This window comes from Acomys russatus, chromosome 8 (assembly GCF_903995435.1).
Source record: "Acomys russatus chromosome 8, mAcoRus1.1, whole genome shotgun sequence".
NCBI classification, from domain to species: Eukaryota; Metazoa; Chordata; class Mammalia; order Rodentia; family Muridae; genus Acomys; species Acomys russatus.
Genome location: NC_067144.1, coordinates 58573640 through 58861997, shown reverse-complemented (window position 1 = coordinate 58861997; position 288358 = coordinate 58573640). Strand labels below are relative to the sequence as shown.

The following is a 288358-nucleotide window of genomic DNA, read 5'->3' as shown; positions in this document are numbered from 1 at the left end:
TGGGAAGAGGGAGGAGTATTAAAATTAATTACATTCATATATATAATTAATACATTTATAATCTGTGTCATATTTGGTCAGCAGTGGACTACATGTTTGAAGGTATATATTCTATAAGACCATTCCACCTAGTGACATTTTAGCTATCTTAGTTTCTGTATGTATAAGCATGAGATATTAACATACTTACTTCACAATGTGTCACATTTCTCTGAACATAGTTCTGCCATTGAGGGAGTTAAGTATGTGTGCCAGTTATATAGAAGACCGAACCAAGCTTGTTTCTCTTTCATTGTATCTAGTTTACTGTTTGCTCTGACTCTTGATTGTTTATCACTTCTGTATTCTTTTATCTTTGCTATTTGATTTATCCAGAAATAGATCAAGCTGCCTTGTAATTGTGATCCTGCTGCCTCCGTCTCTGAAATGATATCCTACAGGTGTGTGTCTCAACATTCAAAGCTCGTGTGTCATGCTCTTAATGACATCGCTGAAAGCTGTGCATTATAAATCCCAGTACATTCATTGATGCTGCATTTCTTGAGGACTTGGGAAAGGATTTTATTTGGAATGTAGCCAGTGAGTCAGTATTCAGAAAGTAAAATTTGGAAAGGAAGTTAACTTACAGTATTCTTCCTATCCTGCATGGAGTTGGAGAAGGCAATTTAACACTAGAGTGGGAAGTATTTGAGAACAATTGTGTAATGCAGGAAATTAGAGCTTGGCAGTCAATCAGCTAGACAGAAGAGGAGGGTGGATAAAAGCTCACAGAGAAACAGTTTCTAGAAAAGATGCTGGATGAGTGAAGGGCCTTGCAGGTGGGCAGCAATCAGAGACGTCAAAGGAAGTAAGAACAGAACCAAGTTATGCCCATGTCTCACCCAGGTCAGCACTGAAGATCTTAACCTGCATCATTTTCCTTGCTGCTCTGTTGTGATTTACAGAGTATTTCATAATGATAGTGCGTGGATTTTAATAATGGAAATGTCTATAGCAAGCAGAAATCCTTCATACTAAAATAAAGAGGGCTTAGAATGCCGATAATCATGCTTTGATACCCCTATTCTTTTTTAATTACAAAGTTCAGGTTTTTGTCTGTTAGGTTTATACATGGAAATCATTAAGAGTCTATGGTGAAATAGGTAGTGAATTATAGTAGGGAGTCTTTTAGTACTAAGTATCAGAAAAAATAATCTATGGCATGCTGAGTTACTGTCTGTACTACACATAGGCCTTCTGAACAAATGCATACTCAAGCCCTTATTTGGGAAATGACCTCATTATAGAGATGACAAAAACTATCTTAGTTACTGTTGATTACCTTATTCTGTATACAGTTTCAAAATAGATTTGGTATAACTGAGAATATCGCATACAACTCTAAATAAAGTACATTATATCTCTTTAGAATATGAGGCATTTTATTTTCACAGCTTCCTAAAGAGATTATTACAGCCATACACTTGGTCCTCTCTACTTATCTCAAAATTGGTCCTTCAAGATTTTTGTTTGTTTCTTTGTTTTGTTTTGGTTTGGTTTTTTTGCCTCTTTATTCTAAGAGCTCTTATTTTATTTTATTTTATTTTATTTTATTTTATTGGTCTTTGGCTGGTTGCATGTACAATATTTACTCCAAATATTTAAACTTTTGGTCTTAGTTTCTTATTTCATTTTGTTTCAGTGCTTAAACCTCCTCTCTTCCATTAAAACAAACCAATCATCTATCCCTGAATCCTTTATGAAATAATGCCTTCCTGGATGGAAGTGAGCTTTTCTGAATTAGTTAATTCTGTGGCATGTTCACTTTCAAATCTTGACATGTTTAAAATTTCACTCCAGGGAATCCCTATTCTTTTGCTCTGATGAATTTTTTATACCCTTCCTCCAACACATATCTGTGATAATTATTTTTAATATCTCAATGGTAACATCCTTTTCTCTACACATGAAAATACAGATTGACCCACATTTTAGACTTAATCCCCTATTCTTTTTTTTCTGCTGCAGTCAGAAATGAGCCCCCTCCTTCTGGTTTAATTAGCATTTCTAAATATAACTCTTTAAATTTATGACACGACAACTCCTTTCTGCTGTGTGCCCTGAATTTCTAGGGAGAATGAGTGTATTTAATCAAATGAAAGACATTTCACATTTAAAACACAGCTGATTTTCTTGTCTTTTCTCAATAATAAAAATCTCCTTCTCCTTTTATTTTTATTTTTATTTTTTGCATACCATGGTCTTAATACTTTTAAAAACTTCAGCACCCATCTTCTATCTTACCTCTATCCTGGGACCCTTACCATTAATTTGTTTTTTAAAAAAAATCACTGTTTTTCAGTCTTCCTAAATGGCATATTTCATCTTTTACATTCCATGTTTATCACCCTGTCTTGACGAATATTCTTACTATCTCTTAGTTGCTTATGAAAGAAATTCTTCACTAAATAAGTCCTGAACAGGTTTGTTTCTCCAATTGCTGGTTCAATCACATCACAAACATGACTGTTCAAAGACATACACCTTTTTGTCTTCATTTGTCTTTTTTTTTTCTTCTTGCTGTCTTTTTTCTTTTTTAAAAAATTTTATTAATTTATTCATATTACATCTCAATAGTTGTCCCCTCCCTTGTATCCTCCCATTCCTTCCTCCCTCCCATTTTCCCCTTATTCCCCTCCCCTATGACTGTGACTGAAGGGGACTTCCTCCCTCTGTATATGCTCATAGGGTATCAAGTCTCTTCTTGGTAGCCTGCTATCCTACAAGAAGAACATTATGATAGGCAGATTTGGACCCAGGGGTCCCACTCAAACTATGGCACCAGCTAAGGACAATACAGGCCATAAACTTCAAACCCCTACCCAGATCTAGCCAACGGACAGGACATTCTCCACAGTTGAGTTGGAGAGTGGGGTCTGACTTTCACATGTACTCTGGTGCCTCATATATGACCAAGTCCCCTGAATGGGGAGACCTGGTGGCACTCAGAGGAAGGATATCAGGCTACCAAGAAGAGACTTAATACTCATTTGTCTTTTTTAATGACTTATTTATTTTATTTAATGCATGCGAGTGTTTGCATGCATATTAAGTGTTATAGATCTGTGTCAGTTGAGAACAGAACAGAGGTCTGACTCCCGTGAAGCTATGGACAGTTGTGAGCCACCATGTGGCTTCTGGGAACTGAACTTGGGTTCTCTGCAAGACTGTTAAGTGTTCTTAACTTTTGACAATCTCCCAAAATTGCTTCAGCTACCTCCCCCAGCCCTTCTCAACAAAGCCTATAGATTTATATATCAACTGCCACATAGTCTACCTGGAACATGCAGAGTTCTAAGTCATGCTCTGTGTAATGCCCTACACAAGAATTAGAACATAAACTCATATTTCATGACCAAGTACAAAAATCGGGTTATGCCATAGAGGAATATAGTTCACTGTAACCCACAAGGAATTCCTTACTTATAGAACAAGCTTGTTTTTCAAAATATGTTGTTTAATGCACGCTAATTGACAAGCACATCATATCTCTTTGTGCTTCTATTGCTTTGCATCAGAAAACATATAATATTTTTTATTAGTGATAATGCCCTTATTGCATAATAAACACAGTATGTCTTAAGTTGATTTTACCTAAAGGTTGCAGTACTACTAATGAAATATAAGTTTTGTTTTCCAACTCCAAAACTGGAATCTTACATGTCCATGCAATGTAGCATTTATTTTTACTAATTTAGTAGAAAAATAATCCCTCATATGCAGTTTTATTTTCATGTGCATATATGTGTGTTTCCACCTTCACTCCTATGGGACTTACATAGCCATAGCATTCAGCTTCTCCATGTCTTTTCTTATAAAGGTGTCATAAAAGGAACTGCCTTCTCATTTGCCGTACAGATTGGAAATATCAACATGTAATATGATATGAATATAAACTATGTTTTCAGAAATATGTCATAGCATCACAAAGAGAAGCCTATATATGCAGCAATGATTATGATTATTATTTCAAGTTATGAGGATCAGAAGTGTTTACAGTGAATAAATAGGATTATGTTTTAAATTTTCTGTGGAATGCCAAATAATTTTTTTTTTAATTCTGTGTAATGATCTTCAAACATGTATCACAAAGATAGGTAAAAATGAGTTTGATAGAAATTCCAAGTTAAGTATTAGGCCTTTTAAAAGGTCTGATAAATTTTATGAACTTGAATAATTTATTTTCCTTTTTCTGAGAATTTCATCCCACAATCCACATTCTCCAGTCAGCCCTTTAAATCCTCAGTGGTTCTTGAGGGTGCAAGTGGCGCGCTAAAGAGCAGCAGTGCCCCCTAGTGGCACTAGTCTGTATAGGCCCTGTAAATAGTTTTTAATCCCTCAAATATTTCTATTACTCATTTTATTTTTCTGGCAATTATTTCCTAGCAGAATTGCAACAAATATGCAATTTTCTTCACTGTCTATTCATGATAAACTTTATTAAAATGTATGTGACTGTTAATTAGTTTCAGAAATTTAATAATCAAGCTTTTTAATGTAGAAAGTCAGTCTCAGGGATAGGTTTCTACCCAAACTGGCTTCACAAATTGACAAATAAGGTTAGATAGTTAGCATCCATATAAATATATGAAGTAGTTTTTAAATTGGTATTTTCATTTAATTTGGCTGTGAAACATTGGAATTTTAAAAGACTAGAGAATCCGTGAGGAAAAGAAGCAGCCTAGTTATAAATCCAAATATTTATCCCTATTGTTTAATTGCCTAGAATACATGATGGCATTAAAATAATAATTGCATTCTAGGGGCTTATTTGCAAACCAAGGAGAATAAACCAATGTATATGTATAGTTGAATTCATTAAAATAAATATCACCGATGATGAAGATGTATTACTATGTGACCCTCATGAAACAGATTTGTCTAGAAATTATTTTTGTTAAAATATTATCTCATTATTTCCTTGGATATTGGTGAAATAGAAACTTAACAAATACAAGGCAGGAAGCAGTTGAATTTTGTTCAAGATCAAAGGCTTGCCTAGTTATGAATATTTATTCACTTCTGTGATATTTTAAAGTACTTTGTGCTATTTGAGGCATGTGTGTATATAATATGTATTAATATATATGATTTAAAATATTAAAATAACTCAAAGTGAAATTGCAATATTTCGTTTCCAAGGCATGCCTTCAGACTGCAGAACGTGTTATGGGTTATCTTGGTGAAATGAAGTTGGTGTACAGTCACTCTGGGTATCTCCTTTAGAATTTGTTTCTAACCTGACCACCTTTGCTCTGACTCTGAGAGTAGGATGCATAGATGCAAACACTTGCTGCTCTTTCAGGGAAGAACAAACAAAGAAAAAGGAGAATTTGTTATTCATCTTTCCTTCCTTTAACATCCCTCTAGCAAGCTCCTCAGTGCCAAAGCATCCATCCCCATTCAGATATGTTTTTGGATCCCTCAGAGGATATCTTTACCAAAAACCATGTTACAGACTCACTTAGATACAAGATTCATGTGGTGAAGAACTAGCTGCCCGAGATTTAGAGCTCTGTCCATATTTAGAGTCTTTAAATGGATAATTAATTTGAAATGAAGCTGTGACATGAGCCTTTATCTCATCTGATTGATGTCTTAATAAAATGAAGATATTAGAGGATGCATAAGAATGATCACACACACACACACATACACACACGCACACACACACATACACACACGCACACACACACACACACATACACTCACACACATACACACACGCACACACACACACACACATACACACACGCACACACACACATACACACACGCACACACACACACACACATACACACACACACATACACACACGCACACACACACACACACACACACACACACACACATACACACACACACACCTGTGAGAAAACAGGGAGAGAGTGGGCAACCACTAGCCACTGGGCACAGTGGCATGAGAAACCAAACTTGCTGGCACCTGCCTCTAGAATAATGGGAAAACAAATGTCTGAAGCCTATGCAATTTCTCCATTGCAGCCTTAGAATGTTAATCAGTTGCCCTCACCACATAATAACGTTTGCTAACCTCAGTCTGGCTTTTGTAAACATCCAATCCATATCAGTTTCCTGAATTACCCAATTCAAGGGTGATGCCCATTTCTTAATTGTGCCTCCTTTCCTGTTTACAACTGTCCTTTCCTTTAGAATTTGTGGCAATGATGATGCACTTGGTTTTCCGTGGCTGCTGCAATGGGATGCTATACTCCAGATGACTTCAAAGAGAATATACCTTCAATATCTCATATTCCCGATGGCCAAAATTATGAAGCGCAGAGGCCAGTAGATCCCAGTCCCCTGAGATGTCTTGGAGGAAGCACTTTGCTGTTTCCCCAGCTTCTTCTGATGCCTGCACATCTTCTGGGAGATTGTTCCCTTCCGTCTAGGCTTCACCATATCAGTACTGTCTATGCATGACCTCTCCCCTTCATGTCTTTGCTAAAGACCATTGCTATTGGATTGAGAACCCACCAAATTATTTTAGGATGGACTCATTAAAAGGTGCTTATTTTATTACAGTACATTTGATGGTTTCACCTAGAAATATCTTTTGAAGGACAACCAACTGTTGACAAGTAAAAATCAACTGAATTCTTTTCCTAATATTGTTATAATGGTGGAAAAACTAACAGTAATTATTATTATCAAGTAGGAGATAGTATAGAATACTACAGAAATGAATGGATGTATTAAGTCTACAGTCCTACACTTATATAGAATTTAATGGAATCAAATGCATAGCATACATACATAGCACACTAAGCATTTAGCTTTTTTTAATGGAAATAATGACATTTGTTTGATTTTTTTTACAGTGTTTTTTTTAGTATTATCTATAAAACAGTGATTTTTCAAAAAAAGAAACAAAAAAATGAAGTAATCTGAACTGTTTACGAACCAATATGATGAAATACAAAGCAATCCATATTAAGCACATAGTTTTGTTAATATATCCCTTTATTTACAGCATGATTTATCATATAAAAACAAAATCTTTTTTTCTCCAAGCTTTTTAACCCATTCATGGACTTACTATTCAAATCCCTACCAAATCTAGTTATTTCATAACTATTTTATTTTTATGTATTCTATTTCTATAACATTGGAAAATGTATAAATGGGTCGATATAAACACATAAGAAATTGGTCTCTTAAAATTGTACAAGGTCAGTTATAGCCAGAGAAATACATCCCTGGGAAAATGTATCACTTGGTATTATGTTTTAAAATATGATTCTTCACCAAGAATTTAAGACAAAAAAAAAAAAAAGAGTTCCACAAAGTTATAAATCTGAATTGGCAATCAAATCAGTTTTAAACTTTGATTATAATACTTTGCAATTTTTAATTGTACATTAATTAATACTTAAGCTTATGGAGCTACATTACCCATGATTACAAAATAATTCTATGGCTTCTGTTTTTGTCACTTTGCTCTTTTGGTAGTAAAACAACAACAACAACAACAAACATGACAAACCAAATTATAGAAGGAAGTATTAAAATTGGCTTTACCTTTTCACAGGTTGAAGGCATGACCATCATGGCAGAAACAATGGTGGCAGGCAGACAGGCATAGCGTTGGAGGAGTGTCTGAGAGCTTGCATGCTGCAACAAGAGCCACAGGTGGAGAAGGGGCTACACAGAATGACACAAATTGGGCTTTTGAAACCCAAAAACCCATCCCCAGTAATACATGTCTCCCAACAAGACCAAGCCTCCTAATCCTTCCCAAAACATTTCTGCCAAGTGAGGACCCAGCATTCATATGTATAGAGCTATGAGGGTCATTCTTATGCACTTTTTATCTTATTTTCTCCCAGTCTTTCTTTACATCAGTGTGCAAAACATAATTCATTTAAATTGTCAAATAGAGTGAAGAGAATGAGATTGTCTGACCAAGGAATTACTTAATTTGCATAAGATTGATTGACATTTTAACCTTTCAGTCTGGCAGACACAGTCTTTTGCATTACAATTACTTAGCAGAGGAGCCTGTACCATCTCTTACTTGAGATGCCTTCCCTGGGAATACTTAGGGCACTCCCCCTGGGGAAGAAAGTACCCTACAACTGAATCCCATCTCTCACCTCCTCAAATATCCATTCCCTTAGTATCAACCCCAGCTCTGTAGCAAATCATCTTCTGTGGCCTCCCCTTCCTCTCTACCCTCAATTCCCGTGGAAAACATACACATCTCCTTCAACATTACTTCCACCAACACATCACATTATACCAGCTCTCAAAACCAGTTGGTATTCCCTCTGAAGCTACGAGCCAAGCTTTATCCAGGGAAACAAGTAGACCTGGGAAGCAGGTAGGCAAGTTTAAGATCTTCATTCTCTCTACTCTCTTCCATACCAGTTCTTTAGTCTTGTCCCCAGCTCTCTATCTGGCTACCTCTGTGGACTCTCCTCACGATGGGCCCCTATTTCCAGAGAGCTAAGCAGATCCTGTTAGATCATCCTATATTCCTCCCTCCTGTAGGACCCTGTATGTTCCCAGCAAATTTCCATCCTAAATGTCTAATTCTTTTTTTCCAGAGTAGAAGTTTATATTTATATATGTGTAACAAAGTAGCCCTGAATTTATATCAATATACTAAATGTATACCATTACATTAAGATAATCTTATTTAAATATAATAATATTTCTAAGTTGAAGAGTAAATACAATAATCTATCTTTTCTATTATTTCTATATTCTCTATATGTTTCCCTCTTTCTTTGCTTTTCAAAGACTTTTTATTTTTAATTTGTTCACTTGCTATCCTGATTGTAGCCCCCTCCCACATCACCTCAGGATCCCATTCACCATTCCTCATACCTTCCTCCTCCCTTCCCTAGTCTTTAGAAAGGGGAGCCTCCTTCCCTAACATCTGACCTCAGCCTGTCAGGTCTCATCTAGACTACTTGTATCCTCTTCCTTTGTGGCCTGGCAAGGCTGCCCACCAGTGAGAAGTGATCAAGTGGGGAGAGTCCTTACTCCTCATGTTGTGGGACCCAGAAGGAGAATGTGCTACCTATCTACTCTATCTGAGCAGAGGGTCTAGGCCCATATCATACATGGTACTTGATTGGTGCATTAGTCTTTATAGTGTGGTTATCCTGTAGTTGTGGCTAATATCTGCTTATGATTGAGTCTATACCATTTGTGTCTTTCTCGGTCTGGGTTACTACACTCAGGATGTTCTTTTCTAGTTCCATCCATTTGTCCACAAATTTCAGGATTTCCTTGTTTTTAATAGCTAAATACTATTCCATTGTGTAACTGTACAATTTCTTTATCCATTCCTTCTTGAGGGACATCTAGATTGTTTCCAGATCCTGGCTACTATAAATAAGGGTGCTATGAACATAGTTGAGCAAACGTCCTTGTATGGTGGAGAATATTTTGATTATGTGGCCAGGAATGATATAGCCGGGTCTTACAGTAGTACTATCCTCAACTTGGTGAGAAAGCACCAGACTGATTTTCAAAGAGGTTTTACAAGTTTGCACTCCCACTAGCAAAGGAGGAGTGTTCCTTTTTCACCAAATTCTTGTCAACAGGGGCTGTTACTTGAGTTTTGATTTGGCCCCTGCTCAAATGTAGCCAATGGACAGTTCATTCTTCACAGTTGTGGGAGAATGGGGACTGCCTCTCACATGAACTCTGATTCCTCTGATTTGATCGCTTCCATTTGGTGGGGAGGCCCAGTGGACACACAGAGGAGGGGGAAGCAGGCTATCTGGAGGAGACCTGATAGGCTGTGGTCAGATGATAGGGGAGGAGGCCCCCTTCTGTCAAAGGTCTAGGAGAGGGGAATAGGGCAGAGGGGAAAGGGTGGATGGGAACGGGAAGAAAGAAGGGAGGGGATAACATTTATAATGTAATATGAATTAATTATAATTAATTTTACTAGTTTGAGTTTTTAAAAAAGTATATTAACACTTGGCTTCTTAATAGAGACTCTAAAAACCACAAGATCAGGAACAGATGTCAAACAACCTGAAGAAACCTTAGAGGCCAGCCCACACTAGTATAGGCAACAAAAGTTATCATCACAATAGATGGAGAAAATAAGATATTCTGTGATAAACCAAAATTAAGCAATTTCTGTCTATAACTCTAGCCCTACAGAAGAAGCTATAATGAAAACTTCAACCCGAGGAGGTTAACCACGCCCAAGAAAACACAAGGAATAAATAATATCAGACAAGCAAATAAAAGGACAGAAAGAACACACACACACACACACACACACACACACACACACACACACCACCACCACCACCACCACCACCACAGCAACAAGAATAAAAATGCAGGAATCAACAGAGATGGCTCACTGATAACTCTCAACATCAGTGATCTCAATTCTCCAATATAAACGTGCAGACTAACAGACTGGATGGGAAAACAGAATCCATCTTTCTCCTGCATCCAAGAAACACACCTTAACACCCAGGATAGATATAACCTCAGACTAAAAGTGTAAATGTTGTTATTATTTCCTTAGAGAAAAGGATGAGGTGAAAGCTATACCCAAGGGTGTACTGACACAAGGCTTGGGCTGAGCCCAAAGCATTTCTTTCTCTATTCTAGCTGTCCCTAAGCTTAGCCTCCTAGACTTACTGCTGAATAAACTCATTCTTTCTAGTTATTTCTGTGCTCTGGCTGGGTTGTTCAAATCAACTGTTCTGGCTAAAAAAAACTCCACTCCAAGCTGAATGATTCAACCTTGCTTTTCTCAGCTTCTGACTGAATTACTCCATTTGGAAAAACTGCCTCTGAGCTCCATGAACTGAACTGCATTGACTGCATGAACTGAACAGAACTGAGCATACCTGCAGGAACTCAACTGAACTATGCTGAACTGAGCTCTCTGTCCTGTTCTTCTCAAATCTTTCTCTGATTCCTCACTTTGCCTGCCCCTCAATTAGATGTTACTTTCAAACATGGCTGCTTCCTTTTGTAAGGTAATCTTACTGTCACTGTTTGAGATTAAAGGTATGTATTAAGGGCATTTCTTTATTCCAGCCAGATAATACTATCATCCAGGACATGACTGCATTCCAGGCAGATCACATAGACCTAGAAGGTCTTGCCAGAACAGCCATGTTGTTGAATTAAATTCCTCTATATAAAGGGATGGAAAATATATTCTAAGATAATGGACATAAGAATTAAGCCAGTGTAACCTTAGTGGTTCTACAGATTATAGTTTGCTTATCACTGTCTTAATAATAAAATAATAAAACATTCATAGCTTTATGATTTGGCAGGTAAATACTTGGAGGTTTGGCACCGTAATATCCTACTCTATTCTTGAAAGTCCACATTCTGTTACTCTTTGTGGACTCTTACTAATTAGTTCAAATCTGTGGGTAGTACATATTAAAACATTGATCTAAATGTTTGAAAATATCATCCATATTCTTTCATTCAGTGCTCAAGGAATGAGTAGAAATACAGTGAAGACAATAGATGGCTATAATAAAACAATGATTCCCAGACACAGCAGCACATTTACACAGTAACTGTGACAGTATACACACAATCTGCACAAGACTGTGCAGGTTCAAGACAACAAAATCCCAGCATAGAAGAAGAGGGTATGCATGAGTCTCATCTTTACTTAAGGAAATTTTGGCATATATATCTGTTGAAAGAGGTAGGTTGAACTCACTCCAGCAGAAGACTACACACCCAAGAGTATATTAGCAGCACAAATTGAACTAGATAGGTTCTTGAAATTAGAATACATGATTGCATGCATAGGTAAGAGGGCATGGACCTGGGGAAAGTTGGACAAACCGAGGGGTGACTATAATCTCTATCCTGTGGTTGTTAATACACACTTAGTCTTAACATTAAAGATGAAGTCAATTGATTGCATATAAAGATCCTTGTGTTTGTACAAGGTATGAATGTATGAAATTCTCAATGACTTAATAAAAATATTTTTTAAGTATTATGTGTTTGCATCCCTGAAACTGTCCTTCTTCCCAGGAGAATTTGATTCTAGCACTAAGCTCATGCTGATACTTGATGTTTCAAGAAATGACCACACAGAATGAAGAAAGCATTACAAAGAAATCACAGCACTTTCTCTCGGGAGGCAGTAATATTTGCTTTATATTTGATTCATACATATTGAATACACAGACTCAGACACTTCTCTCCATTCATATTCATCAAGATGTCTGCTGAAGACTGACAAAATATTGAATACTCTCAGTATTTCAGCAGGAGGCTGCACTCTGCTGTTTTGTGGATAGATTTTTTTTTATGTTTAGTGAAACTTGCTAGCTAGGAAGATGCCATATGGTGCTGAAGTCATTAAATTCTTCCCAACTGGACATGAGAGTTCACTTCATGCTGGATTCCTTATTTGCAAAGAAATATGTCTGTTTAAGGAATTATTCACAGACATTTGTAAACACAGGGACCTTTATAAACAATCAACGTGGTGTCTGATGGCATCTTTAACACTAAGAATAAATATATGTGGACATCCTTGGGATAGGGGTTTACTGACAAACCAAGATGTGAAAGACATGAGTCATACAGCACACTTGTATATGGTTTTTTTTTTAATTTATTATGTGAAATTGACCATGGTAAGAGCATAGGATGTATTATTTCTGGAAAAAATAAGACATGGCATGTTTCATATATAAAGATTCCTATATTCTAAAAAAAAAAAAAAAAAAAAAAAAAAGCCACCTAGAAAAACTGTAATTTCAAATATTTTAAAACTTACAAATTTACCCACAATTTATTATTTATTCTGGATGAAGACTTCACAATAAGACATTTGCTTCTTCATTTAATAGGCCTGGTGTGATGCTTGCATGGTCCTCACTATTAATTGGAAATGATAATTTTATTTCTCTTCATGTGCATACGTTCAAATAATCTTTCTTCGTTTATTTCCAAGTGTTAATTTCTCACATTCCCTCATTCCTACCTCAGGCATTATCTAAGATACAAGATAGGCTATAACATATTTATTTGGATTGTTCATCTTCTAATGATGATGAGCCTTATCATTTGTTTCTCTTCAAGCAATGTTCCTGTGCAATTTTAGATCTTGAGCAAGTAGCCCATCCTCTGAGGACCCTGTCCATAATCAGCAAAAACAGATGTTTTAATAAAAAATACTACTGTACTTCTCAACTTTGTAGCCCTCCATTAAAAATGTAATGTGTAGTTTTATAAAGTCACACTAAGTCACTTAATAAAAATTTGGTCTTCGGAAAACATTCAAGATTAAAAGACAAATATTTCTTCTTCAGAATTGCATTGCGGATCTGCATCATTATCAGGAGCACATGAAATCAAAGGTCCAGTGAGCGTTCTAACTAGGAGTCACATCTGCACTAGTTAGCACCATGCTGAAGGCTAATTGGTTTGCGAAGGCAACATTTGAGCATAACCACAAAGTACAAATGATATATAATGGCCAGCAAGATAAGCCTTGTGTGTAGTTGTTCCCACTGTTTAGCTGTAGTTATTAGAGGATGCCTACCTCCCTCCCTCCAGCAACATCGCTGTCTCCAGAGCTCCAGAACCCATTTACTTTCCGTTCACTGCTTGCCTCACTGCCCGCAGCTCTATTAATACATCCCAGAAGAGTTTGTTCCCATCAATTATCGTAGAAGTTGTAGTCACAGTTCCATGACACATCAGCACTACTACAACAAGAAGAGAGAGAAACCACAAACTCAGCTCGTAGGTCTTGCAATTAAGACACAGTACAAGAAGAAGAAAAGAAAAAGAAACAGCAAAAGGCACTGCTACCATAGAAGACAGATTATTGGACACCTAAGATGTCATTAGATACATAGTACAGTAATGCTTTTCTGACATTTGCAATTGTGATTTTTGTAACGATGATTATTTTGTTAAACTTTGAGTTATTAAATGGTTAGAGTGAAAAAAAAACAGCAGTTAAGAGCTAGTTTAGTTATTTCAACTTATAATTGTGATTCACTATACCTAGAAAATTAATTTTAACTCTCAGAATCAGCTTGCAAAATATTTATCCTACTACTAGAAGTTATTTGTGAAATAACAAATTTTCAACAGTTAAGTGATACAGCTGCAACATTTTCAAAGTCTTAGAATAATATATAAAAATAATGTTAAGATAGTTACTTATGACTGATACAGAGTTATCCAGTTTAAAGATAAAGATAGATAAATCAGAAAAATCACACAATTATGTCATCTACTAGTGGAGAAGCTACAATACCTTACCTGGAGACTTCAGTAAGATCCTCATAGTCAGGGGCTTTATATTCCACCTGGTCCATTCACAATTAAGGAAAAAATGTAAAACTGTACATTATCAATATTTCAATTATCAAATGATCTCTTGCCTCATCTCTTGCATTCTCAATGAAGATAATAGCCACATTCTATCTAATATTTCATTATGCTAATCCTTGAAAAAGGAACCTTTGGCTCTTTTATCTCATTGTAGCCTGTTTTTCCTTTGCAAACTTCTATTTCTTTTTAGAGATTAGAATATAGGCTGCTCATTTTATGTTAACATGATAACTTATTCCTTATAACAAGTTTAATAATTATTAGGTTTTATTGATTGGTATTTATATGTGATTATTGTTCAGTGTTTGTCACCTCCATCCCAATGTGATTAATCTACTAAGTCAGCAGATTTCTTCACACACTTGCTTTGAATATATGCATACCAGCAAGTAAAGTACTAATGCACAATAATATCCAAATAGATAAGTGCTGAATAAAGAATAGCAAGAAATGGTAATGATAGAAAAAGTTCCGTAAAGAATAAAGGGTAATATAATTTTATGCAAATAAGTGGAAAGGCATTTTTATCAGTAAATTAAGAATATACATAAGAATATTAAGTATAATTGCAGTTAAAGATAGTACCTGTTTTATTTTAATGGAAGAAATTGATAGATTGTTTTTAAATCAAATATTATGTTAGTTTAAGTGAAGTAAGTGGGTGAGAATGTCAGCTAAAAGTGGGAGGAGTTCATATATCACAGACCACGTCCTACGAAGAAACTGAAATATTAACTAGCCACAGATGTATCAAGAAATAAAGTTCAACAGGTATCAATTTACTTCCAAGACCCACTGAGAAAATGACAGATGATGAATGTAGTGTGACAGTAGTTTAAAGGGCTCTTCTATATTTTCCTCTCTGTGTGCAACCATCCCCAGTGTTAGTAACAAAAAAGACAAATATTCTGGCTCTATAAAATCTCAGGGCTCTGAGTTTCTCATGTAGTGGAAATCAAAAGATACAGAATGCTAATGAAAATGTAGGATTTGGCCTTGACACTGAAGGTCATGCTCCTGTCTGAGGAAATCAGCCCTGGCTTTAGGAATGAAAAGGCAGGATTTTGTAATGAAAGAGCTGCACATTAGTTGAGATAAGAAAAGAAATAGCCCTAGACAAATAAATAAATAAATAAAACAATAAAGAAATAAGTAAGTAAGTAAAAGGCCAAAGAAGGACCATTTCAGGAGGGGCATAAAACTGAATTGAATGCTGATAATTATGAAGAATTGTGCTACCAGAATATTCATAAGTTATGACTTAAGTATATTGAGTTAAGTCAATATTTATTTAGTACAAAGAAAACAAAGATGGAGACTACTATCCCCATAGGACAGACTTCACGGTTTTTGGAGAAATTACTGAATTCTCATGGGCAGAAATATCATGAAGTGTGAGCCTGATGGAGAAAACTTCTCTATGGCATTGTATGGAAGTGACTTAAAGGTACAAATGAGCCAAGCACAGAGCTCAGTAACAGAGCGCTTACCTTGCATGAGGCTCGGATTCAATCTGAAGAAATACAAATAAACAATACAAATTAAACACATGAGAAACTAGAGGCCAGATGAAACTGAGATGGAATCAAAGCCTTCATCGAAAGGAGAAAACTACTAGTCATAATAAGAAAAGAAATTCGTCTTCTGCCCAGGCAACTGGTATTCAGATAAGAGGACTTTATCAGTTCTATATGAGAAAAACCATGTAGAGTTTTGGTTTATGTAGAATTTTGTTTGCATTTATATTTAAAGTTAAATATGTTCACAGGGATTAGAAATGCATATCAACAAAGAATAAGGAAAATGAAACAAGTATTTGTACTCAACATTTGGAACCAGCATAGCTATGAAGAATCATAACCCACACAAATAATATCTCTTCATGAAGAATAGTGTGGAATTCCTTCAATACGGGATAGCCATTAAAAACCTGATGTGGGTGGGACAGTGGTAGCACATGCCTTTAACTCCAACACTCTGGAAGCATATGCAGGCAGATTTCTGTGGGTTTGAGGCCAGTCTGGTTTATAGAATGAGTTTCAAGACAGCCAATGCTACACAGAGAAACCCTGCAGGATAACTAAAATGATCTAGTATCATAAAGGAACTTCTGGAGGTACCATCAACTCTGATTTCAAACTGTACTGCAGAACAATTGTAATAAAAGAACACATAGTATTGTTATAACAACAGATTGATTGATCAAAGGAATTGAATAGAACGAACATCTTTTGACAAAGTAGCCAGAACTATACAATGGAAAAAAGAAAGGTACCGGGTGTAACTGGATATCATCATTGAGAAGAATCCATACCTATCACTCTGCACAAAACTTAAGTACAAGTGTATCAAAGGCCTCTACATTAATCCAGATACACTGAACCTGATAAAGTGGGGAATAGCTTTGAACATATTGGCAGAGGAGACAACTTGCTGAACAAATAACCAATTGCTGAGGCACTAAGATTGACAATAAATGAGAACTCATGAAGCTAAAAAGCTTCTGTAAACAAAGGACACTATCCAGAAGACAAAATGGCAGCCTGCAGAATGGGATAATATCTCTGCCAACCCTATATCTGACATAGGGCTAATATACAAAATATATAGTGAACTCAAGAAACTAAACACAAACAAACCAAGCAACCCCATTTAAAAATGAAGAATAGAGCTAAACTGGGAGTTCTCAACTAAGGAATCTCTACTGACCAAGAATCTCTTAAAGAAACAGTCAATGTTAGTTATCAGGAAAATTCAAATCAAAAGGACTCTGAAATTCCAACTTACACCTGTCAAAATGCCAATACTCAAAGTCACAAGTGACAGCTTGTGATGGTGAGGGTGTAAAGCAAGGAAGGCACTTTTCCATTGTTGGATGTGAATGCAAACTGGAACATCCACTTAGTAAACCATTATGCCAGTTTCTCAGAACTGAAAATCCATCTACCTCAAGGCCTAGCTATATCACTCCTGGGCATATAACCAAAGGACACTCCATCATGCCACAATGACACTTGCTCAACTCTGTCCATAGCAGCTTTCTTCAAAATAGCCAGAAACTGGTACATTCACATGATACATGATGTATAACTCAGCTATTAAAAACAATGACATCATGAAATTTACTAGGAACAACAACAACAAAGCAACCTTGTTAAAGTAACTTTTATTCACTTGATGTAATTGTCATCTCAGAGGCTTACTGTCTCCTCCTAACCTAGTCCTAGTCTTAGATGCTTCTAAACTCTGTAGAATCTAATCCAGGTCTAGGATATTTTCAGCCTCTGAAACTCTGAATACTGTTGAATATTCTCACCCTTTCTAGTTGTTTCTGAACTCTAGATGGTTGGTTCAACTCAGCTGTTCTAGTCAAGATTCCTCTCCAAGCTGATGGCAAATCGGCTCCTCTTAGCTTCTGTCTAAATTGCTCTGCTTGGCCTCAAACTAACTCTAGCAATCTGTTCTAATCTTCTCATTCTCTGGCTCATTCTATCTTCACCTGTGTCTAGCTTGTTCTCTCTCTGCAACCTGACTCTGTCCTGCTAAAACTGCTCTCTCTCTCTCCTATCCCCACCGTTCCCTTGTAAGTCACCTCTCTTTCCTCTCTGCTCTTGGGAGAGTTGGGCATAACCTAGTCTATCAAATCTTTCTCTGATTAGTCACACTCTGCCACTCAACTAGACATCACTTTCAAACATGGATGCTTCCTTCTACAAACCAACTTTACCTTCATTGTTTGGGATTAAAGTTGTATACTAAGGGTGTATCTCCATTTCAAGCCAGCTCACACACACCTAGAAGGTCTTTGGGCGTGATCAGAGCAATCATGTTCCTGGATTAAAATTCCTGTACATTTTTAAATTTTTTTATTAATTTATTCTTGTTACATCTCAATGGTTATCCCATCCCTTGTATCCTCCCATTCTTCCCTCCCTCCCATTTTCCCCTTATTCCCCTCCCCTATGACTGTTCCTGAGAGGGATTACCTCCCCCTGTATATTCTCATAGGGTATCAAGTGTCTTCTTGGTAACCTGCTGTCCTTCCTCTGAGTGCTACCAGGTCTCCCCCTCCAGGGGACATGGTCAAATGTGAGGCACCAAAGTACATGGGAAAGTCATATCCCACTCTCCACTCAACTGTGGAGAATGTTCTGACCATTGGCTAGATCTGGGTAGGGGGTTTAAAGTTTACCGCCTGTATTGTCCTTGGCTGGTGCCTTAGTTTGAGCGGGACCCCTGGGCCCAAATCTGCCTATCATAATGTTCTACTTGTAGGTTTCTAAGCCAACTCTCCTAATAGCGCCTCTAAAATAAGAGCAAAATTTAAAAAGAAAGCCAGTAAAGTAAATGCACACAAAGAATGTGGAAACTTAAAATCAAATATGGTAAGAAAGGAAGGGTGGAAAGAAGGAAGCGTGTGAAGAGACAACAGTGTATTGGATCGCATTCAGAGACCTTTCAAAGTTGCGTCTTGTCACGTACCTTTTCAGAGAAGGAGAAGAAGGAACACGGAAGAGCAGCAGACGCCAGCTAATGAACAGGGCAGAGCTTACATAACCACAGAACTGAGAAGCCAATCTTACATATGAAATGGTCATCCTAATCAACATATTAAAATCTTTTTTGGTTTTATAAAATTTAACCAGTTGTTCAAATTATTATGAAACTTGATGAAAAAATAAATGTGAAAGTGATGTTTTAAAAATAAATAAATAAATAAATAATTCCTGTACACATCCTGAGTGAGATAACACAGACCCATCAAGGCAAGCATGATATGTACTCACATATAAGTGGATATTAGCTGTAAAGTAAGGATAACCATGCTACAATCCACATGCCCAAAGAGGCTAAGTGAGAAGGAGAGATCAAGGCAGGGGGTGGGTTGTGTGAAACTCATTGAGAAGGGAAAACAGAATAGGCATCAGGTGTGGATGGAGAGAGGCGACTGAGGTGGGGGAAGAGGAATGGGAGCATAAGGGCTAATTTTTGGGGAGGACTGAGGTCGAGAGTACTGAGAAAGATAACTGGAAATGTGGTCATACCTGGGATGAGCTAAAAAACCAGGGAAATGGAAACTGCCAGGAATCAATGGGTGTGACCTTAGCTAAGACTCTTAGCAATGAGAGATATGGAGCCAGAACTGGCAAGATTGTAAACAGGCAAGATTTTCAGTTGAGGAATTGGGACACCAACTCAAGCACAAAAATAAAGTACGACTTACAATTAATACTGCCTACAAGATTTGCTGGCATAAAGATGGCACAGAAACTGTGGGAGTGGCCAGTCAATGACTGTTTCAGTTTAAGACTGAGGAGGCTATGATTGGGATATAAAGTGAAATAACTAATTAATTTTAAAAAGGCAAAACATGAAGTTGACCGTAAAACATGTTGGGAAATAGAGACTAGGAATAGATAAAATCAAAATATGAGTATCCTTGCTTAATATTTTCTTTTTTTTTTCAAACAATTGATCATTTATTTATCCCAGGAATTCAAAAACCCAGTAAAATTGAAATAAAAATCACAGAACCATTTTATAAGGCTAGTGTTCTGCTGATATCAAAGTCAGTTAAACATATGGCAAGAAGATGACTGAGTAGAATCCTTTATGGATGTATATACAAAGGCAAATAAAGCTTAATATTTTCAAAAGTAAACTGTTGTTTAAAAATAATCTTTAAAAGTATAAAAGAAAGCAGACACTAGGTTGTTCTGACTCAGGGATAAATACATGTAATGTATAAATTTATGGATTTTTGTTTCATATTTTCTCATGAATATTTCATAGGTTTTCATGAAAAGAACTTTTTAAAAAATATAGATATTTAGCATGAAATTAAAATAAACATAAATGGTTAGTAAAGATTGTATGCTCAATTTTCTTAACCAATATATTATATTAACAACTTAGTGACCGAGCATACATTACTTATAACCTGACTAACCAAAACAATAGGATATGAGGATTAATAAACACAATAACAAAACCGTAAGGATATCATTTCCGAGTAATGATTCTCCTGGCACAATCTGTAGGATTTCTTCTGCTGGAACCTAGAGTAACCAGAACCCAAAACCTCAGCAGGAGCCGGAGCCCAGAAGCCTTCCCTCAAGTGGTTCTCTCTAGGAGCAGCTCGAAGTGCAAAAAGCCCCGCCTCCAGTTCTGGGCTCATTTATATATCTCCTCCCAGAGTCTGTTCACAAGATCTTTTCAGCTGACAACAATCAAGTTCCCACACGAGGTGGTCAGTCTTCTAGTGGATTAACCTCACCTGTTCTCTCACAAAGCCATTCCAATCCCACACTTGGGATCCTAAAAAGCAGGTTTATCTCTCTTTCAAAAGATTTTTAAATTAAGGGGAGCACACCATTGACACAGGGGCCAGAGGAGGCGTAGTCCAGTGACCCACTATAGAACAGAGCGCAAATGGGAGGGGGGTCAGTGAGATGACTCTTAAGATATTCTGCTACACTCATAGTCATCTCGGCCAGTTGTAATCAGAGAGGCCTAACCCAGAAACTAACGGAAAGAGGGGGAGGAAGGATCTCAGGGGACCGAGGGGTCAAGGACACCACAAGAAAACCCACAAAATCAATAAGCCTGGGCTCATAGGGCCTCACAAAAACTGACCTGTCAACCATGAAGCCTGCATGACCCTAAACTAAGCCCTCTGCACATGTGTTAACAATTGTATAGCTTGGTATTCTTGTGGGACTCCTAACAGTGGGACCAGGAGCTGTCTCTGCCTCTGTTGCCTGGCTTTGGGACCCTTTCCTCCTACTGGGTTGCCTTGTGTAGTCTTATAGAAGGAAAGGTTCCTAGTCTTACTTCAACTTTATATGTCATGGTTGGCATTGGGGGGATGGGCTGATATACTTTGATGCTAATTACTGCTTGCTGTCTCTATACCCCAAGGTTGCAATGTAATCTCACCTAAGGAACTTCCTGATTGACAAATAAAGGACCCTCATCCCTGGGCAGGGCAAATAGGCTGGGCGTAGCCGCGGTTCATGGGCTTTGGAGACAGAGAGAATCTTGACAAGGAGGAGGGACTGGAGGAGGAGGGAGGAAGGAGAAGGCTGTGCCATGGGTTAGGTGGAGGAGAAGCTCATGACCGGCACAGAGGGAGATTTGGTCCAGGTGATGATAATGAGCAAGTATTTGGGATTGAGGATGGGATGCATCCCGATAGAAATAACTAGGATGCAGAAAGTAATTTAGGGGGTTAACCAAGGCTGTTTTAAAATATAACAAGTGTCTATGTCTTGATTGATTTCTAGCTGGTTAGAAAATACCACCATAATAAAAATTTTAGGCCTGATAATAAACATTATTAGCCTATATTGATAAATTAAGTGCAACAGGCTGGTTGATATCTTTGAGAGTCCTGGGCTTTTATGAAGAGAAAGGGAAGAAGAGTGGATGGGGTAGGGGAAGACAGGAGGTAGGGTTGGGAGACTGGGAGGAGAGAAGGCAGGAGAAACTGCAGTTTGAATATAAAATTTAAGAAATTAAAATAATTGGTTATACACTGTGTCAAATATGACAATTTTTGTCTGGTATTAGCAAAACAAAAATAAAAGCACACATCACCACCTTTCATGTTATCTCTAGATTTCTAACCACTGTAATGAAGTTAAAGAAAAAAATAAAACTCAATGTCCAGTAAATTGTGTGAACAGACCATCTATTTAGCAAATGTGCTAAAGGCAGGATATATCAAGAACAAGTATATTAACATCATTTATTACTAGGTGAGGAGGGAAATTTTTTTAATTCTATTTTAGTAGGAACTAAGTCCCAAGCTTTTAAGTGAACACTACCTATATAAAATTCTAAACTAACTACTAAGTAACTCAATAAATGGGATCATTCAGTATAAAACATCTTTTCTTATTCTGACATAAGTAAAATAATAACTTAATTTTAAAGTCTATTAATTAGCACAAAAACAAAAGATAATTTTTTAAATACTAAAGAAAACTACACAGAAAATGTATACTGCAGTGTCTGATAATAAACAACAGGAGGTAAGATTATGGTGAGTGACTTAGGTAATTATCAATATTTATAGTGGATACAGAACACAACACAAAAACACATCCATCCATTCACAATAAGCTTATTTATAACAAAATGGCCTTGGTCAGTTGGCAATACAACTGAGAAGTTCTATGAATTGATCTCCACGTCATATAATATACACATATGCACATGTATGTATATACATATCTTATATGTATATGTGTGTGAGTACTATACAAGCTTATATGGTTAATAAAGGAAGAATAATATGAATGAATAAATTAATAAGTAATTAAACACATCTTTCTGAGTTAGAAGACAAGGGTTTAGGATAAAATTTGGCTTGCAGCCTATTTCCTCCTTTTAATGGGGACACATGAGAAAGAAATAATCTAACCAAATCCCACTGAAATTATGGTTCTGAACAAGTGCTTGCTAAAGGCTTTGATTAAACTTTTCATGTTGAATTTATAGGAGAAAGAATCCTAATGCAAGAGATAAATAGCATTTGTGAAGTAGTGTTTTAAATTCCAGGCATGGCTTTCCTCTGATCCTCTGAGATTTGTTAAATTTGGTTCTAAGATTCTTTTTTTTTTTTTTTTTTAAATATGCTATGACTTATCCTGCACCTCCTGCATGACAAGAACTCTAAGTTGATGAGGCGTCAAATTCCTTCTTAGATTAGATAAATATATGGTAGTAAAATAACAATAGGATAATGTACAGAATGAGAATAAATTAATTAAAAATGCAGACAGCCATTCAGACAAATTGCTAAGAAAAATTATGAAAGAAGGAGGGCAAAAATTCACAACATATGGGTAAAGTAACATTTAAAACTCAGGGTTAATTAAGTTAATTGATGGACATTTAAACATGTATACTTGGGTTCTCCTGAGGCTTGGTTACCTGAAGAGATGTGGATGGATAATGATCAGAGCACAGCTCCATGGGTACCATGCATATTTGCTTCTTCCTTGGTGGAAAAGGTAATTAAATAACAAATAGTTTGTCTGTTTTTAAATAAATGCAAATACTTTAACTTCAAACAAAAAAAACCCTAATGTTTAAACAAGTGAGATGGCTATCAACCATCATAAAATTATTTAAAGGAAAATACTACTAAAATGAGATGCAGAGTTCCTTTTCTTTCTTCTTTTGATTCTCGGTATATATTGTAAATAATACATGCACAAATATATGAAAATAGCACAAATAATTAAAGAACACTGGTGTTTTCTACTTTCTAATAAATTTTGTATGTTTTCTCACAAATAGTAGGTTTTATAAACAAGTCCACAAAGGAAAATTCTACAAAGAGATTAAAGGGCATGCTCTAAATTGCAAAGTTATCATGGCAGGGTTGTTAAAACAAAATGCTGGTTTTAGAACAAATGGGCTAAATCACAAGCATTTGCTAAAGTATGAGCCTATAATTATTTTTATTTGAGAAATATCTTGAGGTCTAGGAAATCTATATTTTTAAGTTAAAAAAAAATAGCAAAAACTTATAATCGGGTTCTCTCCTTGAAAAATCACATGTACTCTGAACTTTAGCATGTTGTGATCAAAATTAAATGGTATGACAAAAATATATGTTAGATTGTTTTTAAAGAATTCCAAAAAATTAAAATTTTTGTTTTAATATGTTTAATAGGAAATGTAAAACATCCAACAGCATAATAAGATGGAACTTTTACTTCTGTGAAAAGTTTAGCTGAATGATGCAGATAATAATAGTTCTGATCACAGCTGTATAAAAAGAGTGGTCCATGGGAGACCTAAGAGCTTAGCTACAATCTGTGCATGTGAAGAAATGGAAGCTAAAGGGACTTGTGAAATTCTGTTTACCAGATTCTGTAAATGAGTAGATGGACATTGGTATGTGAGAGCACATTAGAGTAATATTAATTAGAAACAAGAGAAAGAACACTTGAGCTAAATTTAGGAGAGTCTGACTTGTAAGTGACATAGCAGGTGATGGGATATCAAGATGGAACAAAAGATTACATGGTCTTAATTGGGGAAAAAAGCATTGCGGTACAAAACTCTCATGAGCAGAGTTCAAACAGTTTGCTATTATAACAGACTCAGAAATATAAACTTCCATGTGTGGATAATTAGTTTGGGGGCCTTAAGGAGATGTTGGAAAATGAAAAAGACACAAATAGAATCACATAAAAGAGTAAAATAGTCTCCATTCTGGGCTTAGAAAAAGGCCACAGGATTATTGTAGTAAACACGAAAACATACCACTTTTCTCTCACATAGTTTATAACCACATTGTAAATTTAAAAAATAAATGAAAGAATATAAAATGGGCTGGGAAGATGGCTCAGAGGTTATGAGCACTGTCCGCTCTTCTAGAGGTCCAGAGTTCAATTCCCAGCAACCAATTGGTGGCTCACAACTATCTATAATGAGATCTGATGCCATCTTCTGTCACACAGGCATACATGCAGTCCAAACACTGTATACTTAATAAATAAATATTTTTTAAAAATAATATAAAATGTTAGCATATTATTAGAAAAACTGATTCTAATAGTATATAATTACTTAAAATAAATTGAGATACATTATTTATAGAAGTATAACTTATAATGGCTTATATATATTCTTTACTAAAATTATCATTCAAAGAAGTGTCAAAATTGATGTCTAAATTGGAAAGCAGGTTTATATTCAGTTCAAAGATATTTATGTCTTTATAAATGTATTAAATATATAGAAATAAATGAACTAATATAATAGTGTGATACCATATTAGACTAAATGCACTGAAAAATTGTTAGTGTAAAGATACTTTAAGATTGAAATAATAACTCAATATAATTATATCAATATCAATATAATTGCTGAGTCAAAGGAAATGGAAAAGTTAATATTTGACAAAATATATTACTATTCAACAATATCTAAAGAAAATGTATAATCCTTAAATTATGAAACTAATTGTGTCAGATTGACTTTATATTGTGTTTGTTTTTATTGCTTTCTCTATATAAACTGAGAATAATTCTAGCAAAAACCAAATCTGCCTTATGGTAATAGCCTTAAAAATACCCTAACTAAATGAAGTTTATACTGTTTTCCCTGTGTGCTCTGTTTATATAAACTTTAGTAAAGGTTGCTGAAGGCTACAATAGAAGAAAATAATAAAAAATATTTGACACAAAAAATATTATTTCAGTTACAAAACTTTACATATGGCTGGGAAAAATATAATTAGAACTTTTATATTTTTATCTCCAGGCAGGAAAATTATATTTTCTAATCAATCTTTATATGTTTTTCTTTCTTTGACATGCTGATAATTTGCAAAGAGGGCTTGCCAGGCAGTAACCTTTACAACCATGACCTCAAGCAGGCATCAATAAAGATACATCAAATAATAATATAGATTGTTTACTAATGAAAATTTACTATATGTATTAAATAAACTACATCTTCGTTATTTGGCTTTCTTAGAATAAGATAGATGCTTTACTGAAATTTGAACTACTGGGATATTAGTCATGGCAGTGCCTAAAATTTTTGTCTTGTTTGTTGTTTGTTATTGAATCTCATGTAGCTTGGGCTGGTCTTGAACACACTGTATGCTACGGATAGCCTTGAAGTTCTGATCCTTGCCTCTCTGTATATAGAGGGTTCAGTTATTATAGATCTGCACCATTATACACAGTTTTTGTATAATACCTCAAATCTAACCCATGGATTCATGCCTGGTAGAATGCCCCAGCCTAACCCTCCTGTGAGCTACATCTCGAGAGCCTAACTGCTCTGAAATTCACTATTTTATTTTATACTCACCACATTCAATTGAGGCAGTCACAGTTAGTATTTTTCAAATGAAAAGAATCCATTTTCTATGTTTTTCCCTTTAACACATTTATAATTTGCAACTTATAAGTAGCAATAATTGCAAAATATAATGCAATATATTATGTGTATACCCTCCTATAAAGAAAAAATTGGAGTAGCTAGCCCCCAAAGGATGACCATTTCTTCAAACATCTGGGCAGCCTTTTAAATGGTAAATATTCCACAACCAGCAGGATGCAGGCAATATTTACAAATAGTGTCCAATCTTGTTTTACAATACAGGAATGAAACATTTTTGTTGGCAAAATTGTTTGGGCTGTAACAGTTTTTACTCTGATTAATAAGCATGTGTTTGAGGCTAGTTATAATGGTTTAAATTGGTCTGAAATCACAATGCATTTTGCACCAACCTAATATTTATAAGCCATATACTATAGCAAATACACAAACAAATCTTCAAGTCATAAGCTGTTAATGGAACAATATTTTATTTATGCCTTGTAACTTTGTAGCCAAGAGCTGAGATAATATAGACAAATGACATCCTTAGGTTCTGTAGATATGTTCATTTGATTTATATCCAGTTAGCGCTGTAGTGTTTCTTAAGTTTAAAATGTTAATTAATGTTAATGAGTTGATGATACATAAGAATGGGAATTTTGCTTCATCATGAAAATATTACCTAGAAAAACAAATTCATGTTTTCTCTTTATTATCCATTACCCAATGAGAGAAAAATATACTTAGTCTTCTTTTATTTTGTAATTTGTTTTAGAGAAATAAGTATATCCCAGAAACATTTGATATGCATTTCTGCCACAATTCTGAAGAGGATTCAATGAAGGGGAAACTCTAACTTTGCACCTTGACGTCATAAGGTAGTCTTAAGACATGGATCATGCTGCATCACATCAAACAAAATTTATCACTCCAACATGCGAGGATATTCTTTCTCACAGTGTTCTAGAGTCCCGACTCAAACACTTAACCGAGATGAATGATGAGAAATATGACTCAGGTTTAATAACTTTATAGCTATACTTTCTCGATATACAATTTCTTAATGTTGTCTGAATATTACTATAACTCATACATACATATATTATTTCAAACACTTCTTTGGCCCACAGGAAAATATAGTTCTCATTAATAATTAGCTTACTCTACTCTCCAGTACCAATCACTTTAAAATTAATGTGGCATTTCTCTATTTCTGCCAATAAAACTAAATGATATTTAGTAGATATAATCACAGTGGTAATGAGTGATATGATGAAAAATACAACCAACTTTATTTTGCTTTTTAGAACGATCTTTTGTGGAGTCCAGTTTCCTACATTTGCTCTAAAAATACTTCCCTGAAGATTAATTTAAATCAGACACAATGTTCGTAGTAATAATCCATGCACTTGGGAGACAAGAAAGCCAGAGGTTCAAGGTCATGACTGACTTAGAAAAGCTTGGGCTTCATAAGACTTTGACACATTTTTTAAATAAAGTGATTGATTTGTTTGAAATATTGTCACAAAAGAAAACTTAGAGCACAATTAAAATACACACATACTTTTGCAGAGAAATTTAAATGAAAGTTAGTAAATATAACACAGGATGGTTAAAAGAACATATTAATTAAAGCATTCATGCAAACATGAGGTCTTTTTATCTAGCTAGCATGTTTACATTATTATTACCAAATGACTATTCTTGGTTATGATTATGAATACACCCTGCAAAGTTTATCAGTAATTGTAAAGAAAGCTTCAGGGACACTAAAGTGTACTTTTTATGTACTAACCTATGTTACATTTTAAAATAAGCCATATCACTTTAATCCCATGACTAATGACTATTTTTATGTGATAAAGGTTATTATTCACAGACAAAGAGAACCTTGCACTTCAAGATGAAACATTCTAATTTTTTAATTGAGATGATTTTTATACAATATATTCTGATCACTGTCTCCCTTCCTCAACTCCTCCCAAATCCTTCATACCTCCCCACTCACCCAACTCTATAGCCTTGCTTTCTTTCTCTCTTTAAAAAGCAAACAAGTAGGCAAACAAAACTAACAAGCAAACAAAACAGAAAAAAAAGACAAGAAGCATGTGTGTACACACACACACACACACACACACACACACACACACACACACACCTCTGATTTATAAGCTATTGCAGAGTCTTAGTTTCACATCAATATGCTCTGTGACTCCACTCAGTTCATTTGTTGCTTGAAATTTTAAAAAACTCAAGTAGGGCAACAGCCTGAACAGATTCCTTATTCTAGGCCTTGCAGTGATTATTGGATGTTTATATACAAACAATAGCATTCACTTTGTAATACTATTATCTCTAAACCATGGTTCATTCAACTTATCTGTTTTACATGTTCTTACTCTGTCTTATTTTCTCAGTGACTACCTAGACTTCAGAAAGAATTTTTTTTTTACCATAATTTAGCTGCAGGTTTTCTTACAGCCCCAGCTTCTTAATGCTAACTGACTGTGCTTTCCCACTCAGTTGCTCTGAGGTTTTTAGACATTATTCGTGTTGTATCATGGCTAGGCTCTCTTCCACATTACACTGGACTATGGACTGCTTGCATCGTGGGCCTCTCCTGTTCCTTTATTCATACACGAGTCACTCATTAGACTCATCAAACACTTGGATATAGCGTCTTCTAAAATTATTTATATTTAGCTTCCTTGAAAAATTTGAAACCAAATAAACCAAACCCGAATGAATGGGTGCTTATAAACATCATTCTTTCGGTTTTAAATTCTTGTTGTTAACCTGTTCTCTTTGTTATTAGAAAAACCAACTAAATAATTGTTCCCTAGAATTGAAGCCTGTATATAAAAAGGATAAATAGAACCCCAAGGAACACTATATTTATCTAATTTATATTGGAACATAGTATACAAATTCTGAGACTTGTTCATTACCTCAATTTCCAGTCTCATCTTGTAGGAAGTAAATTACATGTTGAGAGATATTAAAAAGAGCATCACTCATAAAGCAGTATTTTTTTATTCAATGATTACTACTTCTTAATATTTGTATACTATAACTTTCTTGAATTTGTTACCTCTTGGCTGACTGAGCCACTTTCCAGACTAAGTGTGGCTGAAACAATTTCATTTTTTGAAGAGAGAGATTATGTTCTATTTTCTGCATGTTATCAATTTGGTGCTGTTCCCACATCCTGCTCTTTGCTTTCACCCCATTACAGAAGCTGCAGTAATTACTGGCTCACTGTTTCCCTTCATGGTTCATGTTGTTTGTATAAGTCCCCTGCTTTGTTTTATCTACATGTGGCCACATTGTAAAATGCTTCTTGGGATGCCTTGCAGAGAGAGTTGGCAAAGATCTATTGGAATAGACAACCTCTATTGATGTCTCTAGCACATCGGCATAAATATTTCTCATATTCCAACTAATCTTGCCAATTTTGTGGGTAGGTGTAAACATCTTAAAAGATAAAATTAAGATTTCAAATCCATTTGCACAATATTTTTTAAGGTTTAGTTTACACACACACCAACACACACGCAGTATAAATCTTTAATATTCTAAAGAATTGTAACATAAATCTTAAGAATGAGGCCAAATATAGACCACAAATGTATTCATAATAAGTGTTAGACATTCAGATTTGCTGCTATTTTCCAAATCTAAATTGTAAACTCTTGTTCAATTTTTATGGGAAGATCCCACAAGTGTGATTCTTCTCAGTCTAAATGATAAGAACAGAATAAATGGCAAAAAGCTAAAATAATAATAAAAATAATACATATTACATTATTGTGTTTTTCTTTTGAAAGTGAAATTATAATATGGTTTAATTCTCTCTGAGAATTACTATAAAATAGAGATTTAGACCACATACCTTTTATTGTTATTGAACAGAATAATATGAAAACAATTACTAAAATAACCAAAAAATGATAGCTAAGTTACACAAAAATAATTATATTTTAAAAGAGAATGAGCCACTTATAAATTGTGCTTTTAGATAATAAGCATGGCACACACTTTTAATTCCAGCACTTGGGAGGCAGAGACAGTTGGATTGCTATGAGTTCGAGGCCAGTCTGGTCTACAAAGGGAATCCAGACCATCCAAGGCTACACAGGAAAACACTGTATTGAGAGAGAAAGAGAGAGAAAGTATGAGAGAGATTTGTTTTTTGCTTGTTTCTCTCTCATATGAAAATAATTTTTTTCTCATGTAATATATTCCATTATGGTTTCTGATCCATATACTCCTCTCAATTTCACTTACTTCCCCTCCCATTTAGATCCACAGCGTTTTTGTCAGTCATTAGGAAAAAAAAACAGCTTTCTAAAGGATTATAATACAATGTGTATAATAATATATTATAATATAATATAAAAGGAAAAACAAAATTAATGCATCAGAATTGGACAAAATAAACAAACAGAAAGAGATGTGCCCAAGAAAGGCACAAGAAACAGAGACCCATTTATTCACACATTTATGAATCCCACAAAAACACTAAAGTGGGAGCACCAGAAACTCTTTCAGCCTCCACTTCCACTGGTTTCTCTGAGCTCTGACATAAAGAATTTGGTGGGAAAAAAAACCCTTTTAGAGCTGAGTGTTCCAACATCCCTCATGCTCTGCATAATATCTGTCTGTGTGACTCTGTACTTGTTCCCATTTTCTGCAGAAAGAAGAGTCTCTGATGGTGTGTGAGCAAGGCACAGATCTATAAATATAGCACAGCAGAGATCGTTAGAAGCCATTTTCTTGATATTTTTCTTTTAGAATGGTAGTATTTGGTTTTACCCTAGGTCCCCTGGCTAGCTAGTCTCAGGTTCTTGGTCAGTCAAGCAGGGTCAAGTATGGGTTCCATCTCATGGAGAGGGCCTTAAGTCAACACAGACATTGGTCAGTTAGATTTGTGCCACCATTGTACTAGCATATCTTTCAGATATGATGTCATTGTAAACCAAAGGTTTTCTTGCATGTTAGTGGGTTAGTGTTTACAGTTCTCCTTTGATTTCACACAGAGTACCTTCCTGTTAAGAGACTCTAGCATGTAGGGTGAGGACACTATATAGGCTTCGGCCCATCTTCTCTATGTTCAATGAGTGTTGTAGCTATTATCTGCAGCAATGGGTCCTTGAGATCATTTGTAGACAAAAACCTGTGGTCTTGGCAGAAGCTTGGGTTTGTTTGAGGGTGCCCCTGAGAACTCTTTGGCCAACAATTGAACTATATGCAACCCACTCCCAGTACTCAAAGCTTCGTGTGATGACAAGAGTTGTCCAGTAATGATGGTTTCCCCCATTATTCAGAGAAAGAAAGCTACAGACTTAAAAGAACTTTAGGTATTCAGTAAAATTCACTGGAGCAGAGGAGAGTAAAATATTTTTAGCTTTTCTTATTTCTGTAGGTTGAGCCTGAAAAGAGGGTGAAATAGGTCAGCTAGTACTAAGCTTTAGAGAGACACACAATGACTGATAGCCATGACTTCATGCAGAGTTAAGTGGGATTCTGATCAAAATAAGGATACAGGTTCAGCTAAGGACAGAGATGCCAGGTTTTTATACTGCTTTTAGTTACTATTGTCTCCATATGAAGACTCTGGGAATTTTGCTACACAAAGCTCCTAGAGGCCTGTTATAAAATCTATGGATAAACTTTGTCAGTATCATGTGGCATCAAAAACAAATTTTGAAACTTTAATCTATTTGTGTACCACTGGCTTATACTTTGTGAGTATCTTCCAGAGCACTAGCAGAGAAACACCTCAGTGCAAAATAAAAGTTCTTTGTAAAATGTGTGTAGACCTGAAACCAACATGTCATATTAGAAAATCGGTTATTTTAAGCGCTTTCTACAAAATTATTGGTAGTTTTCAAGAACATGTATACAAATAAAATAGCATCCTGGTGGTTCCTTTCTATATTTTACATAGAATGTAGATTAGTTATCATTATTGGAACTATATAGAAGAATAAAAAACAGATAAGGGTGATGGAAACTTCAAAAAGAAGTTGTAAAGGGAACAACATGGAGAACATCTGTTAAGAATGTTTTGGTATTAACTCCATCAGGAAAGAAAAAATGAAAGGTTAATCCCCACTAAGCTTAGCTTCCTCTACAAAATAGAACCATAACAATGAGACACTTGTTCAGCTGAACCTTAATTAAAATGTCTATGTAATACCTTTTGTTAGGTCCAAGAAAAAAACGTAAAATAACACTATAAATAACATTATAAAGTGACATTGGTGTTAACCAAAAGTTAAGAAAGATATAATTTCTACTTTAGTTTTCATAGTAACGGGGAAAATTCAAAATTGTTTCTTATTGTTATTAAGTGAATGATGAAGATATCTTCATCTTTAATTAAAAAATGTGGTGTTTACAGAACTAATGCCTAATAATTAGACTAAGTTACTTTGATGGCTCACAGAAATATAGTTAAAGACTTAAAACTTTACTACATAATTTTGTATTATCTTTCCTATTGGATCACAGAAAAAAAGTTTTTAAAAGACTCAAAAAAATTCCCACAAATCCCTCCCTGGAATTTGCCACCAAAATATATAATAATATGTCTGTTTTACTATATACTTCCTTCCTTATAAATTTTTGAACTGATAAAGTTTTATAGCTATTATATCTATCTTTACAGATATTATGCTTTTCTTGCTTGGGAAATGTATACTTTTCTTTGATTTCTATCTCACTTTCTCTGTCTTAACACACACACACACACACACACACACACACACACACACACACTTCTATTTACTTACGTGTGAACATCTGTAACACTGACCATCTTTAAACTCCTAACAATATCTCATTCCCCCTTTCTGTTTAATTTTCACTCCTCTTTTTGCTGTTGCTGTGATACTGATTCTGACTAACCAGTTAATTTTCCTTCCATGATTCCTGTTAGTAACCAATACTTCAATAATAGAATTCAGTCACATTGGTTTTTTTTAAATCTACACAATAATCTAACACCACATGTGCAGATCTCAATGTTGATGAAAAATTAAAGCAGCATGCCTTCTCCAAAATTTACCAGTTTCTCAGCAGTGGCTTCATTAAGAGTGACTTAGATTGATAATCACTTGAAATAGGAAATCTGGTTTTCTTCCAGGGAGTCTCACTTGGGAAAGAGACTACTCTTTTTTTTTTTTTTTTTTTTTTTTTTTACATTTTTTATTAATTTATTCATATTACATCTCGATTGTTAGCACTTCCCCTGTTTCTTCCCATTCTTCCCTCTCTCCCACTTCCCCCTTCTCACCTCCCCTATGTCTGTGATTGAGGGAGACCTCCTCCCCCATGAATGCTCTTAGAATATCGAGTCTCTTCTTGGTAACTTGCTATCCTTCCTCTGAGTGCCGCCAGGTGTCCCTATCCAGGGGACATGGTCAAAAAAGGGGCACCAGAGTTTGTGTGAGAGTCAGATCTCACTCTCCACTCAATGGTGGAGAATATCCTGTTCATTGGCTAGGTCCTGGTAGGGGTTCGAAGCTTACTACCTATATTCTCCTTGGCTGGTGCCTTAGTTTGAGGAGGACCCCAGGATCCAGATCTGCCTGTCATAAAGTTCTTCTTGTAGGTTTCCAGGACCCTGTGGGTCCTACTATTTCCCCATTCTTCCATGCTACTCTCGCCTAAAGTCTCAATAGGATGTCCTCTCCTCTGACCCACCTTCTTGGTAAGTAAAGTTTTTCATGGTACATATCCCTTGGACTAGTGTTTTCATATAAATGAGTATATACCGTTTGTCTCTTTTTGCTTCTGCATGAACTCACTCATTATGATAATTTCTAGATCAATCCATTTGTCCACAAATTTTGGGAATTCCTTGTTTTTAATGGCTGAGTAGTATTCCATAGTGTAAATGTACCACAGTTTCTTAGTCCATTCTTCTACTGAGGGACACTAAGGCTGTTTCCATGTTCTGGCTATTATGTATAAAGCAGCTATGAACATGGTTGAGCATATGTCCCTGTTGTGTGGTAGGGCATTTTCTGGATATATTCCACGGAGGGGGATAGCTGGGTCTTGAGGAAGCCCTATTCCCACTAGAACATAGCGACAGCCTACAGACTGGGAAAAGATCTTCACCAACCCTTCATCTGACAAAGGTTTAATATATAAAATATATAAAGACTCAAGAAATTAAACACCACAAAACCAAACAACCCAATTGCGTAATGGGGCTTGGAACTTAACAGAGAATTCTCAACAGAGGAATATCAAATGGCCGAGAAACACTTAAAGAAATGCTCGTCGTCGTCGTCCTCATTAGTCATCAGAGAAATGCAAATCAAAATGACACTGAGATTACATCTTACACCCATCAGGATGGCTAAGACCAAAAACTCAAATGACACCACATGTTGGCGAGGATGTGGAGAGAGAGGAACACTCCTTCATTGCTGGTGGGAATGCAAACTAGGACAACCACTTTGGAAAGCTATCTGACGCTTTCTAAGAGACTACTCTTAAGTGTAGTCTGTATACCCAACAGTAGATGACCAACAGAAAACAATCTCAAAGGCATCTTTAGAGCTTCCTTCTTGCATGATGTCATGTGACTCTTTTTCCTTTTTTATTCTGACTTTTAAATTAATGTTTCTCTTTTTCAACAATTACAGGTCCTTTGTATATATACCATGGCTTCCAGTTGTTGTAGGGTTTTTCCTTTTTCTTTTTATTCGATTTCTAAGTGAGTAAATGAGTGAGTCTCTATGTATGTTTGTGTTTTGTTTTTCCTTTTCTTGGTCTCTTTTTTTTTCAATTTATTTCTTTTGTCATATTCTTACGTGTTTGCTTCTATTTTATTTTTCATATTAAATTTTAGTACTGTTCCTTATATCTCTGTTTTCTAAAGCAATAGTGAAATGGCAAGGATCTGGATGTAAAGGAAATTTCGGAGGAACTGGGAGGAAGAAAGTGAGAGTAATAAGGATATATTATAATAAAAATATCTACTTTCAATAAAAGAAAAAGATTGAATTGTATGAACTCTTAGAAAATAACCAAATTTTGTATAAAGTAAAATTCAGAAGAATAAGAGGGTTTTGGTTTGGTTTGGATTGGTTTGGTTTGGTTTGGTTTGGCTTGGTTTGGTTTGGCTTGGTTTGGTTTGGTTTGGTTTGGATTGGTTTGGTTTGGTTTGGTTTGGATTGGTTTGGTTTGGTTTGGATTGGTTTGGTTTGGTTTGGTTTGGTTTGGTTTGGTTTGGTTTGGTTTGGATTGGTTTGGTTTGGTTTGGTTTGGATTGGTTTGGTTTGGTTTGGATTGGTTTGGTTTGGTTTGGATTGGTTTGGTTTGGTTTGGTTTGGTTTGGTTTGCTTTGGTTTGGTTTGGATTGGTTTGGTTTGGTTTGGATTGGTTTGGTTTGGTTTGGTTTGGTTTGGATTGGTTTGGTTTGGATTGGTTTGGTTTGGTTTGGATTGGTTTGGATTGCTTAGTATTCTTCTCTCATATATGCACACTTTCCTCTCCTCCGAGTCGCTCCCCACACCTCCCCTATCCTCTGATCCAGTCCTCTTCTGTTTCACTTCAGAAAAAGGCAGGCCTTCCAAGGTTATCAAACAAACATGGTATAATCATGTTACAACTAATTTTATTCCTTCTTTAGTGTCTGATGAGGTTGAAGTCCAAATAGTTTAGTTTTACAATTAAGCTTAGTTGTTTAAGGGTTAAGATATGTTTACGTCTAGATAGATGTTTTAAGTTGATAATGGTGAGATATGATAGATATTGATTTACATTCAGAATTTTAGATGCACAAAGATAGGAAAGATATTTACTTCAAGGCTGCCAAATACAAATATCCAAAACATTATGAATGTAACATTTATATAATTCCTGATTGTTTTGTGGTTCCTCTTGCTGTAGGTAGTTTATTGTATATATTGAATGTTGCATAATATATATGTAAAAATATGTAATAATATAAATGTACATATAAATAAGAAAATAATAAAATGCAAATTATAAATGAATAACAGAAAACGTCTAGGCACATCCCCTCACATTAAGGCTTGATCAACAAGGCAACCTAGAAGAATGGAAGAATCTCCAAAGCAGGCAGAAGAGTCAGGACAGCCACCACTCTTACTGTTAAGTGACCTATAAGAACACCAAGATACACAACCATGATACATATGCAGAGAGCATTGGTCAATCCTACCCAGGCGCCCTGAATGTCATGTCAACCCCTGTGAGTCTGTACGAGCACCACTTAGCTGATTCTATGGATTGTATTCTTGTGGCGTTCTTGAAATGTCTGACTCCTACAAGCATTCCTCCCTCTCTTCTGCAGGATTCCCTGAGCTCCATCTAATGTTTGGCTAAATAAAGTATCTATAATGTTGACTATGTTACACTCTGGTCTACATGTATAACAGAATATCATTAGGAATCATTCAGTGACGTCTTTTTCTGTTTGTGTTTTGTTCTATCCTAGGTCTCTGAGATATCCAGCGTTGGGTTCCTGGTCTTCAAGGTAGTGTCAGGCAGGCCCTCCATCTCATAGCACGGGTCTCAATTTGGACCATTCATTGGTTGGCCACTCCCACAAGTTCTATACCACCTTTACCTCAGTACATATTGCTGGCAGAAAAAAATATTGTATGTCAAAGGCTTTGTGGTTGGGTTGATGTCTAAATCCCTCCACCGGAAACCTTGCCTGTTTACAGGAGATGACCACTTAAGTTACCATAGTCACCAATACTAGGAGTTTCCCATAGAAAGACCCTGGTAGATTTCTGGGAGTACCATTGAACTACGTTTTGAACTCACTCCATAAATACCATCCCAATTGCAGTCATCTCACCCAGTATTGTCTTCCTCCATTACCCCCAACTTGTTCTTTTTTGTTTCCATTTCCACCCACCCCTTTTCACCTTCAATTTCTATTCTATTTCCCCATCTCATGGTAATTCATGTGTTTCCCACTAGAACCCTCCTTGTTATCTTGCTTCTCTGGGTCAGTGGACTATAGCATGATTATCATTTACTTCATAGCCAATATTCACATATAAATAAGTACATACCATGTGTGTCTTTCTGGGTCTATGTTACCTTACTCAGGATGATTTTTTTCTAGTTCCATCTACTTGCCTGCAAATTCCATGATTTTTTTTAAACAGCTGAGTAATGCTACATTGTATAAATGTACTGTATTTTCCTTATCTATTCTTAATTTGAAGGATATCTAGATGGTTTCCACATTGTAGCTATTATGAAGAAAGCTGCTATGAACATATTTTGTGCAAGTTTTCTTGTGATAAGGTGGAATAACCTTTAGATATATGGCCAAGAGTGGTATATCTGGATCTTGAGAAAGATTGAGTCCCAATTTTCTAAAGACCCACCATACTGACTCCCAAAGTGGCTATAAAAGTTTCCATACCCAAAAGCAGTGGAGAAATGTTCCTTTTGTTCAACCTCCTCAGCAGCATGAGCTGCCACTTGGGTTTTTGGTCTTAGCCATTCTGACAGGTCTAAGATGGAATTTCAGAGTCATTTGATTTACATTTCCCTGATGGTTAAGGATGGTGACCATTTATTTAAGTTTCTTGGCCATTTGAGATTGTTCTGTTGAGAATTCTGTTTAGATCTGTACACTGTTTTAAAATTGGATTGTTTTGTTTGTTGATGCCCACTTACTTGAGGTTTTTTGTTTGTTTGTTTGTTTGGTTTTTTTACTTGATTTTTTTTCAATATATATTTTGGCTATGAGTCCTCCATCAGATGTGGAGTTCATAAAAAATCTTTCCCATTCTGTAGGCTGCTCTTTTCCTTTCTGAAAGTGCCTTTGCCTTAAAGAAGCTTTTCAGTTTCATGATGTCTCATTTATCAATTGTCAATCTTAATTCCTAGGCTATGGGTATTAAGAAAGTTGTCTCCTGTACCAATGTGTTCAAGGCCCTTCTCCACTTTCTCTTCTATCAGTGTTCCCAGCCTTATGTGGAGGTCTTTGATCCATTTGGACTTGATTTTGTGCAGCTGATAGATATAGATTTATTTCCATTCTTCTCCATGGGGACAACCTGTACCATTTGTTTAAGATGCTTTCTTTTTTCCTTTGTATATTTCTATATTCTTCATAAAAGATGAGGTGTCCATTGGTATATAGATTTATTTCTGTATCTTCAGTTTTATTCCATTGATCCACCTGTCAGTTTTTAATTCAATACCATGTGGTTTTTATTACTATAGCTCTGTAGTAGATCTTGAAATCAGAAATGATGATACCTCTGGATATTTGTGTAAAAATTTTCTTTTTCTGTTCTAGTTATCTGTAAGCATTGGCCTAAAAGCTTCTAGCCTGCACATAATTTAGTTTTGGAAAGCATGGACTTTGAAGGCTTTAGTTTGCAATCTGTGTCAGCTAGCCTAAGCCTAGAATCTTTCAGCCTCTGAGAGTTACTGCTGAATAAGCTAACAATTTCTAGGATTGTTTGTTGTTGTTTGGTTGGTTGTTTTTCTGAATTCTGTCTTGCTGGTTCTATTCAGCTGCTCTGGCTCAAACTTCTCTCCAAGCTGACTGAATCAAACTGGCTTCTCTTGGATTCTATGTGAATTGCTCTGCTTGGAAACACCACCTCAGAACTCCTTGAACTACTGAACTACACTGACGCCACTGACTGCAGGAAATCACCTACACTCAACTGAACTGCACCTAACTCAACTCCCCTCTTACGTAGCCTCTTTTTCCTGTCCTGTCTCTTCTCCTGATAGTTGTGACTATTTTATCTCTGACTCATTCTGTCAAATAATTATCTGACTCATCACTTTGTTTGCCCCTCAACTAGACTTCATTGTTTGGGGTTAAAGGGGTATACTAAATTCTAGCCACAGAAATTAAAGATGTGTCTGTAGTGTCAATATTCTGGCCAGAGGGATTAAGGGTATGTCTGTTTTCCAGACAAAGAAGCAAAAGGTATATACTACAGGTATGTCTGTATTTCACCTGTATCACACATACCTAGATCCTTTGATTTAATCCCTTGCCATAATAACCATGTTGCTAGATTAAAATTCCTCCTTTCTTTTTAAGCTAAAAATTGTACACCGTTTAACTATTACCACAGAAACTATTAGCAAATCCCATAAACACAGTCTGAATGTCCTTATGATGATCATTTGATGTGATGATATTTTTGTAACTGAAATTTTGATCATCTGTTCTTTTCAACATCAAAGTTTTCCAGTCTTCCCATCTGATAATTGTTTTGTCCTTCTTTAGCTGGTTTCTTGAGCTGTCCCTGTGCAGGAGGTTCAGCTTTCTAAATTTTTTGCTTTGCTGCGTTTCTCTGTCTCTTTCTTCTTTACGTCTTACCTTTCATGTGGAAGCTGCTTTTATTCACATCAGATCTTTATCAATTTTGATGGAACCCATAGTCTTTCATCACTGTGGAAATAAAGGCAAAACCTCTTCCACAATGGAGCACATTCCCTGGCTTCCTTTCTGACGTGAAGCCATGTTGCAAAGATAAATTCCTCTACATATTTGTTTATTGTATAGAATTTCTTTAACTATCCTGGGATTTTGTTTTTGTATATGACATTGAATATTATTCTTTCAAGGTCTGTATGAATAGTATTGACTTTTTATGGGTTTTGTATTGAATATATAGATTGCTTTTGGTAAGATTTCCATTTTTACTATCTTAATTCTACATATTCATGAGCATGGGAGATTTTTTCAATTTGTCATTTGTTTATATGAGGACAGCTGGCTTTTGTTGTTGTTGTTGTTGTTGTTGTTGTTGTTGTTAATCTTGTATCTAGCTACTTTACTAAATACTTTATCACCTGTAGTAGTTCCCCAGTAGAATTTTGGGGGGGTCACTTATGTGTTCTATTATATCATCTATGAATAGTGATGCTTTGACTTCTTCCTTTCCAATTTGTGTCCCCTTGATTTTCTTTAGTTGTCTTATTGTTCTAGGTAGAACTTCAAGTACTGTGTTGAATAGATGTGGAAAGAATGGACAGCACTGTATTGCTCCTTATGTTAGTAAAATTGATTTAAATTTCTCTCCAGTTAATTTGATACTGGCTGTAGGTTTGCTTATGTACCTTGTATCCATGTTCTCTCCAAGACTCATATCATGAAGGGGTGTTGGATTTTGTCAAAGGCTTTTCAGCATCTAATAAGATAATTATGTGGGTTTTTTTCTTTAAGTTTGTTTATGTAGTGAATTATATTAACAGATTTTTTTTGTGTTTAACCATCCCTGAATCTCTATGATGAAGCCTACTTGATATTTTTGATATGTTCTTGGATTTGATTTGCAAGAATTTTATTTAGTATTTTTGCATCAATGTTCATGAGGAAAATTAGTCTGTAATTCCATATCTTTGTTGAGTCTTTGTGTGACTCAACATGGTGACTTTGGCCTCATAAAGGAATTTGATAATGCTAATTCTGTGCTAACACTGTCTGACCCTGAGCTATTTTGTGGGTGGGGAGACTCTAAATGACTACTTCTATTTCCATAAGGGTTATAGCTCTATTGATTTAACTTTGGTAAGTGGTATATATCAAAAAATGTTCATTTCTTTTAGATTTTCCAATTTGATTGGATAAAGGTTTTTAAAGTATGACCTAATGATTGTTTAGAGCTCCTCAGTATCTGTAATTATATCCCCCTTTTCATTTATGATTTTTTTCATTTTCTTTCCTGAGACGCAAGGATGGTTCAACACCTGATAATCTCTCAATGTAACCCACATATAAACTAAGTGAGAGGAAAAAAACCATATGATCATCTCATTAAAGCCTTTGACAAGAATATCCTCTCTGTTTCTTGTTGATTTTCTCAAAAAACCAATACTTTGCTTCATTGATTCTTTGTAGTGATCCCTTTTTTATTTTATTGAATTCAGCCCTCAGTTTGAGTATGGCTCAGCCATCAAAGGTTAGACTTACAACGAGAAAAATTTAAGATTTTTTTTTTTATAAGAAATTTTAAAGAAGCCAAGAAAGATATTCTTACAATATCCATTGTAAGACAAAATCTGAGAGCATGAATGAAAAGAAGGAAAGTGTTACCTGATTCAAAAATGAACAAGAAGTTTTAAAATTTAGCTATAATAGCCTAGGATATAAAACCAAGAACTGATCAACAAAATTGCATAAAATTAAAATATATTGAGAAAAAGAAACAAAAGTTAACAGTTTTCAAAACTGGAGAAGATATTTACTGATTTGCAGCAGATGAAATAAAAAACACAAAACAGCTAAGAATCAAAATCACCTCACCAATAAATGGCTCATTAATTTAGGATACAGTACTCCAATATAAACTTGCAATTGGTCAAACAGATTAAGATATAACATTCTCAGCCATTAAAATGTAAATTAAGATTATACTGAAATATCATCTCACCTTGGTCAGAACTGCTATCCTTAAGAAAGTAAGTAGTTTCTTAAGTTATTTTTATTTTGAATATTAGCCCTTTGTCAGATATCAGGTTGGTGAGGATCTTTCCTACTATGAAGGCTGCTGCTTTGTTCTGTTGACAGTGCCCTTTGCATGACAGAAGCTTGTAAGTTGCATGAGGTTCCATTTATTAACTGTTGATCTTAAAGCCTGAGCTGTTGGTGTTTTAGTCAGGAAGTTGTCTCCTGTGCCAATGAGTTCAAGACTGATTTCCACTTGTTTTTCTAATAGAATTAGTGTTTCTGGTTTTATGTTGAGGTCTTTGACTCACTTGGACTTGAGTTTTGTTCAGGGTAACAAATATGGATCTATTTGTGTTTTTCCACTAGTAGACATCCACTTAGACCAGCACCATTTGTGGAAGATACTTTCTTATTTTCTATTGTATGGTGTTGGCTTTTTTGTCAAAAATCAAGTGTCCATAGGTATGTGGGTTTATGTTTGGATGTTTGATTCAATTTCATTGTTTAGCCAGTTTGTTTCTATGCCAGTACCATGTAGTTTTTATTACTATTGCTCTGTAGGAGCACTTAAAGTCAAGGATAGAACTTGAATACCAGAAAACTGAATAATCCAATTAAAATTATGTACAGAGATAAACAGAGAAATCTCATATAGCCTAGAAGCACTTAAATAAATGTTCAACATCATTACTTATCAGAGAAATGCAAATTAAAATGTCTCCAAAATTCTATCTTACACATGTCAGAATAGCTAAGAACAAAAACTCAAGTACCAGCACAAACTGGAAATGTTATTGAGAAAAGGGAACAGCCTTCCATTGCTGGTGGGAGTTCAAACTTGTACAACCACTTTGGAAATCAATTTGGCACTTTCTCAGAAAATTGGGAATAGCTGTACCTCAAGACTCAGCTATACCACTTCTGACCCTATACCCAAAAGATGCCCCAACATACACCAAGTACATTTGTTCATCTCTGATCATAACAACTTTATTCATAATAGCCACAACCTTGAAACAATTCAGATGCCACTCAATTGAAGAATGGATAAAGAAACTGTGGTACATTTACACAACGGAATGCTGCTCAGCTATGGAAAGCAAAGAAATCCTGAAATTTGCAGGCAAATGGATGGAGATGGAAAAGATCATCCTTAGTGAGGTAACCCAGACCAGGAATGTACTCAGTTAGAAGTAAATATTAGTCATATAGTACAGAATAACCATAGTATAATTCAGACCTAGAGGAACTAAGTAACAAGGATGGCCCAAGGGAGGCTCTCACTCAGAGAGGGGAAAACAGTAGATAGTGGAAGTGCTTGAAGAGAGGGAACAAGATAGTGGAGGGAATGCTGAGCAAAATGAAGGTGGAGAGCAGATATGGGAATAGGTGGGGTGGGCAGGAGGACAAAGGGCTTGCAGAGAGAATAAAAATCCTGGGCACAATCAACTCTGACACAAGCTGCAGATCAATGACAAGGGTAGTCTCCTGTGAGGATATGGGAATGACTCTAGCTGTGAACCCTAGTAGCAGGGGTTATGGATACTTAAAAGGCCAGCCTCTACCTCTATAGGACTCCTAGTGGAGAGAAAGGGAACACCAACCCATACACAAAAACTTTGACCCAAAATTTACTTTACCTGCAATATGTGCAGGGGTAAAAATAGAACAGAGATTGAAGGAATGACCAACCAATACCTGGCCCAACCTGAGACCTACCCCATGAGAGAGAGCCAACCCATGAGACTCTTAATGACACTCTATGTTTACAGATGGGAGCCTAGCATAGTTGTCTTCTGAGAGGCTACACCCAGAAACAGAGGGAAACAGAAGCTGAGTCTCACAGCCAAAATATGGGTGGAGGGTAGGGAGACTTATGGAAGAGTAGGGGGCAAGGATAGAAGCACTTGGAGGGGACAGAAGATGTACAAGAAGACCAACAGTGCCCACTAACCTGTGTCTATAGGGGGCTTACAGAAACAAAACACCATCCAAAGACTGCATGATCTGGATGTAGGATCCCTACATATATATACTCAATGAGCAGCTTGGTCTTCACCTAGGTCCCCTAGAAAGGTGAGTGTGGGTAGTCTCTGACAAGGTCTCTTTTGCATGCCTTTTAATAACTTCCGCCTGGTGGGGCTGCCTTGGCTGGACACTGTGAGAGAGGATGTCCTGGTGTGGGTTAGTAGTGGTGGTGGGTGGCTACTCTGTTGTCAGTGGTTGGGGAGGAGGGATGAGGGGGAAGAGAAGGAGGGAGGGAGCAATGGGTCTGGGAGGAGAGGAGCGAGGGATTACATTTGCAATGTAAGATGAATAAATTAATAAAGTTTTAAAAAAGAAAGAAATGACAAATACTGATGAAATTGTGAAAGGAAGGTACATTTCATATCTTGTTGGGGAAATATATCAGTCTAGCACTATGAAAATCATATGGCAGTTCTTCAGAAGACCAAAAATAGAATTGCCATCTGGACCCATCTCTACCTTTCCAGGTAGAGACTCTAAGTAACGTACCACAGAGATATGTGCATATCTGTATTTAATGCAACATTATTTACAACTGCCAGCTTATGGAATCAATCCATGTGTCCTTCAGCCAATATATCCAATGAAGCTATAAAGATAATTCCATCTATTATACCTCTAATGGAGTTGTATTTTTCCATAAAAAAACATAATTTTTGTATTTATCAGGAAAATGAATGTAGCCATAGATCATCATTAAGCAAAATAAGTCACACTCAAACATATACTATATGTTTATTTCAATGGTGAATGGTATTTTCCTTAGAAGCATAAGATTACTTAGGTATGTTTATCATAAACATAGAAACTAAACAATCTATAAGAGTGCAGGGGCCTATTAGTGTGAAAAGGAGAAGGAAATGATGAAATGGAAGACCTATGTATATGAAAATGTTATAAATACAGTATATTTCTATCAATAATATGCCTACACGTGCAATTTTACATTTTGAATTTTTAATGAGCTAAATTATATAATTTATTTAATTAAGAAAATCTGAAGCCCAAATTGAGTCACTAAAACATTTAAAAAAGGAAGTGACTTTTGCTTTAATACAAACATGCATTTATATCAAAAAATTCTATGTGTGCCCTCCTTCTGCCTTCAAAATGTAATTAAAAAAGAAAAAGAAACTGTTGGAAGTACAACTGCTGCCGTCACAGATTTTTTTTTCATTAGCCAAGTGGACAAAAAGGGCCAAGTATTTCAACAGCCAGCTGCAATTGCTTTCTCCTCTGGCATTTATGTTAATCCATGTGATTTTCTACTTTATATACAAGCAAATTTCATTAGCGCCTAGTATGATTTCTCTTTCATTTAAAGGAAGTCATAACATAGGATTATACCTGAATATACCACAGTTTATTTTGCTTTTCCAAACTAAAAGTTATTACTAGAACACATTTGTTGGAACTTAGCAGTATAGCTTCCCCTGTGAAAGGTGGAGTTATGTATGGTACCACCTGGAGGTCTTATAGAAAGTAAATTAGAAGGCAAGGGACAAAGTATACAGACAAAGTACAGTTATTTATTTTTAAATGAAATACTTAGAATGGATAGGAGAAGCAATTATTCTCTTTTGAAGTTGCTTTTGTATTATATGTTCTCTGGTTTCGTCTCATTTCTCAATTTGGAAATGAATTGTATAAATGTAGTTAACAGAAATGTTCTAAAAAACAATCAAAGAGATTTAAAAAGTGTACAAAGCACTTACTAATTACATTTGTGCTTGAAAGACTGGAGATTTTCTGGGTTTGTTCTGTTTTCTACATGTACCTGTAATTAGTCCTAAAGAGGCTTAGCAAGTAAAGGCTAAAAACGGTAAACAAGCCAGAGAAACATCTCTTCATTAATCAGCAGCTACATGTCAAGTACAAATGAAGCTAAGCTTCCTGATATACCCTCATAATGGAAGTGTAGCAACTGCTTGTGCTTTCAGCATGTTACACTGATGAGAACCTAAGCACTAAAGGACAGTACCTCTCTGTCCCTTGTGTGAAAATAGGGAAGGTCAGTGCTCTACATAAGCTTTTAATTTTATTTTTATTTCAATTTACTATAATATATGCAGCTTACATCCTGAATGTTATTCATTCACTTGTATCTTCCTGTTCCCATCCTCCCTCACTCTTCCACCCCATTCCCCTCCCTTAGAGCTCTGACAAAAGGGGACCTCCTCCCCCACCAAATGGCCACAGCATATCAGGTCTCATCCAGATAGCCTGCTTCTCTTTCTTCTGTGTGCCACTGGGCCTCCTCAACAAGGGGAAGTGATGAAATCAGGGCACCTGAGTTCCTGGGCATGTACCTGAAAGATGCTCCACCATACAACAAGGACATTTGCTTGCTCAACTATGTTCATCGCAGCCTTATTTGTAATGGCCAGAATCTGGAAACAACCCAGATGTCCCTCAACCGAAGCATGGATAAAGAAACTGTGGTACTAAATTTCTTGAGTTCTTTATATATTTTGGATATTAGACCTTTGTCAGATGAAGGGTTGGTGAAGACCTTTTCCACGTCTGTAGGCTGTCGCTTTGTTCTACTGACAGTGTCTCCTGCCTTACAGAAGCTTCTCAGAAATTAAACACCCTAAAACCAAACAATCCAATTGCAAAATGGGGCTTGGAACTTAACATAGAATTCTCAACAAAGGAATATCAAATGGCCGAGAAACAAAGAAATGCTTGTCCTCGCTAGTCATCAGAGAAATGCAAATCAAAACGACACTGAGATTCCATCTTACACCCATCAGAAAAGTTAAGATCAGAAACTCAAATGACACCACATGTTGGCAAGGATGTGGAGAGAGAGGAACACTCCTTCATTGCTGATGGGAATGCAAACTAGTACAACCACTTTGGAAAGCTATCTGGTGCTTTCTCAGAAAAATGGGAATAGGGCTTCCTCAAGACCCAGCTATCCCACTCCTTGGAATATACCCCAAAATGCTCTACCACACAACTGGAACTTATGCTCAACCATGTTCATAGCTGCTTTATACATAATAGCCAGAACATGGAAACAGCCTTAGTGTCCCTCAGTAGAAGAATGGACTAAGAAACTGTGGTACATTTACACTATGGAATACTACTCAGCCATTAAAAACAAGGAATTCCCAAAATTTGTGGACAAATGGATTGATCTAGAAATTATCATAATGAGTGAGTTCATGCAGAAGCAAAAAGAGACAAACGGTATATACTCATTTATATGAAAACACTAGTCCAAGGGATATGTACCATGAAAAACTTTACTTACCAAGAAGGTGGGTCAGAGGAGAGGACATCCTATTGAGACTTTAGGCGAGAGTAGCATGGAAGAATGGGGAAATAGTAGGACCCACAGGGTCCTGGAAACCTACAAGAAGAACTTTATGACAGGCAGATCTGGATCCTGGGGTCCTCCTCAAACTAAGGCACCAGCCAAGGAGAATATAGGCAGTAAGCTTCGAACCCCTACCAGGACCTAGCCAATGAACAGGATATTCTCCACCATTGAGTGGAGAGTGAGATCTGACTCTCACACGAACTCTGGTGCCCCTTTTCTGACTATGTCCCCTGGATGGGGAGGCCTGGTGGCACTCAGAGGAAGGATAACAAGTTACCAAGAAGAGACTCGATATTCTAAGAGCATATATAGGGGGAGGATGTCTCCCTCAATCACAGACATAGAGGAGGTGAGAAGGGGGGAAGTGGGAGGGAGGGAGGAATGTAAGGAAACAGGGGAAGTGCTAACAATCGAGATGTAATATGAATAAATTAATAAAAAAAGAAACTAAAAAAAAAAGAAAAGAAACTGTGGTACTTTTACACAATGAGATACTACTCAGCTATTAAATACATGGAAATCTTGAAATTTGCAGGTAGATGAATGGAAATAAAAATGATCACCCTGTGTGAGGTAACCCAGACCCATAAAGATACACATGGTATATATTCAGTTATAAGTGGATATTAGCCCAACGTAGGTGTCCTGAGAGTCTCCACTCACTAGTGGATTGGAACAGATGCTGGGACTCACTGCTGGACTCAGGGTGGAATGCTGAAATTGGTATGGAAGAATGGGATGAGAGAAGGGCCCAGAAGGATCAGAAGCCCCACAAGTAAACCATCATGGCTACAGGATCTGGGGCCTGGATGAACTGTAGCACCAATGAAGGACCACGCAAGCAGTGAATCTAGATCCCCTGTTCTGATCTAGCCAATGGACAGGTCATTCTCTATAGTTATGGGGAGAGCAAGGACTGCCTCTATGTAAGCTTTTTAAATAACTGAGGACTTAAGCACGAACACAAGAAGACAAGAACTCACTGTTGCAACTATGGAAGCATATTAATGATTTTTGTATAAAGTATGGTATGATCAACCTTTTGTGGAATTCATTAAAAAATCCATCTCCTTTCTCCTGTATTTTTATCTTTTTTTCATATTCACTCTGTTACTGCCTTTCTTCATTTTAACATTTATGTACTTACTTTTTAAAATCCATTTTCATTTTGGTTTCTTATATCTCAATCTTGCTTCCGCAATCCACTCCCTTCCAACACATCACCACCACACTACACAGGAAAGAAAGAGTATTAGTGGGAAGAAGTGGCTTAGCTCCTTTTGGCTGCTTCCTGCTGTTTGCAGTCATAGGGTTCTTTGGGGCAATACCAATCTCCATTGCTAGGATATTCAGCCAGCATCAGCCAACACAGCAGCAGCCTTCTCTTCTTCTTCTTCTACCCACCTCCTCCATTTATTCTTGCAGCCTTCCTTCTTCTTTCTCTCTGGGCTTTAGTATATTTTCCAACTGTAAAGACCATGCCCTCCATATTAGATAGTTTCCTGTTGACAAAGATCACACACCCTCTCATGAGGCTGTTATCAGCTATGGACAAACTGAAGCAGCCCTCATATCCCACACTTGGGATTAAAACAAAAACGTGTTTACATAACATAACTGAGTTTTTAAAGAAAAAAAAACTTCCACAACACAATTAACATCCTGATCATAGCCCCCTCCCTCTTATCCTCCTGGTTTAACCTGCCCTCCTTTCTCTACCAGCCTCTACTCCTCAGGAAAGGGGAGCTCCTACCCACCCACCTCAGCTCACCTAGTTGCATCAAGACTGAGCACATCTTTTTCCCCTGTGGCCTGATGAGACAGTTTCACCATGAGGGAGTGATCAAAAAGCAGGCAACTGGAGTCCATGTCAGAGAAAGCCCCCTCTCCCTTTACTAGGTGACCCAACATGAAGCCTGAGCTGTCTACCTGCTACATCTGGGCAGGGGGCCTTGGTTCAGTCTACGCATGGTCCTTGGTTGTTGCTTCAGTAATCTCACTCAGAAGGGGAAATAGAATAGACAGATGAAGTGGTTATAGGGGGAAGCAAGGTAGGAGAGGAAACAGAGAGAAATGAGGGTGGAGATAAGATCTGGGGACAGAGGACTTCAGAGAGAAGCTGAGACTCCTAGGAGGAGCAGACATGGAGACTGAGGAGGACATCTTCTAACTAGACAGATTCTTAGTGGAGGAAAGGCAATGCCAGCTCACCCACAAAAACTTCAACCCAAAATTTACCCTGCTTACATGATGTGCAGGAAAAACAAAAGTGTAGAGATTGAGGGAGTGTCCAACCAATGCCTGGCCCAACCTGAGACCACCCCATGGGAGAGAGCCAACCCCTGACACTATTAATGATACTCTGTTGTGCTTGCAGATAGGAGCATAGGATAGCTGTCCTCTGATAGGCTCCATGCAGCAAAGGATCCAAACAAATGTGGAAACTCACAGTCAAACATTAGGTGACCTGTAGGGAGTTTTGTGGATAAGTGGAGGGATGGATAAAAGGACCTGGAGGTGGCAGGAGCTCCACAAGAAGAAATGAAACTACAGAAATTCTTACAAAATATGACCTTTAACAGTTATCTTCCTTTTATTTTTACTTCATTATCTTCTGCTTTGTCATACTGGAAACATTCACATGGAAATATTTTGGAATAGCAACTTAATCAAATATATGTCTTACAACCTAAGTGTCGTGTCCCCTGTGCCGGCTCGTGATGCAACCCCTAGTTCTTTTGTGACAGGGCTACAGATAAATCTATCACCATATGAAGCAGTACTTTTTAATAATCAAAATTCTACTGTGTGGCTTCTATTTCAGTCTCTCTTTTAATATGCTCTTCCAGTAAAAGTGTCTAATAAGTATATTGTGTTCTTTATTTTGTGTTAGATAACTAAAGGCAGATACTTCATAAATTCAGTTTCATTTGATTCATTAAGATTTATTTTTCAAAAATAAGTGTTTTTCTCAAATTTTAGTGTTACAATGAGAAAATATTGCCTTGCTTATTAGAAAAAGTTTTATTGTCACCCAAAGTTATTAATGAAAGCAATTTTTGTTACCTTAACGAAAAGCAATTTTTTGTGAGAAACATTTTTAATATAAAATGGCTACTGATTTTTTTAGTTAATTTTGTATTCAGCCACTTTGCTGAAGGTGTTTATCAGCTATAGTAGATCTCCAGTAGAATATTTGGGGTCACTTATATATATTATCATATCATTTGCATAGATTTCTTCCTTTCTAATGTGTATCCCCTTGATGTCCTTCAGTTGCCTTATGGTTCTAGCTAGGACTTCCAGTGCTATACTGAAGAGGCAGAGAGAATGGGCAGCCTTGTCTTGTCCATTATTTTAGTGGAATTGCTAGGACTCTGTGACCCTAGCTGCTGGCAAAGTGTCATTTTTCGTGTGCACATGTATTTTATCTGTGCTATTAATGTAAGCCAAGATTGTAGTTTTGACTTATTCTCTCGTAATTGAACATTCATAAGTACAGTTTCGAAGGATAAACATAACTACTATTTAACAACAATAAAATAAATTACTCTATGAACTGAAAATAATGTAAAATTTAAATCATGCTTATCATAGCTTTATATAGAAGATATACAATTTTTCAACATAATTAAAATAAGCATAAAGAGACACACACAATCCTCTTAGTAGAGAAAACTATGCTCATTTAAATGTATCAACTTCAGTTGAGGACAGACACAGTACACAATATTAGTTACTTTTCTTCACCCTGTGACCAAATAACTGACAAGAAGCAATTTAAGAGGGAGAAGATTTATTTTCACTTGTGGTTGCAATGGAACACAACATATTATGTGTTTTATCTGAAAAAGTACGCTGTGTTATGGCAAAATTGTATGCTGAGCAGTTAAAACACTTGAGACAGCAAATATCTGAACAAAATGTTTTTTCCAAGGAAAAAATAAAGTCTATATGACTAGTTTTTAATATATATGTGTATTTCATAAAATTTTTTCAGAAGATGTAGTTTTTTTAGACTTCAAATCATAGTAACAAAATATTGATGTTTTCTTCCTGGATAAAAGGAACTAGTTGTAGGGTTTTTTTTCCCCCTAATGCATCACTGCTATTTGTGCTATGAGATAAATGATCCCTGTTATAGTAAATCTTTCTAAATTTTAAAACTTATAGAGGCGTAGCTGGCAAAGCAACACTGTGTGTAACTAAGTTGTCCAATGTAATAAATAATATCCAGTGGAAAAAAGCAACAATATTGTGGCAGGTTATATGTAACACAGCTCTCTGGGGCAGGGACTTGAAGAGTGTGAACACTGTTTTTCTTGATTTGGTGAATTTGAACTTGGTCAAGATTACAGCTAGTGGAATATGAGTTAATAGTGTTGACTCCATAACATTGCAGGGTCTCAGCTGACCAGCTGCCCATCTGAAAAGGGTAACAAATTATCTACCTAGTAAGGTGATATTCAGCAGACTCTTTTGGTTTAAACTTCAGTGTTCTCTGCCTCCTGTCACTGCCGTCAGTCTGCAGTGAATATTTAGGGATGTTCAGTTTTCATAATGATGTAAAGTCAAGACTGTAAAATCAATTTATTCTCATCCATATGCATTATGTTATTTCTATAGGGAACCCTAGTCACTGCAAGTATAAGTGAATAATCAGATTTGTGAAAAAATTACAAAGGAGGGATGTGTATATAAGACATATACCCAAAACTACAAAATAAGTGATTTTAAGTCAAAGAATAACATGTCAAGTCTTAATTACAAATTTTCAATAAGTCCTAGAATTTTCTGTCATTGAGTTGGTGCAGCAGATATTCTGCTTGCCACCCAAGCCAGATGACCTGAGATGAAAACCTGAACCCAAGAAGGACACAAAAGATTCCAAAGTGTTGTACTCTGACCCCCACATCTGTCCTGTGCCACACAAACACATGCACACATAAACACATACACTAGCACGCTAACAATTAAATAAGCTTAGATAATTATTTTTAAGGTATCTACAATGATTTTATATATCATTTCTGGGCTAATGTATAATTCAAATCACTACAAGTCAAGTATTTGCCATTATAAGTATGTATTATGTAGGAAAAATAAATAATAAGGCATAAGTTCTCAACAGAATATCTTCTATTTTAAGTCACCATCAAATTTCAATTTAAAAAAATAAATTTACAATATGATCATAAAGTTTCCTAGAAATGTAAAGCTCTAATATGAGAAAATATTTAAAGAAAAACCATTAACATGATTTATACTACTAGATGTATGCATTTATTTTAAAGCTATATTAACTAAGACAGACATTGATTTATGGGTAAGAATATAGACTACTGAAACAGATTGCAGAGTACAGAAATACACGCAAACTTATATGATAGATTGGCATTGGAATTGTATTAGATTATTCGAAGAAACCTTGCCTCAACACATCATGCTAGAACAAATGGATATCCATATGGAATAAAAGTGAGATGAACTATACACACACTTTATGACCCATACTTTACACATACTAGAAAAGTCAGATGCATCATTGAGTTAAATGTTACTGGTGCTGAAGAATATCTATGTTCTTTGAGGTAGAAAATAAAATTAGAAGAGTGTAGCACCAGTGAAAAATGATGTGTCCAATTTCATGAAATTTAAGTGCCAGGGGGCTATGCCTTTTTTTTCTTTGCAAAACCCAACCACTGTGTGAGTTGCTGTGACTTCAAGAGCTGCATCATAGCCCAGGAAGAAGAGCAGAACCTGCAGAGTGGAGACCCACAACTGCCTGGACATGTCTTTCTGTGTTTACTTCTCATCATTCAGCTATCTGCTAAGTTTTGTAGTGTATATGGTCATAGTTTAACTATGGGATTGGATGACTGTGTTGAAGTACAGTTTTACTGTGCTATATTTAACTCTGGCCAAAGTTTTTTTTTTTTTTTTTTTTTTTTTTTTTTGCTTTGAAGTCTGGGTTACACAATCATTTGACTTTACCCAGAGGCCCAGCCTGGAGCCTAATACTGTGCACAGGAGGAAGATACCCAGAGACTCTGCCCATCTCCTGGCATGGCAGTGAGCCACTACAATGTGCAAATATGGGTGCAGATATGATAGAGAAAAAGAAGCAGAAGGGTTTTATCACTATGAAGAGAGGCAGATCGGGAGACATGAGGGTAGACAGGAAGACCTGGGTGTGAGTAGCCTGCGATGCCACCAAGTCCTGGCCCAGGTCCTTGTCCTGTTACTGTATGTACCATATCATGTAGAGTTGCTAATTAGGAAAACAATAAATGTATGTTTTCAATATTCTCTTATCCTTTGTTAAATAAGAAAGGTCCACTTCTTCTAAAGTGATACTATCATCTATAATATAATAACTATAATCTCTTCATATCTTTGAGCCTAGATTCTACTGGGAATGTTTGGTATTACAAACTCTAACTTAGATTATTTATGAATCTCATTTGATAAAATGATATATACCTTAAGGACAGTTACTCACATGTTGAGATAATAATATTGAAAATGAAAATAACATATTCTGGAAACTTCTATTTCTATCTACTGCATATTAAATATTACTAAAGTATTTGTTGAAAGTATACAGTTTGCTTTGTGATTATCAGCAATATCTTGTTATAAGAATTCTGACAACCTCTAGGAAAACATTTGATTTACATTTTCACTTTTCTTCATGCTATTTTAAAGATTATTTTATTTTAGTGATTCAAGTACCATAATGAAATGTAGGAAATTATGTAAAAGTCTCCTTCAGCTTCATCACTATATTCTTAATAGGGGAGAAGGATTAAAGTGTCTGTTAGTTGATCAAATCATGCTCATATCAATTACTACTCTACTTTTTTCACAAGAATATATACTAGGTATAACAGATAGATAGGATTCTATAGATAGATAATATAAAATAGTTAAATAAAGTCTTCAACTATCTCAGAATCCTACAGAATATGGCATTTAAAGATGTTTTTATTATTTTAAGGATTCTTTGACAATAAGACAGGTTAACACCTGACAGCACCTAGCCTACATCAAAGAAGATGATGAGCATCAAAGAACCTCCTAACAGAGATGTCTTCAAATGTGGCAGACAAGCCACTGGGCAAAATGTCCTTGTTTCAGCTACAGACAGAATTCTGCATGAAAATATGCAACTGTGGATGCAGGCAGAGTCGATGGCCAAACTCTGCCAAGACAGGGTAGGCAAGTCCTCAATAGTACCTGCTTCACAAATATGTCTTTCAGAATATGCTGGGCCAGAAGGCTGAAGATGATGCTCCAATATTATAGAGAGTTTTGGGTGGCTGTTCAGGTAGCAAACTGTCTCTGCACTTCTGTATACTCAGGTAATTAATTTTATTCCTTCCCAAGTCTCTGATGGGATTAAAGACCAGAAAGTTTAGTTTTACAATTAAGCTTGTTGTTTAGCAATTATGATGCTTTTAGATATAGGTGGATGTTTTAAATTGATAGAGATGAGATATGATAGATATTGTTTTACATTCAGAATTTTAGACTCACTAAGGTAGGAAAGATGTTTTCTTCAAAGCTGCCAAATACAAATAGCCAAAACACTATGTATGTAACATTAATATAATTCCTGATTGTTTTTTGGTTCTTCTTGCTGTAGGTAATTTATTTTACATATGTGTAATAATACAAATGTATATGTAAAAATATTTTTTTAAATCTCCTGAGGCTTGCAGATTTTGAGACAGAGACAGAGACAGAAACAGAGACAGAGTAAGAATTCTAAATAACAAGATGTGAAGGGATAATCAGAGAACTGTGAAAGCAACAATTTCAAGACAAAATTACAGACAACTGAGGGAAAAGTTCACAGAAATGTTTTCTACACTCATTCTATTGAAAAACATGCAGGAAAATGCTTGTGTACCAGGTAATGACCTAGAGGAGAAATGAATCTCTACATGTCCTTTTAAATCTCTTACTCACCAGCTAACTTCTTTGCTTGTGGACACATTCAATTTATCCATTAAAGAATCCATATTATCTGTTCAGGAATAATTGCAGTAATTTCATTTCTCTGAGAAAAAATAATTATATGACATTTCTAATTAAATTATTTTTCTATGTTAATTATAATTATATAACCTTACCCAAAGAATTAATTTATTTGAATTAATTTGCATGATCTGGGGATTATTCATTTCAGTAATCTACAAGTAGGCAGAAGTTAATTATTCTGAAGAAATCAACTCAATTTTTCAATCAAAATTGTTACACAATACTATGCAAGTAGAAACTGTTTTGCTCTCATTTCCTTTTTAGACTTAATTTTATCTTCTCAATAGCTGTGATTAGGTCCAATTATTTGCTAGCCTTTCTCTCCCTGAACTCACTGATTGTCACTGTCGGTGTCTGACGCAAAGGCAGAGGCTCTCACTGAGGAAGTAAAACAGATTCTTGTCCCCAAAGCCCAGCACTACAAAATAAGCAAAAGTCTCCCTGAATAAGAAGAAATGTTTAGGATTTCTGCAAAGAGGAAATGAGGGGACTGCAAGGTCTGGGGCTTAATATAGTTTTAGAAACTTTGGTATTGATATTTCTAGCAAATAAAGTCATGACTACACCAGGGCAGTTCTGGGGAAACTGCTTACATGTTGTCTATGTATCTTAAGGAAACGTGTTTTCCACAAAGGACTAGGTTTTCAGGATTCAACTTTATGAAACATTAAAATTAATCTGCCTCTTATGCACCTCAGAAGAACAGTGTTTCTGCTGAGTTAGATGTATAAACTTAACTACACCTAATGGAGATATCTGGGAAAACACTGCTCCTTGGCATGCTGATTGTGGTGCTTCTAGACTTGATTAGCATTTGAGCATTTACTCACATCAGTGTATCAGTCTAACACAAGTCTTAGTGTCCGTTGCACTATCTACTTGTTATCATTGTTTGCTTGAACTGTCTCAGTTTAGTGGTTTACCAATTATGTTTATTTTCTCTCAGCAATTTTGATCTTTGCATGTTGTTTTTGTAGTGTCTATTTTCTTTCTTTCTATTTGTAACTTTATGATTTCCTTCCAGTAATTCCTGAGTTGCTTCCATATTTTGCTAATTTCCTGAGGTGTAACAGGAATGGTGTAATTTCACACCATTCAGATTTTTAAGTGGACCCACTGGTTGCATGGAACCTGTTTTTTGTTTTTTGTTTTGTTTTGGTTTGGTTTGGTTTTAGTGTATCACTCATGACTGCTTATGCTCTTGTAGTTCCATTTTCATTTGTCTGGAGAAAATTTTATTTTCTTCATAATTTCTTTCTGATCCACTATTTGTTCAGCATATGATGCTTAATTTCATGTACTTGTATACTTAAAGTTTGCTGTTGTCATTGTTCCTGCTGTTCATTCATAATTTTAACCATTATTATTGAAATAATCTTTTTGTTTGTCTCTTCTTTTTCTTTAATTATTTATTTTATTCAACTTATATCCTGGTCATAGCCCCATCCTTACTCTTCTGCCAGTCCCACTCTTCTCCTCTGCCCTCTCCTGCTCATCCCTCCCCTCTTCTTCAGAAAAGGGAAGCCCCCTTACCATCCACCTCAGCTCATCAAGTTACATCAGTACTGTGAAAGTCCTCTTCCCCTGTGGCCTGGTGATCAGGCCCACCAGGGAGGGAGTAATAAAAAATCTGGCATCGGAGTCCATATCAGAGACAGCCACTGTTTCCTTTACTGGAGGAGCCATATGAAGCCTGAGCTGCCCGTTGGCTACGTAGGTGTAGGGGGCTGAGTTTTAGTCTATGCCTGGCCCTTTGGTTGGTGCTTCAGTCTCAGCAAGCCTCTCTGAGACCTGGATATTTGGCTCTGTTGGTCTTCTTCTGGAGCTCCTGTTACATCCAGGTCCTTTTCTTCTTCTTCCCACATTGCCCTTAGATTCCCTACACATCAGTCAATGTTTGGCTGTGAATCTATCCATCTTTTCCTAGCCACTGTTATATGGACCTTTTCAAAGGACAGCTCTGCTGGGATCCTTTCTGCAAGAATAGTAGAGCATAGTTAATAGTGTCAGGTGTTGGCAGTCTCCTAGGGGGTAGGTCTTTGATTGGTCCAAGCATTGGTTTGACTTTCCTTCAATCTCCTACTTTTACCCCTGTACACCTTGTTTTTCTGGGTGGGTTGGTGCACCTTTCCCTCTGTTAGGAGTCTTGCCTAGGTAGAGGATGTCCCCTGAGACACTGAGGCCCATGCTTCTAGGTGTTTCTGCCAGAGTACCTTTCGTATTCTCCCAGGAGCCGACCCTGACTTATGTCTCCAGATTCTCAAGAGATGTCCTCACCCACAGTTTCTCTTTTCTCTGCAGGCTTTCAGTCCTACCACCCCCACTCTCACTAAGTCAGTTCTCCACCCTCATCTCTCTGCACTTCCTCTCCTACTGTGTTCCCTCTCTCTACCACTACCTCTGTCTTTTCTATTTCTCCTTCTGAGAGATATTTAGGCATCCTCTTTTGGATCCTTCTTGGTACTTTTCTTCTTTGGGCCTATTCATTATATTATGTTTATCTGGTACTATATGGCTAAAGTCCATTTATACGTGAAAACACCCCATGTGTGTCTTCCTGGGTCTGTGTTATCTCACTCAAGATGATCTTTTCTAGCACAATCCATTTGCCTGCAAATTTCATGATTCTTTTTGTTTGTTCATTTGTAATAGCTGAGTTTGTATTCCATTGTATAAAAGTACCATAGTTTCTTTATCCATTCTTCCCTTGAGGGACATCTAGGTTGTCTCTAGATTCTGGCTACTACAAATAAAGCTGTTATGAACATAGTCGAGCCAGTGTCCTTGCTGTATGGTGAAGCATCTTTTGGAGTGGTGTAAGTGGGTCTTGAGGTAGAATTATTCCCAATTTTCTGAGAAAACACCAGATTGATTTCCAAAGTAGTCTTACAAGTTTCCGCTCCACCAGCACAGGAGAAGTATTCCCTTTTCTCCACATCCTTGTCAAAATGTGTTCTCACTTTATTTGTTTATTTACTTAATATTGGCTATTCTGACACCTTACAGGTGTTAAGATGGAATTTCAAAGTCATTTGAATTTGCATTTCCCTGATGACTAAGGATGTTGAGCATTCCTTTAAGTGGTTCTTGGCCATTTGAGATTCCTCTAATGAGAATTATCTATTATGCTCTGTGCCCCAATTTTAAATTGGGTTGTTTTGTGTGTTGGTGTTTAAAGTTTTGAGTTCTTATATATTTTGGATATTAGACATAATTTGGATGTAGGATTCATGAAGATCTTTTCCAATGTGCAGACTGTTGTTTTGTTTTATTAACAGTGCCCTTTGCTTTACAGAAGCTTTTCAGTTTAAAGAAGTCCCATTTATTAATTTTTTTATCTTAGAGGCTGAGGTTGGTGTTGTGTTCAAAAAGTTGTCTAAGTTGTCTCCTGTGCCAGAGAGCTCAAGGCTCTTCCCCACTTTTTCTTCTAATAGATTCATTGTATCTGGTATTATGTTGACGTTTTTGATGCACTTGAATTTGAGTTTTGGAAAAGGTGACAATTTTTGGATCTATTTGCATTTTCCACATGTCGACATGCAGTTAGATCAGCATCATTTGTTTAAGATACATTCTTTTTTCCATAGTATGGATTTGGCACCTTTGTCAAAAATCATCTGACTATAGGTGTGTGGGTTTGGTTCTAGGTCTTCCTTTCAAGTCCACTAATCAACTAGTCTGTTTCTGTGATAGTATCATGCAGTTTTTATTACTATTGCTCTGTAGTATAGCTTGAAGTCAGGAATGGAGACACCTCCAGAAGTTCTTTTATTGTATATGATTATTATAGCTACTCTTAGCTTTTTCTTTTTCCATATTAAATTTAGAATTGTTCATTAAAGGTCTGTAAAGAATTGTGATGATATTTTGATGGGGATTGCATAGAATCTGTAGATTGCTTTTGGTAAGATGGCCATTTTTACCACGTGGATCCTACTTATCCATGACCATGGGACATCTTTCCATCTTCTAATATCTTCATCAGTTTCTTTCTTCATAGACTTGAAGTTCTTGTCATACATGTCTTTGACTTGCTTGACTAGAGTTACCTCAAGATACTGTTTTGTGGCTATCGTGAAGGGGATAGTTTCCATTATTCCTTTCTCAGCCCATTTGCTGTTTATACAGAAGGGAAACTGATTTTTATAAATTAACCTTGTATACAACCACTTTGCTGAAGGTGTTTATTAGCCATAGGACGTCTCCAGTTTACTTATGTATACTCTTATATTATCTGTGAATTGTGATATCTTGACGTTTTCCTTTCCAAATTGTATCCTCTTGATCTCCCTAAGTTGTCTTATTTCTCTAGCTGGAACTTCAAGTCCTATACTGAAGAGATATGGAGAGAGTGGGCAGCCTTGTCTTGTTCCAAATTTTAGAGAACCACTTTGAATTCCTCTCCATTTAACTTGATGCTGGCTATTATTTTGCTGTATAAAGCTTTTATTATTTTTAAGTATGGGCCTTATATTCCTGATGTCTCCAAGGCTTTCATGATGAAGGGGTGTTAGACTTTTTTCAAAGGCTTTTTCTGCATCTAATGAGGTGATCATGTGAGGTTTTTTTCTGTGTATTTATATGGCAAATGATATTGATTAATTTTCATATGTTGAACCATCCCTGCATCCCTGGAATGAAGCCTATCTGATCAAGATGGATAGTGTATTTGATGTATTCTTGGATTCAGTTTTCAAATATTTTATTGAGTATTTTTGCATCAATGTTCATGAATGAAATTGGTCTGAAATTCTTTCTTCGTTGAGTCTTTCTGTGGTTTAGGTATCAAGGTGACTGCGGCTCCATAGCATGAGTTTGGCAGTGTTCATTCTGATTCTATTTTGTGGAATAGTTTGAAAAGAATTGGTATTAGCTCTTCTCTGAAGGTCATATAGAATTATGCTCTGAATCCATCTGGCTCTGGGCAGTTTTGCTTGGGAGACTTTTGATGATGGCCTCTATTTCCTTAGGAGATATAGGACTATTTAATTTGTTTACCTGATCTTGATTCAATTTTGGTAATTGGTAGCTATCAAGAAAATTGTCCTTTTCATTAAAGTTTTCAAAATTTGTGGCATATAGGCTTTTGAAATAAGAACTAATGTTTCTTTGGATTTCCTCAGTGTCTATCATTATGTCTCCCTTTTCATTTATGTTTTTGTTGATTTGAGTACTCTCCCTCGGTCTTTTATTTTGTCCCTTGCACAGAGGTCATTGAGAAGGGAATTGTTCAGTTTCCATGAGTTTGTAGGCATTCTATTGTTTCTTTTGTTGTTGAGTTACAGCTTTAATCCATGGTTGTCAAATAATGTGCAAGAGATTATTTTGATTTTCTTGTATCTTTTGAGGTTTGCATTGTGACCAAGTATATGGTCAATTTTGGAGAAGGTCCATGAAGTGCTGAGAAGAAGGTGTATTCTTTTGTGTTTGAGTGAAATTTTCGGTAGGTATGTATTATGCCCTTTCACTCTCCTTATCTAAAATGATCTCTGAGGCTACAGACTAGTGAGTCCCAATTAGCCTCAGAATCCACTGCCTTTCTCTGAACCCTTGGACAGTTGTAGGTGAGTGTGTTAATCACTTCTACTGAACAGAAGCAGTTTTTAAAAAGGTAAAAGATGCATCAATCTATGGATTTAATGATAAATCATTAGGAATCAGTTTCGTACTATGTCCATTTAGCAAATATTAGAGGATGTTATATATGAGTGTCATTTAGTGGAGTGGAACTTAGTGCCTATCAGAAAGTGGCTGGTTATTCCTCTAATGTTCTTGTCATTATTGCATGAGTGGGCATGTCTAGTCCCTGGTCGGTGTAGGATGATCCACTGGAAGACCACCCATTGGAAAATATTTAGGCAGTCCAAATTTGTCTTGATGGCTTTAATATAAAAAGTTTTCTTAAGACACAAAGTTTGTGTGTAGGAAAATCATTGAATCTAAAAAGAATTAAGGAAAAGAGATAAATGTGGCCAAAGTATATTGTAAGACACTTTCAAAGAACTAACATATATGTTTTGGAAAATCTTTACAGATATAAAGGCATGGTATGAAGATATATATTGCATAAGCAAGTAGAATGTCATCCAACACATCTGTGTCTACCTGTGATTACGAGGGCACACAAAGATTTCAGACCATGCAACTATTTTTACTGAGTGGAAAGTTATTAGTTAGAAACCATCACTTTTACACTGCTCACCTCTTTTATTCAGGTGGGACTTCCAGTGGGACTGCGATCAACCCATAAAACCTTTGACCCAAAATTTGTCCTGCCTACAAGTATAAGGATAAAGATGGATCAGAGATTGAGGGAATGGCCAACCAATGACTGTCCCAACTTGAGCCCCACACCATGGGAGAGAGGCAATCCCTGACACTATTAATGATACTGTCCTATGCTTCCAGATGGAACCTAATATAACTGTCTCCTCTAACTTTTACCAAGTTCCTTCTGAATTTGTTTTGTTTTGTCTATTCTTTCACTGCCTCTTTGAATTGGATAATTAAATCCATTCATAATTAAGGTAGTTTTTTTTTTAACTCTTTAGAATTTTTTTATATGTGTTGCCTATGTGTATGAATGCCTACCGTGGCCTTATTTGGTACCCAAGGAAAACAGAAGATGTTGTTACATCCTCTGGAACTGGAGTTACACATGTTATGATAGAAGATCTTGAGCAAACATATGGATGCTGATCATCAAACCTGAGCCTTCTAAAAGAAATATAGTATTCTTGACTGTTGAGACATCTCTCTAGCCTCCAAGGTCATTTGTGAGTGACAAAATCCTAAGAATTTTACAGAGCTGTGTCTATCTGTTTCATCTGACAGATATAATAACTTCTTGTATTTTATTTGAAAAGCTTAGAATTCATATTTACACATGGCAGTCTTACCCTGGAGAGTGACACCAGGGGATTCTAAGATAATGCTGACATTTAAAGCTGTGTTGAATTTTTCCACCAGCTAAAGAAGCATTTAAGTGGGTCATGGCCCAAAGGTACTTGCTGACAGCTATTTATTAGAGCACAGTGGAGGGAAGGAAGAGGAAGTTCCAAAACTCACAATTGACCATAAAGAAAATAGCAAGTTATAAAGGGGAAGGAAAGTGGGCATGGTTCTGGAATAAATTAGCATTGAAAGTAGTAGTGTGAAACACATTTGTATTGTATGTGTGTGTATATGTGTATGTTTTCTATGTATGTAATTGTCAAAGCATTAAGAAGAATATTATATTTAATTATGTGTTCATGCTATGTTTTATCTGTTTAGTCATTTAACACTAATAGTAATATCATTCAAGGATATTCCATAAACTTTCCATAAGCCAGATAATGAGAATGTAGCAGAAAAAGTACTATACTTGTTAAACTCCCAGAGCTCCTAAGTATTAAATACAATTCTGGATTCTCACTCCAGATATTTTTTAGCACATGTAATGACTCATTCTTAGAAAAGCTTCCTAAGATTAGTAAGGCCCATTCTCTGATGCATAAGTCATTATAGCCCATACATGCTTAGAAACAATGTATACATTCTTTACATTGGCTGATTTTATAGCAAGTGTCCTAGGCTAATTTAATAAGAATCCTTTATGAGTGAGTCTGAAAATAAATATCTTCTAAAAACATTATTTTAACAACATTTATAGAGGAAACCCAAATATTTGGAGGTTTTGAAGCAAGGTATGTTTTAGTATTATGCCTGTTATTATTAGTGAACATGTTTATGTTCACAGTTTATAACAAGTATGTAGAATGCTTTACGTTGATTATTACAAGGATAAGTCATATAAGGATATATCTGTTAACTAAAGAGTTTCATTATAGTTATTAATAAATGAAAACAAAAATTAATTTCCACAGTAGAAATCTACTTATATATGTTAAACTCAAACAACCTGTCTGCAATATTCCTCTATAACTTTTCTTTATCTGTTCTGCTGCAGTGACAATCAATCTGGTATAGAATTCAGGATTAATGAGATGCAGGGATACTTGAGTTTAGCATTTGAAATGTGTTTAACTTTGGAAAAAAAAAAAAAAGCAATCTTGCACCAATGTCTAAAGCAGGAGTACCATAACGTTCTGTGCAAACTAACAAGGGAGGGAAGCAACCAATAGTAACCAAGTTGTGCTCTCTACTAACCACAACCAAAATCAGTATGGCAAGATAGCCCTGAGAATGAAATAGTGGCATGCATGTCTTTGCAGCAACACACAATTGACTAATTGAACATGAAGACAGCTCAACAGGAGCAAATCCATTCAGGGCCCTGGAAATGTAGCCCAGTCTCCCCAGATAGCCAGGTATGGAGAGAAGAACCAACTTCTATCACTTTACAGAAACAGGAGAATTCCTAACTGCATTTTAGATATTTTCCCCTACACACACAGATAAGGATAAACATTGCCCCTCATCAAAAAACTTCTCTTTTCAACAGAAAGAAATCATCTCAGAAACATACAAACAAACAAACAAACAAACCAATTGATCATACTTCAGAGAACAAATGATCAAAGGGTGCCCAGCCTCAACTGAAACATTTGTAACACAACACCTATACCCAAGGTTGGAGAAACATAATGAAAGAGGAGGCAGGAAGATTATAAAATGCAGAGGACTAGGAAATATGCTGTGAGGTTGTTTCTCCTAGGAATAACAGAGAAGCTTCAATTCATGATAGTTCAACAATATGGCTGACTAACAGCATGAATATACATAATAGACTTGGAAGTGTTTATGTGTGAGTTTGTGATTTGTACAAGTGTGTATATATCTGTGCATATATACCTATGCATTAATATCTGTGCATGTACATTTCTGTGTATATATGTGATGTCCTCTATATGTATGTGTGTGTGTATCTCTGTGTGTGTGTGTGTGTTTATGTGTATTGTGCATATGTGTTTGTGGTGTCTTCTGCCATTTCTTCTTTTAAAGCTAGTAGTATTCAACCTTGAGTATTCCATACTTTCATATAGGATCAGTATTGACCAGAGGATTCAATTACTTTAACATTACACATCTTTCTAAGGCCTCATTTCTAAACAACGTGCTAGGAACAAATTTCCAATATTCCAAACCTCACAATGTGGATTCTATTTCCACATGTGAACCCCTGATATTTCCATTCAACAAAATCTAACTGCTTGCAGCCAGATAAATAAGCAACACTAGATGGCAAGGAAATGAAGCCTCAATCTCAACACAATTTTTTTACAACCATAAACATCAAAAGAGACTGATTGCATTAACCTAGACATGGTTGGGGCAGGAACAACAAGGAGTTAACACGAGCTTTTCTATCTTTCTTTGACTCCTAAAATTCTATTATTTTTAATGACAATCTACTCCTTTTTAACTATCATGAAAAAAATGAGGAAGCAGATTATGACAAATTAACAAACAGAAAGGAACTGAAGTACATTTTCATTAAATTATTTTGTAGGCCAGATGGCAACATATTTTAAAACTTAATCTTGAAGTGTTATCAATGAACATATATAATTTTATGATAAAAAAGTCTAAGATAGAATAGAATAAAATGGAAACTACTTGATACAATTATTCACTTATCCATGTGGACATTTTAATATATTTTAAATTTTATTTGTTTAATTAATTCACAGACTGATCATAGCAACTTTCTTTTCTCCCAGTCCCGCCCTCAAGAACCTTACCTCCATCTCACTTATGCCTTCTCAGAGACGGGGCAGTCCCTAAGGGGTACCAGCCCACCCTGTCACCTCAAGTCACAGCAAGACCAAGACCTCCCACTGAGGCCAGACAAGGCAGCCCAGCTAGGAGAATGACATCCAGAGGCAAGCAACAGAGTCAGAGATAGCCCTTAGTCTCATTGTTAGGGGAACCACATGATGACCATGCAGCACATTTGCTGAATATGTGTAGGGGGTCTAGTTGTGGCCTATGCAAGCTCTCTGGTTGATGGTTTAGCCTCTGTGAGGCCCAATGGGCCCAGGCCACTTTACTCTACAGGTTTTCCTGTATTGTCCTGGCTAACTCACTCCTTTCCCCCACTCTTCTTCAAAACTCCCCAAGTTCAGCCTGTTGTTTAGTTTTGGGTCTCTGCACCTATTTCCATCAGCTGCTGGGTGAAGCCTCTCAGAAGACAGTGGTTGGGCTCTTTCCCGTGGGCTAGGTCTCAAGTTGGGACAGTCATTGGTTTGCCATCTCCCCAGTCTCTGCTCCATCTCTATTCATGCCATTTCTGTAGACAAGACAGATTTTGGAGTCTCTGGGATAGGAGAGGCCCCAAGAATTTATTGCAAGACCCTAGCTGAGATCCTTAACCACAGAGAATATGAAGCATAATAATTTTTTAAACCAGAAAAGTTTTAGAAATCACTGAGCTCACTTCCTTCTGGCAGACCCTTTCCCTGACCCTCATCACATTGCATCTTCTACAACCAATTTAGCTGTCTAATCTTGAATCCAAACATACCGTTAAATTGCTAATAACTGACAAATTAATTAAATTCTCCCTTCCTTGGCATTCTTCAAAAAAAAAGGGGGGGGGAGAAAGGTTAATTAATTCCTAGTTTATGTAACACATTTCATATCTGAGTGCAGTAGTCTGTTAGCCAATCTTCTCTGAAGGAACAGAGCCATGAAAGGAATGTATATTTCAAAAGTGGATTCACTCTGCTGCCTTCCACAATAGGCTGGGTAGGGCAGTAGCCATCTACAGGCTGAAGAACCTGAGAGTGTGGTAGGACTCGGTCCACAGAGCTGCATGCTTTAGCAGTTAAGATCTGGCACCAAAGCCTTGAAATTTTTCTCAAGGGTCGCTGAACAATCTGGGTTTGGAGGCCATCAAAGGATAGGCACAGTCAGCAAGCTGTGAGAACTGAGGGTTAGCAGGCAGAGCCATTGCTTTGTGCTGCGTCCTCTTAACAGTTAGCCTCCTACCTGACAGTGCTGCCTACTTTGGTGAAGTGTCTTCCCTCTCCATGGCTTTGCTTAGTTTGTTCCATGTGCTGTCAAGATACATGGTGTTACTTAGTAAGGTGATTATTACTGTGTGCGAGAAACTGCTGAGTGCAGGTTGGTAAAATAAAACAACTATAGGTCACTGAAGATGAAAAAGATAAAGAACACAGAGAACAATACACAAACAGAAATTAATACGAATAGTTGCATTGAATATATTATGTTTAAATCAAATACAGTGTATTAAATATATGAGTCAAGATATACACTTTTGAATGTTGTTGACATTCTTATTGGCACAGAGACCAAAGTAAATGTTAATGTCGCTGTCAGTTCCCACTGAATAATGCATCTTTGTTATGTTGTATTCAGATTCTGAAGGGCTTTTTACATTGACCATCTGAACACCAGAATACTGAGCCATATGAAATATCAAACTATCTAAACCAAATGAGAATATGAGAATATTTGGGGTGTGATTTCCTTTAACATTTGGTTTTTTTTAATGTGAGTAAAACAAAAGGTTTTCTTATGAAGACAATATTCAAAACCCTGGAAACTTCGACAGTGTTTTATACATACTATATTCTTAATTTTATGAAATGACTTCATGCACAATGGCTTAAATCATCAGATTTTGAGAAATAACTTATGATTCACAAATTATAAAAGCATACACCAAAATGGACACAAACCATAACAGCTTTTCTCTAGCAATAATGATTTTAGTATATCAATGAATGGCTTGCTCAATGACTATTACATTATGATATTTCTTTTTTCAGTAATTCTTTGAATTTTTATCATTAATTTTAGATAACATAAAAAATGCAATAAGTCCCTTGATCCATCTCCCAGCTGCTTCCAAATGCAAATCAGACAATATGATTTGAATGTTACTGTCTGTAATTTGAAATGTGGATTTGACTATAGATTCTTCTGGTTTCTAAAGTATTTTTGTTGATGGCAGTAAAAAGGCATGAATGATTAATCAATATGAGTAAAAATTTCAATAACAATAAGCTTACAACTTCCCCATTGGGGGTTTCTGGAAGAATTTTTGGACTTGCCATTCTATTGGAAGCTTTCTTTTCTTTTAGCTCAGCTTCTTTGTGAATATAGACCACTGTGTATTCTATTTTTCATCTATTCTTGGTGAGTTTATTTTGCCTTAAACTCTCAGGCATTTTTAAAAACCTTCTCTTAAGGTTTATTTATTTCATTTCTTTTTTTCTCTCTTCTGCTTCAGTGATAAGTGACTAGCAATTTCATAGTTCCTTTCCTATACTTCCTGTGCCCTGCATTTTTGGATTCTTAGTTCTATTTTAACCACCACCTTATAATTCATAACTTCTAACAAAGAGTAATGCATTCATTTGCACAGTTGTCTTTTTCTCCTGCTGTTCCTTTGTCAGTTCTTTACATGAATCTACATGAGTTGATGTTTCTTATCTCTGATTCAGAATTCAACCTATCAGGGACTAGCTTATTTTTTTGCTTCTTATTTTAAGCAAAACAACATCATGAGTTTTATGAATCAAAAGACTAATGAGCCCATCTGTCATTTTTTGCAAGGATGCTACAATGAATCACATTTTCTGGCTTTAACTGGTACTGGGAAATTACTACATGTAAATAGACTCACTGAGATGTCACAAACAAAACCAGTGAATAAAGCAACTGCTCTATAGTTCTCCAAGAAATTTCCATGCATTTAAAACTTTATTAGACACCTGGAAACAGTCTAGGTAGCGGTGTTTAAACAAAGTCTTCAGAACTGTAAAAGATATAAAGGGGTATTAAACAGTTGGACAATAGAATTTTCTCTAGTTAGCAGAGTCTATGAGGCTTGCATGTTGTGGCTGAGGTCAATAAAAGCCTGGAGGATAAATATTAAGCTGCATGTGGGGAGTGCATGCCTATAAAGCAAGCACTCAGGGAAGCAGGGCCAGATGGATCTTTGGTCTACAGAATGAACTCCTGGACATCCAAGGTTGCATAGAACCTTGTCAAAAATATACAACCTTAGATACCTTAGATAAAATGATGCAGGTATTGGTATAAGTATTTTAAATATTTGAATTAAACGTGAAAATATAATTATTTACACTTTGAGGACTTGTGAAGAAAATTTTCTATTTAAATATACAGACAGAACATCAATGTCTGGCTGAAATTTCTTATATTACTTGCATGTCTCTTTTATGTTTTCTTATTTCTTAGACACTTTTGAATGGTTCAAAGGGGAAGTAGACTAATTGGGGATGACGATTATATCAAATAGCAATAAGCAATGATGACTGCAGTAAGCTATAATCACTTTTCATCATGTTGAGCATTCACATCTTAATATCAAGAAACATCTTATTTTATAAAAATATCTTCTTTATATTATAAAGATATATATATATCAGAGTGCATATGATTAGGAAAGAAGAAGTCCTGATGTGTAGGAAATAAATGAGAGTTTATGCCAAAACTTAACCTTTCTGAGACAATGAGGAAGTACCCCAAAACAAAGATCAGTAAGATTACTATTGGAACATTAATAAAGTTAATAGCAAGGAATGAAGGCAAGAGTTATCAGTGTCTGCAAAAGATTGCTGCCTCTAGATTTCCGGGGTAACTGAAGATCAGGCGAACAACACTGTGGAAAAAAATCTGTAGATAGAATAATAAAAAGAAAATTGTATGCTTATAAAGATAAATGTCATAAAAGCCATGTTTTTCTCATCAGTTATAAATCCATGTCTACTCATATGTTTAAACACTTCAACCCCAGTTGATGCTTCACTTTGGAAATATTATAAAATTGTTAGAAAGTGGGCTGAAAGGCTATGGTCACAGTGGGTTATTCTTTAAGGCTATATATCCTGACTCTACTTCCTGAGTGCAGTATGATCATCCAGCTTAGTGATTCTGAATCTATGCCTTCCCTGCCTGTTACCACGTCTTTGCTACCATGATAGAAACTGTGAGCCAAATTAAACACTGTGTTCTTTAAGTTGTTTTTGTTTGTGTATTTTACCTCAGTAACAGAAATGAAACTAATACTTGTCGAATGTTGAGTAACCTTCACAGGGAGCCACAGCCTTGGCTCCATGACTCTGCATAAAACCTTGACCCACAACATAAAGAAATGAAAGTAACGTAGTCTTATGCCCATGCTTACCATATACATGACCAGTAACACATTTGACTCCTACAATATGGTCTAAAGCCCTATGATCAGCTTTCTTATTTTATGCCTACCATTTCACATGTGCCTTACAAATTTTATAAATTCCCCTTGGTTAAATATTTAGAGATGGATATTTTGAAAACAATGAAATTATTGTTTAACTAACTAAACACATAGAAATCCACTGAATTTAGTATTGAGATTCAAATGTCCTGAGTTATTTTTTTTAATCTGGTATATACTGGATTTGGTACTTATGATGGTTATGATGAGCTCTACAGTCCCCTGAGAGATGCAGGTCTCTGAGAACCTGAGAGGAGTAGTCTCTAATGAGGTTAATTGTGGTGGGATACAACCCAACTATGGGCAATACTGTTCCCTGGGTTGGGATATGGACTGTGTTAAAAAAGAGAACCAAGCTGAGGAATGAAATTCATCATTCTCTTTCTCACCAGTGGATGCAAGGTGACCAGCCACTTCAATCTTCTGTTTCCCTGACTTTCCCACCATGATGGACTACACCTCCAAAGTTCTAGCCTAAACTCTCCCCAAGTTGCTTGTGTTATGGTATGTTATAAAAGTAAAATGAAAAGACAGTAACACAATACATCAAGTTATTTCCCTGCACGCACTTTTTTTGTGCCTATTTTTGTGTTATCAAAGTGTAAATAGTAACCATACCTGACTCCTAGGTTGTTGTGAAATGAAATAAATAAGATTAAGTTCTTAGAGTCCCATGTAGAACACGGCGGATGACCATTAATTGTAAGTAGTTCTCTCTGTGTGCTTACTTTGTATACCTTCAAATGTGCAGATAGTGTAGACCAATTGTTGCATTCTCAGGAGGTCAGGAATTCAATCTCCTGCACCACAAACGAACAATAGTCCCTTAAAGTGATGTTTTGAAATACTCACCCATATCATATGCTTCTTTGCTTAGAGTCAGAACACGCTATGATCTTTTTAAAGCCAGAAGCAACAGCCATGCTAAGGAAAGCAGGGGAAAGCCAAGGAGGCCTTAACCCTTCACAAATAAATACAGGCCAATAAGGAATAGTGAGAGATGAGGAAATAGTATTCTTCATGGCATATCACACCAATGAATATCCAATACCAAGTTGCCAGCTCAGAAAACATACACACAAGGAACATTAGGCTGACTGCGCACATTATACTTACAGTATACATGTAATAACAACTAATTGAAAAATATGTGAATCTGAATATACCAATGCTGGATATATGGAAGGATTTAGAGGGAGGATAAGGAAAGAGAAATTAGCTTATTATATTATAATCTCAAAAAACAAGCATTTTTTTAAAGTCACAATGATGCAAATATCAAGACACTGTTTTACCTTTCTCAATTTTCTCTTAAACAGAATACATTGCTTTAAGCATGCTACTAGTCTACTGAAGTTGTGCTATTGATGTTATGTCTGTGAGTATGTAACAGCATCTAGACCATTTGAAGGATATCATCTATATTTATCTAGCAGAAATTTTTATTTTCTGCTTCCTTGACATCAAGCCTGGTCATGGCAATTCTGGTGCTTCTCACAGTGGGTGGAAAACACATTATTTTTATACTATGATCATTTTTGATTTGTAAAATAAAGTGAGTCAATATTCTCTTTATTTCATAAGAAAGGCACTGTCCTAAACAGGGTTGCTGGTCAACTTACCCTTAGGTATAAGATCTCAAGGGCTTCTACTATTGTCTAGAACTTTCTTGTATGGGTTCAAAAGAAGGGGTTTGGCTCCTAGATACATAGTATGGGTCATTCTTTATTTTGATAGATATTCTAAATTCCATTGGCCTTTGATTATGGAGCATGTCCCTTTCCACAATGCATTTAATTTTAATCACTGGTATACCCAATAAGCATAACATGGTAAAGAAAAGATTCTCCCTAAATAATTGTCTCTGATAACAGTTTTCCTTAAAATTCATGTACACAGAACTGATTTTGGTTGCATTGATCAAATGGCCAAAATTCACAAATGCTTACATAATATGCCCGAAAAGTGTTCCTAGGGAGATTAACATTCTCCATTGTTTAAAGCAGGAATTCATGCAGTCGGATGCAAACTCGTGGTTAGGAGCATTGTTAAGAGAGAGGTGTATTCAAGGCTGGAGCCAAGAGGAACCCAAGCTTGCTAAGATACTCACCCAGCCTCAGCTTTGGTTAAGACCACTGGAAGTTGCAATGCTGGTTTCTGGCTTAGAGTTATCCAAATAGATGGATCTTTTTTGTATTCAAAATATGAAGTATATTCCCAAACAACGGTGCGGAAATGTGGCATGTGATCTGCTTTTCTGTAATGAAAGTACAAAAATATAGTGAGTCTGGCATTCTTAATAGACAAACACAGGTTATAATTAGCAATGGATCCTAAAAATAAAAAAATAACCAAAAGATCCCTAAACTTCAAAGAAAATTGCTGTGGCAAGGGATCATTTCCAAAGACGTTCTAGGTCTGTGTGATCTGGCTTGAATAACACACTTTTAATCCCCCTGGTGGGAATACAGACACACTCATAGTATGCCTTTAATCCCAAACAATGAAGGCAAAGTTAATATGTAGAAGGAAGCAAGGATGTTTGAAAGTGATGTCTAATTGAGGGGTAGAAAAATTGATGAATCAATGAAAGATCTGACAGAATGTGTCAGAGATAGGATATACCTGTTGTTTTTAATTACAAACCCAAACATTCTGTTTTACCAATAAAGACTCAGGAGACAGATGCTGGGGTAAAAACCTGCTAGCTCAAAGAGGCAGAGAAAAGCACCCAGCTGACCTTCCTACTCAGCTATTATCCACATGGAAAAGGTCCAAACGGCTCACTAGCTCAGCTGACAGCCCAGAATGAAAAGTCCAAACCCCCAAGACTAAAGGCTTGCTAGCTCAAAGCAAGGTAGCAAATCAAGCCAGCTCAAAGCTATCAAGGAGCTGAAGAAGTTTAAGAGCTAAAGAGAGAAAAGCTTAAGATCCCAAGAGCTAAAAACCCAAGTGCTAAATACATTGTCTTAAATACCCAACTCAAAGTCCTTCCTACTCTTTAATCCCTGTCAGCTGGTTTCTTGCTCTGCCTCTTGACCTAGGGTTAACTTTATTAAATCATGTGTACAAAAATTTCTTGGATTAAAGGCTTTTGTTAGGGCCCAACCATACCAAACAAATGACATAGTTTACAGATCACAATCTCGGGGATCACAATGGGATAAAAGACATGTTTTTACAGTTCACAGGTAAGGGAACACAAGAGAATCAAAGACAAGAATTTACAGTTCACAATCTCAGGAATCACAGTGGGATCAAATATCCTGTAATATATGCCCAACTCCCAGAAGAAGAGACAGAAAAGAGAATCTACTTAAGAACAGTACAGTAGAGTTGACCCAGGGTACAATAAAGAGAGAGGAGAGAAGACAATACAGTAGCATACAGTACAGTACAATACAGACATCTCTGTGCAGTCCGGTTGAGTAAGTGCAGTGCAGTGGAGTTGAATTCCTTACTGGGTTCTTGCCGAGACAGTTGATGCCAGAGAATAAAAAAGAACCAGAATATTAGAACAAATTTTCAGAGGCAGTTTGAAGCCAAGCAATTCAGGGAAGAGCTGAGAGAAGCCAATTAACGTGGAAAGGAGTTTGAGCCAGAACAGCTGAGTTGAATCAGCCATCCAGAGTTCAGAAATAACTAGAAAGGGTGAATTTATTCAGCAGTAAGCCTCAGAAATGATAATTAAAACTGGTGAATAAAAGATACATTTACCAATTTCAAAAAAATATCTCCCTTAGTGATTAGACTATTTCTATGTCCTTACATACTTTTATCTGGGAAAATTGAGGGAAAATAAAACATTACTATAGAATTACTACAAAAGAAACATTTTTTTCCAAACTAGATTGTGTAGTGAGAATTTAGGTTTCTGTAAAAACCCAGTTATGTTATGTGAGTTTATGTTTTTGTTTTAATCCCAGGTGTGGGATGAGGGGTTTATTTAGATTGCCCACAGCAGCTAACTATAATGTGTCTTGTGCTCCAGCAGGGCCATGTTTTTTGCTACCTGCATTTAGTTTAATTCTGGAAACTCTTGAGAGGGTATAAATGGGAAAGCTACAAGAGGGCCCATGGCAGCTGCTGCTCACCCTGATGCTGCCCCCACAGATGCTGGTCCCTGCTGCTTCATTCGCTATTGCTGGCTTGCTGGTTTGCTGGACTGCCGGATACTCTGACAACATAGATTAGACTTGCCACTAGAAAGCCAATGTTCCTGACGACTAGGAGGTGGTCCAAAGATGTCTATGTCACCTTTCCCCTCTAACTTTCATTCTTGACTATCTAGTGTTGGGGGTTTGAAAAGGTTTAGCATGGAGAAGAGTGGAAGATATAAGAACCCAATAAACAAGCTACAAAGTACTCTTACAAGATTTAGTATTCAGAAGTCAATTACAATTTTTTTTAATTTTTGTTCTCATTTAAAATCAGTACAGAACACCAAACTATGCATAAAGTATTGAAATACCAAGTGCCACTTTTGCATGATATTCAGACAGAAGGGCCTTTGGAAGAGATTAATACACTGCATTTTTGCATCACATCAAATCATCAGTGATTCCTACAGTTTATGATCTGAGGTGTAGGAGTTGAGAAGTTACAAATCAGACATTTATATTAATGGCAAAAGACAATTTCTAAGCATCTCACCAAGCTCCCTAACTGTTGAGAATATAAGTGTGCACTAGAAATTACTATTAATTCTGAGCCAGATTCTGAGCCATGTGATTTTCAAGGACCATGCTTTGAGAAGTAAAGCCATAACCTCTTGAAAACCTCTCTAGAATTTTCTTAGGTATGAACCACAAAATTCTTTGGTAATATATCATGGGGCTCACCCAAAATGATATGAGCATGATAAGACCCTGGGGTAGTATCATACCATCATCCTCACTGTCAAAGCCTCACCACGCTGTTTGTATCACTCAAATATCAAAGGCTTGTTTGTTATGGAAGTTGACTCAAATGACCCCGTTATCTATCCAATGTGCATTGAAATGGACAGAATCACTAAGCCAAAATGCTGATTGTTCTAGGTAACCTACAGATTTTACTAGGTACAAAGCACTTTCACCACAACCTTAATGTTTTATTAAGTTTTCTAAAATGGTGAAGATATAATTTGCGGAGCCACACAAAATAGGAAGTTTCATTTTGTTTGTATTTTATCAAACCACACATTGCATCTATCTACTGAATAAATACCTCTTGCAAGCAAGGCAATAGGTAATGTTGTTGGCAAAATCTGAAAGATCGTACTTGACTTTCAGCTTCGCATATTGAAAACAATTCTCTTGATTGATACACATGCACATGTTTCCATTATTTGTTCAGTCAGGACAAGCTAGATTGCGCTGCGTTTACCAAAAAGAATGATGAAGGGACTTGGCAGTTGCAGTGGCACACAGTCAGCATCAATTCTTCACCCAAGTGTGTGTCCATTGTTAACCAGCTGTGGTTATGCAACCCTGTTTAGGACAGTGTCTCTCTTACGGCATAAGGAGAATCCTGGCTGTATTTACTCACTTTATTAACCAAATGAAGAAATGAAAACTAATGATAGAGTAGAGCTAAAGTGTTTTCTACCCACTGTGAGAACCACCAGAATTGGCATGACTAGGCTTGATGTCAAGGAAGCTGAAAATAAACGTTTATACTATGAAATATAAATATAGACAAAATCTTTCAAATGGCCTAGATATTGTTAAATTTGCATAGATATAGCATCAATTGCATGACTTCAATAGACCCCACCTACAAACAATTGCCTATATTATTTCCATGGTAATTCCAATTTCAGGCATGTTTTCTAACAGGCATTGATCAAGACTGCTTTCAATGTTTGTATCACCATTGTCTCTACTCTGAGTAAAATACAACTGTAAAAAGCAAGCATATTGATTTCTAGTGGATTGATTGAGGAGGGAATTATTTATTGATTAAATCATAAGTTTATATGGCAGTCAGATAAGGCTTAAGAAATCATGGAAATTGTCATAGTCTGTCAGAGAGAGACCATATTTAATGCAGTCCTCAAGTGTAAGAAGAATACTCAGAAGTTGTATATTGCTTATCTGGCTGGTGCATGCAACTTGATAAAGTCATTCTCATCAAGTTGTGACCCCTGATACATTTACATGGATGACTGACTGTATGATCCTCAGCATATAGCACTACTGGAAGCATGTTCTCATTCTGACTGCCCACAGCCACGCTAGAGAAACATGACAAGAAATGTTAAAATAAAAACAGAATAAATCCCTTAATTCTCTCATCCATAATCCAAAGAAGCAAAATATCCATTTGACCCTTTACTTTAGAAATTGTCTTCCAGCCAGTACCAAGTACTCGAATGACTACTGGGTAAAGTAAAACCAGAGAAAAAAAAAAGATGTTCTCAGAAGGGATAAAGTAAATGCTACATTTATTGATTAATTGGTCGTGACTAGACAAAGACATTGGTTATTTTTCAGGTGAAGAAAGGCAACAGGTAATAAACTAGCTCTTATTGCTCAATTGCTAGAAATTCTCAACCAGGACATATAACCTCATTCCTTAGCAAAATTAGGCTTTTTTGAAGGGATTATTTGAAAAGCTTATACAGGGGGCGGAGGTCTCCCTCAGTCACAGACATAGGGGAGGGGAATGAGGGGGAAGTGTGAGAGAGGGAGGAATGGGAGAATACAAGGGATGGGCTAACAACTGAGATGTAATTTGAAGAAATTAATAATAAAAAAAGGAAAAAAACAATTGAGATGTAATATGAATGTATTAATAAATAAACAATTTAAAAAACTTTAAAAAAGAAAAGCTTATGTAGATTTTGCAAATATATTTTATTGTATGTGTTTGTGAACACATATATGTTTATGTAAAACTATATATATAAATTTGAGTATGTGCATCTGTATGTATCTGCGTTGTCTATATATAAGTACTTGTGACTGGAATCGAATATTTGAGTATTTGTTTTTATGTAAGGCTGTAGTTTTGACTGATTTATATGACTGCTTATAACAGCATTCTCCTAATTGTTTTACTCATACAGGCCAATTCCCACTGATCAGTTAGCTTCTGTCAATCTACTTAGTTTGTTTTACCAAAGAGTTAATTTTATTATTTGTGATCAAAAATAGCTAGCAGATACAGGTATCCAAGAGGCTTGGGCTGTATTTTATCAGAGAGTTGTTGGGAGCTTTAAATTAATTTTGTGGTGAAGATATCAGTCTTTGTTGGCATAGATAGTATCTTGTGTAGCAGAAATTATAAAATATTCCAAAAAATAACTTCTATTATTTTTGTGACCTACCATAAAATAAAAATTTATTAGCTATTAAAATTACCTGTTCAGTTGCATGACTGTGCTGTGAAACCTACAACATCTTTGTTTAGTTTTTATTCCCAGAGATTCCCCTCTAATTCCATTACACCTGCTTGTTTGCAATGACAGAAACATTTCGGTGAAGGAGGGGACTTTCGTAGAATTATGCATAATATTGAAATAGTTTACTGTTGCCTTCTTATTCTCAGAGTGGAGATAATTTGATTGGATTTTAATAATAATTTTATGAGAAACTTTAAGAAACAATTTAAAAATAGAAGAATTAGACCAATGGTAATTATGACAAATATAATATAGTTTCTTTAGATTTGTGCATTTTTCTGTGCATTGATGTTTTGCCTGTGTGTGTGTCTGTGCAAAGGTGCCAGATACTCTATAATTGAAGTTATAGTCAATTATGAGCTGCCATGTGGGTGCTGGGAATTGAACTAGGGTCCCCTGGAAGAGCCACCAGTGCTCTTAACCATTAAGGCATCTCTCCAGCTATATAACACAAAATTTTAAGACTTCATTTTAGAAAGTGTTTTGGTAAAATTTGGCTGAATAATATTCAATATGATACTTTTTCTATGATATTGTCTTTTACTAAAGCAAAGTTAAAATTGTTTATGTAAATATTAATCTTTTAATTGGTACAAATGTGAATTGATTTACCTACTTACCATTATCTTTATGAAGACAGGGTAATGATTGACATGTACTGCTCAAGTCAGTCTGGCATGAGCTGACTTTTCTAAACTGAGGTCATAATATTTTAAAAACAAAGCTTATTATACAGAAATATAGTTGTACAGTAGATAAATAAATGTGAGGTGCTATCATACATAAAATATATATTTTTGAAGGAATGTTTCTACTGTAATCAATGCCAAAAAATAAAATCATGATCCATCTGTATATTTTAAATTAAAAAACAGGAGAGATTATTGTTTTGAGATGCTTTGCAATACCAGGAAACTGGAGGAAGGACAGCAGGTTGCCAAGAAGAGACTTGATATCCTATGAGCATATACAGGGGGAGGTAATCCCCCTCAGGAACAGTCATAGGGGATGGGAATAATGGGAAAGTGGGGGGGGGAATGGGAGGATACAAGGGATGGGATAAACATTTAGATGTAACAAGAATAAATTAATAAAAAAATTATTTAAAAAAAGATGCTTTGCAAAATACTGAACAAAATTTAAGACTCTATCAGATGACTCAGTGTTTTGACCATATAATATAACCCTAAAAATTAGGCAATAACATCTTAACTTTATATACATAAATCTACTGTATACAGAGTAGTCAAAAGATACTAATATCCTTCAAAGATTATTAAAATCAAACATATAAAAAGTTTTCTCTAAAATAAATAACCTGAACTTTGTAAAGATTTGCTGCATAACATGTCTATAGTTAACTATAGAGCCTATTGTAATTAAGAGTAATTCTGGGAGAATATAAAAAGACAAGTACCTAGTATTCTTAACATACAAGGAGACAAGAAATGAACTATTGGAGAAACTGAAGATGCCTATAAATTCAATTGTAATGACATTTCAATGACAGCTCAGCTCATGCCTAGACTTAACAGCTTCTTCACATTTAAAAAAAAAATATATATATATATATATATACTGTGAAAATTCAAGTGAATACTAAGAAAAAAGACTCAGTAACAGTATTATATGCCTGATCTGCTGTAAATACTGAGAATTCAGAGATGCATAAAACTTATTCAGAGAACCTATAGTCTGGAATCTAGTAATATTCATTGTCAATGATAAGGTTTCCTTCTGGGAAGAACTTTTGGAATGTATTCTAAATAAAATAGATAGCTTTTACTTTAGGGAAAAAAACAAAATAGCTGATACACATAAGGACTTAGAGAAACAATGAAGGTACACACAAAACCTGCAAGGGCTCAAAACAGACTTCCAGGATGGAATAAGGGAAGCAAACACGATATCTTACCTATCTCCAAGAAATGATTTGCAATTGGTACCTATTTGGAGGAAGAAATCAGTATTCTCCAATGGAGTGCCTCTTGGTTTACTAAACATATTCCAGGCCAGACCCCATGGTGAGGAGCAATTGGCCAACACAAAACAGACTACATATTTCCTTATATTTTTAAACTTAAAATTTTTCAGTGCTTGGGATTTTTAAATTTTTTATAGTTTAGTTTGTTTTACCTTTTGTCTTATTTTTGAGAAAAATTGAAAATATTAATTGGGTGGTTAGAAAAATGGGGATGATCTTGGAAGAGAAATGTGTTCAAAATATATCATATGATACTTCCTTAAATAAAGAAACATAAAACTAAAAGGAAGAAAAAGAATAAATACAACAATGTAGCATTTTAGTGGGTATCTGTTTAGTTAACAGCTGATACTTTCTTCTCCAGAAATACTTGCTAACGAGTAAAATGTCATTAAACATATAACTGAAAAATCTCTGCTTTCAAATAAAATATAATCGCCTCCTAACTAAATGACTTTTATTTATAGCATGATTTGCAATTTAAAATTCTAATTCATACTTATAATTCTCATTGCACTGTCCAACAGAGAAATATCGAGCAAAGGAAATTGATTCATGTTTACATACAAGTGGCACTTATGAAGGGCTATCTTAGCATTGATATTCATGGACAGCTTTTGAAACTGTTGCTTAGCCTGTTTTGTCACCTTTGAGACAGAAGAATAAAATTTCATTAGGTGCTAGTGTCACTTTCATGTCCTCCCCTAAACTCATGAACACATTTACACTGAGGGAAAACTGAAAATGACAGTGGACAATAGACAGCACCTCTAACCTGAAGGGTATTGTGAACAACATGACTTATACTACAACCATGTTGGGGTTTACATTTGTGCTGTACAGTATCTCAGTGTTTTGAATGTGCTAGGCAAGTATTCTCCCAGTGAGCTACTTTGCTGATCCTTCGACTACACACAGAACACAGGATAAAATCAACTAAAATGGAAGAATGGATTATATTGGCTCACGGTCTCAAAACTCCCAGTCAGTGGTCAATTAGCTTCTTTGGGTGGAGAGTGGGGGGAAAAGGTGAAACATCATGGAAGATAGTGTGTGGTAGAGTAAAGTTCCTCGCATCTTGGCAGCTGGGAAGCAGAGAGACAGAGAATACAATAATCAGTAGTCCTATGCAAGGGTCCATCTCAACTTTCTGGGAAGTGCAAGTCCCTACTTCCCAGTGACTCTTGCTTTTCACAGCAGTACTTCAGATCATGATTTAGTATGTAAACCATCCATTGGAGGCCATTTAAAATCCAATCCAAAATAAGTCTATATAAAAATGTCACTAAATATTGCATAAACTCTCCAATAATCTTTTGTTAGAAATGTAACCCAATGTGCAATTATCCTGTTTAGTTCTCTAATCAGATTCACCTAACATATCTCTATCATTGATTCTAGAGTTATTCAGTGCAGTTAAAAACACTAGCTTGCTTCATATTGCTGTGTGATGTTCAGTTTTCAATGTTAATTGTCATATTTTTGGCAGCCACAGTATAATCATAAAAGCATTAATTAAGCACACAATTTTGGGTACAACATTTTGTTAATCAAAAATTTACATATTCAGGCACTACATTGTATGAGCTAACATAAAGATAGGTGAATAATATTCATATAAAGGTATGTAAAGCTAAGTGAATAATGTTCATATAAAACCATAACCCAGTACCAACTAATCCCCCATGGACTTATTTCAGTGGTATACAAAAAAATTATTTCAAAAAGTTTATTTGTGAGTTTTGAGGTATAAATAAGGAAAAAAAGCTAAAATTTTCTAAACTAAATGGTACCTTAATTATCCCTAAGAGTATTCTTTCATTTAGGAAGAAAAAAGAATAATCTCTTGGGCTTGTCTTAATAGAAAGATAGAAAACTTAGCAAGTTGATGTAGAAAACTTGTTCTATGGAGAAAGTCAAAGTGGATGTAATGGTTTGGGGATGATAGCGGGGCAATTAGATAAAAAAGGATGCTGAGAAAATTTGACAAGTAGGTTCACTCTTTTTCAATATAAAAAAAAAAAATCTTTTGACCTCCAGGCACTAAGATGATTAAAGTTAAAAAGTATCATGGTGAGAAAATAAACCCTGCCTGAGCTACAGATGCGGCTGGCACAACAATGTCAAATCAGGGGGTTGAGAATTGGTTAGGATCCTGCATACACAGGGGGTTTCTTTGAAAATGACCTAAACTAGCAGCTGATACGAAGAACATGCTGATATTTTTTCAAAGCTCCCTACTAACCAACTAAGATGCTATAAAAAGTGCAGTAACCCCTACTAGGAAAAACCAATCTCTCCCAGCCTAGTTCATTTTCCTTCGCTGAAATATAGGTCTATTTTTGAATACTTCCGTGAATAGACTTCCTTCCTTCAGGAACAGTTAAGTGCTAGTGCAATGCTCTGGTATAATACCTTTTATTCAAAACTTTTATAATCCACACTCTACAGATAAAAGTAGATTAGGGAGATAGGCTTGGTGAGAGTGACTTTCATATGACAAGGTAGGAAGCCACATGTGGAGCTTGAACAAAAGCTGGGAGAGCTGGGGAGAATTTGCATCAGTAAAGACAAAGTAAATGCTTTCTCACCACAGTCAGAGTGTAGGGCAGGGATAAAAGGGACTGTAATGAGAGACAAAGGTCAGCAGGTGCTATGAGAGCAAAGATCTTAAGAAAATGTTTTAAAAGAAAGTGTCTCACACAGATAAGTTTTAGGTGAATATCTGAAAATTTTGCTTTCCTTTTTAAATGCGGAGGAATACAAATCATATGCTGTCCTTTGGAAGGAACCATAAAAATTATAAAGCTAAAGTCACAAAATTTCCAAAACGAAAGGGATTTTAAACATCAATAACTTTGTACTCCAGATGAGAAAATGGAAGCACAGAGTTTTACAGAAAATCCCCAAGACACACAGTAAAGGTCAGCAACTCTGTAGAGGAAGTCTGGCATGAATATATATATATATATATATATATATATATATATATACCCCACCTTACTAATCACTGTCACTCATAGACTGTCTGCTGTCTACAGTATATTTAATGAGCAACCCCAACCTCTAAACTGAAAGTAAAAGAGGAACACAACTATGGTTTAACAAGATTATGTTAGGAGCAAAATATGGAAACTGATTTTACTTCTGTCATCCATTTGTAAAACTGTATTCTGCCAGACAATGAATGTTGTAATCTTTTTACAACTATTGATTTCTAGGTTGTCATAGCAAAGAAACTTTGATATGAAACTTAAATTAATTTTTACCTATAGTGCTTTGTAAAATAAAATTAACATAGTCTTTAGATGTTTAGGTCAGAAATTGTATTAGATAAGTGTCTGATTAATATGCATTTGAAAGTGAAGAATAAAATATTTATCTCATATCTATTATCTACATAATTGTAAAAACCTAGTTATACTCCAATTAAAATCCACCATGAAAGGAAAAACAAACAGAAACACAAGCAAATAGGCCAATAAATAAATAAATACATAGTATATGATTTATCCAAAAATAAGAATATAAAGAACCTATGGTGGGAGAGGTAGCTCAGCAGTTAAGATCTCTTACTGTTCTTGCCAAGAGAGTTAGGTTCTCAAGTCTGACAGCTCACAACTTATGTAATGTCAGTGACAGAGCATCTAACACTTTCTTCTGGCTTCTGAGGGTATCTGCAAGCATCTGCACACACATACACCAATGAAAACAAACATTTTAAACATTTATTTTTATTTTAGGCATGTGAGAGTCTTGTTTCCACAAATGAAGGAGTCCAAATACATCCAGTGCCAGTGACTGACAGAAGATGCAGTGAAACCCGTAGGATCGTCTAGGCTAGTGTCTTCCATCCTACCTGCTCTTACACTTTTTTCTAACTCCTCTTCTACAGAGGTCCTTGAGTCCTCAAGGGATGGGATTTGAAGGAAACATCCTTGTATGAACAAGTGCTCCTAGGTCTTTCATTCTTTGCATATTGTCCAGCTAGGGTCTCTGTATTTGTTCTTATCTGCTATAAGACAAAGCTTCCCTGATGATGGCTGAGCAAGACACCGATCTATGAGTGTAGCAGAGTGCTCCTAGTCATCATTTTATTGCTAAGTTCCTTTAGTTAGTGGTTCTCAACCTTCCCAATGCTATAACCCTTTAATACAGTCTTCACATAAAATTATTTTTCTTGCTACTTTATAACTCTAATTTTGCTACTGTTATACATCCTAATGTAAAACGTCGGTTGTGCAGGATATTTGATAAGCAACCCCTGTCACAGAGTCATACAACCTCTAAAGAGTCATGACCCACAGGACGAAAAGCACTGCTTTAGTACAACAGGAGTATTTTGTTTCCCCCTAGGTCCTTGGCCCTGTAGTCTCAGATTCTTGGCTACCCAAACAACATTGGGTAAGGGTCCCAACTCACAGAGTAAGCCTTTACACAAATTAGAACTCGGTTTGCCACACCCACAAGCTTTGTGACACTAATTCACCAGTGAATCTTGCAGGTAAAACACTTACTCTTTTAGACTGAAGAATTTGTGGGTTGCTTTTTACATTTTTGTTTTCGTAGCAGACTTTCCAGTACTGTGAATACTATTTCATAGGAGTGAAGCTTCTTGGTAGGCATCAGCATGGTTTTTTTTTTGTTTGTTTGTTTTTGTTTTTTTTTTAATGGTTTTTTGAGACAGGGTTTCTCTGTGTAGCCTTGACTGTCCGGGACTCGCTCTGTAGTCCAGGCTGGCCTCAAACTCACAACGATCCACCTGCCTCTGCCTCCCGAGTGCTGGGATTAAAGGCATGCGCCACCACTCCCGGCTCAGCATGGTTTTTTTCCTTGTTCAATGTACTGTGTAGATGATGTCTTCAGCAATAGGGTCTTACTCTCATTTTGTAGAAAGCCACCAATAGCCTGGGCTGTTTGAGATTTAGGTGGGGCCCCTTTGGCTAACAACTCAACTAGATGTAATCAACTTCCAGTACTGGAATTTCATCTGGTGATGAGAGATGTCCGTTTGAGCACTTATATCAAATCTTGTCATTTGACTATTTCATGTAGGTCACCTTTATATATGTACTTGTTTTAGAAAGATTCTACTGTAAAATGTTTCCAAATGATACATCAGACACCCTTTTGTTTTATCTGGTCTTCTCTTATTCCCTGCCACACTCTCCTCCTCCCTTACCCTCCCTGTTTGATTTTCCCGATGCAGTGTCCCCCCTTTTCCATCCATAACTGCATATTCTATTTCATCTTTCTGGCATGTGTCTTTCTCCTCTCTAGTCACATACTTTCAACAAAACCTTGTGGTTGTATGGACTATAGTTTGATTATCAGTGCAATAACAGCTAACATATACATATAAGCAAATAGATGCCTTGTTTGTCTTTTTGGGTCGGGGCTACCACACTCAGGATGACTTTTTCTAGCCCATCCATTTACCTGTGAATTTTACAATTTCATTTTTTATAACATCTAAGTAATATTCCATTGTGTAAATGTACCTGTAGTGGATCTAGGGAAGTTTTTGTTTTGATCCCAAGTGTGACATGTGAAACTGACTTGTGTGTGGGCATGTGGTGTTTGTCTCATAAGAGAACTTCCTCTTGACGGGCATGATCTTAGCCAGTTACAAAACATCCTGTACAGACTATGGGAGAGTATAAATAGTCAAAATAACAAAGATCAATTGCTTTTTCACAGCTTCACATCTCTTGGCTGTTCATTGCTTCACTTCAAGGTGCTCCTAGTGAGAAATGCTCCAGAGAAGGCTTCGAGGTTCCAGTTTCAGCTGCTGTGGTTGTGGTCACTTTTGGTGAATTTCCAGTTTGCTGTTTAATGGGTCTTCTGGAATCCTGAAGATGAAGAGTAGAATCACCCAAAAAAACTGAGTCTAAAATGTCTACTGCTCCTGTCCCTATTCACCTTCTTTCTTTTCTGTCTAGGACAGGTAGGTTTGAAGGGAGGTAGAGGCACTAAAGAACACCAAATAAAATAGGTTTAAAAATATCAAAGCCTACATCTACCACACTTTCTTTATCTCTTCATCTATTGAAGGACAGTTGAGAAAAAGATAGGTGAGATACTGTAGGTCAAGCAAGCTCAATTGACCCTGATGTCAGTGGCTAGGCTAGGAAACCACAGAGCATGCAATTTTCTTAAGAGATTCCAATTCATGTATAGAGAAACATTTGGGGTAACTTTAACCAAGCAAGTAAAAGACTTATATAATGAAAACTTTAGGACTTTGAAGATACCCAAAGATGGAAAGATCTCTCATGCTCATTGATCTACCATTATATCCTAAAATATACAAATTCCTTTCCCTCAAGCTGATTGCAAATTTGACTTGCTTTCTGTTTTAGAAATTGCATGTTGACACTGAATATTATAGATTTTGAGAGGAAACAGAACCTTGTTGAAGTTTTTAATATTCTCTTTTAAAGTATTCCCTTATAATTCTCTGGTTTGCTGTTTCTGTTACGTCCTAATTTCCATCTCTGAGCTTGTTAATTTGGATCTTGAGTACCTTTACATTAAATTGATTAAGAGATTGTCAATCTTACTGATTTTCTCAAAACAGCTTCATTATTTGTTTAATTGATTCTTTGTATTGTTTATCATTTGTTTGTTTCTTGTTTCTATTTTATTGATTTCAGCTCTGAGTTTATTTTTTTGAGGTAGCCTTCTTTTGGGTGTTATTTCTTCTTTTTGTTGTACAGCTTTCAGTTATGGTTTTACTTTACTAGTATGAGATCTCTCTGTTTTACAAAATGTGGGCACTTGGAACTATTAACTTGCCTTGTACAATAGCCTACATTATTTCTGGTAAATTCGAGTATGTTGTCTTTTTTATTTTAATTCAATATTTTAGGAAGTTTTTTTCTTTCAATCTAGGCCCACTTTTCATTAACTACTAAGTTGTCCAGTTTCTGTGAGTTTGTAAGCTTTCTGTTGTTTCTGTTGTTGATATGCAGCTTCAATCCTTGATGGCAGGATTATTTCAATTTTCTTGTATCTATTGAGACTTGCTTTGAGTCCAAGTATGTTTCTCGATCTCTTAATATTTTCTTTGTTCTATACATTTGGTATTTTGATCATTATATGCTTCAGTGAATTTCTTTTCTGATACATTCTATTTAGTGTTCTGCATGTTTATTGTACTTTCATAGGCTCCTCCTTCTTTAATGTAGGAACATTTTCTTCTATGATTCTCTTGAAAATATTTTCTGTGCCTTTGACCTGGGTTTCTTCTTCCTCTATTTCTAGTGTCCATAGATTTGATATTTTCATACTGTCTCAGGTTTCATAAATGTTTTGTGACATATTTATTTTTGTAGATTTAACATTTTCTTTGAGTGAGGTATTCATTTCTATGGTTCTGAATCCCGCTGAAGCAGGGCTGGATCCCATGACCAGAAAGTCAGTCCAGGCGCCTCTTACTTCCGCATGGGATTGGGTAGACCTGGAGATCAGAGGTCCTGTCTCTCCCTCACTGGCGGGAGGCTACAGTGCTTGCTTTAGGGGTGAGGCTTGTTACATGGGCACAAAGTCAAGTTCCCAGCCTCTGTGGGCAGTGGCGTGTGGAGGGTAGGGAAAATAGGAAATGAATTCCCACATCTGGTGTCACAGTTAGCTCTTTTAAGAATGAGACTACAGATCTCAATGGGAAGTGGAGACTGAATTTCACAAGATCTAAGTTTCATTGTTTTGATTCATCTACCTCACCAAGTGTGGCAGGGGAGGCAGGCAATTGTCCCAAAGCCAAATGGCAGACAGGGTGAGGGCAGGCTCCATGGGTGCTTCCCTGGGCGTTAGCACCGAGCTATCAGCAGTGGTTGATCGTTGAGCAGGCCCCAGAGGCTGAAAGACAGTTCCGTCATTGCTGCCTGATCCATTCTTCATTGAGGAGCACAAAACAGCTGTCTGGAGAAGCTGGGCTTTGACCTTTTTCAGCAGAGTCCCACACATTTCTTCTCCTCCTCTCATCTCTCTTAATCTATTGGTGATGTTTTCCTCTGAGGTTCCTGTTCAATTGCCTACATTTTAAAATCCAGCTTTCTTTCAGTTTGGGTTTTTATTAGATTACTACAACAGCAACAACTACTACAACTACTGCTGCTGCTGCTACTACTACTACTATTAAATTGCATTTCCACTTTATGTCTTGGGTTGTTTATTCATTTCATTCCCCTATTTGTGTTTCCAGAGATTTCAATAATGGATTCCTTCCTATCTTCTTTGAGGATCTTGAAGATGTGGACAAGAGCTATTTTGAGGTCTTTGTGTTGTCCTTCAGTGATATTGGTAGAATTGCTTGGCTCTAATGGAGATACATTGTCCTGTTGGTTACTGATTGTGGTTTTTACACTTGGCATCTAAGTATCTGAGTTTGGGACCATCTTGGAATTGATATATGGTCTTGTGCTTATTGGGTGGTGTTGAGTCCCCTGGGACTAGAGATAGAAAAAAGGGCCAAAAGAAGGTGGCCTTCTACAAAGCTGGAAATAAGACTGTTCGATTGTAATTGCAATACAGCATTTTTTCCTCTAACAAGCAAGCAATGCCACTTTTTTGTAGGTGGCCATATTCTTAATGTAATTAGTATTTTATACTTACAGCTGTAGCGAAGTACTTAGAAACACACCATATCTGCATCACTTCCTTCTTTTTTTGTTTTATTTCTTTTTGATATTGTTAGGGTAGGTTTTCTTTTCCATTTTTGTTAATTTTCTGCTACCTATATTCACTAACTAGGAGAAATAAAAATTCTTTTAAAAATTCACTTATTGTTTTGGTTTTTGTTTTTTAGCATATACTTGTACGAAGCAGCAGATTCCACAGTGCCATTTTTAAGATTTAGCAGGCAATGTAAACAGCCTCCACTCAAATGAATTTTCCTTCGTCCCTACTTTCTGAAACTAGCATCTCATTAATGTCTACTCCTTCCCCCATAGGACAAACTGCACATGCCAAAGAAGGAAAGGGTAGTTCTGGAGTCACTCTGCCACATTGAGCATGGCTGTGTAGTGAGTGTTGATTCTGCTTGCTCTCTATAACTGGGAAACCCTTGAGCCTGCTCTTTGGCTCCCACAGGCACCACCAAGATACTCTTCCAGGCACCAATGTTGGTAATGCACTTGACCCTCATGCATCACAGGCTTTTGTTATTCATGATATCTTAATGTTATAAGTTTATTAGAGGACATTCTGTGAATAGCTTCCCAAATAAATCTGAGCAATCCATGTTAAAATAATGGCCTAATTTCTACTGTGCTACAGACAGACACAAAAAGATAACCTCACAGCTACTTCTCTTCTACTGATTATGTTTTTGGCATCTACAAAACACTGAGTTATTTCTGGGTAAATGGATCAGTATAATTCTCCTTGTTTTGTCCTATTAGCTTTAAATTCTCCTTTAAGACTCAATGGAAACCGTCAAAAAAAAAAAAAAAAAAAAAAACCACTACATTTTCCTCCTAAATTTGTATGAAATTCTCATGCATATTTACTGCACTTTGAATTTATTCATCCTTAGGCTGTGAGAGGATGATATAACTGTATTTATTTTGACGATGGATATGAAATCATCTCAGCATCACTCCATTAATAGATAGTCTCCCTTATGTATTAGCAATAACACTATGTCTAATATGTGAGGTTTTCCATGCACACATCAAGTTGTGTCTGGGCTCTTTGTTCTACACTGAGTTGTATTTCTGTTCCTTGACTACACTTCATTATAACTCTCCAATGAGTTCTGTTATGTAAAAGGGAGATTCCAGTTTGTACACTTCAAGACATGGTATATTAGTTCTCATATCCACTGGTCTATTTAATTTCAGACTGTTCTCTATATATTATTGTCTATAACAGTACATTCTTCCATGTATTTGTTACACACTCCAGGCTCAACTACTTGCACTATACCATGTGAAAAGAATTATAATCTCAACTTCTATATTACTTCTGAACTTAAATACAACCCATTAGACTTTCAATTTTATATTTTATGTGTGGCTTGTATTTGTAATAGATCCCAAGAACTCAGTACTTCCAAGAGTATATAAAGAGTATAAGGGTTATTCCAAAATAGGTTAGATACAATTGGTTGGTTTATTGATATTCAGGACTCATTACTACACAAGTTAAGAAAGTTTCGACTGTAAACTCCACTCGAATTATTTTAAAAAGCCTCACTTTTCCAGGAAAGCATATGTCTACACTTATCACTATGGACATCTTAATCTGGCCTCTTGTCATATTCACATATGTAAGATGATAGAGTATTACAGTACGTATATTTTCTTAAAATAGAAACCAGCACTCTTTTTCTTGGAGTGATTAACCCCAGGTACTGATAATCACTGAAGTCATATAGAGTAGCCATATGATGCCTAAGTGGACTTTCCTTTAGGCTCAATCAATACTGCTTTACATTGCATAACTTCAAGAGTTACATACTCAAGTACATAAGACTTTGTTTGTTTCAATTAGATATCTATGTATACATGAATACACATAAGAGGAAGCCAAGGAGGGTGGGGGTATAATAAGATCTTATACCACTATACTATACATTGATATATGTTGTGGTTTAGAAGTTTTTACTTTTCTACAGAGGAGTGCTTACAATGAACACCTGAGTCACAGGGCAGAAGGTTGATCTGTTAGTAGCACTCCTACAAATATCAAGTGCATTTCCTCAATGAACAATTTGTTTATCATCATTTTCATGGTTTTTAATGGTTCTCAAGGAGATTAACAGTCAGGTTTTTTGTTTATGGAATGAATTTAATTTTTCTGACAATGACAAATGACCTGTACAGGTGATTGTAATTTACAACTCTAGACATCTTTAGTCATTGTATTGTTTTAAAGATTAACTTCTCCTTTTAAAGGTACTAAACACATAGAGATATATCATTTCCAAAGGGACATATGCAGCACATTCATGCTGAAGACTGACAATTCAATAAGTTGAATGGTTGATACCTTCAAAATCTTTAGAAATTTGAGAGATTTTATTCATGTGGAATACTATATTGTCTCACAGTTCCTAAGGTATCACTCTTTCAAAAATCAAAAATGAAGTCAAAGAGAAATGTGGCCACAGGACTTCAGTCTATCAGCTCTTTTGAAATGATGCTCTCAGCTCTCTTCGTTATGCTCATGGTCATCTGTGCTGGGTTAATTGCAGTGTCCTGCCTGGCAATCAAGGAATCAGAAACAGGTAAGTCATGCACTAAGACAAGGAAAGCATTCTAAGTCATCCTTTGCCATATTTTATTCATTACTTTTACTGCACCACAAATATTCTTGTTTCATATGGGTGATTCTGGACACTTTGCTTCACAGAATATTAAGAAAATCAGGTCATTTAAATAATCCCCAAATCAAACTTGGAAACAAAGTATTCTGTTTCCTTTACAAAATAATGTTCAGTTTTTTTTTTTATTTAGGCACACAATACAGTAGGTTTTATATCCTATAGATTCATTGTGATGCAAGTTGAAATTATAAACATATTGGAATGGTTTGGGCTATTCAAGCTCATACACATGAAGAATAAAGAACATTATTGTATATTTATATAGGATGATATCATTATTCTGTTATTGGCTTATACTGTTGCAAACAAATTTGAATAAACTAATTGAAACTTATGTACACAAATATGGATATATAAGGATCTTAATCTGTTGGAGGAGTATATTAGTATAACCTCATACTAACATAGTTCTACTCAATAATGTTTAAATTTTCTTATCCTATTACTCGAAATTTATTATACATTATATTTGAATTAAACATAATATAAATTAAGTCATTATTATGTTATTAGCCTGTTCTGTTGCTAATAAATTTGAATAATAAATTTAAACCTAAGTACATAAATATAGATATATAAGGATTTCAATCTGTTTTGGGACTATATTAGGACAAGCTCATACTAACATAGTTCAACTCAATAATGTTTACATTTTTCTTTATATTATTATTCCTCAAATTTATCATAGAGTACATTTGAATTAAAACACAATGCCATGTAGTAGTAAATGTTTGGCTTCATTGTTATTGGAGCTGCATTGTTCAGGTTATGAGTCTGGGAAAGAAATTGAGAACTAGCTTGCAACAAAAGTTGGCAACATTTGATACATAAAAGACATCATATGCCAAACTGGACCTCAACTCTACGTTTACTCCATATCACCATGTATTCACTTACAAGATAGATAAATAAATCAGAATCATCACAATAACCTGGATAGTAGCAGCTTATTCATAGACTGTACCTATGCCCTGTATACTGATGTTCCTGATGGGCAGCTCAGGTTTCATGTAGATACTCTAGCAAAGGGAGTCAGGGATGTCTCTGACATACACCATACACACTACTGCCTGCTTTTTGACCACTCTCCCCTGGCAGGCCTGCCTAGCCAGGCCACAGGGGAAGAGGACTCTTATTCTGAATTTGAATGTAATAAAAAGTATTTGTGGTTTTACAGAAATGATTTTAGTATAATCCCTGAAATATTATATAGTGTAACTGTCTGTAGAGACTCGGCCTTTAAGGCAAAGAATACTTGTAGGTATTTTGTATGAACAACACAGATTTCATCAAGAGTTTTAGTAAAGTGGTACCTTGTGCCTTATTAATATGCTGCAAATATAATTAAAATTACCCCCCATCATTGCTTATGTTTACTACCTTAGGAAATTCTGTGCTTCTACACCCTCATTCTCTATTGTGGGAAAGAAAATAATTCTTATGTCATGCTACTGTGAGAATTATTTATTGTTACTATTGCATTGAATAATGGTTTTATCTTTGTGTGTTTCAGCCAAAGCTATTCATTTTTAATATAAATACATATCAAAAATATTCTGATATAAGGATTGTTTAATTTGCTTAACAAATCTTACAGTTTTTCCTCATAGAGACACTATATTTTTTACATTATTTACAGTAACTACTCCAGAGTAGACATTTCCTGTCTCATGCCAAAAGTTATACATGCCAAATTTATAATTAGTAGGATGTAAGAAGTGGCTTCAAAGCTGTGTTTCAAAGTTACACATGTATGGAAATCTTCACAGAAACTCACATGCAGAAAGCCAGCAGTGTCCTGGAGGCTTGGGGTCCAAGAAAGATCTAACAACAGCTATACAATTTTAATGGTTCATTTCTCACTGTGTTTTCCTGAATCACTTCCCATAATTGGTAGTCTGATTATTTCCTGTGACTTCCAACAGGAATCTCAAATTAAAAAGAAATGCAAAAAAGTATGGCTTGGCTTCAAAGAAGAGAGCAAAATGTAGTAGAAAAGAAAATAAGCCTAAGGTTTTTTTTTTCTTTCAGTTTTCTAAAACAACCAGACAGATGAAAATGAAAAAGATAGGAATATTCCGTTTTGAAAAAGAAGAACAACAGAGAAAAAGCAAAGCAAGAGTTAAACAATTATAATGAAAATACATTAAATGAGAATTGTTACCCCTGTATCATAAACCAGAATGCAATATTTTCTTCCAGTCATAATTGTGAGTTTTACTTCTTATGAATTCACATAGATGCAGCCGTTGGAAAGAATCATGAAGTCAGAGGGACATTTAAAATAACGTCTGGAGTGACATATAATCCTAATTTACAAGATAGACTCTCACCAGATTTCAAAGTTCTTGCTTTTGACCTTCAGCAAATGGTAGGGGATTGTTTCTCCACAGCTGGTTTAAAATCTCATAATCAGTTTTATTAACTTCTTTTCAATTGATTCAAAGACCACATTTTCTCACTCTTAAAATATCATTAAATAGGGCAGAAGAGTGAGGGAATGTGGGAACAGAAGATATAAGAGAAAGGATAACAATCAGGATGTATTCTGAATAAATTATAATAAATTAAAATTTATTAAAAATTTATAAATACAATTTACCTTCATGATTCACAACTGTATAAATCTTGATTATAAAGATCTCTTCAGTTCTAAACAGTGTATTAATGTTGAAATATTCAATTTAACATATTTTTTTATCTTTTTAGATAGATGAGATCTTTGAATCAAGTAATCTGAAGAATGAATATAAAAAATCCATGGTTTTTCAATTTGAGTGAGTATATTCAAAATCATTCTACTAGTAGAATATTGCTCTGAGCCAACACTGTGCAAATGTATAGTGTCATTATGAGTAGGAAAGAAGAACAATTTCCAACACCTTGTGCAGATTAGTAAATGTTTTATAGTAAAAATATTTTAGTAAGAGATAGTAGTAATATTTGAAAATTTATAAATTAACATGCTTTTCTCACAAGGTTAAAATTGTGCTGATATATAAAGGGCTGAGATTAAATATATGCACATGCATATATAGTGTTTAATTTGTTAATAACATGTGAGGCAACTTCTTCATTATTAATATAATAATATGTCACCTATTTTATTTACATTGTAAATTACAAAAGAGATGAGACATGTTAACATCATTTTTTTTTTATGTTAACATCTTTACTTACAAAACAAAGTGTAATTGTACCATCCTTTTTCTCTTTCTGTCCTTTATGGACACACACACAAACAAACACACACAATTTGTAATTTCAATGTTCAATAAATGAATGAGTTTCACATTAATAAAATAATATATAATTTCTTTATGAGTAATCCAATGTAGGGTATGTATTGGTGTGCCCTATGCTAAGATACACTGTATATGTAAAGGTAGCATTTCTTATATTCAATATGAGATTTAAGCTTGTAAAAATTAATATATCTTCAGATATTGGTCCATGTGTCTCAGCTGAATCATTGTGTCTATAAATGAAAGTCCAGGACTCCTTGCCCTGTCAATATGCTTATGTCACAGTGACTCTCGTGATTTATAAACTGTGGGGACAGAAGAAACTTTGAAACATAGATACAAATGAACAGCACAGTTAGCTGAGAAGATTGTACTGCTACTGAGAATCTACAAAACTTACAGAAAGAAAATAAAGGAGTATTTCACTCAAACATTAGAAATTTCAAATAAAGAGAGAAACACAGAAACACAGAAAACAAAACAAATATATGAAATTGAGCAATACCTTTTTTTATCTGAAATAGACAAAACTGAGAAAGCCTTTTAATTTTCTAAAGTGATTAATAAAATTAAGCAAATGCAATTCGCAGAAAACAGAACAAGCCTGGAGAAGGATAATAAATGAGATTATTAATTAAATCAACCTACCCTGAGTATGATGTGTACTTGTGAATCCAGATACCTAGGAGGAGTGTTCTATCATTATGTTTCATATTAAATATGATACGGTTTAATTTTTTCACAAAATGTGCTTGCTTTGTCAATAAAAAGCTACAGGAAAAATTAAAGATGTAATGAGGAGTCTACAGTAACTGAATTGTGGATGTGACATAAAAGTGTATCAAAGTATTAAAATGATGTACACGTGTGTGTGGGTAGGACAGTGCTACAGACAAAGACTTAAGTGTCTTCTGTTACAATGCAAATTGTTGTCAATTTTTTTCTTTACTTCCCTCTTAGAATGACAGAACAAGGTCATGTTTCTTTCCTTCTAATAATTTATAATTAGTTCTTCAGTTTGATGTGATGGAAGCTGTTACCTTGACTTCCTGTAATGTCTAGGAAATAGCATTTCTTTTATATTCCCAAAATGATCTTCAGCTGAATCAGTGAAGAAGTCTCCACTACTCTGTGAAGAAAAACCCAGTGATTTGAAGGAGACCGTGAAATGCAAAATTAAAACTAAGTATAAGGAAAATAAAGAAAAATAGTTCAAATGAAACTATTGTCCTGCACGTTGCATAAGTAAAGGGAAGAATCATGCCAAAGGACATACATAGGTACATAAATTTTAATTTAAAATCATCAAAAAATGCATTAAAATGGCATTAGCTTAGTCAGTGAAGTCTTTGACATGGCCTTTAAAAGACTTGAGCTTATTGTCCAGAATTTATATAACAAAGCATGTTTTAATTGCACATGCTTGCAATTTGCATGTTAGGGTGACAAGATCCAGCAGATCCAGTGTCCTTTCTGGTAAGGTAGCCAAAACAAAATTCAAACCAGTGAGACCCAGATAAAATAAGAGATTCTGTCTCATAAGAGAGTGGACAGCTTCCTGAGGGAGTACAGCTGAGGTTGCCTTTGGCCTCCATGTATAGGGTATATGCACACCCTCCTCACCCACAAATGTAAATACCTCACACAAGAATATACATGAGTGCATGCCCATATGCGTGCACATGTGCATGAACACACACACACACACACACACACACACACACACACGTACAACATAAGAAATGCCCATGAAAAGCTAGAATAATTAAAAACATCCTTAAATGACATATTCTGTAGGTCTCTGGCGCTTTTGAAGGTCTTATTTAACCATTTTACCTTATCTATCTATAGAATCATATCTATCTGTCAGACTTAGGCTATATATTCTTATGAAAAAAATTAGACTAGTATTTGACATAACCTTGATTTGCTCAACTAATAATTAGCTTGTATTATTTAATTATCCTAAATAGGCTGCAGCACCACTTTCAAGGTATTGGAAGTAAACCTTATATTATAATTGAGCTATGTGAGTATATTGTCTCATATTACATAATCTTAGATTTGAATTCTATACCAATGTATCAAAATTACACTTATTTTACATCAATATACAAAATTCTATACCAATGAATTAAAAACAACCTTATTTGTGAGTAGCAATTAAGGACTTGAGTTGAGGAGTAGATTCAGAAATCTACCTTTTCTTTTATCCTCCCTCTATATTTCTATATCCCCCCTTTTTTATTTTCAGCTACGATCTCCTTACCTATGAAAGAAAGATAAAGGAAAAGAGAGACATCCCTGAGAAAAATTAAAGAAATACTTTGTCTTCTCAACAATAACCAATGAGTATCCACTTACACTGCCACCTCTCACTTATTTACCTCACAATCACAGAGTAGCCTTGCTTTGAAAGAGTTATTTTGCAGGTTTTTAAGAGCAAAGATATTGAAAAAGAATTTTATTAAGGAGTTTAAATAATCAACAGCATCAAGGCATTCTTTCTATTGTGGTAAGGTACTGAGAGCATTTTATTAAGCTTCCTACATTTGGGGTGCTTATAACATTTTTAATATGCTACCTACCAAGATTTACCTAGGAAGTAACTGAAGAATGCATGCGGCCTTTAATTAATTAATAATAAATGGTCTCTGCAGGCACTATGAGGATGCTGAGGATTAAAATCCTTGTTCTAAAAATGTGGAAATGTTGTTGAAGAAATATATCAACAGCAAGCAATTTCTAATAATGATACTAACTGGCAGTTAACAACAAATTATTCATATTCGTTGTACAATGGTGAAAGAAACTTAAAAAGAAACATTTTAAGATAGCTTCCCCTAACCTTTGATTGGCTGCTTCACCTAGTCTTTGATGGGCTGCTTTGCCTGGGTTATATTCATAGCTTCTGGAGGAAGTTCATTCATATAAAAATATTCATGCTACTTAAAATTGTTTCTCTCCAACAGTATGTATATATAGACTATATAAGCATTTTTAAGACTTTTGTGGACATTCAGAAAATTTCTCATTGAGTAATCATTGTTAGCACCATGTCTTGTGCTCATATTTTGGGGTTTCACTTATACAACAAAGAAGCTTTAATAATCTCAGCCCAATGCACATTTTGTTCATTTTCATCCACTGGTAAAGGCTGAAGTATGACACCTAAGTTTAAGTCCCTATTCATGCCTCGTGGTTTCAGCTCCTGAAGACTTTCTAGCATTACCATTCTAAATGAAGGGGCGTTCATATGTACTTTCTCAGAGTCTCATTTGGATTTCATTTCTTTTTCCTACACTGTTTTAGCATCTGTGCTGAGCTATCACAGAATGCATGTATCCCTACAGCCAGTTTTCATTCTTCAGTATATTTTCTTTTCAGGTACTTTCCCATACCTCCCCTCACTCCCATTCCTTTCCATTTTAGCAGTCTGCTAAGCACCAATTGGTAACACGCCTCCACTGAGTGCACTCAATCTTGTTTTTGCACGAGGACTTCTCTCATCAGCTCATTCAGAATTCTGTGCTATCATACAAAACACACCCCCACCCAAGGTGGGATAGAATTGTTTATTTGCCTTTCTCCTTAGTAGAACATGAAGTCTGACCACAAAGGTCAGAAAAAGACATTCGGCCTCCTGGAATAATGTGGTGAGGGAGCCTAACCCTGGTCCTCTATAAAAGCAACAAGTACCCTTAACCCATGACTCCTCTCTCCAGCCCAGAATCCTCTGTTCTCTATGACTAAATAAAGGCATGATTATCAACTCAGTGGCAAAGGAATTATCCCTGGAAAAAATTATGACATAGGGTCCAATAAAGATTAGTGGGAAAAAGAAAGGCCAGAGTCTTGTTACACATTCTTTGGAATAATAACCTGGAAAAGGGAGATAGGGTAATGGATGGGGGGGCAGCAGGGGAAGAGACATTCAGAGGCTTCTCTCTCTCTCTCTTTCTCTCTCTTTCTCTCTCTCTCTCTCTCTCTCTCTCTCTCTCTCTCTCTCTCTCTCTCTCTCTCTCTCTCTCTCTCTCTCTGTGTGTGTGTGTGTGTGTGTGTGTGTCTGTGAATGTGTGTGGGTGTGTTTGTGTGTCTGTGAAGGTGTGTGTGTCTGTGTGTGTCTGTGAATTTGTATGGGTGTGTGAGTGTGTGGGTGTGTCTGTGAATGTGTGTGTGTGAATGTGTGTGTTAGTGTGTGTTGATACACAATCTTTCACTTGAACACAGAGTGTACCCATTCACCAGCTTACTGTCAGGATTCTCATCTCTGCCGCCTAAGCGTTGCTGTTACACATAGGAGGTAAATGCCCTCTTAACATTTACATATGGCGTTGGATATCTAATTTCCAGTCCGCATGTTTATGTGGAAAATCTCAGCCTTGGGGTTTTCTTAAATAATCACAAATGAAAATATGTACTTATAGAAAAAGTAGAAAAAAATCACCATTGATTTGAGCATTGCAATTTTAAAATTCGATTTATAAAATCAGGGAACAGAAATTACTTATTTGTCCCCTATATAATAGTATCCAATGTGAAAAATGAATCTAAAACCCCTTTTAAAACACTACAATTTCAATTATAGTGACCTCACATATCTGTGCCATCAATAAAGGAATATATATATATATATTTCACTAATAACATTCAAACTTAGTCATTAATCTATGTTATTGTATTTTATGCATATTTAATTATTTTGTCACTTTCTAAATTGTGCATGTGGTGGGGGATGTGGGTGTATGTGTTTGTAACCAGTCTGAAGAACAAGCAAAAGGATTTTTTTTCTCTTTCTTTCGGGGACGCTATTATTCTGCTCTGTAGAAAATGTTTTGACTCACAGGGCATTAGCAGTTGGTTCTTTTAATAAAGGGCTGTTTACCCTCTGTGGCAATGTGCACTTTAAGTTTGCCCTTTGCACACAGATGAGTCACAAAGTTCTCAAAGGAAAGAGCTGTGTTTATTCAGCAAACCTAAAGGTTATCAGTATCATTAAGGAAAATATAAGATAAGAAACATTTTGATCTATTACATCCAAGCTCTGTGTACAATGATAGGATTTATCTCGCCATAAAATTAAATGAAGAGTGAGCCAGAGAGACACAAAAAGGGAGCTCTGCAGCTCTTCTACAAAGAACAAGTACTTTGAAATAAGAATGGCTATTATTTTTTCTTTTTTTTTTTTTTTTTTTTTTTTTTTTTTTTTTTTTTACTTTCTTTTTTTTTTTTTTTTTTATTAATTTATTCTTGTTACATCTCAATGTTTATCTCATCCCTTGTATCCTCCCATTCCTCCCCCCCCCCATTTTCCCATTATTCCCCTCCCCTATGACTGTTCCTGAGGGGGATTACGTCCCCCTATATATTCTCATAGGGTATCAAGTCTCTTCTTGGCTACTTGCTGTCCTTCCTCTGAGTGCCACCAGGTCTCCCCCTCCAGGGGACATGGTCAAATGTGAGGCACCAGAGTATGTGAGAAAGTCGTATCACACTCTCCACTCAACTGTGGAGAATATTCTGACCATTGGCTAGATCTGGGAAGGGGTTTAAAGTTTACCTCCTGTATTGTCCTTGGCTGGTGCCTTAGTTTGAGCGGGACCCCTGGGCCCAAATCTGCCTATCATATTGTTCTACTTGTAGATTTCTAGGACCCTCTGGATCCTTTTATTTTGCTGTTCTCCCATGCGTCTCTCATTTAGAGTCCCAATAGGATGCCTTCCCCTCTGTCCCAGTTTCCTGGTAAGTGAAGGCTTTCGTGGGACATGCCCCTTGGGCTAGTATGCAGATATAAGTGAGTATATACCATTTGATTCTTTCTGCTTCTGGGTTAACTCACTCATTATGATCATTTCTAGCTCAATCCATTTATCCACAAATTTCGGGAATTCCTTGTTTTTAATAGCTGAGTAGTATTCCATAGTGTATATGTACCACAGTTTCTTTATCCACTCTTCTACTGAGGGACACTTAGGCTGTTTCCATGTTCTGGCTATTATGAATAAGGCTGCTATGAACATGGTTGAGCAAATTTTCTTGTTGTGTGCTGGAGCATCTTCTGGGTATATTCCAAGGAGTGGAATAGCTGGGTCTTGAGGAAGCCCTATTCCCATTTTTCTGAGATAGCACCAGATAGATTTCCAAAGTGGCTGTACTAGTTTGCATTCCCACCAGCAATGAAGGAGTGTTCCTCTCTCCCCACATCCTCGCCAGCATGTGGTGTCGCTTGAATTTTTGATCTTAGCCATTCTGATGGGTGTAAGATGGAATCTCAGAGTTGTTTTGATTTGCATTTCCCTGATGACTAAGGAGGTTGAGCATTTCTTTAAGTGTTTCTCAGCCATTTGATACTCCTCTGTTGAGAATTCTCTGTTTAGTTCCAAGCCCCATTTCTCAATTGGGTTATTCGGTTTGGTGGTGTTTAATTTCTTGAGTTCTTTATATATTTTGGATATTAGACCTTTGTCAGATGTAGGGTTGGTGAAGATTTTTTCCCAGTCTGTAGGCTGTCGCTTTGTTCTCTTGACAGTGTCTCCTGCCTTACAGAAGCTTCTCAGCCTCATGAGGTCCCATTTATTAATGGTTGACATTAAGGCCTGGGCCGTTGGTGTTCTGTTCAGGAAGTTGTCTCCTGTGCCAATATGTTCCAGGCTCTTTCCCACTTTTTCTTCTAAGTGAGTTAGTGTCTCTGGTTTTATGTTGAGGTCTTTAATCCACTTGGATTTGAGTTTTGTGCAAGGTGACAAATATGGGTCCAGTTTCATTTTTTTACACATAGACCTCCAGTTAGACCAGCACCATTTGTTGAAGATGCTATCCTTTTTCCATTGAATGGATTTGGCTTCTTTGTCAAAAATCAAGTGACCATATGTGTGTGGATTCATATCTGGGTCTTCGATTCGATTCCACTGATCAACCAGCCTGTTGCTGTGCCAGTACCATGCTGTTTTAAGTACTATTGCTTTATAGTACAGTTTGAGATCAGGTATGGAGATTCCTCCGGAGCATCTTTTATTGTACAAGATTGTTTTAGCTATTCTGGGTTTTTTGTTTTTCCATATGAAGTTCAGAATTGAACTTTCAATGTCTTTAAAAAATTGTGTAGTTATTTTGATAGGGATTGCATTGAATCTATAGATTGCTTTTGGTAGGATGGCCATTTTTACTATGTTAATTCTCCCGATCCATGAGCAAGGAAGATCACGCCATCTTCTCAGGTCATCTTCAAACTCTTTCTTCAGAGTTTTGAAATTTTTTTCATACAAGTCCTTCACTTGCTTAGTTAGGGTAACTCCTAGATATTTTATATTGCTTGTGGCTAATGTGAAGGGTGTGGTTTTCCTAATTTCTTCCTCTGCAAGCTTGTCATTTGTGTATAGGAAGGCTACAGACTTTTTTGAGTTAATTTTGTATCCAGCCAATTTGCTGAAGGTGTTTATCAGCTTTAGGAGTTCTCTGGTGGAGTTTTGAGGGTCACTTATGTACACTATCATATCATCTGCAAAGAGGGATAATTTGACTTCCTCCTTTCCCATTTGGATCCCCTTGATCTCCTTTTGTTGTCTTATTGCTCTGGCTAGAACTTCGAGTACTATATTGAAGAGATATGGAGAGAGTGGGCAGCCTTGCCTTGTTCCCGATTTGAGAGGAATTTCCTTGAGTATCTCACCATTTACTTTGATTTTGGCTATTGGCTTGCTGTATATAGCCTTTATTATGTTGAGGAAAGTGCCTTGTATCCCCGATCTCTCTAAAACTTTAAACATGAATGGGTGTTGAATTTTATCAAATGCTTTCTCTGCATCCAAGGAGATAATCATGTGGTTTTTTATTTTCAGTTTGTTTATATGATGGATTACATTGATGGATTTCCGTATATTAAACCATCCCTGCATGCCTGGAATGAAGCCTACTTGGTCATGATGAATGATATCTTTGATGTGCTCCTGTATTCGTTTTGCAAGTATTTTATTTAGTATTTTTGCATCTATGTTCATAAGAGAAATTGGTCTGAAATTCTCTTTCTTTGTTGAGTCTTTGTGAGGTTTAGGTATCAATGAGACTATGGCCTCATAGAATGAATTTGGTAATTTTCCATCCATTTCTATCTTTTGGAGTAGCTTGAAGAGTATCGGTATTAGCTCGCCCTTAAAGGTCTGGTAGAATTCTGCACTGAAACCATCTGGCCCTGGGCTTTTTTTGGTTGGGAGACCATCGATGATTGCTTCTATTTCTGTCGGGGAAATGGGACTATTTAACTTGTTTATCTGTTCTTCACTCAACTTTGGCAAGTGAACTTGATCAAGAAAATCGTCCATTTCCCTTAGATTTTCAAATTTTGTGGCGTATATGCCTTCAAAGTAGGATCTTATGATTCTTTGAATTTCTTCAGTGTCTGTTGTTATGTCTCCCTTTTCATTTCTGATTTTGTTGATTTCAATACTGTCTCTCTGCCTTTTAGTTAGTTTGGCTAATGGTCTGTCTATCTTGTTGATTTTCTCAAAGAACCAGCTTTTGGTTTTGTTGATTCTTTGGACTGTTTTCTTAGTTTCTAATTTGTTAATTTCAGCCCTGAGTTTGATAATTTCCAGGCGTCTACTCCTCTTGGGTGTTTCTGCTTCTTTTTTTTCTAGGGCTTCCAGTTGTGTTGTTAAGATGCTTATGTGCGATGTTTCCAATTTCTTTTTAAAGGCACATAGTGCTATGAATTTTCCTCTTAGCACTGCTTTCAATGTATCCCACAAATTTGGGTATGTTGTTTCTTCATTTTCATTGAATTTCAGAAACTCCTTGATTTCTTTCTTTATTTCTTCCCTGACCCAGGTGTCATTTAGCAGAGAGTTGTTTAGTTTCCACAAACGTGTAGGCTTTTTGTTATTTCTGTTGTTGTTGAATTGCAGCCTAAGAGCATGGTGATCTGATAGGATACAAGGTATTATTTCAATCCTCTTGTATCTGTTGAGGCTTGCTTTGTGACCTACGATGTGATCAATTTTGGAGAAGGTTCCATGGGGTGCAGAGAAGAAGGTGTATTCTTTCTTGTTTGGGTGAAAGGTTCTATAGATATCTGTTAGATCCATTTGACCCATGGCATTGGTTAATGATGTTATTTCTCGGCTTAGTTTCTGTTTCAATGACTTATCCTTCAGTGAGAGTGGGGTGTTGAAGTCTCCCACTATTATTGTGTGGGGATCGATGTGTGGTTTAAGCTTTTTTAGGAGATCTTTTACATATGTGGGTGCCCTTGTATTGGGAGCATAGATGTTCAGAATTGTGATGTCATCTTGGTTGACTTTACCTTTGATGAGTATGAAGTGTCCTTCCTCATCCCTTTTGATTAATTTTGGTTGAAAGTCTATTTTGTTCGATACTAAAATGGCTACCCCTGCTTGCTTCTTGTGACCATTTGCTTGGAATATTTTTTTCCAACCTTTTACCCTGAGGTAATGCCTTTCATTATGGGTGAGATGTGTTTCTTGGATGCAGAAGAATGTTGGGTCTTGTTTATGTACCCATTCGGTTAGTCTGTGTCTTTTTATTGGAGAATTGAGGCCATTGATGTTGAGAGATATTAATGACCAGTGACTGTTAAGAGTCTTAATTTTGATGTTGTTTCCAGTCGAGCGTTTGTGTAGTTGTCTTTTTGCCATGGGATAGTTATCTATTTCCTGGGTAGTTTTGGTTGTAGCTTGACCCTTTGGGATGGAGTTTTCCTTCTAGTACCTTCTGTAAAGCTGGATTTGTGGATAGGTACTGTTTGAATTTGTTTTTGTCATGGAATATTTTGTTTTCTCCATCAATGGTTATTGATAATTTTGCTGGGTAAAGTAGTCTGGCCTGGCATCTGTGTTCTCTTAGGGTTTGCAGGATCTCTGTCCAGGCCCTTCTGGCTTTTATGGTCTCTGCTGAGAAGTCAGGTGTAATTCTGATAGGTTTACCATTAAATGTTATTTGGCCCTTTTCCCTTGCAGCTTTTAATATTTTTTCTTTGTTCTGCATGTTTTGTGTTTTGATTATTATGTGGCGGGCAGTTTTTCTTTTCTGGTCAATTCTATTTGGTGTTCTGTAGGCCTCTTGTATGTTTATAGGCATCTCTTTCTTTAGATTGGGGAAATTTTCTTCTATGATTTTGTTGAGAATAGTTTCTGGGCCCTGGAGTCTGATGTCTTCTCTTTCTTCAATGCCTATTATCCGCAAATTTCTTCTTTTCATGGTGTCCTTAATTTCTTGGATGTTTTGTGTCAGGAGTTTTCCAGATTTGGCATTTTCTTTAATGGTTGATTCAATATCTGTGATTGTATCTTCTAGCCCTGAGATTCGTTCTTCCATCTCTTGGATTCTGTTAGAAAAGCTCACCTCTGTGTTGCTCGCCTTCTTCTCTGAGGTCTCACGTTCTCGTTTTTCTTCTGTCTGTGTGTTTATCATTGAATCCATTTTCATTTTCAGATCTTGAACTGATTTTTTGATTTCTTTCATCTGATTTTTTGTATATTCCTGAGTTTCTTCCATTGCCTCTTTATAGGTCTTCAGAGCTTGAACCGTTTTAGCTATTTCTTTCATCTGGTTGTTTGCATTTTCCTGCAATTTTTCCAGTTCCACTCTATGTGCTTCTTTTATGTCTCTCACCTGTTTGTCTGCGTCTTCCTGCATTTGATTACGAATTTTATTTGTTTCCTCCATTATCATCCTCATTACTAAGGATTTGAGGTCATTTTCTTGTATTTCCGTTGTATTTGAGTTCTCTGGGTGGTTTTCTTTGGGATAGCTGGAAACTGGAGACGCCATGTTGTTTTGGGGTTTTTTGCGTATGCTTTTTCGTTGTCCTTTAGACATCTTGCCGTCTTTGTTTTTGTTGGGTAGCTTCCAGAGTTGAATGGAGGGTGTCTGATGATAGATTCACTTGTTTTCTTACGATTTCCCTAGGCTGCGAGCTCAAAGCTTCACTGGTGTGGATGTTAGGAGGTTAGCCCTGTTGTTCTGGTCTCTCACAGCCAGTGATCCTCAGTCCCTCTCTGCTGTGGATCCTGCAATTGTTCTGGGTCTCTGAATGAGCGTTGGGTCAGGCCAAGGTATCCACAGCCTTCTGTGTTCCCTGCCAAGTCCAGCCAGGAGCACTGGGACCGAACCACGGGCAGAACTCAGCTAGATTCTCAGGGCCAGAACCGTCTGCCAAGCTCAGCTAGGGATTTTGGGCCCAAAATGCACACAGGGCCCAGCCAGAATTTTTGGGCTGGGACTACGCACCAAGCTCCACTAGGGCCTTTTGGCCCAAAGTGCGTGCTGTGGTCAGTTATTGACTCAGGGCCAGAACTGACCACCAATCTCAGCCAGGAATTCTGGATTCAAACTGTACACTGTGTCCAACCAGAGTCTTAGAGCTGGTGGAACCGAGAGCTCTGTCCAGCCTGTGCCACAGCAGGAGAACTGCGGCTGCTCTGAGTTAGCGCCAGTAGTGGAACAAGTGCTCCACCCGGACTGTGTCACCGCAGGGGAGCTGCCGCTGAGCTGAGGTGGTGCCTAGGATGGAACCGAGCACGTCACCAAGCCTGCGCCACAGCAGGAGAACTGCGGCTGCTCTGAGTTAGCGCCAGTGGTGGGACAAGTGCTCCGCCCAGACTGTGTCCCCGCAGGGGAGCTGCCGCTGAGCTGAGGTGGTGCCTAGGATGGAACCGAGCACGTCACCAAGCCTGCGCCACAGCAGGAGAACTGTGGCTGCTCTGAGCTAGCGCCAGTGTTGGAACAAGTGCTCCGCCCGGACTGTGTCCCCGCAGGGGAGCTGCCGCTGAGCTGAGGTGGTGCCTAGGATGGAACCGAGCACGTCACCAAGCCTGCGCCACAGCAGGAGAACTGCGGCTGCTCTGAGTTAGCGCCAGTGGTGGAACAAGTGCTCCGCCCGGACTGTGTCCCCGCAGGGGAGCTGCCGCTGAGCTGAGGTGGTGCCTAGGATGGAACCGAGCACGTCACCAAGCCTGCGCCACAGCAGGAGAACTGCGGCTGCTCTGAGTTAGCGCCAGTGGTGGGACAAGTGCTCCGCCCAGACTGTGTCCCCGCAGGGGAGCTGCCGCTGAGCTGAGGTGGTGCCTAGGATGGAACCGAGCACGTCACCAAGCCTGCGCCACAGCAGGAGAACTGTGGCTGCTCTGAGCTAGCGCCAGTGTTGGAACAAGTGCTCCGCCCGGACTGTGTCCCCGCAGGGGAGCTGCCGCTGAGCTGAGGTGGTGCCTAGGATGGAACCGAGCACGTCACCAAGCCTGCGCCACAGCAGGAGAACTGCGGCTGCTCTGAGTTAGCGCCAGTGTTGGAACAAGTGCTCCGCCCGGACTGTGTCCCCGCAGGGGAGCTGCCGCTGAGCTGAGGTGGTGCCTAGGATGGAACCGAGCACGTCACCAAGCCTGCGCCACAGCAGGAGAACTGCGGCTGCTCTGAGTTAGCGCCAGTGGTGGAACAAGTGCTCCGCCCGGACTGTGTCCCCGCAGGGGAGCTGCCGCTGAGCTGAGGTGGTGCCTAGGATGGAACCGAGCACGTCACCAAGCCTGCGCCACAGCAGGAGAACTGCGGCTGCTCTGAGTTAGCGCCTGTGGTGAAACCAAGTGCTCCGCCCAGACTGTGTCACCGCAGGGGAGCTGCCGCTGAGCTGAGGTAGTGCCTAGTGTGGAGCAGCGTGCTCAACTACGCCTGCGCCACAGCAGGGGAGCTATGGCCACGCTGAGTTAGTGCCTCAGGCAGAATTGTTTGCTGGGCCGGGCCAATACCCGGGACTCTGGGGCCGAACTGTCCGCCGAGTCCAATCTGGGTCCAAAGGCTCCACGCGACCCAAATCCTGCCCCGAGTCCCCTCTCCCGCAGCAATTCCCACCAGCCACCACACCAATCGCCTCCACCGGAAGGCTATGAGCTGCAAACCTCAGCCGCCGCTGCTGGTGCCGCTGGTGCTGCCGCCTCTGCTGCTGCCGCTCCGATCAGAGAAAAACCACGCTCCTCCCGTGTGCAGGGGCACGCAGGTCCTCCGCACCCTGGTCCCTCCGAACCGTGGAGCACTCCCGCTGCCGTGATGTTCGGACCTCGGTGTTCCTGGCTCAGAAATCTGTGCAATTCCCTGAATTGTTCACTGGAGCCTCCAAACGCGGTCCACACTGCTCGCCGCCATCTTGGATCCCTCTATTATTTTTTCTTAAAGGAATGGTTTTTCTCATTTATCTTAACAAATAAAATAAATCTCACAACATAGATAGAGATCATTGATAAAATACCAAAAATAAGTTTCTGCCTGTTTATGAGAAGTAACGCAGATACCATCATGGGTTCCTTGATGCCTCATATATATCTTTCTTATCTCAACATTTATACTGAATAAGGAAATGTATTATAAAGGATACAATTGTATGTGTATCTGTAATATAGAATTTTTATCCTCACAGATATAAATTATTAAGTGCAATATATAATTCACAACTAAAAAGACACATCTTCCTTACAAATATTTATGCCTAAGGTTGATTTAATCCAGTTAGTTACAACCCAGTGAAGGAAAATTTCAAAATTATATTTGCTCTGCTCCAAATGCTTTGTGCCTGTGTCTTCTACTGCCTGATTCAAGCAACACAAAATCAAGTGTTCTGTATAATTAAGTATGTAGAAATATATAGAGAAGATACAGATCTCATTACCATTTAAATTATCTTTTGTGCAACAAAGGAAATAGTAAAACCATAGAACTGAACAGTGAAGATAAAAGATTCTGTGCACTGATACTTTATTTTAAGCCCATATTTAATCCTGTCCACCTTTAGTTCATACTTAAGCAGTCATGTTTTTGGCAAAGAGCATGGATCCCAGACACATAAATGGAATGGAGAAGGATAAAAGAGAGGATGGGAAAAGGAGAAAAGTGGTGAGAAGAAGGGAAAAGAAAGCTGGACCTAATGGAAAAATATAGGATCAAAACATCCTTCTTGTGACAGACAAAAACATTCAAGTAGCTAGCTATTTCTCCATCCATTCATATGTGAAATTCTAACAACAATGCAAGACAATAAATATATGTAGCTGTCTCAAAGTATTTCCTTAAGAAGAATAGTTCACTAAAATATTGACAAGAAATGAGTGGAAACTGTATACAAAGGCTTCTAACTAGCAGAGGCACAGAATCCCATCTGTTATGAAAAATCTTAGGACCATACATAAAGGTGACTTTCTTCCTCTAGGTGCCAATGTTTGTATAACTATAAAAAAAAAACATTGGCCAGTGGGTAGCATCATGAAAACCTTCTAGTCTCAACTGTCCTTTTTACTAAGAATGGGATGAAATGTGAGAGTTGGATGCCACATAACATTTTTTTCCCTTTTAGTTAATAAAATGTATAATTATTCAAGCCTTAAAAATGATGGAATTTTAGGTGTTTAGTTGTTGTTGTTTTGTTTTTACTGTAATTTTGATTTGTTTTCCTGACATCACAAGGAGTCTTGATTTCTGTGTCTGTTAATTCAATGGTCTGTTGACAATAACCTAAGAGATACAAGTCTTTGCTTTCCTTTAATACGCTGCTTGTGATTTCAGCCATTGCTTGCCTAATAATCCCCAGATAGTCCTGGAATGTTCCTCAGATCCCGATTATTACAAATGAGCATAAAAATAGGCAAACAAATCAGGCAAAGTTCTCTGTAGTTTCTTTTTTAATTTTATATTTTAAAAAATGTCTAATGGTCTCTGGTCAATGTTTGCACATTCTACTGATAAGAACCCAGTCTTGAAAAACAAAGAAGATAGCTTCTACCCCTACAAATGGAGATCTACTCCCCCAAAAAGTGAGGGCTTAGAACCTAGAAAAATGGCTGAGTATTAAGGACAGTTGTTCTTGTGGAAGATCAGAGTTTAGTTCCTAGTACCCACACCAAGGAATGTACAAGTACCAGGGGATGAGCACCTACATTCAAGTGTACATACCTGCAGTACCTCTGCCACAGACATACACATAATTAAAAAAATAAACTAAATATGTACTTTTAAAAAGGTGTTCAGAAAGCATAGAAAACTTGCAAGTATTGAAGAGTAGATTGTACAAAGTGTCTGTGAATAATTGAATTCTTACTAAAGACAAGAATTTCTTGTATGTGAACACTGAGGAGCTCTGAATGGTTATCAATGTACTGCTTGACTCATAAGATTCGGTTACTGTGCTTTAAGAAAATAATTGGACAGTTAAACCTCCCCCACATTTTCAGGTAATTAACTTAATCGATGTGCAGTGTGGGATAATTATAACAAAGTATCTTGATCATGTCAACAATGAAAAACCAGATGCATGGAAACAAATAATTCCTGCTGAACTGTGAACATGTATACTGGCACAATCATTAAGAAGAGACGTCATGTCCTACGAGACGATTAACTATTGTGGTATTCCAGAGACTTCCTGCTCTTGGTATATAATAGTGGAAGGAAAATAATAACTTTTATTGTGGGTTCCACCAGGACAAGTAGATAATGAAATCTCTCAAGGGTAACAAAGTCCTTCTTTGGAGATGCCCATTACCTTGGCGATACCAAGGTTGCATTAGTGCGATGCCTTCGTGTTAGCATCAGCATCACCATATCAGAGCTGCCTCTCCATAGCCTTTCACAGGGAGTCAACTTCAACCAGACTAGTCTTAGCTTACTGTCAGCACAGAACGAAGATCAGGGCTCCATGTGGCTGTAAGCTAATGAGGAACCAAGAGGTTAAATCAAAGGTGGGAAAAGAAAACACAACACAATCTCTCTCTTGTCATTGTTGCTTACAAATGCATTCTTTTTCATCTTTTTTACGATGTAACAGAAATTACCACTTAAAATGCAAAAGACAGAGAGGGTGTTAAAATAAAGAGGAAGGATATTCCTTGGAGTCACATGGTTGAATTCTACTGTGACAGATCATGTAGCAATAAGAATCAATATCTTGAGTGTCCAGTAATTCCAGATTTGTTTGTTTTCTTTCCAGCCACAAAAATTAGGAATGTTTTAGGTTAAACAAAGAAAGAAACAAAGGAAGGAAGGAAGAAAATACAGATGTCCACATAAACTTAGTATCAGGCCTTCAAAAAGTTGTAAAATTTATTTGAAACAAGTGAAGTGATGTCAGATTTCTCTTGACTAGACACATTACAAAGGAACACTCTACACTCCTTCAGAAAAATGACAGGACACTGTGTTATGCTGTTTAATGTGACACAAGAGACTGGGGAACAGCACTGCTTTCCCGTGGGCAGTACCCAACACCAATGGAATTGTTGGCTTTTTACTTTAGCATTTCTGTTGTTGGAAAAAATATTGAAGGTTTTAGTTACTCTTTCCTTAAACTGTGAACTTAGGATAATACTTCACGGTATCTTTCATTTTCATTTTCTCTCTGCATTTTAGAAAAGCAATCTTGTAAACGGTGTTGCGGAGCACGGGTTACGTGGCTTTACACTGGGGTAATGAGGATCGAGGACATGATAACTACCGAGCAAATTTCACAGATATTTTGCCTGAATTGGGAACAAATCACCTGAAGGTGCCTGACTTTTTACCCTTATGTAATATTTTTTGCTTTGCAGGAATGGCAGCGTTATAGTCCTTTTTGACCTCTTTTTTGCTCAGTGGGTGTCAGATGAAAATGTAAAAGAAGAGCTGATTCAGGGCATTGAAGCAAATAAATCCAGCCAGCTGGTCATTCTCCATATTGATTTGAACAGCGTCGATATCACAGGTATCTGTGAACATTATTTGATTTCTTTGAATCATTAAGCTATGAAATTAAGATTCCAGCAATACAGGGGAAAAGCAGAAGAATGGTCCTTGGCTTTAGAAGCTTGTCGGATCGCCTGAGGTAACACATTTACATGAGGAAAGTGAAATATTTGAAGGGAACTATCTGTGAGAAGAGGTTTGGAAACTATCAAATATCGAAAAGAGTCTGAAAATGTCAGCAGGCATAGATGTCTGGGAGTCTTGTCACATTCTATCTTTGGTCAAGGGTATTCTGACTTTTTGTTAGGCATTCATTAGAAAGTCAAATTAGAAAATTTATGATTGAGTCACAGACCTTATGAGATTACAGTCATGAGGCAAGGACAAGTATCTAATTAGAAACTGAAAAGAAGACAAAAGATAGATTAATAAATTTAATCCAATCCAATTTTCTATTCAAAAAGTTAACTTTGCTCTCAAAGTGATAAAACATTTCCATCCTAAGAATACACAAAAGGAGAAAAGCTTTGGAGTCAAAGCTAACACCAGAGATCAGAGAGCTGGGACAGCAGACATTGATGCAAAGCTGACAACCTGCCTTAAGCCCCTGAAGCTAAAATGGAAAAAGAGAACTGACTCCAAAAATTGTCTCCAACTTCCATAAATATGCGTTTTTCACACATTAACCCACAATCACATATGAACATACACACACAATCACACAATAATAATTAAAATGTTTTTAAAGTAACACACAGACAAAAGGTCTCCTGAATCTCTAAGGTTTGGTTATGAATTTTCTCTTTAAAAGGTTCCCATTGAAGTGATTGAGGGATATTTGGGACAAGAAAAATGATAAATTAACCAATAGATTAACTCATTAACGAATTCCTTGCTGAGTGGAGTGGGCTTTTAGGAGGTATGGTATTTTGGCTTTGTAGAATATGTTATATTTTTAATGTCACAGTTATCTTCAGTTGTTACCTTAGGATATCTGAGCAGTGGAAACACCTCAGTTGATGAGTTGCCTCTATTAAATCAGCCGTGGTCATGTATGTGTGCCATTTTCTTGTTAATTAACGGAGGAGCAATCAGCCCCTGGTGGGTGATGCCAATCCTGGAGAGATGGCCTGGTTGTATAAGGCATGTAGCCCGGAAAGCTATAAAAAGGAGCCAGGAAACAGACTTTTCTTGTGGCCTCTGCTTCCTGCCTCCAAGTTTCTTTCCCCTGGTTTCCCTACATGATGAAAAGGAACCTGTAAGTTGAACAAACACTTTCGTGCCCAAGTTGCTTTTGATGATGTTGTATATAAGAACAGCAGGAAAACAAACTAGGACAGTTAATAAAATTAATCTCTTTATTAGGAATTCTGGCAGATTGTCTACTCATGTTGTTTTCTGTGTTCCAGAGTACAACTTAGGATACTACGCAGTGTGTGGAAAGTTATGGCTTTAATAATAATATTAAAATTTCCCCGACAAAATTTATTTTTGCCGTTTCACTTCCTACCCCATTCTTCATCACTGCTTCAGTCATCATTGCTATAATGTGAGCAGATGTCCGAAATCATTTCCTTCCACCCTGATTGTCCAACCTCATCACTTATGCAGGAACAGTAGAGCTAGTGACCTTGGCCTGAACCTTCTGAAGCCATGAGACTAAATAAATCTTCTCCCCTTAAGTTGTTTGTCTTGTCACATCAACAAATAAAATTGATGAATCCGTATACTAATGTTACATTATTGTATTTTTAGTCTAGTTCCTTTCCATTCTGTTCGGTTCAAAAAGACATTTACAGTCTGTTTAGTTTAGTTATAGACAGTAGTAATTTTATCTGGTTTCTATGTTCACAGTAACTTATCTCAAATGCTGAAACTAAGTATATTTCAGAACTCATAGCCAAAATAACATCGGTGGATATGTATGCACACCCAAAAGAATAGAACAAAACTGAGTGACCACCATCAGTTCTGATAAAGAACGAAGTCAGTTAGTGCAGTTTTGCTTTTCAACTCACCACATGAACTTGCATAACAGTATGTCCCTTCTATGTTTAGGTCTTGTAGTAGTAGATTCACACTACTGTGACAGATTAGTATAAGAAAATTATCTTTAATGAGTTGGGTTATGAAGCACAATTTCCAGTCACTCTCCTGCTTATTCGTTAATTTTTTGGCAAGGAATTAGCTAAGTTTCTCTGTATCACAGCTAACGCCATGCTTCCCACAGTACAGCCTATGGAGTAGACCTGGTGTGTTTTATGCTTTTAGTTAAATTAATTTGAGACTACCATTAGCCATCATTGACTGTACCAAATATATTACCCATCAAACCATTTTGTAACTATATCTAACAAAATCATGTTGTGCAATCATTTTATGACTCCCATTTTGCAAAGTAAGAGAAAAAATCCAAAGGACTTTGGTAAATTGCCTATCATATACTACTTACAAACGATAAAGAACTCAGATTGAAGTATTTTAAGGCTACTGTCTTTCTTCTTGGTCATCAAACTAGAGTTTTCTTATAATGGTTATATCACTAGAAAATAATACTTGATTTTTTTCTGAGAAACTTTCCTTTTCTCTTTAATGTGCATTTGTTTTGGTAGTCTCTTTGGTGAAGTACTTGACAAATATGGTAAAAATTAATATGTATGAATCCATATAACTGCATAACTTGAAAGATTTAAACTTTTTAGGTAAAAAATTCGCATACTGATTCAAGTAATTCAAATATTTCTGAATTGATTTTAGTCTGTCTTACACATACCATGAACTTTATTGTAATAGCGTCAAAAGAACATTCTCAGGACAAAGTTATGTTACATTTGGTTGATTGTACTATCTTATAACACATCTCTAAATATAGCACAAATATTAACTTTAGAGAGTTAATATTTGTATTATGCAATTTTCAAATATATTTGATTTTAAATTGCTTATTATTTGTCTTGGGAATGTTAAGATCTGGTAGATTATGCTCTGTTAGTTAAATATAAACTATTACATATAGCTATAGCATGAATGATTAGGTACTTTTCTTGGATTAATACAAAACAAAGTAAACTCCGCTTTGGTAAATTATATTAAATGATTATGCAGTTACTAAAAACATATATACAGTATCATAACCAGATAATGAATAAGAACAGCATTAGAGAAGGGAAATTGGAGCTTAGAAGGTCAAAGATGCCCTTTGAAGAAATATTCAAACTCTGTTTAGTATTTTATAATATATAACATAAAGCCAAGTATAAAATAATCTTTACTTTTTTCTAGCATCTTTGGGTAACGTCTCAACAGCATTGCCTGTACCGACTTCAGGTCAGTGTTTGCATTTATAGCAGTGGGGGGACATGTGTTTACTTATGTGTGTACAGTTATGCCTGTGAACATGCAATATAAGCCTGAGTATACAGAATGGTGTCTTCCATTATTGCTTTCAACCTTGTCCTTTCAGACAAGAATATCGGCCAGGCAGACTGGACAGAAAGCTCGGGGAGCCCACCTGCCTTTCCCCATGCTCTGTGTCTAGGGTTATGGATGTTTGCAACCACACCTGAATCTTTTAGAAGAGCCTTGGGGATCTGAACTCTGCTCCTCATGCTTACACAACAGGCACTTTGTTGACTAAGGCATCTTGCTTGCTCACAACTCAGTGATCATCAAACTTCATGACTTTAGAAAAGAATAAATTTTATTCCTGCGGCTTTCTACAATGTTTAATCTTCATTTTAACATATGAAGGTCATAGTTTGGTTAAGAGTAATGTAGCGGAGAATAGTATAAACTTAATAATCCCTAGTTCTTTATGCCAAAGACAGGTATTTCTGAGTTCAATGTTACTATTTTATTTTAAGCTTTATATGAAGTGTGTATGATTCCACAGTTGACTCATATCATGAGACCCTGAACGTAAAATGATTAAAATTAACATTTAAAAATGTTTTGCATTTTATTTTTTAAAAAGGAAAACCAAACTGTTATGTGAACCTAGTTACCTCAGCACCACTCTGTCTCTTTCATTGAAATTTCCACTTCTGCTCATAATATTTAGAACTTTCTCTAGTCTCACCAAGGTAGCATCACTATTGGAAGAATTCTCTTTTAACAATCATAAAAATAATTTTATAAATAATTGATGCTGGTTACCTTAAAATGTAAGATTAATTTCTAATGGAAAAAAGTATTAAAAAGTAGCCAGAAATCTGAGCATTCATTGTGGTTCTGTCAACTACCAAATCCACCAGGCATCTAGTTTTATAAGTTCTTTGAAATCAGTGTCCTCAAAGCTGTGTGGTTAGTAATCTTCTCCTGACATTACAAAGGATATCCTAGATGTCATACTTACCCACATGTCATTAAGACACAGAAAAGGTCATAAGACCATAAAGATAACACTTTTTGTGTTATCCATAATCATGACATTTTCATGATATTTGAGACAAGTACATACCTGGGCTAATCATTACATCATTTAATTGTCAGGAAGACCAGCTAGAAAAGTGATGTTTGACACACTTAACAAGGTATATTTTTAAAAAATAGGAGGAGAGAGAGATAGCTCAGTGGTTAAAAGTGACCACTGCCTTGGCAGAAGACCCAAGTTGGGTCCCCACATATACATTATAACCAACAACTATCAGTACCAGGTGATCCAGGGCCATCTGGCTTCCATAGGCACTGCACACCCACACACAGGGAGTGCACAAATATACATGAAATCAAAATACCCACAACATTAATATAAAAATAAATAAATCTTTTTAATAAAGAAAAATAACATGTCTAGGGTCATAAATGTTGTGTCAGTGTGGGAAAACAGAAAGTCCTCCATTGATTTCTTATCTCAGTCTAAGCATGTTTCCTACTTGTGCACAGCTCAAAATCTTTTAAATAATAGGCATATGCTTAGTGAATTCTGAAGTTTTTACTTAATGACCATTGAGTAAAGTCCTCTGTCTTTAAAAAAGTAAGTAAAAATCTAAAACTTAATTTTTGTATTTTGAAAATTAACAAGTAATGAGTATTTGCACTGATAAACTTGTCCCTTTGTTCATTCATCTAATTTAATTATCTCTCTTTATAGTTATGTATAAATCATCATATGGAATCCCATAAATTTACAAAATTATCTTCAGCTAAAATAACTGTAAAACATTAATATGAACTATAAAATGCTATTTATAAGACTCAGAGCATAAAAAGGGCATATCAAAAAATATTAAACCTTAATAAGCTGAAAGTTTCTTAGATGAAATATGATATGCAAGACATATATAATAAAGTCTTTATAACCAGTCTAAAGTACGGGTTACTCATTTTAATCTCGCTTATTTTTGCAGAAAAGCTAACAACCAGCAGTTCTATGACAACTTCAGGTCAGCCTTAATAATTTTATTATTTATTCATGATTTTATTGTGTGTGTGCCTGTATGTGTCTATGTGCATCTATGTGCATGTGTTCGTGTGTGTGTGCACACATGAGTATATTCATGCATATGTTTGTGTTTGTGTGCACCACCATGATGCATTTATTGAAGGCTAGGAAAATTCTCCTTTTACTTTGTGGGTTCCAATTATTAAATTCATGTCATTAACCTTGACAATAGGAACCTTTTTATGGGAGATGTGATTTGGTTTCTGTTATAGCTTATACATTTGAGTCTCTTTTAATATTTATTTATTTATTTATTTATTTATTGTACCCCTTTATTCACTATATATCCTGGTTTTAGCCTCCTCTCTCCTCTCCTACCAGTCCCACCCTCTCTCCCCCTTCTACCATCCCCTATTCCTCAGGAAAGGGAAACCCCAAATCCACCCACACCAGCTCATCAGGTCACATCAAGACTGAATTTGTCCTCTTCCCCTGTGGCCTGGCAAGGAAGTCCAGTCAGGGAAAAGTGATTAAAAGCATGCAACAGAATCCATGTCAGAGACAGCCTCTTGTCCCCTTACTAGTGGACCCACATGAAGCCTGAGCTGCTCATCAGCTACATCTATGTAAAGGACCTATGCATGCATGGTTCCTGCTTGGTGCTTCAGACTCCACAGGTCTCTAGGGCCCTGGTTAGTTGGCTCTGTTAGTCTTCTTATGGATCTCTTGTCACCTCCAGGTCCTTTTGACCTTCCTCCCACTTTTTCACTAGACTCCCTATGCTTTTCCCAATGTTTGGCTGTGAGTCTTGACAACTGTTTCAAACTGCTGCTGTATGGAGCCTCTCAGAGAACAACTTTGAAAGGCTCCTGTCTGCAAGCATAACAGAGTATCCTTAACAGAGTTTTAGGTAATGGTTGTCTCCATGGGGTGGGACTTGAGTTTGGTCAGGCATTGGTTGACATTCCCTCAATCTCTGCTCTATCTTCATCCCTCCACTGGGTTAAATTTTGATCAATGTTTTTGTGAGTCGGTTGGTGTTCTCCTCCTTTCCCAGATGTGTATTGTGACTTAGGGCTTCAGATGATCACAGAGATGCTCCCATCTATATTTTCTCTTTTCTCTGCAGACCTTTTGTCCTCCTGTCCTCACTCATCCTAGGTCTGAGCACCATTTTTATTTCTCTCTGTGTTCCCTCGTCTACCTTGTTCCCTGTCTTCAACCACTACCTCTGTCTATACTATTTCCCTTTCTGAGTGAGATTTAAGCATCCTTTCTTGTGTCCTCTTTGTTACTTACCTTCTTTTGGTCTGTGCACTGTAGTAGTATGTTTATCCTGTACTAAATTACTAACATCTGTTTATAGGTGAGAAAATACTATGTGTGTCTTCCTGGATTCTACATTACCCCACTCAGGATGATTGTTTCTAGTCCCATCCATTTGCTTACAATTTTCATGATTTACTTGCTTTTATTACCTGAGTAGTATTCTATTGTGCAAATGTACCACAGCTTCTTTATCCATTCTTCAGTTGAGGGATATCTAGGTTATTTTCAGATTCTAGCTATTATGAATAAAATTTCTATGAACATAGTTTTGCAAATGTCTTTGTTGTATGGTGGAGCATCTTTTGGGTGTATACCCAGGAATGGTATAGCTGGGTCTTGAAGTAAAGCTATTCCTAATTTTCTGAGAAAGCACAAGATTGATTTCCAAAGTGGTTGTACAACTTTGCATTCTCACAGGAAATGGATGAGTGTTCCCCATTCTCCACATCCACACCAGAGTTTTTTGAACTTAGCCATTCTGTTATGTGTCAGATGCCATCTCAGAGTCGTTTTGTCATGCAGGCCTTTGCCTTGGTTGGTTAAAGTTACACTAAGATATTTTATATTATTTGTGGTTATCGTGAATGGTATGGTTTCCCTAATTCTTTCTAAGCCCATTTGTCATTAGTATACAGGGGGTTACTGAATTTTTTCCAGTTAGTCTTGTATCTAGCCATTTTGCTGAAGTTGTTGATCAGGTGTAGGAGATCTTTGGTTTAATTTTTGGGGTCACTTATGTACACTATCATATCATAAAAGAGACATATCTGAGTTAATATCTAATAATAATAAGCTGCAATTATAATGAAATATATTATTTTTATTGAATTTTGATTCTATGAATGAATGCTTTATCTGCTTATCTGTGTGTACACTGCATGCATGTCCAGTTGCCATGAAGGTCAGAAAAGAGTGCCATATCCGTGGAAAGCAGAGTTATAGATGGTTGGGAGCCTCTGTGTGAGTGCAAGGAATGGGACCTAGGTCTCTGCAAGAGTAACAAATGCTCTTAACGTATGAGTCATCATCTCTCCAGCCCCACTGGATGATGTTAAGTAGTGCATATAATACTTTATTAAAACATGTGAAAATTATTTTAATAATACTTATATTTGCAGATCACTGGGAACTTAAGGTAGGTTTGTAGCATTTCTACAATATGTTCTAAAAATACAACACAGATGATGTATGAAAAATTATTCGCACTGTAACCATAATTTACAATAAATTTATATCATAAACCTGAGTATGAAATCCGCTTTGTTTTCTTCTGGCACTGTTGTGTAACTTCTCAACAGCAACTGCTGCAACAACTTCAGGTCAGTTCTTACAGGGTCCTATTAACTGCAATAAATATACAAAATTATTTGTCAACTAATAATAACTGTTACAATTAAAATAACATAAGTCTATATCTTCAGATTTACATAAAGTAATATATTATATGTTGGCATGTACTAATAATTTATAGTAAGCTAAAATTACAAGGTAATATATTATACAGGGGAAATGTATAATGAATAGATAATATTCACTTAAAACATAAATTATTTTAATTTTACTTATTTTTCAGATAAACTAATAATCAACACTTCTATGGTGACTTCAACTGAGTCTTAATAATATTATTTTATATATATTTAAAGATTTTGCTATTACTTGGAAATTGTTTGATCCCTCAGAAGTGTAATAATATTCCCTAAGGAAAAAAAATGGACTTAATAGTTTCCATTTAAAGCACAAAATTTCACAAACATGGTTGTATATTAGGGTCTAGTACCTGTATTACTGACTATACTTTTTCATTCTAATTTTTAAAACCTTAAGTATCACCATTTGCTAGGGATATTACCACTAGGATTGAAGAGTTTTCTTGAAAGGATGACAGTTTCATCCGATATTGAGATACTTTCTTTTGACTGTTTCTCTACATACAACTTAGGCGGAGTTGTTCTGTTAACGGTACTGTTATCATCAGTAATAAAGTACTGCTGGATTCACTTGACCAATGTTTTTCAGTAACAGTGTACTATCAGATAGTTCCTGCAACGGGGGTGGGGGCTGGAGAGATGGCTCAGGCTAAGAGCAGTGGCTGCTCTCCCAGAGATCCTGAGTTCAAATCCCAACAAGCATATGGTGCCTCATAAACACCTATAATGTGATCTGGTGCCCTCTTTTGGCAAGGAAGCATACATACAGGCAGAACACTGTAATAAATAAAATAAATCTTAAAAGAAAAAGATAGTTCCTAGCATGTTATTTTTATATGTACTAATTTATTTATTCCATAAACAGAAGAGTACATGCATCATAGTGCACATGTAGAAGTCAGAGGACAACTTGTGGGAGTCAGGTCTCTCATTCCATATGTGGGGTCCAGTGATCACATTCAAATCATCAAGCTTGAGAACAAATGTCTTTACTCTGAACCAATTTAGCCTCCACATATCTGTCTTTGAAGTGCCATTTTCTCTACAATTCTAATAATTTTTCTTTTGTGCCTTTCTTGTTGTTTCTTATTTTTTGAAATTTAATTGTGACATTTCTCCCTTCCCTTTCCTCTCTCCAACCTCATACAACTCACTCTTCTCTCAGTCTAATTGATGTCCCCTTTTTCATGATTATTGCATGCATATATGTATGTACACACACACACATACACACACCAAAATATAATGTTACTTGTATGTATCTTTTCAGAACAGACCATTTCGCACTCAGTGACAAATTGGTGTGCTCTTTGGGGAGGCCTTACTCTTTCACTTCCAGCTTTGGGCAATTCTTTGTGTAGTGTTGAGGCCTTGTCCAATTTTCTCTGTCCAAAATGGCATGTCCATTGGTCATCTATTTCCAGCTCATATTTAGGTGGTGAGACTTGCCTTTGACCTTGACTAAATCTCCATAGTAAATGAAATGGCCTAAGTGTGGCCCAATGTTTAAGTAAACTCAGCCATACAAAGACTAAATCTCCAATTTTTCTCTCCAGATTGTTTACAAATTCTCAGACTCCCAGTAGACACCTAAAACAGCAAGTAAAATTGAACTCTATATAGAATGTCAAGAAACATACAGTGGTTCAAACTAAGAACTTGTGATATAAAATGCATGTGTTACATTCTAATCTATAATTATAATATTTAATAGCTATATAAAACATACAGTGCTTTTAAAAAAATAAAATATGTCCTTTCTTGACTAATTTTACCCAGTTAGAATGTAAATACAAGTTCTCTGAGCATGTTTAAGATCAGCCAAGCTGAGGAAGCTGACTTAGGATGTTATCACATTAGCTGTAGTAAATACAGTCTACACATGGCATTTTCCTAGTAATGGTGGTTTTAATCAAGATACAAAACATGGAAAATCATCTATATACATTTTGTCTTTTCTTATACATACAAGTATACTATTCTGATAAGCTTTTATCTTTGTATTTCAGAAACCACATCACTATGTTCAAAAGAAATATACAAAGTTTAAGAGTTGTGATTCTTGTTTTGGGGACAAATTATTAAAAGAAGTCACTTGTAGATAAACTATGTGACTCAAAAACAAAGTGAAAAGGAAACATTCTTACAGACTTGTGGATGAGTTTTGAGTATAGCATGGATGCACTGGAAAGCTTTGGCTCATGTCCCCAGTAACACAGAGTTGCAAAGCCAAAATTTTTATTTTGCTGATTTGTAAGACATAGAATTCTGCTATTACAGTGCTTTCTATGTTCTACTTTTGTCTCACTAAGCTTTATATCTCAGAATACAGACGTACAAGGAAAATATTTCTGAAACTATAGCTTCCCAAACAGATAGAATTAATAAATCTTGTATAATTACACACTGGTGCAATGTTTGATATGCAATATATAGCATGATTCATTAAGTAAAATGATTTTTCCAATAATAACTTTAGAGCCCATGGGACATTCACGACAGTGTGAATGTACCCACAGTAATGTTTAGTAACAGCCAAAAAGTGGTTCGATGTATTGAAAATTATCATTTAGCCATATGAATTTTTGCAACATGAAAAAAATACCACATGTTACAAAAATCGTATTTTAAAAACTAAATGTTCAGTAATAATAGTAATTTACTTTGAAAAATGAGGATTGATAATTACAATTTCATTCATTTTAAAGCAAACTGAAAAAGTAGCTTAAATGTTTCCAGACATTCTTCCTAAAACTTGAAAATAGCAACAAATATGTACAATAGTGACCTGTTTTCCATTGGATAGTTTACAGACTCGTTACATGATTTATCTGAGTTATTCAGTTATTTTAGATGCATAAAATATTTTAAGATAAACACATGGAATAGCTCAAGGGTGAGGTAATAGATGTTAGAAATATAACAACAACAACAAAGCCTTGAAGATCTTCTGCTGGACTATGTTGAAGAAAACAGTCAAGATATTGTGAAAGCTGTCCCCTGGAGGGGGAGACCTGGTGGCACTCAGAGGAAGGATAGCAGGCTACCAAGAAGAGACTTGATATCCTATGAGCATATACAGAGGGAGGAAATCCCCCTCAGGAACAGTCATAGGGGAGGGGAATAAGGGAAAAATGGGAGGGAGGGAAGAATGGGAGGATACAAGGGATGGGATAACCATTGAGATGTAACAAGAATAAATTTATATATATATATTTATATATATATAAAGATTTTAAAAAGGATATTGTTAAAGCTGGTTTAACCTATGCCAGTACCTTCTGAATGAAGAAAAAGACAGTGAAAGAAGAAACAGAAAACAAAGCAAAATCCCCTGTGCACCTTCCCATCCTTTAAGTTAAAAGAATACTGTCAATATACATGTGGGCTTGTCTTTCTCTTTAGATATAAGCAAATGATAGTCAAGATAAAGATGAAGATATAATAAAAAACATTGAGATGTACCTCAAAGGTACTGAATTTATCAAGCAGGCCCAAAGTTCTAATTTACAATATTTAATATCACATAAACTGGCATGTAAAATTGTTTATTCTTGACATGACAGGGTTTGATTTACTCATTAACCAACTCCACCAACTTCTCCTTAGGTACTTAGAAAGCTATATAGTATGTTATTACTTTATAAATTTTACACCGAATATAAACATTGAAATACATGCATGATGTGGTATCTAGATATTTTTTGTCATTAAAAAGTAGGCTAAGAATAAAAAGAGAAAAGATTCAGTTACCATTCCACTTTGGACAGCACAGCAATTCACACATAGAAGAACAGAAACAATATTAATTAGGTCAATTCTCATACTGACTTATATTAAAATAGTAGCCATGATAATAGCAGCAACTGCATATTGTTATAAAGAAAGATTTTTCTAATACTAGATCTCAAACATGATTTTAAATTGGTGGTGTTCATTTAAAACCTTTTAACTTATTCAACAAGAAAATATTGTATCCAACTATTTCTTTCCATTGAATTGTCTTAATTAATTTGTAAGTAATTATTGCAATGTAACTAGGTAGCGAAATATCATATTCTCTTTTACATTAGCATATAGCACATGAGTCCTGAATCATACCTCTCATTTATTCCTCTCATACTGCAAGACACTATAGATTTATAGAGAGGAACAAGGCAATTAAACTTGAAAACTGCAGTATCCAGGCAGTAATTTATTATGAATATGTCTTTCAGGGATGTTAAGTTTATTCTCATTTTTATATGCCTTGAAGATAGAGTTTGAGAAAAATCAACAAACACATGCATCATATACCCGACATTAGTACTGTAATAAATTCTGCCAAAGAGAATTTTTATATGGCAACAAGTAAAAAGTCCATGTGGATTATGTTCTTTTGTACTGCTGCTTTTGTTGCCAATTACTGTAAAGTTTTACTAACCAATTTGGAGCACTAGAGGGGAGTGACAGGAGCTAAGGTAACATTACACAGATTGATTTCTTGGCTGCTGCAGTATGCCTGGAGGGGCTCTTTGGGGTACTTGCTCATATGCTTGAAGGCTTCCTACACTGTTACTTGTTCTAGTTCTTTGTTGCTGACTGTGCAGGCAATGATTTCAGAAACACAAAAGTTTCAATACTATAGGCTTTCTCTATTTCACACAAAATGCAATATCTTGCCACTATTCTACTATGTGGTAAAATTTGGGGATTGAAGAGGGAAAGTAATGAGCTGGTTTTTGTACAGAACATGATAGTGGGCTGGAAGAATCGAGGAGGAATTGTGTCCTTGATTGAATTTCTAAAGCCAGAAATTTTATCCATTAACAAATAAATTGTAGTCTTCACTTGAGGAAAAAGCCGTTTTCATACTTCTAAGCCTTCTTCATCCTTTCATGGCATGGTTCCAGTATCATCACATCTAGATAAATTAGACCTTTCTGTGTATCTTATATTGATGTCCTGTCATGGCATGGCATACACACCATACTTATCTATTTAAGTAACTGCTAGGAATTCTTCAGAATTTAATATAAACATGAATTCTCTTATGAAGACGGTTTAACATCTGCCTAGTCCCTAGTACATTCATTGCACTCTTAACAACTCATTAAAAATGATTATCATGCAGGTCCATTGGTAGAGTGTTTGCCTCCTTCTTAGCCTGAGTAATCACTTTGCACTGCCTCATATACTGGGTGTGGCGATGCACACCTACAATCTCTACAATCTGAAAATTGAAGCAGAATCATTAAGATGTCAAGGTCACATTTAACTTTAGAGAGCTTGAGGCCAGTCTTAGCTAGAGACCTTCTTTCAAAAAACGAACAAACAAACTCCCCAAAACCACATAAATAATTAGTGAACCATTTTCTCACATCAAGATCTATCTATGAGAAAAGGTTGTGCTGTGCCACAAACATTTTTTCTTCTATCTTTTATCTCCACCCTGTAGAAATCCATGAAACCATGGGTAGAAGGACCCATAAAAACTTGGGGATTAACGATCACTACAGGAATTGTCTTAGTAGGAATTCCTATCGATGTGATAAAACACCAGGGCCAAAAACAACTTAGGAAAGGGTTTATTTCATCTTCCAGTTCCACAACATTATCTATCGCTGCCAGAAGTCAGCCCACAACAGAGCAGCAACCCTCAGGCGGAAACTGATGCAGAATCCATAGAGAAGTGCTGTATACTGGCTTGTTCCCCAAGACGTGCTCAGCCTGTTGTTTTACACATCCCAGGACCACCTGCCCAGGCATGGCACCACCCAAAATGGGCTGGGCCTTCCCAACAACAATCACCAATTGATAGAATGTATCACAGGTTTGTCACAGGCCAATATGCTGGGGACATTATTTTTTCAAATCACTTCAGACTGAGTAAAGATGACATAAAACCACTCAGCGCAGGAACCAAAGGGTCCCAAGCACCATCTCCTGCCATGGAGGCTATGAGCATTAACAGATAGTAGAGATAGATGTAGAGCTTCAGGAAGCAAAGATCCGTAGGCATCATCAAGATAACCAAAGTTACTGTTCTTCCTAGGTATGGCCCCAAGTCTAGTCTTTCACGCACTGAATACATAGACTATTATGGGCCTCTGGTAAAATAATGGAGACATGGAAGTAAATGCTTTTTACACCTGTTTATTTACCAAGTGTTTACAACATATTATCAAATATTATGCCCCTTGTGAACTGGGGCACAGTAATTAAATGACTTGTTTGATAAATAGCTCTTATAATTTAAGCATAATGTACATGTAGATTTAATAAATGTATTTATTTCAACTTTTTATTTTATTAAATGAAAGTATTCTGCCATTTGAGAATAGTTCTGATCTTTATGCTAATTTTTAGACATTAACTTTTCCATTAGTCCTCGATGGTTTATGTTTATTTTAATCAGAACTAACTTTTAAAAGACTAATTTGGTTGTTTACGTAGTCACCAACTCTGTCTATAAAGGTGCTCAAGCAAGACTTAGTTTGGTGCAACACTGAGACGAATATTTCATTTTTTTCCTATTGGTCCTATCGAGTATAAGAATTCTCAGAATTCCTCTGCCTGTTATAGCGTTATGCTCCAGCAGATGGCAGTACAGTTTTTCCATTAATGTAAAAAAAAAAAAAAAAAATCCGTGGATGTCCTTATTCCCTGCACACACCAGCAGTACTAATAGAACGCACTGGGAGAAAAGGAAAAGATAGGAAGTTGGAATGGAGACATGGTGGGGAGTTCCCACACAAGCTGGAGTGGAACTTCGGGCACAAATGGTTACAATGTATTATACACATATGACATTTTCAAAGAGTAAATAAAAAGTAACGGAATTTTTAAAAGTCAAGACAGTGCATATTGTTTGGTCCTTCTCTTCTCTTACGGAGCAACACAAAGTTTTGCTGTAGGCAATGAACTTTCACCTCCAGAAGAAACAAGTAAATTTCTGTTTTATAAACTAGCCAGAGCCCGATATTCTGTCACAGTAACAAGAAATAGATTAAGACCATGTATGTATCTAATGAGGGAGAAAATCTGTAAAGTACTTTAAATATTTTATTAAATGTCATCCTGAGGAAAGCATTAAAAAGTTAAGAAAAATAGCAAAGCAAATGTATGAGTTAAAAGTTTCAAAAACCCTTAAAGCATCATTGATACTCATCACAAACAAAAAATGTTCAAATTTCTACATTGTTCTGAAAAACAAGATACATATTATTGTGTAGGCATAAAACAATATGTCTTATTCCTAGGATTGCACTAAAAATTTCAAGTTAAGTTCTAGAAGTATGTTTGTCTTGGCATGTCCCTATACATATCCATAGAAGTAGAGCCATTACAGGATAAGCAGACAAAATGGAAACTCCTGGACAGACAGAGTATGGCCTAGCACACTGAAGTGTTGTTTTTGTATTGAATTTCCTAAAAATGGCTGTGACAAGAGGCAAAGAATTATGGAGAAGAAAAAGCCAAAGGGTTTTCCCACTTTTATTACATAATGCACTTGCAAATAAACATTTTATCTTATTTCAAAGTGGCTTTCTTTGATACCTTTTCCTTACCAGCATTTATAAACATGAAATCCATTGTGTTTGGAAATAAAAAAGCTCAGAGTAAATAGATTTTCTTCTAGATGTTATAAGAAACTTTCTAATGTATTGTCCCAAATGACACAACCTTGTTTGCAGTATAAAATTAAGGACTTGGGTACTTTCCTTGCTGTGATCTGATGACATAACCAAGGCAGCTTGTAAATGAAACCATTCAGTTTACGGAACCAGAGGACCACAGTCCATGATCATCATGGGGGGTGCAGACCATTCCAGGAAGCAAGCAGGCAGGCATGGCACTGGGGTAATTGTTTATATCCTGATCCACAAGTATGGAACACAGAAGAGGCAGAGAGTGCTAAATGGGAGTAGCTTTTGAAATGTCAAAGCTGGCCTCCTGTGACACATCCTCTCCAACAAGGTTATACTTCCTAATCCTTTGCAAGGATTTCCACCAACTGAAGATCAAGTATTCAAATATTTGAACTTTTGGGGACTACTTTCACTCAAACCACTATAAGGACTAAGTTATACATTTACAAAAACAAAATCAATAGCATCAACATTCACACTTAACACCAATGAAAGCTGTTTCTTTTGTAACATTTAAACTGCTTTGAATTTTTAGCAATGATTGATTCATTAAACAAAATATTTCTTTTTGAAAAATGAAGTACATCAGTCAATTCCGAAGCTAAAGTGATGAAAAATACACAAGAAATATTCAGCCATTGTATATAGCTAAGCAACCATAAATTTACTATTCCAAAGCTTACATTTTGAATCTATTTTTTAAGGCAATGTCACAGTAGAATGCCAACCTGGTTCACGGCCCTGTGCTAATTCTTGGAATTGTGTAGCAACTGATTTATTTTGTGATGGAGAGGTAAACTGTCCAGATGGTTCGGATGAAGACTCCGAATTATGTGGTAAGCCCATCTACCTGCTTTCACTCTTCTTCATCCTTTCTCCTCCATGACAACACATACACACAGACCACATGAATGCACACACTGCATACACACTTTGCACACATATGCACATACACATTTTCATGCACATATGAATGTATACGTACACACTTGCATGCACACAAGCACACACATATGAACCCACACATTGTCTCAGACATCTGAAATTAGTGAAGACTGACTTCTTACAATAACCATATGCATAATTTAATACAGAAATGTAAAAATTATTTTATTTTAAAACTTAATTACATAATATTAGATGCAATTAATTTTTACACAATCTCATTTAAGAACACTGTAAGAATGCTTTGACCAGTTATTTTGGTAGAACAGGAATGTCAAAGTTTTTCATCTCACCTTTGCCTTAAGATACCCTGATTCTTTGGGAAAGGGACTAATAATATAAAACTATTTCATGATATTTTCACCATCTTATAGTATCCCTCCCATTACCCAAGCTTCACAATATAAAATCAATAGCATTATTCACTATTCTTCATTGATTTTCTTTGCCTCTTACAGTTCTATAAATAGTACAAACATTCATGAGTAACAAATTAATGTCAGTTGAACAAAAACCACTGTATTGTCATTTGTTCTTATTTTAATTGCATTAGTAAAAACAAATAGCACATATAACTACAATGAACTTTAATCTAGATCTCTAAATGAAATCTCTCTTTGATTTATAATTCATCACAGTTAGGCTGCATTTAGAAAAGCTACCCAGAAAGAATCTAATCTAACATTGTAGTTTCATATACAGCCTATTATCATGTATGTGTTTATTTAGACTGTAATCACTGAAAAGTAGCATTAACTTAAGTCTGAACTGTAATTCGTTTTCAAAAACTTAATGTGAAGCCTGAATTAAGTCTGTTTTTGCTGTGATCCATAATTATCTTTTTCTTTATTTCTGCCTTTCTGAGAGAGGGTCTGATTTTGTTTTGTTTTGTTTTTTGTTTGGTTCTTTTTTTTTTTTTTTTTTTTTTTGTATTGGTTTTTTGTTAGGATGTAAATTTTATTTAATTTTTTATTCTTTTTTACATATACATTTATATTATTACGCATATATACTATAAACTATCTACAGCAAGAAGAACCATGAAACAACAGGAATTATATAAATGTTACATTCATAGTGTTTTGGCTATTTATATTTGGCAACCTTGAAGAAAATATCTTTCCTATCTTGATGAGTCTAAATTTCTCATTGTAAATCAATATCTATCATATCTCATCATTTTCAACTTAAAACATTTATCTAGACCTAAAAACATCATAACCCCTAAACAAATAAGCTTAATTGTAAACCTAAATCATCTATTCTTCAACCATAGCAGAGACTTGAGAAGGAATAAAATTTATCTGAGTAAACAGGAAATGAAGGTTAGCAGCTTCCCAAAGGAGAAGATGACAGAGACAGTTTACTATCTGAACAATAACCCAAAACTCTCTACAGTGTTGGAGCATCATCTTCATCCTTCTGTCCAAATATATCTGACAGCCATATTTGTGAGGCAGGAACTATTGAAGACTTGCTTACCCTGTCTTGGCAGAGTTTAGCAGTTGACTCTGCCAGCATCCAAGCTTGCCCATTTGTAGGCAGAATCTTCTCTGTGATAGAAATGAGGACAGTTTGCCCAGTGGCTCGTTTGCCACATTTGAAGCCATCTCCATAAGGAAGTTCTTTGATGCTCGTCATCTTCTTTGAGGCAGGCTGGGTGTTGCCAGGAGTTAACCTGTCTCGTTGCCAATGAATCTTTAAAATAATAAAAACATGTCTAAAACGTGCCATATTCTGTGTGTCTCTGAGGTTTTTGAAGACTTTATTTAACTATTTTAAGTTGTCTTTCTATAGAATCATCTCTGTTACCTAGAATTTATATTCTTGTGATAAAAATCGACTAGTATTTGATATGACTATGATTTGATCAACTAACAATTAACTTGTATAACTTATTTATCCTAAACAGCCTGCAATAGCACTTTTGATGTATTGGATGTGTAACTGATTTGTAAGGGTACAATACTTCACATTAGAGTGGAGATATATATATATATATGTATATATATATAGTGTGTGAAGAATAATCTTCTATTGAATTCTATACCAAGTATCAAAATTAAATTTATTTTGCATCTATATACAAAATTCTATATCAGTCAATTAAAACTAACCTTGTGAGTAACAATTAAGTCATTAATTGAGGGGTAGACTCACTAACCTACTTTTTGTCCTATCATCCCTATATATTTCTATATTTCCTCTTCTTTCTTTTCAGCCCCTATCACCAAACCATAGAATGAAAGATAAGAGATTTCCAACCTTATTTTCTTTCTATATAAGGCCAAAAATAACATAACCACCTCCCAGGGAAAATAAACATCTAACTCCCAAGATAGCAACCGAAAGCCTACCCAAATGCCCCTTAAGGAAAACGGGGTGTCATTTTGTTAAGATTTCTTACAGCTCATTTGGGATGAATAATACCTTTGTAGGGGCCCAAATAAAATTGGGGAAAATGGATAAATGAGACGGGGATAGCATTTGTGGTCCATTTTCTAAATGTTGAGAAGTTCCAGGCTTCACTAGAGTCCTGTGTGGGACAGTCTGAAATGCTGGACCAATTAGGATTAGAAGCTTTCTTCGAAGCTGTCCTGGGAACTGTCCTGTTCTGATGAGGAACAGCAACTGAAGCACTTGGTGCTAGAACATAAAGGAACCAGGATGTCACTGCCCGACATGCTGAAAAGAATGACTTCTGTCAGGTCTGATCCCGCGTCAGTGTCCAGTTATTTTGTTCTGAAGACATATAATTTCTCACAAGTATTATATAGTCCTAAATTATAAATATATGAGGTATGCATTATGCACAGAACAATTAAGGCTTGTTCTCTGCTCTTTGTATGAACAGAAGAAAGGCATTTGTAAGTTTTCATTTATGTCATATGAAGAACAGCATCTAATAACAAGTCACAGGGATTCTGTGACCAACAAGAAGCATTGTCTATGCATAGACATCTATGTCTCAGCCAGTCTCAGAGCTACTCCCACGTAGTGAGATTATCAATATAAGCTACCTGCTTGTTCTGCCTTTGGAATTCTTCACCTCCCAATCATAGTCCCCTTCCTCATTGCATCCCTGATACTCCTCCTTCCTTCATCCCCTCTCCCTCTCTCCCCTAGTCCTCAGAAAGGGGAGTCCTTAACGTCACAGCCTATCAAATCTCATCTGTACTAACTTTATCCTCTTCCTCTGTGGTCTGGCAAGGCTAGCCTGCCAGGGGGAAGTGATCAACACAGGGAGCCAGAGTCCATGTCAGAAGTAGTCCCTACTCCCCATATTGTGGGATGCACAAGGAGACTGTGTTGCTTATCTACTACATCTGAGAGAAGGGAGGGTCTAATTTTGACCACCTTACTATAATGCTGCTGCCAAGGGCTCCTGAGTGCTGGGGTTGTAAGCCAGCCGTGTAGTATTGGTCAACTCTATCACCCTTGTAAAGCTGAATATGAACACAACTCCAGGGGTATTTCAGTCATGCAATTGGCTTGTCTCTTACTAATAATGTGTTCTCATATTTGTTGACAGTTTAAAATGAAGACTTAAATAAAGAACTAAACTAGAAAAATTACCTATCGACCATGCCCTGGGTCTGTTTCTCAACAACTCAAAAAACCACCTACACTTTAGAGTCTTCTACTGAATGATCCCAACTCAAATGTTCTCAGATAAATTTCAAATACACAAAGTTGACTATGTCCTTTGATGTGCAGTTGTCATGTACTAAAAAAACATGCAAGCTATGGGATATTTTCAATTTCTTTTATGTAGCTACATTACTCAAAGATGAGGATGGTGGTGTTTACACTGTTTTGAGGTGAAGGTATTATTAAAAATCTGTTCCAAGAGAATATAATCCAAGTGTGTAATCAAGAAGAAACAGAGATGATGCTTATTTCTGTTTAATAAGCAATAACCAATATGAAGGTTAGACATATAGCTTTAAGCCTATGCATGAGTGATCAACAACTTCAAAGGTAGGAAATAGTGATACAACATTACACAAATCAAATAAGTTTCTTTGGCCTTAACCTCATTGAATTCTTCATTATCACAATTAGTTGACAAACACTCATATCAAAAAGTAATTATAAGCTTATAAAGATGATATATTGTCCCCAAATGAGTTTTAAAGTAATAAATTATTTTTCCAAGAAACAGTATGAGACTCAGTATCTAAATTAAATTTCTAAATTTGCTTTAAACACTTGATGATATGTTTGATATTTTTCTGCATTATGATGGCTTTATATTTATTAAAGCTTAAGATCCTCCAGCTTTCAAATGACTCTTAAATATTTGTATGCTTATTATCTCCATTACATTATTTGTATTATAAAGCTAGCATTATTTTTATTTCTGAAAGATAGTATCAAATCATTGTTTAGACAAGGTAGCAGAAAAATCAATCAAACGAACTATCTTCAGGCAGCAGGTGTTTCCGAGCCAGGTGTTCTTATTCATTTTAATCAGCCGTGGTGGTGAAGCCCTGAGCCCCAGACATCCCTTTCAGCACCAACTCCAATGTTTAGCAACAGGACACCATCAAAAAAAACCTCATGCATCAATCCATACTCAAAGAAAGCTTCATAAGCTAATTTAAGAATTTTCTCTGTAAGACATTGACCTTTGATCTCTTGCTTATTTGTTGATCTTACCCCAGCTGTGAGCTCTGATTCTAGTTTGTGTTATTAATAGAGTCGTATTAATGATTGCTTCCATACAGAGTTTCTGTATTTAGTCTTTGGTTATTTAGATTTGTACAAATTATAGCTGACTATAGCTAAAATAAGATTTCTTTAAATTGTGTTTTTCTTCTGATTGGAATGGCATCAGCAAGAAAGTTTACTTTTTAGCTGACCTATGCAGAAAAATGATGCTGACTCACAGCTCTTAGGCCAAGGTGCTGAGCTTTTTCAAAGTTGGCAAGTGTTCTGGTAACTTGCACGCATAATGAGTGCACGCAGTATTTTTTTTTTTTTTTTTTTTTTGGCGTGTCTTATAGATCATGTTTCCTATATGCTGAAGAATTCAATGCAGAAGAAAGACAGGATCCTGTAACCAACAAGAAACATTGTCTATGCATAGACATTAATGTCTCGGCCAGCTTCAGAGCTGTTCCCATATAGTGGGGTTAGCAATATAAGCTACCTGTTTGTTCGGCAGTTTGAATTATTCATACCCCAACTGTAATCCCCTACCTCATAGCCTTCCTATCCCCCTCCCTCCCTTAACCCCTCTCCCTCCCTCCTCCAGTCTGCAGAAAGCAGAACCCTTCTCCTCAAACATGTTACCTCAGCCTATCAAGTCTCATCTGAACTGCCTGTATCCTCTTCCTCTGTAGCCTGACAAGAATGCCCTACCTGGGGGAAGTGATCAATGTTAGGGAGCCAGAATTCATGTCAGAATATACTCCCTATATTGTGGGACTCATAAGGAGACTATGTTGCCTATCTAACTATATCTGAGCAGAGAGGGTCTAGCTCTATATCATACAGCATTTCCTCAAAGAAAATGATGAACGTCAGTGAAACTCCTAATGGCTTCAGATGTGGCAAACGAGCCACTGGGGGAAATGTCCTCATTTCTATCACAGACAGAATTCTGCCTAAAAATGGGCAAGCTTGAACGCAGGCAGAGTCAATGGCCAAAAACTCTGTCCAGACAGGGTAGGCAAGTCCTCAATAGTTCCCTTCTCACAAATATGTCTGTCAGATATACTGGGCCAGAAGCCTGAAGATGATGCTTCAACGTTATAGAGAGTTTTGGGTTACTGTTCAGGCAGCAAACTATCTCTGTCTTCTTCTCATTTGGGAAGCTGCTAACTTGCACTTCCTGTTTACTCAGATAAATTTTATTCCTTTTCAAGTCTCTGATGTGGGTGAAGACCAGATAGCTTGATTTTACAATTAAGCTTAGTTGTTTAGGGGTTAAGATGTTTTTAGGTCTACATAGGTGTTTTCAGTTCATAGATATGAGGTATGATAGAGAGTGACTTACATTCGGAATTTTAGACACACCAAGATAGGAAAAATGTTATCTTCAAGGTTGTCAAATACAAATAACTAAAACTAGGAATGTAATATTTATAAAATTTTGATTGTTTCATGATTTTCCTTGCTGTAGGTAATTTATTGTATATACATATAATAATATACATGTATATGTAAAAAAAGAAAAGTTAATATTGTTTTAATCCAAAAAACCCATAAAACAAGAAAGAAAGAAAGAAAGAAAGAAAGAAAGAAAGAAAGAAAGAAAGAAAAAAGAAAAGAAAGAAAGAAAGAAAGAAAGAAAGAAAGAAAGAAAGAAAGAAAGAAAGAAAGAAAGACAGGATCTGTAAATATTGAGCCAGCAGGGGAAGCTAGTCGTTGGTCCCAAGCTCATGTCGCCAGGACTACTTTGTGAATGCAGGCAACATGTCTGGCTAATAGTTTAGCTGCTGTCATTTGCAGACTGACTTGTTTTCCACTCAACATTTATTCTAGTGCTCTTCTAGTAAGCTCTCAGAAGGTCTCCAGTATCAAAATTGTAAGCACTCTTCTTAATCTTAGTTGAGATATATTTTTTACTTTTTTTAGTCCTAAGAACCTATCTTGCTTCACTGTCAATTGTAAAATTGCCTTGTTTGTTGTACACATCCCGCAAAGAATATGTAATTCTATCTATCCAATTCTTCATTTTTTGATATGGTATTTTTGGCATCCTGGCCATTATTATTGTAAATAGTTTAATACTGTTTTATTTTTAAATGCTTTCGGAGGTAGTCTGTACTTTTCTTTACATTCAGGAACTAGCAGAGACCATTTATATCAGAATAAAAGAAAGATTACTGGTAACAAAAATGTAAAGACTCATAGCAAATTAGACCAAAAATGATCATTTTTTAGGACCAATGCTGCAAAAACCTAAATGTGGACGACAGTAGCAGTCCTCTTAAATCAGTCACAGATACATGCCTCGGTTTTAGGATGGCCAGCTTCCTGTCTGTCCTCCTCTCTTTCTTGGCTCTTTCATAAACTGTGTACAGGCAAGGGAACATTTGGAAACAAACACGATTTTGGTCTAGACTAACTGATTAAGCAACTCAGTCACATGACTCCATATGACTGCAAGGCATTTAAGCAAGTTCAGAAAAGTCAATTGTTCCCGAAGGGGCAAGAACAGGGTCCAACAAACACAAAGTAAGTAATCTCAGCCCTTTGGAAAATATGAATCGAGTTGTACAGTGTGACACTGTTGATTCCTTTGCTCAAGAAATATGTCAGAAAAAAAGATCTGGAGAGTGTCTAAATTTCATCAGTATAGTAAACAGCTATTACAAATATTTAAAGTGTTCTGTTGTCTCCTTTTTATTTTACCTTCTTCCTGTTTTCATGCTATTGATAATACGGCCTGTTTTAGTGTTTAAAATTCTTGCAAAACTTGGACATTTGATATACACTGTGGTGGGAATTGCAGATAGAGGCCTACAGAGAAAGAAGGCCTGCTGTGAATGGTATTTATGAATCAGGAGACTTTAGGTAAATTAATTAATCCCTCCAGTTTCAAAGCTGCTTATAACTGATGTTGCCTGACATATTCATGCAGCCACAGCTTGTGATGGGCAGTTTTTGTTGACTGGAGATTCTGGGTACTTCGAAGCTGCTCATTATCCAAAGCCATATGAATCTGGTGTTGTTTGCCGCTGGATCATCCGGTAAGAGATAAATGCCTGTCCTGCTCTTGAGTCTGAAAATCTTCCAACACAACATTTTCCACTTCTATAGTATGTATAAAATAATTATAATTTTTATCAACTACCAACTGATAGACCGTTTCAAAATTTCTCTTTCAATATTAACCTGAAAAAAAAAATAGTTGGTACAAAGAAAAACTTTATGAAGAAGAAAGAAAGAAAGGAAGGAAGGAAGGGGGAAAAGCTTTATGTCTAAGAAAAGCAGCAGTATACTGGGACCTAAACTATTAACTCTAAATAAATTTTAGATGTCACAATTGGGCTTAATTTATTAGTCAAATAAATAATTTAACTTTTCTTTTTTTAAAACTAGCTACAATATTAAAGATGCAATTGCTGCATAGCATGGCTCCCCCACAACACCACCAAGGATCAAAATATGGGAAATACAATTAATTTAATACAGTTTTAGAGAAATGATTAAATAGATTAAAAATGTTTAATGTTCAGTAAAATATTTGGAACACTTTTTGCCCACCTTAAAACTTAGTAACTGCATTTAGCACTTTGCCAATATTTCATAATGTGAACAGAAGGGTCTTGTCTTTTCACAGCTAGCTTCTTCAGAATAGATTCAAGATGCGTACACTCATGAGTGTTAATAAATTTCTTTGACCCCAAATTTTCATATGTTTCAGAATTTATAACTATGGGAGTAAAGTCACTATATAATACAACAATGAGCAAAATGTGTTTAGCACATATTGATTAAAATATTAGAAATGATTTTTGCATTTCTGTCTTCTTCAGCATTGACTCTAGCTTCCCCAGTGGTCTTACTGATAGGTAAGACCTGCTATTTTTCTGAGCCACCCTAGCAGAACAGAAATTAAATAAACAGCCACCAGCATCAGCCTGCACCCTCTTTAATGTCTGGGCTGGGGCTACTGCACCTCAATTTGATATCTTTGCCTGTTTCATACTCCTGTGGACATGAATCCAGTCTGAGCGTGCATTATCAGACATATCTACTTATTCTTGTCACCTTATAAATTTATTACTATCACAAAATAACTCCACCAGACTGAAACTTTGCAAGAACACAGTCTTCTTTCTTGCTATAAACTATTACTACAAGTTATACTGACAGTGTTTAATCCATGCCCATATAATAGTGTGTACAAGTTATGGACAACAAGACAGCAAGTATGTGGCTAATATTTTCACTAACATTATAAGGTTATAGATAACATTTTCCACATAAATTAGAAGACAGTATTGTTTATATTTCATTCTTTGCAGAATCTATGTCATCTGTAACAAAATATTAATTATAATTTCACATAAATAAAAAAATATACATGGAAATGCAAAGCCACAATTAAAAAGACATAGATTGTCACTGGGCTTGGCAATTATTTCATAGATGTGACATGACACAAGCAATGCAAGCAAAAATGTAAATAAAATCATTGCCAAATTAACAGCCTCCATGAAAAATGGTAGAAACACAGCTTCAACTGAGAGAAATTGTTTGCCAGTCATCTCCAATTCTAGTGACTAAGCATCTAAAATCATAAAGAATTCCTTTAGCACCTTAGAAAATAATAAGAACCTGATCAAAATAAGCAAGATGAGGGCTCAGCAGTTAAGAGAGTCTTCTGTTTTTACAAAATAAAACAACCTGGGTTTGATTCCCAGCACTCACCTGGCATCTCACACCCATCTGTAATGCCAGTTCCAGAGCATCTAATACTATTTTCCCCTCTAACAGCACTAGGCACAGAGGTGCTGGAAAGACATATATGCGGGTAAAACATCCATGCACATAAACGGTTTTTGAATTGAATTACATGTGCCTTCATGACATGTATATAACAAAAAATGGATAAAAGGCTTTAATAAACATCAGCCCATATATAGAAATGAACAATTGCTTGAAACGAGTTTGTAACTTCCAAGTAATAAAGGAGATGTAAATCAGCACCGCTAAGAGCATCTACCAAAAGCAGGTGCTATGATCACATATAAAATGACAAAGTGTTGGAAAAAAGGAGATAATGGGTTTTTTGGTTGTTGTTGTTCATTAATAGTAGACATATAAACTAGTGAATGGTGCTTCCGTTATACTATATAGTTTTATAATCTATGGCTCAGCTCTGGTTCTTTATATAAGTAATTAGAATCAAAATATCAAAAGACATTTTAATTTCTTGAATGTGTCAGCAATATTCACAATGGTCTGTAGGCCCAAGGCACTGGATTTCCATTATGAGAAGAAGTGGTCAGTGAGTGTGGAATATACACAGTGTAGAGCATCTTTATTCAGCCATAGACAAGGAATGGTTTCCTATCCATGCTTTATGATTGTAATGTGAGACTTAAAAATGAAATAATCAAGAAATAAGCTAACCATGTAAGAAAAGTCTTTCATGATTTCAATTAAATGACCTATCTTCAATTGATATTTCATGGAATGAAACTGAATATGATACTCAGTCTAAGGAACAGAGCATTGGAAAGATTTAGATTAATGGATGCAGTTTCAATTGTGCTAGATGGAAAAAGTTCTACATACTTATGTTCTGATAGTAGCTAATAAGACTGTGTTGTGTGCTTAACTTTGTAGGATAGTTTATCACATATGTTTTGTATCACAAGAATAGAAAATACAATAAAAATTTGAAATGCATTAAGATTTATCACAACTTAAAAACTATTATTTATTTATGTATTTGCTTTTAATTTAGTGTAAACCAAGGACTGTCCATTAGAATCAGCTTTGGATCTTTTATTTCACACTATACAGATGTGTTGGATATTTATGAAGGTATAGGACCTAGCAAAATTTTAAGAGGTAAGTGTAAACAAACATGTAGGTAACCATCACAAGGGAAATAAATGGGAAGCTATGAGGGTGGCAATGTTCTTCTTTGACTTTGTGATCAGAATATCAACTTGACATTTAAGTTACTAAATCAAAGATGGCCTTCACTGTCAAAAATAGGAAATGAGTGCTGTATTCTGTCTTATTATGTAAAACTAGTGTTTTAAATAGTCATGTGAAATTAATGTATCTGTACATGTGTTATGCATTGTTTAAATGTTTGCCCAATTTACTAAAATCCAAATGAGTTTAAGATTTCATTCTCTTTATTAATAACACTGCATAGGTTAGGAACTCAGAATCTCTGATCTTATTTTCAAACTTTTCCTCAGTCTTTGCTGCAGGAATAATAATAATAATAATAATAATAATAATAATAATAATAATAATAATAATAATAATAATAACTATTATTATTATTACATGTGGCAAAGTGCTGTTCATAATAGGGGTCTCAGAATCACAAAGGTATAAAAGCTATTACTATGACAGAACAATTTTCTATTTGTGCATAGCACAGGATGGAGGTGAGAAAAGGTAGAAAATCAACTGGTGGTCCATACCTGACTGGTGTACTTCATACCACTTGGCCTTAATTGCATAGCCAGATTATAATAGAGGATGAACATAGAGAAAAAAATCTGAAAAGAAAATTAAATAGTGATGAGAAAGGCAACATGGATATATATATATATATATATATATATATATATATATAGAGAGAGAGAGAGAGAGAGAGAGAGAGAGAGAGAGGAGAGAGAGAGAGAGAGAGAGAGAGAGAGAGAGAGAGAGAGAGAGAGAGAGAGAGAGAATAACCAGTCTTTCTTACAACTGATGGGATAGAGAAGATGTTTCAAATAATTCTTGATATTAAGGTTTAATGATTTCACCTTTGAATTATATGAATGACAAAAATTATTATGATTTAGTCAAATGGTTTTGTTTGATTTATTAATGATAAATATTTAAGCATATCCAAAAGATTCATTTTTTGGATCTAATATTGTACTGGATAATCTGTATAGACTCTCTAATTTAATATTGTCGATAAATTGGCAAAATATATATTACAAAGAGTAAGGTGAGATAAAAGAGAATGAAATAAGTTTAGAGAGATAATGTTAAAGGCAGAAGTCAGCACAAAGCTTTCTACCTTTAAATATCATGGAATTATGTGCTGAGCTCTTAAGGCTCAAGAGAAATGTTGTCATGAAGATGCCTACAATGTGTGAAAACACGTGGTCACATTTCACGTAATTGAACAGATCAGCTTATATCTTCTTTTTCTGTAGCTTAAGTCTGCCTGTCCTTCTATTCCTATTTTTCTTAAGTTTGGTCTTTTTATAGTATCCCAGATTTCTTTGATGTTTTATGTTTGAAACTCTTTGATTTTGATATTTTCTCTGACTGAAGCATCGATTACTTCAACCATATCTTCCACACTTGAGCTTGTTTCTTTCATCTCTTATATCTGTTGTGTCTACAGTTCATGTTCTCTTCCCTAGGTTTTCCAGCACCGGAATTGCCTCGCATTGTGTTTTCTTTGTTTCTTCTAATTCCATCTTTAGGACTTGAATAATTTTATTCATTTCTTTTACCCATTTGTTTATATTTTCCTGTAATTCTTTAACATTTATTCAATTCCTTCATCTGTTTGAATGTATTTTCCTGTATTTCTTTGAGAGATTTATTCTCCTCCTTCAAGGTTTTTATCATTTTCATCATCTTAGATTTAAGACCTTCTTCTTGTGCCTGGGGGGTGGTAGTATCCCCAGGGCTTGCTGTGATAGGACCACTGGTTTCTGGTGGTGTGATACAGCACTGAGTTTTGTTGCTTGTGTTCTTGCACTGGCCTCCTCCCATCTGGTTATCTCTGGTGTTCACAGGCCTGAACAGTCCACAGGTCTCTGTCTGTATCCCAGGTGGGTCAGGCAAGCCTGGAGCAGGTGAAGAGCGCTCCAAGCCAAAAGATGTTTGCTAGGGCTCCCCAGAGGCATCCTTAGGATGGTAGACAATGAAGGTTGGAGCCTGGTGGCTGGCTCATTGTTTGAGCATGATGCTTCTACTGGATTTTGTATCATTGTCATGCTAATGAGAAGTTCTACTAAATTGTACAGAAGTACATATTTTTTCAATATTTCATGAAACCTCTCCTTAAAGGAAAATAAATAACACTGATGTGTCCATCTGATGTTTGACACTTTTCTGAATCTGATACCTGCTCCAGATAGCCCATTTAATCTATGCGCTTTTGTGTACTTAAATATCACAATTTCAATATTTTACTTTCCCCCATAAGACCCAATTCTGGCTTTCCTAAATGTGATATTATTACTTTTGATAATAGACATGGCAAGCTACACATTGTTGAAAAATATTTATATAATGATAATAATAGTATAAATTATGAATTCCTTTAGTATTAAAAGCAAATCAGTCCTCGAGAATCAAAAGGGGAAAACACTCCCTAGATAGCCGAGTTAAGATAGAACAATAACATAATCAATATAAATTCATAGAAGCAACTCTACCATTACATATATTATTTTGAGTTTCTACTGCTCTATGGGTAAGAAGATGAAAATCAGCACTGTTTACTTCACTGTGATGACCCCGTTCTAGCTCTCGTTGCTATGGTATGGGGCACAAGTTCATCTTTAACCCTATAACTACCCAAATTTATGGATTTTAGAGAAAAATGCTTGGTAAAGTAATTCATCTTGCATGTTATAGGAAGGTATGGAATATGCTTACAATAATTTACAAACATTTTCTTTTATAGCCTCTTTTGTGGAAACTGATCCTGGAACAATTCGAGTTTTTTCTAACCTAGTTACAGTCTCCTTTCTGGTAGAATCTGATGAGAATGATTACATCGGCTTTAATGCAACATACATCACCTTTAACAGCAGCAGCCTCCACAGTAAGTCCTTCTACTGTGCAGCCCTTGACTCTCTAAATGCTGTAGGACTTGTAAATGCAGCAGAACCTGTGTTTTCACTATGTGAGCTCCTTCCTAGCTCTTAACTAATTCGATTTTTACATGATAGTTTGAAACTAATTATATATTGAAAATATCTTATATTCCCCATAGGAATCAACTGACCAAGTTTAGAAAATCATAAAACAATGTAACAATTAAATAAAATGTTTATACTCGGTAAACATTACAAGATAAAGATAAATACATACTCATTGTGAAAATCATCCATATGAAGCGGATTTAGTTAAATTATTGAACTTAGCTATAAGGGGAGAGAAACAGATGGGACAAAATTTATGTGTGTCAACAGTGTAATCAACATGGAAAAAATAAGCAGTGTACATTTGCACTGTTAAGGCTCAATATAAAATAATGTTACGGTTGACACAAATAGGTACTCTAAAATAATTAAAGTGAATCATAGTTACGATTAATAAAAATAATGATGTAATGAAAGCGATTACAAACTATATGAAGTTGGATTTTATCTATATAATAAATTTCTCATGTTAAATATTAAATTTTTAATTCACAGATAATGAGAAAATTGACTGCACTTTTGAGGATGGCCTTTGCTTCTGGACCCAGGATCTTGATGATGATAATGAGTGGCAAAGGATTCATGGGAAACAGTTTCCTCTCTTCACTGGACCATCTAGTGACCACACATTTGGAAATGATTCAGGTGTGATTTACATTTATTCATAAAAGAAAATAAAAACATGTACTATTGCTTCATTTAAATGGATCCTTATGAAAGAAAAGTTTTATTATTTTTCTATACTTAACTAATAATTATATCTAAAATGGTAATTAGATGTCTAAGTATAAGTGACTGGATATATATTTATATACATATATATATAATTTTATCCTTCTGTTCAGATATCATGATGAAAGGTAATCAAAAGTCATTAGAGTTAAGTAAATTAGATTGTAACCTTAGCTTTGAAATGATTCATTAGTAAGTGGACTTGTGTAAGATAATTGACTTTCTTGACTGTTGGTCTGTTATTTTCCCCTTAATTTCATTTTCAATTGTTCATTGTGAGCACTCAGAAATATAATCTATATTTTTACATTGGTCTAGTACCCATAAATCTTGCTGAAATTGTTTGTTGGTCCAGATAGTGTTTTTCTTAAATCGCCTTAGAATGAGTGAGAGTAAAAATCCTATCAGAGCAAATAGAGACTTTCTTCTGGTAACTGTGGAGAATAGCAACTTGAGAGCATGCATTGCAAGGGAAAGCTGTGGTGTGTAAAGTTAGCTTTCTGAGAACACTAAATTCCTGTGAATGTAAGATGGTAGACTCCATGTAGAAAGACTATCTTGAAGACACTACAATTTCACTAAGTAGAAAATATGGGAAAGCCAAGGATAAATAAATGTCCTTGAACGACACTACTGAGATACTTGAGGTACCACCTTTGAATCCCTAATAAACTCAGTGAATAAAGGTTGCAAGCTTAGTAAACTTTGCATTGTAAATGTTAAGAAAAATCACAATCATAGCAAGTTGAGATCTGTATGCCCATGTGTGCATATGTGTGTATTTATGTGCGCATGTGTATGTATATATGTATGCATACTTATATGTCTGTCTGTATGAATGTGTGTATATGTGTGTGTGTGTAGTTATGTGTGTGTGTACAGACACATATAGAAACAAACCTGTTTTCAAAATGATGTGTTAATGTCACAGATAAAAATGCAGTACCAAGAGCCTTGCGGTGACATGCAGTGCTCAGGTGCTGAGGATCTAACACATATGTCACAGTGTCTACACGATCAGGAGACCTCAGAATTGAACCCATCCTTTTCATCAAACACTGTTTGCTGACCTACTGGTTTCTTTGGCCACAGCATTCCTTCCAGTGACAAGAACCTAGTCATTCTTATTTTGACCTAACCAATATGTAGCACTATTTTGAATGTAGGAATGAGCGTCCACATTTTTGACTCAACTACTCATTTTTGAATAATTTATCCAATGAAACAAATTACTGCACCAAAGTCTAAGCACATATATCCTGAAATATATTATTAGTGATCATTTATAGCACAAAGACCAGCATTTTCTGTTTTATGACTGAAGAGTAAATAACTGATTTAACATGAGCTGTGACTGACATATGGCTAAAGGAAATTGAAAAGTTAAGTGGTTTTCCAGATAGAAGCCTGTATAACTCTGATTCTTTAAACAAAAACATTCTGATAATAGATAAATATGGCTCATTTCTCTGCTTTAATTAGATAATTACGAATTAATATACTTTTACAATAACCATCAAATGCTCCCTTTTATTTTTTCTCTTCTTCATTATTTGACCCCTAAGTCCTGTACAAGGTACTTTTAATTTATCTTTGCATTTTGAAAACATATTAGCTGGCTCACAACTCATATGCTCTGTAAAATTTTTAAACATAAGCACTTTACATGAAGAGCAAGTTTAGTGCATTAAATGTGTGCGAACATGGGAAAACAAAAAGCTTTGAAAGTAGAAACCATAAAGAAATGACTCATTAAAACAGGGAAATCACTTTAAATGCCATTGAAAAGGTGGCATAAATCAAACTTCTAAGAGATCATAAGAGGCAGACATACATATACTAGACAAAGGGAGCAAAGAGAGCTAAGAGAACAGAGAGAATTTTGCCCCTTTGAGGAAAAGCCATTAGGCCCACCAGGCTGGGGCGCAGTCAGAGTCAGAGAGGATCATCAGGAACTGCCTTAACATCCAGCTCAGTGAAGTGTTAGGGCCTATGCTAACCTGTAGGCCCAGCACAGTGTGTGTGCAAGAGCAAGACAGTGTGAGGGACACCAACACCAGGATGCCCACTGACCCAGAGAAGGTCACAGGACCTTCATCAGAAAACAGATGTTGTGAGAAGTCAGATTGTGAATGGAGTTCGAATGAAATAACAGTTGCAATTACTAACTATTAGCTAATAATAACTAACAACTATCAATTAAAAATGAAACATATCATTATAGGCAAAGGCTTTGCATGGGTGGCTGCTTCCAAAAGCTCAATGATATTTAGTAGTGAAAATGATGACATATTGATGATCCTTTATAGTTAGCCAGGAATTAATATGGTTAAATTGCTAACTCACCCAGATGACGATCAACCCTTAGGTTGATAATCACCTTAGTGCTCCAAAGACATACTAAAAGAGCCAAATAACGGGGATCAGTTTTATTTCTTCTTATGAAAAAATGTTCTAATAATGTCGGTACCACGCTTTAAGCAAGAGAAAATTAGACAAAAGTTCAGCAAATCATTAGTACCTAATTGACCATGATGGATACACGTTATGCAGTTGAAGTCTTTGATGTTAAAATGATCAGTTTCTACTTTTGTGTCATCATAATAGATATGAAATAATGGTGCTGCCATTAAAAAGGGTCTACGTATGCTACAGGAGGGGAAAAAATGATCTCAGCTTGCCAGTAGAGCAAATAGCTAAAGAAATGAGATGAAGCTGGCCAAAGTGAAGCAGGGTAAATGTCGGGGGAGACTTTAAATAGCTAGGTGGGAAATGGAGTCTCGAGAGAAAGTTATGCAGCACGACTTACGAAAATGAGACAGGATCAAGCAGGTCAGAGCACACCAGTGGCAGTAAGTAATGAGGGTGAAGGTAGGGCTTAATAGGTCTCTCTAACTCTCACAGCTGTGATTTCATAATCTACCAGTCATTCACCCCCAGAGGTATTTTTCTTTCAACTAGTTTTTTTTTTTTTTTAATGTGTCAGAACATTGTACCTCTGAAATGCAAGAGAATTAAACCTCTCCTGCAGTTCCTCTTATCCATACAGGGTGCTTTTGTTCTTAGCCTTCCCTTCAAATAACAGGAGAGCCTAAATGGAACAGATAAACTTTGAATTAGCATCACTTTAGGGAAGAACATCTAAGCTGCTCAATTTCCCCAGATCTTCTAAAGAACTCCCTCTTAGGGGAGCCACAGCCCCTCAATCTTTGCACTGTCAGCTCTCAGGATTTCTTTTGAACGCCTTAAAGGTAAAGGGAGTCATGGGATGGTGGCACTGATGCAGGGCGATCTATATGTTCAGAACCTTTGGGGCAAATGAGGTGACTAGCATAAAAAAGGCTTCATAAATGTGGGGGGTCACAAAAGGGCTAGCTAATCTTTGTTATTTTTTCCTCTCTGTGCAACAAAATTGCAATTGTTTCCAGTGTTTCAAAGGGTAGCCACGAATAGAATAGAAGTCATTAAAATTAATTCAAATAAGCAAATCATTATGAATGTAACATTTTATAAAAATTCCTAATGGTTTCATGGTTCTTCTTGCTGTGTGTAGTTTATTGTATTTATGTCTTAGCCAGAGTTAAATTTTACTGCCCTATCTCCTTTTATGTAAATTACCATTCTTCTTCTCTATCTTCCTTTAGAAAACAAGATAGATGATCATCAGATTTAGATGTTTAAGGTATATAAACATTTAACTCATCATTATGTTCTATAAAGATCAGGAAAATGCCTGACATGAAGTCCATGTAACTCTAAAACTGTTTTCCTTAATGACACAAAATTAGTCAAGAGGCAGCAGTTGTTCATGATTCTATCCTAAGTTACTGTCTGCAAGGAAAAGAGCTATTTGGCTCAGAATTTAAATATATGTCATTCTTTTAAATATCTACATTTAACTTGGCAAATAAATATACTTTTAGTGCAATTTATGTCCTTTTAAAGTAGCATTCTTCCTTTTTGTCTTATCTTTCTTGTATTAAATTTTAGAAAATCATACTGCTTTATAATATTTAAAGAAACTGAATTTAGACAGATCTTTATATTAAAACTCTCAGTTATATTTATCTAGTAAATTCTGCTATCTTACACACACAATAAGGCTCATGAGGACACTTAAGTGATCCTGTGCCCTTCTTTAAAGAGAACTCCAATTATCTAGGAAGCACAACCACCTCCCTAGGCTCTTCTCACTGCATCAGCATCAATGCATGCTCAGAATTTGCAACTTCAATTGGGGTGTTGACTGGAGAGAGGTTGAATTCACTTCATAGAAATATAAACAGGAAAAGTGACAGAAGGAAGTTGTAAAATGTTTAATGATTTGAGAAAAAGTTCATTGTATGCTTGAATTAGCAAGCTTTTTAAAAAATTTTTGGCTTTAAGGCTAATTTCAGAGACCTAAAGTGCATTTCAAGAAAATTAAAATATTTTTAAAATATTATAATTTAATCATAGAAATCTCATGTGGCTAATTACAAAGCATGTCTAATAAGTCATTCCTTGTTTGTTGTACTTTAATAAACATGGAAATAAATCTAATTGGTATATCAAGAGTATATTAAACTGCATTTACCAAACCCAAACAGAAAAAACAAAAGTAAACAAGATAGTACTCATTTTTACCAAGTTTTTCAAGTTTAGTAAGTACATTCTGCAGGCCTATAGGGCTGGCATAGTGGATAAAATGTTAACCAGGCAGAAATGAGGTCCTTAATTAGATTCTGCACCACTTTTGTAAAAGGCCTAGGCAGCCAGTAGGCTCTTACAACCCCATAATATGATGGGGGATGGAGAATCCTTAGGGCTCCCTGTCAGCCAAAATAGACAAATCACAAGGCCCAGCCAATGAAAGCCCCTGTGTCAATAAACAAATAAAAAAGCTCAAAAAGTGAAATGCCAGGGTCATCCCTTGGCCTACATAATTACATGCCCTTGTGCACAAACATAAGTATGTGCAAGCCTATGAACACTCACAAACATGCACAGATGCACAAATATCTATTAAAAATGTGAAGAAAAACAAAATAAAAGAATAAAAGTTTGCATATCTCACTTACATAAAAAGAGAAAGAGCAACACACCATTCAAAAGAACACCAGAGAAAAGTGTTTCTGGGAATTCAAATAAAATGGTCGTCTGTATCAAGGAGGCTTCCTTAAGGAACTTAGTTAAATTTTTCTCTGAATAAAAGTATAGTATTTTAAGACAGAATACTTAAAAGAGGGAGAATATGGATAGAAGATCTAAAATGTCCTCAAATTTTTATGTACTTGGATTTGGATGCAGGCAAAGTCAATACCCAAATCTGTCAAGATAGGGTAAGGAAGTCCTCAATAGTTTCTGCCTCACAAATATGTCTGTCAGATATATTGGGCCAGAAGCATGAAGATGATGCTCCAATATTACAGAGTTTTGGGTGACTATTGAGATAGCAAACTGTCTCTGTCATCTCATTTGGAAAGCTACTAACCTGCACCCCCAATATACTCAGGTAATCAATGTTATTCCTTCTCAATTCTCTGATGGAGTTGAAGACTGGTAGCTTAGTTTTACAACGAAGTCTAGTTGTTTAGGTGTTAAGATGTTTTTAGGTCTAGATAGATGTTTTAAGTTGATAAGGACAAGATGTGTGGCAGATTGATTTACATTCAAAATTTTAGATGCACCAAGATAAGAAAGATGTTTTCTTCAAGGCTGTCAAATACAAATAGCCAAAACACTAAGAATGTAACATTTATATAATTCTTGATGGTATCATAGTTTTTCTTGCTATAGGTAGTTTATTGTATATATGTGTAATGATATAAATGTATATGTAAAAAATAAAAAATGTTTAATTAAAAAATAAAAAAGAAGTGCTTTGCACTTAATAGATAACCTATTATGATTACAGATAGAGCTGACCAGGTTATGCCTTTGGAAAAAATATTTAGCATTACTGTAGGTGATACAGAATTCCTGATTTACAGGACATCTTTGAAGAAGACACATTTGAAAATAACCACTACAACAGAGCTCTAATTAGGTTAAATATTGCTATGGTAAGACATTGATCAAAAACAGCTTGAGAAGTAAAAGTGTGCAGTTTTGAGCCCATCATCAAAGGAAACCAAGTCAGGAACTCATGGTAGGAACCCAGAGGCAGGAACTGAAGCAGAAATCACAGAGGCACTAGGCTTACTAGTCTGCATCCTACTTTTTACTCACCTACTTTTCTTATATAGTCTAGCCATGCCTGGCCAGGGATAGCAGCACTCACAATTGGGGGAGAGGGAGCCTTCTAGATCAATTATCAATTAAGACAACACTTCCTCAGACATGCCCATAGGCCAATCTGATGAAGACAATTTATCAACTGAGGTTCTCTCTTTCCAGGTAACTCTCCTTGTGTCAAGTTCACAAAACCTAACTATAGCAGAAGAAATGTTCTCATGGCTCAGTCACCATTCCTAGTGCTGTGATTTCTTCTTTTACCTGATGGCATACTCCAGAAACAAATAGTCTGTCCGCTGTTGTATACTGAGTACAAACAGCTGGATGTACGGCTCATTGAGAGCTCATCACATGAAGATGCAAAATGAAATGTATAGCATATTCAAATCACTCAAGGCAAAAAATTGGGTCCATTTTGAGAAGACCTAAGAAGAGACACAATAGTGTCCTTGGAATAAAAGAAATAGAACCTTATCCCAGAGTTAAAAGCTAGAAAATTAGTGTACACAAAACATTAATTCTATAGTCTGGAAAAGTCTAATCATGTTAAAATGAAATGTATTCCCTTAGAGTGTTGCTATTGCTTACTGTATGGGTTAGAGAAGTTGAGTGGTCAATACCGAAATGTCATAGATTAAATTAAAAAAATTGGGTAAGTGGGCTAAATTTAATGAAAATTTCATACTCTACTTTCATAATTTTATAGGAAATTTGTTTTATCATTTTTAGCTGAATATCTTATCTGACTTTGGTAATAATTTAGTATAGTATGTTATTTTATATATAACAATATCTGTAGTTGCATGCTGCTTACTGCACTAATTTGTGTAAAATAGTAATGCTGTTTTGTGTGGACATAAAGTCATATATTTATTGTAGCATAAGTTCTACATATATTACCACTCAATGAGTGAATAATAGATTTAATATATTTCAAATTATAACTGGTAGACTGTGGTATGTGAACATTTCTGAACAGAAATAACAAAATGATGTGTGCTTTTGTCTCACAGTTATCATCTAACTAGAAATATTTCTGAGAATAATGAGCAAATAATCACTTCAGTACATATTTCTTTCTTATCATGCCCTAAGCAACTAAAAGCAAAATGAGTTTACATGTGGGCAGAAGGAGAGTAGATGCTGGGACTTAGGCTATGAATCTTAAGCTGATCCTTCTCATAGCTTTGAGTAAGTGAGCACAGACACAGCTGAAATATTCATAAAATATCACAGCATTTACAGAATGTGAGAAGTCTGTTACTAGCATAAACTATTAAACACATTTATTTTATTTTGCATTTTGTAATATAAATCTAATGCATGTGCATATATTACATCTATAAGTCATTTGAGCACTTTTCATCTTGATAGAATACTCATTTATTCTGAATAATTTATGCCTCGTTGGACTAAATATGTGTTTATAAGCAGTTCTACTTGCATTTCTTTTCTTCTTATCTTATTCTTACTCTGCATATTACAAATGAATGAGTTTGCATTTTATGTGCAACATTGCCTATACTTTTCTGTTGACAGGAAAGGGACAGGAGATGTTGATTTCAAGCAAACATATTTGAGCATTTCATTAAAACTTCATGGCAATCAAATTCTCTTAGTGTAATATTTCATTTGCTTTGTATCATGGTTTGCTGCATGAATCCTACTTCTGCCTTAATATATGAGTTTCAAACTAAGAATGAAATAAATTTCCCTAAGGGAATGTTCACGATATTCTTCCCTAATCATACTTCACACACTTGGAATGACTCAAATCAGTGGCTGGAATAATGAATTCTAGACCAGAAAGCACTTATGCAGTGGCTTGTGCTGTTTCAAAAGCTTTTATGTGGATTAGCATGCTGCCTGCTCCTCTGTGATCTGATTAGTTATCATTCAAAGGAACACAGAAATATGAAGCTCTTAAGAAATCAGGCACCTTCCTATGTAAAGATACACAGTGAACTCAATGGGATATAAGACCAATGTTCTTTGGAACGTTTTGCCTTGTCATCAGATGTGTGCCTAAATAATCGTGTATTTCATGAGCTAACTAATCAGAATACCTATATAAAGTCAGGCATGTACGGATCACCTGTCAAGCTGTGAATTCATCAGGAATGGTAGGAAATTAGAATGAAAGTGGGAAGCCCAGGGTTGAGTGATTCTCCCTAAACAACTTATTATGGCAGAGTCAACTATTCTGGACTCAAGTTTAGGATCTAGTCCAAGTGCGACATGGCATGTCCTACAGCTTCATTTTAGTGTTGACATCCTTGAAGCAAGCAAAAGTTCTTGCTTGTCTTTACAGGATTTTACCTTTCTACACCAGTTGAACAAGGATATAGAAGAGAAAGGGTAGGACTTTTAAGCCTCTCTTTGGACCTCCTGTCGGAGCCTGGCTGCCTTCATTTCTGGTAAGTTTCTAGTTAGTTCCTTAGCTTCTGGTTGAAACCACTCACATATTTATTTGTAAATGGCTATCAATGCTTTGGTTAAGGAAGCAGGCTCAGATTTCAGTAAGATTTGGGCTAAAGTCTAAGTGAATGCTGAATGCATTATTGGTGGGGGGGTTTCTATTTATAGAACAGCAAAGTGTTAGTAGACCCCTATTCACTCCCCAAGAAACACCAGAAAAAAGCAAAGATATTTGAAATATAAGAAAATATGTAGAAAGAGCTAAAATGAATTCATTCAGCATGTTAGGAGTCTAAAAATCTTTCCTTACTTCCAAACCAGGTATTACATGTGTTGTGAAAATGTCTACAACTTAAGCATTCATGTCAGCAGTGATGAAACCACAGACAAGATAGTCTTTGAAAGGAAAGGAAATTATGGGACAAATTGGAATTATGGTCAAGTCACATTAAATGAAACAGTAGAATTTAAGGTTTGCAAAAAATACTTTGTAATTTCTCTTTGCAGTTGTTTTTGTTGTTTGTTTTTTGTTTTGTTCTGTTTGGGTGATGGTGTGAGCATACTTTACAATGATATGGTAATATTTTCTGGAGAAAACGTAGTATCTTTCTCTTCATTTCTAATCTAACCTTATTTTTTAGGACACTTCATTTGTTCAGTTATTTATTACTTAACACTTTTGAGTAATAGTTTGCAGTGTTAACATACCACTTATGATAGTCCATGGAACCCATAGAAAAGAAGGCAGCTTTATCTCCCTTCAGCAATGCTTTATTTTATTCTGTCTTATGGGGCCTTCTAACAGTTCACAAACTCTACCTAGTTCAACTCCACATGTTCTAGATAATTATATTTTCCTAATAGGACATCCATACCCATCAATGCCTACCAAAATGACCCTGCTCCAACTTAATCTCTATAGATAGATTTCCTTTCAGGGGAAATTCTATGAGCCATGTCATTGGGGAGTCTCTGATCATTTATTCTACATTAAGTTGAATTAATTTTTCCAAATAAGAATTTAATGTCTTCATTGCCTAAAGGACAGTGCAATTAAAATATAGGATAATGTAGCCTATTAGTTAGACCAAACCAACAATATTTTAATTGAGCAATTTGAAACAAGTTAGTATCACTTTCAGAAGATGTATACTTGAGCAATGTCATCGCCAAGGGATTAATTCTCCTGTGTGACCTAGAGCAGTGGTTCTCAACCTTCCTAATGCTGCACCCACTAATACAGTTCCTCATGTTGTGATGACCACCCTCATCCATCATGAAATTATTTTGCTGTTACTTTATAGCTATAATTTTGCTACTGTTATGAATCATAATGTAGATATCTGATATACAGGATATCTGATCTGTGACTCCTCTGAAAGGTCATTTGGACCCCCAAAGGGGACAGGTACCACAGGGTTTGAACCGCTGGCATAGATAATGGCAACCAAAGTCGGTGACTCTTAGCTGCATTCTTCCTGTCATATTTTCCTTTATTTTTCTCATTCTATTCTTCATTGTTAAGTTCTCTTCTCTAATTTTACTTGTTCTCTGATAATTCAAATAAGGAAAATAGAATATTAAACAGGAACAAAGGATGAATTAAATGGGGAAATCAGTATTCCTACAGGCAATCCTGCCCATTGAGGTTCTTTTCTAAATTCGTAATGACTCAATACTTTGGAGTTAACTCACCAAGCAGAAAGATGCTGACATATCTCACATGCACAGTAATGATTATTTATTCATGATTTAAATCCCATGGTTTAGTTAACCACAGTACTAAAGCACTGAATGTAAAATTTAGAAACAATCCCCAGCTGGACACTGGTGGTGCATACCTTTAATATCAGCACTTGGGAGGCAAAGGCAGGTGGATCTTGTGAGTTCACTGTTAATCTGATCTACATAGTCAGGTCCATGCAATCCAGGGCAACACAAAGAAATACTGTCTTGGAAAAAGAAAAAAGAAAAAACTTGAAATGAACTCTTCAAAGGTAGGAGAGAAGCTTCTCCAGGAAGCTCAGATGTTCTGAGTCTATCCAGGTAGGTTAGCTTGTCTGAAAATCTCTCTCAACAGTTCTTCCCACTTATAAAAACTTGGAGATGGCAGAGCTAGTGACCCTCATCAATCTGAGGAAAAATTTGAATCTATTGAGTAACCTGATTCCTAAGTTTGAAAGAACTTCCATGCAAGATGAAATGTTTTAAACTTTTTATATATTCTGAGTTTTAAGGAGTTTCATTGCAAGATGTAGGAAATAGCTGCACAACACACTGTTCAGTTGTATCATGTAATTATTGTTGATTCTTATTGTCCCTAACTTACAAACCATACTTCTTCATAGGCAAAATAGTATAGGACATATTGTGGTCAGCATGAAATTCATCACTATTTGTCACTTCAGGCGTGCAGTGCCTTCTTCAGAGGATTGCTCACTGTGGGAGAATACCAACTTACATTTTGGTTATGCCATTGCATTAAGACATTGTGTGAAACTTACTGTTGTCTCTTTGCAGTATGATACTGTATTATAGAGAAGAAGAGATTCACACTTATTCATAGTAGTTTCTGGTATGAGATCCATAGGATTAATGAACAGATGAGTGAATTGAGGTATACGTAATATGCTGAAAAGCCAAATAACATAATGTATATCATGTGCGTAGCACAATAAGTATCACACAGGAAGTATTATGTTCATGTTATTCTTATCTTACTCAAGATAGGACCAAGGAAGTATAGGTGAAAAAAGCCACCATCTCTGAGAACCTGCTGTGTGTCTCTGACTCCAGGAACTGTGACTAAGTCTGTTCTTAGCACCTTCTGTGCTTAGCACCTTCTCCGTGCTCTCAGTGCCATCTCAGTACCCTCAGTGAACTATGACCAGTACTAGGTGATCCTGAATGTTCATATTATACTACTAATACTATTTTTCTATATTTTTCTATTTAAATAATCTAATCAAAGTATCTTCTCTTCAGGACTGGTATATACTATGAGGGAAAAGAGATATTTGGATTTTTAACATCATTGGAAGGAGGTTTCTCTCTGCTTCCAAATTATGTATAGATTTTACTAAGTAAAATTAAGCATGATAAGAATCAGTAAAAAAAAAAGAGATAAATCATAAGACTATAATATAACTCAGAAGGAAGACGTGCATGGATATGTTGCTAAGATTTATACACAATAAAAGAAGTTGAAAGCCTCAAAAAGACTTAAACACATGATTTATCCTTATTTAAGTCTGGAGGTTTTTATTATATATTGTGTAGTTTGCAATACTGATTCCCAAGAGTTACTTAGTCCTAAGAAACTCAATTCAGAACTACTAGAGTTCAATAATATATACCTTACTGAATTTCAGGTTTTGTTCAACGCTTTTAGAAACCCAGGTTGGAGTACAATAGCCCTAGATGATATAAGCCTAACCACTGGAATTTGTAGTGAGAGTCTTTATCCAGAACCAACCTTGGTTCCCACCCCTCCACCAGAGCCTCCCAGTAAGTAACCCCATTGTATGCATTTCCTAAGTCATGAATATATCTTATTTTGGCTTATTTTTATTATCTCAGACTAATATTATTTCATGGAAAATTAAAGTAAAAATGAAGTAGAAGGAGACCATAAGAAAAATTATAACCAGTCAAATACTATGTTGCAACAAATACACAGAGTTATTTGTTATTTGGTTGTTGACCACATTTGAAACAATTTTTAGTAATTTTCATTCTTGAAATTAATGAGAATAGTAATTTTTTTATTTCATTCTCATTAAAATGCAAACTCCAGTGCCACATTGCTGAATAAGGTGCTGCTGCTTTAGGGGGATGGATTGCTGGGATTCTTGTTGTCTTTTTCAAGAAAGATTTGAAGATTGCAATAGCTCAGTAAAGGCTGAAACACCACAAGCCCATTTTAGAATGACTTGATAGCAAATATTAAACCTAAACAATTTAACATACAGCCAAGGTGAGTAGGAAGTGTTTATCAAGACATGAAGTCTCTGTCAGGCTTTGTAATATGCTGATTGAAGATGGTGACTGAGCAACAATTGAGACTTTCAATCCTGCCAGAGCTTCTAACTCAAAAAAACAAAATAGATCTTATGTCTAATTCTGTTCTTGGTAAATTGGAGAGCCTAAATTTCAATGAGACCTCAAACCTCCTTAGCATTCATCTTACTCATGACCAGGAAGCACACCCCATTACCAGACATGGATTCAGTCCATAAAAGGAGAATCACAGAGAAATATAACCTTGTAGGACACAAGACTCTCCCTCTATTAGGATATCTTCAGTAGAGGGGTATGTTTTTGTGGCAACAGCCCTCTTGTCTTATGGTCATGGGCAGCTGGGAGAGCCAAATAATGTATTATATCATATATCAGAAATACAAACACTTTCCTCTTCTCATTTTGTATCACTTTTGAAACACTTAAAATATTCACAAATGCATATTGCTTACAGGATTCAAATTAAAAAACTAAACAAGCAAATAAAAAAAAAAAGAGATTGGCAAAAGGGCTCAGTGGATAAAGTCATTGGCAAGCAAACCTGATGACCTGAGGTTGATCTATGAGACTCATATTGAGGGAGCATGAAATTGACTTTGATAGTTGTCACCTCAGCTGCACATCATCTAAGCTGCACATGCTAACTGTGGAGTGCATACACATAGATAGATACATAAACACACAGTCATACACACACACACACACACACACACACACACACACACACACACACTATAAGCAAATTTTTCCAGCTTAAGTGGCTTTAGCAAACCTAAAGTCCTGTGAAAAGGGCGTTGGTATTTGACACCTTTTAATAAATGAGCTACCATTAAGGAAAGATATAGTTTATACTGGCCTCATGCTGCCATCTTGAATGGTCATTATATTCCAACAAAAGGTTCATCTTCAAACTCCTTGCATATTGACATGTTTAGAAGTTTTCTGAATTCTGCAGTATTTCCATCATTCATTTAAGTCATATATGTGTGTGTGTGTGTGTGTGTGTGTGTGTGTGTGCGCGCGCGCGCGCGCGCACTCTGTGAATGACAATTCAAAGATTCTTAAGAGTTGACAGTATAGGAGATTTGTAAAAATTGTAGTATGATAAAAAAGTAAATATGTTAAACAATGTACTGTTTGTGGCTAATGTGTGAGAAAGTGGCAGAAACACTGAGAAGAACAGGGGTTGATTAATGTGTAGATAAAAATGGCACTTGGTAAGCTGCAAGAAAAAAGGAAAGGACCCTGTTTGGACAATACTATGGTAATTCTGATAAAAACAGGGGTGCTTTTTGGTTGTGTGTGTGTGTGTTTTGTTTTGCTGTTTTTTTGGTTTTTTTTCCATCAATTCTGGAAATGAAGGGAAAGGCTTCTGATAGATTAAGCCAATACACAAATGTGCATCTCAACACCAATGGTTATGCTTAATTTAGCCCACTCATGTTTCACTGTATCCTGCTAGTTTCTAATATCACATGAATTAATAATCCATAACTATTATTAAACATGTCTACTTATTTTTCCATATTCCTATTTTTGTGACAGAAATAGTTTTTCAAATAAACATTTTCATTAAAACTAAATTTTAGTGTAATACCACTATGAATGCAATAATTTGGCTTGGTGAAATTTAAAGATAGTATTTTTATTCTGTATGGGTCCTCTACATTTATAGCTTATGACAAAATTGTATGTTCAAAATTTTTTAAATCACTACTTTTTTGATGAGTAATTCCTCTAAGCCAAATGGTTTTTTGCTAATTTAGGACAGCAATCATTTAAAACCATAAATTCCTTCTCTCAGTCTTTCCCTCTGTTAATCACTAAATAGCCCAAATTTTTCTAAGTCTCAATCAAACAATTTCAGATGCTCCATAATTAAAACATTAGATTAGCTAAATCACATTGTTTAAATTATAAAATTTATATAAATTATAAAAAATAAACGTTTTATATAGTATAACACATAAAATAAATGATTATAATATGATTTCCCATGTTAAAAATCTATATTTTCTGTAGTATCATCAACATATCTACTCTAGCCAGTAAAAGAGAATTCACAATATGTACAGAATGTACAGAAGCCTGTCATCCATGCACATTTAGCATTGGGGAAATTGTGCTGTTAATATAACCTATTAGATTTTAAAATAAAAATTTTAAATTTGCCCAGAGTGTGTTTGTTCCACGTTCAGAGAGGTTCACATTGAGCAAAGGTTTGGCACAGCAGGAAATGCTAATTACCTTTGCAGATGGACCAATGGAAGTCCTATTTGTGCAGAGCTCTTCTGATCCCAGATCACTGATTTGTTTAAGCAAAACTAAAAGAAAGTCATTACGATCTTTCTTTCACTCTTTACAGATCGGTTAAATAAAAAAAAATTTCAGACAATTGGGTGAATAATAAAACTCTGCCTACTCTGATCCTCAGATTGTTGCTGGGTCTAGTTTTGTGGACGTTTACAGCTGCAGAGATTCCTCGATCATGTGACTTTAGTCTCTGTTCCATCAACTCTAGGATGGCAGCTATGACATAATACAATTAATTTCAGTATGACTACTGTACTGAGAGAATCTTATAAAAGTAAATGTTCTCTTGCACAAGCATCATACTGATTTGAAAAGAATTCTGAAACTCTGTGAGGAAGAACAGTAAATGCAGACAAACAGAAATCTGGACTCTAGGCCTTTGATGATTTCTGGATGATAATTAGGAAAACAAGTGGCTTTAGCCATTATAATGGTCATTATTTCTTTAATGTGTCCTGATTTAAGCCATTTTTAGTTTCCTAACACAGAGTAAGAGTTAATTTGGAAGAAATTACTACACAACTGTGTGGAAATCAATCTGCATTCATGCTGTCTTACCCATCCCCTGCAGACCGACGATCCCTGATGTTTGCTTAACTTAGTATTCAACATCTAGTATACACAAGTACTAATTGAATTCATAGAATCCTCCATCAAAGGACTTTTTCATATTCTGTTTTGTTTTCATCAATCTACCTTTAAAACAATTATTCATTTGTAGTGTTATCTTTTTTAAGAGCTGTATCTTTTTTTAACAGCAAATAAATTTGGTTTTCATGAATAAACACTTAAACCAATTTGTCACAATTTTATGAAAATATTTTATTATAAATATTTACATGAGAAATCAATTTTCAAAAATTGGACATCAAATTATCATGTGAGATTTAATTTTGGATTATGGATTATAGCCAAACTTATTAACATGTTCCATGTAATATTAAAAGATTTATACTGTATTACTAAAATAATACATAAAAGTGAGGATGTTGAAAGTTATTTCATATAAATTCAAAATGATTTATTACATATTAAGTTTCATCTACATTTCCCTTCCCAATCAGAAGCCTATTGGTAATTGATATTATGTCTTCATTTCTTTTTTAAATATATTTTATTAATTTATTCATATTACATCTCAATTGTTATGCCATCCTTTGTATCCTCCCATTCCTCCCTCCCTCCCATTCTCCCCTTACACCCCTCCCCTATGACTGTGACTGAGGGGGACCACCTCCCCCTGTATATGCTCATAGGGTATCAAGTCTCTTCTTGGTAACCTGCTGTCCTTCCTCTGAGTGCCATCAGGCCTCCCCATCCAGGGGAAATGGTCAAATATGGGGCACCAGAGTTCGTGTGAAAGTCAGTGCCCACTCTCCACTCAACTGTGGAGAATGTCCTGTCCATTGGCTAGATCTGAGTAGGGGTTTAAGTTTACTGCCAGTATTGTCCTTGGTTGGTGCCATAGTTTGAGCAGGACTCCTGGGCCCAGATCTGCCCATCATAATGTTCTTCTTGTAGGTTTCTAGGACCCTAAGGATCCTTCTATTTCCCCATTCTCCCATGCTTCTCTCACCTAGAGTCCCAATAGGATGTCCTCCCCTCTGTCCCATTTCCCTGGTAAGTGAAGCCTTTCATGGGACATGCCTCTTGGGTTAGTGTCCAGATATAAATGAGTATACACCATTTGAGTCTTTCTGCTTCTGGGTGAACTCACTCATTATCACCATTTCTAGCTCAATCCATTTGTCAACAACTTTTGGGAATTCCTTTTTAATAGCTGAGTAGTATTCCATAGTGTAAATGTACCACAGTTTCTTTATCTATTCTTCTACTGAGGGACACTTAGGCTGTTTCCAGGTTCTGGCTATTATGTCTTCATTTCTTATCTTATTTTCCTCTGTATGTGTTTAAGTCAAACTCTCTTACTGAGTGAAAGTTGGACTTCCCTCTTCCTCTCCCACAGGATACACCTCCATATGGACACATAGCTTATAAGTGACACACTTAAGAGGAGGTTACCCACAGAATCCCTCAACGACAAATTCCATCTTCAAAAACTAACATGAGGAATGCTGCATATACACATTTGTAATAATGAAAACCCCTGTGAAACAATAAGAGATCGATCAAAATACAAACATTTGAAAGAACAGAACTAGAAAAATTAAAATGTGGGATTTTAATACTGTTCATAGAAGTCCTCTAGGCCAGTCCAGCTACTGTATTTTTGCTGCTGGCTTGGGCATCAATTACCTAAAAGCATAGCATGACTCAAGTGTCATGACTCTATGGCACTTCTCATAGAATCATGTGTTAAATCTACACTCTGGCAACATTACCATTAAAACTTAAAGTAATGACTTTCTCATGATGTCTTTTTGCAGCCTAAATGCTAAATGAATGTCCTATCTTATTAGTATTAACATACTTGTGCACAATTGACTACATGCAAAAACATATATGCATACACACATGCATGCATATACACACAGTACATACACAGTGTATATTAACACACATAAAGCACATATTTAAGTATGAATAACGGGCACCAAACTACAAGCATTCACATGTGCATATGCGTACAGACACACATACATGAACAAATTCACAAATGCACATACCATGTACTCATAGACACAAACATGTACACACATACTCCAACTCTGGTACGGACACACAGAGATACATCCACACCCATACACATACACACTCACAAATACAAACCCACAAAACCACACATATTCACATAGACATATATGAACACATATGCTTGTAGACATATAAAAATACATGTAGAAGTACACTCACATGAATACAAACACACACATATACACACAACTACATATACGCACATACACACACTCACATGCACATATACACATATAAAAACTGAAACACAATAATTCATATGCAATTGCACACACTCATATATCCACTCATACACATGTATATGAAAGTTCACACTTATACACATAGTCACAGTATACACAAATATGCACATTAACATTCATTAATATATAATGCAGGCACTTAAACTCAAATAAATTGTACACATTCACAAAATTTCCAAGTGCTTTAGGTAAAGAAGGCTGATAGAAAATTATTATTAGAAAGAAGGTGTGAATGGAGGTTCTGCATGGATATAGTTTGGTTAATTATCCCTCCCCCAATCTGATTTCTAATTTATTGAGCATAAAAAATTCTAATCTTATGTACCTTCACTAACAGGAAAATATTATATATAGTTAAATCAGGTTACTTACATCTTGGAAATGTAAGTAAATATAACAACAGTAACAAGAATTAAAATGGGAATCCTAAAAACAGCTAATGCATTTTAAAGTTGTTTCAGATTAGTAAGTAAAAAGAAAAAAATAAGTTAAGAGTGTTATAATGTTAAAATACCTAATCATAGTTAGAACTAGAAGATTTAGTCATAACTAGAAGATTTTGATTAAGTTTTAATTAAGTTCTGGGAATCCCAGTGGACACTTGCAAAATGTTAAGTCACAGATCGAACCCAAAAAGACACTAAAAATTTTTGTTTTGCTGTTTTTAGTGTGATTTTGTAAACAGGCTTTTGTGTAGCATAGGGTGGCCTAGAATTTCAAATGACCTGCTTCCATGGTCTAAGACCTGGGACCACAGGTGTTCACCAGCATGCTTTCCCTCAGAAGAATTATTAAACAGGAGGAAAAGGTGTCATTCTCCCCTACTGTATGCCAAATGTTTCAGCATTTAGTGATATTTCCACCCAACATCTTAAGAATAGAGGACTTCTAAAATAACAGGAAGCTACCAGTGATTGACCAGCACCGGCCTGGTAGGATAATGGCAGAGATGGGTCTTGCTATATTATAAATATTCATGGTTTTCTGAAGCTATTATTTTCTCCCTTGTGTTTCACAAAATATTTTCTCTTGTCAAATAAACATGGGCAATACTAAACACTTATACTCTCTTGGAAGCTTATGAAAGTAATAAGAATATAAAGTTTTTGAAAACTTTTCTAATAAAGATACCAATATACTAACATTGTTTCCCTTACAAGTTATAGAATGGGTAAAATGAAACTGTCAAAGCTAGCACTGTGGGAAATGTAATTGTATGATGCCTGGCATCTAACAGAATCTCTGCAGAACAGGAATGGCATTGTTAATGGGTCTTTCCTAATCTCTTTCAGCTGACTGCGGAGGACCTTTTGAACTATGGGAGCCAAATACAACTTTCAATTCGCCTAACTTTCCAGACATCTACCCTAATCAAGCTTTCTGTGAGTCTTTTCTTTCCCGAGTTATCAAAGAAAAATGTACACAACTAGATTATGTCTTCTTGAAACAGCAAAATGGATTATGAATTTGTCAAAATGGGCATGGTAACATGTCTACTTCTGAAAGAATTCTTCAATTAATTCTTTAATTTTTAATAGTATTTATAACTACATAATTTTTGCTTTGCTTTCATCCCTCCAAATCTTCACATATATATATATATACTCCCTAATTTTTTTCTTTCAAATTTCTGGCCTACTTTTTTTATTGTTAACTATCTAATTGAAGAGAAAGTAAGATGTTCACCAGGCATGATTTCAGTCAGTTCTCACAATTATTTTTAAAGCATTTTTACTACATAATTGCAGAATAAAAACCTAAAAGTAACGCCCTTGATGCAGTCATCCTTACTCCAGATATTTCTCTTATCAGTTTCATAGTGCATGGATATAATCCCTGAAGTATGTACAGCAAACATGCAATTTCGTAGAACAAAGCCAACAGAAAGCGTGAAAACAGCCAGTGTGATATCTTCCCACTTAGAGAGGGCATAGTAAACTAAATAAAGAATATAGCCAGAGTAGTATGATTAGTCTCCTAGCACAGATGAGGTAACAACCGGGGCTGTTGAATGCCTAAACTTAGAGAAAGAAGCCTACAAAAAATGTACAAAAGCTATTGCTGGGCCAGAGTAACTACAGAGACATTCACTATAATTGTCTGAAGACTCAATAGTCTGTGTTACAAACCCAGATTCTCCATCTTGTCTCCCCCGGGACAGAGTTTCTCTGTGTAGCCTTGGGTATCCAGGATTCACTTTGTAGACCAAGCTGGCCTTGAACTCGCAGAGATCCACCTGCCTCTGCTTCTCAGAGTGCTGGGAATACAGGCATGTTCCACCATGCCCAACTTCCATCCTGTCTTACAAATAGAATTCAGGAGGCATGGACTGAAAAACAGCCGTGTTGTTTCCATGATCATACCTAATTAGAACTCAAATGCAATATTGGGGCATTGACGTGAATACAAAACTAACAGTGAAAATGTTTTTTTAAATGTGAGCCTTTCTGCATAAAGAGATGAGCTGTAGCTTCAAGGCAAATAGAGGTCACTAGAATAAACGAATAGGCAGACATTAATCTAATATGAACTCAATGTGGGAGCAAAGGTTGTCTTTTCTACTTCACACTTCATACAGAAAAGTCAACCAGCAATTACCTCTTTTGCCTAAAGAATTAAAAAATCTAAAACTCAGTCATTGAAATAACTAAGAGAAGTTTTATTGCCTTTATTTTTGAGATTATAATATGATACCAGTCCCTGCTTCACTTTCCTCCTTCCAAACACCCCAACATACTCCTCAGTCTCTTTCAAATTCAAGGGTTATTTTAGATGAATTGTTGCTACATGCATACTTCATACATACTATGATACTATAATGGACTTATATGTGGTTTTAGAGTTGACAATTTGGTATTGGACAACCAACTAGTATGCTTTTCCCAGAGAAGACTATTTCTCCTGCTTTCAACATATCTTGGCTCTTCGTAGTTCTTTTATTCACCCAGTGTTCACCAAGAACTTTACTTATCATAGGATAATTGTTATTTTCCGGATGTGCACACAGAGAAAGTATCAGACTTTACAAATGTTCAAGATACTAGTAAATTAAAAGTGTAGGCAGGGCATTATTGTGGAACATGAAAGGGACTTTGACAGACCAGTCCAAGAAGTCAAGACTTGGTTCTTTAGGAAAACTCAGTACCTGTAATGGTTTAAATTGGTAATATGAAGTAATTTTGTCCCATGTTATAAGAATTGAATTTTGTATGAGAGAAAAGAGAAATTTTCCAGAAATTTTCAGGAAAAGCCTGATAGAATCCAATTCACATTTCAGACAGAAGATGAGGAGAGAGTGTCAGCAGCATCCAATTAGGAAATAAGTGTCAGCACACTGCATGCTGATGGGGCAAAGACTGTTGATAACTGAGTAGGGGTGAATGGTATAGGGATCAGGATTAAAGTTTCTGGAGATGGGTGGCATGTAATAGAAGATACAAAGAGAGTCAGCAGTGAGTCCACAATTGACACTGCCATTACCTAAGACAGAGAGAGAAGACCATGTCAGAGAGAACCCTTGCTCCCCTCCCTAGAGGACACACATGAAGCCTGAGTTGCCCATCAGCTACATCTTTGTAGGGAGCCTAGGTCCAGTCCATGCAAAGACCTTGGTCGGTGCTTTAGTTTCAGCAAGCCCCACTAGGCTGTGGTTGGTTGGTTCTGTTAGTTTTCTTGTGAAGCTCCTGACACCTACTGGTCCTTTCTCCTCTCCCCTAGCTGCACATTTTTCTACAAGGCTCCTTAGGCATCTCTAGGTCTCTGGCTGTGAGTTTCAGTATCTGTTGGGAGGGGATAATGGGTCTATCCTCTCCGAGAACAAGCCTTCTTGCAAGCATAGCAGAGTATCGTTAATAGTGTCGGGGATTGGTTCTTTCCCACAGGGTGGGTCTTGGGTTGGGCATTAGTTGGACAGTCTTTCCTTCTCTGCTCTATCTTTATCCCTGAATAGCTTGTGGGTGGGGTGAATTTTGAGTGGCAGTTTTTGTGGGTGGGTTTGTGTTCCCCTCCCTCTACTAGGAGACTTGCCTAGTTAGAGTGTGACTTCTTCAGTCTCTATGAACCCTGCTACTAAGAGTCTCTGTCAGAATCCCTCTCACAATCCCCAGAAGCTTACCCTGACTCAAGTCTCCATCTTGCCACAGAGATGCCCTGTGCACAATTTCTTTTTTCTATACAGGCATTTTGCCTTCCTGCCACACTCTCTCCAGGTCTGATATCCACCCTTATCTCTCTCTGGTTTTTTCTCTTACCTTGTTCCCTCTCTTCAACCACTACCTCTATCTATTCTATTTCCCCTTCTGAGTGAGATTTAAACATACTCACTGGGATCTCCCTTGTAACTTATCTTTTTGGGGAGTATATGCATTGTAGTATGTTTATCCTGTACTATATGGTTAAAATTCATTCATAAGTGAGTACATACCACATGTGTCTTTCTGAGCCTGGGTTACTTCACTCAGGATGGTCTTTTCTAGTTCAATCCATTTGCCTGCAAATTTTACAATTTCTTTGTTTTTAATAGCTGAGTACTATTCCATTGTGTAAATGTACCATAGTTTTTTTTTTAATCCATTCTTCAATAGAGGGACATCCAGGTTGTTTTCAGATCCTGGCTATTACAAATAAAGCTGCTACAAACATAGTTGAGCAAATATTCCTGTTATACGGTGGAGAATCTTTTGGTTGTATATCCAGGAGTTGTATAACTGGTTCTTGAGGTAGAGCTATTCCCAGTTTTCAATGAAAGCACCAGATTAATTTTCAAAGGGTTGTACAGGTTTTCATTCCCACCAGCAATGGAGAAATGTTCCTCTTTCTCTGCATCCTCACCAGAATATGCTGTCTCTTGAACTTTTGATCTTAGCCATTTTTGGTAAATGTAACATGGAATCTCAGAGTTGTTTTAGTTTGCAAGTCTTATGACTTTAAGTGTTTTTGATCATTTGATATTTCTCTGTTTTGAATTCTCTGTTTAACTCTGTACCCCATTTTAAAATTTTTATTATTAAGTTTGTTTGTGTTTAATTTTTTGAGTTCTTCATATATTTTTGTTTTAGAACTTTTAGAGTTGCAGAGACACGTTCAAATAAATAACAGAGCTTGCTTGTTTGATCATGGATAATTAGATAAACTGAGGCTGTCTAAATGGCTTATCAGGTAAAAACTCTTGCCAATAAGCCTGATGCCCTTTGTTTGATTCCTGGAATCTCGGTGATGGAAAGAGATAATTGCTCCAGCAAGTCATCCTTTGTGCACTTTGTACTATGGAGGGAATCAAAATAGAATAGTAATACCTATTGATATTTTTAACTTTGTATTATAGTGTTGTGTCTATTTAAACTTTGTAGAAAATTAATTTAATTATATGAGTTTATATCAAATATAAATAAATTGTTACAATATTTCAGCACAAAGCAATATATTACCTTTCCTAACACACACACACATGAGGGGGGGCAGAAAGACAGAGAGAGAATAAACAAAAGAAATACTAAGATGAATGCTGTAAATTCATTGTTATTTATTGTCTTCAAGGTTTATGGAATTTAAATGCACAAAAAGGAAAAAATATTCAACTTCATTTTCAAGAATTTGATTTAGAAGATACCAATGATGTGGTTGAAGTGAGAGATGGAGGAGAAGTTGATTCCTTGCTATTAGGTAAGATTGAAATTTGAACTTTTTGAAAGTCATATCACTCAAGATACTTGATTTACAGAGGGAGGACACTGAAGCACATGCAAGCATTTTACAGTTGGCAAGATGGAACCTAACAGCAGATAACATGTTAAAGTTATTCAGTTAATTGAAAACAACTTTTTCAAACAATATATCCTGATTATGATTTCCCCTCCACCAAGTCTTCTCAGACCATGTTGAGTTTTATTATGGGACATGTTTGCAATAGAGACAAGATTGTACTATTCTAGAACATTCTTTGGTAATCAAGATTAATATGTTTGTGTCACAGTTCTGAAAAACTGGTGATAATTAACTATAAACACTTACACCATGTGAAAACTATTATGTAATTTTTATGAAATATGTGTAATCGGTTGTTCAAATTTAGTTATTAAATAAGATTTCCTTTGGCCAGAATATATCCAAATTATGTTACCTATATGTATTTTAAGTCGTTTTATTTTATATTTTATCATTATTCAGCTTATTCAACAACTGAGAATGATTCCAAAGTTAACTAATGCTTATTTTTCTCTACCTCTATTGATAATTACTTTTTAACTATACATGAGAAATATTAGTGCCTTGATAATTAAGTACATATTTGCACATTTAAGTTATTAGTCGAACATAGTCTATATTTTTGCTACTCATTTTAAAGAAAGAAATATTTTTAGTAAAGTAAACCAGGTACTAAGTCAAAAAGCTCCTTAAGTGTTCACTGGGAAGCATGAATGATGCTGCACCACAGAAAGGGTTTTATGTAGTGTTCTTGTGGCTCATACAAACCATTTATTATAAAATCTGACATGAAGTTTTTAAAATCAGGATATTGTTATATAAAAATTGTGACTGGTGGATCATGACTCACCATGTATCTCCAGCCTCTGAAGTCAAGGATAACAGTGAGGATTCCTCATACATATCCAAAACCCAGAAAACATCTAGATCACAGCATTCTCATATGCATTGTTAGAGGCACACATGGAATAAATCAGAAAGGAAATTCTATAGGCACAGCAGGAATTGAGAACCATTTCATATGGGTCTTTATATACCGCTAGTAAACACATTTTGCATTTCCCCCCTTCATTTTCAGGTTAAATGGTATTCTAATAGAAACTCAGCTTATATGATCAAAGAAAATAGCAATTTATTGTTTTACTTCTTATTATTCACACGAATTCAAAGAAAAATTCCAGAAGGATATATAAGTTACATTATAATTTGTAGATAGAAATTGTTTTGTTCTGGAGTTGTATTTTTCTGAATATAATAGATAAGCCAGTTAAGAGTCACCATCTAAACTATAAGAATGAAGGAACATTTCTCTGACTATCAGAATGGAAAAGATCAAAAACTCAGATTACACCACATGTTGGCGAGGATGTGGAGAGAGAGGAACACTCCTTCATTGCTGGTGGGAATGCAAACTAGTACAATCACTTTGGAAAGCTATCTGGCGCTTTCTCAGAAAAATGGGAATAGGGCTTCCTCAAGACCCAGCTATGCCACTCCTTGGAATATACCCAGAAGATGCACTACCACACAACAGGGATATATGCTCAACCATGTTCATAGCTGCCTTATTCATAATAGCCAGAACATGGAAACAGCCTAAGTGTCCCTCAGTAGAAGAATGGATAAAGAAACTGTGGTACATTCACACTATGGAATACTACTCAGCTATTAAAAACAAGGAATTTCTGAAATTTGTGGACAAATGGATTGAACTAGAAATTATCATAATAAGTGAGTTCACCCAGAAGCAAAAAGAGTTAAATGGTATATACTCACTTATATCGAGACACTAGCCCAAGGAGTACGTCCCCATGGAAAACTTTACCTATCAGGAAAGTGGGTCAGAGGGGAGGACATCCTATTGAGACTTTAGGTGTGAGAAGCCTGGGAGAATGAGAAAATAGAAGGATCCAGAGGGTCCTGGAAAACTACACGCGGGTCTGGGCCCTAGGGTCCTCCTCAAACTATGACACCAGTCAAGGAAAATATAGGCAGTAAACTTTGAACCCCTACCCAGACTAGCCGATGGACAGGACATTCTCCACCGTTAAGTGGAGAAGGAGATCTGACTTTCACACAAACTCTGGTGCCCCATATTTGACCATATCCCTTGGATGGAGATGCCTGGTGGCACTGAGAGGAAAGATAATAAGTCATCAAGAAGAGACTCGATACCCTATGAGCATATACAGGGGGAGGAGGTCTCCCTCAGTCACAGGCATAGGGGAGGGGGGGGAAGCGGGAGCGAGGGAGGAATGGGAGAATACAAGGGATGGGCTCACAACTGAGATGTAATTTGAAGAAAAAAAAGGAAAAAAAACAAAAACAAAAACAAAACAAAACAAAAAAAAGAATGAAGGAACAGGACATGAGCCTACCATAGAGGTTCTCTGAACGACTCCACCCAGGGAGGGATGGAAGCAGAAGCTCAGACTCACAGCCAAACTTTTGGGTGAGATGCAGGAAGTCTTATGGAAGATTGGGGGATAGAAGGACCTGGAGGGGACAAGAGCTCCACAAAGACCACTGGAGCCCACAAATATGCACCTGATGGGTGTGGGTGCTGCAAAGACTGATGCACCAAGGACCACATATGGGGAAGACCTAGAAACCCTGCACAGAGGTAGTCATTCGGTCTCACAGTCTTCTTGTGGGCCCAATAATATAGGGAGTAGGGCCCAGTTCTGAAATGGACTCTGGTGTGTAGTCATTGATCGCTTCTCCTTGGAGGGGTGGCCTTGCCAGGCTACAGAAGAAGAGGAAGTAGGCAGTCCAGATGAGACTTGATAAGCTGGGGTTACATGATAGGGAGCAGGGCTCCCGTTTCTGAGGACTAGGAGACAGGGAAGGAGGGATGAGGAAGAGAGGGTATGACTGGAAGGAGACTAGAAAGGGGGCAACATTCAGCATGTAATTTTAATAAATTATAAAAAGAATGCATATACAGTTTTAGTGAGCCACGAATGATGTAGTTCTCCCTCTAGAAAATGGAAATAAAATAGTTTGTATATCTCCAATATTCAAACACCTTACAATCTTTTTTCCCTTGGGGACAGCTGTGTACACAGGGCCTGGGCCCGTGAAGGACGTGTTTTCTACCACCAATAGACTGACTGTGCTTTTCATCACAGACAAGTGGACAGCAAAGAAGGGCTTCAAAGCAAATTTCACTACTGGCTATTACTTAGGGATTCCAGGTAAGAAATATTGAACATTTTGTTAGAGCTATGGGAACAAACCAAGATAATAAAACCCATTACAAGCCTAAACCACAATGTATATATTTGTGTTCTGTGGTTTTTTTTTTGTTTGTTTGTTTTTTGTTTTTTGTTTTTGTTTTTGTTTTTTGTCTTTTTCAGCATAATGTAGGTTTTTCTGCCTGCCTTTTCTTTCTCTTTTCTTTTTTTTCTTTTTCTTTTCTTTTCTTTTCTTTTTTTCTTTTTCTTTTTCTTTTTTTTTTTTTTTTTTTTTTTTTTTTTTTTTTTTTTTTTTTTTCTCTTTTGATTTTTTGAGACAGGGTTTCTCTGTGTAGCCTTGGACTCACTTTGTAGACCAGGCTGGCCCCGAACTGACAGTGATCTGTCTGCCTCTGCCTCCTGAGTGCTGAGATTAAAGTCATGTGCCACCACTGCCTGGCTTTCTGACTGCTTTTTATCTATGTAATGGTTACCTAATTTTTTTCACAGCAGAAATCCACACTATTTTTTTTATATCACTTAGCACTTCTCTGGTAAGCTTCTTCAATTCTACTAATCACAGTTAAAATTTAACATAAAGCTCAAAGTAAAGCAATTGGCTTTCCAAGGAAGGCCTTTTCCATTTGCCAGGATCTTGTTGAGAGAGGGCATGGGAGGAGGGCCACTGGACTGCTGGTATGCAAATGACACCCAGGTAGAGGATTAAACATCCCTAACTTATTAAAGACAGCCAGAATAAAAAAGCTACCATGGAGGGGCTTAATAATAAATGCTGCTGCTGGCATTACAAGCTTCTTCTTGTGTTCTTTATCGTATCCCAAACTTAAGCATCAGTGGAAAACAAGGCATTTTAACACACACACACACACACACACACACACACACACGGTAAGAGAGAAACAGAGACAAAGGCAGAGAGACAGAAACAAAGACAGAGGCAAAGAGAGGTCTAGATAGAGATATGCAAACTATGTATTTACTCTCATGTGTGGATGCTTTAATATCTTTGAATTGTTACTTGCTGTTCTATGGAGGCTCTGCCTTTCCTTGTGTTGACCCGCAATTCAGTGCATCTTTCCTGACTCAAATGTTTCACTCATTAATATAAATGCCTATAGAAAAAGAACCTTTGCTGATTGCTTTCTTCTGGATTACTAAGACTAAATCCTGCTGTGTGGCCAAACTATGTCTATATCTATTTCTCTACTGTTCACAACTGGCCCTAAACTTTGACCCTGCCCCAGGAAGTGGCCTACTTTTAGCTTAATGATCATTTGCTAGCCCTGAATATAAGCTACAGTATTGATTATGAAAGTTACTTAGGAAGGGTAGACTGCCAACCCAATCTGCTAATCTCCACTTCTACCTTAGAAGCAGCTACTTTTCGCTAACAAGTAGTGATATGAATCAAACAAAATAAGCAATTAGTAAGATAAACAATATATATGTTTGTGTGTTATTTTATATAATTTTTATTTATGTATGTTTTTGTAAAATATAGATATATCTCTTATATATATAATATATTGTACATATACCTATCTATATAATTAAAGGTAAGGCTTCATGGTATGGCACATGTTTGTAAACCAGGATGAAATAGAAGGATTAGAAGTTCTTTTTTTCTTCCTTTACTGATTTTTTAGAGTAAATGGTTTATTTCAATTTAGAGTTTGTAGTTCATCATACAGGAAAGATAGGGAAATAACCTGAATGCAGGATCTGATAAAAAGGATGTGGAGGAGTGCTGTTTACTGGCTTACATAAACATTATTCATACACTCGTTCTAATATGAATATACACATAGTTTTGAAGAAATGCTTTAAAATATCTAGATTAAATACATCTAAGGAATGACTTCCCCTCCACAGAGTGAAGCTATTTGTCAACACGAGAGCTATTCATCACTGTGATCAGATACCTGAGAGAGTCAGTTTATAAGAGGAAAGATTTGTTTTCTTTCAAGGTTTCAGAGACTTCAGACCATCAGACCATGGTTCTTGGAGCTTTGATTCTAGGGACATCAGAAGGCAGAACATGGTGGTATAGAAGCACATTGTGGAGGCTAACTAACTTATGGTGGAGAGGAGAGAACAGGGGTGGGATGCGCCAATTCACTACTTCCTTCAACTAAGTTTCATCCCCTAAAATTTCCAGAACTTTCCAAACAAGAAATATTAGCAAGCAATCATATATTTCAACACTTGAGAATGAGAGATAAAAAAAGAGAAAGAGAACACTTCATAGTTAGGACTGACTCTCATTCTGTGAGCCAAATGAAACTGTTTCATTTAAAAATAAAAATGCTCCCACACATCTGGGCTTTTAATAAATAATAATTAAATAAAATAAACTCTAATAAGATAAAATAAAAACTACATACCAGAATAGGACAAAACAAGCCAACAGAAGGAAAAGAGCCCAAGAGAAGACACAAGGATCAGAATTTAAAAGGTCATCCTGAACAACCTGGACGACATGAGATTTTATTTTTCTGATGAAGACAAGGGAGTAGAGATGTGGGATTGGGAAAAAGACTACGTTTTCTAAGAAATCAGAATTGATCTTAAAATAAAACTTATGCAGAAAATTAGACTAGCGTTCATGTAAAAGAAGAAAATGACAATTTTATTAAATAGTGGATAATGAAATGTTTAAAATAACCTGAAAATAAAAATAAGCATTCATTAGTGTCAATGCAAATATACATACATGCGCAACACCTATGTATAAATATAAATATTTATAATCAAAATTTAACTAAAGAAAATTGAATCATGCTTTGGAAATATTAATCAACATAATTTAGAACATGACCTTTTAAATTTAATCACTAGCCCTGCTCCATGCTAATTATTTTATTACTGGTTAAAACATGGTAACTATGTGTATCTGCCAACAGATTGTTTACTCCTTCAGTTTTTTCCACTTGGGGAAAATTCATTATTACTTATTATAATTTGATTCAACATTTGATTTGGCTCATGTTAATTTTTAATAAAATGTTTTTGTGTTTGTATGATGAATGCAGGTAAGAATATGCTTTTTACTACTGTTTAGTGTCATTAAAGTAAAATATTCTTAGGCTGTGTATTGCTAGATAAAAAAACTAAATATGTGCTTAATGTTTCAGAGAAATTTAATTGTGTCCTATAGAACACTGAGTAGCAGAAACATAAAAATATTTCATTATTACATTTTTACCTAGAATTAAGATTCTAATTTTAATTATAAAATTGTCAGTTCTTAGTAGATTTGAGCTTGCTTGTTACCTGTTTTGTAAATGACATCACAACTTTGGAAAACTGTGTATTCATCTTTGTCCAGAACAGTTTTCAGTAAAATTCTACCAAACCTGGATTTTTCTTTCCAATTTGACTAGAGCCTTTGCTGGTGCCTTAAAAGGGACCTTGGGAGTTATTTTAGTCTGTAAAGTGCTTGCTTTGCAATCATGTAGACGTGAGTTGAATCCCAAGTACCCATGTGAAAAACTGCATGGTGGAGCACACTTGTAACTCTGGTACCAGGAAGCAAAATCAGGTGGCTCCCTACAGCTTCCTGTGCAGCCAGTCCAACCTATTTAGCTGAGCCCTAGTGCAATGAGAGAACTTATTACACACACACACACACACACACACACTCACATACGCATGCACGCACACATAAATACACACACAATCCATGTGATTTTCAGGTAAATTGTACGACTATCTTCAATTTGATTCTAAAATATTATTCTAAAATATTAAGCACTAAAGTTTTAGCAGGAATGTGTACTGAAGAATGCAAACTACTAAATGCAAAGCAAAAAGTAAGAGTCAGTAAATGGCGTGCAGGAGAAGACACCAAATAAAATATCAAAACAACAGAATAAATCACATCAAAATCCAGAACGAAAAGCATATGGGGAAAAAATAACACACTTTCTAGCAGTGATGAAACGAAAATGGCTGACAACTACAGTGTTTTGTAAATTAAAAATTAGTTATCAAGTGTCAACACTATAAGCTTTTCTAATTAACATTTTGAGTCTCAAGAATAACATTTACAAACAGAATCTGTATCATCAGGGACATTGATTATTCAATCCATTTCAATGATGAATACTTACAAATAATGATGATATTTTAGGTTTAAAAGAACTACTGCGCCACAAAAAAAAAAATGCACAGATGCTAAGATTGCATGCTTCCTAGGAGACTTAAATAACTGTCTCCATGCTCAGGTGGACAGTGTACCATGTGTATTTCACGTACGGTAGTGACATGTTCCTAGGTGCAGAGTATCATATACTGGAATAAAAAAAAAAATAGCCCACACACAAAGGTACTTACCTTGCCAGAGGGACAGACACCTCAACATGTTTTCAAGAGTTCTGTCAGGAGTAGAAACTTTTAAAATAATTACATGCTTTTTTAAAAACAAAATAAACAATAAATCCAACTGAAGAAATTTAGTTTTTTTTTTAAATCTATACACCAACCAGTATTAGAGAAATCTAAGCAATTGAAATAATTGTAAAGCATCCTTTCATATATAGAAAAAGTACCTTGAAACAATGTTCATAAAAGCAAAAGGCCTTTACATTCCTACTTCAAAATCACAAATGACAAGAGCTGAAAGAAACTGAAACACTATAGACTATGAATGTTAAGAACAAACACATCCTTTCAAAAAATTATTAGTTAATGCTTCTATATGATTCTTACCCTTGAAAATAGTCTATCAAGTGCTTTAAAAACACAACAAAAGAATTTCTATTTGAGAAGTTACCAAAATCATATTTTTTAATGCAGTCAATACGAAAGATATACAGTTTAATGTGAAGGGATTCTTTACATTTGGTTTGCCCTGTACCCAAGTTTCTGTCATGAGCATCTCGTTTTTAAAAGAACAATTTTTTTGAGTGAAGATAGAGGAATCTCTTGCAGAACACCAAAGCATGATAAATTTACTCACTTGTGAGCTGCCGTTTCTACTGGAGCTAGCAGAAAGTCTCTGTGGAGAGGAGCTCAGTGACCCAGTTGTGCTCAATGTAGTCTTATTTTATCAAGCTTTTTTTTTTTTTTTAATAGCAAAAGCCTGAAAAACAGTTACAGAAACAGAATTTGACAATAAAAGATAACCAAGCCAGTAACGAATAGTGCGATTATGTACATATGCCTCCTTATATTGAAGTTCTGGTTTGCGATCATTTCAAAAATGTGCAAAAATGATGTGATAAATTGTTTCCAGTATTTATGAATTTTCCTTGTCTTCTCAGATAGTTTAAGAATACGTGAACGTTTTCTGTTGAAATATAATTATGAGGCATATTTTATTTTATTTATTTTCTCTTAACCATTTCCACTCACATTGAACGTAAGGATTCACAGTAGATATTTGTCCTGGTAAGTTTCTTACAAAGGCACACGCATTGCTTGTTTCTGATGCCCAGAGTCTTCACGTGAAATTCAAGAGAGCATTGCACAAGTGGCAGCTGCTTGCATTCAAGACCCTATAGCCCTCCCCAGCTTGTGTGGTGTGTGCCTTAGAAACCAATTTAGTTCCTTTTTAAAAACCAAGCATATGGTGACTAAATGAAGCAGGGCTATAGAGACTTCATAAATAGAAGAAGGGGAAACTCAATTCTGAGTAATATTACTTTTTTCCTCTCTCACCATGGACATAAAACTATCAGAAATGAGATTTCAGACTCCAGAGAGAGTAAATTGTCATATCAAAGACTTTTCTAATGATGTGAAAATATATGTTCCAAAGAGTCAAAGCCAAGTTTATGCATATATTGAAATTTTTAAATAGCTTTAAATAGCTCTTTTCAAATTTTATAATTCCTATTCACTTCAGCAACAATACACCAATTATCTCCATTCAGTAATTTATCATCCAGTTATTCTACCTTCTAAACTAACTACATTTTCCGCACTTACAGACATAATCCTAGCAGTTTTGATGACAGAAACACAGAAAGTTATACTTTTTCAGAGAGGGACAGAGCATATGTTTTCACTGAAATTTTTATTCAGATATTTATATTTATTTTAACTAAAATGTGTTTTTACAATTGAATATACCTGAATACAATAATAAAAGCCAAATTGTCAAGAAGTGGATCTATACCTAACTACTGTCATTACAAATTCATTTAACATAATGATTACAGTGTCTATGGAAAATTAATAAATAACTTAACAGTAACTAGCAATAAGTGACATTTTAGAGTATATTAAAATATTTTATTAAGGCTCTGAAATTAAGGCTGTTAATATATACTAAACTATACATTTATATGTGTATTTATGCATATGCATCTATTTTCAAGATTTCCTGTATACTAAAGGAGAGTTAAGTAATGATAGCATGCAGAAGAAAGAGAAATCTTTCCATTAAGCTATGCATGTTGCCTTGTACAAAAATGTAATCACTTGAGGCCATTTGTCATCCTGGTAATCTGTTTAAAAATATGGGTTTGTGAAGCAAATTGATAATTACATTTACTAGAACCTCCCTAATAATATTATGTTTTGAGATATATAATCTATTTTTCTCCTGATATAAAAATTTGCAGAAATAGGCAGACATAATTTCCTAAAAATATCTTTATTAGGGTAAATTAGATTTCAGTTAAAATATAGAATGTTTCAAGGCTTAAAATAGACAAATATTTCCAATTACTGTTTTCTGTTTCTAAGAGAAAATGATTAGACATATTCCCTTTCTTATTTTGTTATTTGACGAGTAAAGCTAAAGCGTTAGTAGAGTGAAGAACAGGAATATTAACTTAATTGAGCGATGATTCAGAGTTCAATGTTAGAGCACACGCAAACAGAAAGAAGAAAGAAATAAATTTTTTTAGCTTTTAAGATCATTTTTCCCTTTTTAAAATTGATTATAATTTATTCTCATTGCATCCCAATTGTTAACACCCACACTCTTTTCTTCCTGGTCCCACCCTCTTCTGCCCTAGTCCCCTCCCCTAGACCTCTGATAAGGGGGCCTCCTACCCCATTCTCTGGCCACAGCCTATCAGGTCTCATCAGGAAAGGCTGCAACCCCTTCCTCTGTGTGCCCGTAAGGCCTTCTTGTCAAGGGGCAGTGAACAAATTGTGGGCACCAAAGCGCATGTCCGAGGTTCAGCAGAAGTGCCCCATTCCCCTCATCCCCAGGTGGAGAATCAGCTGTCTTTCTGCTACGTCTGATCAGGGGTCTTGATTCTCTGCATGCACTGTCCTTAACTGGTATATCAGTTTGTTGCAGGGCCCCCTGTGACCAGATATGCAGACCTTGATGGTTTCTCAGTGTAGCACCTGCTCCTTCCTCCTGGATCTTCCATCCCCCCCACTCTTCCCTACCCTCTCTGTACTCCACCTAGAGTCCAGGTTCCAGTCCCTGTATCTGTCATGATTCCCTACTGGGTGGAGTCTCTCAGAGGACATCTATTTTGGGCAAATATCCACTTATAAGTGAGTATGTGCAATACGTGTCTTTTTGGGTCTGGGTTACCTCACTCAGAATGACCTTTTCTAGTTCCACCCATTTGCCTGCAAATTTCAATATTTCTTTGTTTTTTATAGCTGAGTAGTATTCAGCTGTGTAAATGTACCACAGTTTCTTTATCCATTCTTCAGCTGAGGGTCTACCTTGTTTCCAGGTTCTGGCTATTATGAAAAATGATGCTATGAACATAGTTGAGCAAATGTCTTTCTTGCATGGTGGAGCATCTTTCCGGTATATGCCCAAAAGTGGGATAGCTGGTTCTTGAAGTATCACTATTCCCAATTTCCTGAGAAAGTGCCAAATTGATTTCCAAAGTGGTTGTTTATGTCTGCAGTCCCACCAACAACGGAGCTCATCCTCACCAGTGTGAGCTGTTGCTTGAGATTTTTATCTTAGCCATTTGTATATATGTAAGGTGAAATCTCAGAACTAAGAGCATCCTCTCCAACTGAGGCAAGAAAAGACAGCCCAGCTAGAGGAGATGGATCCAAAGGCAGGCAACAGAGTCAGTGACAGCGCCTACTCCCATTTTTAGGGGACCCACATAATGACCACGATGCACATCGGTTACATATGTGTAGGGGGTCTAGGTCCAGCCTGTTGATGCGCTTTGGTTAGTGGTTCAGTCTCTGTTAGCCACCATGGGCCCAGGTTAGTTTACTCTGTACGTCTTCTTCTGGTGTCCATGACTCCTCTGACCCCTCCATCCTTCCTCCCACTCTTCTACAAAACTCTCCAAGCTCAGCCTATTGTTTGGCTATGGATCTCTGTATCTGTGTTCAACAGCTGCTGGATGAAGTCTTTCAGAAGACAGTTACTTTAGTCTCCTGTCTGCAAGTGTAGAAGAGTATCATTAATCATGTAAGGGGTAGGCTGTCTCCCATGGAGTGAGTCTTAAGGTGGGCCAGTCATTGGTTTGCCATTCCCTCAATCTCAGCTTCATCTTTAAACCTACACTTCTTGTAGGGAGGACACATTATGGGTTAAAGGTTTGATAGGTGGGTTTGTGCCCCACAAGCCTCACCTGGCTACAGGAAGTGGTGACTTCAGGTTCCACATCCCTGCTGTTAGGAGTCTCAGCTGGGGTTACCCCTATGAACTCCCAGGAGTTTTCCTGTTCCAAATATGCCCACCCAACAATTTCAATGATCTCTCCTGTTACTTTCCCACCACTCCACCACACCCCCTCTCCCCACATCTGATCCACACCTCTTCTCCCATCCAGTTCTCTCCCTCCACCTACTTCAGATGAGTAATTGTTTTTTAGACAAGGTTTCTCTGTGTAACAGCACTGGCTGTTCCGGACTTGCTCTGTAGACCAGGTTGGGTCCAGATTCACAGAGATCTGCCTGCCCTGCCTCTCAAGTGCTTGTATTAAAGGGGTGTGCCACCAGGCCTGGCTAAAAACATAATTTTTATGGGGAGTAGTTTGTCTGCTTCTCATATCATTTTAATTTAATTTGTGACTTAGAAAAATCAATCCAAGTTTAATACTATGATAAAATTATGATTTTGAATTGTATTTGCTAGTTGTTTTCAAAGTAGAGGTCTTTCTGCTTTGTCTTCTTATCAATGGCTTTTGCTTCTGCTTTGGGATTGTTAGGGTACTTCAGATCATGTGGTGTCAAGGGTTTCCATAACAACTGTGCACTTTTTGAGGGTCTACATAGCATAAAGCATTTGTCTAAGACAGGACAATAAATTTCTCTGAAGGAGGTATCATCCAGCCATTTGAGATCTCACAGGTCTCAGCTGCCTCTTGGAACTTTCTCCAACACACTTTTGCAAAAAATATAACAACGGTTTTATCTATATTCATTTAAATTAGCACATACATTTTTAGTGCTGTTTCTGAAGCAATCTAGTTAAGAAAGTTTGTAGTATTTCAAATTTGAGGCTTCTTCTTCTTCTTCTTTTTCTTCTTCTTCTTCTTCTTCTTCTTCTTCTTCTTCTTCTTCTTCTTCTTCTTCTTCTTCTTCTTCTTCTTCTTCTTCTTCTATGGTGAAAAACCTGCTAGCTCAGAGAAGTATAGAAAGCATCCAGCTGACCTTCCTACTCAGCTCGCATACAAATGGAGAAGGCCCAAAAGGCTCACTAGCTTAGCTGACATCCCAGGAAGAAAAGGCCAAAAAGGCCAGGGCCAAAGTCTTACTATCTCAACATCCAAAAAGCTAAAGACCAAGGAGCTGAGAAGTTCAAGAGCTAGAGAAATAAGAGCCAAAGACCTAAAACCCGAAGAGTAAAGCCCATAGCTAACGCACCAAAGACCCCTTCTACTTCTACATGCTGTCTTCATACACATCAACTCAAAGTCCCTCCTACTCTCTAATCCCTGTCAGCTGGATTCTTGCTCCACCTCTTGACCTAGGGTTAACTTTATTAAATGCTGTGTACTGATAGCTCTTGGATTAAAGGTATGTGTAAGGCTGGCTGAACCACACCTTAATCACCTGTTCACAATAAACAGAAAGTTCTTGGATTAAAGCTGTGTTAGGCCTCAACCACAAGAAACGGATTTACAGTCCAATCTCAGGGATCCCAGTGGGATCAAAGACAGGTTATTACAGCTCACTGTCTCAGGGATCACATTGAGATTCAAATAGCCAAGAATCATTTAATGTAACATCAAGAGAATAACAGTGGCTATCATTTTTAAGTTTTGAGATACTGAAAGAATGTCCCCTGGGAAACATTGCCACTTGTAAATTTGAAGCTTCTCATGCCATGTATGAGGCAAAAGTCTGATGTTTAAAGGGAGATAAATGGAATAGTATGAAGAAACCTTTAACTTGTGATTTCTTTACTCCATGAAATAAACAGAGCCCTGCCAGGATGGTGAATTTCAGTGTAAAGATGGAAACTGCATTCCGATGGGGAATCTCTGTGATAGCTACCCACACTGTAGTGATGGATCAGATGAAACACACTGTGGTATGTTGTATCTTCATGAAAATACTTGTGTTTCTTTAGCTCTGTTTTTGGATTCTCCAAACATAGATGGAGGAATACTTAGGGTTTTATTGCAAGCGTTGACAACTGTGAGCCTCCCTTCTGATTTGAGCTTTGAGACCATTTTGGTTTGTAGTAAAACTAACACATAGGCCTCTAAGTTTGTATATGTTGCTTGTTAAACTTGGTTATGTGTAACAAGTATAAGTCTAGGACAAGGAATATTCAGTGAGAAAACACATCAAAGACAAAAACAAAACAACAACAACAACAAACAAGAAAATAAACCAGACACCACGACATCTACATTTGCTGTTCTGTTTTGTTTATTGCCTTTTGGAAGAGTACCTGAAAGCATATGATAACTGACTTATCTGCATTTGGTACTTTGTATTTTTCATTCTTATGTATCTTCTACTTCTTCAGCTTACACTGGCTTCAAGCCAAGCCTCATTTTAGGTTTAAATGGCTACATTAGTAATGTCTTGTTTTATTGTACATTGCTTTAATTTCTTTAAAAAAATACACCAGGAGATTGGGATAGATGTGAGGACATCCTATTGGGACCCTAGGTGAGATAAGCAAGGGAGAATGGGAAAATAAAAGGACCCAGAGGGTTTCTACCTACAAGAAGAACATCATGAGGGGTGGATCTGGACCCAGGGGTTCTGCTCAAACTATTTCACCAAGCAAGGACAGTACATGCAGTAAACATTGAACCCCTACTCAGACCTAGCAAATGGACAGGACATTCTCCACAGGTATGTGGAGAGTGGAAACTGACTCTGACATGAACTCTGGTGCCCCATATTTGACCATCCCTATGGTGAGAAGGCCTGGTGGCACTCAGACAAAGGATAGGCAGGTTACCAAGATGAGACTTGATAGATAGCCTATGACCATATAGTGGGGGAGGAGGTCCCCCTTGGTGATATACCTAAGGAAGGAGAATGGAGTGAAAGTGGGAGTGAGGGAGGACTGGGTGGATACAAGTGAGGGGGAAACAATTGAGATGTAATCTGAAAAATTAATTAAATAATAAAAATTTTAAAATACACATATTATATGCATTGCACTATAAGTGTGGTAAAAGAGTCATACATTAAAAACTAACTAGATTTTTTTCTGAAGAAACTGAAATTCAAAGAAATTATGCATCTGACAAAGATCACATAAAAGCTAAGGATATTTTTTTAAATCTGAATCTGTTAAGTCAATACCAAACTCTAATGAGAGAATAAAGTAAGACCAATAACAACATGGTGTTTGTAGATCAGATTGCCCTTGTTTCTTGTAATCATCATCCTATTCTCTGCATTTTTAGTGAGTTTTCTCAATGGCACAATGAGCAACAATGGATTGGTACAGTTTAAAATCCATAGCATATGGCATGTAGCATGTGCTGAGAACTGGACCACACAAATTTCAAATGAAGTTTGTCATCTTCTGGGTTTAGGGTAAGTTATTATGCTCTGTTCTTTTCTTTTATTGTTAGTGTGTGTGTGTGTGTGTGTGTGTGTGTGTGTGTGTGTGTGTGTGTGTGTATTTGAGAGTATGGGTATGTACATGCCAGGCTACAAATGTGTAAGGCAGAGAACTTCTATATATGTTTAACAGGAAACATACTCTGTTTGCTATTATAACCAACATAGATTCAAAACTGCTCAATAATATACTTGTAAGTCAAATATGAACACGTGTTAAAAGGATAATCTAGTATGACCAAGTTGGCATATTTAAACAGACACAAGTAAATAAATATAACAAACCACATAAATGGACTAAAGAACAAATATCATGCAATCATCTCAGTACATGCAACAAAAGCATCTGAGTGCAACCTTTGCAGCCAGTTCTCGTCTTCCACTGTGTGGGCACTGGATATAGCAACTCAGTTAAATTAAAAGTGAATGGCCGAATCTGTTACACACTGGCTCATTTCACTCACTTAATGCTGAGTTCCCTTTTAAGAAATCAACAATTTTACATATATTGAATTATGTTTATTTTAAACTTATAGATTACATTAGAAAATGCTTGTTAACAAAAGAGAAGAGGAAAAATAACCATCAACCCGTCCTCAGATAAGAACTGTGTTAATAGATTTGTAAAGGATATTAATTTTTAATCATTTCATATACTGTTTTTTAATATTTGTCACTGCCTCCCATCTCCTCCCATACCCACACACTTTTACATACCCACCCAACTTTGTGTTCCAACTTCTTTTGTTTTTGTAAGGTCATCAAGTCCAATTAGTAATAACTAATCACTGGCTATGAGGCCACCTACTGCAGCACACTAGACCTATGAGGAGCCACACCCTTAAAGAGAAGAGACTCTTCCTCTTCCATCAACTATCAGTTATAATAACTCTTGCTTTTTCTGAACAGAATTTCAGGACCTAAGTTCTAACACATGGAGTTCATGGAGATTTTTGTGTTCTAAACTATAACACACCTTAATTTTATCCATTATTGTTCTGAATCTAAAAAATAGTCCAAAAAAAGCTGTTACAAGAAAAATATCAACAGAGGAACTAAATTAAATTAAATCATATAATTACAGATGTGTCTAGATAGATAAAAGTATGAAAAGGTTGTCTGCCTATAAACTGTAATCATTTTCCTCCACGAATTGCTAAATGATTTTCTTATACATTTAAAAGACAGAGTCAGGCATGGGGGTGCATGCTGTAACAGCAGCAACACATGGAAAGCTGAGGTAAGAGGATGAAGAATTTAAGGCTACGTCAAGGCTACCCTAAGCTACATGAATCCTATCTCAAAAAAGAAATAAACAAGCCAAACCAACAAATAAAAGAACTAAGTCACATGCATGGTAACTACCTAGATGCCTGTGTTTCTTCCTGTGATTTGGTTACAGACATCTACTTTATGGAAGCTAATATGTGCAGAGATAGTAACTAAAAAGTATGTCTGATGAGTGGCTAGGTCACATGATTTCTAGAAGTGGACATATTAAAATGGAATGAAAGTGTTTTCAAATGTTAGTAGTCACTAAACCTAAGTGATTTGAAAAAAATCTACATAAGCATATGAAGTTAAGAAGGAAAAAATATCTGTATTAACTTTTGGCAGATATTTGAACTCTTGTTCACTAATCAAAACAAATACAATTGTTTGTGTTTTCAGTAATATATACTTTGCTCGAACTGACTTACAGTTCTCATAAAAGATTTTCCAGACAGGTGTAACGGCGCATGCATACATTATCACTGCTAGGAAACCAGAGACAAGAAAATTGCTGCTTCATGCTGCCGTAGTCTATAAAGCAAGTTTCATGATGCCCATGGCTGTATAGTGAGAACAACAAAAAAATTGTCCATGCATCCCACAGATTTTCTATTTAGAACACAGAAATGTTCCCCCTGAAGATACCCTCACGTGCAGTAGCCTGCAGCAAAGTTTCAACCTTACCACATAAAACTGTGTGGCTGCTGGCTGACTGCAAGATTGTTATTGTGTAATAACGTCACAATAGGGCCGAGCTGCCCCATACATTATTTCTAATGGATAATAATGTTCAGTCTCATGTGAAATGTTAGAAGCACATAAGAACTTCCTATGGTTGTGATGTAAGTTTCTAGGTTCCCTTGTCTACTCACATTGTGTGCATTCGTAACGGGCCTCATCTAAAAGATTATTCCTATCAAGTAAAAGGCAAGAAAGGAGTTTTGTCACACACCATGAAGATGACCATCAATTTGATTTATGAGTATAAATTAAATTTCCATGTACTTTAGATGTTCATATATATGTAAGCTCCATTCTTTTTTATAATATGTTAGAGATTTTATTCTAACAGAATTACTTCAGTTTTGGGAGCATTTAACAAAAAGAATAGTTGGAGTTGTAGAAGGAGTAATGTTGAAAGAGTCATTTTTTATATTGGAAGAGTCAACAAAATACAGATGTTGATATTTTGCTTATTTTTCTAACTCAAATAAAATACTGGATTGTGATAGTCATTCTGAATTGTTGCTTTAACAATGATTTATCTCAATAATAATTTCAGAGAGGGAAGGCCATTAAAAGGCCTTTACTTCTACTGTTAAAAGTTTAGTGAGCTGAGGATTCTCTTTAACAAACTCAGTTTGCAATAATGGAGCTGAGGAGACTGGTAAGTTTACCTTGTTCCAAACCATCGCCTCTGAATTCTGAATGTCCAGGATGACTGGGTTTTCACTGCCCATAAGCTGCCCCTTTTCACCAGTATTTTGAGCAATGCCCCAGGTTTATGAATACAGGGGACCTTTTTGTTCTGAAGTGTGAATCATAAGTCAATTACTTTAGAAAATATTTATGTGCTTGATTTGCTTATGAAAGTCAAAATTATCAACATCTTACTTTGATATATACGCATACACATACACATGAACACACACACACACACACACACACACACACACACATATACAATGATCAAAGATGCCTTGAATTTAAAAGAGAGCAAGGAGAGGTATTCAGAAATGTTAGAATGAATGAAGAAGAAAAGTTAAATGTTGCAATTATATTATAATCTCAAAGATTAAAATTTTGAAAATTAAATTAAGTTGCATTAAATAGCTGAGTTGAAGTGATCTATACAAATGAAAAATAGGATTTACTAGAATGAATGCATGTGTCTTTAGTTCAATTAAACCTTGTAAGTATATTTAGATTATTCCTGATTCAGAAATAGAATCATTAGTGATAAAACTGTATCAGGTCCATGAATGTATAAGTTATGATTTGGGTTTAAATGTTTATATGGTGGAGATAAAGACATGAAAAGAAAATTACTGTACAATATAAATAAAGTGTGCTACCGGAGACTTGAACTCAGTTATACCATATCAACAGTGGCTTTCAGGGGACTGGCCTGGATTGAATGAATATAAATCAATTCAATAATACTGAGTCATATTTATTCATGTTATCTCATCCCTACCCAGACTTCACTGTCTGTTTCATCAACCTCATTTCCTATAGATCACAGTTCTTGCTGCAAGACATGGGGATAAAGAGATAGAGTCCTCCAGTACATAAAGTATGTGATACAATCTATTACATTAGATACAATGTTTTTGAGAAAGGTCAGGTACTTGCTTTCTTCTGAAATGATTCAGGTAATATGTACAAAGATGTTAATCATTGTTCCTAGTCATGCTTATTAGTCCCCATAGTGTTTTACTAACTGAAAAAACAATACAGTGAATTTAAAAGATGTGTTTGGTACACTGGGAAATAATTTAGGATCCAATTTATTAAGCAGGTTATTTATGCATTTTGGGTATGAACTGCAATTCCCCACAGGTTTGAGAAAATCACATGAGGAAGATTTTATCAGCCTTGACTCCTTTATTTTAAACATGCTAATTCCTTTCCATTTATAGCATGTATAAAAAAGTACTCTGATTAACATTTTTACATCTTTGGTCAAAGTAAGGTTTTTTTTTGTTTTTGGTTTTTGTTTGTTTGTTTGTTTGTTTGTTTGTTTTTACATTGAAGTGAGACTTTTACTAAATTTAACAGTGAGTTTTCAATATGTTTTCTAAGAAAGAGATCCACAGTTACAGCACAATCATGCACACAGTCCTGGACTGGCAAAACCATTAAAACCATCAAAATTAACAAAAAAGATTAGACAGTTTTACCCTCTCACTCTCAAACCTGGACAAGAAATATACTTGTCCCAGCATCCTTCTACTTCAAGGTGTTCACAAAAACTGAGGTATAAGGTGAATTTTGTCTTTCAAAGGCAGTGACCATAAAAAACTGGAGGAAAAGAAAGGGACAAATGTTGTGCTTATAGTTAATCTCAAAAATCAAATGAAAGATCTCATGCAATCACATATTTAATTTATTTGTACAATTTGGCATGAGGTATTGAAAGCATAAAATTAAAATTGGCATTTTATACTGGCTTAATATATTGGTCAAAAGCTGTATGCAAGGGATGCCAACAAGTTATTACTTGAGAACTAAAACAGCATAGGGAGGATTGCCTATTCTGATTCCCATATGCAATTTCTGTCAGTGTCCTGAGAATTTTCAACTATGTAGGAAAAGCTTTAACCCATTATAACTATGAACAGAGAAAGAGAGAGAGAGAGAGAGAGAGAGAGAGAGAGAGAGAGAGACAGACAGACAGACAGACAGAGACAGACAGAGAGACAGAGAGAGAGAGAGAACCCACCAGAGCAATATGTGTAGGAGTAGAAAATTAAATACTTCCTTTAAACTTGAGTGACTCCTTTTTATTTACTTTTTGTAGAAACACATATTGTCTATTTCTATTTTTGCTTCTTTTTACTTACAACTTCTATACCATACATTAACATTTTATTACATTTGTCCATTTATTTATTTATTTATTTATTTAGGGGTGGGTGACAGAGACACACCCAGAGAGACAGAGAGACAGAGGGAGATAGACAGAGATAGAGAAGATAGACAGAGATAGAGAAATGTTGCTGCTTCACACTTTCTACCATGTCGTTCCTTGGGATGGATGGAACTCAAGTTCTCGGACTTCTTCCGAAGCATCTCTGGCTGCTAAGACCATTCTCCAGCCACAGGACCATATTACTTAGGGGAGGTGGAGTGGAAGAAGCTCTAAAAAAGTTCTTGTAAAAAAAATTTCTACTCTAATAAAATGGCTACTTAAATAATTTCAGTAAATTGTGTACTTTACTAAAAGCTTGTAATTTGCCTGACATACAAATTATACCCATTTCCCCCTGCTTTGATATTAAGAATGTATTAGTTAAAAATAACCAAGGAATAAATGAGCTGCAGAACATTGACAGCTTCCAAACGTTCATCTCTGACCATTTATTACCATGTAGGGCTGGTCAAAAGCTTGTACGCGGGGCTGGAGATATGGCTCAGTGGTTAAGAGCACCAACTGCTCTTCCAAAGGTCCTGAGTTCAGATTCCCAGCAACCACATGGTGGTTCAAAACCATCTGTAATGTGATATGCCGCCCTCTTCTGGCTTGCAGGAGTACATGCAAGCAGAGCACTGTATACATAATAATAAATAAATAAATCTTTTTTAAAAAGCTGTACACAAGGCATGCCAACAAGTTATCACTTGAGAACTAAAACAGCATGAAGATGATTGCCTGGGTATACAGCAGTCCTCTGGCTTAGACACACACAGAGCAAATAAATAAAATTAATTAAAATAAAACCAGTAACCCCTGAGAAAACTAAATTAGGGAGAACCACGCTATACAAAGCACTCAAGACAGAGTCCATGGGGAACCCTCCCTCCTTGACAAGCTCCTGAGAGCATCATCACTCAGTTGCATTTTTGGTTGATGTAAGGGTCAGAGAACTGAGGTTACAAAAATCTAAAATTGTTGAGTTTACCTCGTCTTGAAAAGTTTTCCTAGGTGAGTGGCAGGTGTGCTGCTGTAAATGTGGTAAACGGATGAGATTTGCACCTGAAATAAGTCCAGTTCAGACATGGTGTTACATAACTGCTTGCTGCAGAGCCTGTCAGACTAAGATACTTTGTCTCGGACTCTCTTCCATCCGCCATTCCCGGGTCAATAAAAGTCCCGAGCTCTTTCCTGCCAAATCAATCCCTTCTTACCCTCCAATCAGAAGAAAAGAAAGACCTTCATTCTCCAAAGGCCTTTTCAACTTAATCCCACCTGGCTCTATTCATTGCTTAAACCTTTTGGGGTGTGAAATGAGCTACAGTGCCCAGCTGCAGTACTTGCAGCATGCATTATTATTCCTTCAGCTTTAGTGTGTCCAAAGGCTTAAAACATCTCTACCTAAGCTCTTGCTGCAGGGAAGAATCCTTATCTCAGCAAAGGCAGTCTGAGTAGCAAGACAAAAGAGAGGCGACCTAAGCAGGGCTGCGAAGAGCGGCTGAAAACCCAATACCATCTCAGCAGCCCGGGAATATCCTTTTTCTCCCCCTAGAATTTCCTTATAAGTATATTTTTATATTCCATCTATGGCCTAAGAAGTAATAATGTTTGTATGTATATGCTTCTCTTCTCACATAGAATAGACTTCCTGAAGTCAGGAGAGCCATTTATGGGTATATAAACCATTAAAAAATGATAATAATGGTTTGGAAATAGTTTGCTAGGAGAGAATGATACGTAAACAAAGTAAAGTTATATGGCAATCTTTGTGATGCTAAATCTCTAGTCATTTCAACTAGTTGTGGAAGTGGGAATATATATGTGTGTGTGTGTGTGTGTGTGTGTGTGTGTGTGTGTGTGTGTGTGGTTAACTAGTTATAATCATCAAAGATTGATTCTCTGTGAAATAACTAAGAAATATGCCATGCTGGTCCTCTTGATTCAATTTGTATCAGTTATGAGAACTTTTTTTCAGAAATAAACAATGATATCACAAAGGGTTGCTAATATCTTATTTTTTATGTATTTTTTATTATCTTGTCCCTTGTTAATTTACGGTTTCTCGTAAACTTGTGTTGCTTCAAATTCTGTTTATTGTGAGTTAAACAAAAAAATATGTGCAGAAAGAAAGGATGAATTTAAGTTGTCAGGATTTTAAATCAAAATACTCTACCTCTAATTAAGTTCCTAAATCTAATATCCAGTACTTACATATAAAAATATGTATCTGAAATGAAAAACTGGAAAACTCTGTGGAAAACATTTAGGTTTCTGATGTCAATATTAAACAAAAAATTTGCTTATGTGAGTATTTTATATATTTGTTGAAAACATACATTGTTTTCTAGCAAACTACAGATGGTATGATATTACATTCCTCTTTTTCTTGCACTCAGACTCAAACTGGAGTATTGAAAGCTCAAGGTTAACTTGGGATGTACAATGAGATTGCTATCAGCCTGCAATACATAGCAAAACTCTAAAAATAACTACGTAATTAAGTGCAGTGTGTTTCCTTGTCTTCTTTTCATGTGAATCACATAGAAAAGAATGGTATAATATAAGTTATTTTTATGTAAATACATATCTCTACTTCATCTTGTGGCAGCACCAACATCATGGAACATTATTTTTGAGATTCCTTAAGGAAGAGCACACATCCATTACTCTCAAAGGCTGTACTCCAGCCTTCCTTTCATTTAGAATACATGCATTAAAGTCATTAAGTATAGTCTCAGATGTATCACCAATAGCAGTTATATATAAATGAAGTAGGTTAAAATCTATAAAAATAATAATTTAATAATTTCTACTTGTATTTAAATTTCTACAGATGTTGATGGGTCCCTTCAGGACATAGCTTAAAGAATTGGCAAAGAAACAGGCAAAGAACGGGGAAACTAAATTGCCTAATATTCACATGCCTTCAATAGATTTTAATGAACAGGTCTTGGTGTTCTCCATTTTATGCATTAATTAAAGCAGACTCAAGTAGCTAGAAATAAAGTTGGGAGTAAAAAAGATAGGACCTTGCACAACTATAATAAACAGAGCTTGGATTTCACTATGACCTTGTTCCCTTTCCACATATAGCAGATGTTAGAATGTCTGAAAGGTTTGTTACTACAGCATGCTGGGCCTGCACCCTGACTTCCCATTGATCTAAAGTGGTTCTGGTTAGTTTATAATTTTTAAATACATTTTCTGGAGTGACAGCTGCTTCTGTTGAACAAAGCACTATGAGAATGTCTCCTGGAAGATAAGAGATTTAGAAAACTACCTAGAGAAAAAAATGCTCAAAGGTGACAGACCTTAGGCAGAATAAGCAGCTGTAACTTGAGTAAACAGGAGAAGAAAGCTGTCTGAAAGGGAGGTTAGAGAGTAATTCTCACCGTGGACTTTACCCTCCCAACAGCAAAGTGTACTGATCAGTTCCAGTCTGAAGCCTGATGCCAACATGAACAAATTAAAGCCTCCTTACAATCAGGAGGCCTGGTACTTTAAGTTGCTCTGATGACTTCTACCAGAAGCCACACACTGATAAAATTCAGAGCTCCTGATCTGCTCACTCTCCTGCAAATGCCTGAGAGTTCACGCATATCATTTGTATAATGGAAAAGAATTTTATGACTAGCACACCCTTACCGTTCTATACTCATTTCTGCCTTTTTGTCCTAAGCTTCAACAAGTACATTGAAAATATCTATTTAAATAAAATAATTCTTGGCCTGGGATGGTAAAAGGAAATAGTACGATCTCTGAAAATAACAATAGCAAGGCTTGTCTTTGTTTTTGGTAAATCTATTTAGGACTTTATTAAGGGAAAATTAATGGCTCTGTGTTCTTTCATTAAATTTATCTGCTTATCAAATGAAAGTGAAATATCCCAAATCCTGGGACATTAGCCAGAGCCATCCAGCTTCCGCTTCAGTGGCTGGGAGACATCAAGTGAACATTCAGTCTGCTGAAGACATTGGAAGGAAGGGAAGTTACCCTATGAATATTATTCTTTTCATTGATTATAATAATTTTAGACATTCTCTGTACACCCCAGCACACTGTTATTGTTTGCTGTCATCCAGGGAAGACACTGAATATTCTGAAGAAGCAAGAAGCAGACCCAAAATGTCATTTCAGAAGATAGGGACCATGTTGTTTCCTGACAGCCACATATAACAGGAAAATCAGGATGTTTAGAATCCAAAGGCAAACATTATTATTATTAATATTATTATTATTAAACTGTTGGGGATTTGCCACATGAGCATTGTATAATTTTTAACTGTCTTTCTCATCTTCAGTGTTCATCCCACTGACTCTCAAATTTATTTATTTATTTATTTATTTATTTATTTTGTTTGTTTTGTTTTGTTTTGTTTTGTTTTGTTTGTTTTTGAGACAAGGTTTCTCTGTGCAGCCTTGGCTCTCCTGGACTTGCTCTGTAGACCAGGCTGGCCTCAAACTCACAGAGATTGGCCTGCCTCTGCCTCCCTGAGTGCTGTGATTACAGCTTGGGCCACCTTGCCTAGTGCTTGACTCTCAAATTTAAAGACAGAGTTTTATATCAGTATTTAGATTACGGTTCTCCTCCCCTGGGGATTTGATGACCACCAACTCCTGAGGCAAGAGGATTGGAGTAAGAGACACAGGGCCTGGAAGATCATGAGTACAATGGATCAGACTCTCTGAGAACCACTTCAGGAACTAGTTCAATTTTACTCAGGGAGAACAAAAACTATATAGCATTTGGGAAGTGAGTGTGGGGCTTCCAAGACAGATTGGCTGGAATCAGACACTTTAAGGATGCTTATTTTACATTTGGCAGCATGCTTCTATCATGTGAGCATGAACACAGCACCTAATTATCCTATAGGCACAGAGGCAGGAGAGCTAGCAAGGAGAAATGTCAAGGGCCATATATCAAATGTGGTTAGGGGGATCCATGTCTAAAGACACTCTCCAGATAGAGTCAAGCAGAGATGCAGAGGCCCTACTGGGAAGAGAGAGTCCTGCGCCTAAGCTGAGCTCAGAATGTCTATCCCAAGCAGGAGGACACCAACCTCAAACAGCAGGCTTCTTCCAACAAAGATCTTGAATTAATAAAAGAACGTGAAACAAAGTTGAGGATTGAAAGTTAGGTCTCTAGCTAAATGCTAACGTACAAATAGAGATAATTAATAGAACTTTTTCCTAAGCCCCGCAGTAGATGTTGAAGATACTACAGGTTGTAGCCCAGAGGATTTGATGCCTTTTTACGTGGAGGTGTCATTTGCCACCATGTGGTGGCTCATCAGTTGGTGATTGCAGATCTAGGCTCTCAGAACAACCACATGTATTCTACCTTTGAATTATGACTATTTTGACTTTAAATTTAATGAAATATCAAAACCACAAGGAAAGCTGATTTGAAAGCTAATTTCTGAAAATGTTATTTTTCTATGTAGTCCTTAGATGATTTGATTCTTGATATATTAGCTAAACTCAATAAAAAGAAAGGCACTGCATTTATTTTTATCTTATTCAAATTTTAGCTGTATTGACCCATTGAACTATTCACATACATTGAAAATAACACAGAAAAAAAAATAACAGAAATCACATCCTCAAGTACTAAAGGTATGTCCCCAAAATTCACATTTAAGTCATTAGTAATAATTCTACTAATGGTCTATAGTAGTTCTTGGTATTAAATTTTATATATATTCTTCTCTCATAGAATACATTCCAGTCACAGTTTTCCTCCCTCCACTCCTTCCAAGTTATCACATAATTTTTTTTAAATTGTATGATTGAATGATTTAAATTTTAATATATTTTGTTGGTAATTTTATCTCTGTTTCTATGTCATTTTTCCTGCCTTAGGAATGCAAATTCATCAGTGCCAATACTCTCTACTGGAAGTGGCCCATTTGTGAAAGTAAACAAAGCCTCTAATGGCAGCTTGATACTAATACCTAGGTGGGTACTAATATGTTTTATCTTCATTTGGTACATAGGACTAGAGAGAAAATATTGTGAACACAGTAATATGTCAGTGGAACTAGATACTAACCACATATATGTTAAAGCTGTTCAATTTGTGTGTGTGTGTGTGTGTGTGTGTGTGTGTAGTATCTAACTGATCTTTTCTGATAGGATTGACTGATCCGCATTCTTATACAACAGTCTAATGGAATATATCAATAATGTTCTGGTGTACAGACAATGAGATTATGTACCTAATACTATTCTTATTCTTATATTCTAAAGCCCTAAATATCATGAAAAGAAATTGTAAGTCTTAGAATAAATAACATCAATGCTCCTCAGAAAACCATGAAAAGACAAACAGTTAGATGAGAATCAAATATAATGTTTCTCAGCAAATAAAATGAATGTCATTTAAAATCATATAATTAGGCCTATTTTATATCTTTCTTACTAGTTTAAGTATGTTTGCTCTTTCTTATAGCCATTTTGTGGGGCATTAAAAAGCATCTTCCTTTCTCAACTCAAAAGTATGCCATGGGTAGATTATGTAATTTCTCAATTTAGGCATTAATGGTAATTTTTGTCTGAAATTGGTGAGATTGGCCTCTGATTTTTTGTTATTTAACAATAGTCAAACTGTGAATGAGAAATGACTGCAAGGAGACATCAAAGTTGCACTCTAAGAATTAACATCCTATTATCAATGTGTTTTGTTTAACAGACTGGATGTTAAAAATAGCATCGTCTGTTTCCACTCTTCATGAAAGTCAGCACTCCCATAAGATCAAGTAATAAAACAAATTTGTAAGGACTATATTTAATATCAATGAAAGGACTTTGCAGATTAGTATCTCATAGCAGTGTTGACTGATATTACAAGTCTCACTGGGGATGAACCAAACTAACTGAAAGTTTTCACTCAGGTTTCCCAAGATGCTTTCTACAAGGCATTCTGAAATTCATAGTTCTCCCGTGTGTTGAGAATTTTAACTATTCATATTTCATAGAAGTAAATAATAAGAGGAAAAAGAAAAATAATTTAAAGTCATTCAAATTAATTGAGCACCTGTTTTAAAGAAGGACTACATCATTCTATTCTTATGAAATGGTGACACTGTCAACTAATACTAATACCACTCTTATGTTCACATCCATGATATTTGAAAAAAAAAAAGACATTGTACAGATGCACTCTTTGCCTTTCTTTCCCTAAAAACGTCAATTACCTAAATGTCTTCAATCCATTCCTTAATTGGCCACATTATAATGCACTGGCAAAATGAGACATATTGATTTGTTCATTCTCTTAGTAAATTAATATATGCTTTGATTTATTTGTTATATAATCATGATATTCAGTGTCATATGGAAAAGAAAGGGTACTTTTGAGAGCCTCCTTGTTCTGAGTTGTAAGGAAATTAAGAAAGAAGTTACCAGGTAAAATTTGAAATTTCTTATTTAAATTGCTAAAAACTATTAACTGGTTCTGTGCTCGATTAAAAAAAAATCAAGCATTGTTTGCTCTTTATAAGATCAGTAAACATGTCTCAGAAACCATTTTGAATATGGGTTTTTATTGATGAATACTGTAGTTGTGAAAAGCGTATTTATGAGATTTGAAAATATCCTATGAGCCATCACGTAAACTAATTTTCAGTGAAACACAGGCAGACATCAAAAGAAAATTTAATTGAGATTTTTGAGCCATTTTATAGAGACATATAATCATACTGGTTGTTAACAAAGTTAATTTTCTTATATTTCTATTGAAATTGTCCTCTTTTTAAAGGAGAATATCAATAATAGAATGTAAGTACATGTTCTTTATTATAAGCTTTCTCAGGCACGTTCTTAAAACATTGAATTCCTTTGACTGAGTGTATTATATTGTGTTGTGTTTTTACAAAACCTTTCCCAAAGTCAGAGTACCTAAGCAACATGCACACCTCATTTAGGTAAGTGCATAAGTGTAAAACACTTAATTCCATGTGTGTGCACGGGTATACAAGTATGTGTGTTACTTCAGCCCCAGCAGAAAATAGCATGAAGTGTTATGATTCCTGATGCAACATTGACCTCTGCTGGTTGGATTGTACAGCACCTTTAAAGAAAATTTCTTTATGTAAGCTTTCGGCTTTTAGAAACTCAAACTTCAAAAGTATAGGTGATATGTTTTCAACAGTGTATGCCTACTCACTGTTCTATAGCTTCCGTGCACATCTGCCTCATTTATGAGCAGAAACTGCACTCCATTCCGAATTCTTTTTGCTGAATACAGCCACACAGAATGGTTCATCAGGGAACTTGGTGCTATTGAGGCTGAGGTCAGAAAGTAGGGGAGGAGAGGTATCCCCATTTCTGAAGAATGAGAGAGGGGAGATAAGGGATCGAGGGAAAGGGGAGGACCAGGAGAAGATAAGGGAGAGGCCTACAATCCAGATATAAAATGAACAAATTAAAAATATTTTTTAATGTTCTGGCTAATAAGAATAGAAATAAAAATCATATGCTGATACTTCTTTAAAAATAATATCTTTAGTAAGCATGTATTATCTAGTAAAAAAAAATTATGGAGCTAAAAAAATCAATTTGTGTGACTCTTACCATCTTATCCAAAACTGAAAACTTTTCAACTGTGATATGTCATAGGTATTTGGTTAAAGGGAAACACATTGAACATAAGATTTGGTACAATACATGGTTTTAGCCATATACTAGAGGTATTTTAACATGTTCCCTAAGAATGAGAAAATAATGAAATGCAAGGTTGGCAGTATCTATCATTGATCCAATGTTACTCTAGGTTTAATTCCTGATAATAATTCCAAAGCAAATGTTTCTCCTAATCTTCATGAAATTCCAAACCATTGTATTCTATTACACCCATATTGTTACTAAATAGTTTCCCTAAATCACACGAAGAGCAAGTGGTAAGAATGTACAGACATCCCTATTTGACATTCAAGTGGGTCCTCTTCTTCTGCGGATTTCTACTTTTCCTGAAAGTTCAATGTTTATTTATCTAACAAAATTTATTTTCTGTTATAGTCTACGGTGCTCACAAGATTCCCTGATTCTGTTACAATGTAACCATAAATGTAAGTTTTTGTCACCCTTAAAGCCTTCCATTTAAAATTCCAGACAGAATTTTATGTCACTTGAAGTTAGTTTGTCATCACTTCAGTTTTCATGCCCAAGCGGATTACCAAAAACAAAGGTATATATCTTTTCTTTGATTATTTTGATAGCATGTGGGGAAAAAATAGTGACCCAGAACGTCGGCCCAAAGATCATTGGCGGAAGTGATGCTCAAGCAGGGGCGTGGCCTTGGGCTGTGGCTTTGTATTACAGAGAAAGTTATACAGAGAAACTGTTCTGTGGTGCATCTCTCCTCAGCAATGACTGGCTGGTGTCTGCTGCACACTGCGTATATAGGTGAGTACGAACATGAAGGGCCCAGCTGTGCATGATTCAAGAAGAGCGGTGAGCCAAAAACTCACCACCTCCAAAGATTGACTTGGAGCAGTGGTTCCATGTTCTCCTCATGCTAATAAAGACTTAACGTGAATATTTATCAAGGAGTTAGCAAAGCACAGTGCAAGCTGGAAAATTGAGGAAACGTGAGAAAAACTCTCAAGATGGAGAGGAGGGGAGGAATAACAAAGATATGAAAAGGCTGTTGAAATGATCTGTGAGCTTTTGTACGGACATCACACAACGGAACAAAGGTCAAAATAATTGTAAAATGTGTTCGTTCGTTCTCTGGCCTGTCAGAAAATGAGCCAATTTTCAACTAATACGCTCTGTGCATGTTCCCCTAACCCAACCAGGGAAGTGATCATGTATTGTGCATGGACCACTCCCCCAACAAGGAATAGTTGAACACTCCATAGTCTGCTTGTCTTCTGTTTTGTTAGCTATGAGTGTCTGATAGTTGTTAGTTGCCTGGATAGGATTAATAGTCTTCAACTTCGCACCTACCAAAAGGTGTATGTAGTTGTTCTTAATTAAAGCTGGTTACCACCTTGTCTACAAGATCGTCTTAGGTCTCTTTCATGAGACAGATGAAGGCTTCCTTGGAGATTATCTTTCAGTTCCCTATATTAGAAACAAGAGTGTGTAAAAAATGATAATAAAACAATAGCACTCAGATATGTTTCCTGTGAGATTGGGATGGTGGCCTCAAAATCGAGCTAGTTGGCATGTTGACACTGACCTTAATTCTCAGAGCTTGCCTCTTACCAGGACCTATTGGTTACCTTATATACAACTTCAAGTTTTTAATTTCTCCTCCCTAATGTCTCTGCCTTCACTACTTGGTCCTAACATTCTTTTTCAACTCTAGCATCCTTTTCAACTTCTGTGAGCAACTAATAGTTTCTACCACAGCCCCTTTTCCTTTACAACCTATTAAAAAACTATTTCCTACTTCAGCAAGGTATCCTCTAGCAAACAGGGTCATCTTGGCAGACACAAAAGAGCATCTCTTTTTGTAAGCCCCAATCATACCAGGAAAATATTTTAATTGTGTTTGTGACATAATCTTTTCAATCATGTTCCATTAAATTATGTATAAATTGTTATTTAAATATACTATCAACTCATTAAACCAACTACATAAAATAACATTTTTATCTAAACAGACGGTAAACATTTAAAATGTAGAATTACTATTTATTGAATAATATTTATTATCATTAAATTTGTCAATATTTAGTGTTAGAAAAGCATCACTATGAAAAACGCATTCATAGAGAGCTCTCAAATTATAAACACATTGTGATTTAAAAGTTTGTGAGATAAGTACCTTGTAGTGACTTAAATCTCAGATTGAATATATGCCAATGCCACATGTAGCTAAAACTTAGAACTAATTTCTACATATAACCTTGCTTTGTAACAAGAAAGAGCGAAATTCATGTCTAATTCTAGAATTTATTTCCTCTCTTTAAAAGTAGTCATTCTTAAATCAATGTCTTGTGCAGGGGAAGAGTAAATGGAGAGATATGAAAGGAAAATGAGAAAATTAATCTTCTGGACCCAAGAAACTGGTCATCTACTTTAAGACAGGAATGCCATCTTTAGTTACTTACTAATAATTCTCAATGAGATCATAAAAGAAAGAAAGCGTCCTCCTAAGATGTATGGGAATCTGATATAGACTTGATAATCTGTATCTAAGAGCTGAGTGGGCACTGTCTTCCACAATTTTATCTATGAGGATTAGGGTAAATCTCCTTATGACAGTAATAAACACTGAGAAGGAACTCTGGGCTTCGGTTTGCAGGAGGTAGATCTACTAACCTGGTTAAAATAGTTAAGCTTCCCTTCCAATATGGACATTGAGAGTTACTAGGTGTATAAAAACATGTTTCTAGACACTGTCAAGGAAGATAGGAAGGTGCAGAAAGCATGAATATTATCGAGTCCACCTGCATCTACAGCCAATGGCACCTTACTGACTACAAACTCAAAAGCAGACCCACAGACATCTGGAGAGCTGGGGCACTGGCCAGATGGTAGATTGGCTAACCAGTTAGTTTTCTGGGGAGCCATCCAAGGTATTGCTCCATCTGCCTCGATAGCTCTCTGGTGTCATTCATTGGTGGAATATCAAGGTAACTAAATAATAGCCCCTCTCACAGTGATCTCCCTCAGCCCTGCTGTCTTCTGACAATTATATTTGATCTGTTTCCTCATAAGTCATAAGAAATAACTACAGCAGATATGTGTTTCTCATCTACACTAAATATTTCTTCACTGCATTTCTACCCTCATTCTTTAGAGCAAGTTACAAGTTGACGATATCTATCATAACTGTATTATAAATAATTTTTAGCTGAAGATTTGGTCTTTTCTGCTGCACATAGTTTGATATTTGTCAGCAATATTGCAATATTAGCCCCAGGTTTGGTAAGTTCCTCTTTAACATTGTCACAAAACAAATGATTTTTAAATGTCAAGTAGGCCTAGAGCAGCATTAATGACATCTTCAAATTATATTTTGTATGGATGTACTTTTCATAGGTCAATGATACCAATATAGTATCTATTCAAACCACAAATGCATAAAGGGATGAAAAGGCCGTCCCATTTATTGTAATAACATGTTCAATAAGAGAGAACATGAAATGTTCTCATGTACTTTAAGTTTGAACACAAATGAATAAAGGTGACCTCTACAAGAATCATAAGGATTCACAATTGTCCTGAAATATTTTAATTTTACTATCTTCAGCCATTCAGTATAAATTGTTTCTCTTACTGATTTTCTCATCTACTGTCTGGCATCACTGACAAAGCAAGAATGTTTTTTGCATTAGTTTAGTGACATATAAAAATATTTTAACAAACTAATACCACTTATTTTTATTTTCATTCCCTCATTTTATCAGTAAAAATAATTTCTTAATGAAGGAAAAATTGTGATCAAGACACCCACTGAACTAATGCTACACAAAACTGTTATGTTTCATACAACTGTAGCCAGGCACTTTTATCCAGTACATGGTGAAATGGTCAGCTCTTCTCTCTTCCTTGTCTACTCATCCAATAAAGTGATATTTGTAAAACAAACAAACAAACAAACAAAAACCTACTCACTCTGCCCTACACAGTTTTCAAATATTTATGCATATGGACCAACAGAACTCTTATTCCAATAATGTTGATTCTAAATACAAAAGTATGAAAACATCAAATAAATATTTTTAGAGGATGATAAGCACAATTAGGTGCATCTAACCAGCATAGGTGGAGTGATGGGAGTACTCTCTTAATTGGAGAGAGTTTCATTGATCTGCCTGAAGGACTAGCTAAAGAAGTGGTGGACATATATTGTGATTCTATATCAGCTCAGGAACAAAGATACTCTGGTGTAGTGGTGATGTTGACTAACCCAGAATTTTTTTTTTTTTTTTTTTGGCATATACATTTATTTCATTACACATAAGTAGAAAAATTACATACAGCAAGAAGAACCAGGAAACAGTCAGGGATCATATGACTGTTATATTCAAGGTGTTTTGGCTAATTGCATTTGGCAACCTTCAGGCTGATTAGGATAATTAAGTAATACAAGCCAATTGTTAGTTGATCAAATTATGGTCATGTCAACTACCAGCCTATTTTTAATCACAAGAATACACATCTTAGGTTAACAGATAGATATGATCCTATAAACAGATAAGGTAAAATAGATAAAGTCTTAAGAATCCCTGCTACTTGGCCTGGCTCTTCAACAGGAATAACATTGGATATTAAGGTACAGTCTAAATGAGATCAGCAACCCTTTAGAGGATGAAAAAAAAAAAATTGACCTTATCTAATCAGGTTGACGTGTGGCAATGAAATTGCTAAGCAAGAGTGAAACTTAAAAATTTAGATAAAAATTAATGGTGGTAGCCCTAGGATCACAGCTTAGGATGAATTAAATATAGTTTAGATTTAAACACAGACAGGGAAGTATAAAGGTAGAAAGGGCTAAGGGTACTTTAAGTAACAGTGCGAGTTTGACATCATTTACAGTGTTGAGAAGAGAAAAATGAAAACAAACAGGGAGTAAAAAGGAAATAGGATTTCTTATTTTTATACATAATATCTGAGCTATTCGTTTTATTGAAAATAGATTCTTCATTCATACATTTCCCAACCACAATTTTCCCTACTTGCACATCTCCCACTTCCCCACTTCCCCCCTCGTGTAGATCCACTGCTTCCCCTCTGTTTCCTCTTCAGAAAAGGGAAGATATCCAAGAGAGGACAGTCAAACAGGACAAAGCAAAATAAAATATAACAAAATATAATCTGTCATATCAAAGTTAAACAAGGCAATTGAAAAGGAAAAGAGTCCCAAGAACAGGCAAGAATCAGAGATACATCTACTCGCACTGTTAGGAGTCCCAGAAAAACCTCAAGGGAGCAGCCATAACACACATGCAGAGAACTTGATGAAGACCCATGCAGGCCCCATGCTTGCTATGTCAGTATCTGTGAGCCAATGTGATCCCTGCTTAGTTGATTTGGTGGGTCATGTTCTCCTGTTGTGCTCCATCCCTCGGACTTCTACAGTCTTTACTCTCCCTTTTCAGGGGTTCATTGATCTTCAAAGGAAGGTAACAGATGAAAACCTCAAATATTAACTCCCTTTCTGTGTTATATCAGGCTGTGGGTCTCTTACTGATAGTTGTCAGTTGGCATGTGGATCTAAAGTCTAGAGAAGGAATACTTGAAGTATAGTAACATGATGCTGGTATTTGAATTCATAACATCACTGAATAAGCTCATTTCCAAAGTAAATATACTTAGAGGTTTTTAAAAGACATGTAAAATTCTGAAATATTCTAATAGTTAGAGCTGATAAGAAAGAGATATAATGGGAGATAGAGAAATAAAAAGTCAGCTGAAAGGAAATTACAAGGGTCTAGGCTGTTCTGGAAGCCATGCAAAAAAGGCTGTCAGGACAAAAAGAAGAAGAGTTGGAGGAAAGTTGATCAATTGGTAAGGCTGGGACATAAAGGTTAGTGTTCTATTGCAGAACAGTGTGGCTGCAGATAACAATGATGTATTACATGTTTCCAAAAGGTGAAATAAATTATTTTTGAGTAATTTCACCACAAAATAATAAATGTTAGAGAAAACGTATGAACGTATGTGCTTACCTTGACTTAAACACAACAACATCATATATACACTTGTATCAAAACATCCAATGCCAATCCGTAAGTATATCCTAATTTTGTTAAGAGTGAAAAATAATAAGAAAACATACTTTAAAAGAAGCATGTGTCCTCAAGACCCAGCTATTCCACTCCTTGGAATATACCCAGAAGATGCTCCAGCACACAACAAGAACATTTGCTCAACCATGTTCATAGCAGCCTTATTCATAATAGCCAGAACATGGAAACAGCCTAAGTGTCCATCAGTAGAAGAATGGATAAAGAAACTGTGGTACATATACACTATGGAATACTATTCAGCTATTAAAAACAAGGAATTCCTGAAATTTGTGGATAAATGGATTGAGCTAAAAATGATCATAATGAGTGAGTTAACCCAGAAGCAGAAAGACTCAAATGGTATATACTCACTTAGATCTGCATATTAGCCCAAGGGGCATGTCCCACGAAAGCCTTCACTTACCAGGAAACTGGGACAGAGGGGAGGACATCCTATTGGGACTCTAAATGAGAGAAGCATGAGAGAATAGCAAAGTAGAGGGATCCAGAGGGCCCTAGAAACCTACAGGTAGAACATTATGATAGGCAGATTTGGGCCCAGGGGTCCTGCTCAAACTAAGGCAGTAGCCAAGGACAATACAGGTGGTAAACTTTAAACCCCTACCCAGATCTAGCCAATGGGCAGAACATTCTCCACAGTTGAGTGGAGAGTGGGATATGACTTTCTCACGTACTCTGGTACCTCATAATTGACCATGTCCCCTGGAGGGGGAGACCTGGTGGCACTCAGAGGAAGGATAGCAGGTTACCAAGAAGAGACTTGATACCCTATGAGCATATACAGGAACAGTCATAGGGGAGGGGAATAAGGGGAAATGGGAGGGAGGGAAGAATGGGAGGATACAAGGGATGGGATAACCATTGAGATGTAACCAGAATAAATTAATAATAATAATAATAAAAAGAAGCATGTCCTAAATGAATCTGGAATACTATAGGATGGAAACACTGCACAGTTCTAACTTTATCTTAGATAACTTCTGAAAAGTTCTGTTCTGGAGGGAACCTTTCTTTAAAATATTTTCTTATTACAATCTTCAGAAGAAATGTAGATCCAACCAGATGGACGGCATACCTTGGACTGCATATGCAATCAAATCTGACTTCTCCTCAAGTAGAAAGACGGGTGATTGATCAAATTGTCATAAACCCTCATTATGATAATCGAAGAAAGTTCAATGACATCGCTATGATGCACCTTGAGTTTAAAGTCAATTACACAGGTGAGAGAACTACAGCTAGCCATCCTCGTCACTCACAGCCATCCAAGACGAGACTTGAAATGTCATCCGTAGTAACACAGGGCTAATTCATAAAAATTGGTAATTTTCTGAAGACATCATTATAACCTAAAAATGATTTAAGTAGATGGAAAATGTGTGAATTCTCCTTCATCATTGTCTTCAAATACAACTATAGAGAAGGTTATTAAAATGAACTCTTCTAGTTCTCTAGTGGAGAAGCATCCAGAATTGCCTCTTTTGTTTGTCATGCAGTAGAAGCATGGGTCCACCTACTGAAAAGCATGAACAAGGCACAAAGAGGAGAGATAGGTAAATGAACTATGTTGTCCACGTGGAGACAATTTTAAAGGAGATCTAATAATAATACTAGACCAACCAACACAGGATTCTCTCAAAGACCTATAAACTATGTGAGAATTCACCTGATAAAGTGTAATTCATCCTAAAGGGTACTCTTTAATTCTAGCCAGTACTCTGAAGTCTTTCCTGGGGCCAAGTTGGGGACTGTTACTATGCTCTATGAAATTAGTTCATTTTTGGAAAATATTATAAAATGATTATCAGGATTATATTTATGTTTAATATGAAATTAAGTTCATGAAATTGGTCTACATGTGGGTTATGGAAGTACAGATCAGTATAGTCCTACTAGTACTGCAGTTTGAGCTACTCTTAATTTCTGTATCTTTCATGGATCTTGTGGACATCAGAAGTTCACTGAAAACCAAAGAACTTTTAAGCTGATGCTGAAAGATCAAACATGATGCTTTCTTAAGATCCAACTAAAACAATCTTGGGTGGGAAGTAGTCTTAATATAGTTATTTGTGTCAAAATATCTTAAAACACAATCCAATATGTTCTTCTTAACTAACATTTTGAAAGAGCATTAAAGGGACCAGCCAGATGCCTCAGCAGGCAGACACAAGTAGGCAGAGGCACTTTTCTGCCAGCATGAGGACCTGAGATCACTGCCTGGATCGCACAAGATGACAGGAAAGAACGGTTCTCTAGAGTTGCTCTCTGCCTCAAACATGCAAATGAGTGAAATTTCACACAGATGCACATATACATATAAGTACATGCATATTTGCGTGCAGATATGTGAACATACACATATAAACAAAATCTATAACAATTTAAATTTAAAATAACATTTCCAAGATTTTGCAAAATTAGAACTCCTCTCAAGTGAGTACCATGATTGTTTACAAATCAAATACAAACGGTAAGTCCTGAAGGAAGTCATTTTGTACATAAAAAGAGATTAACTAGAGAACCAAGGAGAGGAATCCAAAGAGGCTACCAGCACCATCAAACACAGACAAGTAAGCGCTACCCTCAATGTCTTTGTCCCTAATATCGGAAGGTCTTCAGGTGTAATGATATCAAACACAACCTTTTTAGATAAAATGTTGGGAATGGTTGGTTTTTAACTTTCTTAGAAGTAAGAGTGGCATGTGTCCGTATGTTGGGCTTTTTGTTGTTTTTCTGATGTTTATTTAGTTTTACTTGAATTTTCAGACTATATACAGCCTATTTGTTTACCAGAGGATAATGAAATATTTATTCCGGGAAGAATTTGTTCAATTGCTGGCTGGGGGTATACTGAAATTCAAGGTATGGTATCACATTTGAAAATGAGAAAATGTGTAATAGAAAAAAAATTATGCTACTGAAAATTTCCGTGGATATTTTTAACATTTTTACATTTCTTAGCCTTTTTTTTTTTCAGAATCTTCTAAACAATTATCAGGGTTATATTCATGTTTATGCTTGTTTACTACCAGCATACATTTTCAGATTTCCTTCAGGACTAACACATCTTGAACAGAGTTTTGAATGCTCAGTAAGGGTAGGCAAAAATGAAAGGCACTTTGGTGTGGCCCAATCACCTAACTTCTATAGTCATAACCAATTATAGCCATGTTCCAGAGGCATGTAAGATGAAAACACATAAATATTTTGGAGAGGTCTGCTGGTCTCAGAATCAAACGCTCACTTTGAAAACATCATTTGGAGAAAATGATGTAATGGCTCAGTGGTTTTTTTCAGCCTTTGGTCTTATAAAATGTGGTGAAATGAAACCACATCACAACATCATACTTAGCGATATGTAAATACACTCCATTTGTTTATTCCATTCTTATCTTTATTTCACTTTTAAAGTAGAATGGGAGATGAGTTAGGTCAGTATGACCAAGAGACTGTGTACAAATATATGAACATACAAAGGAATAAACACAAAATATTCTTTAAAAAAACAACTTGCTTATCAAAGAAAGCACCAAGTTCTGAGGCTAGTGCTCATGTGCCTACAGGCTCAGCATGATTTTCTGTAACAGTCACACTGTCTGAATAACAGTGTCTCATGGCTGCTGTCCATAAAGTATATACTAATCAAAGACTATGTGTCTTGTATTTCCTCTGCTTGAAAAATGTCATGGCATATTAAGTTTGAAACGTATACAGTAAAATGATTGCTAGATGGATGCTTTTTCTTTCAAACTTCAAAAAAACAAATTTTAGCCACAATGTAGACATAAAAATAAAACAAATTATCTGCTAAGAAAATTTAAGACTTTATTCTATGGAAGTTTTTTTTAGAGCTGAGTAAGTGTGGCTTACTTAGTATTCCTAAAATATATGTTTAATTAAATTAAAATGTCTTTAAAGGCAGTGTGGAGCCAGAAGAGGAAAACAACATCAAAAATCATTTATAATGAAATGGCCAGACCATGTTTCAATCCTTCTTACATGATTTCATGAACTTTATTAAATCTTCTGTATGCTTTATACCTATTCAATTCCATAATATTCTATTTTCTGATCTTCTGAGTATATTTTACTAATTAATTATCTAAGGTATTTGGGACTATATTTTTACTAGAAAGAAATGAGGAGATAACTGTTTAAGTTAGGCAATCGGTATTTTAAAATAACTGTATTTTTATATTTATATGTGTGTGTTCTCAATCATCTACATGGAAACTAATATAAAGAAATAACTATGGGATGGAGAGATGGGTCAGCAGTTAAAGGTTTACACTGTTTTTGCAGAGGACCTGAGGTCATAACCCAGCATCCAATCTAGTGAGCTCACAACTAACTGTCATTCACTCTAGCTTTAGAGAACCAGACACCCTCTTCTGTCCTCCTCTGGCGCCTGAACTCTTGCACACCTCCACACACATACACATAATTTAAATGTAATAAGAATAAAACTTTATATCAGAAATAAATATTAAATATATAGACATTGTTTATAGTTTCCTTTACCAAAGAGCCCTGTTTCTGATAGAAACACACTTTGTGTTCAGGGACAAGTGCAAAATTATAAAACTAAGTTCTGTCCACCTAACCTTGATCTTCATGGGGGCAATGACAGGAAGTATTGAATCTCCTCTTTATTTCAGTCTTTTGTGTTTTCTTTCTTCACTTAAAATTTGCCAGGTTTTGGAAGCCAGCAGTGGTCTGTGTGTTGTTCATGTAGCTGGCACCCTAGAGTCAATAGCTATTTATACATTTTCTTCCCAAATCTGTTTTCATCATTTTCTCTATATATTTAAATCATCCATGGTAGAACTGTTAGCCATAGGTAGAAAAGAAGGCATATTTTGGGCATTTTCTCCTAGATAACAAGAAGCTACACATTTACCAACTATGAGTCCTGTATGTGTGTGTGTGTGTGTGTATGTGTGTGTGTGTGTGTGTGTGTGTGTGTGTGTCTTTGTCTGTGTTTCTATATGTGTGTGTGTGTGTTGAATTGTACTTAAATGCCACACATAACCCTCCCACAATACACTTATTTCCTTAATATTGTAATTTTCTTAATGTATAAGTAAAACTTCGCTAAAAATGAGATTGTGTACATTTTTGTAATACTACCTGACAGATAATAAGTTACCCTTAACTTTCTACCTCTTTTGTGACACAAAATAGAATTGCTAATCATGATGAATTGGTTATGTACCTTGTGTGGAGGTGTTAACACCTGCTTGTTTCACAATCCTCTTGGAGATAGTAGTTCAGCAAGCAGAGATTCATATTTCCAGTGAATGGTTCGTTATATAAAACAAATGCAAATACACACTGTAAAATATGCTTCCTTTAGCTTCACCTGTATGGGATGGCGAGCTGATGGCCCCCCCCCCCCAAAGAAGAGCACAGTTCATTGGAGCTTTGTCCTCTGCTCAATAGGCACCTGCTCATACACACAGAACCACAAAGGAGCTGAATGTTGTTATACAGGCGGGAGCACTTCCTCAGGTGCTGAATGAAAAGCTTTTCTGTGTCTCCAAGTTGGTGCTGATTTCCATGAATGAAGTCATTGTGCTGACAGACTTTATTTCTATGAGCAATAGTGTAACTCTTTAAAATCACAGAAAATGCCTAAAGACCACCCTAGTCCAATCCACAATTCCTACTACCCCTTAAGATAGAAAGAAATGTGTTACCACTATCCATTTGCCAGAGTGCACAGATGGGTTTATTATGTACTTCAAAGTGCAAGGTTAGTACTTAGTTCCATTATACATCCACACAGTACTTGATAATGAGAGCAACATGCTGGGATAAATACGATGAATGGTGTTTTATTCAAGGATGCCTGTTAATCACCACTGACTGGCTGTCTGCACTTCTTATTTTGAGCAGGTTCCACTGTGGATGTGCTGAAAGAAGCTGATGTTCCTCTTATATCCAACGAGAAGTGCCAGCAACAGCTGCCAGAATACAACATCACTGAAAGTATGATATGTGCAGGGTATGAAGAAGGAGGAATAGATTCTTGTCAGGTAAATATAGGATGGTCATCTTATACATTTAGACTTCATTTTCTTTGCTTAGACATGTTTTCAGGAACCACGAAATCACTTCAACTCCATTTTCATGGTAAATTCAATTGTTGAGAAATAGTGACTTTAGGAAAGCCACTTGTCATTCATAGAGAGAGGGTTAAGTCACATGACAAATGTAAGTCAATCAGCAAACACTAAAAAACAATTATTTTTTAGGAGACTTACTAAATACATTTTATGGCATGTCTTAATTATTTCAAAAGTAACAAGATGTTATCTCAGCCACATCTAAGGCATTAAATTAAACTACAAAGTATTACAGAACGAACAAATAATTTATACATGTGAAAGGAGGTGTTTATACCATGAGAAAATAGTTATACTGAGTTAAAGTGTAACAAAGTGTTTCATATAATGAAATATATATATATATCATAAATTGGCACTTTTTAACAGACAGGCAGATAAGTTTATAGTTATATTTCTTAGTTAAATCAATGTCTCATGTCATGTTAAATTTTCAGATTGGTTTTACATTTATTCTGCTTTGATGGACACTTGGAAATTCAATATAAATCAAACAGCTTTATACTTGTTTAAAATTTACCTCTGGATCTTTATACTTTCCTTAGAAAATGAATAATGTTCTAGGGATAAAATACATTTCCACTTAAGTGTGATTTATAGAATTATTTGCAAGAGGAAAAGCAGCCATACGACTTCAATTACAGTTAATGGGGGTTGCATGGCAGACACCTCACAAATGAGGTAGAAAATATGATAGCTAATGCTATTGATCTTAGAGTTACATTAAGCCAGTAACTCATTCCAGATCTGTGAAATCTTATGCTTGGCTCTGCTTTCTAGAAGTTCTAAGCATGTTATTCATTAACAATAAAGAAATTCTTAATGCATAAAAATATTTCATGCAATAGAATGTTGTTATAATAGAGCATCGAACTCTAGTTTGTCGCATTTTTTGGTTCAACTTTAATATTAACTGATGAAATAATAACATATTATTTGATTTTTAAATATATCATTGTTTGAATATGTTCTTTGAATCATTGTTCTTTTAGCCTCAAAATCTGCTTAATCAGGCAGGCCCAATTACTCTGCATATTTGAGGAAGTCCACTGAATGTGGTAGTCTCGTTACTAAAAAGAGTGAATGCCATCTCACTCTCCGTTCAGAGACTGCACGCATCATCAATAGCATCAAAAACATAGCCAACAGTCCAGTAAATGCATCCGTTTTCCCAGAGCTTGTTTAAGTTGCAAATGTAAGAGCCCATCACACACCTACAAATCAGAATCTTAAACTGAGGCCCAATGACATATGTTTTTTTTGTGTCCGACAGGTGACTATAATGGATAATAAAGTTAGAGACACATTGTTCTAGAGAAAAATGGTCACCAACCCTTTCACATTCAAAGAAGTTAGTGACTTTTTGTGTTTGTAATAATGTACACTGTATATTCTTACATACTATAGTGTCTAATTACAAACACAGAGTCTGTTTTGTGTTCTTGTATTAAATTATAATTTAAAAACCTTTCTTTAAAGTAATAGAAAGATATTATTGAACAAATGAAAAAAATCAATGCCAGGAATTTACATGATATAAATGCCATGATATGGCTGGATAATTGGACGTGATATAATGGAAACAATGCCAAGGCTTCCAGTCATGCACACACCCAGGAAACAGGCACAAGCCTTCTGCATGGTTCATGGATCTCTGCAACTCGCCTGACTTAGTATACACTGAGTATATTAAAATCCCTGATTCTAACATCAGTATCTTATACTTACCTATTAAAATGCCAATTATCTTCATAAAATAGCAGAATCAGAAGACTCCTATTACAAACATCTGATTAAACCTTGGTTTTGTTTTAATAACTTCTGAATAATATATAAAATACTATGAGCAAGAGAGTTCCCCATAAATATATTTAATGTACATAGCAAGGCCTCAGGATACGAAAAAAATATAAAAAAAATCATAGCCATTCCTTTGGATCATTTTGGAACAGTTGTTTTCACCTTGAGTGTAGGTAAGAAGTGGTTGCCAGTGTTGCTTGTTACCTCTACCCCCAACCGTGGAGCAGTAGATGCTTTGACAAAGCTATCTTTTTCTTTTGAATATAGCAACAAAAGATGGTTAAAATATTAGGTAAGGAGTCTCTTGGGATAATTCCTAATATCTAACCAAATTTTAAATTCTCTCTTGTAGCAATCATTCTGATCAATGTATATAGCGGTTTATATTATTTTATGATATAAAACCAAATAACATTCTGTATAGTACATGCCTTGACTTCTAGCAGAAACAGGAAGTTCTCTGTGAGTTCAGTGCTAACTAGGTATACAGAGCAAGTTCTAGCCCAGAAAAGGATACACAGTGAGGCCCTGTTTCAAAAAAAGATAGAAGATAGATAGATAGATAGATAGATAGATAGATAGATAGATAGATAGAATTCTTTGCATATGAATTATATGAAAAATATTGTTATAATTAAGCAATGCCACTACATTTTCATACCGTTTCCTTTTGTATTATAAAGGGAGCATCATGCACAAATAAGACCTATGTGATTACTTGTACTAGGACCCACTGTCATTTACTTTGTGACAAAGAGACATCCTCCTATAAATAAAACCGCATGTCAGGGTACCAGAAAACATGAGACTTGCTTATTTCCTGTGAGATGGTAAGGTTTTCAAATCTGACTGTTAATTAAGAAAACTTTAAGTCACAAGTGAGAACCAAAACCAAAACCAAAACCAAGAGCTCTTAGCTCTCCTAAAATCATGATGTGGAGCACGTTTTCCTTTTCTTCAAAGGTTTTTCTGATCCCTCACATATTATTTAATAATGTTATCAGCATGTTTGCATTGCCATATTTTTTTATTATACATTTTAGAGGCTACCTATGTTGAGATACAATAATTAAAGCGAGGGAATAAGTGATGAGCAGTGAATCATCAGAATCATAAACTTTCTGTTGCTAGCATCTGCCTCATTGAGGAGCAAACTTCTCATGGCAAGAATGGCACTGAGAACTGATAATCATAATTGGCAATCGACCATATTTCTGTACATTTATTTTTGGACAGGTGAGCCTAGTACATTGTACTTGTTGATATTGATTGGCCATGCACCCACAATGTTTCTTTTGTTCCCACTTTAGGGTGATTCGGGAGGACCATTAATGTGCCAAGAAAACAACAGGTGGTTTCTGGTTGGTGTGACATCATTTGGAGTCAAGTGTGCACTGCCTAATCACCCTGGGGTATATGTTCGGGTCTCAAAGTTTATAGAGTGGATATATAGTTTTCTACAGTAGGCATTTTCCTGATCTAAACATAAAAGTTAGGCAGGTTTTTTCTTCCTTTTTATTAAAAATATCATGGCAAATGAGAGTTTAATGAGAAAAAAAAGATTCATTTTTAACTAAATAGTTTAAATGCTAGTATGGAGAAGAGAGACAAAACTGGAAAGTAAAATTAATATTTACATCATAAAGTAATTCTACAATGTATTTATGTTTAATAATAAATAATTGCTATTTTATAGATGTTATCATTCCTTTTTCTGTAATCAATTTTCACTACTTTCTCTTGTGATGGGATATTATTTTAAGACTTTTTCCATACATTTAAGCAAAAATAAGTGAAGTGAAATACAATAGTTTGCCTGAAGTATGTCATTATTTGATATGAACTGTCATCTGGTTTCAATTTACTGTGCCATCAGAGTGACCATTGTTTTCTTGCTTTTCCATCAATGTTCATGTCTATTAAAATATAATAGTTACCTGCTCATAAATGTACATTTATTGTAGGCCCATACTGCACACACACATGATAAAATCATAACTATGTCTTTCTTCCATGTAAAGACAGATCACCCAGTCTCTCTCCTGACCCACCATCAACATAAAAGTAAACTCCCTTACACCATCATTTTACACAAATAATCTTTACCTGGGTCATTTGACCTAACATTTACTTCAAGGTGGATTGTTTTTCATCTCAAAAAATAAGGAGGTATTTTGAATGAATGCAACTATTAGAAATTTTTTCTTAACTTATATGTTTATAGAATGTAACATGTGAAAAACTTGTTCAGACACAGCTGAATTGCCCATTAAAGACAAAAAAAAATGTGTAATAAATGAATTTGCGTACCTTTTAATCTCTTGGATAATTTCCAGAGTAACCGCAAATGTTAGTTTATATTAGCACACAGAACCTACTGCAATTCATGCCAACAACATATATGCATACATGCAGACACACATATATGCACACAGACATATTTCACAAATATACACACGCACACAGTTTTTGTGTGAATTGACACAATGGAAGAATAAATGGTGTTTAAATGAATTGGATAAAAAGAAGCAATTGCTATAATGTTCTTTGAGAAAGGAAGGAAGCTTGAATTACACTTAGAGTGAATGATTGCTATTTGATCATTTAAGAGACACTGGAGACAAGGCTGCAGGTGAGAGTGACCCTGAAAGTGGACAGAGGTTGAGAAACAGCCTGAAGTCAGTCAGAGCCTGCAGAACATGCCATTAAAAAGTTTTAGCAGGATGACGGAGGACTAGATAGTCCCATAAATGGCAGCATAGATAATCAAGGATCTCTGAGTAGACTCTTCTTAGTAAAAACTTGCTAATAATCACATGGTGAAGGGAGGAGAAGGAGTGGAGTGTGTGATTTGTTTTGAATACTTGAATGTAGCTCCATATTCAATGGCGTTTTGCATTATATATTAAACTATGTCCTGAAAATACAGAGCAGTTGTATCATGTACCTGGTTTCTTTTTTTTTAAGAGCCAGCTAAAACTTTTGGAGCCCCTTAGGATGATATCATTACCATCTTTTAATAGGAAGAAATTTTATTTTCGCGTCCTTGTCACAGATGGAATTTGTCATTGACACTAGAAGTTTTCCTTACTTGGGTAGTGATAAAACAGAGACCAGCAGCCTTCCCCTGTTGCTTTGTGCTTCCACTTTCCAGCTGTTAGAGCTCTGGGTAGCACCAACAAAGGAAAAGGCCACTTTCCCTTCTCACAGTCCTAGCTAAATGGAGAAACGGGTGGAGTTGGCATGGAAGGAAAACATCCATCCAAGCAGCTGGCCTTCTGATGACCCCAAAGATGGAAAGCCACGGAGAGGACAGTGGCTAAATGAGGGCAGCTGAGCTTAGCATGCAGTTGCCCGCTCCATCACAAAGCAGAAAATAAAATCAGAGACTGCTTTTGCCTCTTGTTTGGAAAACCAAGTCAACTTAAGGAATTGCTCTATTGTCTAACTGAAAAAGACTGACGGGGGGTCGGAAAGAAACTTTCTGTTCACTCTGTACACTTGTCTACCACGTTCTACACATGCACTGCTTGTTTTCATCTCCAGGTAGCCATGAAACACATCTTACTTAGTTCACTTAAAAACTTAGACAACACCAGTGGTCATTCTTCAGAAACAAGAACTCTTTATTTGGTTAAAAGTAACACAGGGACATTTGAAGACAAAATAGTTACAACTCTTTCTCTCTCTCTTGAGAAGAACACGTGCTACGTGTTGAAGAAAGTCCAGCAGACAGAAGGAAGCCACAGCTCACATCCATAAACAACACTCATCAAAGATATCCAAGCATCAGTGACCTCTAGTCCATGGCCCAATAATAGATGTGATTTGTAGTTTTGTTTTTCCTTTTTAAAAAAAAAACTTTAATATCAGTGTGTTCTGCTTAGCATCACACTACTGGAAACCATTCGGCCTTATATATCAGTACAGCCTAAATTCAGTTAAGAAAACCTTTGCTAAACTGCTACTGTTGGACTCCAGAGTCAGTCCAAGCCTTCAAAGAGCAATGCTGTTTTGTTGAGAGGGAGGATCCACATTGATTCCCAACACTCAGAGATCTACTTGCAATTCTATAGGCAACATGTGAAAATCTGTGATTTGTACTGTGGATGTCATTGTTTTCAAGGTTAATTACATTGGTGTCTATACAACTATTAGTAAAGATAATTTATTACAAAAATCTGTTTAATTTTAAATTAAGAATACTTGTAAGGCACGTGTCTTGCACAATAAAAGTTAGACAGTTCTTGCCTCTAAGTAAAGTGTTTCAGCAGATTTATAGCACAGTCAATGAAATAGTTTCTTATTTCTGAAGAGACTTCCTAAAACTTATTGAAACCAAAAACAGAGAAATGGAAAGAACATGAGCTATTTCTGCAAAAGAAAAATGTTCCCTATGGAAAGATTTGTGCCTGTGTGAGTTCAGTATTTAATCAAAACAGTATGTACATAGAAATGAAATGCCATAAATATAAATATCAGAACACTCTATTTTTATCAAACACGTTTGCAAAGGTAAAATGTTTTTCACACCATAAATTTGAATACAATCTATGTTACATGAAATAGATCAAAAATTATGAAGGCGAGAAAAAGCAAAAGTGCCTATTCCCAACCCAGGGATTCCAGACGGACGCACAGAAATTTTATCTGCATGGTCCATTTCATTTACATGAAGTTTGGGTGTATCCTTTAGCAAAGTAAACAGATCTTACTCTATGATTAACTCAGAGTATTTTGTAAGTGAAACTATGAACATATAAAAATTATTTTGACATTTGCCTCAAGGGGGAGCTTACAGTTCATCTTGCAGATCCTGTGAGATTTCAAGCCATTCCAAGCTAATGATGCCATTCCTTACACTGATCAAGAATTACAAAACTACTTTTACTTTCCAGAGCAAAGTCAGTTAATGATTATACTTCCATGCCACTTTCCTTTCTCGTGCTTTTTGAAATCCACAGTGTAGACTGGTTCGGGCTAGTTTTTGTTCTTCCTTTACTGAAAAATATAAAAAGAAATAAATTCAGTTTCTGAATCATATCAAACTGGACTTGTCTGGGTCCAAAGAAGATAATAAGACAGAAATTATGAGTCCTTCTTTTCAATATCAGCATAGTTTTCATTCCTAAAAGAAAAGTCTAGATTATCCCAGTGTGTAGAGATGACAAACAGTTCTTACAAGTGTTGAAAACAGGCAAACAAACATATCTGCATGTGTTGACTCACAATAGGCTTCAAACACTTATGTGTAGCAATGCCTGACGGAGAACCGCAACTTCCTATTTTCTCCCAATAAACTTTGTTTTCGTTGGTCAGGTTTCTGAGTTTTGCTTTATGGGCTCTCTAATGTAATGACTGATACAAATAGTGTCAAATTATCCAATCACATGCTCTGGTCCTGAGTCTAAGAAACCTCCTATTGCCCTCCTACCATCAGTCTTCCTAAACTGAACTTAAGTCATTTGTGTGCTGAAAGATCAATTGTGCCTCTCTCTCAAGCCAATGGATGGGCAAGGCAGATGAATATTTGGCAACTTAGGAGCTTGTGATTTCTTCCTCTAAAGTATGTCTGACATGTAACTTCTGTCATCTAGAAATGGACCTCCACTCCCATAATAGCCTGGGCCTGGCTTCTGATTGTTTTCCCATAGTGGTCAGAATTCATGATCCTGAAAAAGTGCCTGGTTCTATGTTTTCCCAAGTCATTCTCCACCAGATTACATGTCAATGTTTGCATTTCTTTGCTTCGGTTTCCTGGAGATACTCTTCCCCTGGTCTGTCCATAGTCCCTGAATTTAGTACTTACTTCTGTCCCTAGATACCCACACTTCAACCTCTAACAGCTTTTGCCACCCTCACAGACACACCTCTGCACTATTTCACCACACTGCAGATTTGCAGAACTCCTTAAAGGCAAAAAGAAACTCTTTCTAAAGCCTCAAACATTACAATGCACAATACTTGGTTCATATCAATTTGGGTGTTGTTGTTACGATTAATATAACCCCAAATTACATGTCCTATGGATATTCCTTCAAATAAATAATATCAACAAAACTTAATTCTACCAAGTATATCTATCATGAACAGAAAATAAGGTAGGCAAAGTTTATGAAGAGGAGAGTATTTTAAAGAGTAAGAAAAGTAGTTAACTTATCAACATGGCCTCAATTGTAATTAATATTTCACTAAAAATGTTCTACCAGCTAGGGGAAGAAGAGTTATTTTGGAAATGGTATGGAATGAGAGAAACTGCCATGGGTACCAGATTGGAATTTAAGCTTTCTGCAAGGCACTCAGATGATAATGGAGTGGAGTCTTTGATGAAGTTTCTCCTTGCTTTCCTGGAAGAAAGGAAAAGGGGAGGATCTAAGAATGATGATCAAAGGACTTTAGCTCATCTTGGAAACTGAAAGTGCCCAATTTTGGTTTATTTTTTCACTCTGAAGTTTTCAAACAAGCGCAAACAGCCACAGATCTTTTGAACGAATAAAGCCACTCTTTGGGAAAAACAAAACAAACCTTTGAGGCAATGCTGTTGCTCAACACACTAACATTTTATTTGACAAGTGAGAATGTTTGGATCATATATTTAATATTTACTAACAGATTTGCTTTTTAAATGGCTGTTTTAATAGTCTGTCAGAGCTAAGAGGAGATTTGCAATCCTCCTACACTAATGCTTTTCCAATGAGAAATCAAACATGATTGCATCCATACTCTTAGGAATTAGGGAAAGAAAACATTTTCTATTGTATCTATTGTATATGCGATGTTAGAAAATGAATTTTACATATCTTTTAATGAGGAGGGTCTCAAAATAAAATACTAATTTGCCAAACTTTGTTTGACCAGCCCTTATTTTTTTTGTCTTTTTTTTTTTTATTAATTTATTCTTGTTACATCTCAATGTTTATCCCATCCCTTGTATCCTCCCATTCCTCCCCCCCCCCATTTTCCCATTATTCCCCTCCCCTATGACTGTTCCTAAGGGGGATTACCTCCCCCTGTATATTCTCATAGGGTATCAAGTCTCTTCTTGGCTACCTGCTGTCCTTCCTCTGAGTGCCACCAGGTCTCCCCCTCCAGGGGACATGGTCAAATGTGAGGCACCAGAGTACGTGAGAAAGTCATATCACACTCTCCACTCAACTGTGGAGAATATTCTGACCATTGGCTAGATCTGGGAAGGGGTTTAAAGTTTACCTCCTGTATTGTCCTTGGCTGGTGCCTTAGTTTGAGCGGGATCCCTGGGCCCAAATCTGCCTATCATATTGTTCTACTTGTAGATTTCTAGGACCCTCTGGATCCTTTTATTTTGCTATTCTCCCATGCGTCTCTCAATTGAGAAATGGGGCTTGGAACTAAACAGAGAATTCTCAACAGAGGAGTATCAAATGGCTGAGAAACACTTAAAGAAATGCTCAACCTCCTTAGTCATCAGGGAAATGCAAATCAAAACAACTCTGAGATTCCATCTTACACCCATCAGAATGGCTAAGATCAAAAACTCAAGCGACACCACATGCTGGCGAGGATGTGGGGAGAGAGGAACACTCCTTCATTGCTGGTGGGAATGCAAACTAGTACAGCCACTTTGGAAATCTATCTGGTGCTATTGCAGAAAAATGGGAATAGGGCTTCCTCAAGACCCAGCTATTCCACTCCTTGGAATATACCCAGAAGATGCTCCAGCACACAACAAGAACATTTGCTCAACCATGTTCATAGCAGCCTTATTCATAATAGCCAGAACATGGAAACAGCCTAAGTGTCCCTCAGTAGAAGAGTGGATAAAGAAACTGTGGTACATATACACTATGGAATACTACTCAGCTATTAAAAACAAGGAATTCCCGAAATTTGTGGATAAATGGATTGAGCTAGAAATGATCATAATGAGTGAGTTAACCCAGAAGCAGAAAGAATCAAATGGTATATACTCACTTATATCTGCATACTAGCCCAAGGGGCATGTCCCACGAAAGCCTTCACTTACCAGGAAACTGGGACAGAGGGGAGGGCATCCTATTGGGACTCTAAATGAGAGACCAGCCCTTATTTTTATCTTAAATGATTTCTATGTTTTCAAGTATGTTAGAGTTTTTGTTTTAATTGACTTTATTTCTTTTTGGAGTTTTGCTTTTGTTTTTGTTTTGTTGGGCTTGATTTGGTTGAAAGGGTATGCTTGATTGTATGCTTAAAAATGTTCTTGTTATGTATGTAGCCCTCGTGGACACAAACTCATAGACACAAACTCTAAGCTCGCGAGTTTCTGACTTGCAGGCATGTGCTACCAGGCATGCCTAGATTAGATCACTTATAAATCCATACTAATCATTTATAACTAACATTCTTTTAAAGGTTGCTACATTTCAGGTTCTTTCATTAATTTAATTAACTTAATTGAATTAATTTAAGAAAAAGGTGATAAAACAAAAATGATTTCATTTGAAGGGCCTTCCTTGATGCAAGCAATCTTTTGATCAGTTCTTTAACCATAAAACAAAGCCTTCCATGTAACTTGAGATTGAGATTGAGAGGCTTTAATATCACATTTTTAATCTAACAATCCAGAGACCAGATAGTATAGAACATTCTCATATGATTCCAAGCATTCAAACTTCAGATCCACCACATATGTTGACTGTGCAATACAAGACACTTGAGAATGACCCACCATTTTCCTGACTTGAAAAAAAGAAAACAAAACACAAGCAGGCAAACAATACCCAGGACTTGTGAGGTTTAAAGAAGACACTGGACACCTCGTGTAATCCTAGTATGTCCTAGCTTGATGTGCTGGATTTTTAATGACAGCTAAGAACATTAAAACTCTTTAATATAAGTTAATGACATAATGACATTTTAAAAAAGATGTCTCAAAGTATATTTAAAGGTGTGTTGTTGTTGTTGTTGTGTTGTTGTTGTTGTGTTGTTGTTGTTCATTATCCTGACTGAAATACGGTTTTTACCTTTTATGCAGCATCTGGAAACAGCAGGTTCCAAAAGCAACCAGTATCAGTAAGAGCAATGGGATCGTTGGTATAATAACATAGATTAGGTTGGGAATTATGCCTACAAAAGGAAAACAGTCTTAGCATCCAGTGATAGCTCAGGAAGGAATCTAACAGCACTTATGAACAAATGTCCCTAAAGATTAAGGTAAAATGGAATTGTTACCAAAAACGTAAATTCCTAGTACAAGAGCTTTTGAAAAATACATGGATGTTTTGAAAAAAAATTGTAATGTCCTGGTTGACATACCCAATTAAATATGCATGCTTCTAAATTTTCTATTACATTTGCAATTCATATATGGGCTAATTTTCCTAACACAATAATCTTAGCTGTCTCATTTTATTAATTATTCCGAATCATTGGACTTTATATTAAGGAATAATAATTACTATAATCATTGTTGATCTAGCAGATAATGAATTATCTCAGCCAATAAGCACAGTGTCATGACAAAACATATCTGGGATTAAATGACAATAAGCAAATACTAGGTAGTGATGCAGTCATAACCCAGAGACATAAGACTCTGGAGACAATGACATGATTTAATTAAATTCTGAAAATAAGCCATTCTATCACTCTCCATAGTGACGGGTATTCTTAGTAGATTTTAAAGAAAATTACCAACACTCAAGACCTACAGAGCATGAAATGACTTTATTAACCATGATGCTACTATTATAAGAGGAAAAATACTACAGTTTAATTATTTACTAATAATTTTAATTACATTTACAAATTATCAATGATGTTGAATCAGATACCTGAAACATAAAAGGCCTAAAGGCTTAACATGCCTGTCTATATAAGGAAAATGAACTGAGGGACATTGCATTTGGCTTTTAAACTGAACGTTAGTCAACAATATCACAAATCTTAATGATTCTGAAAAAAATGGCCATAATGAATTCACGTCACTGCTTTTCCTTTCTTTTGCTAAGGAGTGTATTCAATGAGATCTAGTGACAGGCAATTCAGAGATGTGCTGCTGTTTAACACCTCTTTAAACTTCATATATAAATGCACTTTATTCTACTCCAAGCCACTCCTCACTGCCCACTCCAAATTCTCACAGATCCTTCTCCCTAATCCTTCTTTACTGTGTGTGTATGTGTGGTGTGTGTGTGTGTGTGTGTGTGTGTGTGTGTGTGTGTGTGTGTGTGTATGCACATGTGTGTGCCTGTGTGCACTCACACGCATGCATGGGAATGTTTTCCACAAGGTTGAGGTCACAACTGTCTAGTAGGATCAAATGCTGAGTATCGTATTTGTGGCGTGCTCAGCCTCTCTTCTGAATCTTCCAGGGGTCCATGAAATCTTTTAAAGATTGCTTTTTTGAATTACTGTTATCATGTCTAATACTACTAATAAAAATATAAGGTGTTATCTATGAGTTATTGATTTTGAAACACAATATTAAGGAAATAAATAGGATAAACATTAAATATAAACAAGTCTATCTGGTTTTAGGTCATGTTGAAAATTAGGTCAAGTAATTAAAGAGGAGTTGCTGGCTAATATGGAACATGCACTGAGGAGTGGCAATGGGATGGAGAGCCTACTATGTGCACTTCTTCCAACATGTCATCTAGTGATATCATAGTGATAGCTTGAAATGGGTCAGATAGAAGAATTTACACAAGGGAAGTCTATAGAAGCTATATGAGGCATATTTTATACCTCAACTCTACCTCAGACAATCCCTGTACATTCAGCTGCAAACTACTGTTCCAAGCTATTAAATATGCCAACATACATGATAAGCACTACATTATATTTGGAAATGCTTTGTAAATACAGGCCTTAATGTTGATCACCTGGTTTCATGCTAGATACTTCCTTTTGAAGTGAGAAATTTAAGAAAAGATATTCTATTGAAAATTTGTGATTGCATAATTATTTCTAATGTAATTAAAAAGTAAATGCATGTAGGCCCATAATTAATGTATCAAATCCGTGAACTACAAGAAAAATTTCACTGGGGCCAACATGAAGCACTGGTTCAAAGCACAGGTCTTTAGGTGAGAGTTAAGAAGGCACACCAAGATAGAAAAGATGTTTTCCACAAGGTTGCCAAATACGATTAGCCAAAACACCATGAATGTAGCATTCATATAATCCCTGATCTTTTATGGTTCTTCTTGCTGTATGTAATTTTTATTCATGTGTAATAATATAAATGTATATTCCCCAAAATAATATAAAATCTTTAGAGAAGAAGAAGGAGGAGGAGGAGGAGGAAATACAGAAGAGAATCACCTGCTTCAGTAACAAGCACATTGTCCTGGGCATCTAGAGGTTGGTTTGTAAGATATGGCTTTTCAACAGGCTCTGTTGGGTGAATCTCTGTAAATAATTAGCACAGGAATCATGAATAATAATTAAACAAAGAAAATGCAAATGTTGATTTAAAAGTGTATCAGTAAACAAGAAAGAAGGTTAATTTTGATTTCTGCATAAATCATTGTCAAATATATGTTCTGAATTTAAATGTACCAAAATTAATTAACAGTAGTCAATATTTAATTATGTCTAAAGAAAATAACTAACTTAATGAATTCCTTCTATAACCCAAACCTTATTTGGCAACAAAGAGTGGTGCAGTGCTTAAGGCTACCTGTTACAGTCAGTAATGACAAAGAGGCCCAATATTGCAGAGGTAAACAATAATTCAAAAGGTGGCAGAGGTAAAATTCTCCATGTAGCAGCCTTTACTGTTCACTAATAATTAGCAGATAACTGCATAGTTGCATGTGGCAAGGCTGATGCAAGCACTGGCCATATGAGGAGTATGTCTGTGCTACACAAATAATGACATCCTTAGATGTGCATTCCAATAAGGCCCCTTCAATAGCAGTAAATTAAGATTTACACTTTGTTTCTTTTCTAGCTTTGTGTGTTTAGATCTTTCAATTCCCAAATGCATAAGACATTCTTGAGATTTCTTAGCATGGTCTGGTACTGCAATCTCATAAACTTTTCCTCTTTGAAACCAATTGTTACATTAACAGTATGGCCGAAATAAATCATATATGTGAGAAAAAAACCTAGCTGGCCAGGAACAAGTTACAAGTCTTCTAGCTACCACACTTGCCCACCACCCCCCTACTGTAGTGAAGCACACTCAAGTTGATAAGCAAGCCTTGAAGTCTCCTTCCACTTATAACTAACTACAAGGCCTCCATCCCACTGCCCATCTCCAAATCTTAATCTAGGACTATCCTTATCTAGTGGCATGGCTCCATGAAATCTCCTGGCACCCAGGTTAGGCCACATGGTGTAGTGCCCTGCACCCCATCAAGACCCTAAACTTCACATCTGAAACATTGTAAGACCAAGGAGTTCCCTTGTTTCTCCTGACCTGAAGGAACTATTTCTCCTGTACGACCTTTGTCTTGCTGCCTATCTCTAATCGGCTAGAATCTCTAATGCTCTCGTGGGGAAGAGAATCTAAGGAGCTTTTCCTTCAGAATGTCTCTCATGCTATTTAGGATGTGTATCGCTCTAAATGGAGCTCTTCTTTGGAACTGAAGGAAAATGGAAAGCTATCTTTCTTCAGGAGTCCCAACATGGTATCACTGATGGTTTATTCCTTAATAAATCTCTTTGGGGTAGGGTAATAAACTATATATTTCCTCTATGAGGAATAACATTCCTTTCTTTATGACAAGTCCAATGGTTCACCATGAGTTTGAAGCTATCCTGGGCTATATTTTGAGTTCTGTGCCAAATTTGGTCATAGAATAAAGTCCTGCCTTTAAAAACAAACAAAAAACAAACAATAACAACAGGAAAAAAACAACTATAAATATTTTCATTGTTCAAAAAAATTAATTTATCATTTAGTTTTGTCATTTCATGGACACAAAAAAATGGTCACATAGGGCATTTTCTGCATTCTTTGAAACGTAAAACTATTTTAAAGGATGCTCACTCCTCTCATTATCCTACAATCTTGATTCACCAGTAGTTTAAACAGTGGTGTCAACTGATGTTTTGGAGCAATTTATAAAAACATGTAGTTCATCAACAAACTAATTACATTTAAGACATTTTAAACAAACTTTAATGTAACTGTTAACAAAATAAAAACCTAGTGACCTAATTCTATATATGTTATTTCTATCTAAAAGCAAAAGCTCATACGGCAATGTTAATTTTTAACGTACATCTATTTTGTGCAGCATGGTGGGCATGAGCGCCATGATGTGCATGGGGAAGCTAGTAAACAGGTGGAGAGAGCCGATTTTCTCCCTTCATCATACAAATACCCGGGATTGAAATCAGTTTTCAGGCTTGGCAACAAGTGACCTTCTCTGCTGAGTCATCTCACCAGCCCCCAAAAGTGAGCTTTTCATAAATATTATATTTAGAAATACTAGCAAAAACATGGATTATTTCATTGAAACAAAAGAACACCATATATGTGTATAGAGGAGAGGGAAAATGTAAAATTGAAACATCCCACTCATGAATAAGCAGGGAAATATTTTAAAACATTTTCAACATTGTTGATCATGCTACTAGATAGTATAAAAGAGTAAAAATATGGACGTAAATAATGAATTTCAAGGTGATCAAGGGTATAATACATATATACATACATATGTACATATTTACATATTACCCAGCTACATTCATTGCTTTAAAAATCCTAATTAATAAATGTTAAGTGTTGTAGCAAATTTAAAATGTCATAGAATTTCAACTGTATTTCTCTAAGACACAATGAGAAAGAATATAAATGAATAACAGACTTAGTTTTGCAAAGGCTTCCAAGAGTGTAATGACAGATTTAGCAACCAAGGGCAAAGAATAAACTCACCAGGGATATAAAAACTTGGCTAATATACTCAAGAGCAATATAAACATAAGAGAAGGGTAATTCTAATCCAATAATCCCTTGTACTTCATGGCTTTATGAGAAAAGAAATTGTGTAATTTCAAGAGAATGACAGGAACATTGGTACTTGGTTATAATTGCCTTCTATGGGCACATATTATGAGGTCATGCTGACAATCCTCAGAAAAGTTAAAATGATCCTTTTCAACATTGTGGAGAAAAATAGAAAAAAAATAAATATGTCAAGTCTTAAGTCTCTAACCTGAGTGTCTAAGATGATCAAATATATAAGTTGACACATCTTTGATTACTCCTTTTTAGTTCAAAGTCTAATTCAATTGAGGTGTCTTATTAAAGTAACTCAATTTCACTACATTTAGCAGGAAACCACAGTAATGTGCCTAGGGTCAGGGTAATTTTCCCAGTTGCTATGCATGACAAGTAACTGAATACTTCAAAGGAAAACTGACAAAAGTGTCATTTTTCGAAGGATACAAACCAGAACAAGAATGTGTCATGTAACCATACTCTTTTTAACTAGGGAGCAAAGAGTCACACTCAGGTAAAGGACCACATAGCAAGCATTATGCTATGACGTAATGAACTAATGTGCCCAGAGAAAGTTGCTTCACTCCCCTAAGTTAACCAGGAATAAACCAAGGAACCATGGTTCATGAGTGTGTACACTTGTAGGCACCTCTGGTAGCTTATTCCTACTTTCCCCATGTTCTCATAAGCTTTTAAGTTATTTTCTCATAGACATTTGTCACTTCCAGGTATGAGTACAAGAGAACAATTTGGTCCTTGTATAAATTATTATTTTCTCTTGGAAACACCTTTCCCAACAAATGTTTATACCTATTTCCTTTTATTCAGCCCACTGTTAGGTTTACTTTGCTGCAAACAATGTGCTTCATTACACTAAGAGGACAAGCTTGTGGGTAATGCCTCTTTCCCAGGAATAATGGAGAAAGACTGGACACCTTAAAGACAAAGTCTAATTGTGAACAAACATGCACAAAATCGGCTATAGCAATGGATGTCTCTTACCTGGTTCATACTTGCAAATGTAATTGTGCTTCATGTTGCACCTGTCATCATTCCACTGGTAAAGATAGGGACCTCCTAAGCCAGGATTGGCAGTTGGTTGATGATACATGACAACACACTTTTCACTTCCACAAGAAGGTTCGTCGGTGTACCAGTTTCTACAAATAGAGAGTCATGGGGACACTTAGAAACATGTGGTCGGAGTGTTTCTAGTTATCAGGGCACTTCTGACTCCTGCAGGGAACCCATAAACACTTTAGAATCCAGTCATAGCTTACCGGAACTGGGAGCTGCTTCCATCCGACCACTGGTAGAGATCTGGGCAGGCACCAGATGTTTGGCCATCTCCACTTCTCAAAAGTCCTATCCAGAAGTCACCATCTGAAATCCCTGTTCCAGGTTTTGTCAGGTTCTGCAACATGCTCTCGATTAACTTCTGTTCAGCTTCATTCTCAAGACTGAGGAGGACTCCTCCTTCACTTTCACAAGCTAGGCGTGCTTCTTGGAAGCTCACTCGGCTAGACAGTTCATGGAAGTAAGCCATTTTGTAGCAGGGATGTTTCACATCAGCAAAACACACCTTTTGACCTAAAACAAAAAAATATATATATAAATAAAGTAATTATGATGTCTCTGTTCCTCAGTTTGATGTTAATCACAATAAAAGAACAATTCAAAACAGGAAATGCTATCAAGAATTCTTTTCTCCAAAATATGTTCGTGCAATAGTGGCATGACAGCTATGGGAGCAAACAACTACTCTATGATTAGACTTAAGTCCTACCTCTCCAGGAAAAAGCACATGCCTAATATTGCAAAGTTGGTCAAGAACTAATAACTTGGGAGCTGACAGGCCATAAGAATGAACCTACTACTGTTATTTTGGTGAATAGACATATTATCAAAGCTTCCCTCTAAACTCATGTCTCTACTCGTAGAAGGTGTCTTTGTGCAGTGGATGGTAGTTATCACAGAAACTCACAACTGGTCAAAATTAAAAGAATGAGTGGTTATGGAGTTCTCAGCTGGCAATATGACATCTATATCAGACCCTCCTATCCAAGGTTTTTTATACTATTATGGAAAAGGGTGTAGAAAGAATGTAAGAACCAAAGCTTGGGAAGATCAGATCAAAACTGTCTTACAGAAGTGACAGAATCACTAGCCATGAACTAACAGCATTTGTAGTCACATGCACAAGACCTGCTCAGGATGACATCAGTCAGAATTTTAGCATGGAGCAGGGAGAGTCTCATGAGGCCCCATCTCTGCCTGGGAAACTATGGATAGTTTCTCGGGGAGAAGCAGTCAGTTTGCTTTAATGGCGAGGCTTCTAGTGGTTCAGATATGTTTGAATGGTATCCATACTCCAAGAAGTAAATAGACAGCAATTATTACAGTTGTTCAGTTATTAGTTTTAAAGAGCACATCATGACATTGGGAAGGGGTAGAGTGGTGGTGGCAGATCTTGGAGGAGTTAAGGGAAAGAGTTGGGATAACTATAATAAAAATGCATTGTGTGAAATTATTAAAGTTCTGACAAAAATATATAAGAAGTGCTTTCTCATCCAATAATATCACAAAATTTAGCTTCCTGGTCTATTATTTTTAATTTATGAAAAGCTATGGATATTAGAAGATGTCTATAGGTAGTTTTTACTGTGCAAGGATGAGGATCTGAGATTTTACTCCCAGAACTCACATAAAACATTTTACATTCTCTGACACTTTCTATTTAATTTTGTAGCCTACACAAAAAGTCATCAGCTGTAGGAGGAGGGGTCATGCTCAAATACTGTGTTCAATGAAGCATTTACAGTTTGTTCTCTTAATTACAGTCTGTCATGCAGAACAACACACGAACACTGCAGCATTCCCCCAGCTCCTGAAACTTCAGTTTGTGATCTCGAATGACATGCAAAGTAGGAGAGAGCAGAAACTGGCAGAAGACCATTAACCTCCCAACAGTATTTAAGTGATAAGCATTCAGGACCCACACAAAAATGAAAACATAACATAGTTATTTCAGCAGTACAAACAAGCCAGCTAACTGGTATCTGAACTCAGGAGGTACACACTGAAAAGTACAAACAAAGTTATATGCAGGCTAAACTAACTTGAACAAAAAAAAAAAATCAACATATCAGTAGAAATTCCATGGGAAATGACAAATAGGAATGAAATAAATAATTATTGAAAGGAGGCAATGGAAATAACAATGCTTAGCCCTATTGTAAGTCATGTATAATTTTATTTTTATTAGGTTTGTGGTAATATTGTTGCTTAAAAGTTGAAATAAAGTTTTTTTCCTTATAAGATTCCAATGATTCTTATAAGCCTATATTTTTATTATTGCCTTTAAGAAGCAAGATCTGATCCTATTTTCATCTAGTACATCATTTACATATTGCTACGTTTCCAACTATATCTTAGCTACTTTTTCCCGAGTATTCAAGTACCCAATTTTCACCCCTAAGACATTTAGCATTGAATTTTACTCAAGCATTTTAATTTTTTTTTTTAAAGATTGCTTGCAAGATCTCAACAGAAAAACAGAACAACAGGATATTTGGGGTAATTTATATATAACAAAACCAGGACACCTTCCTTAAGAGGCTACCTGGATATGATTTATATGCTACAATTTACTAGTCATTATCTTTGATTTATGAAAAGGTAAGATATCGACTGGCATACATGGTGAAGATATAAAATATAATTGAAATTCACTCATTTATAAAATTAACAGAACACTTATATTAGAACGCACAAGAGGACTTAAACATGTCGTGGAAATTTCTAATACTATTATGATACATTGTAAAGAAAATGAGTAATAATGCCTAGAAAAAGAAACAGTTCACCACTACATGCACTACATGGATCCTAGAACAATTGCTAGTCTTGGCACTCTATACCAGGCAATCTTTCCCTATAGATGAAGTGGTCCCTGATCTCAATAAATGAACAAAGATGATGATGGTGGCACAAAAGAGAAATCTTGAAGGGATCAAGACATAGACCTTTCATCAACTAGAATAGACGTGTTAACCCCAAAGGACCTTGGGTGAGTATCAGCTGAGTCTTCATGTTTGAACTAAAAAGCTATTACCAGGTCAGGGAGAAATTATAGACATACTGCAAAATTATTATGGCTTATATAGAATCAGCTTATGCTGACAGCATGAATGCCTTTACATATAATTCCACTTTACTACTGATTTCTACCTTACTGTGCACATTTAGTCCATACTGTGGCAAAATGAGCAGAAGCTGGAGCTTCAGAGCTTGCTGCTGCACTTCAGCTGATCCCATTTGGCTGCTCTCACAGTGGAACTCGAACAGCTGGGAAACAAATGTTGCCCCGATTCCCAGACGAGTTCTGCTAATGTGCATCTTCTGATGTGACTTTCCCACTACCAGAAAAGCCAGCCGTCTTGGAGAACAATTTTGGTGACCTCCCTTCTTGCCCTGTGATCACACAAAAGCTTTCCCTGGCTTTTATTTTCAAATATGATATTCAAATAAAATCTTTGGAAATATTTTTTGAGAGGGGTAATTTTTCTGTAAGTCAGACAGTGGTTGTTGCTACACTAAGGCTACCTTTATACTAATTATAAAGATGTCTCTATTCAGAATCTTTAGTTGAAAATACTTTAATTCTTGGTGTATCTACAAAGATTCTACAAACATTGATAAAGAGAGAACTCGAGGAGAGCTTTGTGTACTTACTTTTATGAAAATATTCTGATTGTACACCTGAAACTAAATAATCTCTACATCTAAGAATTACTTGTTTTCTCCAGTTAATTTGAATACAATTGCAGAGATATTCACCCCTATTAAGTTTGTATGTACAGGGACACACACTGAACACAAACTTAGATGTGAACTTTTACATGTAATTATTACATACAATTTTTAGCAATAACTATTAAACATCTCTATCATTATCACAACTCATGGACTGTTGCTATTTCCATAAATAGAGATTGTGGTTTTTCATAGTTATGAAATATCCTGAATGTTGGCAAAGTTTGAAACTGGTTTGGGCAATGACACAAAACAAAGCATAAACTCATAAAGTTATAACTGGTTTCTTCTTCATGAATATAAACAACGATTTGGTTTTTATGTATATATGTGTGACATATATATCATTTAGTGTTATATATATGCATATGTGTGTATATGTATGTATATATATGTATACACACACATACACACAAGATGATAAAGCTTACAAGATGATAAAGCTTACAACAAGATGATGATAAAGCTTACTTAAGCCAGATTGATTAAACTCGATATTCTCCAAGAACCAAGAAGTTGGTCTTTACCATGATTCCTTTCTCTCCCCATTGAAGCTAAAACACAAGGTGATATTGCAATATACATGTTGTGTGATCTCTGAGAATAAAGCTACTGATCTTCAACTAAGTGAAAAGGAGTGTCATTTATTAAGTGTTCTGCTTGCAGTTATCAAATGTACACCACTTTCTTAATTTGGTTATGCAAGATGAATTTTCTGAATTACATAATTACAGAGTGCACTGTAACAATAATCTATTCTCTTACACTAAGAGAATCACATTTGCCATCTTTGATCACTTCAGGGATGGTGGTGGCAGCAGCTTTCCTTATTTGTCTTCCCAAGAAACACCACAGGCTTTCTGAGAAGGGGGTGGTCTCATATTTTAAATGTTTATATTTGAAACAGATATGAAGATATAATTAGAAAACCATGTAATTATATGATTTGGGAATTCAAGAAGCCAGTCAAAAAGAGGAGCTTTGAGTCCAACGGAACTCAAATTGGAATGAAGGAAACTTTTATGATCAGTTTTGTTTCCTTAAAAACGTACATAAGTAATTGATAATATTAGTTTGACACTGATCAATAATTTGAAATATGAGAACTCACTTCCATTACAATTCACATCTTTAGAGGAAATGGGAAAATTGAATCAGTTGATATATATATATATATATATACATATATATATACATATATATATTCTACTAGAGCAATTTATCTGAACAACCTCTAAGTGTATATATACATATATATATATATATTTAGTGTACGTGTGTGTGTGTGTGTGTGTGTGTGTGTGTACACTTAGAGGTTGTTCAGATAAACTGCTCTAGTAGAAAATTTGTCTTTGCCTCTAAAAAGCTCAACTCTAGACACAGGGCCTACCAAGCTAAGGCCTTCCTCCTACCCTTGTCATTTTCACAAGGCACAAATTGTATTAAAAAGCCTTTCAATCCTCCCAGCCACTGTATGATGCAAATTCTTTCATCCCATTTTTAAAACAAGGAAAGATGACCACAGAGAGGGTTTATTGGTTTGTCCAAGTTGACACAGCTCATAATTGCAGTCTCAGGTTTGGAAACAAGCTGATTGCTTCTGCTACCAATTTCCCATGGTGTTTATGCTTCTCCACATGTGTCTCAAACAACAGACTGTTAAAACACTTCATGAATAAACATATTGATAAATGTGTGTTCCACGCATCTCTTCTGTGTTAGAGACATTGATCTATTATAGCCTTTGGTGGGTTATTGATTGCTGCTATGAGCACAGGGTCATGTATTGGGATCTTGTTTCTGAGTGTAGATTTTCCATGCTCGATAATTAAATCATAATAAATTTGAGGACACCTCTATTTCTGAATGTGTGTGTGTGTGTGTGCATGATAGGTTGCATCTGCTTTTTATTTTATTAATAAAACAAAGCCTAACTTGAGTCGCTGTAGTCAGATTTTCATGGTGTGTTGTACCATCAGAACATTAAAACAGATTAAAAACCTTTCACCTCACAGTAGTCTATATGAATGCACCTGCATGTGAATATCTGTCACAGGAAAGAGTTGTAAATAATAACAATTACTAACGAAACATCAGTTGGATATCCCCTTTCAGAACCCTCTTTAATTACAGATGAATTTTAGCATTAATGTATAGATATTGCCACCATAAGATAATGATGAAAAGTCACTAAGAAAAATGCTTATGATAAATGGGTAGTTTATTAAATGCCTAGTAATAAGATTAATTTGCTTCTTTCTTGCCCAGGAGATACTTAAAGTAATTGCATCTTTGAAACTTGCACTGTCATCATTTTCTGCTTTGATGATGTCATGGAATTGTTCTATAAGCTAGAATGTGCTCTGCAGTTTCATTTATATTTTTCTTACTATTGAATTACTTTTTAAAGCCACTTACTGATCATCACTTATGCAGTATTTCATGGTCTCAACATGATATAAAAGAGAGGTCTACATGTCGTTGGTTCCGTGTGTTAGGTCTCTCTTTAGTGAATATTGAGTTCTTTATTCTCTGATAAGTTATGGGAAAAAATTACTTAAAGTCTAAGAAAAGTTGGTAGAGATTGGTTGGTAAATTGTATATTTAAAAATTATGTCTGACTCCATGGAGCACATGTATTGCTGAAGTCAGTAGCAGGTCCAATACCCTTGTTTCTAATCTCAGGTGTAGGAGAGGTAAAGATGCACGTGTAGAAGAATTCTGAAGAAATTTGTGGGGTGCCTTGAAATAGTGTGACTGCCCCAGCTCAGCATGAGGATGTTGGGGACTAATGCTTCAAGCTCTAAAAAAAGAAACAAATAAAATTCCATTAAAATATTCTAAATGTTTCTTTAAAATGTCACTTACCAAACATATCCTCCCAATCTAAAGACCTCAACCCCTTTGTACATTTTTTTTTTTTTTACCATAAGGAAACATCTTAAATTTTGTCAGAAGAAAGACATCATAACCATCAGTGACTTTTTGAAGTGGATGATTAAAGAGATGCAACAGATGTTCTCTACACATTTGTGCGGAGTAAGAACTCACCATACAATTCAGATCCTCAAATTAGTTTCTCGTGAATCATAAACTCAGTACATACATTGATTATTATCATCAACATCCTCTGTGTATGTCTGTGTACTGTCTTCTCACATCGGATTGTAGTAAACTTTATGTAGACCACCTGATAGTGAAGCTTTTGGAAATGTATTTATCCCTGAAATATTACCTCTTTAAAATGGTATGTTTAAAGTATTAAAACAGATCTTGCTGAATGTTTTAAAACATGGAAGACATGTCACTGTCTGTCAGTTGCTCCCTGTCTGTGTTTTGAGGGCATGGTGGGTAAGGGCTTGTTTGATATCACACAGGAATGACAAAATATTGTGCTGAGATGCAATAAATAGAAATTAGTTGCCATGTGTTCTAATATTTTCCAAATAGTGGAGAGAAAAGAAGTTCTCTTTCTTCTCTTCACACATTTCAGGGGAGACTGGCTAACTGGTCCCTACTGGCATGAAATGCTTGCTACCCCACTCTGAACAAACATCAACAGGCTGACAGTGGACATGTTAGAAAATATTGCTTCAAAAATAACAGATTTTAGGCTGCTGTCTGCCCCGCCAATAACAGCTAGAAATTACCAAATCTTATAATTCATAAATCAATTTATAGATAGATAAATTTCAATGTGAAGACAATCAAATTATTCATAAGAAAACATAACTAATTGTTCTAATCTCAAGTCGGCATCATCATTTATACTAAATCAAATAAATCATGCTCAGTTACTGAGAAATTTTCCAGATGTCACCTTCAAGATGCCTATAAATTGCTAAAGAAAAGCATAGCCGAAAGCTTGGAATAATTTATGTAGAAGTATAATGAAAATTAAACTTTTCATCAACAAAGTACTACTCTGGATTAAGCACACACACACACACACACACACACACACACACACAACACACACACACACTTGGAACTGCAAGGCATATACATATGACTACAACGAGGAACACTGATTAAGTTAAATGTTTCTTTTTTTTAAGTCATATATTCAAAGCACAGTCTCCTGCAATTTGCATAAAAATCTCACAAAAAAAGAATGTAATATATAGTTGGCGCCACCAGATAGATAAAGATGAAGTTGTTTATCCTCAACTAAATTAGGGAAAACAAAGACTTAAGCTCATAGGCTCTGAACACCCCGTGGAAAAGCTACTGGAGACTGATCAGTTACCTATAGACTTAAGGCTGACTGAGTGAAACACATGGATTGCTGAGTGGAAGGTCAGAGGCAGCCTGAATATGCTGCATCCTAAAAGACTGTTTTTCCAAGCTCATTAAGTTTCTGTCATCTCACATCTGTCTCTTTACCAGCAACCCTGTATGTCAGAAGCAAATAGATTACCCTAAAACACCAGTATACATTCAACAAACTCGGTGCAAACAGATTGATGAGCATAGCAAGGGCTTTCTCTATGGGTAACTGTTCAGCTGTCACATACAGTGCTGTTCACGGTCATCTCAGTCATTGAAGAGTCTTAAATGACTAGACAATGAACACTAAAAATTAAATAAATAAATAAATAAAATAATCAGAGACAAAGCTAGGACGCTTGGCAATTTTGACTCATTACCCTTTCACTGAATTGTGCACCTACTGTATGCAAAAAATCCAAAATCGCTACCATGTACATCTCAAACCAAACCTCGACCCAATTCCAATGGACTGTTTCCTAAGTTTTCTAACTTGTAATGGAGTGTACAAAAACAAAGGCGACAAGGTAGTGACTCTCCCCTCTTCTTTTGTCAGTGCTCCTGAGAACAAAGGCTGCAAACTCAGACATCTGAACTGGGATGGTCTCAGAAACCATTCTTGTGAGCACTCTGGCTGGACTGGAGCCAGGCCAAGAGGAGGTGGCATCCATGCTGCAGCTCTTTAGTGCTCATCCTCTGTCTGCCTAAGCTCTACCACACCCCTTTCACAGGTGCCCAACCCTGCCTGCCTGTGTTCCACTCACTGTCTTCCAAAGAAAGTGGAGAATCTTGCCTGGAAGAGACTGAGCTTCTGCGGACTTAGCTAGAGCTTGCTCCGTAGCTATAGAATGCAGTTGAAAAATCTGAAACTTTTCCGTTTTGCGGGAGGATGAAAGGAAATGATAACACGTTTTTCACCGTCCCGCTGGACTCCCTACAGTTTTCCAACTCCTCGAGGAGTCCCCACCCTAGTGCAGATTGCCTCCTATTTCCCCCACAGTCCCAAGCTGGGCGGAAACTACCCCAGCCCTGACTCACCGCTGACCACCCGTCGGGCAAAGGCTCCTTGGGCGCAGAGGAGTGCAGCTCCCAGCAACAGCGAGGCCATGGGAATCATGGTGGTGGCGAGACTTCTGCAGCAGGTGTCCAGCGGAGAAAAGGCGATGCTCTCGCGCAGCACAGCCACCTGAGGCTCTAACCAGCAGCCCCCTTGCTTTCCTGCTGGGTACTACTGCCTTCTTCCCAGCACAAGAGCTAGGATCCCTCCAAGCATCGCCTTCAGTGGGGACCTGCTGCCTGGCTGCCTCTTGTGGCACTAGGCTGGAGTGCAGGAGACCACAGGCGTGAGTCTGGGGGTAGGGGGTGGGGTTAAGGGTTCCAGTGTCTGTATCTGTTGCAAAGGTGAACCAGGAGCCCTAGCGCAAACCTAAGCAGCTGCCTTTGCTCCGTTCTCAGGTTCCGCCTGATCTGGCTTAAGAGCAGCCGCAGCCGCAGCAGCAAACAGCCGCTCTGCGCTGGCTGCTCAGTCTTATATACACCCAGCGCGCGAGGTTCCAACCCCTAGCTAGCAATCATTTTAACTACTTCCTCCCTCCTGCCAAGGGAAGCATCTGGCCCCTCCCCTAAAAACTGGAGCCACTTTGAAAAGAGTCCAGTCAGCAGTCCCTCCTCCTCCACTCCCAGGTCCCCACCCCCTTCCCATTTGCCAACAGACTTCAATACTCATTTGTGTAAAATGTGACAGCTTTGCTATTAAACTCAGGCAAAAGTTGGCTCCATTTGGTTTTCTCAGAGATAAATGCCCACTTGGATGCCAAATTTCAGGGCCTTTCTCTTTTTCTGCTAAATTGCTTGATCATATGTATAGTGAGATGCAGGGCACTAGCCACTACTTAAGATGGATTGGCAGAGTGGGAGCCAAAACTTGCTCAGTGAATTATATAATGCGGCATCTTTTTCCCCACCTAGGTTCTACAAATAGATTATTTCCAAGCAGGTTGCTTGACTAAATTGCCACAGAAGCAAATTGAAAAGAATCTTGGAAACAAGCTTTCCCTCAACTAATTTCAATCTTTAGTGTTCACAACTCCAGAAAGAAAAAAAAAATCAAGGCAAAATAAGAATTCTGAATTGTTGGGAACTTCATGGATGTAAAATGAGTGTATTTCTTTGAACTCATCCATCAGTAGTGTATGAGTTCCATTTGAAATAAGTCTCACTTCAAGGAATATATACCTTTCCAAACCTGACACACTGTACTGTAACAAGCCAATAAATAATTAGCTTACCTCTTTAATGGAGTACATAGTGTGAGTTTATATACAGTCCATGACAGGAAACCTAAAATACATTCTCATAATCTGTTTCAGTAAAACTGACATATTTTCTGTTACGCTTTTTATTATAAATTATTATTCATTTATAGACATTCACCTGGCATTTATGCAGGTTCTAGGGATCTGTCCTTTTGCTTAAGTGACAAGTGTTTGAACTGCCGAGCCATTGCCCCAACCTCCACCACATTGCTTAAATGCATCAAGATGTGTTAAATAGGATTTAATGGGCTCCACACTTTCCTCCAGAGTCTACCTGTCTTTGATTTTCATATGAAATAAGGATTCTCTGTTTGTCGGATCATTTTCTTGAAAAAGAGCAGTATGTACTGTCACAATAAGGACCAGTCAAGAAAAATCAGACATTTCAGCAACTGGAAGATCCTTAATGATGAAATCTGCTTTACTAATGAAAGTAGAATTCAAAACTATATATAAAATATATAATCTTTTCATTGGCTGTGAATACACTATCTCACTGTAGGGCCATGGGCAAATGATAAATTTGGATTTGGTAGACAGTATATTATTTCTACCATAAGCTCATTTCTTCAAGGAGGCGATGTTATTGGGATTTTGAATGGAACATAAGAAATGCAAAAAACAAAAATACAAAACAAAACAAACAAACAAAAATCCTCCAAGGCCACAGAGCTGTAGGAGGGCCCTGGAAATCATACCAGTGGGACCCACTGGGTGGTTTTGGTCAGAAAGTTATCTGACATGGGCTCATGGTTCAGCATGGGGAGAGTAAATGATACCACAACCACAGTATAAAACAAGCTATAGAAGAAGGGTAAACGAAGTATCATGCTATATGTAAGAAATAAGAAAAAAAATGGAGCTATACTTGTGGTCATCCCCATTGGCTGATGACTATAATTTTTACTAATGCCTCTAGAATAAATCCAAGAGAAACTTCTCCTCTACTACGCACTCTTCTTCCAGATACTGGAATAGCCAAGTGCTATGATGAAATGGTCCTTGGTTGGAAGAAGCCCAGCAGATTGTATCATGAGCACCAGACTTCTTAGTTTTCAGTGGTTTTGGCACCCAAGACATAAAGTGCTGAAGTCAACCCTGGTGGTAAGAGGAACTATAGTTTTAGCTCTTGATCAAATCTGAATAACAGCGATAACTACACTCAGTATGGTTTCATAGGCTTTTATCTTCCATGCCAGAATTACATCAACATAATCTGGCCAGCCACTGACTTAGTGGTCCAGCAGTATTCCTAGACGCTAACATATTAAGGAAGATACAGTCTTGTATTGTTATTCATTTATATGACATTTTAAAAGGCTTTAACAGACAAATAAACACTTTTTATTTGTGTGTTAGTTTCTCCAGCACTATAAATGTCTTGGTGGCTCATCACTAACTTCAGGGAGCCTGACTTGGGTCTTAAAGATAGAACAAACAAGTGGATATTTTCTATAAATAACATGGAAAGAATTTTTTTCATATAGGTTATATTTTATATTACACTTATTATAATATTTACTCTATATAATATAGTAGAAGATATATATTAAAATATTCATCAAATGTGACTAAAATATTACTCCAATTTCATTTAGCTCACCTCTATTTCTGTATCGGTCTTTAGAATTTTTTACTGTATTAAGTTTTCATACTATCCCTCAACTGCCCCTGAATTTTAGCTGTTTCTCCCTGTAGTCGCTCCCACAATCCCACTCTTCTTCCCCTCATGACTTGATCCATCCCTCATCTATCCAGAGCTATCCATTCTATTTCTCTTTCCCAATGAGATCTATCTCTTCCCTTTAGTTTCATAGTATCTAACTACTCTCTATGGCTATATGTATTTTGGTTTGGTTATCTCTAACTTCACAGCTATTCAATATATGAGTGAATTTATACTATAATCATCTTTTATGAGTGAATAAAAATCTAGCGCCTAGAGTGTGTTAACAACTTAACTGTTGCTTATGCCTCAGGGACAACAGTTTCTCCAGTAGAATGATACCAGGTATGTCCAGGACAGGCCTCACGGTCAGTAGTTGACCAACATATAATGGACTTAATATATTTTTCTATGTGTTTTATTTTTTTAAAGCTTAATTTATTTAGGAGCTGTATTTTATTCTGCTTTCTTGGTTTGTGGGATTTGTTATTGTATTGGATTTTTGGTTTTTGAGAAAGAACTTAAAGTTGGGTGTGTAAGGAGGGGTAGAGAAACTGTAAGTATTTGAGTGACAGGAAGAATATGATCAGAATATTTTTAAATTTAAATACTGTTTTAGATATTAAAAATATAATAAAAATAAAATAATAACAAAATAATTATGCCATAGACAAGTATGGTGGCTTATGACAATAATTTGTAAACTCTAGGAGGGTAAGGCAAGAGAAGTCCCATAAGTTTACACTTCCCTGAGCAACAGAATGAGAACCTGTTTCAGAAAAAAATAAAAACCTGCAGCAGAAGTATTGCACAGTTATTGGACTTAGGAGAAAGCAAAAATGATGTTTTAAGCTGTTTTGTTAACACATGATGTTCACTTACTTCTCTATAGACATACATACAGAACAGTCAAAGGTAAGTGAAAAGTTTATGGCAAACACAGTTGAGCTCCAAAATTACCCCAGCAAAAGTACACATTTACGTACCAGCTTTGGATCAATAGTGAGATGAGAGGCATTTTTGAGGGTGAACAAGAAGAATGTTTAGGGAATTGTTCACATACATGAAGAGCTGGGCTCAGGTGAGTTGAAAGCAGGGTGTGAACAACAATCAAGGGAGATTGGAGGAAAGATCTAGAAATCAATGATGTGAAAGCAGAAAGGGGACTGCTGGACTCTGGAGAGAAGAGACAAGAGCACTGTACACACATATGAAAATCTCATAATTAAATCAGTTGTTTTGTGTTCAATTCATATATACTATCACTGTAGTTATATCTATTTCAAAATAATACGATTTCATATGAGAACAGTAACATGAATAGGATGAAGGGTCTAACCCTGACCCAACATCAAAAATGCACCTTTCTCTTGAAACTCTAACATAAAAAAGGTAATCTCAAAAAGGGTAGCTCCAAGTCATCCTAAAATATCAATGGCTTGGGAGACTCAAACACTATTATTAAATAATAAAATATAATGAAATAAATTAATTAGGTAATATTGGTTTGATAACATCACAATTATATTAATGTAAAGTTACAGGAGCTTTTTCTTGGAGGTGATGATGTTCATCTTTCTTATCTAGAGCATACATGAATGATTCCACATTGTCTGAGGCTGAAGTGACTGTGCACTGTTATTGTTACCAAAAGCCACTGACTGTGAACAAATTTGGGGCTATCTTCAGATGAACTAATGGGCCCATGAAGCAGATGCTCAGTGGGGAACACACATTTAAAAGTGAATTGTGAGAGAAGTAAGTCATGAACTTGGGATACAGATGGCAAGTTTGATTTGTGCAAGTAACTGGCTCACAGGATGAACAGGTAGCCAAATCCCCCCAAGATGTACTTGTTCATCTCAAATGTTCTCTGAGTAGTAGAACTCATGACTTGCAACACTGGGGATCCAGCACCACTCTTGAAATTCCAGAAGTATTTATTTTTGTAGTGCTATCTAGCAGAGTTCCAATGTTCATAGTGGTTCTAGAAATGTAATGAAGAATTGCACGAGCCAGAAAATGATGCTTTTCCATTGCTTTACCTTTAGTAATCATTAAGACTGTTCTAAACTATGATCATTTAGGTAATAAGATTTTTTAAACCATGGATCTCTAATAACAGAACATTTTGCATCAGATCTGAAAAACTTGTCAATTTTAATTAAATATTCCTTTAGTAGCACCTGGTAGGCCAACCATGCTCCAGTGGATAACCTCACACTCAGGCAGATATAGATATATATTAGAAACAATGTCTTATTAAAATAAAAGGAAGACACAAAATTAAGTGTGGTAGGAAGGTGGGAGTGGATCTGGGAGGAATTAGCAAGAGGGGTGGGTTGAATCTATGCATGAAGTTCTCAGATGTTTAATACACCTATCAAATAAAAATAATTCCATTGAATGGTATTATTGTGAATCCAGAATGAGTCAATGTTTTCATTCTAAATCTTTCTTAATTACCAAATCTATATTTAGTGTATATGAACACAATCATTACCTCTGCCTTAATTGTCTAGTTTTATTAGAGACATAATTAACAAATTCCTACATAATGATCATATCCATAACGTTGCCTCCCTTCTCTCTAGTGCACTTTACTCTATCTCACTCCCAGGTTTATTTCCTCTTTTTAATGTATTGTTTTGTTATTAATGATGCTTTCAATCCAGTCAATCAGCTCTGTCTATATATGGGTGTGAAGCTATCCACCGGGGCATGCACAACATAGCAGTTGCCAAATTCCCAAAAGAAAGAGACTTCTTTCCCCAGTAGATAGCTCCTACCATAGGTGTGGGAACGTTGAGTCTCTCCCTATCCATGCTGGACTTTGACAGGCTTCATATTGTACAAGTAACAACACCTGCTGTGAGTTTACATAAGCATGGAACTTTTAAAAAACAGAAATCATATAGTTGCATATAGCTGTAAAGACATATAATGTTTTAGTGCAAAGATACAAATGAATGGAAGTACGTAATGTTATTGCTTAAATAGGAACCCTCATAGAACCAGTTGTATGTGAATTATTCTGAGGGTAACCTGTGTGGTATTTGAAAGATTTTGATAAGAATGTAGCAATAAATTAAGGAGATAGGGGGGAGAGGGAGGAAGGGAGGGAGGGAGGGAGGGAGGGAGGGAGGGAGGGAGGGAGGGAGGGAGAGGGAGGGAGGGAGGGAGAGGGAGGGAGGGAGGAAGACAAGACTGAGACAGAGACAGACTTAGAGGTATGGGTTGGAAGGAAGACAGAGAAAAAGGTAACTACTTTATGGCAGAAAAATGAACCTAATGTTTTAGATGTAATCTTCTCCAAATGTCTTTATTTGTTTTGCTTTAACATTAAAAGAGAGAAAGAGATGAGAAGTTTTGCGTGTTCCAAACTGCATTGTGTTCTGCCTTTGAAACATTTCTACTATTTTACAAATTATCCTCCTTTTAATCAATGCATGCTGCCAGAATGTTGTATGAGGCCTGCACTAATTTCCTAAATGTGTATGGTCTTTGTTTCTAATAAAATGTAAAGATACTGTTTAAATATCATTAAATACATAGAGCTACTCTCCATGTATGTAATCAATAGTAACCCAAAGAGTAATTCTTTATTTGCAGTTTCCTAAAAAGTAAAAATGGACATCAGGTGGCTTCAGTCTCAAGTCTGAAAACACTGAGATAGATTAATCCGGAAGTCTCTAACTTCACAACGTTACTTCCACAGAGTTGAGAAAGCCTCTTGTTTTTATTCCTCCATCTTTTTCTCCACTTTATTCTCCCCATTCTGATCTTCTTCCCTTTCACTCCTTTCTTATTTCCTTCCTTTTTCACACGTTCTTCCCATAAAAAACCAATATGAATTCATAAGGAATGAGCATTATCTTATTCGATTTCAAAATTTTTCAGCAAGTCAAAGTTGAATAACTATTTCTGTGGTCCTCTAGGTAACAAGTCATCACATTGAAAAGATGCCACGCAAATAGAAAGTCCAAACAAGGTAAAATAAAACTGACTGCCAGTTTGATTGAAAGATAATTCAACCAAGAAACTATAAAACATTAATGAATATTTGAAAACCCTGGCTTTTATGAGAGAAATATCTGAAAAGAGCAAATGGAAGAGTAAAAGCTAAAGACCTAGAAAAGTATAAGTTGTGTATTTGTGAGATTTCCAAATAATCAGTGTGTGATAACATTTATCAGGAAATAAAAATGATAATTCTGATGCTACACATAATAGGACATGAACTGAACTGTGCATCTTGATATATAAAGTGAGGGGAATTTTTGAAGAAAATACAGAAGTATTTCTACAAAAAAAGTCAATTTGTATGTCTTTCTGGATGCACATCTGTCACTTTGCTACTTTTCCAGAACTGGTTTCAATGTGTAAACATCTGATATGCCCATGTGCATGTTATAGCACAGCAAAGTTCCAGTGTTGGAAATAATAAGACCCTCACTCTCGGGAAGCTGGATATTCTGCCACCAACAGAAGTGCTTTCAAATTAAAGGAGGAAAAGAATAAAATTAAGTGTACTCTCTTGCCAAAGTTTTTGTACCAGAAAAGAAGTTCCATGAGGAATTGATACTACAGTATTTGCTGCCAAAGAGTAGATTTAAAATAAAGTAGCCTTGGTTTATAAGAGCTTTGAAGACCATTAGCAAGAAAAGAAGTCATCACAGATATTTTAGCCACATTCTCATCTACTCAGATACTAAAATATCAGAAATAACATTTAAGATTTTAAGTATTTATGAAATTAAATAGCACAGCAAAATATATACCAAGATCTTACCAAACTAGTGTAAGTATTGTGGCCCTGGGCTCAGCTCCATGGGAACTGTAATAGACTTCCATGGAGCTGGGGGAGTCGCTCAGTGGGTAAGAGACTTTTTATGCAAACTTAAGGACCTGAGCCCAAATCCCCAGGACCCATACACAAAAATCTAGGCATGGCTGCATGCACCTGTAAACCAAGCACTGAGAGGGACAAAGACAGGCAGACCCACAGAGCTCTCCAGCTGGACAGCCAGCCAGACTAGCTGGAGTTTATCATCACTCTGGTTCACTGTGTGATCCTGTATCAAAGATAAAAAGGTGGTGGGAAGAGACCTGACCCTTCTTTTGGCCTCTTCATGCATTTACATGGGAGTACACAAGCACACACACACACATACATACATACACACACACACAGAGAGAGAGAGAGAGAGAGAGAGAGAGAGAGAGAGAGAGAGAGAGAGAGAGTTTCATTAAAGCAGGTTTCAAGTTTATTGTAGATAAGGTAGACTGCATTATTTTCCATTTTGATTACACTACTAGCTATAGTAACCTCACCTGGACTTTCACATGCTCACATGATTCCACACAGCCTATTCTAATAGGTAGGGGCTACTAATGACCTGTCTTCTAGATAGCATGTTGTTTTCTTTTCCCAAGTTCAGTCTTCAAAGTATCCAGACCTTTAGGGTAGATCTGAGACATATATCATCTGTGCCCTCATCTCATCCTCTTGTTACATATTGTGTGAGTGTGTGTGCACATGTGTGAGCAGACACATGTATGCACGTGTGTGTGGAGGACAGGAGACAACCTCGTGGTAAGGACTTTTCAGCAGCCTCTTTCTTTCCTTCCTTCCTTCTCCCTTTCTTTCTTCCTTCCTTCCTTCTCTCCCTTCTATCTTCCATCTCCTCTTTCTTTCCTTTCTTATCATGGGTACACACTGGCCTGGGTTAGCGTAGGTTATCTGGCAGTTAATCCAGTGGTAAGCCTGGCCTTTACACCCCAGCACTTGGATTTTTAAGCACAATCCACAGCACCTGGCTTTTTTCTTTTTATAATTTTTTATTAATTTTTTCGTATTACATCTCAATTGTTATCCCATCCCTTGTCCCTCCCATTCCTCCCTCCCTCCCATTTTCTCCTCACTCCCCTCCCCTATGACTGTGAATGAGGGGGACCTCCTCCCCCTGTATATGCTCATAGGGTATTAAGTCTCTTCTTGGTAGCCTGCTTTCCTTCCTCTGAGTGCCACCAGGTCTCCCTATGAAGGGGGTGTGGTCATATGGGGCACCAGAGTTTGTGTGAAAGTCAGTCCCCACTTTCCACTCAATTGTGGAGAATGTAACAACCAACCCTGGCACATCAAGTAGACAATGTAGCCCAGCTAGGGGAAAGGAATCCAAATGCAGGCAACAGAGTCAGAGACAGGCCCTATTCCCATTGTTAGGAGACCCACAGGAGGACCAAGCTCCACATCTGCTAGATATGAGTAGGGGATCTTGTGGTGTCCTTGACCCCTCTCGCTCTCTCTATCCTTCCTCCTACTCTTCCACAAAACTCCCCAAGTTCAATCTATTGTTTAGCTATGGATGTCTGTACCTGTTTTCATCAACTGTTGGATGAAGCCTCTCAGAAGGCAGTTATGCTAGGCTCCTGTCTGCAATCTTAAACAGTATAATTAATAGTTTAAGGGGTTGGCTCACTCCCATAGAGTGGGTCTCAAGTTGGGGCAGTCATTGGTTTGACATTCCCTCAATCTCTGTTCCATCTTTTTCTCTATACTTCTTGTAGGCAACCCAGTTTTTTAAAATTATATTTTATTTACATTACATCCCGATTGGAATTCCCTCACTCTTATCTTTGTGTTCCCACCCTCCCTTCCTTTTCCACCCTATTTCCCTCCCCTAGACCTCTGACAGGAAAAATTTTGTGTTCAATATTTTATGGGTGGGTTGGTGTCTCTCTCCCTCCACTGGAAGTCCCACCTGGCTACAAGAGGTAGCCATTGCAGGTTCCATGTTACCTCTACCCCGACTTTACTGCTAGGAGTCTCAGTTAGGGCCACCCCCACTGATACTGGGGGGTTCCCCTATCCCAGAGATGCCCCCATCAAATCTCTGTCTTATCTCCTGGTTGTCTCTCTCGCCCCACCCCTGCTCTTCTCACACTTCTTTCCCACCCCTGTTACCCTCCTCACCCAATTTTCTCCCTCCATCTAATTCAGATGCCTATTTTCTTTACTTTATTGAGTGATATTCAAGCATCTTCCCTTGGGAGGTAAGGCTAAAATAAAATAAATAAAATAAAAAAGACAGTGTATCATCCGCTACCCATACCTATCCTGAAGCAAGTTATCTGCTGACGACAGAATGTAAATCCACCTCTGCTTGCTCACCCCACCTTCAGTGTGTTTCAAGACAATGTCATTCAGTAAATATTGGCTGAGTATCCAATGCAGTCACTCTGCTATAATTGTGGTTATATGTCTATGCTGCTGTCTCTTTTTGCATATTATAAACTCTGAGCTTGTTTTACTTACTGTTGGTTCGTTTGTTTATTCCCAATCTAGTGTCTACTTGGTAAGTAAATTGACTATTTGGCAAGTGCACAATAAACAGAATATTTGATACATTTTCATAAATAAAGAATAAGTGGGTAAAATATTTATTTTATAAATAAGCATTAAATATTAAGTTACTACTTACTCTTAAAAGTATATTCAGTGCTCTAAATATTAAATGGTGATGTGGTTTGAATGTGGAATATCCCCCACAGACTCTTGAGTTTGAACATTTGGGCTCCAAATAGTGGTAGTTGTGGATGCTTCAGGACTTCAGGATTTGAAACCTTGTTGAAGGAAGTGGATCAGTGGGCAGTGGCCTTGAGATTTTATATACGGGCCCAACTTCCTGTTCACTCTTTTTTTTTTTTTTTTTTTTTTTCTGAAAAATTGCCAGATTTATTTACAAAGTGATTGTACAAGTCTTAAGAGAACACCTGTGGCAGATAAACACCTTCCGCAATGTGACTGGACACAAAATTAAGTTAAAAGATCAACAGCCCTCCTGTATACAAATGATGATGGGTTGAGAATGAAATTAAAGAAACAACATCCTTCTCATAGCCCCATAAAATATCAGTTTCCTAAGTGCAGGTTTAATGTGGCTACCCTACTTCCTGACCTTGATGCCTTGCCGTCTCTTCGTACTACTATTGTGATTTCTGTTGTGACATTGACATGGAACCTGAAAAGTGCAAATAACACCAATATCACATAGCTGCATATTCCTATCTTTGAGAGAAGCCTTGGAGTTCATTTGTGAGATTCTGAGCCTTCATAGAATATACTTTGAAGACCACAGATGTGACCAAAATATTCTCCTGAAGAGTGCAAATGCTCAGGATCTACCACAAGTTGTTGAAATGGAAATAAAGAACATTTCCAAGATTTAGAAAGAATGAAAAGGTGATTTGCTTGTTTAATAACTCAAAGGTAATACTGCTGTGACTGGACAATCTAAATCTAACAGTTGATAGGAGAAAACTATGAGAAACTTTCAAATTCTTCCTTACTATATGGAAATTAAAAGAGGAATCGTATTTACATAAATAGAAGGCATCAGTCTTACCCACTTCTAGTACTCCATTTCCAATTTCTATTTTAGGTTGCCATGACAATCGTTTTGATAAAAATAGTTATTTAGACATGTGATTGATTTAGATGAAACCCATTCAGTTGGTCACATGTGCCAGAGAGTTTGTGATTTAGAAAAGTATTTGAACACATCATTCCCTGAAACAGGTACTTTTTAATCCTTTCTTAGAATTAAACAACGTTTAACAGTCATAGACAGCAGGAGGAATGACACATGTAGGCATGACGGTATGTGATTCCAAGAGTAAACTTTGATTTAGGCTCCAGTCTTTTCAAACCACTCATCATCCCATCTACACCAAAGTACTGTTTTATCTAAAATGCAGCTTTTTCCCAAATACTTAAGATTTTCTTATTTTTTCAAACGTTAGTATAAATATACTTATAAAAATTATACTATGGAGCTAGGATACATCTCCATTTGTAAAGTGTTTGCTGAACATGCATGAAGTCCTGGGTGTGATTCCCAATACCTTCTAGGCTGTGTGTATTCAGAAACACCTGTAAACCTTGCACTACAGAGTGATAGGCAGGGGAAATCAGAGATCTTTATTTTTGTTTCATGAGTACCTGCAAGGGTTTATATAGAGAGGCACGCCATGTTTCCTAAAGACAGAAGAAGGAGTTAAAGCCGTCAGCTGCCATGATGGGTTCTTGGAATTAAACCTGATTCCTCTGCAAAAGAAGCAAGTGATCTGAACTTCTGATCCATGTTTCTACTCCCATCACCACCACCACATACACAATTTTAAAGTTCTTTTTAAAAGTGTGTGTGTGTGTGTGTGTATGTGTGTGTGTGTGTGTGTGTGTGTGTGTGTGTGTGTGTGAATGAAACTGCCCACAGAAGCCAAAGACATTGGGGCTGGAGTTATATGCAGCTATTAATCACCTAACATGGGTATTGGCAGCTCAGTTTGGGATATTTGAAAGAGCTATATAGGTCCTCTGAACAATTTAGTCTCTCTCCAGTCACTAAGTTCCGATTTTTCAAGTGCACAGGCTTGTATGATTTCAATTAGTAGTTTATCTAACAGAACAGGGATGGAATTGCTCTGTCTTTCCTGCAAGGCTTTCTAGAATCTAATCCCCTGTCTCCATTTCCATGGTCTGGATGTGTAAATTAGCCAGTACAACTATCAGCAGACAGACCATATTTCTCTGTGTTTTTCTTACCTTGTCATTGTAAAATTTCACTACATTTGCAGTGCCTGTTTCTTTTGTTTTACCAACCCTAAAAGCCAATCCTCTTCTTTCAACAAACCAAGAATATTCCAAACCAATCTCATGCTGTCACAGCCACTTGCTGTGCATGTTTTCAACAGTCCCAACTGTGTCCAGGTGATAATGTTTCCTTGTTGACATCTTTATTACTTACTTTCCTGTTGCTGTGACAAAACACCATGACCAGAAAAACCTATAGAAAGAAAGGTTTATTTGGGACTTAGAGTTCCAGTGGGATAAGAGTTCGTTACCATCACATCAGGGAAAAGTGGCAACAAGCACCAGGCATGGAGGCAAAATCAGATGAGAGTTCACACCTCAACAGCAAACAGGAAACGGTGGCCACTAAAAGTGTGGAATTCTAAAAACCCACCACTAGTGACTGATTTCCTCCAGCAAGCTCACACCTCCTATACATCCTCAAACAGACACAACAACTGGGAACAGTTTTTTTTTTTTCAAATGCCAGAAACTATGTGGAATAATTGTCATCTAAACCAGCGTCCTCTAATGCCTGTGACATTTAACATTCTTTCAGACCTCTCTTCCTCAGTGACAAGACCAAGTGTTCCATGGTCCCTTAATTTCTGCATGTTAGCCATTTGTGGGTCTCTGTGTTAACCTCCATCTGCTGCAAATAGAAGCTTCTCTTATGAAGAGTGAGAGATGCATTGATCTATGGGTGCAATGATGAATCATTAGAAGTCATTTTAATACTATAAAACTAATAGTAGGTTCTCCTGTATAGTCTATGACCTATCTCGGTGTCAGGTTTTGGGCTGATAATTGTACAAGGTATTATAAATTTCATCTTGTGGAACAGAACATAAATTCAACATGTGAGCAGCACAAATTTGTCTTGATGAGGTTTTTTTTTTTTTTTTAAAGACACTAAAATGGATGGGTACGACAGAAAAAAGTGGGATGAGTTTGGGAGAATAAATACAATCAAAACATGTTACATGAGATTCTCAAATAACTAATAAAATAAATTTAAAAAATAAAGGAAGGTATCAGGCATTCTCTTGTGGATCGGACCTCAAATCCAATCAAATGATCACTTGGTTATCCCCACAAGCAGTCTCACCACTACTGCACTAACAAGGACATCTAGTCTTCCAGACCCATCTTGTAGTAGACAGGACTTATTCCTGGATAAAGCCACTGGTGTAATTTCTCTACCAACAGCATAGCAATACCTAGCACTATAAAGCTAGCACAATGGGTTTCATGGTCAGACTAAGACTGTTTTCTCTATGTCCTGTAGCCAAACTGTGTGGTGTCTATAGCAATAAGAATTTAGCATCTAGCCATGGCAATGAGCAATAACAATAGCCTGTATTATTTCAGATACTCTGGGGCTTCTGGGCCAAATAACTCATAGGAGTAACCTATGCTCTATACTGGAATTTTCGTTTTATGATGGATTTCTTCTGGGGGCAACGTGGTTCATTCATACAAGGTACCTCTGTTCACATTTATTCTTTTATCTTCAGTATATTTTCCTTTTTGTTGTTGTTTTTATTTGTTTACTTGTTTCTTGCTATGTTGTTGTTGCTACTATTTTTAATTTTTGTTTTATTTTTGAGATAGGATTTCTCTGTGTATCCTTGGCCATCTTGGAACTCACTATGTAGACCAGGCTGGTATGGAATTCAAAGACTTGCCTGCATCTGCCCTCTGAATGCTGGCGTTAAAGGCACACACCAACACTGCCAGGCAATATATTTTCAATTAGCTTCCAGACCTGTGGATTTATAAGGCTTCTTTCTTACACCTTTACTTTGGTCAACATCCCTCTATTTCCACCTCTCCACATCTCCCTTTCCTATCACTGCTTCAACCTTTAGCCCCTGGTATCACTCACTTTTTCTATATGTTATGTATTCTGCTTTTCCTTTATGTGTGTGTGTGTGTGTGTGTGTGTGTCTGTGTGTGTGTGTGTGTCTGTGTCTGTGTGTGTGTGTGTGTTATATTTCACTTGAGTTGTAAGATTATAAGTTTCTCCACAGATGTGTTAATACACACTTCATTTTGAGTAATCATTCCCACAACTCGTCTTTCCCCACTCCCATCACTCTAATCTCTCCTTACATCTTTCTATTCAATGACCCCTCTCTGTGTCCTTTCATCTTACCATCCCTCCTTCCTTCAGGTGTGCCCAATTCCAGAGGCCTGATTCTAGTGTCTTTGATTTCACATGCACTCCAGGTTAAACTCACAACACATAAGATCTGAAGCTACAAGCCCCATATGAAAAACAACATGCAGCATGACCTGGCTATAGAACACATTTTTAAAGGCAAAATTGTTCTATATCATGAGACTATATCAGAAATAGAGATAGAGATAGAGATAAAAAAAATAAATTTTGTAAATGACATATGATCGAATAATATTTGAAAAACATTAGCTTCAATTTGCTGTCAATTCTAAAGGCAATTTTCCCAAAGACCAGTCCTTGAGTTCCTCAGCAAGCCAGGAACTGAATTATTAGAGTCATATCACAGGGTAGCTAGGCCATCTTATTATACAGAAATGTAAGATTTATCTTTCTACCAGAATTCAGGACCACAAACATAGTACCGGATCCTTGTCTTCATCTGTGGTACTGTGTAGAGCAGACTGAGACCAACACTATGTGCAGCAGAGTGGGACTTAGTATACTAAAACACCTAAGCAAGCATTTGTAAAGCACTGCAGAACACAGAGGATCAAATGTGATGATGGATAGAAAGAAACAATCATGAAGCTAAGGGACCAAAGGGGAAACCACTGCCTATAGTAAGCAACTCCTTAAATAGTAGGCTGCATAGATTTTATCTATGTTAGTCTCCCAAATGATGCTGAGACAATGGCACAGTATTCTCTCTTTTGTACACTAAAGAAATCTAAACCCATCAAACAAACAATCAATTGAGACAGGTTTTGGTGACTTGGAACCAATTCTATACTTTAAAAAGAGCCTGGGGTGGGGGTGGGGGGGAGATAGAGAGAGGAGGAAGGAGGGAGAGATTTAAAAAGAATAAAGCTTTAAAAGGCCAAGAAAATATTTCTTTTTATTATTTAATTAATTTATTCAAATTACATCTCAATTATCATGCCATCACTTTTGTTCTCCCATTCCTCCCTCCCTCTTTCACCCTTTTCCCCTCCACTAGGTCTGTGACAGAAGGGGACCTCCTCCCCCACCATATAGTCACAGCTATCAAGTCTCATCCTGGTAGCCTGCTTATCCTTTCTCTGAGTACCACCAGGCCTCCCGGCCCCCTCTGCCCAAGGGGAAGTGGTCAAATATGGGGTACCAGAGTTCATGCCCGAGTCATTCCCCATGGTCCACACAACTGTGGAGAATATCTTTCTACTTTCTGGACTTATAATGATGAATGCTTAGTCCAAGAATGTTGATTGGCGCCATGTTTACTTTTTATTGTTCCACTCTCTTTTACCTGCACTGTGTGACAGCAAGGTCTGTTCCAAGGCTCTTGGCAGTGATCCCTGTCCCATCACCCTTTACTTAGCACTGTGACACTCTCCTGAGGTGGCTTTAAGCCAGGGAAAAAGCTTCCTCTCCCCAGAGGAGCCAAGTGTATTCTTCTCTTCTTAAGGTGTCCTTTAGGCCACACGGGGTTTTTGTGTGTGTGTGTCCTCTGTTTGAAATATTAAAACCAAACTTAACAATCCAAGTAAAAATAGAAGGCCCTATGAACAAAAAAAAAGAGAATATATTTCAAATAGACTCTTTTATAGGTTTGAAAATAAGATTACTCGCATAGTCGTGAAGTCAGAGCTACCACCCTGACAACCAAGGGGTCAGTGCATAACTACTTCTAGACCATTTCTGCAAAGTCTTGAGCATTCAGTGGAAGGGCTAGCTGGAAAAAAAGATGTGTTTAAATTAAGTTAAATGGAAGTACTGTGTGCCAAGTCATGGAGTTATCATATGCTCAATGGCCAGCAGCCATCGAAGCAATTTCTGCTGAGTAGGTTATAAAATAAAATGGGTTACTGCAGGGTACTCTGAAAGCAGTTTCACTTTCTGACGTTGGATCCAAAACATTGAGCACTTTAGTGAGCTGGCAGAGGTGCAACAGCCATATACCTTGTCAGAAATCTTTATTAAAAGGATGGTTACTTTATTATAATACAGATTATGATATTTTTAAACCTAAAAGCTGAGTCATATTTTTTTTTCAAAAGCAAGCTACAATACATGCCTTTTCTCTGCCACAATATCTTTGACTTGCAATATGCCCTATTGCAAGATATGCTAGGGCCATGGTGCCTCAGAGTGTGTGGGAGTAGCCAACCAATATTTGATTTGACTTTGGACCCACTCCACAAGAAAGAACCCATGTCTGACACTTCTTGGTTAACCAAAAAACAAAGACTAGATAGTTGAGAGACCTATGGTAAAACTAAATACTTCTGGTCCTTAAAAAAAGAAAAAGTAACAGTAACATAACTCCTAATGACCATAGTCAGACATTATGCAAAGAGACCGACTTTGCTGACGTTGGAACACACAGCTCTAAATAGAACATTTCTGCTAAATCCTTTACCTCTGAACTCGCAGAACCCCAGTGAAGAGGAGGCTGAAAGAGTGCGAGAACCAGAAGGGACAGAGGACACCAGGACATCACAGCCCTCTGAACCAACTCAGCAAGGCTCAGATGAACTCACAGAATCTGAAGCTACAGGAGCAGGGCCTATACCAATCGGCATCAGGTCTTCTGCATATATAATATGCACATCTGTATATATGTAATAGCTATTAACTTAGTATTTTTTATGGGACTCTTGAATGGGTGAATGAGTAGGTCTCTGGTTTTTTTGTCTTTTTCTTTTTCATTTTTTTTTTTTTTTAAGCTCTCTGATTTTTGTCTTTACTCTTGGAGCTCTTTTTCTTCTGTCAGGTGGCTTTCTCTGGCATTGACCTGATGGTTTTCTCTTATTACATTTTATTTTGTCATATTTGGTTGTTATGTCATGGGAACCTGTTCTTTTCTATGGAGAGACTGAAAAAGTGGACATGGAGGAGAGGGGATGTAGGGAGGGGCCTGGGAGGAGCAGAGGGAGGGTAAACTGTAATCAATATATATTGTATGAGGAAAAAAATCCCTTTCAATAAGTGAAAAAAACCCAAAATAAAAATTTGTTGAAAGTATGGGGAAAGAAGATATGCCTTTCCAAGTGGAATAATAGAAGAAAATAAAATGGACATGTTTTTCTTAGTGGTGTATTCCTCAGGGTTGGGATATGTGTGGATAGTTACTAAATTGAACCAAAATCAACATCAAAATACCTATATAGCAGCTATCAATCCCATAATCAAGAAGCCCAACCTGTTTGGCAAAATGTGCTCACCTGTAGAATAGGTACATGACTGCTATGGATTTGAGGCTATCACATGGGAGAATCCACACTTGTAGTTGGAAGGCTGCTTAACTATACATGACTGTGAGGTCATGTGCTATAGGAAAAACTTAATATTCCTGTTTAACCATATTGACAAAGCATCAAGCTGTAGTCTAAACATCTATGTTTATACCCATAGACAAAAATATACTCTCAAATTTAATCAACTAAACTTCTCTTTGATGTATATTGCAGTGAATCCAAAATCCCATGGCTGCCCATGATGCTGAGAACGTGTGGCAGCTGATGGGTCATCCTTAAGTAAGATATTCCTGACACACTCTTAAAGGATTGTGGAACACTGTAGGAAAGATAAGTGTCATGACAAATGTAAAAGCCGAGAAATAAGGACAAGAGCTGCAAAACGACATGCTCTAGGCACGCCATGATTAGTACAATTATGAAGTCTTTCCAGCTGCAGTTATTACACTGCATCTATATAATAGACTAGGCCTATCAGCAATCAGTCATGGGCAGGGGAAGGGTGCCTACTTATAGATTCTGGAAGATGAGGTTACTGTCTCCCGTTGTATACCCACTGCTGAGTCGACTAGGCTCCAAATGGTAAATTCAATCTCATGGTCACAAGGATGGCCTTGGTAAAACTCAATGAGTCCTCAAATAAAATGGAAGGCCAGAAATTTGAGAAGGTCACTGTAGGACATATGTAAAATTGACAGAAATAAAAGGAACATTAAGAAATGCTTGAGATTAGAACAAGGATTGTGCGTTATATACATGTATGAAGTTGTCAAAGAACCAACATAAACAATAACAAAAGACACTTGGAGAAAACAGCAGGATGTGAAGGGGGAAGTAGAAGAAACAGAAGGAAAGCTTAACTGGGGAGGAATGAAGGAAGTCAACACAGAAGAGGGAGCGAGGGAGACAGAGAGGGAGAATAAATAACACTAAAGATGTTTGAGATGCCTTAAGCAGTCATATTATTTTATATTTACCTAAAGTTACACATAATGCATACATATAAATACACATACATATATATATATACCTATGTATATACACATATGCAATTTTATTTAGCATATGTTCATATAGCTAACATTTTTTTCCTTTTTTATTTAATTAATTTATTCAGATTACATCTCAATTGTTATTCCCTCACTTGTATCTTCCCATTCCCCCTCCCTCCCTCTTTTACCCTATTCCACTACCCTAGTTATGGGACAGAAGGGGACTTCCTACCCCACCTTATGGTCACAGCTTATCAGATCTCATCCTGATTGCCTGCTTACCGAGTGCTACCAGGCCTCCACGCCAAAGGAAAGTGATCAAAACATATTTTTATATTTTATATGTATATAGTATATAAATATAATATTTGTGATATTCATAATAATGTCAATATAATATTTATAATGTGTAAATAAATATGTCATAAGTAAATGTAAATGTTTAATTTTTAATTTAACATATGTATAGGTGTGTGTGTGTGTGTGTGTGTGTGTTAAATGAAGTTGTGACACTTTGACTGAAATGCTCTCCTCCATAGACATGGGCTATTTAACAAAAACCCCAACACCACACATAAGAAACCTCCTTTCAAGTTGTTGGTCACGGGAGTCCAAGAGATTCCCAAAGCACTATGGTTTGTTGCTGTTTCCCTTGATTTGCCATACAGAGATGGATGGTAAGCTCCTTTGCTAAAGACATCATGTAATTTGAGCATAAGGTTGAGATACTCTTCACCAGGATCTGATAAGAAAACCCTCTTTCCTGAGGACTAGTTTTCATAGTACCAAGTGCTTTGCAAGCTGCAAAGGCAAAAAGCATCCTACACATCTACGGTGTCTATGAAACACAGTGACAACCACAGCAAGTTACGCCAAAAGGTCTAACAGTGGCACTCATGTTGTTGTGGTTACCAAAGTTGTCTAACTGGGCTTAAGTCCTACTTAAAAGGAGGCAAACTATGCCTGATACCAGCACCCTACCCAAGCACGTGAGGTTACAGAGGTCATGGATACTGGAGTCGAACCTACTACTCCCAGTTTATGAAATCAGCATAATCCTAAATGCCTTACAAATACTTGTCATAGTTAAGTTTGCTATAGCTGTGATGAGACACCATGGCCAAAACAACTTGGGGAAGAAAAGGTTTATCTCACCCACCGTTCCATATAACAGCTCAACACTGCAAACAGTGAGGACAGAAACTCACACAGGGCAGGAACCTAAAGGGAGGAGCTGATGATGAAGTCATGGAGGAGTGCTGCTCACAGGCTTGTTCCTCCCATGGCCTCCTCTGCTTGGTTGCCTATAGAACCCAGGGGTGGCACCACCCACAATGGCCCTCCCCATTTAGTCACTAATAAAATGTCATATGTCCACATCGTGAAGATGTATTTTCTCAATTGAGGCTCCCTCCACCAGCTTGAATCAAGTTGACATAAAGCCAAACGGCCCAATACTTATGCTTATCCCCACAGGTAAGTATTTCTCTTTCCTGTCAAAGAATATTCTCTTTGCATCCGACAGGAACCATTACAGAGAAGTACAATTGGTAAAATAAAGAGATTAGCTGAATTTCATCTGCACATCCTCAAAGGATGCATTGATAGCTCAAATCCTACAACTAAGGCTCAAAGAACATTATGGAAGAGGCAAAAGGTGCATGTGAAACAGAGGACCATGAAGGCTGTTGTGAGACAGTGTATAATAGAAATGGCAGGAAAGCTATGCCTATGATACCACAACATTTTTTGGTTTTTATTTATTTTTTATATAATGTATTCAGATTACACCTGATTGTTATCCCCTCACTTATATCTTCCTGGTTCCCCTCCTCCCTCCCTGATTCCCCCTATTCCCCTCCCATAGGCCTCTGACAGAAGGGGACCTCCTCCTCCTCCTCCATCTGCCCACAGTTTGTCAGGTCTCCTCCAGATAGCCTGCTTCCCCTTCCTCTGAGTGCCACCAGGCCTTAGTTTGGTCTCTTATCTACTTTAGTGTAAACATTAGTTTTGTGACAGAGTGTTTTGTCCAGACATATTTTCTAAATGGCAGCTAAGTTGAATGTACTTGATATACTTAGATCCAGATCCAGACATGTAAAGAGGAAATAAAGACATTTTTATATAGCTAGTGAAATAATGCAGTAATTTCTTACATAGAATCATCAGATAAATCTCATAAACACAATTCTACAAGTATCAAATTAGCAATTTGCAGTTATATGAAGGCAAAAGTAAGATATCGCCTGATCATTTCTTCTTTCAACTTTCTCCTATTTTATGTATTTTATATTCTCCAGTGTATTGCAATGACATATTTGTGTTAATGATCAACTTTGTATAACCAAACATTCTTACATGCCAAGTCAGTACTATAGGAGATTCATAAGGAAATATGAAGCTAAGGAGTTTGACCTATTTCCCCAAATATATCTTTTGTACTTTTACTCTGCAAGGACTTGTTATGTGGTAAATGCTGAATATATGATAAAAAGCTTCACAAGATTATATTTTATCTGCTGTGTTAAGGACAACATAAGACATCCACAAAACTTGTGATTTCGTTCAGTAGTAGCCTTGATCCATAATTACAACCCCTTATCTGCTTCACTCAGTATAAATGATATTTTAGTTGAAATTAGGGGTTTTTTTCAAAATTTTAACAATAATCTCCTAAATCTTATTAATCAAACATAAAATTAGAAATAGCAGCCCACCAACTTTTTTTCTTACCATTTATTATTATTATTATTATTTTATTAATTTATTCTTGTTACATCTCAATGTTTATCCCATCCCTTGTATCCTCCCATTCTTCCCTCCCTCCCATTTTCCCCTTATTCCCCTCCCCTATGACTGTTCCTGAGGGGGATTACCTCCCCCTGTATATGCTCATAGGGTATCAAGTCTCTTCTTGGCAACCTGCTGTTCTTCCTCTGAGTGCCACCGGGTCTCCCCCTCCAGAGGACATGGTCAAATGTGAGGCACGAGATATCTGCATACTAGCCCAAGGGGCATGCCCCACGAAAGCCTTCACTTACCAGGAAACTGGGATAGAGGAGAGGACATCCTATTGGGACTCTAGATGAGAGAAGCATGGGAGAATAGCAAAGTAGAAGGATCCAGAGGGTCCTAGAAACCTACAAGTAGAACATTATGATAGGCAGATTTGGGCCCAGGAGTCCCACTCAAACTAAGGCACCAGCCAAGGACAATACAGGCGGTAAACTTTAAACCCCTACCCAGATCTAGCCAATGGTCAGAATATTCTCCACAGTTGAGTGGAGAGTGGGATATGACTTTCTCACATACTCTGGTGCCTCACATTTGACCCACCAACTCTTTTAATTGGCAGGAGGAAATTGCTGTGGTAAATAGGGCTTTAGGAGTTAGGAATCCTCTTTGAGCTGCTCACAAAATTGGCAAGAGGGTTATGCTGGCCCATGGATGCTTTTACATGCCTGAGCAGCCACTCGGGGACTAAAAACACAGCTGAGATGCTTGGATGTCTTGTGTGTGACAAACCCCTGAGGAAAAGCCAGCCAGATGCCCACAGTAAAGCTAGCACTGACTGTGTACCACAGACGTGTAACTAATGATGCATCCCCGGTACAGCCATTACGATAGAGCCATCTGTTGCTTCCTCGCACACTATTTTGTCCCTTACAGATGTGTATTGAGGAATGATGAAAGAAAGAGAGAAAGAAAAGAATACCAAAAAACAATTTGCCAGTGGCTGCCCCAATGGCATGAGACATAGTTTAACGACTAGCCGTAGAGAAGTGTGAAACTCCTCTCCCACTGCTACCGTGTTTTGCACCATCCACATCCTTAGGTGTGTGATGCTGAAAGCTTAAAATTTTAAGGTGCAGGCAGCAGCAAAATTAAATCAATAGTGTAATACATTGATGCAGGTTGTAAAAGAACTAACATAGTTTACAAACATACTGAACAAATGACACTGATACACACAAATGATTGATTGGCTCTATCAAATAAAAGTATTTAAAAAAAAAAAATATCAGTGTTGCCCAACAGCACCCGAGTTTTTCCCAGTGGTCATGTGATAGCAAGCCTCCCAGTGGTGACTACAACACACAAGTCTTGCTCTTCTAGAGAATCAGCAATTTGTCTGCTGCCATAATAAACCATGGCATTCACTCAGATAGTAGGTATCATTCCTTTTGTGAATAAATCTACAAATCAAAGCACTGGAGATTTGACTTTTTCCCACTGTATTTAGTCTACAGCGTTACTCTTCTGTTGGGATAGAACACCAGGCCCAATGCAACTCATAGAAGAAAAAAGTTATTTTGTCTTACATTTCCAAAGAATTGGAATCCGTAAATGATAAGAAGAGCTTGGCAGCAAATGGCAGGCATGCTGAATGGCAAACAGGAGATGGAAATCATACACTAGAAACAGGCAAGACTTGTTACTCTCAAAGCCTGAGCCTAGAAGCACCTCCTGAGCCTCCCCAAATGAAGGCACCAACTGGGTATCAAGTATTTCAATGTCAGAAGCTGTGGGGTTAGTTCTCATTCAAACCACCATAACTATGAAGTGGTAAATGATATTTCATGGGTTACCATAATTTAGGATGTGTTCTGTTTACGGTTTTACCAAACATCTAGTATATGGTTCTGTCATTTGCATTTAACCTCTGAGATACCTAAGACATAACCACCTGCCCAGTCCATCACATGACTGAGAATGACAAGACAATTCTGAACTGTATTTGAATCCAAATGGTGCTGTTTTTATTGTGTAAAGGATTTTATTTGCAATTAAAGTTTTAATCTCTGCCTTCCTCATGTGCCTTATCATCAAAAGAACAAACTCTAAATAGTGTGTATTATAAAATTTAAAGGAAAAACTTATAACATGTTTAATAAAATACCAAACAGAATTAAAGTAAATAATCACTTCATCTTCTCTCTCACAAACTGAGCAAATATCTTTCTATAAAGTAAAAGTCATAGATGATAAGCAATTGTCCTTGAATGGAAAAATGAACACTTTAAATACACACTCAAAATAATAAAGGAGCTAGCTCTTTTATCAAAAATTTTTAAAAATTTTACTAATTTGTCATATTTAACTCAAATGAAATATATCATCTATTTGTGATAGCATATTTAAAATTTCTACATTATGATAACAGCTGTTTTATATTTTATCACAAATCATAAAGGACATGAAAAGAAATGTATAAATGTTCAATCTAGCAGAAAATCGGTTTTTTGAAAGAACATAGACCTCTCTTAACAATTTTTTTCTCCTCCCCCCTCTTTCTTTTTCTCTATCTTTGACAGTTATTTAATTACATTTCTCCCTTCCCTTTTCTCCCGCCAAAACCTCCAATATACTTCTTCAAAGTGATGGCTTCTTTTTTTTATTAATCTAAATAATTGCTTTTAATTTATGAGCGTTAGTATACCAGTGATTATTTGCAAATTTACTTAACACTAAGTGAACAAATACATATAACCAACAAAGAAACTAAGACTTGTCTATGCACAGACATTCATGTCTCAGCCAGTCTCAGAACTATTCCCATGTAGTGGGATTAGCAATATAAGTTACCTGCTGTTGTGCAGTTTGAATTCTTCAATCTGGATTTTAGCCTCCTCCCTCATCGTCTGCCAATCTCCCCTCCCCCGTCATCCCTTCTCCCTTTTAGTTTTACAATTAAGCTTAGTTGTTTTGGAGTTAAGATTCTTTTAGGTCTAGATTCATATTTTAAGTTGATAAAGATTAAATATGATATACATTGATTTACATTTAGAATTTTAGACTCACCAAGATAGGAAAGATGTTTTCTTCAAGGTTGACAAATAGAAATAACCAAAACATTATAAATGTAACATTTGTATAATTCCTGATTGTTTTGTGGTTCCTCTTGCTGTAGGTAGTTTATCTCATGTGTAATAATATAAATGTATATGTAAAAAAGAAAATTAAAAATAAAATAAGATAAAGAAACTATGACTTTTAATGTCCCCACAGCCATTCTCACATTGAGGTATATGATACACCCTGACAAACCCATGGACTATTAAGAAAAAGAGGACTTATTAAACTTCTTGAAAATATTATTTCAGCTGGGCATGGTGGCAAAAACCATTAATCACAGCACCCTGGAGAGAGAGGCAGGTGAATCGCTGTGATTTTTGAGACCAGCCTGGTCTACAAAGCGAGTCCAGGACACCCAAGGCTACACAAAGAGACTCTGTCTCGAAAAACAAAAAACAAAAAAGAGAAAGAAAGAAAAAAAGAAAGTATTATTCCTAGCATATTTTTCTGAATATACCTTTATACCATCCCAGCTGTCATAGCTAATTCTATAAAATCAATTTATGTTTGAAATAAAAGAGTTGCCAGAGGGCGACACATACTGGAAAGGTATTTGAACGCTGCACTAACTAGTCACTGAATTTTCTTAAGATGGTAATTATCCACACGTATTTAAAATTGTCTAGATGGTACCATCCACCATACAGAAGGAATGTAACTTCTTCAGCTGGTAAGGATCTGACTCCCTTCAACCTAGACAGACTAGACAGACTACTTCACTAACATAAATAATAATAAGAAATCTGTCGCACTTGGACACTTTGGTATGAGCCACTTTGCATTATCTGGGTTGTTGTTCTTTTCACTGATGTTATCTGTGAAGTCCTTGTCCTCACCCATCCCAGAAGTAACCTTGGGTCACATTATTTCGAAGATCATGTAGTCTGATGGCCATGGGTCTTGGCATTTGCTCTTATTAGCCCCACCTCTGTTAACATTTATATTCCAACCTCAGCTGGATTCCCTTTACCCTGGAACTATTCTCCTTGCTAATTATTTCCAATACATCTAGATACAATCCACCAAATGCTTTGTAACATGTTAACATACACTAACTATGCTAGTTTATCAGCAGAGAAGTGTGATTTCAAACTCAAATAAGAAAAATATAAGAATTTGGCAATAATGTCATCTGATTTTCGGTTGGAACATAATAAGGCGTGCTGACAAACATCTATGAAACACTTTGTATTTTATGACTGAAATGATGGTTTTCTGCTCCCTTCAAAATTGTAGGCACTTTGATCATGCTGATAACCATTTTATAAATAAAAGTAGTGTGTACTCACACAATAATTGAGATATTAAAGGTTAAAAATGTCCAAATAGCATTCTAAGCCAGTGACCCTGGCGAAATGACAAGAGCGGCTTGAAATATGTATCTTTGACCAGAACATTACTCACCATTCCAGTCATCAATGCCACAAGAAGCATTGTCCCTGTGTCACAGATTAGGTCTAGATAATTCACTTGACATCAGCTACTGAGAAAACAAGCAAATCTTTGTGTCTCCATTCGTGTTTCCTGATGCTGAATGCAGGAAATACAGGTGATTACCCTCAAGTTCAGAACACCATCACCTCCCCAAATAATGTCCTGTCCCTGGACTCCCTGCTTCCACCCCAGTTTGTGTCAATACAATGATGAGCACTGTATTCACATATCTTACTGTAATATAATTTCCCTTTCATGTACAAATTAAGAAAGAATCAAGAAAGATATGAGTTGACCACTGATAAACGTCAAGACAATACTTACAGAGAGATTTCTATAATGTATCTTTCTCGGGTCATTCTGACAACCCATTCCTTTGGCCAGAGTGAATGCAGATGATAGCATCATGTGATACGCGAGTGTTAGCAGGGTCTCTTTCTTCAGCTACCAGTTCCTTTAATTTAGTGAATTTATTTTTACAAAGAAAACCATTATAAAGCCTCAGTGACTTTAAATTACTAAGTAGCCAAATCTGTAAATATAAGTTGGCATTTCTTTAGGTCCACATTCAAGGGTGTTGGAAAAGCAATTCACTTGTTTCTATTTAGCTTTCAAACCAATTCTAAATTTGTCTGGGTTGTCAAGAACAAAAGTAACCTTTCCAAATGTGATTTATTGTTCAATACTTGCATCTAAAACCAAAAAGGGTCTTTCATTGATTTATTGATTTCTAAGAGCAATTATGGTGGTTTCAGACATTAAAATTGCTATTAACTATGACTTTATTTGGGCAGTGCCAGAGCCATGCCATTGGTTAACAGTCAGACTGATATTGATTGGCATTTTTCAACAATAAATATAAATATACTGGACACAAATGCTCAGCTTTTTCTTTCTGACATTTACAATCCTAGCAAAAAGATATTCAAACATTGGATGCCTATGTCTGTACATGACATAAGATTAATTACTACTTTATTTCTGTACATTTAATATTTCATATGTACTTCTAATGAAACATTTACTACATGAGTATTTTGGTTTAGTATTGTTCATGTACTATAAATTTCTTAAATGTTTTTTAATTTCTGAACTTTCAGTCTGCTTTCTTTATTTAGAAACATGCAAATTTGGCATTAGTCCCACCCTGGGAAGAGAATAGATTATGAAATGCAAAGTTATTTTTTTTAAAGAACTACAGGTAAAATATTAGAGTTGTTATAAATAATTGATTGTTAACTAATCAGTTAGTCGTAACTAATTTTTACAACTAATAACTACTGAAATTTCTTGCCATAAGAACAAAAGTTAGTGAGAGGAAATACACAATGTACTTTAAAAATCAATTAAATTGGTAAAGAAAAAAAGAGATCTATTTGTATAGTCAGAAAAACATCAGTATTTTACTTATGATCTAAATAAATAAACACATATTCTTAATCACAACTGTGTTACTTCTTGAGGAATTGTTTTTTTATCTACAACATATCTATACATATGAATTTATTTTTATTTAGCAATTTTTCATACAATATATTTTGACAATATTTTTTCTTCTTCCTAATCCCTCCCAGAACCTCTCCATCTCCTTACTTCATATCCTTTCTTCTTTAAACAAAACAAAATGAAAGTCCAAACAATAACAAAAACCCAACATTTTGACAAATAACCAATCAAGCCAGGCATGCTAGTCTACACTTTTAATACGCACTTGGAAGGCAGAGGCAAAAAATCTTTTTTTAGTTCAAGGCTAGCTTTTGTCTACAGAGATACTTTGTTTCATGAAAACAAAAAGAAGAAAGAAGGAAGGGAAGGAGAGAGAGAGAGAGAGAGAGAGAGAGAGAGAAACAACAACAACAACAACAACAACACACACACACACACAAAGAAGCTTCTCTGATATGGGATGAGCAGTGCTCTGATCCACATGGGCATAGCAGTACACCATTAAGAGTCATTTTACTGCTATTATCCCTTAGCAGAGTTCTTGGCCACTTTGGCAGTGTTAGGTATGGATTTGATCTCATGGAGTTGGTCTTAAATCTAATCAAAATGTGCTTCTTTACTCCCCCAAACCTTTGTGCTCTATTATTTTCAACTGTATTTCTTGTAGACAGGTAGCTATTGTAGGTCCCAGGGTTTGTAGCTGAATGATATTGCTGATTACTTTTCTTCCTCTAGTAGTATGCAAAGCATCTTCAAAAACCTTGAACATTAGTCAGTAGAAGAGAAGCTTCTACTTGAGTAGAAGCCTTATTTCTCTATATTTGATGATGTAAGTGCTGTATTCAGAAATAGGTCATTGCCACCAGGTTGTGGAAAGTAACCAATAGCCCTAACACTAACAGTGATGTTGGTGAAATATCTGGGATCCCTTTGGCCAATGACTCAACAAGATGTAACTCATTCCTAGTCCTAAAGGTTTTTTTTTTTTCTGACATAAATTGTATAGTTGGGTATTGTCTCCTCCAATATGTGGTGACTCCATTTAAATGCCATTCATATAAGTATATATTTTAGGAAGCTCCTACAGTTTTAGGTTTCCAAAAGACCTTTTTGGTGTTTTCGCTTTTCCAGAGGCCTTAATGTCAGATGTCTCTCCCTCTCCGTATTTCCTCCATTACCTTGTCATTCTACCCCTCCCAATCAATCCTACTATTCTGGTTTCCCATTCTCTCTTTATAACGTTCTAATTCTATTTCTTCTTCCTTGGAGGATCACCTTATACTCCTTGGTCCCTTGCTAGATACCTACAGTCTATGATTATTCAGACTGACATGCACGTATTGAAAGCTTAAATGCTAACTTTCACATATATAAGAAAACATCCAATATTTGTCTTGTGGTCTGAGTTGGATACTTCACTCAGGGTAACTGTTCTGGCTCCATCTATTTTCCTGAAATTTTTACAACTTTCATTATCCATTTATTATTTGATGACTTTCAAGGCTGTTTTCAATTTCATGCTATTATGAATAGATGGAGATTCAGCCTGGTATATGCCAACTGACTCTTGTGGTAGATCAACTTTCAGCTTTTTGAGGAATCTCCACACTGATTTCTTTACTGGTTCTATTAGTTTTCATTCCCAGAGAAAGTCTCATCATAGAATAAAGATTTTCAAATGAATATTCTTGTGATAAAAACCAAGTAAATAACTGGCAAAAATTGTTCAAAAGACGTGATGAAGGAATGCTGGGTCCTACATGGGGCAGCTGCATAACCTCCTCCAAAGTGCAGAGACCATCTTGAAAAATGGATGGCAAGAATACTAAGACCCACATGATCAGAAAATATGTCACAAAATTATACATTCTTGAGGTGGCACGGCTACGATGACCTCAGTGAACCTGGTTATTGAGTATATCAACATTTCATCATTGATAGGATTGTTCTTATGTGCTCTGAGGAAATCAGCCTCCCACCTAATTGATTAAGAAAATGTAATTATGTTCAGTGGGTCACATATAAATAGAAGGCACAAAAGTAGTAGTGGAACTTACTCAGAAGAAAGTGTTTCAATGGACAAGGGAAAGGTAGAAGAGAAAGTCACAGTGGCAAATAACTAAACTTAAATATATAAATGAATGAGAGTATCAAGCAATAAAAATACAATAATAAAATTATTTTATTCATTTCTACAACTGTAAAAAACCTTAATGTGCAAATAAGTTATGTAAATGGGCATCGCTGAAATTATATAAATACAAATGAAATTATATCAACTAAGCATATTATATTCATACTGAGGAATGTAAATATAAACACAATACATATATGCATATATGTACTTATAATGTAAATAAATACACATCTATGTAACAATTGAATGAAAAGATTCCAGAGGCTGTGAATTTGAGAAAGAACAAGTGGGATACATAGGAGGGCCTGCGGGGGGGAAAGGGAAAGGAGATCATGTATTTATAGTTTAATTTCAAATAATAAAAAAATTTAAATGTGATAACTTCTAGAACATACAAGCTTATTTCTCAGCTTTAAAAGTTAGAATATCGAGTCTCTTCTTGCTAACTTGCTATCCTTCCTCTGAGTGCCACCAGGTCTCCCCATCCAGGGGACGTGGTCAGAAAAGGGGCACCAGAGTTCGTGTGAGAGTCAGATCTCACTCTCCACTCAACGATGGAGAATATCCTGTTCTTTGGAGGTTTTTCATAGTACATATCCCTTGGACTAGTGTTTTGATATAAGTGAGAATATACCATTTGTCTCTTTAAAAGTTAGAAACCAAAGATCAAGGCACTATCAGATTTGGTGTCTGATGAGGCTGGTAAGAACCCAGCCTTTGTTTCCAGCAAAGCATCCCATTGCTTCAGTCATTAGAAAGGATGCCACACCTGTGTCATGCAACAGATCAAAGTGGAAGACTCCTTCCTTTCCTTCAGTGCTTTCCTGTTTGTTTATTTGTTGTGTTGCACTGCTGAAAAGCAACCCATGCCCTCAAGAATTGCAGTCAAGCTCTTTAGCACTGATTCATTTCCCAGCTCCTAAGCCTCTGTGTAATTACCCTGATATAATCCAGTATTAGGCATTATGCTTCTGACATTACAAACACAGCCTTTTCCACCTTACACCCTTAAGAATGGCTAAGAGAAAAACCTCAAGTGGCAGCAATGCAGGCGAGGATGTGGGAAAAGGAGAACACACTTGCATTGCTGGTGGGAGTGCAAATTTGTACAACCACTTCGGAAATCAATCTGGTACTTTTTCAGACAACTGGGAATAGTTTGACCTCAGGATCCAGCTATACCACTTCTGGAAATATACCCAAAAGATGCCCCCAGCACTCAACAAGGACATTTGCTCAACTATGTTCATAGCAGCTTTATTAATAATAACAATCAGAATCTGGGAACTACCTTGATGTCCCTCAGCCTAAGAATGGATAAAGAAACTGTACTATATTTACACAATGGAATACTCCTTGTCTATTAAAAACAAGGAAATCTAGAACTCTGCAGCAAAATGGCTGGAACTAGAAAAGATCATACAGAGTGATGTAATCCAGACCCAGAAAGACAGAAATGGTATATACTCACTTATAATATATTAGCCACATAAAACAGGATAACCACACTAGCATAATTACTTTTTAAAAAGCTAAATAACAAAGAGGACCCTAGAGAGAATTCTTAATTCTCATTCAGAAGGGCAAACAGAACAGACACTTGAAGTGGTTGAAGAAAAGGAACAGAATGGGAACCTACCACAGAGATCCTCTGAAAGACTCCACGCAGATGGGAATTGAAGCACATGCTGAGATTCACACCACAGACTTTGGGGTGTTACACAGGGATTCTTATAGAAGAGTTGGGGGATAGAAGGGGACAGGATCTACTAAAGGAAACCAAATGGAGCCAACAAATCTGGTTGTGGGGATTGGGGGTGGGTCAGAGTAGAGTACAGACACTGATGCAACAACAAAGGACCATGCATGGTGAGGACCTAGACCCCTTGCTCAGATATTGTCTATAGGGAGTATAGTCTCTTTGTGGGTCCCATAATATGGGGAGTAGGGGCTACCTCTGACATGGACTCTGTGCCCATTCATTGATCACTTCCCTGTGGCAGGACTGCCATGACAGGCCACAGAGAAAGAGGATACAGTCCAGATGAGACTTGATAGACTGAGGTCAGATGATATCAGAGGAGGGATCGATCGATCCTCTTTTCTGAGGACTAGGGAGAGTAGAAGGCATGCAAGAGGGAGGGTAGGACTGGGAGGCAACCAGGGAGGGGCTACAACCGGGATGTAAAACGAACAAATTAAAAGTAAAACAAAAAATGTAAAAAGACTTAGATTATATCTTATGATAAAACGCCTTTGACAATTTTGAGCAAAGGGATTTTGATATACATATCAAGGCATTGGAAACAATTGTAGATCAGGTTTCAAAATTGATATCCTTTCCATTTATTATCACAGCTTCCTCCAGCTTCATCCACTGTGTCATAGGGCAGTATTTCCTTCCAACGTCCTGGAGCTGTTCCCTTCTGGTTATTTTTTCTCATATGTTCATAGTTTTAGATGTTACATTTTGTCATTAATCAATTTTGAACAGATATTTATTTGTAGGCAAGATGTAACTTTTGTTTCTCTTCACGTAAATATCTTTCTCACAATATGTTTATTGAAGAAAATGTCTTTTGTCAACTGAGTAACTATACCAACTGTGCACCACAAATGTATGAATTTACGTGTGGGCTCTATCTATGCTGTTTGATCTGAACAAGCATTATTTTCTGTGGCAATACAATGCCATTAGATTGCTTTATATTTGTTCTATATATTAGTTTTTATTAGTATGACATCTTCAGCTTTTCTATTTTTTGTTTATTTCTTTTCTTGATATTCTTTTGATTAGTTGGTATCTTCTGTGATTTCCTGAATTCTATAACTTTTTCCATTCTTATTTATTTGTTTTCATGACAGCAAGTCACTATGTAGCCCAATCTAGCCTTACACTTACAATATGACTTTTGGGGGCTCTGGGATCTTAAACTCACAGATCTCTGACTCTCTCATTGCTTATAATTATTTTTTAATTCCTGTGCAAAAATAAATTGAAATTTGAATAAGAACTACATTGAATCTGTATGTTTCTTTGAGAGCTATGAATATATTTTTAATAGTTTGTTCTATGAATATGAGATTCTTCTCCACTTATTTGTGTTTATTCAAGTATTTTTATGAATGCTTTATATATATATATATATATATATATATATATATATATATATATATATATATATATATTTCACTTGGTTAAATTTTTAAATTTTATTATTTATTCAGATTACATCCAAGTTGTTATCTCTTCACTCGTATCTTTCTGTTCCTATCCTCCCTCCCTCTCCCACCCTATTCCCATCCCCTAGACCTCTGACCTGTTCCCCCATCAAATGACCACAGCCTATCAGGATAACCTGCTTCCTCTTCATCTGTGTGCCTCCCAAGCCTCCACACCAAGAAGAAGTGATCAAATTATGGGCACCACAGTTCATGTCAGAGGCAGTCCTGCCCCCTCCCACAGCCATGAAGAATGAGCTGTCCATTGGCTAGATCTGAACACAGGGTCCTGGTTTACTACATGCATTGCCCTTGGTTGGTGCAACAGTTTGTGCAGGCCACCCTGGGTCCAGACCCTTTGGCCTTGATTGTCTCCTTGTGGGGCTCCTGAACCTTCTGTGTCTTTCTATTCCCTACTCTTCCATACCACTCTCAACACTCTCCCAGAGTCTGTGAAGATCTCCTGCTAGGTGAAGTCTCTCACAGGATATCTACGTTGAGATAATATTCACTTGTAAGTGAGTATACCATGCTTCTCTTTCTGGGTCTGGGTTACCTAACTCAGGATGATCATTTCTAGTTCCATTCATTTGCCTGCAAATTTCAAGATTTCCTTGTTCTTAATAGCTGAGTTGCTTTGCGTTGCATAAATGTACCACAGTTTATTTATCCATTCTTCAGTTGAGGGACATCTAGGTTGTTACAAGATTCTGGCTATTATGGATAAAGCTGCTATGAACATTTTTTTATTGCACTTTTTGATATTATAAATGTCATTGCAAGGTATTACAAATGTTTTGATTTCAACTTTAGATAACTTGCTTTTTTATGTAGCAACATGCACATTTTAGATATTGAATTTGTGTCTGGCAAATCTGTTAATTTTGTAATTTTAGAAATATTTTGTGAATTATTCAGTCATTTGTTGATATATAATAATCAATCTGTGGAAAGTGGCAATTTTTCTTCCTCTCTAGTATAGATGAATTTTATTTTTCTTCTTTGACTGATTGTCTTGGCTGAGACTTCCAGTTCTGTGTTGAACATACATGGTAACAGGGAGCATCTTCTCATTCTCAATTACAGAAAGAGACTTTGGAATTTCCATAAATGAGTTTGAAGTTGGCTGTGTGATTGTTACCCATGATCTTCAATCTTTCTATATACCAATTTGTCCAATGTTTTTTGCCATAACCTATTGTTGAACTTTGTCCAGAGTTCTTTTTATAAATATTTACACATTTGCACCATCCTGCATATAAATTTAATAAATAAGCAGGAGTTTCATTTCAAAATATGTTCTGCTATCACTTCTATCATGCTCAAAAATAGCAAAGAATAGAATTAAATTAATTTTTTTTCTTTTTCTTTTTTTTATTAATTTATTCTTGTTACATCTCAATGTTTATCCCATCCCTTGTATCCTCCCATTCCTCCTCCCCCCCCCCCCCATTTTCCCATTATTCCCCTATGACTGTTCCTGAGGGGGGTTACCTCCCCCTGTATATTCTCATAGGGTATCAAGTCTCTTCTTGGCTACCTGCTGTCCTTCCTCTGAGTGCCACCAGGTCTCCCCCTCCAGGGGACATGGTCAAATGTGAGGCACCACAGTACGTGAGAAAGTCATATCACACTCTCCACTCAACTGTGGAGAATATTCTGACCATTGGCTAGATCTGGGAAGGGGTTTAAAGTTTACCTCCTGTATTGTCCTTGGCTGGTGCCTTAGTTTGAGCGGGACCCCTGGGCCCAAATCTGCCTATCATATTGCACACGGGAGGAGCGTGAATTTTCTCTGATTAATTTATTTTTAATTAATGAAATTAATTAAATTGGGAGCTTTTTCCCCAATAATATGAGCATTTGAGTAAAACTAAACTGTTTAAGTAACAGATACCACAAGGATAAATTTTTTCAGTAAGAAAACCACATGGTAGGATTCTAGATTTAAAATGGTTATATTTTGAGATGTCGTTGTGAACTCAGAATCATCTGACATAACCCTTGTCTCCTAGGCTCTGATATGGATCAAGCGACTCCTGTTGTTTCAGTATAGAAGTGCTTTCTTTTAAACAAACATAACAATGTAGTGCTCAAGTAGACAATCTGATCTCATGCTGAGTGGATGCAAGAAATATGTTCCTTTGATTAGTTTCAAATTAGATATATATTGTTCTCTAAATGCTACTGAGTGTGTAAAGCCTTACAAAATATGGAGCAAATGAGATAGAGTAATAAAAAGACTCTTCATGTGAAAAATTGCAGAGCTTTAAGGAGCTATAACACTACCATCGAAAGCCCCTTTACACTTTCAATTATAACAAGGAAATGGAATGTGTAGTCGGCAGCAAAACATAAAGTCATAAATCCATATTATTGTTGTCTGCAGAAATGTAAATGCAACAAAGGAGACTTCATGAAATTTTAGAGGATAGTGCACAGTTATTTGCGCATACATTTATTTAAGCAAGCATTTTAGTAATAATTTAAAAATAGTGTAGAATTTCTCTCCAGATTTTATTGAAAAAAGCTATATCAGCCTTCTAAGCTGACTTTTCACTCAAGTACTAAACCCTCCAAAATACTCAAATGGGTCCTTATAAGATTTGCTTCTGCCTTTCTTCTTATTCTGATGGTCACAAAACTTTATCAGAGCCAGTATCTTCTCATTTTAAGCAAAATAAAATATTTAAGATGCCAGGCATATTAAATAATGTATATAAATTATTTTGTTTTTATTTTTATTGTTATTTTTATTTAACTAATTTATTCATATTACAACTCAATTGTTATCCCATCCCTTGTATCATCCCTTCCCTCCTACTTTCACCCTATTCCCTTCCTCTCGGTCTATGACCTAGGGGACCTCCTCCCCCACTATACGGTCATAGGCTACCAAGTCTCATCTTGGTAGCCTGCTTATTCTTTCTTTGAGTGTCACCAGGCCTCCTCACCAAGGGGAGGAGGTCAAATATGGGGCACCAGAGTTCATGTCAGAGTCAGTCCCCACTCTCCACATAACTGTGAATTATTCTGATAGTATACCATTGGTATACTGTAGGTCACAAATATAAAAAACATTGAATTTAAATTTAAAGATAAATTTATTTAAAGATCCAATTGATCTCTACATATGAATTATTACTTTTATATTAGACAGTATCAATATTTAAGGTGTACTTTCCTTTTATATTATTTTAAATGACACTGAACGAATCCTGTCTTTTGTAGATGAAGAAAATTTATTATCTATATTAAGTTGAACAAAATATTATACTATTGAAGATAAAAACACTTTATTACAAAACAAATTACTTTTCTATTAGCATCAATCCTCTTTGGTAATAATAAGATTTATGTAATGTTCCTAAGGAATAAGAGGTAAATTAAGCACTAATTATGTGATCACACACTATCAGTTTACTTGGGATGCTAAGATGAAATATTATGAAGTTGGTGGCTTTACAACACAGATACATTTTCTTTTTTTTTTTTTTTTTTTTTATTAATTTATTCTTGTTACATCTCAATGTTTATCCCATCCCTTGTATCCTCCCATTCCTCCCCCCCCCCCATTTTCCCATTATTCCCCTCCCCTATGACTGTTCCTGAGGGGGATTACGTCCCCCTATATATTCTCATAGGGTATCAAGTCTCTTCTTGGCTACTTGCTGTCCTTCCTCTGAGTGCTACCAGGTCTCCCCCTCCAGGGGACATGGTCAAATGTGAGGCACCAGAGTACGTGAGAAAGTCGTATCACACTCTCCACTCAACTGTGGAGAATATTCTGACCATTGGCTAGATCTGGGAAGGGGTTTAAAGTTTACCTCCTGTATTGTCCTTGGCTGGTGCCTTAGTTTGAGCGGGACCCCTGGGCCCAAATCTGCCTATCATATTGTTCTACATTTTCTTAATGTCAGGAGTACATGTTTCAGAGGCAGACACTGAGTTTTCTTTTGGTGACTCTCCTCCTGATTTGTAAACAGATGAGATTATGGTTGTGCCATGCCTAACTCCTCTAAACCTTTTCAAAATCCTCCTGCAAACTAATCCTGAAGGCTTCACCACATCACATCAGTGCATCAACAAATGACACAATTCTCAGTGCCAATTTACTATGTTAATTTTCTGGCACCACAGTGAGTACCTGGAACTACCAACTGATAATGAAAACATAGATTTTTAAAGTTTTTGACCCTTTACCATTTGGATCTTTGTTTTGAGGCCTGAAGGGAGAAAGCATGGTGGGAGTGGGCAGTGAAGAATAGTCTTCACCTCTGTGCTGAGCTGAGTATCAAGGACTCAGTAGATTCATATGCTCCAATAGGTGAGGCCTTCTTAGAGGTTGGTTTTGAGTTTTCAAACACCAAAGTCACATCCACTTAACTCTCTGTTTCCCGCTTGCTATTCAAGACATGAGTTCTCTGTCATTGTTCTGTCTGCATGCCCTCTGCTCGACCATCATGGGTGCTCTTAGACCCTAAAGCCTCGAACAAGTTCTCCCTTATAAAAGGTTTTTATCATAATACTATAAAAGAACTAATACAACCTTGTAGATGGAAAAGAAAGAGAATGAGGAAAAGCCTGGGGTCCGATCACTGAAAATACTTGTAGGTAGAAGGGGATGGGAACCTGTGTACATGGGGTTTTTAACTCAGTTAAACAATTTTGGATGAAGTAATAATTGACATGACAGCACAGATTTTCAGAAACTACAGGCCACAAAATTACAAAATAAAAGTTAACCCTAGTCTGTTTATGGACTCCCATTAATGCTATATCAAACTTAGTCAACTGTAACAGCTCCTATGGTAATGAGGCTGCTAATAGTAAGGGAAACTGAGAAAGTCTTTTGGAAGAGAATTCCCTGTACTAAATATCCAATTTCCTATGTCTAAATCTTATCTTAAAACATTCCTTTCAAAAATTTCTGTATTTTAAAAGAAATACGTAAAATATTTACATGTACTGTGTGTCTCCTTAAATGATTTAGTCTGTAGAGGACTGGTAGAAATAATTTAATGAATTAATTGAAATTACTCGAAGAAGTTGATTTTCTCTTCATCCTAGCTAAGATTGATTTGATTGAGTCAGCCCTTAAAAACTATGTGAGATTATTCTTCTCACCACACGATGCGATACTCTGTGGTCATTCCTCTTTTTTATACTTACTAGATCCACTTTCCAACACTGTCTACAAGCCAAGAAATCAAGCAAGTCTGTTATTTTAGGGCTAAGACTCTGAATAGCAGCTTATTGGCATTATTAGTTTCCTACCAAGCAAGAAATTACTTAATCAACTTATTTTAATTATTTGCCTGTAGGATCTCTCTAAACATCTTTTAAATTTTATGAGATAGTAACAGAAAATTCAGCTTTAACCCAAAAACGGTATTTCCTAGTGACTTTATATTATTTTTAAACCATAAAAGTATATTTTTCTGGATAGTGTTTGACTTAAACATGTGTTTAGTTTTCCTTACCTGGTGTAATTGAAGGGAAGGGCTATCGTCTTTGTGTTTACTTCCACAATGTTGGTACTTCCTTTGTTTGCATGTTTGTATTGTAATACATAGCATAGCAATATAATGAACTTAACCTCAAATCACATGGAAATAAGACAACTTCCTCCCCTCAATAATGTTTGTATTACCTTTCTACCTTATTAATACAAATACAACAAACACTTAAGAGATAAGTTTTTGAAAACATTTATTTAGTATAGCTGGGAGAGTTTTATTTGTTTGTATGTTTAGTTGTTATTTTTTGTTGTTGTTGTTGTTGTTGTTTTAGTCTTGTTTAGAGATATGTCAAATAACCATGTCAAATCATATGGATCAATTCATTGTGGTACATGATGACATCAAACTATTATTTTAAATAAAAATAATGTTAATTTCTAATCTTTTTTTTTCTTTAAAGAATCCTGATTTTTAATAAAGGGCCACTTTGAAAGTCAGGAGGGATAACATAAATAGTTGGCTGAGATGCATTTTACTTTAATGTTATTGCAAAAATATTTATGATATCCTATAGAACAAAGCATAATCTCACTGTTGACACTGTTGATCTATAATTATGCCATGATTAATAGATTGCAAATACCACCATAAACTATTATATCTACCTAGGGAATTTGGAAGCCCTTTGTATAATGCACTGCTTAGCGTCTAACTGAAAATCTAATTAAGTAAAATCATAGTTGCCAAAGAACCCTTGGGCTTTCAATTGTCTGTGTTATTTGCTGACCTGCAGATAACTTTCAGCTTGCTATTTTCAAATAAATAATAAAGCCTACTAATAACAATGGCTTTTCATTAAGTAAATGCCTTATGACCGCCAAGTCAATTGTGTGTCTTTCCACTTAATAGTGACACAAAATGCTTAGGTAAGTTTAATGTATCATGAAATATTCAGGTGCATTTAAAAATTTTATACACATATGAATAACTGTGAACTTGACGAAGCTTCCTTTTCCAGTTTTACATCTTCTATTTGGTTGGTCTTTCTTTAGACGTCTTTGGCCTCCTACTGTATTTATTAACATCTAAACCTAATTTTTTCACCTATAATAATATTGACAGGTTACTATAAATAACCAAAATGTCAATAATCATATTTATATTTTGGTTTAAGCTTAGCTTCATTAATTGATGTTTCTCTTTGTGACATTCTAACTGACATCTAAATTGTCTGTCTCTCCTCTTTGGTGACTTTACGAACTTCTTCTGTCCTAGATCTCATTTCCCTGTCATCAAACGAGGAGCGGCAAGTAACTTTTAAAACTGGTTTGCACTAAGCTTAAATTGCAAATAATGATTTTGTACATTACCCTTTATATTGCATATTAAAGTTGTTTGACACCATGCTCAAATTTCACTTGAGTACATACTTATTTTATATCTACCTGTTAATTTTTATTTCCTGATGTAAATTGTCATGCATACACTCATCCTTTTTAGTTCTTTCTGAACTCTTGCTGGTTGGTTCAGCTTAGCTGTTCTGGCTCATAACTCCTCTCTGATTCAAACTAACTTTTCTAGGCTTCTGATTGAATTGCTCTGCTTGGACTCATACCAACTTTGGGAATATGTTTTAACTTTCTCTCTCTTATTCTCTGGCTTCAACTGCCTCTGCTGACCTGCACTGAACTGCCTGAACTAATGAGCTCAATGGTCATGAAATGCCAAACAAACTCAACTTCACTGTATTGACTCTGCACTGACTTCCAATTGAATGACTGAAGTGATTCTCCCTGCACTGCTCCTAAATAGCCTATCTTTCCTGTCTGTTCTCCTGAGAGTTGGACATATCCAACTGCTGACTCATTCTGTCAAATCTTTCTCTGATTCATTACTTTGTCTATCCCTCAATTAGAGGTCAGTGTTCAGGAATAAAAGTGTATACTAGCCTCACATTTGACCATGTCCCCTGGAGGGGGAGACCTGGTGGCACTCAGAGGAAGGACAGCAAGTAGCCAAGAAGAGACTTGATACCCTATGAGAATATACAGGGGGACGTAATCCCCCTCAGGAACAGTCATAGGGGAGGGGAATAATGGGAAAATGGGGGGGGGGAGGAATGGGAGGATACAAGGGATGGGATAAACATTGAGATGTAACAAGAATAAATTAATAAAAAAAGAAAAAAAGAAAAAAAAAGGTGTATACTAGGGATGTGTGTGAATTCCAGCCAGAAGGATTAAAAGCACATGGTATTTCTGCATTCCAGCCAGATCTCACAGACCTAGAAGGTCTTTGGATGTGATACCTTACGAGATCAGCCATTTTGCTAGATTAAAAGTCTTCTACACCAACTAAATATACTGGTTGAATTAATATGTGTATACACTTTTATTTTATTCCAGCTTCACCACAATATAAATGATGCACTATACATATTTAACCTGTTCAATGTAATATTTTGTTATAAATCTATACTTGAAAAGTATTAACACTCTCAAGATAGTTGATATATCATACCTTCTCATGGTCCCATGTGTGTGAAAGATCATCGTGTGCAAGAGAAAGAAGGTAAGTGAAAATATAACAGAGTATATGTGTAAGAGAGAGAAAACATGTGAAGATGGTATTTGTGTGTATATGTTTGTGTGTGAAAAAGAAATTGTTTGTTTTTTTTTTTAACATATAGAGTAAGATCTACTTTACTAGCAAAATTCACATAATCCTTAGTGGTAGTCACTATGCTCCCTATTAAAATTCTAGGAGAGAATTCTACACATATAATAAAAACTTATGACCCTTTTATTAACATCACTTAAACTTTTCCTCTCCATGTCCAGAAACTATCATTTTACTCCTGGCTTTTGTATTAAACATGTTACAATTTCACATCTAAGTAAAGCCAGGCAGCATTTGTCTTTCCTGACTTGGTTTATTTTACTTAGCATGGTGTTCTCCAGGATCATATGTGTCACAAACAACAGGGCTTCCTTAAGCCTGAGCGTTAATCCTAGAAATCCTTTCAGTGAATGTAGTCATCACACCTTTACTTATGTCATTTATTAATGGACATTGACATCAGTTTTACAATTTGGGTATTGTGAAGAATGTTGCAATGAACATGGGAATAAAATGTACATGATTTTAAATTGTCAATAGCATAAATACTGAAAAAGTAAAAGATACATTTTCTTTCAAAAATCTTCCATTGTTCTAGTTCCCAAAAGGTCACGATTTGTAATTAATTCTGCTCATATTTCTAATGTTTATATTTTGTGGTGATTATTGTTAATTATCTGCTTGACAAAAATCTAGAATTACCCATGAGACTGATATCTGAAGATGGCTCTTGAGGATAATCTTAATTATATTAATTGATATAGAGTAAGTCATCTTAATAATGGGCAACGTGTTCCCTGGACTTAAATCCCAGACTACAGAAGTGGGAGTAGGGGGTGAAAGAGCTAAGCACTCACATGCACGCATTTATGCATTTCTCATTCTCTATTCTAAGTACAGATCCAGTGTGACCAGCTGTAGATTCAAGTCCTCACATCGTGACTTCCTCACTGTGATGAACTGTAAACTGGAACAGTAAGCTAAATATAGCTGTTACTACCATCCCTCTCCCTCCAACTCCCCTACACTCAGAAGGAATGTTTCGATTTTATCAAGGGTAATGCTTTATTTTCTAGTAACTTACATTGCCCTAGTGCAAACTATCGTAGAGGCAAGCCTACCCACTTATACCACTTCAAGTAAAGCACAGTATATCTTGCTGTTTTCTTATCATTTCTACCATCTGCTTCTCCAAGAAAGATACCCTTAAGTAACAATCATATGTACCTGCTCAGGTTCATATAATCACATAAATATTAGATCTAATGTTTTTCCTTTTTGTTTTGATTTTTAATATATTTTATTAATTTATTCATATTACATCTCAATTGTTATCCCATCCCTTGTATCCTTCCATTCTTTCCTCCCTCCCAGTTTCCCCTTATTCCCCTCCCCTATGACTGTGACTGAGGATGACCTCCTCCCACTGTAGGGTAGGATACCACTCATAGGGTATCAAGTCTCTTCTTGGTATCCTGCTATCCTTCCTCTGAGTGCCACCAGGCCTCCCCATCCAGGGGAAGTGGTCAAATATGGGGCACCAGAGTTCATGTGAAAGGTAGTCCCCACTCTCTACTCAACTGTGGAGAATGTCCTATCCATTGGCTAGATCTGAGTAGGGGTTCAAAGTTTACTGCACGTACTGTCCTCAGCTGGTATCATAGTTTGAACAGGACCCCTGGGCCCAGATCTGCACTCCTTCGTTGCTGGTGGGAATGTAAACTAGTATTACCACTTTGGAAATCTATCTGGCACTATCTCAAAAAAACTGGGAATAAGGCTTCCTCAAGACCCAGCTATTCCACTTCTGGGAATATAACCAGAAGATGCTCCAGCACACACAAGAACATTTGCTCAACTATATTCATAACAGCCTTATTCATAATAGCCAGAACATGGAAACAGCCTAAGTATCCCTCAGTAGAAGAATGGATAAAGAAACTGTGATACGTTAACACTGTGGAATACTACTCAGCTATTAAAAACAAGGATTTCCCGAAATTTGTGGACAAATGGATTGAACTAGAAATGATCATAATGAGTGAGTTAACCCAGAAGCAGAAAGACTCAAATGGTATATACTCACTTATATCTGGACACTAGCCCAAGGGGTATGTCTCATAAAAGTCTTCACTTACCAGGAAAGTGGGACAGAGAGCAAGACTTCCTATTGAGACTCTAGATGATAGAAGCAAGGGAGAATGGGGAAATAGAAGGATCCAGAGGGTCCTAGAAACCTACAAGTTTTTCCTTTTTGATCTCAGGTATTTCTTTAATCATTCTTCCAAAGAAATCTGTATTTAAAAGGTGAGAGACAGGTCTGTGAGCTATATCAATATCAGCATGTCTCAGAAAGAATAACATAACAAAGAGATTCAGCCACTTCACTATGCCTCAGTCCTGGATCTTGAAGCTGTTTTCTGCATTTCCATTTTACAGGGAACACAAAATCAACTAGATATGCATAAGGGGAATCTGGTTACATTAAGTAGGCTGTGTAGTGTTTCTGAGTCACAAAGAAAAGGAAGAATAGACTTTGGCAGATAACTGGTGGTACTTCGTACGTGCACATGCATATACGAACACTCACATATATGCATGTATACTATACATGCACATTCTCATGCACACTGTGTGCACATGTTTGCATATGGGGGAGGGGCTCGTGAAATGTTCAAAGTGCATAGGGGCCTGATCAATCAAGGATAATCAGACTAATTTTATTTCTACTGCTGTGATAAACAGCATGATCAAATCGAACTTAGGTAGGAAAGAATTTATTTCATCTTAATGTCTGTCTATGGTTCATCATGAAAGGAAGACAGCTCAGGAGCTCTGGACAAGAACCTGGAGGCAGAGCTGAAGCAGAGTCCATGGAAAGATGCTGTTTACTGGCTGGTTTGGCATAGCTTGTTAAGTCTGTTTCTTATACCACCTAGTACCACCTGCATAGGGTTGGCATCACCAACAGAAAATGACCCAAAGATTGGCAAAAAGACCAGTCCCGTATAGGCATTTTCTAAATTGAAGGTCCCTCTTCCCAGATAACTCTAGCTTGTATCAAGATGACAAAAACCTAGCCAACATAGAAGTGTAGAAAATCTGACAAGCAATGGATAAGGCCAGAAAAGTTTCAAGTGTGTAAGTCTTCACCAAATATAAGTCACCCCAGATTCAGTCTGTTGGAGTATTTAGTAGTAGTAGTAGTAGTAATTATTATTTCCAATGTTTGTAATTTTTCATTTTGGGCATATACATTTATGTTATTACATATGAATAAAATAACTACATACAGCCAAAAAACTCCATAAAACTATCAGGAATTATATAAATGTTATATCCATGGTATTTTGGCTATTTGTATTTGGCAACTTCGCAGAAAATATCTTTCCTATCTTAGTGAGTCTAAAGTTGTTAATGTAAATCAGTATCTATCATATCTCATCTCTATCAACTTAAAACATCTATCTAGACCTAAAACATCTTATGCCCTAAACAACTAAGCTTAATTAAAAAGACTAACCTATCTGGCATTCAACCTCATCAGAGACTTGAGAAGGAATAAAACTTAATAACCTGAGTAAACAGGAATTGCAGGTTAGCAGTTTCCAAAATGAAAAAACGAGAGAAACAGTTTGCTACCTGAACAGTCACCCAAAAGTCTCCATGACATTGGAGCATCATCTTCAACCTTCTGACCTAATATAACTCACAGACATATTTCTGAGGCAGGAACTATTGAGGACTTGCTTACCCTGCCTTGGCAGAGTTTGGCCGTCAACTTTGCCTGCATCTAAGCTTGCCCATTTTTAGGCAGAATTCTGTCTGTGGCAGAAACAAGGGCATTTTGCCCAGTAGCTTGTTTGATGAATTGAATCCTTCTCCATAAGGAGGAAATTTGATGCTCATCATCTTCTTGGAGGTAGGCTGGGTGTTGCCAGGAGTTAACCTGTCTTGTTGTCAAAGAATCTTTAAGATATATAGAGATGATAAGATAAAAACTAGATTATTGAATCTACTCCTCAAACTAAGGCCTTAATTGTTACTCAAAAATAAAGTTATTTTTAATTCATTGATATAGAATTTTGTATATTGATGCAAAATAAGTTTAATTTTGATACATTGGCATAAAATTCAAATTTAAGATTATTCTACACACACACATATATATTTCTACTCTAATATGAGGTATTAAACCCATATAACTCAATTATAATACAAAGTTTACTTCCAATACCATGAAAGTGCTATTGCAGTCTGCTTAGGATAATTAAGTAATACCAGCTACTTGTTAGTTGATCAAATCATGGTCATTTCAATTACTAGTCTATTTTTATGACAAGAATATTATCCTTGGTGTAACAGACAGATATTATCCTATAGATAGATAAGTTAACATAGTTAAATAAGGTCTTCAAAAACCTCAGAGGCCTACAGAGTATGACATTTAAAGATGCTTTTAATAATTTGAAGATTATGTTGGAGTATTGATAGCCCAAACGAGACTGTGTCTAAGCAAGCATGACTGAAACATGGATAAAGAATTAAAGAGCTATTATCTACATGAAATTAGCAGTTTTAAGTCATGTTGTGCATCTGGAAAGAACTCCAAATTAAGTTAGCTTACTTGGTTTTTTTTCTTGATATATCTTTAGGGCTAATGGCTTGAAATGAACATTCCAGGAGCTACATTTTATTTTTTCTTCCACAAGCACAGCCTGAAAGATCACTTGGCCTCCTGATCTTGCTTTTTTTCTAAATAGCTTTATAATAAATGAGAAAGTAAACTTTCCAAAGACGTAGCCTTATCAGGCTTAAGTGCTTCTTTGGAAACAAGGAGTAAATGAAAAGCCAATCTGTCATGGGGCTAAAAATGCCATGGTGATCACTACAGATAGCCAAGTCTGGATGAGGAGACTTAAGTCACACTCAGGCCAGTACTTCAAGGCCAGCAACAGGAGGCTTAAGAAGATATCTAAATTATTTTTTAAATTCTTTGATGAGAAAGCAAGAAACTTTGCATAATACTTCTAATAGCAGCTTCCAAGGATGCATGCTACAAACCTGAGAAGACGGGATTTCTGTTTAAATGCCTTTTTTTGAGTAAAGATCATGTATATAGCCCTAAGTATTCACTTTCCAGATACTGTAGGTCTGTAATGACAAAGTGAACTTGGCCCATTAGAGTTTGATCGCATCTTCAAGCAGTAGATTGTGGGTAGAAGCAACTAACCTTCTAGGGATACAGCACTGAGAAAATATCCTTACGTGCCACTGAGACCCTGCAAAAGATACTGAATTCTGCAAGCATAAAATTGGACACAAGTTCTACTTGAGATTTGAGGAGTTCAATCCTCCCCCCCCCCCCGCCCGGATCCAGCATAGATTTCTTTTTTAATTTAAATAATTTATTCAGATTACATCCTGATTGTTTTCACTTCACTTGTATCTTCCCTCCCTCCCTCTTTCACCCTGTTCCCCTCCCCTAGGCCTGTGACAGAAGGGGACCCTCCTCCTCCACACAGCCAGCCTATCAGGTCTCATCCCCAGATAGACTGCTTCCCCTTCCTATGAGTGCCACCAGGCCTCCCCACAACGGGGAAGTGGTCAAATAGGAGGCACCACAGTTCATGTCAGAGTCAGTGGAAGTTCAACTCTTTCTTTAAATTTTACCTACATTAGAAGCATGTTATGACAATTCTGTTTCATGAATTCTTTAGTCTCTTTAATCATCCCAGCATGATTTTGTAAATGGGAAGTCTATGTGTAATTGCACCAACTCTGGAGAGCCAGGTTCTTTGAGGATATTAGCTCCTCCCCTTCACTGAGCAAAGGAAGACACATAGACGTGTCTATGGAATTTACCTTCACAATGTGAAAATGCAACCTAGATTTCAAACTTGTGAATATCTTTCTTTAACTTGTAAAGAAATTTGATATTTGTCTATTGATTTCCCAGGACATTTATAAGAAGACAATCTCAAAATTGTATGAGCATGTGTGGCTGTCATTTTATTGCTTATATGCATTCACTATGATATCCTTAATCATATTATTTATTCCATATCCTCCAAATCCATAAGCCTTGCTATAAAATTGGGGACTCCTCAGTAAGGATGGTTTTCCAAATACAAAGCTTCCTTAGTCCTCTGTTGCCATCACTGAACAAGTACATATATTTATCAAGTTGATTTAGTTTTTACATAAAGCTGTTTGTCTCAGGTAAAGCTTCAGTAGTCATAAAATCTTAATTTGCATCACTCTTGCTTTGTTGTTGTATTTACTACCAGGCTTAGATGCTAGTGGGGAGCAGTGGAGAGAGAATGCACTTGGAACTATCTGAGACTATAGCAAATGCTTAAAGACTGTCCACCATCTTAAAGCATACCTTCTACTAGTAGTCACGTGTTCAAAATAGCTATGAATCTTCTTCCATAAACATGTGACTGATTGTGACCACTAACACCATCAACTAACATGAGAAAGACAAATATCTAATACATAACCTATTTCTGGGTAATGAGTTTTTTCATACGTTTTTTAAGATTTTAGCATCTGAATGCCATGGGATGTAAATTTTTTCCACAATTGGTGAAGTTCCGATTTTTTGTATAGAAGTTGATAATTGCACTCTCAAAACTCAGTGACAAAATTAAATGTTAGAAAAATCAAGAATTACACGGCAGACACAGTTAAGACAAACTGTGTAGAGATTTTTTTAAAGAATGCTAACAGATCAACACAGTAATATATCTGAGATCTGAACCTGAAAAAGAGTTGAAGTTCTGTGAATGCAAATTCACAACATACTTAAAATCTCTTCTTAAAACAGGCCACCTGTCTCCTTCCCAATAAGTGCATGAAACAGTCTCTCAAAGGAAGAGGAAATCCACTCTGTCTTTTTTGCTGTAAACTATAAGAAACATTTCTGTTTTTAATGCCAGTCAAGTTGTATAAACTTACTGTAGAGGAATATTTAGCCAATTTAAAATGCCTAAGAAGGAAATCTCTTGAAGATATATGAAGGCATTCATGATCTGCATCTACAGTACCACCTAAAATATTTAATTAAACTCAGAGAGACTCAGTTCTTTTTTTAAATATTGCTTAACATGACTGCTTTTCATCACCATATCACCTACTACTGATAATAATGGCAATAGTAATACTGCTATCTTCATGTGCCCTACTTATTTCCTTTTTTTAATTTTCTTTTTCAACTTCACTTATTGAAGAAAATTTATTAGATGCAATGACTTGAATAGTTATATAGATATTTTTTTCTGGTTGTAAAAACAATTGATTTACTGGTGAGCATTACCTTAAAAGCCATATAATAAAGTCTATAAAGAATATGGTTCAATATATAAATTTTGCATGTTAATACACACAAACAGCTTTAAACAGTATCTGATGAGTAGCAAAGTAGACTCTAAGCATTTGTCATCTGAACATGATTCTACATTTTAAGGATGTGTTTTAGTAAGTTTATTTAGTGTTAGTAAATATATAATATACAAAACGCTTTCCATTTGAAATAATGGAAGCAATGGGTCCCCAAGTGTTATCTATTCACAGTCTCTGAGAGAGTGACAAGCAAGTTTCCAAAGGGAGGTAACCAACAGTCCTACCCAGCTATCGTACCTATGAAACGAACACAACAGCCAGCAAGGCACAATAATCCTGAGTGTGTAATAGTGGTATGCAAATCTTTCTGGTAACAAAAACTCTGAGGATCCACTTAGAAACTACTTCACAAAAGAGAAATCATGCCTGGTGCTAGAAACCTAGCCAACTCTCCGAGACTAGAGAAGTCATGGATCTTGGAAGAGAACCTACAATTGGTACTTTGTTAAGTCAGGCAATCTTTAACTACACTCTAAATATTTATCCTTACACCCACAGATAAGTATAGTCCTCAAGCCTCAGCAATGAAACTTCGCTTTGCAACAGACAGAGACAATTACAGAAACCACAACCAATTAAATTGAAAGGTGTAGAGCCCAGTTTCAATGCATATATCAACAAGACACCTCTTACAACTAAGGCTCACTTCAGAACATTGCAGAAGAAGAATTTTTTAGACATATTTTCTCTTTGTAGTCCTGGCTGTCTTAGAACTTGCTCTGTGGACTAGACTGGCTTCTAACTAAAAGGTCCATGTCCCTCTGTCTGCTGATTGCTGGGCTTAAAGGCATGTACCAGCACTGCCTGCCTTCACTCTGTTAGCAACAGAAAGTGAAGTAACATTTTTATTTCAATGAAGACAAAGTTAAGCATTATGTAACAAAAAGTACTGTCATCATTGTTTCTAAAAAATGTTATTTTTTAATAGAGTAATAACTTGATTTGCTTTTATCACTTCAATGTTTACTGACACATATGTGGAAAAATATTCGATAATCAAAAGAATAACTTCTGTTTTCCAATATCTCTACTGTATATGTACCTTAAGATGTTTAGTAATTCTTTAAACTCAGTTAATCCTTAAGATGAAATAGCATGACTATCTTTGGAATTAGCTTTCATTTTTAATATTACCATACCACTAATTACATATTACACACACTACACTAGTATACATGTATGATATATACATATAAAACATGTATGATATATGTTCTGTGTATAACATATGAGTGTATTTGTGCTTATATAAATGGCTGAACCATTCTTTGTTACAGGAGATAAATACTAACTGTAACATAGGCAAGATTCCTGTAAGGATGACATTCACAGTTAACATAGACTTGTTCAATTGTAATTAATTAAAGTTAAGCCTGTAATAGGTATTTAAAACATGTTATGGAGGACACAAGAAGAATATACTTCCTGGAATTTAGATGTCTAGAATTTATTCAGTCAGAGAAAGATGGTTGAATAAAAACTTATATTATTAGTGAAAGATTGTTAGAAGAGGTGAGGTATTGCAGTTCTATTGCTGTTATACCCATGTCATGTAAAGACTCAGGACACAAGAAGACTTGTGTAGATGGGAAACTGATGTTCGCTGTGTTTAATACATGTGCTAAAGGTATGAATGGAAAGGTTTTTAAAGAATAGAAGCTTACACAGAGAAAAATAAGAACTACAATAACATAAAGCCAGGTAAAGGCAAGGTTGTGGCAGCATCTTCTTATGAGCAATCATCAACTTGTGAAAATCAGACATGGTTTTAAAATATTATTTCTTTATTTCTGAAAATAATTACAACATTTCTCCTTTCCTTTTCCTTTCACTAAACCTTCTCACATACCAGTAATTGCTTTCTTTCAAATTCATGACCTCTTTTTTCTCATTAATTGTTATTTAATTCATGTAAACATATGCACATACATTCACGTTCCTAAATATAATCTGTGCAGTTTGTGTAATGTTACTTGAATGTACAGTTTCAGGGTTGGCCATTTGGTATTAGATAACGAAGTAGTGTGCTCTTTCCTGAACAAGAATATTTCTTCCACCATCAGCATCTCATAGTAGCCTGTAATTCCTTTAATGTTGAAGGCTTGTAGGCTTCCCTATTCACTTTAGCATGTCTACAGTTGGTCCTTGTTCAGCTCATGTTTAAGCAGTCATGTTAATGAGACTTTGTAGGAGTAGCTTCTGACATTACTAGGAATCACAATCACACAGACAACTCCCTGCATTTCTGGCTATCACAATCCCTCTGCTTCCTCTTCTGCAGTGTTCCCTGAGCCTCAAGTATAAGAGTTGAGTTATAGATCTGTGCATTGGGAGTGGGCTTCACCACTCTGTGTCTTATTGGTTGTGGTTTCTGTAATTATCTCTTTCTGTTACAAAGAGAATTTCACTTGATTGGGGCTGAGGACTGTACTTATCTGTGGGTGTAAAGACAAACATTTAGGGTGAGGGGGTATTTTGTTTGTTTATTTATGAGACATATACAAAAACTGTTACAGGAGATTATTGTTAATTATTCAGATGAAAAGTAAGCATTTACTCTAAAATATAAAATGCACAAATATAATCATAACCAACACAAAATGTTTTTAATCTATTTTGACCTATAAGAATAGTTGACACTATATTGATAACATGTTAGGAGTTTTAAGTTACTATAAAATTGGGAAATTTTATTTTAAATAACTCTCGCTAATACTAGTGTAAAGTCAGTGACAAGGCAATGTGGGAATTTTTGGACATGATGGAAGAATTTGTAATAACAGCAATAAAATCATTTTCTATGGTATAATACAATGGGAAAATTTTAGAAGAATGTTGTCCTCTCAAATAAATTGGCATACTGTGTCTTCAGTAAATGGACAAAAACTGAGTGAAGATGTTTATTATATTTCTCTAAACAATTCCACTTTTCCAAATGGATTCATATTGATTTTTTATGAATGCTGCCTCAAAAAAATAATGTGTTTCTGTCTGTTATAACTACAGGGTACCTCTTCCTGTTATTTGTAACATAGCAATTTTTCAGGAAGAAAATAAACATACCAGAGGAAGGTAGAAAATGCATTTTAAGAGTCCCAAAACAACAAAGGGGGAAAATGTTCTGAAACTTAGAGATATTAGTTTTGTCTTCTTTGTCTGGATAAACATTTCATAGCAAAACATCAGAACAATAGTTGTTTATGATATTTTTTAAATAAGTAATAATAAAAGTAACTTCATAGCAAACCTCAGATTTATCAAGGGTGTGCATATTAGTTACATATGTGTGACTTCTGCTATGACAGTTTGACACATGTATTAATGTAGATGCTTAGTAATTAGGGTCACTAGAGGTATAAAGATATGTACAACTATATGTTCAATATGTATATACACATATATATGCTCACTATATATATGTGTGTGTGTTCAGTATGAAACATATGTTTGAAGTGCCAATAAGGGCCTTAAATATATTTCTAATTCAATCTCCTCATATTATGTGTTGAAAACTGTACTAACAAGGACTTACCTAAAGGTTCATGTGTCATTTGGTAGTCATCATGTTCAGAAGGTTAATCATATTGGTTTTATATGCCAATCAACACACTCAACTTATATTCTTTTACAGTTTCACGAAGATGGTTATTTATTCATCATTACTACTTTTGCTTTTAGGCACTATTATTACCCAAGGGTGCAGTGTGAACACCCTAGTTAATACATGATCTCTGTGCTCTCATTTAGTTTACCTTGCATTCAGAGGAAATGAAAATCAGACAAATAATACCTAAATTGGAAATTGTCACTATATCACGTGCCCTGAGGAGAACTAAAATAGTTCCCATGAAAGACTTTACTTACCAGGAAAGTGGGTCAGAGGGGAAGACATCCTATTGGGACTTTAGGTGAGAGAAGCATGGGAGAATGGGGAAATAGAAGGATCCAGAGGGTCCTGGAAACCTATAAGAAGAACATTATGATGGGCAGACCTGGATCCTGGGGTCCTGCTCAAACTATAGCACCAGCCAAGGAAAATATAGGCAATAAACTTTGAACCCTTACCCAGACCTTGCCGATGGACAGGACATTCTCCACCATTGAGTGGAGAGGGAGGTCTGACTTCCATACAAACTCTGGTGCCCCATTTTTGACCATGTTCTATTGATGGAGAGCTGGGTGGCACTCAGTGGAAGGATAACAGGTCACCAAAAAGAGACTTGATACCCTATGAGCATATACAAAGGGAGGAGGTCCTCCTCAGTCACAGACATAAGGGAGGGAAGTAGGGGGGAAGCGGGAGGGAGGGAGGAATGGGAGGATACAAGGGATGGGCTAACAATTAAGATGTAATATGAATAAATTAATAAAATGTAAAAAATAAAATAAAAAATAAAAAGAAATACCATCATCTGTGACAACATAGATGAATTTAAAGGACATTTTATAAGTGAGAGAAAAAAGGTACAAAGAGAAAGGTGCATAATCTCACTGGTGTATAGAACCTTACAAAGTCAAAATCCTAAACAAAGCACATTGAATGTTAATTTTCAGGGGCTGCAAATGTAATTAAAGAATAAGAAATATTGGAAGTTTCACAATATTTATGCATTTAGAAGAGCTACTACCCAGAATAGAGATTATAGTTAATAATAACATGTTGCAATAAAAACAGTATATTGGAAATAGTGCTGGTTTAACTGGATGTCAGCATGTAGAAGAATGTAAATAGATTTGAATTTACCACCCTGCCCAAAATTTAAGTCCAAGTGGATCAAAGATGGTGACATAAAACAAGATACACTGGACCTGATAGAAGAGAAAGTGGGAAATAGCCTTGAATGTATTGGCACAAGAGACAACTTCTTAAACAGAACACCAATGGCATAGGAACTAAGATCAGCAATTAACAAATGGAACCTCATGAAGCTGTAAAGCTTCTTGAAGGCAAAGAGCACTCTCAATCAGAGAAAACAGGAGCTTACACAATGAGAAAAGATTTTCGCCAACTCCACATCTAATTTTCATGTATAAAATAACTTTAGGAACTAGACATCACAGAATCATATAATGCAATTTTAATTTTTTAAATTAATTTATTTATTTTTAATTTTATTTTATTAATTTATTCATATTACATCTCAATGGTTATCTCCTCCCTTGTATCCTCCCATTCCTCCCTCCCTCCCATTTTCTCCTTACTCCCTTCCCCTATGACTGTGACTGAGGGGCACTTCCTCCCCCTGTATATGCTCATAGGGTATCATGAGTGAGTTAACCCAGAAGCAGAAAGAGTCAAATGGTATATACTCACTTATATCTGCATACTAGCCCAAGGGGCATATCCTATGAAAGTCTTCACTAACCAGGAAACTGGGACAGAGGGGAGGACATCCTATTGGGACTCTAGATGAGAGAAGCATGGGAGAACGGCAAAGTTGAAGGATCCAGAGGATCCTAGAAACCTACAAGAAGAACATTATGATAGGCAGATTTGGGCCCAGGGGTCCCGCTCAAACTATGGCACCAGCCAAGGACAATACAGGCTGTAAATTTCAAACCCCTACCCAGATCTAGCCAATGGACAGGACATTCTCCACAGTTGAGTGGAGAGTGGGGTCTGACTTTCACACGTACTCTGGTGCCTCATATTTGACCACGTCCCCTGAATGGGGAGACCTGGTGGCACTCAGAGGAAGGATAACCCGATTTTAAAATGGGGTACAGATCTAAATAGAGAATTCTTAGCAGAATAATCTCTAATGGAGAAGAAGCACTTAAAGAAATGATAAACATCCTCATTCACCAGCAAAATGCAAATCAGAACAACTCTTAGATTCCATCTGACACCTATCAGAATGGCTAAGATCAGAAACTCAAGTGACAGCTCATTTTGACAAGGATGTGGACCAAGGGGAACACTGCTCCATTGCTAGTAGGAGTAAAAATTTGTACAGTCAGTTTGGAAATGAATATGGCAGCTTCTCAGGAAACTGGAAATCAATCTATCCCAAGACTTAGCTATATGACCCCTGGGCATATACCCAAAGGATTTTCCACCATACCCCAATGACATTTGCTCAATTATGTTCACAGAAGCTTTATTTTCAATAGCCAGAAACTGGAAGCAACTTAGATGTCCCTCAACTGAAGACTGGATAAAGAAAATGTGGTACATTTACAGTATAGAATACTACTCAGCGATCAAAAACAAGGACACCAGGAAATTTTCAGGAAAACGGATGGAACTTCTTAGAAAAAGTCATCCTGAATGAGGTAACCCAGACCCCGAAACACACTTATAAGAGTATATTAGCTGAAAAGTACAGGATAATCATGCTACAATGTGCAAACCCAGCAAAGCTAAGCAACAATGAGGACTCAAGGGTGGATGCATGAATCTCCCTGGGAAGTGTAAATAGAATAGTCAGTACAGGGGAACTGGGAGTGGGTGGTGATGGGAACAGGAGAAATCAGAGGGGAGGATAGATGGAGAGAGTAATGAGAGGGACAACCGGAACTGGGAGGACATCTCAGGGACAAGCTAGAAACCTAGTGAAATGAAAACTACCAGGAGTCTATGAGAGTGACCCTAGCTAAGATGCCTAGTAATTGAGGATATGTATCCTTAACTGGCCAGCTCCTGTAACTGGGAAAAATAACAGTGAAGGGATTGGGACACCAACCTAGCCACAAAACCTTCAACCTACAACTTGTCCTGCCTACAAAATGTATGGAGGTAAAGGAAGTGCAGAAATAATGGGAGTAGTCAACCAGTGACTGGTTAAGCTTGAGATCCATGCCACCAGAAGAGCAAGCTCACGCCTGACATGACCAGGAGGTCCAGGAACCAGGTATTAGAGAGCCAAGAGACCCAAGATGGAAGCAAACAGGACCCAGCAACTTAAATATAATGTCAAAGAAACTATTCCTCCTGATATTCTACTATGCTGATAGATTGGAACCTAATCCAATTGTTTCAGAGACACTTCATACAGCATCTGCTGGAAAAAGATGCAGAGACCCAGAGTCAGAGTCTTAGGAAGATCTCAAGGAATCATGTCAAAGAGGAAGAGGATGGATTGTAGGCACCACAGGGGTCAAGGACACCAAAGGAAATCCACAGAGCTGACTAGGCTCACAGGGGCTCACAGAGACTGAAGTGACAATCTGCTCTATGTAAGTATGGTTGTGTGCTTTGGTGTTCTTGTGGGGCTATTAACATTGGATGTGGGAGCTGTCTCTGACTCTTCTGACTGATTGTGGGACATTTTTCCACCTACTGGGTTGCTTTTCCCAACCTTAATGTAAGGGGTGGTACCTAGTCTTACTACAACTTGATATGCCATCCTTGGTTGATATCCATGAGATATCTCTTTTTTGAAGAGAAAAGGAGGAGGAGGGAATGGGATAGTGAGAAGGCATTGGAAGGGAAGGAGTGAGAGGAAAATGCATTCGGGATATAATATATAAGATGATGATGATGATGATGATGATGATGATGATGATGATGATGATAATAATAATAATAATAATAATAATAATAATAATAATAATAATAATAATAATGAAGAAGAACTAATGTGTTGGAATTGTAAGAAATTTTGACTAGATTTGTGCCCTTAACATTAAAATTTTTAAGTGTTAAGAAACATACATTTTTAGACCTATTAGTCATTCTAAGTAGCATTATACTTTAAAATGTTATGTACATTTCGATGCCCACTATCTGAATTCAATTAGAAAGAGAGAAATGCATTGTGTTTGAAAATTGCTGAGAATGGATCTCAAACATTATTTATAATACCAAAAAGTATGCAAGATGATCAACATGCTAGTTTACTTGATTTAACCATTTCACAATGCATAATTATATAAAAAAACACACTGCAAAACATTATAAATTCACACAGATTTTATTTGTGAAAAATAACTTAAAAATTTAAAGCAGTTATTCAGTAGCTGCTTTAGGTGGAGTTCTGATAAAAGTGGGCAGTCGCAGAAGATCAGGAATATAAGGTAAAATAGTTAGATTAGGCTATAAAAAAGCCCAGAGACCTACAGATTATGGCATTTAAATATGTTTTTATTATTTGAAAGTTTCTTTGACAGCAAGACAGGTTAACTCCTAGCAATGCCCAGGCTACCTCAAAGAAGATGATGAGCATCAACAAATCTCGTTATGGAGATGGTTTCAAATATGACAAACCAGCCACTGGGCAAAATGTCCTCATTTCTGCCATAGACAGAATTGTACCTAAAAATGGGCAAGTTGGGTTCAGGCAAAGCTGATAACCAAACTCTATCAAGACAGGATAAGCAAGCTGTCAATAGTTCCTGCCTCACAAATATGTCTGTCAGATATATTGGGACAGAAGACTGAAGCTGATGTTCCAATGTTATAGGGAGTTTTTGGGTGACTGTTCAGGCAGAAAACTGTCTCTGTCATTTTTTTTCATCTTTGAAAGCTGCTAACTTGCACTTCCTGTTTACTCAGCTAAATAATTTGTATTCCTTCAGAAGTCTCT

The 288358-nt window shown here is 36.3% G+C and overlaps 2 protein-coding genes across 2 annotated transcripts; one reads left to right on the top strand and one right to left on the bottom strand.

The window, feature by feature from the left end:
• The first annotated feature begins 89739 nt into the window (after nt 1-89739).
• Nucleotides 89740-208686, top strand: Tmprss15 (transmembrane serine protease 15). The gene is made up of 25 exons (XM_051150372.1): nt 89740-89884; nt 92224-92354; nt 92693-92760; nt 109803-109954; nt 115284-115319; nt 126413-126544; nt 134248-134356; nt 137086-137192; nt 140005-140145; nt 140741-140890; nt 149505-149610; nt 149933-150083; nt 152983-153118; nt 160134-160223; nt 164377-164502; nt 167601-167741; nt 178060-178170; nt 179513-179645; nt 190444-190539; nt 193600-193649; nt 193800-193986; nt 200334-200515; nt 202059-202154; nt 205191-205330; nt 208531-208686. Exons 1-25 carry the CDS (start codon nt 89740-89742, stop codon nt 208684-208686), a joined length of 3072 nt encoding a protein of 1023 aa, XP_051006329.1.
• Nucleotides 208687-210909: 2223 nt separating this feature from the next.
• Nucleotides 210910-231396, bottom strand: Chodl (chondrolectin). The gene is made up of 6 exons (XM_051150157.1): nt 231258-231396; nt 222416-222725; nt 222138-222295; nt 218504-218590; nt 216199-216301; nt 210910-212221 (listed from the first exon to the last, which is right to left on the bottom strand). The coding sequence occupies exons 1-6, from the start codon at nt 231334-231336 to the stop codon at nt 212137-212139; spliced, it is 822 nt and encodes a 273-aa protein (XP_051006114.1). The 5' UTR covers nt 231337-231396; the 3' UTR covers nt 210910-212136.
• Between the last annotated feature and the right edge of the window lie 56962 nt (nt 231397-288358).

Bases quoted from the DNA above. Each gene is read 5' to 3' on its own strand.
- Chodl (XM_051150157.1), bottom strand. From the start codon at position 231,336: ATGATTCCCATGGCCTCGCTGTTGCTGGGAGCTGCACTCCTCTGCGCC. The intron at 216,302-218,503 runs GTGATTCTCTTC...TTCCTTTTGTAG, and splicing joins TGTGCTTGTTACTGAAGCAG to GCATAATTCCCAACCTAATC. The intron at 212,222-216,198 runs GTAAAAACCGTA...TATATTTTTCAG, and splicing joins TTCCAGATGCTGCATAAAAG to TAAAGGAAGAACAAAAACTA.
- Tmprss15 (XM_051150372.1), top strand. From the start codon at position 89,740: ATGAAGTCAAAGAGAAATGTGGCCACAGGACTTCAGTCTATCAGCTCT. The intron at 92,355-92,692 runs GTAGGGGATTGT...TTATCTTTTTAG, and splicing joins CTTTTGACCTTCAGCAAATG to ATAGATGAGATCTTTGAATC. The intron at 179,646-190,443 runs GTAAGTTATTAT...TTCCTGCCTTAG, and splicing joins TGTCATCTTCTGGGTTTAGG to GAATGCAAATTCATCAGTGC.